The sequence below is a fragment of the Tenrec ecaudatus genome, chromosome 1 (assembly GCF_050624435.1).
Source record: "Tenrec ecaudatus isolate mTenEca1 chromosome 1, mTenEca1.hap1, whole genome shotgun sequence".
NCBI lineage: Eukaryota > Metazoa > Chordata > Mammalia > Afrosoricida > Tenrecidae > Tenrec > Tenrec ecaudatus.
Window position 1 is genome coordinate 175,441,366 of NC_134530.1, and position 288,358 is coordinate 175,729,723.

Sequence of the window (288,358 nt, forward strand, 5' to 3'; positions counted from 1 at the left end):
CCTCCCCGTGACCCTTCTATAAGGGGATGTCCACTTGCCTATAGAAGGGCTTTGGGTCCCCACTCTGCACAAATGCTGTTTTTATTCTTACTTGGATTAAGGAAATTTTATTTCATTTTTTTCTATTTTTCTACTGTTTATTTTATTTATTTCATTTTCTGCTGTCACATGATAGTTTTTAAGCATTTGTTATTCAAATTCATTGGATTTTATGTTTTCCGTTGCTTTGTGGTCTCAGAAAATGCCTTGTAGTATTTTGATGTTGTTATATTTATTGAGGTTTATGTTGTAGCCTGACATATGGTCTTTTCTGAAAAATGGTTCCTGTTTGTTGGCAACGAATGTATATTATGCTATTTGTTCTTGGGATTCTATATATGTCTATGAGGTCTTGTTAGCTGAGAGTGTTGTTTAGTTGTTGGTGTCTTTGTTAAATTTCTTTCTAGTTGTTTTGTCCTTAATTTAAAGTACTGAAAACAGTTTCCCATTATTTAAAATGGAAGCCCTGCTGGTGTAGTGGGTCCCCAGTTGTGCTGTTAAGAAAGATGAAAGATGGAATCTTCTATCTCATAAAGATACATAGCTTGAGAAACCCATCAGTTTTCCATCACATGCTATGTACGGAACTGGTTAGTTCTCATAGTTACATATGTGTCTATACATTTTATAGTGGCTTTATTACACCTCCTCTTTTTCTTATATGTTCTTTTATTACTGTCATGTCAGCTGAAAATCATATCCTTTAGTTCCAATCTATTACTTTTATAATAATAAATAATTGCATTATGTTTTCTCTCTTCTTACCTTTCTCCCAGTTTATGTGTATTATTTCTATCTTATCAGAACACATATTTATTCCTTACTGCTTTAACCCTGTGCCCAACTTTATTTATTTAATTTGAGTTCAATAAATAAATTGAATTCTCTCTATCATATATTGTTTTGTTTGTTTTATTGTTGCTCTTTTGCCAAATTTACTTGGTCATTTTTTATTGGTTTGGCATGCTGAAATTCTGAAAGCAACATTTCCTGAATTCTATGTTTAAAATTTCTTGACCATAGTATTTGTTCCTAAAGTGGAGATTGACTGGAGATACAGTTTTGGAGTTCATATGAAGGGGCTTCAAAAGTTAGTGAAAATTGAATTAAAAGATAGTGCTAATTTTAAGGAAAATTTTGAATATCTCTAGTATGTCCTTCAAAGGAGCCCTGGGGGTGCTGTCAGGTTGGCATTGGAATATTAACAGCAAGTTTGATGGTTCAAGTCTACCAGCTGCGCTGAGGGAGAAAGATGAGGCTATCTCATCCTATAAATATTTATAAAGTTGGAAACCTTATGAGATAGTTAAGGTCTATTGTGCCAACCTGGCTGATAAACACATGTGGGATTTATTGAAGGGCAGAGAGATAAATGGTTCGGTGAGCCTCACCATTCTAGTTCTAGGGTCTCTTGCTTTCTGATAGTTGCACCCGGGTGCAGCTGCCTTAGCCAGTTGCCTGTTTCAGCCGGCAAGGCTCACTTCCTGTAAGACATCCCTGAGGAGAAGCCACATGGACCTACCCTGATGCAGCCCTGGGTGCTGAAGCAGCCATGTGGAGACCTCTGCCAGCGCTGAGATGCTTGCACCTTCACTGATTCACTTTTCCTCCTGCAGTCAACGTCATTGTATGTGTTTTGTGAGATTGAGGAGGACCTTTTAGATTAGTGTCAGACGTATGGGCTAATGTTGGACTTATGGCCTTGTGCAGCACTGGGTTGAGTTGCTTTCTTTTTCTTTTTTTAATCATTTTTTAGGGGCTCATACAGTTCTTATCGCAATCCATACATACATCAACTGTGTAAAGCACATCTGTACATTCATTGCCCTCATCATTCTCAAAAGATTTGCTCTCCACCTAAGCCCTTGGCATCAGCTCCTCATTTTTTCCCCTACCCCCCCTCTCCTCCCTCCCTCATGAACCCTTGATAATTTGTTAATTATTATTTTGTCTTATCTTGCCCTGTCCGACGTCTCCCTTCACCCACTTTTCTGTTGTCCATCCCCCAGGGAGGAGGTCATATGTAGATCCTTCTAATAGGCTCCCACTTTCCAACCCACCCTCCCTCAACCCTCCCAGTATTGCCACTCACACCACTGGTCCTGAGGGGATCGTCTGCCCCGGATTCCCTGTGTTTCCAGTTCCTATCTGTATCAGTGTACATCTTCTGCTATAACCAGATTTGTGAGGTAGACTTGGGATCATGATAGTGGGGGAGGAGGAAGCATTTAGGAACTAGAAGAAAGTTGTATGTTGATCGTTGCTACATCACACCCTGACTGGCTCGTCTCCTCCCTGAGACCCTTCTGTAAGGGATGTCCAGTGGCTTACAAATGGGCTTTGGGTATCCACTCCGCACTCACCCCCTCATTCAGGAGGATAAGAGTTTTTGTTCTGCTGATGCCTGATACCTGATCCCTTCAACACCTCGTGATCGCACAGGCTGGTGTGCTCTTCCATGTGGGCTTTGTTGCTTCTGAGCTAGATGGCTGCTTGTTTAACTTCAAGCCTTTAAAATCCCAGACGCTATATGTTTTGATAGCCAGGCACCGTCAGCTTTCTTTGCCACATTTGCTTATGCACCCATTTGTCATCAGCGATCATATCAGGGAGGTGAGCACACATGATATGATTTTTTTGTTCTTTGATGCCTGATAATTGATCCCTTCAGCACCTCATGATCACACAGGCTGATGTGCTTCTTCCATGTGGACTGTTGCTTCTGAGCTAGATGGCTGCTTATTTACCTTCAAGCCTGTAAGACGCCAGACACTATATCTTTTGATAGCCGGCCACTATCAGCTTTCTTCACCACATGTACTTATTCAGGGATCCTTTCTTAATGTATACTTACTCTTTATATAAAACTCTCCCTTATACATATGAGTTTCTGTGACTTTGTTTCCCTAGTTTACCCAGACTAACATTCCTTATAAAATGTCAATATGAGTTGAAGTTGACATGTTGCCAGTGGATGATGATGCTATTGGGTAAGTGCCAGATTACTAACCATAAGGATGTTGGGTCTAACCTCTCAACAGCTCTTGGGAGAATGATGATGCCATCGTCTCTGTAAAAATTTCCAACCTTTAGAAACCTGATATTGGGTCAATATGAGTTGGAATCTGACAGATGATGTTTTTTCCCCAGGATGCCATAAAATTTATCCCCTTTGATAGTTTTCTATCTGCCTGAGATTTTACTATTCAATGTCATTTACTACAAGTACTTATTTAGGTCTTTAACTAAACATTGTTGTTTTATCTTTTATCCTACTTAATAAGGTTTTTGTTGTTTTGTTTGCGGTGGGTAGGTCATAAGTATTAATACTTGTTTTACTGTATTTTTTCCTGTTCAGAATATTCAAGATAGGTATATTTCTTTAATTAACTTATGTAGTTTAATAAATTCTCAAAAAATTAAAATTAAAAAATAAATTCTCATTATATTTCATCCTCTTTTAATTAATTTGTTTTCTTACTTTATAAAATTCTGATCATAAGAGTGATTGTTTTCTGTGCCATCATTAAAAATTACCATAAATGGTAAAGAAAGCAGCTTGTACCCAGCAACCAGAAAGATTGGCATGTGGAGTCTTAAAAGTTTGTCTTAAAATAAGCGATCATCTAAGTCAATTGTCAGCTATGTCCACACAGAAGGCACACCAGCCTATGTGATTCAAGACTTTAAATAATAAAACCTACTCCAGAGGAGGGAATGGTATTAGAGCTTAAATATTGAATATCTGTTTTGTAGAAGGCTATCAATGACAATGAAAACCCCAAAACCCATTTTCAATATTCCCAGTATGGATTATGCCTCAGGCAGATGCCCTGTGACTACTGTGGACAAGGGATGAGAATGGACTTGTTAGCAGAGAATGCATTATAGGGTGGATTATTGCCGTTGTCATTAGGTTAAAATGTGAATCCTTGTCTTTTGATCTAATATATATTTGCTCTAGTTGCTCAAATATTCTATTTTCTTTTGGTTTGAGGCTTTACTCTGCTTTATTCTGTCATTGTTATTGGGTTGGTTTTGTTTTGTTCTGCTTTTTTATCCTTTTATGTAAATGAAAACTAAAGAGATAAATCTATAGATACAGCAACTGGATTAATAGTTTTCTAGGGGCATGTCAGGGGAGGATGGTGGGAAATGGAGAGCTAACAGCGAATTGAAGAAGAAATGTCTTAAAATTGTGGTTATGTTTACACAATTCATTTAAACATGGTTGAACTATCAAATTGCACGATATATGAATTCTATGTCAATAAAATTATTAAAATTAGCATATATGTGGTAATTTTTGAAAATAATAATTATATCTATGCTTTCATTTCAGTTTTGATTTTTGTTGGTTTTGTGTTGTTTTAGTCAGAAATCTGTTTAAATTGTAGTTAGTTCTCTGCTTGACATATCACTACTCTGAAATAAAGTATCAGTGGGGCTTCATTCTTTTCTGGTTCTGGGAGACTTTTTGAGCTCACATAGCTGGTTATCAAAATTCTGTGCCTGGAAGCTATAGAACTGGACATTTTGGTGCTGGTTTTCCATTATTATTTTTTTAAATTTATAATTAACCCATTTATTTGAGTTTTCACTTCCATTTTTGTCTTTTTTGACATTACCTAAATATTATACATTTTAAAACAACAAAACATCTTTTGTGTTGATATTTAACAGGTCAGCGTTTCAAGGTCACCGGTCGGGGAGAAGGATGAGGCCGTCCATTTCAGTAACTATTTAGATGGGAGCAGATAGGCCAGCTATGCCCCTGTAGGATCATTATACATTAAAACGGGCTCAGTGGACGTTAGTTTGGCTTAAAAAGCTGGTTAAAATATTTTAGAATGCTTCACTGACTCATCAATAAAGTAAAAATTCTTAGGGGAAACAAAAAAAAACTAAGTGACAAGTATAGAAGAAAACAGCGAGTCAAAACTGTCTTTTACAGTTAGGAAATTTATCATAATGGTTGAATTAGAACTGCAGTTCTGAGACCCTTCAGTAGAAGAGGAAAGTACATAAAACTTCACCTAAGCCTTTTAAAATGAACCTGAACTCGAACACATCATGAAACTAAGACTTCTGTGTTTTATGCTGTGAATGCAAGGGTAAATAAGAAATAAACCTACATTCCAGGGGTGGTTTAGAAAAGTGACCATATTGAATAAACGGAAGAAAATATTCTCTGAATAAAGGCTATCCTCGTGCGGATATGAAAATTTATTTTATTTATAAAATAAAGGATTAAACGTACAAGCTAGGAAAAAGACTGTAAAAATGACCAATTTGATTTGAAAAAACAACAAATAAAAAATTTTAAGTGGGATGTGAAAAAATAGACTGGATATAGTTGGGGAAGTTTTTGAACTAAAAGATAGAGTGCATATATGGCTGGCATGCAGCCAAAGATACACAACGCGAGGTCGAGGTCGATTCTATAGTTCTATGAGCATCAGTGCATCAAGGTCAACATATGAGGCAAATTAAGAAGTCCTGGTCCTAGGGCTCCAGTTCATACACGCATAGTCTCATTTCCAAAAGTGTGCTTAAGCTTGTCTCCTTGATCAGTGAGGGTCTGTGGAAGAGGTCTCCGTCTTAGGAGGCTCCCTTCAAAGTAAGTCTCATCCAAGAGCTCCTTCCAAGGAAGGGATCTTCTGGGCCAGTCACATTCAAGGCAGAGAGGTCAGGGCAATAGGTTAGGCAACTGTTTTTTTTTTTTAGTTCAAAGAGGTCATCTTGATATATTTTCTGGAAGAACAGAGACAATCATGGGAGTTTATTTTGAAATAATTTTAAGAAAATTGATAAGAAATTCATAAGAAAAAGACCAGTAAGCCTATACCAAGACTTTTTCCCCTCATTGCAACAATATTCATTCTTGGATGGTAGCAAGGGCTCTCCTAAGAGAATTCATTGGTGAACCTTACTCCGTCCATATTACATCTGATCTTGCCTCTTCAGACTTCTTTTTGTTGTCCAAACTCAGAAGCAACTTAAAAGGAATAGAATTGCAGTCATTATAGGACACCAAAACTTAAACTTGGATGTGGTTCCCATTGATAGCACAGAATTCTTCAGAATTCTGTCTTCAGAAATGTTTAGAATTGGAGGATATGTTGAGAAGCAATATCTTCATATTTTGATATTTTGGTTTAATAAATATTTTATGATTTAGAACAATCTTTTGTATTTACCCTTTTATATCTATTATAAACATCTATTTATTTTTATCATTAATAAGTTAAATAATAATCATTATTATGAAAAGAGAAAAATGGGGCAAAGTAATATTTGAAAAGATAATATCACAAAAATTTTAATACATTTCTAACTTTTGGAAAACTATGGTCATTAGAAATGTCATTTTTTTCTCTCTCACTCATTTTATGATTTCTTTGCCCTTGGTATTCTCCAGTTTTGAATTAAAAATACTTTGTATTACTCCTTCTTGGTGTGGGCTGAATTTTTTGTTATTAGTGGGTTCATGTCTTTCATCGGTGCTTAAAAGTCTCAGACATAACCTTTCCACAAATAATCTCTTCTACATCTGCACTGTCCTCTTCTTTTGGGTCTCAGATGAGATGTTTGTTAACCTTATGTATCTTATATTTCATGTCTCTTACCATCTTTTTTTACAGTTTTGTTGATACATCATCCACATATTATCTGATTCAATAGTTTAATCATATCAAGAAGAATTGTACAATCATTACCCTAATACATTTTAGAACATTTTCTTTCTTTTATAGTGGTTAAATTGCTTTTTAATTAGTTGTGTAATCACAATCAGTTCCTGTGCTTTCTCTTCCCTTCCATATACATGTTTGTGCCCACAAACCCCTCACCCTCCCTACCTCCCACACCCACCCTTACCTCCTCTGTAAACCTTTGTATCAGTTCTTATCTCTATACAACTAGTGTTGCTTTACTTCATACACTGGAAAACCCAACAGAAACAAAATAAAGTGGTAAGTATAAAATAATAATAATAATATGAACATAAAAATACAAATAATAAATAAGAAAGAAAAGATTACCAAAAGCATTAAAAAGGCCAGGGAAGAAATTTCTGTCATAAAACAAGCAAGAAATACTGGCACCTAAAACAATTTCAGGTTGGGTCCATAAGGAGGTCAACTGACCGAGTATCAAGTTCGATCCAGTATAATCATGATTACAATTATCTCCATCTGAAAGTAAACTATTTGAGAACCTTCCTTGGGGATCTGCTAGTGACATAATCTGACTAGATACTTTGCAGAACCGTTTGGGGAGACCTCCAGAGCCTTCTATAAATTGAGTCCTCACAATTTAAGCTGTTTTTCTTTGCTATATTTGAATTTTGTTATTGTCATCTTTAGAGCACACAAGCTGATGGGTTGTTTCCACGTGGGCTTAGCTGATGCCTCGCTTAGATGGCTGCTTGTCTGAATACAGGAATGTGAGACCCCAGACAGTATTCCTATTGATAGCTGCACAGGATCTTCTTTCTTCACCACATTTTGCTTTAGCACTTTGTCTTCAGTGATCATTTCATGCAGGTGAGTAGCAAGCAAGGCCATGTTTTCAGAACTAACTGTCCTTGCTTTGAGGCTAGACTTCAGTGGGGGACCAGAACCCCCCTGCTTGTCCCTGGGATATGCATAACTCAGGTTTATTTTGGCCGTCATATGACAAACTCAAACCCATATGACCAGCTACGCCAACAGCAGCAAAGCAACCAGAAAACAACAATGAAACAAACAAACAAACTGCAGTCATGAAAACAAATACCCATAGAAACAGAGAAGTACAGCGCTGTGAACCATGCCCCTGGGTATAAGGCAGCTGGACGGTTAACATCATCAATTTTTCCAAGGACAGTTTTCCAGACACTGTCAGTCTGGGGTGTCTATGCTCTTTTAGAATCTCATCCCCTCTATTTTATCTGCATTTGTGCTTTTCTCGCTTGATTAAGCTAGGTTGTTCTGTATAACAGTCACTTCCTAAATGTTAACTCTGTAATTATATTTTTATTGTAAAACAATATAAATGTTTGCTTTTATAGAGTCTTGTCACATAGTTTTGCAATTTATATTTTATTTATTTAAAGATTTCATACCTAGTGTTTAATAAATACCCAGTCACCACAGGATCAGAGTTGTGGGATACAAATATACTATTCATTATTTTCCTTTGCTTTTTATGGTGTCGTGTTTCTTCTTATATCACATCTTTTTATTATGTATTCATATGTCATTGGAAATAATCTAAAAAAGTTCTGAGGGCCTAAATTCAAGGTCCTTTTCTACAGAGGGGAATTGCATTGTTTTGGTTTTTTTCTGTGAGAAGAAAGACTGCTGATAAACAATTTTAATTGCTTCATTTTAGGGTGGGCCCAAGAATTTACTGTCTGGATCTCAGTGTCTTCCAGGCAACACTGACTCTTGCTCTTGTTGACTTATCAGGGTTAGTCTTGGTAGTTTCAACACACTGTGTTGCAAAAGAACTGTGGTTGTTTTTCCCCTTAGAATGTTTGTTTCATCTTATTTTTTCAAATTTGCATTGCAATGTAGAAATGCTACAAAATGTTATTTGGTTGTGATATGAAAGCCTTCAGAATGTTTATAGAACAGTGGAGATATCTTTTTATTCCTTAAGTTAAATCATTTTTTAATTCTAGTTTTCCATGAACTTTTGGAAGGCAAATCTAAACCCTTATTTAGAAGCTGGTTACGTGTAGTGGGGATGTCCTTAAATGTACCATACCAACATACCCATTATTTTTTCTGATTTTCCTCTAAAATGATAGCATTCCTTTTTAGGTTCCAATCAGTGATAATCTGGGTAGTAAAACCACGTAGCTGCAGGAAGTCCTGTCATTTACTATGTTTTCCTTCTCGGTCCTGTCTGGCCATCAGTGAGGAATATTTTCATGTTGCAGAGTCCCAGCCTGGCTTTCTCTTGTAACTTCGCGTAGCAGTTTAGTACCGAACCTCTGCTTAATTCCCACATTCACCTCTTTCTATTGCATGTGTTGATGCTGTGTTTCACATTGTTTTAGGACAAATAATAACATGCTCTTTCTCCTGAATGTCCCAAATGCCACCAATACGCGGGGCGGGGGCGGGGGCGGGGGCCGGGGCGGGGTCGCGGGGCGGGATCGCCATAGTTGTATCCCTGTCGAAGGCGCTGCTTTCATCTGTGTAGTCTACAGGGATGCACTGTTGCCATGTGTGCAGACACACCTACAATATGATGAAAATGCTTTAGGTCTGCGTGTGTTAAATTGTTGACATCCTAAAATAATATCATAGCTTTGCCTCTGCATAGCCAAAATCAGTAAGTACTACTTACTTTCAGAGATGAAAGTAATCTCTTCTCTTTGCAGATGATGATCGTTACCACCAGATTTAGACTGTATGTTCATCCTTTCCAGCCATAAAGAGTTCAGAAAGTATAGTGAGACTAGACTTCCTATTCTAGTTAGATCACTCTAGTTAGATCACTTCCTGCTACCATCAGGTCTTCTTGGGGCCCCATGGTGAAGTAGTTATGCACTGGGCTGCTAATCCTAAACCAACTGTTTGTAACCATCAGCAGCTCTGATGTGAAAGACAAGACTTTCTACTCTTAGAAAGACGTGTAGTCGCAGAAAGACAAAGGGGAAGTTCTATTCTGTCCGATTGGGCTGCTATGAGTTGGAACTAATTCAATGGCAGGGATTTTGTTTGTTTGTTTGTTTGAGTATGCTGTCCTCCGGGGAGCAGTATAACAAACAAGCAAGGTAAGCCTGGGCTTACTTACTAATTTGTAATGAACAATTTCACATGGGTTCCTGCACATCTCAATGAGTGTCACCGCAGTTTTGATGTGGTGTGAAATTGTTCACTACAGATGATTAGATAAATACAAATAAACCCATGCTTTCCTTGCTTACAGAGTAGTCCGTCTCTTTTATGAACACAAAACCACTGACCTCAAGCTGATATTAATTCATAGTGACCCTACACAAGTATTCCAAAACGGTACATCTTTACAGGATCCAAGAGCCTCTACTTTCTTCCATTGAGCAGCAGATAAATTTAATCCTCCAACCTTTTAGTAAGCAGCCCAAAGCTTACCCTAAAGTGCCACGAGGGCAAAATTTGAAAAGAAGCCTTGATTCTGCCTCTATAGGATTTGCTGGAAGATGGGAAAGAGACAGATGCCAGTCATACCCAGAAGCAGAGTCATTGCTACGGTGAAAAAAATAGAAATGAACCTGTTCCCTATAGATTAGGAAGCAAGTAAGTACCAGTAAATTCACACTAACCTACCTCACTAGGTAATCCGTATCTCACCCTGACCCTTGTCCCCAAACAAAACACTTTGCAACCCCATCAAAGCCAAAGGTCCTTGTCTTCTTCAGCATTGTGTTCCTCGTAGCAAACCGAGTGTCTGGCGCATAGAGGTGTCCCGGAACTGTCTGTCAGGTCCATGGATCAGGGAGGGAAGAGGAGGATGCATTGTTCGTAACATAGTTGGAGAAGTTACGTAGGACAAGTACTGTTCATTTTCACAAGACAGCGCAACTTCTGAGGGCGGGAAGAATGAAGGAGAGCTGAAGAGAAGGAATACGTGCACGTGGGTGTCTTCCGGGTGGGAACAATCGGGGTGCACCCTGATGAAATGGAGCCTCAGATCCACTGTGTGCACCGAACCGGAGTAAGACAAAAATATATAGCAGACTCGTGACCAGACAGGAAATTCTCTAGTGTGTTGTTGCAGCCTGTACTCGGAGTCCAACCAGGAAGCAGCAGAAAGCGACGTGAATGAATATGGTTAAACGCACACGAAACAGCCATCAAAGATGTCTCTGGCTGACTTGGTGGCTGCGGGCTTTGAGAGGCGCCCAGCAACTCGAGAGGAAATCTGCATAAAATATTCCGAGCAGAGCATGGGTAGCTGGTTCCAGGCTAGATAAACAATTTGACAAACACCAGGAAGAATGTCTCTCACCTTCATAAAACTGAAAGGACAGGCAAGAAATGAGATGGACGACACTGTCATGGAAATTACAGTCTCAGCGATCTAGAGACATTTCATTCTGCAGAGGAGCGGGCACGCTGGGGGAGGGAGAAACAGGAAGTTTGAAATCTGTCTGGAATGGCATGGCATATTTTTCTTGGGGAATGGTATTAAAGGAGACTAAAGTTCTCTCCAAAAATATATTATTGCCTAAAGTTTAACTCGTCTTTGAACTACTTAGAGGATTGGCAGGAGTTATTTAAGCAATTGCTAAGTGTTGGTTCCTAAAAATCTTGAGACTGAATACACTCTTAGGAGAGAAATTGTTCTGAGGAGATGAAATCCTACATTTATAAATGGAAAAATGCAAAACCATCTCTATGTGAACTCCTCTTGTAGCTAGAGCCCTATTTTAGGCCCTTTGAAAGAAATAAAGCCGAGCACGTTATTCTTATCCTTGAAGAATCTGATCAAGGGACATGATACACCTGGACACGTATAACTCAACCAATGCAGACTGGTGTCTTACCAGATGCACATTCAGAGTGACTGGAACACACAGGGCGTCATCAAAAATTCTTCCTGAGGAAATGCATTCAAATCATTTTAATTAAAAGGAATCATTTTAAAATACATAAAGCAATTTCTAATAATATTAGAATAATATATGCACACTCATATATACCAAAAACCCACTATCATAGAGTCAATTCTGACTCATAGTGAACTTACATAGGATTTATCTTTACTAAGCAGATAGTTTCATATTTATTCCAATGCTTACCCAACAGCAGCACAAGGGATTGCTCACACTCAACACATATGCTCTCCCTCTATAGATAGAGAGATAGATAGATAGATAGGTAGATAGATAGATAGATAGATAGATAGATAGATAGACATCTTATATCCAGGACTTGATGGAATACCAATGGAAATGTTTCAGTAAGTTGATAAAGCACTGGAAACAATCACCTGTTTATGCAAAGAAATTTGGCCACTGACAGGAAGAGATCCATATTCATGTAAATGCCAAAGATAAGTGACCCCACAGAACTCTCAAATTATAGCCAAATATCACTGATACAACATACAAGTAAAATTTTGTTGAAGATCTGTGGTAGTTACATAATTTCATGCCAACTTGATATATAAAAGTGTAGGGTGGAGTCTAGCTTGTCAATCAGGTCACAGCCTGATGGTACCTCCTTGTGGGTGTGGCCTTCTCATAAGGAGAGTCCAGGGAGTCTACCCTTGTGTCTTTGTCTGCACATTCCTGCTGGTAAGCCACTTGGGGACCTGCCAGGGAACTGCCAGAGTGCTGGATATGCGTCCACCACCATTGGATCCACAAGACTTTGCACCCACTGGCGTGTGATATTCCTGCATTCTGCATCATTGCATGTGGCTGTGTAAGTCTGAAGAGGGACTTATGGGCTAGTATCAGACTTATGGACTTGAGTTTGCCTGGGCTGGGATGTTTTCTGAATACATAATTAGTTCTTGATATAAAGCTCTTCCTTACACACATATAATTGTCTCTAGATTGTTTCTCTAGCCAACCTGGCCTAACACATCATCCCAAAATGGATGCAGCAGTACCTTAACAGGGAACTACCAAAGGTCGGGCCAGATTCAGAAGAGGACTTAGAACAAGGGATATCATTGCTGATGGCAATTGGATCTTACCTGAAAGCTGGGAATACTAGAATGATGCTTGCTTTTGTTTCACTGACTATGCCAAGCCACTGAACTGTGTGTATCACAACATACTACGGATGACCTTGAGGAGAAGGGGAATTCCAGAACCCTTCATTGTGCTCATTTGGAACTTACATGGATTAAGAGGAAGTTGTGCAAAGAAAACAAGGGAATACTGAATGGTTTAAAATCAGGAAAGGTGTGAAAGGGTTGTATGCTCTCATGATATTTTGCAATCTGTATGCTGAGCAAATAATCAGAGTAGCTGGCTTATATGAAAAGAATGTTGCAGAATTAGGATCAGAGAAAATCTATTAATAACCTGCCATAAGTAGATGACACAACGTTGCTTGCTGAAAGTGAAGAAGACTTAAAGCATTTGCCAATGGAAATCAAAGATTACAACTTTCAGTATGAATTATGACTCACTGTAAAGAAGACCCGAATCCTCAAAAATGGACAAATAGGCGGCATCACGATAAATGGAGAACAGGTTGAAGTTTTCAGGGATCTTGTCTTACTTGTCATCCACAGTCAGTGATCACAGAGACAGCAGTCAAGAGATCAGAAGACATGTATTAGGTGGATCTGCTGCAGGGGTCCTCTTCAGAATACGGAAAAGCAGGGGCGTCACTTTAGGGAGTAAGGTGTGCTGTGGGACCATGGTATTGTCAATGGCCTCATATGCATGTGAACGTTGGACATTGAATAAACAAGAATGAAGAAGAAAGTATGCATTGAATTATTGTCCTGGTGAAGAATATTGAAAGTATCATGGACTGCTAAAATTTCAAACTAATCTATCTTTGAAGAAGTAAAGTCAAAGTGCTATTTAGAGGCAAGAATGGCAAGACTTCATCTTACAATCTTGGACATGTTTTCAAGAAACACTGGACCCTGGGGAAGGTCATCATGTCTGGCAGCAAAACCCAGGAATGCCTTCAAGGTCATGGATCGACACTGCAGCTGCAAACATGAGCTGAAGCAAAAAATTGTGATGATGGCAAATTGTGATGATGGCACATGGCACAGGACCAGGCAGTGTTTCCCTTTGTTCAGCCAAAAGTTACTGTGGGTCAGAATTAACTCAATGGCACTCAACAACAATAACAACATATATGTGTTATGCACTGGGCTGCTAACCACCAAGACTGGGATGCAAACTCCTTTACGTAATTACAGTCTTAGAAACTTACAGGAGGAGTCCGACACTGTGCTATATGATGGTTATGAGTAAGCCTCGATTCGATGGCCATGAGATATATAGGCCTGTGTATGAGTATACATGTGTATATGCATATACATACACATATATGTATACATACACTCATATGCAAGGGAAATTAAAAAAGATCATGGGAAAATAGGATGAAGAGGTAATTGTTCTGTGAAGTTTGAAGCCCATTTGTGTGTGTGTATGTGTTTGTGTGTGTGTAGAGAGAGAGAGTGATATATACATATCAGTATCAAAAATAAAATTTATACCACATGGCTATTTATAGTTCTCTATTCAAAGACATTCATTGTTAAAAATCACACAGCCTGCGTGGAATAAGCATACCAGCCTGTATGATCATGAGGTGTCGATGGGATCAGGTATCAGGCATCAAAGAACAAAAAATCATAATGTGAATGAAGTATGTGAGGGGAGGGGTGCAGAGTGGAAGCCCAAAGCCAGTTGGTAGGCAATCGGACATCCCCTTACAGAAGGGTCGTGGGGAGAAGACCGGCAAGCCAGGGTGCAATACAGCACCGATGAAACATACAATTTTCCTCTGGTTCTTTAATGCTTCCTCCCCACACACTATCATGACCCTAATTCTACCTTATAAATCTGGCTAGACCAGAGCATGGACATGGATACAGATAAGATCTGGAAACACAGGGAATACAGGGCAGATAAACTCCTCACTCCTCAGGACCAATATTTAGAGTCACCATACCAGGAGGGGAAGATGGGAGGAGAAGAGGGGAACTGATCACAGTGACCTACATATAACCCCCTCACAGGGGGATGGACAACAGGCAAGTTGATAAAGGGAGACATTGGATAGTGCAAGACATAAAAAATTATAAATTATCAAGGGCTCATGAGAGAGGGAGGGAGAGGGAAGGGAAAAAATAAGGAGCTGATACCAAGGGCTCAAGTAGAAAGAAATTGCTTTGAAAATGATGATGGCAACATATGTACAAATGTGCTTGACACAGTGGATAGGTGGATGGGTTGTGATAAGAGTTGTATGAGCCCCCAATAAAATGATTTATAAATTTTTAAAAAATTAAAAATACATAATGTAGGACTTAAAATCAAGTTGAGCTGAGGTGTACAGTAGAACTCTCTGTTAAGAGTGGGAAAATATCCCAAAGTAAATCAAAAACTTTAAATCTGTTTGAAAATTAAAAAAAATATTTTATATTCTATTTCCTTCTACCACTGTTTATTTTAGGTTCTGAGAAATACTCCAGTGAATGAATCTATTAATCTCTTTGACTATGTGTTTTCTAATGTTACTTGATAGAGATCTTTTTTAAGAAAAGTAAAAACCTATTGACATTGCAAGGAAGGCAGTAAACAATTTTGGAATTACTGAGCTAGTTACAAGAAGAGAATGAGCTATATGCCCATGATGTTGTTTTGGGGTGTGTCCAATCAATTCCCACTCGTTGTATTCCTTTAGGACCGCGTTAAATTGTCCCGTAGGGTTTCGAATATCTACAGGAGCCAATTGCCAGGTCTTTTCTACATGGTAGGTTCAAACTGCCAACCTTGTGATTAGCAGTTAGAGGCTTAAACATTGTGTACCCAGGAGCGCCAAGGTTGTGGTTGGTTGCTATCTAGCCAGTTCCTACGCCTAGCAGCCTATGCACCACAAAAATGGGCAGCCTGCCTTGTGGTGGGCCATCCATACCCTTCGTGATCTCTTTCAGCCCATTGTAGTCACGATGTCCATCCTTCTTGCCCACGGTCCTCCCCTCTTTCTGGTCTCTTCTGATTGCAAAGCCCCAAGTGTTTCAGACAAGTCTCACCAGGCTCACTTCTAAGGAGCATTCAGGCTGTATTTCTTCTAAGAGAGATTTGTTTGTTTTTACGGCAACCCATGGGATTCACAATATTCTTCACCAGCACCATAATAAAACTATCGATTCGTCCTCCGTTTTCTTGCCCATGGTTACCAGGTCATAATGCCACAGTGAAGACCAGAATGTTTGTCTGGACTTCCAGTTGGACAACGATTTCTGCATTACAATTGCATTCACATTCAAGCACACCTCAACTTTAAATTGCTGATAAAACTAATAGCCTGTCGAAGGGTTTTAATAAAGCACTGTCAGGCTCAATATAACAATGATTTCTCAAAGTGAGGTAGCTTCTGAGGCCATCCTTCAGTGTCCATGCCCAGAAGTCTTCAAAGAAGTTTGCAAGCAGAGGAGAAATGGGATGTTTGAGGGGAATAAGAAAGAAATTCCTTAATCAGCTAGCTGGTAAAAATCTCATGTGTCCTCTTATTTTTTTCTGTAAAACGTTGTTTTTCTGGCCCATGGCTTGATATGGTTAGGTTCATTGTAAGTGGGCTGGGCAAGCTCAAGGAATGCAGGTCTAGGGGCTCCCACCGTGCTTTTGGCCAGATACAAAGCAAAGGATCTGGATGCTGGTGCCTGAAGGAATCACGGGCGGCAAAGCAAGCCAGGGTCTTCAGAGAACCTTCAGTATGAACTCAGGTCCCCAGTGACCCAAACGGAGGGCTTTCTAAATACAGAAGGCTAGTGCATGTGTATTGGCAAATTCGTTACTAGCACGTGTGTACTCTCAGCCTGGGATAAAACGCAGGGCACCCAAATACTAGGCAACATCTTGGAAAGCGGAAGTCACTGCGTAGGTGGTAGAAGCTCTCAGGCTGTGACAAGGGCCACAGCCTGCATTCTCTCCCCCTCAGGTTGTCTCGTGACTCTGTTGTGGCAGGCAGGAAGCGTCTGTGCTAGGTGGTGGCTTATTTCCTAGAATTAATGAGTGTGAGGACAGAGGGTGTAGAAAAGTGGAATGCATTTGTCATTATTAGGTACGCATTAAGGGAAAGGCCTCAAGATACGAATCAAATGAAGGAATAATGTAGGAATATAGAAAAAGCTGTATTATATCATAATAAATAAACTTAACTGAATAATACATAATATATGAGTCTTATATAATTATGCCCATGTATTATTTATTATACAGAGTTAAATGACAGTTTAGCAAAAAACCAAACACTGGAGCTGAATGCATGGATTCGAGTTAGTGCAGCCAAGGAGTTAGTCTATCCCAAGGAGTGGATCTCCAAATTAGGGTAAGATTGACTTTACAGGTGGAAGTAAAATATATTTGCTTTGGAAAACAAAGATGAGACAAAGGATGAGCTTAACATAGGGTTCTCAGCCCAACATGCAGCTCTATAAATAGAAAATATATAGGAAGCCAAGCCCATAATTACTTCAGCATTCCTGTCAACAATATATAAACCAAACACAGCACAGTTGAGTGAATTAGTTTATTATGTTCACATGGATGTGTTACACGATCCTGAGAGGCGATATTTGCTGTTTTTATATGGTGAAGGAAAGGTTTGGGGCAGGAGAGGGAGAGTTGGTTAAAGGAAGTTCCATTTCTCAGATCCATCTTTTCAGCATTACATCATTCTAGGAGACACACTATGGCTTTCTTTAAAGCCATAGGAGTCAAACATTTGGGGCATCTTGATAAACGAGAGAGAATATAATGCAAAGTTTAAGAGCGTGAACCCTAGAGTCAATTCAGCTATTTTCATAGTCTGGCTATGTCATTGACCCAGGAGCCCGGGTAGGACAGTAGCTACTTTTTGGACTGCTAGCCATAAGCTCAGCAATTCAAAACCTCCCACCACTCTGCTGGAGAAAGACAGGGCTGTCTACTCCTGTGAGAGGAGAACCCCACGGGGGCAGTTATACTCTGACCCACAGGTTCACTCTGAGTCAGCACCCACATGATGGCAGTGACTTTGAGTTTGGCATCTTTCTCCCTGTGTGACTCAGGCAAGTGATGAGCCTCCCTAGAGTTCTCAAAAAGCCACCTGACTCATAGCGACCAGAAACTTAGACACAGAAAATGAGGATAGCGGATGAGGTGACTTCAAAGAGCTCATGGGAAAAATCGATAAATTTTTCATTTAATTTTTCATGAACTCTATAAGCATCCTCATATGAGCAAAGATGAATAAGTTTATATGGTATATATGGTTTAATATCACTATTTAGATAAAAGTCATATGAGCTCTCTCGGTACTTTGCAACATCTTTAAACAAATGGAGCCGGGGGTGGGGGATACTTTCCAACTCCTCTTCAGGCTAGCATTTTCGGGATCCCCAAACCTGACAAAGACATTGCAGATAGGAAAGCAACATACAGCAACTACTATAAAGATGGACACAACAATTCTAAGTAAACTCTCAGTATGTTAAATTGAATGATGTATTGAAATAACCAAATGAGATTTAGATGCCAGGAATACAATGGAACATTCTAAAACATCAAGCAGTGTCATTGGACACATTTAAAATTAAAAATCACTCGGGTTCACTCTTGGTGCTATGGAGGCCAGTAGGTCTTTGATCAATGAGTGAGTGCCCTGTATTCACCAAGACAGCATCACACCAATGTCACTGCCCCCGCAGCCCTGTGCTTCGCCTTGCATGCTACGCTTCTCCCAGGGCGCCTAGGAATTACTGGTCATATTTACTGTCGCTATAGTTTTGCCCCTTCACATAGTTGCAAGCATTATAGAGTGTTCAGCTTTCCCACACGGATTTCCATTACATGGCAGTATACATTTAAGTTTCCTTTATGTACTTGGAAATAATAGATATATCATTGACTAATATGCCATTGTATGACTATAATATAGTTTGTTTATCCAGGAACGGATGGATAGCTTGACTGTGTCTCATTTTGGGAGCTAAAACCTTATGTGAAGTATGAATGTTAGTTAATTGTAATGTATTCATACTGGTTCATCAATCATAGTGTATGTGCCTCATGAATTCAAGATGTTACTAATAAGAGAAGCAGAAGTAGAGTAGAGCTGGTGGTTAGGGAGTGACAGGAAGGCCCTTACCCCTGCCTCAAGTTCAAGGGGATTTTCCCTGCCACCGAGTGGATGAAGACTCAGAGTTATCCTACAGAACAGAGCAGAGTTGCCCCTTTGAGCTTTCAGGCTGTAAGCCTTTATGGAAGCACAAAGCCTCCACTTTCCCCCACGGAGTGGCTGGCAGGTTTGAACTGCCCACTTTGCAACTCGAGCTCCCAGTGGACAAAAGGATGAGCTGTCAAATCACACTCATCACTCCGTTAGAGGCAGGAAAATGTAGAGATTGCTGATGGGCATTTTATACCCATGGAAACCGTGTGCCGAGGGGAGGCAGGTAGAGGGGAGCTCCGGGCTTTCCACGCAATTTCCACACAAGCTCTCGTGCAGAAAAGGCATCTGACAGAGTCCAACATGAATTTATTGGGTGGGGGATCCAACTCTCAGCAAAGTAGAAAAAGGAATGAACTTCTTCCACCTGGCTAAAACATTTATCAAAACACTTATAGCTGACATCATAATTCATAATACAAAATGAATGAATGAATAAGTTTGTACTTCAACAAAATACAGATTTTCTGCTCTTCAAAAAAAACAATGTTAAGTGAATAAGACAAGCCACAATCTGGGACAGATTATTTGCACATCCTATACTTAATATAGGACTTTTATATGGTTTAAATAAAGGGCTTTGAGCATTCAGCAGTAAGAAGAGAAATATTTTGAAGTAAAATGGGCAAAAAAATGGAAATACAGGTGGCCAGTAGAGGCACACAGGTAACAAATAAGCACATAAAAATACATGAAATATCAATAGTCATTAAATTAAATGCATATTAAAATCATAATAATCTACCTCTGTAAGTATTACAGTGGGTAAAATAAAGATTTGCTATATTTATGTTAGCAAGGATATGAAAAACATTAGAACTCTTAATCACTACTCGTGGTACTTTGTAAAATGATCACCAACTTTTGGGGAGAGTTGGGCAGGGTTTTCTCTTGTGTTTAAATTTAAAATTCAACAAACATCAACCACTGAATCTAGCCATTCCAACCCTAGGTGCCCAAGAGAAAATAAAGCATATGTGATTCAAGATTTTTACACTACCATTCACAGCAGCTTTTAATTATCTATAAAGCAACTCAAATGTCATTAACAGGGAAATAATAAGTAAATGCTTGTGGTATAGTATCCAGTAGAAGACTTAGCAGTAAAAATAAACAGGGTGAGTTAATTTTAAAATAATCACGCTGAATGAGCAAATGCAAAGAGCACATACTATACAAATTTTTTCTTAAAACAATCTAAAATATGCTAATTGATGTATAGTACTGTAACAGAAAATGAATCAATGGTTACCCGCGGAAGGGAAAGGTGTGGAGAGACGTCTCCTAGAGACCGAGAAGGGGCAAAAGCAAAGATGTCTTGAAGATAGACGTGTTGTTCCTCGTGATGGCGGTGATGGTTTCAGGGGCATAACACGTACAAACGCATACTGAATGGTACACCTTAAATATTTGTGTTCTATTGCAGGTTAATGAAGTTTCAATGAAGCTATTTTATAAATAAACCACTAGTGTTAGAGAACTATGGGGTTAGAATCATTGGATCCACGTTACTGGGTATCATTAGTGAAAGGGAATGAAGAGTTAGGCTGTGTCTGGGTGTGATTTGAACACAGAGTAGTTATTATGCGCTTAACGGAAGGACAAAAAAACAACCATGACTCAAAAACTAGAGGTCCAGACTAATGTCAAAACGTTTCCTTTCTCCTAAAATTCAGCCAGTCAGAATGAAGACACGAATGGCTGGATCAATGAATAAATGAGTGGTCAGATGAGTCAAGTAATATGTCCAAATATGTCGTCCTTGTCAGGTGCCATAAACTCATTTTTGACTCAGCAATCCCACGTGCAACAGAGAAAACCCTCCTCAGCCCTGCATTGTCTCCGCACTCGCTGCTACGTGTGAGCCCTTGGCACAGCCCTGGTATCCGCATGAGCTCGAGGGCCTTCCTTATTCTGATCACTTTCTACCAAATGTATAGCAGAATTAATGTAAATGTGGTTGGTGATAAAATGAAAAGAACTCCTTAATTCCTATAGCCCTTCATGTATAGTGATTCAGTTGTGATCTACTCATGCTCTCATTATATTATAGAAATGGAGCAGTTTCCTATCTTCTCAGAGTGACTAGAAGGAACCTAAATGGTGCTATGGCTTTGGTGTTGAGCTGTTAACCACAAGGGTGAAAGATGAGCCCAGCTGCCCCCGGGAAGGATCCCTGTCTTGGAAACCTGCAGCCACGGGTCAACGCTGGACCACATGGTCCATGAGAGTCAAAATTCACTCAATAGCAGCAGGTTGTGCAGACTGAATATATGTTTGAGGATATTCTGAATTCATGGAAATGTTAATATCTCAAAAGAAACATTTTCAAGAGTTCTTAGATGCTTGATATTTTAAAAAGTGTTATTTGGACCAAAGCTAACAGTTTAGATTTTCTTTGGTTTTATTCTGACTCTACTGCTCCCAGCACAGTGCACAGCAAGATGTCCACGAATGCTGCGCGGATGAATGGATGACCGAGAACCCTCGAGGACATGGCATTGGGAATAAACATCAGCCTCGCATTAGAAACCACAAGCTCATGTCTTTTCTCGAGAAACAATATGGCAATCACTCCTTCAACTAGGAGGGGAAATCAGCAAAATCATAAAAAACATGAATTGCTCCAATCCCACGTGCTCTTCTGGATTAAAAATTTTTTAATTCATATGAATTCAAGCTCCCTTGTGTTCCAGAAACATAGTTTTAAAATCTGCCTTCTGAGAGCTATTTACATGTGAACATTTCCTGTAACATGCAGCCCTCTTCTCTTCCCGCCTTGTCTTGTAGTTTTGAGCTTGATGAAATCTCCAGGCATTATTCCATCTGAGGGAACTGAAATCACTGGAAGAGAACATGTTCCCAGGATCATCTGTCTATTTAGCTAGCCAAGAGTGTATGTGTTACCTGTCATTTAGCTGCCACTTTCACACAGTGCTGGCCTGGACTAAATAAGACTTTTGGAACTAGAGAAGGTCACATGAGTTCTTACAGTGAGTTCATTGCCTGAGAAAAAGAATGCAGTTGTTCACAGATCCTTCAGTGTACAGCCATGCCTTGTGCCCTTAAGAACCAAAGATCAAGGAGCACTGCGGGTAGCAGTGAGAGCAAACATGGCAACTGTTATCACCAATATCTTCTTGTCTTTCAACATTCTCCCAGGACTCTGCCCATGCACATACTCCATTAGTGCACACGTTCGCCCTGCCTTTGCCTCGGAACAATTTTGAGAATTCTAACGTTAGCTGAAAAAACACAGTGGTTCTATTGTCAGGTCCAATCTCACATATGTAGGACTAGAACTGTGATCAGTCAGGTTTTCAGGACTGAGGTTCTAGAAGTACATTGACAGGCATCTCTTCAGTAGCACTTCTGCATGGCCTGGAACCACCAGCCTTTCGATGAACAAGCTAGTGCATTATCCATTTGCATAATACGCACACCCTGCTCTTCGTTGTTGCTATGGTCAGTCATTGAGTTAATGCTGCATCTTAGTGAACGGAAAGACACACCTCCATGTCCTGCACCATGCAGTGTTTTTCTTGTAGCCACTGTGCCAGTCCATATTGTCACAGTTCTTCCTCTTTTCACTCCTCCTCTACCTGAACAAGAATGATGTTCTTTTTCAGGGACTGGTATCTCCTGATAACATGCCCAAAATATGGGAAACAAAATCTGGCCACCCTTGCTTTAGGGAGCATTCTTTCTAAACGTCTTCCAAGACATATTTATTCTTCTGGTAGCACACAATACCTTCCATGTTTTTCTCCAGCCCAATGATTCAAATGCACCTATTTTTCCTCATTCCTCCTTATTCAATGTCCAAATTTCATATGCATATGAGGCTATTGAAAATACCATGGCTTCCGCGAGGCACACTTTAGTTCTCAGAATAACACCCTTACTTTTGAACACTTTTAAAAGGTCTGTTGCAGCAGACTTACCCAGTGCAATGTGTCATTTGATCTCTGGACTCCTAGTTCATTGAGAATTGATATTGGAGCCAATCAAGACGAAATCTTGAAAACTTCAAATTTCTTCCATTTAACATGAGGTCATCTATTGGTCCATTTGTGAGGATTTGGGTTTCTTTTACATTGAGCTGTAGTGCATAAAAAATGGCACTACATTTGCATTCAACAGCAAGTGTTTTAAGTTCTGCATTCAGGAAGCTAGTAATGCAAAAATTGAAGGATTTTACTAGCGTTTTCAGTCAAACATTGATTAAAGATGCAATCAAGATGCACTGATAACTGTTAGTGATAAGAATTCCAGAACTGGAAGCAAGAGGAACAGTATTAGAAAATATGACCTTGATGATAGAAATGAAGCTGGAGATTACATGATAAGAGTAAGGCCAATGACTTCTTTATCACAAATATCTTTTTTTCAACAACACAAAGGCAACTCTGCACATGAGTTTCTCCAGATGGAATATACAGAAATCAAATTGGCTTCATCTGTGGGAAGAAATGATGGAGAAGCTCAGTATCAGCAGCTAAACCCAGACCAGGGGCCGACTGTGGAACAGACCATCAATGGCTCATATGCATGTTTAGGATGAAGCTGAACAGATTAAAACGAGTCCATGAGTCCCAAGATCTGACCTTGAGTGCATCTTAGAAGATTTTTCCTAACATTACAAGTACAAAGAGTATTGAGCACTAATGACAGAAAAGCTGATAACCTGTGGGATGACATCAAGAATATCATAACCAAAGAATGAAAAAACTCATTAAAAATTTTTTTAACCAGAAATAAAAGACCAAAATGGATGTGAGAAGAAACTCTTTATCTTGCTGTCAGTGATACAGCAATTAAGGCAAATGGAAGAAATGGTGAAGTCAAAGAACTGAATAGAAAATTTCAAAGGACAACTCAAGAAGACAAAGTAAAATATTTTAATGGAATGTGAAAGGACCTAGAGTTAGGAAACCAGAAATGGAAGAATGTCTCCAATATCTCAGCGTGTTTTAAACTGAAAGTACTAAAAAATATATCCGATCCTTGAACTGCAATATTAAAAGTTTCCATGGGCAAAATATTGAATGATGCAAAAAGTATCAAACCAAGATGGAAAGAATACTCTGTGTTACTGTGCCAAAAAGAACTACCATATATACTCGTAGAAGCCGAGTTCTTCAGCACAAAAAATGTGCTGAAAAACTGAGGTTCGGCTTATACACAGGTCAGTGTACCCTAGCGAGGTGTAACATCTCGCTGTGGCCCCTTCAAGGTAATGGGATGATAACCCATTATCTCGCGGGTGATTGCCTTTTCTCCACTGTTCATTCAATGCCCCTCTGACACTGCAGGGATTTGAATGTTTCTTTACTCACATCTAACAAATCAGAGCCATCCTATGATGTGGACGGCTCCAATTCACAGAAGCACCCATAGTGATTCACTTACCCCAGCAGCTAAACTGGTAAGAATGTGACTGTGGCTGAGCGCTGTCTCTCCCCTCTAGTCTCTGTGTTAATTCACATCCTGCTTCCCCTGTCCACAGGGACTCCCCCCTCTCCTCCCGGCTAACACATCACAGGGGTAGGGGTGCCGTTACCATGAAAGTTCTTTTTAAAAGTCTTGTTTTTTGATCCTATTACAAACGGATACTCTTTAACCAAAACAAAAATGCTGGTCATATGAGGTTGGTTTCAAAATGAAGATTGTGTCAAGAGTAGAAGAGAGCAATAACAGTATTGCAAGTAGGGAATTCTGTGTTGACGAAAAGCAAGTGAGGGAGTGGCGGAAAATGAAGGCTGACTTGGAACAGATTGCAAAAGCTAAAAAAGCTCGTCGTGGTTTAATGTCTTCTTTTTATGGGGCTCTAGAGAGTGAATTTCATAAATGGGTTATGGGGTGTCATCAAAATGATTACTGCATAACATGCATGGGAATCTGCATACATGCTCTACAAATGGTTAAGGATGACAAATATAAAGCACCAGGCATTGAAAAATTTGCTGTGTCAGCAGGATGGTGTACCTGCTTCATGAATAGGTTTGGCCTACTATGTTTGAGAAAAAGAACAAGGATTTCCCAGAAATTGCCACAAGACCTTGAAGGAAAAAATTACCGTATGTCATTCCAGTCATTTATTGTAAAACAAAGAAGGATTTATAATTATGACCTGGCAGATATTGGGAAGATGGATGAAACTGCCATGACTTTTGATCTTCCAAGCAACAGAACTGTGGCACATTTAGGAGAGAAAAAAAAAAACCCTTTTTCTCAAAACCACAGGAAATGAAAAAAAAAACCACCACTTTATAATTGTTCTATCTTGTTTGGCTAATGGAACTAAGCTGCATCCTATCATTATTTTTAAAAGAAAGACCTTGCCTAAAAAGATCAATTTCCCACCAAGAATTACTGTGCGTGCACATGTTAAAGGCTGGATGGATGAAGACAGAACAAAAAAATGGCTGGAAGAAATTTGGTACCGACGACCAGGAGCAGCCTTAAAAGAAAAAGCCATCATTACTTGTTTGGGAAATGTTCAGAGCCCACCTATCAGATGACATAAAAAAATTGGCAAAATCTAGTAAAGTTACTTTAGCCGTTATTCCAAGTAGGCTTACATCTGTACTGCAGCATCTGGATGTATCTTTGAATAAGCCTTTTAAAGACCGTGTGCGAAGGATGTGGCATGAATGAATGTCATCTGGTCAAGCCTGACTAACAAAAGGAGGAAATCTCATGAAGCCTGACATAGAGTTAATAGCAAAGTGGGTTCGAGATGCATGGGAAGACATTCCAGAAGACATGGTGTGACGTGCCTTCCAGAAATGTAGTATTAGTAATGCTATGAATGGCAGTGAAGACTGTGCTTTGTATGAAAATGACAGCAGTGATGGTGATGATGGCGATCTCAGTGAGGACAGCATCTATGTTGACCTCACACCAGCTGAAGCTCTGCACTGGGATACGGATGATGATGAGGAATCCAGTTTTGAAGGATTTTAACTCTTTACATTTTAGCTTGGTTTCTGATTGAGGTCAGGGAATAGTACTCTTAAGGTCTCATTGTTGATACCTTATTGTTTTTGTTGAACCTATTTTCCACTTACTGTGCTTGTTTACTAATGTTAAATAATGTGTTGTCCTTTTATTTATGTTTTTATTTAAACAAATGCTTAAATGCATTACCCCACTGATGTCTTAATTTTTTAGTAATTTTATTTTTATTTGTTTTGATTATTGAAACTCACCAATAGCTTCTGAATTTTCCACCCAAGGCTTATACTTGAGTCAATCAATTTTTCTGGTTCCCAGGTAATAATTAGGTACCTTGGCTTATACTCAGGTCGGCTTATATTCAAGTATATACAGTAGTTAACATTCAACAATTTCAATAGGTAGCATATGAGCAGGAACCAATGGTACTGAAGGAAGGCGGTTAAGCTGCGCTGAAAACATTAGCCAAAAACAAGGCTTCAGGAATTGATGGAATATCAACTGAAATGTTTCTGCAAGCTAATGAAACACTAGAAGCACTCACTGGTCTATGTCAGGAAACTTGGAAGACAGCTATTTGGTCAACTAATAGGAATAGGTGCTTCTATGTACCCCTCCTGAAGAACAGTAACCCAACAGAATGCTGAAATTGTAGAACAATATTATTAATATCATCTCATAATATCAATGACCCATTGTAACAGCAATGGTTACAAGAATACATTGATAGAAAGCTGCCATTTAGGCTGGATTCAGAGGAGGACTTAGAACAAAGTATATTTATTATTGCCGATGTCAGATGGATGTTGGCTGAAAGCAGAGGATACCAGAAAGATGTTTACTTGTGTTTCATTGACTATGCCAAGGCATTTGGGCAATAACACACTATGGATAGCATTGAGAAAAATAGGGATTCTAGAACGCTTTATTGTGCTCAGGTGGATCATATATAAAGAGACAGTTGTGCCAACTGAATGAAGGAACAATGAATGGATGGTTTAATTTAAGGAAATTGTGCATCATTGTTCTATTTTCTCGCCATAATTACTTGGATATATATAGACATGCACTCAATCTATATGCTATGTACTACAAATATGCATTTTAAAAATAATCCACTGTTATTGTATCAATTCTGAATCACAGTAACTCTGTAGGACAAAGTAGAGATGCTCTATAGGGTTTCTGAGACTCTAAATCTTCTAGAAGGAAAACCTCTTATTTTTCCCATGGGGTTGCTGGTAGGTTTGAACTGGTAACCTTGTGGTGAGGAGCACAACACCTAACCCACAGTGCCACACAGCGCTTTTTACATGCTTGTGTCTATTCTATGCCTGACTACATATCCTTGTTATTTGAATGTATAATTGTGTTTAAATTATCTTCCCAGTGTTCCACAACTGCCTATAAACCTTCTTGTTTGATCCACCCCATAGCCTTGTGATAGCTGATTGGTTCATCTTATTCATTTAAATCAAACTTTCAGTGTTCCAAAGCAAATAATGTGAATCATATTTAAGGTTATAACTGTGAAGAAAATGAAGTTTATAAGTAATGCTTAATTTTTTTGTTAGTATAAACTATTATGATTTACTAACCCTTAACTATTTTTAAAAGGCACAGATAGAATTAATAATACATTTTTAAAATTACCTTGTCAACATTAACAGAGAAATGGTAAAAAGGACAATTAAATTCTTTGATTATCTATTGATTTGCCTATTAAAATAACCAACTCCTTGGTCACTGAGTTGATACCAATGCATTGACCCTGTAGGACAGTAGAGCTGTGTCTTTGGGCTTGGGAAGCTGTAAATCTTAATGGAAGCAGAAAATCTCATCTTTCTCTCCTGCAGCCATTGGTGGAATTGAACTGCTGATCTTGCAGTTACAAAACCAGTGCTTCTTTGATATGTTTGTAGCCACATTTTCATAACTATAATACGTATATTCACATGTACACACAAACGTTGCTTATGAACCACCTACGTGCTCATCGTTTGTGAAATGATTAACTGAGATTAAGATCCTAGCCCTTTGGTGCATCAGTATTTGCCGTTACACCATGTCATCTTTCTTGCCTCGGTTGTCTTGTTTGTGAAATGGGAGCAATGCTTTTTGCTATGATTGTTATGAGGAATAGTTGAGATAATCCAGATAAAAGGAATTAGAAAAACCCCTGTAACGTTCTGGTTTTTTTTGACGTGTTCTTTGAAATTGCTTGAATCCTATTTGCTATTGTATATTACATATGTTTACTATTGCTGTCGTATTGTAGACCATATAAAAGTGATCCCTAAGACATTTTATAGAACTTAAAATTTAAATTTCTTTTCTGCACAGCTCACATATCTGTCTAACTGGGGTTCTCCATGGAGATATCTTTGACTTCTACCAAGTAAGGAGCAGAAAACCAGGGGATTTCATCCTCCGGCTTGGGAAGGACCATTATCACCACGATACATTAAGCAAGATACAGCTGAGGTTTTATTGTTAAAAACCTATGGATTAATTGGCTTAATCCCTGGTTTCCGAATTTCCAGACTCAGAGAGACAATGCTAATATGTGCTTCAGGAAATATAAACTGACCCCATCATGCAAAGGTGCAGTGATTTATTTTTAAGTGTGGTAGTGAATATAGAGATATTAATTTGGTAATCATCAGTGCTTTCATGTTTGCCTAAATATTTCATATTAAAATTTTAAAACATTAAGCAATGATAAGACAGACTTGAGAACAAGTGAACTAATTTATAGCTCTTATTAGAACTGTGCTTAATTTATTTTACGTTAGAATTGAATTGTGTACTATAATTTAAAGGGGCATTCTTTTACATGTGATAAGATTTGCCTCCTATCTATTCAACTTGTGGTATGCTCTGAATATTTCCTCTAAAATACATCTAATTTTAGAAACGTGTATGTAATTCTCTACATTCTATTTATGCATTCTATCTTTCCAAAAGTGCATTTGCTCATATTAAAGTTTATTCTGTATGTCTTATCACTTTTTAGCTTGTCCAAGTCATACACTTTAACACTCATTTTACTAACAAGTATGGTTTCAGTTGCACACATAATGAACATAACTGTTCAAGTTATTGATTGAACTATTAAATATCATTAAATGTAGGAATAATCATGATATAAAATCAATTATTATTTCATTCCTGGTTAACTTAACTTATTAATACAAACTCCAGGCATAGTCACCAGTGAGATCTATCTACCTTACTATTTTCATATGGCCTAGTCTGTCTATTTGTCTATCTATCTATCTATCTCTCTATCTATCTATCTATCTATCTATCTATCTATCTATCTATCTATCTATCTATCTATCTATCTATCCAGTACCTACCTTCCTTCTTACCTACCTACCTGTCTATCTAAGATATAATCAAAAGTCTAACTTAGGACACAAGAGTATATAGAGAGCATTTTCTTTATAGTATCAGCTATTCGATCACATTAAATTCAAGTAATTTGGTAAAACTACCTTTAAATAAAATTAAGCAGTTCTTTGAGAAGAGACTCAATAATCATGCTTAGCATACTGATTTTCAAGGGAGAAGATTGTGATGCTAGAAACTAAGATAATCCAATTATATAGCTTACATTTTTGTGCTTTTAAAATACAAATCAATTTTAAAATATTTTAGATGATTTTCCAGTCAGGATTATCTGCTTCATCTTGAATGGTAACTAATTGATTTTTAGTTTATATTTCCTTATTATTTTCCAAAAGTCAGACTTTAGCAGGTCAGAAATTTTCCATCAATCTTCCAAGAATATTGAAGTATGAAATTAGTCAGCATATAATATTTTACATGATTAATTATCCCAAAGGTCAACAATTTACTCTGATTTTCTTTAGAAAGTTTTAATACGTTATCTATTCTTTATGTCATTTTGTGTAATAGAGCCCAAGTCATGAGCACATTATTGAGGACCTCATGCTATTATATGACTCACAGAAATAGTCAACTAAAAAGTCCACCTTACAGCCTTTGTAGTAGTTATATAATCTGTTGTCAACTTGAGAGGATTAGAGTGAAGGGGTGGAGTTTAGCCTGTCAATCAGGTCATGCCTTGATGACCCTATGTGGAGGCAGTAAGGAGGTAAATAGCTCGCTGGAGGCAGGACACAGGCTCACTCCCTGAGAAACATTGCAGCTGACAAGACACATGGAGCTACACTAGTGCCCTGAGCTGGAGGAGCCATATGGAGACCCCTGCCATTGCTGAGACAATAATTATCGGACATATGGGCTAATATTGAACGTATGGGCTTGATTGGACTGGGCTGGGATGTTTTCTCAATATTCAATTGCTCTTGTATATAAAGCTCTTTCTTATACACAAATGTGTGTCTCTGGATTTGTTTCTCTAGTCTACCCAGACTAACACAGTCACCAACATGATCAATATATAAAGATTTAGCATGTGTGTGATTTCTTAATTCTCCATTAATGATTATATCTAATGAATGATCTTAGATGTGTTTAAAAGACAGAGAATACTCCAAATAAGAAGATGTTATCTCACACATATTATGAAACTTAAATACCCTCAAAGGTCTTGAGAAAAACATTCCCCCCAAAGTCTGAATATTCATTATAATATTACTCAACTCAAGATATTGTCCAGATCCCCAATCTCACATTTAAACTTTGATTAAAACTAGTATTGAAAATATGCTTTAGAAACAAATTAATGCCAGGAAGCAGGTTGATAGATTTGTATCTCCAGAAAGGTGTGTTTAGTCCTTGAAAGTCATTTTTGAATTCTTTACCTGAGAAAATGTTAAAGGAAGCCCCTAAATTAAACTGGGCAACTCTGATGATATGTAATAGAATTAACCCTGTGAAAATTCAACACATTTGAGGAAAAGTAGCATTTGTAGTTGAATGGTTATGGTTTGAGATCATTGAAACATATTTCAAATTAATAAGAAAAGGGACCAGGTTAACTGGAGAGATATGTTTCTGAATTTTAAAAAATTCATGATAAGCTTTGAAAACATTTAAAGTTGTCCATTATTTCCTCTTTCTTGGATCAATGCTCATGGCAGCAGCAGTCAGGAGTATAAAACAATTTATTACATTGAGTAACTCTGCTGACCAAGACCTCTTTAAAGTTTTGAAAAGCAAGGATGTTACTTTGAGACTAAGGTGCACCTGACCCAGTCATGGTATTTTCAACAACTTCCTGTGCATGTGACAGGTGGACATTGAATAAAGAAGAATGAAGAATAAGGGATTATTTGAATTATGGTTCTGGCAAAGAACATTGAAGGCTCCATGGGTTTCAAAAAGAATAAACAACTCTGTCTTAGAAGAATGCTCCTTAGAAGCAAGGACAGTGAGCCTCCATTTCATGTATTTGGACACGTTATCAGGAGTGATTAGTTCCTGGAAAAAGGTGTCATGCTTGGTGAAGCAGAGGGGCAGCCAAAAGGAGAAAGACCCTTCAGAAGATGGACTGACCCAGTGACCTTGGACATATCAACAATTGTGAGAAAGGCATGGGACCGGGCAGTGTTTAGTTTTGTTGTACAGAGGGTAGCTGTGGATCAGAACCCACTCAATGCCATCTAACATCAATAGCTAACAATTATAAAGATATTAATCTAGGCAATTTATTTTAAACGTTTCTTGTACTTCCAAACCAAAGTTTTGCTGGGAGATTTATTTATTTGATTTTTTTCTTATTATAAAATATACGTTTTACATTTGCCAAATCAACATTTTTCGTGTCTTTTGGGTGGAATTTTTGAAAGGACTGAGAGAAAAATATAAATTGAACTAGAATTAATTTAGAATAATTGACAAAGGGGAATATACACTTTAACAAAGATAATAGTTGCCATGAATAGGAGAAATTATTCTACTAAATAACAGGACATAATAATATATACTTTGCAGTGCTTTGTGCTGTCACAAAAAAATGCAGTTTGGTATCCAAAAGAGGCCAAGAGTATATCTTACTTTATATAATAATCAATTCATGATAAGTTACATGTTATAATTCAATAAGATATAATAATAATAAATGGTACTTCAAAACTTATTAGAAGCTTGTCAAAAAATAAAATTAGAATTTTACCCCACTAATACATTCCTCATTAATATCAAGCCATGGTATTTTCAATGGCCTCATTTGCATATAAAAGTTGAACATTGATTAAGAAAGACCTAAGAAGAATCAATGTCTTTGAATTATGGCTCTGAGGAATACTGAAAGTACCACAAACTGGTAGAAGGACAAACCTCCTTTCTTGGGAGAAATATGGCCAGAGTGGTCTTTGGAGGCAAAGATGGCAAGACTTCATGTCAAGTTCTTTGGACATGTCACCAGAGAGGCCAGTCCCTGGAGAAGGACATCAAGCTTGGTAAAGCCCGTGGGGCAGAGATAAAGCAGAAGTCCCTCAATGAGAGGGCTAGGAACAATTTTGAGGGAGGTGCAGGACCAGGTTGTGTTTGGTCCTATTGTGTATAGGGTGACTGTGACTCAGAAAGGACTGGTGACACATAAACGCAGCAACAATCCAAGCCTCAGATCCTCACTGGTACATTGGCTAAAATTGGCTAGTAAGAGAGAGGTCAGATACCCAATGACACCAGTCGCTCCTCAGGAAAGAGACATGGTAATGCGCTTCCCTAATGACCTGCAGCCGTGGAAACCCTATGAGCTGGAGGACTATAGCTAATAGGGCTGATGTAAGTAAAAATCGCCTAGACCACAATGGGTTTGGTTTGGGAATTCAGGCCTAACTCATATGAGTCCACAATTGGGTGCCCCCTTTAAGAAGAACACAATATTAAAAATTAAGCAATTCACCCCCATCATGTGGAATACTATCCATCGTGCCCCTGTAGGACAGACAGAACTCCCCCAGAGGATTTCCGAAGCTGTCCGTCTTTATAGACGCGAGCAGATGACCTCCCCTTTCTCCTGCAGATGGCAAGCAGGCTTGAACCACTAACCTTGCAGTGAGTAGCCCAACACCTAGCCCACTGTTACGTCACGATCACTTCCTTAAGGAAATCAATAGAAAGCTGATCAATTCAACAAAGATGATGACATTTGAAGAAAAATATTATTAGATAGCTTGTAAAATGCTTGACCCTTCACATGTTTTGACTTTGATTGCTGAGACAGGCAGTAATCTGAATAAATCCAAATCTAAAACATTCGATTACAGTCTCCCCTTAACAAAACAAAGACCTGATTCCTTGATCTAAACAAACAAAACCAAACTATGTTGATTCAATGTGAGACCACCCTAGATAAGTCGAAAAGTCAGAATTACTAAGAAGTAAATACAAAACAGCAATCATTAAGAATCAACTCACCATTAAAAAGAACATCTACTTTATCAAATTGGTGCATCTACTTTATCAAATTGGAAGAGCATTTAATAATGATTGTGTTATCATTCATAGCTCTGATAGATTAGGGCTCATTCACTGCTTCTGAGAATATAAATTTGTACACATTTCAGGAAATTAATTTGGCAATGTGTATTAATAGCTGTTAAAATGTTCATCCCACTTCATGAAGTCATTATATTTCCAAGAAAATAAACAGTGGCAAAGCTTTAGCCAAAGACTTATATCACATTATTTATAAAAGGGGAAAACCATAATGGGAATTATTAAATAAATGAGATTATGATCTAGAAAATAAAAAAATATATAATACATGCCGTTAAGTTATATTTATAATATTCCCTAGTAGGAAATACTTAGGCTCTCAAATGAAAAAGGTTTTTTATGTACAATATGTAGTACAATCTCAATCACATTCAAATATATATATGCACACATTTAAATAGAGTTATAAAGCTATTTATACATATTAGGAGCTATAATTTTAGAAATAACTTCATACAATTTTTATTTAAATTACAAATGCAGTTTTACAAATAGTTTATTTCACAACCTACCAACGAGAGCGTTTGCACCTACTTCTCTAATTCTTGCTGGCACATATGAGAATTGATGAGGGTGTGTCTATATCGTGTTGCAAAATCATATTTTGTTGTCAATGCATTCAATTTAGTGCCATTCAGAATAGGCATCCCGTGTCCTCAGCTCTGGGCCCGCCTCCCCCACTGTCATTACCGTCTGCCCAGCCGCAGTTGTCTGACTGGTGGGCTCCCAGAGGTGGCTGTGCTTCATTGTAAGGCTGCCTTAGTGAAGCCCCTGGGCTCTTATGTGAGGAAAGGCGCTATATAAATGCAAAATAGTCCATTTTATACATGCTGTCATATAAATAGAGATCTACCTTATGCTAGCCGTTTTTCAAGGAAACTGGCTATTCGTAGTATCAGGTTTCTCATTCTCAGGGTCTCCGTAACCTATTGTACAAAATTATGTTCCACCCCAGGATAACAGGTGCCTTCCAGGGCACAGAATAGTCATTAGAAATGTAACCTGAAGCCAGGACTAGTCCTCCCAGAGGATGAGATGATCACCTGAATGGACCAGACCATAGCAGTGTCCAGCTCCCTCTGACTCCCTCTGTAGTTATAGATGTCTGGCTTTAGGAACACTGAGAGCCAATTCTATTTTGCTCATCTCCCCAGTGCCCACCTTCTGCACCACCTCCAGCTGGATGACAGAGGTAAACACACAGGCAGGCTCTGCTGTTCATTGGATTGACCTGGGTTTGGATGCTGCGTTCCTAGAGATCTCTGTGTCTCTGCGTCTAGGTTCCTCACTTGTAAAAGTGAATGCACCTCCCCATGAGGGCGTTATGTTCATGTTCCCAGGTGCTTTTGAGTCACTTCTGACTCAGCAGAATGAAACACACCTGGTGCCGCCCCATTCTCAAAATCATTCTTATGGTGAAGTCCCTTGTTACAACCACTGTGTCAACTGATCTCATAAACGTTCTGCTTCTCTTTTGCTGCCTCTCTACTTTACCAAACATGATGTCCTTCACCAGGAACTGGCCTATCCTGATAATATATCCAAATTACATGAGATGAAGTACTATCATCCTTGCTTCTAGCTTCTGGCTGTAGTTCTTCCATGACGTATGTTTTTTTCTTCTTTTGGAAGTCCATGGTATTTTTAATATTCTTCACCAGCAGCATAATTCATATGCATACATTCATCTTCCATCTTATTTAATCATTGTCCAGCTTTTGCCTTCCAATGAAAGCGCCATGACTGGAGTAAGGCATACCTTAGTCCTCTAAGTAATAATCTTGTTTTTCAAAACTTTAAATGAATCTCGTGTTGCAGATTTACCAAATGCAATGCATCATTTCATTTCCTGACTGCTGCTTCCGTTAGCATTGACGGTGACTCCAAGTGAGATAAAAATCCTTGACAACTTCCATCTTTTCTCCATTTATACTGATGTTACCCATTGATCTGATTAAAGCATAATGACACACAATGATAGTAATGTTCAATTAAAAAAAACAAAACAGTTGCTATTGAGGCAATTCCAACTCGTGGTGTCTATGTGTGACAGGGTGTGCCTATGTGTGCTGTATAGGGTTCTCAGTGGGTGACTTTTCAATGTATGTCACCAGGCCTTTCTTAGTAAGTTCCTTCTGGCTGAACTTGAACCTCCAACCTTCCAGGTAACAGCATGTAGCCAAGAGTGTTAAGTGCTCCATGTGGGAATCCTACAAAAGAACACAATTAAAATTTATAAGAAAGACAAGGCTTATTGGTCTGATATTTCTCAGAGGAACCTAAATCAGAAAATGAAGCCATTACTGGGGATCACCTTTCAGCCAAAACAGAGGACAGAGCTATAAAGTGAACACTAACACTGTTATGAAAGGTGATCCTCAGAATAAACAACCATATGAGATCCAGAGGGCATCATTCATCCAAAATCAAAGTTCAAGATGCAAGTGGGAGGAGGGAATACATCCAAATGCAAACAGGAAAGGGAGGGAGGGAGTATGTAGAGTGCTTTTACATTGAGGATATTGCAATTAAAGCCAAGAAATAAAATGTGTGTCCGTCACTGAATGGAAATTTAATTTGCCCTGTAAATTTTCACCCAAACTTCAATAAAATAATTTAAAACAAAAGCTCTATTCTATTACCTGCTAAACCCAGTAGTTTTATTTCTCTCATTTATTGTGATCTTAGGAAGTGAGTTTAAGAAACTATGTAAGAGGAAGAAGTTAGGTGTGTGCCTGAAGGACACAAGGTATATGCCCCTGAAAGAACTGACAAATGTTCAACTTAGGAAAGGTAGAGCTAGAAGTTATCTTAGAGACTGTCTGTTCCACAACCTAAATTGTTCAAGTAAGGTAACATTCCTGAAAGAAGACACTGTGGTACAACAGAGTGATGACATGCTGAGGGTTTCAAAGTATGCTTGACCCATTAATTTGGTTGAGACATAATTGGATGATAGGCCCCTTCTTTTCTTCACCTTCTTTGCCCCGAACAAAATGCTAAAATAAAATGGCACTACGGCAGGACCCACACTCTAGAAAAAATTTTTAGGAAACATATATATATATAATTACTCACTCACTGCCACAGAGTTGATTCAGACTCAAAGCAACCCTATGTTGTGCACTTCTTAATATGATGCATTCTTTTTGTTATTATTACAATACATTTTAGAGAATTTTATTTTCCCCTATACTCATTGTTATTCATACATTCTTTTTAATTTGGGCAAAAATATACACAGCAAAACATCTACCAATTGAATAACTTCTATATGTATAATTCAGTGCCGTTGATTTTACTCTTTGTGTTTGCAATGATTATTGTTACCCCTCCCCTTCTCCACACCATTAAAATAAACTCAGTGCTCCTGCGCAAAAACTCTTCCTCCTACACCCAGGTAATCATAAGTCAAGTTTGACTTCTTTTTCTTTTTAAAGTAATTTTCATGATACAATATTTACAGAGCAAACACTTCCATAGTTTAACCTCTTCTGAAAAGAGTTGTATGCACATTCTCACAATCAGCTCTATTGCTCTTAGCAATAGTTTTTAAAGGTTGACTAAATAAGGTCAATTTTGAAAATTTTGTCCTGTTGTATCTTTGAAAACATCTAAGTATATCATAAAAATATTTCAAATTAATTATATATTATTACAAAATAATTATGCACTATTTGTTCATATGAATAGATCAGATTTTTTGTTTAACATCACAAGATAACTTTATTTAAAATTCCTACAAAGGAAGAAATCCTTCCTAGGCAACATGTCCAGTCTTGGTGCTTTCTACTTCCCCTATGCATGCTCAGCCTTTTGTTTGTTTATTTGTTTGTTTGTTTTAAATCATTTTATTGGGGGCTCATACAACTCTTATCACAATCCATACATACATCCATTGTGTCAAGCACATTTGTACATTTGTTGCCCTCATCATTCTCAAAACATTTGCTCTCTACTTGAGTCCTTGATATCAGCTCCTCATTTTTCCCCTTCCTCCCTGTCCCCTCCCTCCCTTATGAACCCTTGATAATTTGTAAATTATTATTTTGTGATGTCTTACACTGTCTGACGTCTCCCTTCCCCACTTTTCTGTTGTCCATTCCCCAGGGCGGGGGTTATAGTAGATCCTTTCCATCGGTTCCCCCTTTACGTAAGGATACAGACTTATCTCTTTCCTACAGAGCAGCGGGTGGGGCTGAACCTCTGATGTGTGTTAGCAGTCTGATGCCGAACCCTCAGCACCACGGAGAGGTCTTATATCTCTATGTCAATCCATTTTTATACAAATAATCCACAGACACTACTTATGTGAATCGTGGTCTGATACTTTGACCAATATACATGGTCAATTTTGCATTACCTTCTTAAATAATAACTTTCCCTTTCTCCTATCACTGGTAAGCACTAATAAACTTTGGTCTGCATATATTTGCCTCTTCTTTTTAGTTCATGTAAGTGAAGCCATAGACTCTTTGTCCTTTTGGAATGCACTGTCAACTTTAGTTAGCATAATATTTTCATGGTTCATCAATGCTATAATATGCATCAGAACTTTATTACCCTTTTGATGTCTTTGTCAATTTTATATTGTTTCTTTAGCACTAACATTATAGCAAGCTTTATTTTTTCTCTTGAAATGTTTACAACCACATCTTTTATTTTTGCCTCAGCTTACCTTTTTTTATAATTTGAAACATTAGGTGTAAAGGTGGATCATTATTGGCCTGTCCCTGTGTGAAGGAAAAAAAAGTGATGAAAATTGGAAGATGCATAAAAGCAGTTAGTCCAATGGAATAATGGACTATGTAAGCCTCAGTTTCAATTATTCTGAGACCAGAGGAACTAGATGGTGCCCAGTTACTATTGCCAACTGCTCTCCAAGGCATCACATTAGAAGGTCCTAAATAAAGTATAATAAAAATATGGAACAAAACTCAAAGTTATGAAAGATGGCAGGTTACTCGTCAGATACCGACTGGGTGAACCCTAAGGCTATGGCCCTTAGGTATGCTGCAATCTGGAGTGAATTTACCCCCAAGGTTCAGTTTCAGCCAACTATGAGACAGCTTTATAAGGGGATCAATAGCATTCATGTGGTACACACACCTTACAGAAAGCAACTATTTCAAGACTAAAATGGCAGCATTTACCCAAGGACAAAGTTCAGAAGGGTTAGGCAAGATGGAGGAAGGGATCAGGAAAGAGAGAGAGAGAGAGAAATGCTGAGATAAATGACATAAAGAATGTGTATAAATTGTTCAATATAAAACTGAAAATCAGCTCTCTATTCCTTCCATTAATTTACAATATAAATGTGTATGTATGTTTGTATATGTGTGTGTGTGTGTGTGCATGTATGTATAAGAATTGAGATGTGCTTAGAAAAGAGAACTTAAAATAGCCATGCGGCTATAGCAAAGATGAGCCTCCTTTCAGTTACTCTTTGCTGGTGCTCATTCAAACCCTCGCACCAAATTGAATTGAAATTAAGCATCAACATTCCTTCCCACTCTTTCTGGAATTGTCTTCTATGAATTTATAGTTCCAGCACCCACAAAAGGAGCTCTTCTCTCTCTAATGGAACTCATGGAAGCAAACCCAATGGCCCTCCCCCCTATTTTCATTTCTACCCTCCTTCACCCTAGCTCTTATTTAAAGAGAGCTACTAACTTGGTGGGACAGAAATTAGGACATTAGTAAAAATATTTCTACTGATGTCAAGCCCAGGCATCTTAAATAGTCCATGAACCCTTTCACCGATCTTGGAAAGTCCGTGCGTGGACCTTTCTTAGAATAATGATTTTTAAATGGAAAAACAAAGCAAAAAAAAAACCAAAAAACACATAGATTTCAAGCCAAACTCGTTATATTTTAATAGTTATCAAATTCTGGGAAAAATGCAATATAGAAACACGTGTATGTGTCTTTAGTAAAACATTAAGTAACAAGGTCTAGTGGCGAGTCTAATAGCCGCCATTGTACTGAAGCAGTGATGAGCACAAGTAGGATTAGCGACCACCTGCAACACTTCAATACGGTCTAAACATATCTGTGATTTCTATTGATGACAACATACATTCTTCTAACCCTGTTGTAATTTTTTCCCTACGTTCATAATGGGAGGAAATATTGCACCCTAGTTAGAAGTGGGTAAAAATGAAGATGTAGTAGTTTCCTGTCCCCTTTCGGGGACTCTGTGGAGTCCACCTGCGGAGCCCTACATTTCTGGAATCCAGGCTAGGAGCTGCAGCGGAGCTTCCTGCCACAAGCCTGCATCCACCTGATCATTCTGGCTGACAGCTCCTCTTCTTTTTCCTAAGGCAGAACCGATGGCCTGGAAATTGCCTGTTTCTGCTTCTCATTTCTTCTAGACCATCTGGAGAGAAAGGTCTCAAATTTTAGACATAGATAAGAGGGAAACAAATGGAATCTTGCACGTATAAATGTTTTATATGCTAGCTAGAACTTTAGATAACACTTTATCCTCCCAATCAAAATGTTCGCAAGCACACCTGGAAATTACTCATAGAGCTCCACTTGGTATGTTCCAGTGATAAAGGTCACACTACTTTGGAAACAAGCAGTTTAGTTATTAATGGATATAATTATGAGAAACTCTGCCTTTAAAAGACTTGAAATTTATCATCCTATAATTCTACCTGGCAGAGAGTTCAGTGTCTGATACATAGAAAACACTCAGTGGTGTTTTATTCTGAATTAATATTCTTTTTTGCCTTCTGAGGAGGAAAGTAGTTTCTGTTCTTTTTCAGATGATAGCTTGTCTGGTTTGTTCCTAAAGGGACAAGATAATTCAGTGTACTGCCCCCTCCCCCTGGACAGGGGTTCCATAACTCATCACTAGAGTTATATTGACTTATTCAATGATATATAGATAGATATTCCAACTTAAAAAAACGTTGACTTTGTGGCCTTCCTAGATGGGGGAATGGGACACATCTAACCAGTCCAACCCTTCAACTATTGGAATCAGCTTCCAGGAGCATCATTATAAAAATCATTTCTTTCTTTGTGGCTTTTCCAAAATCTCTAAAATCTCATGAGCATTCGCCTGATCACCAGTCATTACTGTAGCAGTCAGACTGGTGCAGTTTAGTCCTTTGAGAGTGTGTTTCCCTAGATCCAGACATTCAAATGCGGCTTGATTTTATCAGACTACACTGAGTCTATGATAACTCTTAATTTGGGCTTGTACTTTCATTAACAAAAATAACTGAATTTTATTTTCAACATACACAGAGTTTGCAATTGAATAAAAGCCAGAGGTCTCATATTAATCCTAACTCTGTCCTGATAACTTTAAAGCCAGATATTTCCTATCAAGTCACTTATAATACTACAAGATACATTCCCTGTTCTCTTAGTGTGATCTACAAAAATTTTAATAATAGAGTATTTATTTTTATTATACACTCGGCCCATCTAGAATTACTTTGCTATGTTAATTCATTGAATTCAAAAACCCTATAGAGGAGGGACTGTTATGACCATGACCATTTTAGAGATGAATAAATAAAATAATGTGTCCAAAATGAGCAACTACAAGTAGGGGATACAGCTCGCAAACCCAGCAAGCCCACTTCCAGAATTGGTTCGCTCGACCACAACACATTGCTGCCTGTCATATTTCCCCCCTGATGGTATTTTCAGATTTGTTTTCCTGAAGTCTTTATTTACTGGGTTTCAGAGAGAGCAAACTCTTTGTAATTTCTCTCGATGTTTCATGACTTTCCATACCTCTCTGCTTGGTTGCAGTTTTTAACAGTGCTAGAATATCTATTTCATACTCAGCATGCTGAAGGTCTTAAAAAAAGGGGGACCTGATAAAAGCTAAATAAGAAGTTGGCTTCAGGTGAAGTCTAACCTTGCTTAATTCTACTGAAATGCCTTGTACCTCCGTATCAGCCAGCCACTGACCACAGGCATGGACTGGGTTCTCGGAAACAGTTGTGGCTCTCTGTCCTCTCTAGGTAAGGTTAACTCCAACTCTCCATGGCACCCAGTCATTTGGAGAGCGTGCGCGTGTTGACTGTCATTTGTGTCCATGAATACTGAAGCATGGGAAATTACGTGGTATATGAAGAGATCTGGATGAAGCATCAAGATCATCTGCTTAATTTAATACAGCAAATGCTGCCATAAACTGCTTAAGGCGAAAAGGTATCCAAGAAGGGGAAATAATCAAATATTGTCTACTTTGTAGAGAAAGAGAGAAAAGTGGTGATTACACTCAGTCAAAACTTTGAAACTTGAGGGACACAGTAAAACAATGCATTCCCATCAAATTCCAATTCTCACAGGGCCCATTCTAAAATACTCTTTCAGACTTACCAGTATGTCTAAATACCATGCTACCAGAAGTTTGTGAGAATCTTGCCCTTCCTAACAAATCTCCCACTGTTCTCAATGGACTTAAGTCTTTCTTAAAACAAACATAAATGCATTCATAATGAGCCACTTTTTTGCTCTATGCCCCATACCAAGCTAAAAATTGTTGATATTCTTTGAATTGGGGGATTCAAATAAATAACAAAAATGTGAAATATAACCCAAACCGAAAACACTCACTGCCATCAAGTTGATGGCAACTCCTAGCAACCCGATGGGACAGGGCAGAACAGGTTCCAGCAACTGTTACTCTCTAGGAATGCAGAGAGCCCGTCACTGTCCCATGGATAGACTGGTGCCCTAGAACGGCTTACCTTGCAGTTCGCAGCCCAAACTCATAATCATTATGTCAAAATTAACATTTGGTTCATAGCCCATTAATACTAGGTACATGTGCAGAAAATATATGCAATATATGTCTATACTTCAACTCTAGGTCTAATAATCCATTCTTCCTTGCTAAAGTAAAAGTGCTGCACCCACCAGGATGACTTTGAAATATAATAGCTTCCCAACACTGTTTGCATGGCTGTATTCTTCTACCATAAACTCTGGGCATCTTCTCCTACCTTCTATCAGGGGTCCTCAAACTATGGCCCGTGGGCCACATGAGGCCCACAGAGGCCATTTATCTGGCCCACTGGGTGTTTTGGGCCCGTTTTGTTTTTTACTTCAAAATAATATATGTGCAGTGTGCATAGGAATTTGTTTCATAGTTGTTTTTTTAAAACTGTAGTCCGGCCGTCCAACGGGTCTGAGGGATAGTGAACTGGTCTCCTGTTTAAAAAGTTTGAGGACCCTTACTTCACTAGTCCTTTCTTGAATCAAGATAATAAACTATTTTTGAAGATGTATAAATCTGTCAGCCATTACTCAAAATACAGCCTTTAGAATTTCAGGTTTTTCTAAAAGTGCTGCTTTCTTATTGTTATCTATTTCTTTATCCTTTCTCTATTTCCGAACAAGTCTATGCAAAGGATGAATCTTCAAGAGAGGACTTAAAATTTTCCTCTTACAAAAATATCTTCTAACTCTTAGATACTAACAGAAGGATTTAGAGAGATTATATATTTTATTTATTTATTCTCATAAGATGATATTTTCTTTTACATTTAAGTATTATTTGAAAATTCTCCTTTCCTTGTGCATAAGTCATTTAATATTGGCACCCCAGATTCAATTGTTGTAACCTATTGAATTGTCAGGAAACTATATTATCTTCTTCTTCAGTCAGCCTCATCATATAATGGTCTTTTAAAGCTAAAAGTACCGTTTCTCTTACTGGTCCCAGTATTTTCTAACTCCTTCTTCTAATTTTATTTTGACAATATTAGTTCATCAAAGTAGATCCTAGCACAATGTATGTGATTTAATAAGTGTTTAATTTATGATGGTACACACATAGATGGGAAGTAAAAGCATGCTTACCTGATACCTTTCTGGTAGTTTTCCTGGTCACAAAAGCTATACTTATTTGATTTAATTTTAAAAACAAAGACTTTGGAAAACATTGATACATACAGAAGGCAAAACAGGCACTGCTCATAAGCCCAAAACCCATGTATGCTGATGGTCAGACTATAACTATGAATTCAGATCAGTTAGACAGCATGTAACCACTACATGTCTTTGATATGACCATGTAATATATAACTATACACACACAAACAAGCACATTGTCACAAAATTGGAAACACTTCATATATGGCTCCCCAGTTTCTTTTTCCACCACTTGTGTGTGGTACACCCCAGTTTGTGGTGTTATGGTAGCTTGTATGATTCTATCGTGCTGGAAACTATGCTACCAATAGGGCCGCTTATGCAGAGGTTTAGGCAGAACTTTCAGTCAGAGAGGCCAGGAGCTCTGGTGGCGTAGTGGTTATGCATTTGGCTGCTAACTTCAAGATCAGTAGTTTGAAATGACCAGCCATTCTGCAAGGAAACCATAAGACTTTCTACTCCTATAAAGAGTTAGTCTTGGAAACCCACAGAGGCAGGTCTACCCTGTCCGATAGAGTCACTAGGAGTCAAAATCCGATGGCAGTGAGGAACGGATTGGTGATCTACTTTTCAAAAGCTCCTCAGGGAAAACCTTATGAATAATATGTTACTGGAAAATGAGCACGTTTGGTTGTTAGGAGCTCAAAATAATACTGGGGAAGAGCTGCCACTCCAAGCCAAGTTGACTTTGATGATTTGCATAGAGTAAAGCTCGGGAGACCTTCACTTGCTGATGTGGCACAAACAATTCAAAAGAGGAAGAAATAGCTGCAAGTATTCACTCACAGTCAGAGTGTAGGATGTGTGACATATGAATCTAGGAAAATAGGAAGTTGTCAGAATGCTAGTCGGCACCTAGTGTCACTGAGCAGAGAACCAAACAATGCCCAAGCCATAGTATTTTCAATTAGTATCTATTTGCAAACTGGACATTGAATAAATGAGACCAAAACAGAACTGGTGCCTCTGAATTATGCTGTTGGCAAAGAATATAAAACATTACATGGGCTTCCAGACAAAGGAACAAATCTGTTTGGGAAGAAAAGCGGTGAGAACACTCCTTAGAAGCAGCGTGGTGAGTTTGAAGACTCTTCCTACTAAAATGACAGCGTATGAGTCCATCCAACTCTCATGTAGTGTCACTGTGTGTCGAAATAGACTCCGTGGCACACAGCGCCATTATGTTTTATGCCTTTTATTTTTTCCCCTGTCTAATTTATTGACAAGTACATTTACATTCCAGAATATTATTTCATGATAGTGGTCATGGTAGGCTTAGTTGTCTTATGTATGGCTGATTTTAAGGGAAATGTGACTGGTAACCAGTGTTTCTTCATTAAGTGTGATACGTGGACTTAATTAAGATGTATGAGTGTGGGGAGAAAGTGGGAGAAAGAGAGAGGGCAAGCAGATGTGTGTTTATGTGGAAAAGAGCATACGGATTTGTGTTAGGTCTGCTATTCTTTTACTGTTTTCATTAATAGTTGATGACATATTTGATCTATTGATTTGGGGCACCATAGAGATCACCATATGTTTTATAATGTTGTGTCTTGATTAATAAGTGCTAATGTTGAATAAATCATATTTTCCTGGGATCCAGCTAAGTTGGTCAAGATTGCTGATTTAGATGTGTCTATTTCATACACCATGAGCCTTGCTGGCACAGAGGGGTGTGAGTTAGACTGCTCCCCACAAGGGATGCTGCTTGAACCCACCAGGCCCCCAAGGGAGAAAAGTAAAGCTGTCTGCTTCTATAGAGATTGACAGTCTCAGAAGCCCTGTCTAGGGTCACTATGAGTTGGAATTGATGGAATGGCAATGGGTTTCAATGTCATTTATGCAGAATACAGTTGTGTTTTCCTTTTTTACTACTCTCTAGAGTTATTTTAATATATTTCTATATTTCTGATATATATATAATTTCCTTACAAATAAAGTATGAGTTTGTGGTGATTTGTATGTTGTTCATAATTTTACATGGGCAACTTGGAGGCATGGCATCTCTTACTATTTATTCTATTGGTAATTTTCATACCTGGAGACAATATCCTTAAGCCTCCATATTATCAGGTATCATCTCTAAATCACATTGACCAGGAATTTGTATACTGACATAACTTTCCATTGTTCACCTCCAGTTTTTCCCTCTGTAGTCCAATCTCATTCTCTGAATGTGACCTTTGTATTTTACAATACTAGACTTGAACCTTCATTGTCTGACTTACCCACTGTTCATAGTACATATCAGAAAGATGGAGGATTATACTTATATACATGTATACAGTCTTTCACTTTCTAGTCCCATGACATCTGTGCCATAATTATTTGTTACTTCTGCATTATTATTCCATCAATTGTTTAGCCTTAGTCCATATAGAATAACCTTGTATTATCTACTTTTTATCCCCAAGGCTTCCCTATTGGTTATCTAGGAATGTAAAATTTGTTTGTTTGGGTTTTTTTAAAACATTTTATTAGGGGCTCATACAACTCCTATCACAATCCATACATACATCAACTGTGTAAGGCACATTTATACATTCATTGCCCTCATCATTCTCAAAACATTTGCTCTCCATGTAAGCCCCTGGCATCAGCTGCTCAATTTCCCCTCCCCTCACACCCCCCTCCCTCATGAACCCTTGATAATTTATAAAATATTATTATGTCATATCTAACACTGTCCAATGTCTCCCTTCAACCACTTTTCTGTTGTATGTCCCCCAAGGATGAGGTTATATGTAAATCTGTTCATCATTCCTCCCTTTCCACGGTACCCTCCCTTTGCCCTCCCAGTATCGCCACTCTCACGACTGACCTGAAGGGATCATCCACCCTGGATTCCTTGTGTTTCCAGTGTCTATCTGTACCAGTGTACGTCCTCTTGTCTAGCCAGATTTGTAAGGTAGAAATGGAATCATGATATTGGAGGTGGGGGAGCATTTAGGAAGTAGATAAAAGTTGTATGTTTCATTGTTGCTATACTTCATCCTGACTGGTTCGTCTCTTCCCAGCGACCCTTCTGTAAAAAGATGTCCAGTTGCCTTGGGTCTTAGGTCCCCAATCTTCACTCCCCCTCATTCACAAAGATTTAATTTTTTGTTCTTTTATGCCTGATAACGGATGCCTTCAACACCTCATGATAACACAGGCTGGTGTGTTTCTTCCGTGTGGGCTTTGTTGCTTCTGAGCCAGATGGCCACTTGTTTACCTTAAAGCCTTTAAAACTCGATATATCTTTTGATAGCCAGGCACCATCAGCTTTCTTCACCACATTTGCTTATACACCCGCTTTGTCTTCAGGGATCATGTCGGGAAGGTGAGCATCATGGAATTCCATTTTGTTAGAACAAAGTGTTCTTGCATTGAGGGAGTACTTGAGTGGAGGCCCAATGTCCGCCTGTTATCTTAATACTAAACTATACATATATGCACATAGATCTATTTCTACATCCTCATATATAAGTATATTTATATATGCACATGCCTTTATTTAGACCTCTATAATTGTTCTTTGCTTCCTAGCTCTTTCCTCGATTTCTTTTTACTTTCCTCTTGTGGCACTATCATGTTCAGTCTTCATTTGGGTTTCAGTAATTCCTCTTGGCTACATTACCCTTGGTCACTCCCTACCAGACCTCCTATACCCTCCTCACCACCGATTTGGATCACTTGTGGTTTCCTTGTACCTGAGTTTGTTAACACCACTATGATATCCTCCTGGAACTGTTGGTCCCGTTGTTTTCTCCTCCAGATTGTTCATCCAGCCTGTCTTACTTAGACAGACCTGCAGAGATAATAACATGCAAAAAACAAGACAGAGCAAAAGCAAGCAGCAAAATAAAACAACAGAAACAGGCCAATGACAAAACCAAAACAAAACACAACAACAAGAAATAAAAACTCATAGTTAGTTCAGAGACTGTTTGTTGGTCTTCAGGAGTGTTTTCCCGTCGAGTCTGAAGGGGCGCCAAACCCTGGCCACAGTCTATTTTTTATATTCCCTGGGGATTTCCTTGCTCTGTTCCCCTTGCTGTTCTGTTCCACACCCTTATTGTTTTGCCTCGGTGTGGTGGGATCAGATCAGGTGGAATTCCCACACTGTGTCTCCAGTGTTTTCCCCTGTAGGGTTATGGGTCAGTGAGGGATGCCGTGTCTCATAGTGGGGCCGGCCATATGGTCTTCTCTGTGGATTGGCTGCTCTGAGTGGGAATATCATCCTCAAGGCTTGGTGGGTCACAATGTGCTCCACTTTCTCTTCCTCCCCCTTCATTTGCTCCCGTGTGCTCTGATTAGACATGTCCCTCTCCCGGAGCTGCAGTTTCAGTGCTGTCTTCTGAAATAAATTCTTCTGGGGCTAAAATTTGTTATTTAAGTACATTTTAGAAACACTTAATTACCTTTTTCATGCTCAAAATGTCTATTCCATGATTTACATTAACATTAAAATTGTTGCCTGGAACTTTATAAAAAATCTTAGTTAAACTTTCTTTCTCTTCAACTCTATAGATATAATTTCACTGACTAGAAGTGTTTTGTATTGCTGAGATTAAGTCTGATGCTAACCTAATTCTTAATTTGTAGCTTGAATTTTTCTCTATGTCAAAAGAGTCTCTGTCATTGAAGCACAATAAGTTTGCTAGTCAATAGCTCATATTTGTCACTCAATATCTTGATACACATAAGTTCAATATTTTGTCTGACTAATGTTTTCTCTAGTGTAACTAAATTATTTAATGCTTCATTTTACTATTACCTTCAAGTGATTTCCCTTTACATATTTACACAAGTTCCATATTTATTATTTTAATCTTCTTTCCATTCTACCGTTTTCTTCTTCTTCTCCTTCTCCTTCTCCTTCTCCTTCTCCTTCTCCTTCTCCTTCTCCTTCTCCTTCTCCTTCTTCTTCTTCTTCTTCTTCTTCTTCTTCTTCTTCTTCTTCTTCTTCTTCTTCTTCTTCTTCGTCTACTTCTCTCACCCACATTTCTTATTGTGGTTACAGGAGTAACTATCATCCTTTTATGCTGTTTTAATGTGACTTTCACTTAGGGGATTTTGCCCTTCTATCTAATTCCTGAAATTTGTCAGCACAAATTTCATCACTTTCTGTTGTCGTATAATTTCTTCTTGAAATGAATGCATCCATTTTTCAGTTTTTGTGTCAAGGCCATTTTCTCTGTAATTTTTTTGACCTCTCAGGGTTTTTAAAGGTTTGTATTCTGCATGTTGGTTATGCGTTTGCTTTTCCCTTTGTTTTTCGTGTTCTGTGTTGCAGACATACTATGCTTCATATTTATTTATTACTTTTAATAGGGTCTGTTCACTCCTATGATTAGTTATTTGTTGATGTATCATGTGAGAGTAAGAGAAAAGAACTGAGTTGAATCACTAAAAAGGTTTGATTTTAGTCTGCAGTCTTTTCCTAAAAATTATTGCACATTGTAAATATGCCTTTCCCCTGGGCTAGCTGGATGTTTGGGTTTTGAAATCAGAGCCGACAGATAGGAATTCTGTGCTAAATCCTTAGCTCTACAACTTTGTGAGGATATTTTAATTCTCTTGGCAGCATTCTCTGCATCTTAAAAATTATGTAACAAATGCGCCTACTTCACAGAGTTTGGTTGAGGGTAAACAGAGATAATCCATGCAATGTTGTTATCACAGTGCCTGGTACAAGGTACATACTTTTCCTTATTATTTCAGCAAGGCCTCAATCCATTTTGACAAAGATTCAGTGATTCAGCAGTTATATGTCTTTACTGGATCTAACCTCTCAGCTAGCAGACTGACTGCCATTCCTTAGCTCTCCCTACCAGAGGCCTAATGGTGCAAAGCTGAAGGAGCTCTGATCAAGCCAACGAGGTTGGTGTTCCCGATGAGAAAAAGACCTGGTCGTCTGTTTCCATTAACCTCACAGCCCATACAAAGGCATTTGATGGTGTGGACCACAACGAACAATGGCTAACTTGAGAAGAGTGGGAATTCCAGAACACTTCCCTGAGCTCACACAGAACTTGTACATGGATCTAGAAGCAGCTGTGCTGACAAAACAAGGGGATATTGCATTGTGTAATGTCAGGAAAGGCGGGCATCAATGTTGTGTCCTCTCACAATACTTATTCAATTTGTATGCTGAACAAATAATTAGAGAATCTGGATTCTATGAAGAAGAATGTGGCATCAGGATTGGCAGAAGGCTTGTTAACCACCTGCAGTATGCAGGTGACAACCTGGCTTGCCGCAGCAGTACATACAGCAGTACATTGACAAGGATCTGGATTCAGAAGAGGATATGGAGCAAGTGATATCATTGCTGATGCTATACAGATTGTGGTTGAAAGTAGAGAACACCAGAAGTATGTTTACTTGTGCTTTATTGGTTATGCAAAGGCCTAGGACTCTGTGGCCCATGATAAACTATGGACAGCCTTGAGAGGGAATCCCAGAATTTTTCATTGAGCTCATTCAGAACTTGTACATGGACCACGAGGCAGTGTGTGAAAGAACAGTACCACATGGTTTAAAACCAGAAAAGCTGTGTGTCAGTCACAGCACACTTAATCAATATGTGTGCAGACTAAATAATCCCCCCAAAACGGAATTATATAAAGAAGAATGTGGCATTGGGATTTCAAGGAAGCTTATTAACAACCTGTGTAACGCTTGATGTTAAGGAGTCCAAAATTTTCACAATTCTTCCTGCTTCTAGCCACCATCAATGCTCATGGAAGCAGTTATCAAGAGATCAAATGGTGAGTTGCACTGTGTAAATCTCCTGCAAAAGACTTGTTTAGAGTATTGAAAAGCAAGGTAATTACTTTGAGGTGCATCTGACCCGAGCTAAGGTATTTTCATTCACCTTAAATGCATGTGAAAGTTGGACATTCACTCAAGTACTCCTCAATGCAAGAACACTTTGTTCAATTAAAATGGCATTCCATGATGCTCACTTTCCTGACATGATCGCTGAAGACAAATGTGTGCATAAGCAAACCGCAAATGTAGTGAAGAGAGCTGATGGTGTTCAGCTATCAAAAGATACAGCATCTGGGGTCTTAACGGTTTGAAGACAAACTAGCAGCCATGTAGCAGAGAAACAACAAAACCCACATGGAAGAAGCACACCAGCCTGTGTGATCATGAGGTGTGGGAGGGATCAGGTATCAGGATCAAAGAAGAAAACATCATATCATTGTGACTGAGTGGGAGTAAGGAGTGGAGAGCCAAAGCCCATCTGCAGGCAACTGGACCTCCCCTTACAGAAGGGTTACAGGGAGAAGACAAACCAGTCATGGTGCAGTGTAGCAATAATGAAATATACAAATTTCCTCTAGTTCTTAAATGCTTCCTTCTCCCTACTATCATGATCCTAGTTCTACCTTACAAATATGGCTAGACCAGAGATGTACACTGGTACAGAAAAGAACTGGAAACACAGGGAATCCAGGACAGATAAACTCTTCAGGACCAATAATGAGAGTGGCAACACCAGGAGGGGAAGGGGAAGGTGGGGTAGAAGGAGGGAACCAATCACAAGGATCTACATATAACCCCCTCCCTGGGGAAATGACAACAGAAGTCAGTGAGGGGAAATTTTGGCCAGTGTAAGACATGACAAAATAATAATAATTTATAAATTATCAAGGGTTCATGGTGGGGGAGGCAGGGAGGGAGAGGAAAAATGAGGAGCTGATACCAAGTGCTTAAGTAGAAAGCAAATGTTTTGCGAATGATGATGGCAACAAATGTACAAATGTGCCTGACACAAAGGATGTAGGTATGGATTGTGATAAGAGTTGTACAAGTCCCCAACAAAATGATTTTTAAAAGAACAAAAAAGAAAGTTGGACCTTGAATAAGGAAGACTGAAGAACAATTGATGCATTTGAATATGGTACTGGTGAAAAATATTGAAAATACCATGGACTCCCAAACTAAAAAACAGATCTGTCTGGTAAGAACTACAGCCAGAATAGTCCATAAAAGAAAGCATGTGGAGACTGCATCCTAAGTACTTTGGACATTATAGCAGGAGAGACTGGTCCCTGAAGAAGTCTATAATTCCTGGAAAAGTGGAGGGCCAGGGAAAAGGTGGAAGTTAGTTAACAAGATGGACTGGAGTGTGGTTCATTCTGTTGACAAAGGGTGCCTATGAGTTGGAACCATGCTGATGGCTGGCATCTAAAAACAACAATCTTCTTTGATGAAATTTTTGTACAAGATCCAACTTCTTTAGGGGGAGTCATGCTCACTTTCTTCCTTCGACGAGATCTTGTTTTCATAGACCCTGGGACCATTCTTCCTGGTCTTGTGGCTGTGATTCCTTTCTACCTTGGCTTGGAGTAGCACCTTCTGTTGTCATTATTCCCTTTGTCTGCAGTTGACTTCATAGAGGAAGGCAATACAGGGAAGCAGTCCACTCTACGACCTTCACCATACATGCAGATCTAATTCCTTACAGAAGTTATCATTTGCCCTTTACGGCTGGTCCACTCTTATGTAAGTTTTTCTTAATAAGATAGTCTTTTGGCAATTTCAAAGTTATTCAGTATCAGGATTAAGAGATGCGATGTAAGAATACAAAATGTAATATCACCTATAATATCTCTACTCATTTCCATGATCTCTACAATACATTGTGATTCCCCCACTTTTAAGATATAATTTTGTTTTTTCAGTTTCTTGTTGCTTTAATTTTCTGGAAAGAAGGAATGACGATTTAATCTTATTGGACATATCACTGTGCTATAAAATAATTTGAACTATTCTTTTTAGACTAGTGAACTAATTGCTAAGAAATTTCACATGTGGAAAGTTGGAAAAATAATTGCTTCCAATTCTTCAGTCCATTTATTGCATCTATTTATTGATCTGGCAAACAGTTAGTGTCTTAGGGGCAAATATCTTGTCCTCACCAACTTATAAGAATCCAAAGCAAAAAAACATTTGGTAAGTAACATATCCCCTAAGCAAGTGTTCCTGAAGCCTCGTGAACTAACTGTGCCTTCCTTACTTATTAATAAGTATCATTTCCAAGCAATGAAGATGTATTAAGTGGGGAGTCCCTGTGTGCTAGAGAGGCCAAAAATAGCTTTGACTTTTCCTTTTGTTAATTTACCTTGTGGGACGATGGGAAATGAGCAGTCCTTTAGTCTGTCAGTATCCCCAGCAACAGCACCACATGAAGAAAGGACAGGCAAGGGAGGAGTGAGCTGAAGGGGGTACTTAGCTGAGAATATGGAATTACTGTTTGACACAGAAAAGGGTCCTCAGAACTCGGCAATGCTGAAATGTCAAAAGCAGCCACAGAGAACTGAGTCATCAGAATGCTGACATTGAAAGGGGGCAATATGTGGGACTTCTCAGACCCATCAAGCGTTCTCTCCATGGACTAGGTCAGATCCTGTGGTTTGTCTTCAGTCTTTTGTAAGTTTAATTGCTCTAGCTATTGCCATTTCACTTTCCTCTATTCTATTTTCTTTATTCCTAAAATTGATTTATTCCTCGAACTCAAAAGATACCGAAATTTACTATGTTCCCTAAAGCTGTGTGTGCCCAGGTGTCCTCATAAAGTGATTTTTAAAAAATTTATTGTGAAGAGATAGTTGAGAGATCCAATGAATTGATCCATCAAAAGTACTTTGAAATTCTGAAAATAGCAAAATGCGTATGCTATTTCTCTAAACCAAATTTATGTTGGTGCAAAATAACATATAGTGTAGATATATAATATTAGAACAGCATTACCTAATTATCATTTTACAACAAAGAAGAGATATCATGTACACAGTATAGCCATAGTTTCATGATTAAAAAAAATCATTTTATTGGGGCTCTTACAGATCTTATAACATTCCATATATCAATCGTTTCTAGCATATTTGTACATATGACACCATCATCGTTTTCAAAAAATTTACTTTCTAATTGAACCCTTGATATCGACTCCTGTTTCCCTCCCTCCCCCCCTCCCACCTTCATAACCCATTGATAAATTATAATTTATGATTCTTTTCATGTCTTATACTGACCCCTGTCTCCCTTCACCCACTTTTCTGTTGTTTGTTTCCCCAGAGGGGCGGAGTTGGGGGTGGGATGGCGAATTATGCGTGGATCATTGCAATAGGTTCCTCCTTCCTCTCCCCACCTTTCACCTTTCCCCTACCCTCCTGCTATCACTACTCCCATTTCTGTTCCTGAGGGGATTAGCTGACCTGGATTCCACATGTCATGAGCTCTTGTCTGTACCTGTGAGCAAGCTCCGGTCTAGCCAGAACTGAAAGGCAGCACTGGGGTCACGATAGTTGGCAGTGAGGAAACCTCAACGAACCAGAGGAATAGTACGTGGGCATATATTAAATGCAAAGTTTTCTTTAGGTTTTATCAAATGTTATTTTTCTTATCTGCATTAATTAGATGCCGCTGTTTTCATTTCCTCAGCTTAGTTCAGCAACGTTTGCAGGCAGGGCTCAACCTTTGGCAAAGCTGCTGCTAAACCAGCTGCGGACATCTACTTGGAAGGAGCATCCTCCTGGTTGCCGTGGAAACGTGCCATTAGATGAACACTGTAGGGAGGCGCCATGGGACTTACTCTGGAGTCACACCTGTTGCTGACAGGAAGAGCCGAGGGAGTCTGCCACTCGGTTTCGGTTCTCTCGTTTTACTTATTTAAAATATATAAGATATAAGACTCAAAAATAATTGACTTAAGAGTCAATACTTCGGCATTTACACATAGCATGGTGATATGGAATTTTTTGGCTTGAGGAAAGAAAAGAAGCAAAAATCAAACTAACAAGCAAACCCAAACTCACTACCAACCAGTCAGTTCTGGCTCACGGCAACCGCATGGGTCAGGGTAGAACTGTCCGCGGCTGTCCAAGACCATAACTCTCCGCGGAGAAGAAAGTCAGGTCTTTTCTCGCAGAGCAGCGAGTGATGTAGAACTGCCGTCTTCAGGGACAGCAGCACAGACAGACTGCTATGGCAGCAAGGCTCCAGAAACAGGAATTGCCTACATGACACTGTCCTAGATGATAGGGACTGGCCCTAGATGCCGACAGACACCTGAAGAAGTAAATCTCTTTCCCCTCTAATTTTAATTTAAAGACCCGAAGCAGCTGAGAAGATGGCAACGTGAGCAAGTCTAAGCTCCAGAGTCTTCCATATGAGGACCAATGAGACAACTGGAAATCTTCCCCTAGAACGCTGTAACGCCTCGACAAAGTAAAAGGCGGGTGTGTGCTCGAACAGGAAAAGAGAAATTATTCTTTCCCTGCTGACTTGCCCATGCGCACCCCTGTGCTGCTCTAGCGCAAGCGGGTCAGGGCCACTTTTTCACACAAGCTTTCTGATCTCTGACCCTGTAATTAAGAAGGCAGACTTGGCTGGCAGGCTGACTGAGCGCCACCTGCAGTACTGAACCTGCAGATTGGTCTCCATCAAATGTTCAAGTTCAGAGGGAATTACAAAAAGTCCTAAAGAGTCAAAGGGATCTTGAAAAAGGAGATAAAAGCAGGAGAACTTGCATTTCTTCATTTCAAAATATACTGTAGTTTGGCATTAATCAGTCCAGTATGGTATTTGATACTGAGACTCCAGAAATAAACAAACCATCCAGGGTTGAGAGATATTTTATGGAGACACAAGTCCATTCGTTGGGAAAATTTGTTTTTTTTTAGATATTGGCACAAATTCAGACCCATACTTCACGCCATACATAAAAATTAACTCAAAATGGATCAACAACACAAGTGTAAGAACTAAACTCATAAAGCTTTTAGAAGAAAAGATAGGAATACTGAGTCACATCTTTAACTTTCAACAATAGGGGCTTAGACATGATACTAAAGCATAGGCAGCAAATCACAACATACACAAATATTCATCAAATTGTTTTAAATGTTTTTCTTCAGAGGATTGTAATACAAAATAATGAGACAATCTATAGAATGGAAAGTACTTGGAAAACTATAGATCTTAGATAGGTTTAATTCTTAGCATACATAAAGAACTACATTTCAACAACAAAAAGATTATTGGACCATACAATCCAATAAAATTTGGCCAGAAAACATGGTAGGTATTTCACCAAAAATGATACACAGAAAGTCAATAAGTACATGAAAATGTATTCGATGCCATTAGTCATTCTCAAACCCTTTAACCCCCTGCTATCAAGTTGATTACAGTTACATAAGATTCCAAGGCAATAAAATTTTAAGGGAGCAGATAATCCTAACTTTCATAGTGCATGGTGCTCTTGTGGCTAGCAAACAATGTTTGCCAGTGGTGCCACCAGGCCTTATGCAAATCAAAACCACAATCAGACCCCACTTCACACCCACAACAATGGCTCTTACTAGCAAAATGGAAGACAGCTAAACAGCTAGCCAGGATATGGGGAATTATAATCCTCATCCATTGTTGATGGGACAGTAAAATGATAAGGCTGCTATGAAAACATTAAGCAGAGAATTACCACAGGACCCAGCAACCTCACTGCTCAATATATTCTCCGAAGAAGTGCAAACAGAAGCCAAAACAGATTCTGGAACCTCAATATCATTGCAGTGTTCTTTACAACAACCCAAAGTAAAACAAATAATAAGTGCATCAATCGATGAAAATCAAAGTAAAATATAATACATCTACACAGTGGGATATTTTTGTCAATCATGAAAAGAAAAGTGACTCTGATACATACTATGACATGGATGAATCATAAAAACGTTGAATTGAGAAGAGCAAGCTAAGTGCCATTTGAAAAATTTCTTTTAAAAAAAAGAAAGAAAAGATAAAACAGGAAATATTATATGACCCCACTGATATGAAATACCTAGGACAGGCAAATGCATAGAGGCAAATGTTAATACTGATTTTCAGAGGTGGGTGGAAGGGAGAAACAGAGAAGTATTATTAAAGGGATATCCAATTCCTATCAAAGGCTCTAAGAAGATTGGGAAATTATAATTAATATGGTAATACAACATAGTGAATATAATTCAAATCCCTGAATTGTACACATAAAACTTGTTAAAAATTACAAATGTTTTATCATAGATATATATTCTTTAACACAACAAGTTTTTAAAAGCAGCCCTAAATCACAGAAAATATCTTTCTATTAAAAACAAGTTTGTTATTAAGAGAGAAGTAATTTAGATAATGAAAAATTCAGCATTCAAATTAAGATACATTATAAATGGAAAATACATACTAGATTTCAAGGCTTTAGTACAGAAATATAAATGGTCTCATTAATAATTCGTATATTTTTTCCATGTTGAAGTAGAATAAATAATGACTTCCCAAAGGTCAACAGGATAACAGCAATTACAGACCGTGCAAGGTAATTAGGTAAATTAGTCCTATACCCTGGAAATTATAAATGTTACCTTATTTGGTAAAAGAATCTTACAGATGTGATGAAGATGAGAATCTACCGATGAGAAGATTATTTTAGACTGATTGGGTGCTAAATGCAGCTATGCATATCCTTAAAAATGGAAAGCAAAGGAAAAGTTTCACACATAAAGAAGGGAAGGGGGCGCTGATCAGAGAGCAATGCGGTCACAAACCAAGAGCTGCTCAGAATAGACAGAAATAGGGAACCGATTCTCCTCCGGAAGCTGAGCAGGAACATAACCCTGTGAAAGTTTGGCTCCAACCCAGTAAAACTCATTTCAAACTTTTTGCCTTCAGAATGGCCAGAAAAAAACTTTTGTTACAACATGTTTGTCACCAGGAAATGAACATATATGTTGGGATTATAATATCCAGTTAATCCCACAAACCCTCACCCAGCATTGTTTTAATTAGATTCAAATATGAATGAAATTTCAACTTGAAGAAAATAAAAACTTTCACAGGTGGGCCAGTTTCATGATAAATGGAGAAAATATTTAAATGGTCAAGGATGTCATTTTATTTGGATCCACGAGCAACGCCCATGGAAAAAGCAGGCAAGAAATCAAAGGGCACGTTACATGGGCACGTCTGCTCCCGAAGACCTCTTTGGATGATGATGGTGCATCTGGCACAAGCCAGGGTATTCTCCGTGACCTGGCACACAGGGGAAAACTTGACGATGAATTAGAAAGACTGAAGAAGAACGGGTGCTGACGAAGATTGCGTTTACCGGGGACCGCGAGAAGGGTGAGCAAATCTGTCTCAGGACAGTCAGCGTGCTCCGTAAGAGGGAAGACAGTGACACTTTGTCTCCTGCATTTCCTGTTTACATTTGTTATCAGGCGGGACCATTCCTTGGAGAGGGACATCATGTTGGATAAAGTAAAGGGTGAGGGAAAGAGAAAAGGACACGGTGGTCCCATGGCAGTGAGGATGGCGAACAGGAGGACCTAGTGGTCTCTTCTGCTGGTCACTGCATTGCAGCTCGTCATAGCTAGAGAGATAAGCTCTACCTATGTGCAAACAGCGTATAAACATTCTGAAGAAGTATCTTTCATTTTTTTTAATCCCAAGACACATTTTTTTTTATCCTAGAACAAGACGCAGAGGAATGCATTGTAGGCTGTGCCTTCTTTGGTTTAATCAAACGAGGATGACTTAGTAACAGAAAGGAAAAAAAAACACAGCGAGAAACATTGTCATGTACACTGTTTTTTGAAGGTGAGAAAGCCAAATATAAACACACAAAAAGGGAACTCACCACATCCCCAAGGGCCTCGTTAATTTATGCTCCTACACACACTGCATGTGCAAAGATCGTTTCACTAAGCACTTAAAATGTATTATTAGAGTTTGCACAGCACCTTTTTCTTCAAAGTGGTTTACAAATATAAATGTTTTTTGTTCCTACCCTTATGAACTACTATTTAATGCTGAGAACAGGGGCCTGAGTGAGGAACGAGGAGGGATAATTCGTGGTGCGGGCTTTCATGTCTCCTGGCCTTACCATTTATGTGAGGCAGCCAACAGGATAACAGTAATTACACACTGTAATGAGGTAATTTAGAACAAATAATCTCCACGGTTTCTCTAGGAGTGTGATCCTACAGAGGATCTAGAGTAGGGAAAATCTGATTTGGGAGGGCTTTGTAAAAATGCACAGTAGGTGGACAGCGTTTCTTGGTCTGGCCACGAGCACCATAAATGAGAACTTGTGGGCATTTGCTGGGACCTTTGCCATCTTCTTGTTCAATGCCTTTATCCTCCAAAAGCAAAGTGCTCTTTCTGCTGTCTAGATGAAATTTTGGGATATGGAAAATTAGTCTTCCGTTACTAGAAGGAATGGAGGGGCTTTCTATAACCCTTACCTTCGCAGGGCTTAGCTCATCTTCTGTGGCTTCTCCCGTGTGTCCAGTCTTCAGTAACAGTGTCCCCTTCAAATGACCCGGTGCTCCCCTATCATTTCTAATCCTCACTGTCACCTCTTCACTGAGCCTGTTCAAGAGCTCTTTGAAAGCCTCCACTTGCTACTTCCAAAGCCGTATGATCCCAATTGTCCTGCAAGTTGATGGTTCTAATAGGCTTTTTACAGAGGATTTAGCCTCAAATCTCTTCCTTTCCCCCTTCCCCTCATTACTTGTTGTGGTAATTACATAATTTCATGTCAACTTGAAGATATCTAGAAGTGTAAGGATAGAATTTAGCCTGTCAATAAGGTCACAATCTGACGGTGACTCCTGGTGGGTGTGGCCTTCTCATAAGGAGGGCTCTGGGGACCTCTCCCTCTCTCTCTGCCTTCACCTTCCTGCTGGCTGACCCTGGTTACTCCCAGCACCCTGTCTGCATCCATCACCATTGGATCGACATAATTCTGCACCCACCTATTCCTGTATTCTGCATCATTGCTTATGACTTTGTGAGTCTAATGAGGGATTTAGGGTCTGGTATTGGACTTATGGGCTTGAGTTGGACTTGGCTGGGATGTTTTCCTGATATATATAGCTTGTTGATATATAGCAAGTTCTTACACATATATGAATGTCTCTGGATTTGTTTCTCTAGTCAACCAGTCCTAACACACTTGTCTTTCACAGGACTGCTATGATCTTCTGAAGTCATCTTGTAATCATGTTCAACTCTTCATCACCAAAGATCAAACAAGATGTTGTAGGATCAATACTGACTCATGATGATCACATACATGTGTTTCACAGTAGATTTTTGTTTCGTAAAATTTTCAATGGTTGTGATTTGGAATCAGATCATCAGGTTTTTCCTCAGAAGCATCTGTGAATTTAAACGGCAAACCTTTTAGAATGTACATAAGTGTTTAACCTTTTATTCTACCCAAGGACAGTTCTACCCCACCCTCCATCTCCACCCCAGGATCTCGCTGTTCCAACAAGAATATAGTTCACACACCTTATTTGGTATTAAAACTTCTAGTTTAATTTCATCTCACATTTCAACATCTTTGATAAAGTATCTGATGCACCCAACATTCTCATTTAACCCATCTCACTTCTTTCCAAGCTTCTCCACATCTCTATTCCTTCCCACATTTGATGATATCATTTATTCTCTTTGTCGTGTCTTTCCCCGCCTTAAAAATAGTTTTTACTCTTGTTACAAGGTTCAACAGAAATTGCTATTTCTCCATGAATCCACCTAGAACTTCTTTTTTATTATTATTATTGGATTTGACTTCTCCCACCTCTGCACTTCAAAAGCTTTCTAAGGAACTCCCCACATCCCCCCTTATATCACCCTGTGGAGACATCTCAGCTCCCTAGGAAAATGGGGCATCCATACAGCTAGGAGACATGGCTTATCCGTGCTCCATCAATCAGGGTTGATGCAGTCGAATGGAATGAGTCCAAACCATGTTGGGTTTATGCATAAGATAAATGCTCATAGTTATGTTGAACTGAAACATCTTGGAAGTGGAAGTGGAATCAAAGGGACAGACCAGCAAAATATAGTTTCCTGAGTTGGAGTCAAGCCAGAGCAAGGGGGTTAACAGCAGTGCTATTAGGGAAAGTGCTTGACCACAGTCATGAAAGCCCTTAGGCTCTTTTCCTGCTGCGAAACCCCTGCAAGAGAGAGAAAAAAATGCCTGCACATCTGATTATTCATTTCCTCTAATCCCCAAGGGTTAGGATTACGGTAATTACTTTTGGATCTACTCAGGGTCATTACATAATAATCCACAGCCACCTATAAATACGCTTTCTTTACATGGCGTAATCCTAGTGAACTCTACTGTTTCCTTGGTGGGTAATTTTAGCTGTGCCACAGGGCAAATATTGGTGATACCAAGAACTCCTCACATTACACTCCCACATCTCAGCTGCAGGATGCTTCCCATCTGTAGAAATAGAAATTACAAAAGGGCTAGCTTTTAATAATGCGGCAGATCCTGGAGTTGGGGGTGAAGATGGAGCTTCTGCTCTCTGCTAGCTAGAAAAGAGGTTTTGAGTCATGGATCTTCATTGCCTTTCAAACTTAGGTCAAAAGTTAAAGTAAGAACATGGGTAGTGTCATAGCTAGCCTTTCTAAGAAATCAAATAGAGCACACCAACAAAGTACTCCCATGAGCAAATACTCAATTACTCATATCGATGTTAAAAAGCAGCAAAGTGGCTTTGCATACTTACCTCTTTCACTCTATTGTATAAATCTTTGAAGAACATGAAAATAAACATCTTGAGTGCCCCAAATTGTGCTTTTCTATAAAAGATAGTCAATAAACCGTAGTACAGAACAAAATAGTAAATGAACAAAATGAAAGGTGAATAGAAGGCAGGCAGTGGGGGGGGGGGAGGGAGGAAGAAAGGTAATAAGGTAAAGGGAGGAAGGAAATAAGAGGTAGAAGGAAAGGTAAAGTGTAAGATGGAAGAAAAAAGGAAATGAAGAAAAGAGAAAGGAGGAAGCCTAGTAAATAGAGAATAAAGAGAGAAGAGGGGGAAATAATAGAGAAAAGAAGGAAGGGAGATGGAAGAGAGGTGAAGAAACGAGCTTCTCAGAATGCAAATCTCACTCTTAATGTGTATCGATGGCTTCACCGTAGTTTAGAAATAGCAGTCTGGCAAAGACTCTATTGGAAAAAAATAGAATTGTAAGTACAAATTAGGGGTAAATTAATATAAGATAGGCATAAAATGTATTGGGCTTAGCCTAGATTTAAAACAATGGGATTGAAAATAAAGGCGTACACAACAGAATACCAAAATCATGATAGGAGAGCACACTCTGATCTCACGTTTTAGTATTAGGGAAACCTAAGTTCAATGCCAGTGAAATCAAAGAGGAAGGTGTTTTTGTTGTGTTTTTTTTAAAGTAGAAATAAAATTAACTCTACATATTAGTCATCTTGGTGGTAATGATGATCATGTAAGATCCAAATAGAAGAAATGTCTAGAAGGTTGTTGATGATAAAAATAATTATTTGAAGGAGAGACATTTGGCTTGGATAAACATATTTGAGGGCCTTCTGCACAATATGATCTTAGAATCAGTAGAAGATAATGAATTTCCCAGGATAAGAGTGAGAGAAACAAAGTGTTCAAAAATTAACTGGACTTAGACAACTAACCATACCCTTGGACTTTGCAAACCCTTGTTTTATTTACTATTGTAGTCTCAGCTCCTAGCACATTGTCTGGCATGTAGCAAGGGCTGTTCTGCAATAATTTTCTCAGAAATCTTATCTCATGCACCTGATCTTGCCCTTCAGATATTTTTTCATCCCAAAGGTAAAAGAACGTTCCAAGGGAACATTGTTTAATTCCCTTAAAGATGTCAAAACCACCAAGTGGACATGATGTAAATTGAAAAGTTCAGGGAAAGGTTAGAAAGATGGAAACATCACTTTTGGATGAAAGATATGTTGAGAAACACTCCCTTCATATTTTGATATTTTGTTTAATGAAGGTTTGATTATTTTGTAGCAATACTTTTGGCTTATCCTCATTAAATGAATAACCGAATGATGCAATGGAGTAACCAAATATGGGTACCTATAACACATCCTGCTTTTGAAAAGTGGAAATGATGACACTGGAGCTGAATTGTAGGGGGTCTACACACCTTTTGGGAGGAGCTCTGACTTGGAGAATGAAAGCCAAGGGAGTTTAATTTCACCAAGTCAATATGTTGAGTTTTAGGGTCTGCCTAGATTATTGCGCTGAGAAAGATTACGTGACAGTGAGTACCATGACTACTCAGTGGTTCCTGGAAGATGTAGATAATGACCCCTGTGGGCCGTGAGACTCTAAATGACTCCCAAACAGTGAATAATTGTTGAGCTCGGAAGATCGCTGAGCTCGAGTTTTTAATTGAGCGTCCAGGGATATTAACTGTTTCCAATGGCCACAGTGGAGGGGTTAATACAGAGATTTGGGCTGGTGTTGTGGCCGTTTTACTCGGCCAGTTCTGGAGATTAGCTAGCCAGGAGGCTACTGCTCTGTTGAGCTGCAGCTCTGCTGATGTACGATGGAGTTCTCCACCTGTGGTGACCTGTTAAATCAGCTCCATGATTTGATCTGCTGTGAGCAGCCAAGTAGTTGAAGATGAGTTTTCTTGGGAGTGTGTCCTGAGTCCAACATATGAACCTATGGATTCCCACTCTCTGGCTCTTTGCTCACTCTGTAGCCTGCAACCACTTTTCATCATCTAACCTCCAGTTCTTGGTTCTTGAACAAGAAGACTATTTTTTATTTTTAATTATTTTATTGGGAGCCCATACAACTCTTATCATAATCCAAACATACATACATCCATTGTGTCAAGCACATTTGTACATTTGTTGCCATCATCATTCTCAAAACATTTGCTTTCTACTTGAGCCCTTGGTATCAGCTCCTCAGTTTTTCCCTTCCTTCCCCACTCTCCCCTCTCTCATGAACCCTTCATAATTTAGAAATTATTATTATTTTGTCATGTCTTACACTTTCTGACATCTCCCTTCACCAACTTTTCTGTTGTCTGCCCCCCAAGGAACTATGTAGATCCTTGTAATTGGTTCCCTGGGCTTTTAAAAGTTTATGGACATATTCCAATTTCCTGTTGATCTTGGAATTTGTTAGGCTGCTGTCTGCCCAGTTGGTCTTGGGTCTGTCACTCCCTGCTGCTACATTTGTCACGGGAAACTTCCAGCCTAATGTCTGACCCATGGATTTGGGACCTGCCAGTCTCTATAATTATATAAGTGAATTACTTGAGATAAATTTCTTCATATACTTTCGTGAGGGGTTTTCAAAGCGTTCTTGGAAAAAATGTTATAAATACAAAAACTATGTTTGGATTTCAAAAAATTTTGGCATCCAAATATGCTGACACTAGCTCGTTATAACATGTCTGAACATGATCTAGTTTGAGGCACTGAGTTTGGAAAGAAAACCCAATCAGAGAAGCAGGAATCTTTTTTTAAAATTTATTTTATTATTTTATTTTTTTATTTCCCATCCCCAGGAATTTTTCTAAGAACTAAAACAAGAACAAATACCATGGAGGCTGTAGCAAACTGTGGTGAAGAATTTAGATGGTGCCTGGCTATCAGACAAATAGTATCTGAGGTCTTAAAGGCTTGTCTCCAAATAAGCAACATCTAAGTGAGGTATCAATTAGGTCCACATGGAGGAGTACACAATCATCAGTCACCAGATTGGAATTCATATACCACAAAGTCGAAGGAGGGATCAGTGTGAAAGCCTAAATTGTGAGAATCTGGTGTGCAGAAGGCTACAGTTGACAGCGTGAACCCCAAGATTCATTTGTGGAACTAACTACATATGAAATAAGCCTCTGGATTAACTTCCCCTATCTACACTAGAACGATGGGAGAAAAGTGGTTCATAAACAGAGTGGGAAAGGTGAATATAGAAGATCAAAGCCATAAATCTAACTTGAACACTTAAAACTTTGTGAATAGAGTCCTGTCATGCATGCTGGAACTGATCAGATTTCCAAAATTTTCTGTATATTTGGTTTGTCTTGTTTTTGTTTATCCATATTAGAGTGCTTCTTAGAGGTGTTATGTCAATGGAAGTCACCGTCGGTCACCCTCTTGAAACTGTGTTATGTTCTCTCATTTTTGGGAATATGAAACCCAGGATTGAAGAAAGTAGACAGCAAGTAGCAAGAAAGGACAGTAAGTAGAATAAGAATTTCAGGGGCCAGGGGTACAGTGGTGGGTGGGCAGGGGAATAAAGGGGAGACGATGTCACTGAGACCATGTGGAAAAAGAATGTTTAGATGTTGATGGTGGTAGCATTGTACAATTCTAATGGATTTGATTAAAATATGGAATTTTATATATATATATAGAATCCCAAATAATAATAAAAATATTATGTTGAAACTTGGGTGAAAGAATGATGGTCACTGATGCTTCATGGGGACAAACCCCCAAATAAACCTGCAATTTGAAAATGGACAGTTAAATTCATTTCAAGAAGTGTCAGAATGATATTGAAGATGAAACCTTTAGCAACAGGCCACCCCCATGAATTTGTGAAGAAACAATCTGGCTCATTCCCTAAATGAAGAGGATTTGTGATTGACAGCAGAAAAAAATATCAAACATCATGGATACCATCATTGGTTTAGCTTACACAATTCTGATAGAAAATTTTAAGTTGAGCAAACTTTCTGCTCAACAGATGGAAAACTCGTGCAAAAATCAGCGGAAGATCATAGGAGAGCTTTCCATGGGTATTTTAGACAAGAGGGATCAAGATTCTGAACCATTTCTTCAAATAATTGTGCCAGGAGATAAAATACGGATTTCCTAGTAAGATCATGAAGATAAAACAAGATCTAACCAATGACGACCAAGATGTGAAAGTGGTTTAGCTAAAGCCAAATCAAGCAGACAAGAGCAAAGACATGGCAATGATTTTCGGGGATGCTGAAGCTATTTTGCTCAATAAGCAAGGCCAACCGATGGCAACAGCAGACTATTATGAGAGCACCTTACGAACGTTAGCCAGAACTTTAGCAGAAAACTGTCTGGCAATCCTTTTTCCCTACAATTCTCTTGCTATTTTCCCTCTTAAAACAAGGCAATTTTGTGAGAGTTTCTTTAGGAATTCATTAGGCATTCAACTTACAATGTAGGTTTGCCTTCTTCTTACTTCTCTTATTTTTCAATCTTAAAACATCCTCCAAATGTAACCATTTTTTTTAAGTTAATGATATTGAAAGCAAACTCTATGGTGGCTGGCACTGTCATGAAATGTTAAACTACTAACCTCAAATTGAGAGGTTCAAACCCACCAATCGCTCAGAATTAGGGAATTGAGGCTACTGGCTTCCATAAAGATTTATACCTTCCCAAACCCAGCCTAGGATCACTATGAGTTGGAATCAGTTCAATAGCAGTGACTTGGGGTATAGTTTAATGACATTAAAAAAGAAGAAGATGAAGATGAAGAAGGAGAAGGAGGAGGAAGAAGAGGAGGAGGAGGAGAAGAGGAAGAGGAATTGAAGGAGAAGAAGACTGCATTGACATTGTTAAATAACTAGGACTTTCCCAGTTCTTTAGTTTTGAACTAAATGGATGGTATTATTATTTACAAAACTGCCTCAAACTTTACTGGATCTCATGTTGATAAATAAAGTTTATATATATATTAATTTGTATTATTTAATTCCATTTTACCATTTTTGAGAGCCATCATATATATATATATATATATATATATATATATATATATATATACATATATATATATATATACACACACACACAAAGATTACTACCTCTGTTCCTCTCTAACCTACATAGAATTAGACCCCAAGACCAGGGAAAATGAATGGTTAAGGTAAACGATGGGGAAGAGGAAGATAAACAGCATTGTCCATGTTTTCTTCAAGGATTATTTCACCACTGGGCTTTACTCATATTTTCTTTTACCCCAAATTATAATTTCATTTCTATGACATAAATTCTAAAATTACTCTGTTAAATAATAGAGTATATTATTATAAATATAAAATGTATGTGCATATATGTACATATATATGTATATAACCATGAGAGTGATTAAAAAATTCATGGAAATGGAATTAAAAGATAATGGAATTTCCCCACAAACTTCTTGAAGCCTTCTCATTCATATGTATCATTGTAATGGGGTAGCTTTTAAGACCTTATCTCAAGTTTAAGATGAGCAAAATAAGGCTTGTGCTGATAAATTGACAAATAGTGGCTGATTCTACATTAGAACTTACAGCTCCTAATATCTGTACTACTGTTTCTCTATTTTTTAACTGAAGGATATTGACAACAATGAACTAAGTTTTTACATTTTGCTGCCTTGTCAAATAGCAGATCTGGTATCACATTTTTCAATGGTTATCACTAAGAAGAATTAAGGTAAATTTCACTTTGCTCCATCATGTCTTCTCCACCTACTTAAAATGGGATGTCATATTTCAGCAGCCCTGAGGGTGTAGTGGAGAGATAAAGCCAGCCCTGATTGGACTGCGATCTGCCATGTCTACAGTTCTAATCCACCAATCACTCGGAGGGAGAAAGACGGGCTTTCTACTCTTGTAAACAGGTGCAATCTCAGCAACCCACAGGGGTGATTCTACACTGTCCTATAGGGCCTCTGTGCGTCTGCATTGACTTGATGGCAGGGAGTTTTATATACTACTTGATAATTCCCCTTTTTGTATAGTTATTCTGCAATGCTAATAATTTGTAACTTTAGAAATGAGTATGTGAAGGGACTGCTATGCTAGTCTCTGTACTTTATGAACAATTTATTAATAAAAATATTTAAAGAATTTTGCTGATTTTAAAATGGAAAAATGTTAGAAATGCAAATTTTTTTCTGCTAGTCTCCCTTGTTATAAGTGAGATAATGAATGAGGGTGTAAAGTTTTTTTTTGCCTTATTAAAGCCTATAAATAACATTATAAATATAGGCATTCTGTATCATAAGTTAAATGAAATTATGCTTTAAGATCTATGTCTCACTCTTTTCTCTGGTATAGATGAACCTGAGATTGATATCCTTTTAGGAAGAAACCTTACTTTGATTAAGTAACTTCTACTTGACCAGCACATGTACAATCTTACTCTCATTTCATCTTCACACTAGCTGTCCAGAGTTTCATGGTTTAAAATTCATAAAACCAATGCTCAAAGCTGTTTGAAACAAGAGAGGAACCAGACTACAAACCAATATCTTTTAGTTCAATTTCTGCATTCCTTTTGAGCTCAATCAGTTGGAAATGGCCATCCCTGCATCAGGGGTTGTAAACGTCATTTGAATGCTATGGAATTAGCAAATATGAAGTAACATGCTGATAGTCTAGCCATTGCCATGTCCCTTTCCATCATTTTTGTCACTGGGCTAGGCACTTTCAATTAGAAAGAAGTTCCCTTCTCGTCATACTTTGGGGCTCCGAGTGACTCTTTAAACCTATAGATTAGACCAAGATGTGGTCTGCGGGATAATCATGCAGTAACAATTGTACTACTTTCCATTTACAGCTCTTTTCATAAAAATCAAGAGGAGTTTTCTTGTTACCCCACTTTCTGAAGAGGAGTTTTTATTGTTACCGCACTGGGTGTATGAGAAAGCGATGGGATAACCAAGTGTCCAAGACTCGTGGGATCGCCATCATGCAAATTTTCCAGTGCTAAAACGAGAGCAGTCCTGGCCAGACTGGGATGAGTTTGCCACCCTGTGAAAAATGACACACAAGCAGGTTAGAAATATCCTCCACCGTGACCCAGCCAGCCCAGGACTCGCCTTGCTCTAGAAACCAGAACAACTTGTAACGCAGCTCGGATGCCACCACCCCAACAGAGATCACTGAAGGGGCCAGCGCAGAACTTGACCCACCTGATGATGTCATGTCTTTAAGGCAATTGGATGGTATTTTGGTGATTAAGAAAAATGCCAGCATGATATTTTTGTTTTGTTCTCTTAGCTACATACTGACTTTTGCATCTTAATCAAAGGATGCATTCTGTCAGCCGTGACTGGTGGCAACCTTATGCCCCTTGAAAGTTTATCGACCTATCTAGACCTTCCCCCTCTCTAGCTGTCGCCCAGGTAAACCACGCAGGTTCATGCAATTTCACACACAAAAGATTCTTCAATGGTAACATTTATCTTGTATATGTTCCATTTATCTTTGGCAAACAGCTTCAGATCCAAACTATCTTAAGTGATCTCAAAAAGACAGTGATAAGTACCTTCCCCGTCATTATTGCTCCATTTTATCGCTGTGGTGATAGCAATAATGGTGTCTGTAACCCCCATCAAGTCCATTTAACATGGCTCATTTTCAGAAGCCACTCAATGCCTTGTGACAGTCTGGCCAGGCGGTATGAAAAGATCACTTAACCCCGATGATCTGAGGAAGACTCTGAGTGGGGAGAAAAGGCCCCACAGTCAGAGGCGAGCTGTGAAAGAAGGGAAAGGATAAAAAAGACCATTGATTTTATGACAAGGGGCAGAGCCACTGTCAAAACTGAGCAGCGCAAATTGAAGGAATGTTTCAATTAGCTGTTTGCAAGAGAAATTCCGCAGAAGTTGGGATACACTCACTTCTAGGTTTTTCTCTTGTGGTTTTTTGTTTGTGTGTTTGTTAGTTTGTTGGTTCTGTTTTAAAATATATATGCATTTGTTTCTCCCACTAAGGGAGGAATCTGAAATTAAAGTACCTATTAACAACTAACATAATTAAAGAAGAAACATCATCCTTTTAGTAAGAAAGTGGTTTATGACCGGAACTGGGGCAATATCACCAGCCATTTGGCTGAAAAGGGTAGGTGGGGACTGCTTAAGCCCAGTTCTCACTCAAAAACCCAAGCACGGCTGTTTTACACTGCCGTGTTTTCTGCAATCCCTGTGTCAGATTAGTTCATCCACAACTTGCCTGTGATTTACTTTCCAGGTGTTGAAATTGTTGCCAAAGCTCACCGGAGGCAATGGATGTGCATGAGGGCCAGAGATGAGTCTATAATGAACAGAAGAAATAAATCAATAATGCTCCCTCTTCTGCAACTCTTGCTTTCTGTAAGCATGACTAGGGACTGGCATTGCCTGACAGCTGTCAGACTGAAAATAGAAATATTACCATGATAACACAGTTTCTGAGACACCTGACTCTGGAGCTGGAGTCTCTGGTTCAAGACACACGTCTGCCATTTGATAATCATGTGATCTTGGTTTAAGATTTTTCCCACTCACTTTCAGTTTCTTTGTCAGAAAGATGAAAATAATATCCCTATTTTATAACATTGCGAAGCAAAATAAACTAATTCATGTGGAATGGTTGGAACTGTGCCACATATGTAGTAGTTCATATGGAGGTGATTATGATTGTGATTAATCTTTACAACATGCATATTTTCAGCTTGATTCCCTGACCATAGTTCTTAGTAAATTAGATTTGCCTCTTACCCATGTCAAAATATGTCTTACCATAAAGGTGAATGAAGGTCACTGAGATTTAAAAAAATAAAAAACCCTTGATCCTGTGTTTAAGTTCAGGGTACATTACCTATGGATCTCACTATCTTGACAAATCATGCTCTCCATATTTAGCATCAAGGATAATACTGCATTGTACTTATGAACTAACTGTTTAGAGACATGTTAACTTGGTTTTGCATTTCCTAATCATATGGTCATTTGAATATCAGCAATGCCAGCATTGTTTTTCTCACTCGCACACATCCTTGAAGCAATACTGGTGGCCCAAGGTCGTTTACAAACCCAAAGGTCAGCAGTTCAAACCCACCAGTGCCTCCATGGGAGAACAGATCTGGCAGTCTGATCCCATAAAAATAACAGACTTGGAAATCTATGCGACAATTCTACTCTGCCATATAAAGTCTCTCTGAGTTGTAATGGACTTGCTAGCACCCAACAAAACCAATTCATTTTTTCATATTTCGTATTAAATTTCTTTTGGAAGTCTCTCCTGACCTCATTATGTAGATGTTCTCATACTCCATGCACATATCCTTTGTGACATTTATCAGAGTCACTATGGGATAGCTAAGCATTGCCCATCTTTTGTGGTAAACCACAAGATCCAAGAAGGCAAGGAAGTTGTTTATTTTTGTTCATACCAGTATCCCACTTGCTGCCACATTGTTGTTTTTTTTAAGTACCCTGGAGTCACTTCAGACCCATAGTGACCAAGAGCACAAAAGACTTAAGCAACACCTTGTCCTGTGCCATCCTCACAATTACTCCTATACCTAAGCACCTTGCTACAGCCATGGTGTCAATTCATCTCCGTGAGAGGCTGCTTCTTCTTTTTTGCCCCTCTACCCTAACATGATGTCCTTCTCCAGGAACTGGTCTCTTCTGACAACACCTCCAAAGTGTCTAAGTCTCACTATCCTAGGGAGCATTCTGTTCTTGCTGCTTCCAGTTCAGATTAGGTGCCCTTTCAGCAGTCCATGGTATTTCAATATTCTTTTCCAGCACCAAAATTCAAATGCAACGATTCTCCGCCCTCCATACCACACATTAACATAGGCATCAATCCAGCACCTTCGTGAGGGACATTCTGTTTTATTTTGTTTATGCTTGTTCATATTAGAGTGTGTCTCAGAAGTGCTATGTCACTGGGATCACACTCTTGCTATTTTTGTTTTTCTGTTTTTCAGTAAACGATACCCATGACAGATGAACCTATAGGGACAGCAAATAAAACAAAGGTTTCGGGGGGGGGGTAGGGTTAGGGGAGATAAAAGGGAGATGATGTCAAGAAGAACAAAAAAAGTATGTTTGGAAACTGATTATGGAAGAAATCCTACAGTGCTGTTTGACGAGATTGAACTAGGGAATAATATGGCATATGTATTAACTCCCAAGTAATAACAAGTTAAATTTAAAACAAAACAAAAAACATAGATCCAGAAATGGATTTGGGGTTTGCACTAAATCCTAGTTACAATTTAAGAACAGTCAATTCTTGCATCATGGCCCTGCTCACTACGCACCCTCAGAAAGAGAACACAGAGGCTATGTCATCAGGAAATGAACAAAGGTGCTCTGGCAAAATGTGGCTAAGAATTTAGATTGTGCCTGGCTGTCGGATAAAACAGCATCTGCTTGTCTCCAAACAAGCAGCCATCTAAGTGAGATGTCAACTAAGTCCACTTGGAAGAAGCCCACCATCAGCAATCACGGAAGGATTGTAAACCATGTAATCCAAAGTTGACAGAGGGAGTAGTGTCAGAGCCTAAATTGTGAGAATTCAGTGTGCAGAAGGCTGTAGTTGACTGCGGGAGCCGAAGATTCATTTGTGGGAACTACATCGGAAATAAGCCTCTGGTGAACTCCCTCTTTCCACAATTGAGGGATGGGAGGACAGTGGTTACTAAACAGAGTGCTTGGGAAGATGATTATCGAAGCTCAAAGGCATACATCTAACTTGAACACTTATAATGTTGTCAGTAGTTTCCCCCCTATGATGCATGCTGGACCTGATATGCTTTCCAAAATTGTATGTATTTTCAGTTTGTATTTTTTGGGGGGATTTTCATTTGTTCATATTATGATGTGTCTCAGAGGAGTAATGTCAAGTGGAGTTCATCCTCTTGAAGTTGTGTTATATGTTTTTCTGTTTATCGGTATATGAAGCCCAGGATTGACAAACATACAGAGACAGCAAGTAGAATAAGGGCTTCAGGGAGGGGGATAGAGGGTGAAGGGCAGGTGATATCAAGGGGTACATGTAGCAAAATATTTGAAAACTGATGTGGATCAAGTGTACAATTCTGCTTGAAGTGATTGAACTATGGAATGATACATGTATGAAATCCGCCAAAAAATAATAAATAAAATCATAATTTAAAATATTGCTTTTGGAAAGAAAACAAAATGAAGTTCTGGGTTCACTAAACCAATATATGAATGCCTGCTTGATAGTTTCCCCTGAGAAAACTGCTATTGTTATTGGAAGTAGTGATACTAAAATCTATTCTTTAGGGGAAAAAAATCTGTGTCGGTATTCTTTATTCACTGCCCAATGTTCACCTGCAAATGAGGTCATGAAAATATCCTGGCTTGGGCCCTCAAAGTAACATTCTTGCTTTTCAATACCCGAAGAGACAACACATCTTTTGATACCTGGACTGCTGCGTTCATAACCACAGAGGCCCCAAAAAAGGCAAACTCCTTAACAGCCCCCACCTTTTCCCCAGTTACCACGATGTTACTTCCCTATCACTTCAGCTGTGAGTGTCCTGGTCTTCTTTACGCAGAGATGTGATCTGTACTGGAGACTGCAGTCCTGGCTCTTCATCAGCAAGTGCTTCAAGTCCTTCTCCCTACAATTCTGATGCCATATTGTTCATCACACGGTGCAGCTTCTCTGATGATTTACTCAGCATACGGATTGAATAAATATGATGAGAAGACTCAACCCTCTTGTACACATTTCCTGATTTCAAGCTATGCAGTAGTTCCTTGTTCTGTTCGCTCAACTGGCTGGTACACAGCAAGAGATGATTTTTTAAGCCAAGGGACTATGGTGGAGTGTAATATGATCTGAATGCCTTTCCGAGAGGATCCCAGTGGCTACTGTTTTTGAAGGGATTTTAAGAGGATAGGTGGAAGCAGACACACAGGACACTGTTTCAATAACTTAGATGAGAGATGTCAAACATTTAATCTGAGATAGTGTGGAAGATAGTGAGAAGTAATTTAACTCTAGTTCAGTTTTCAAAATCTACTTAATTGGATTTGCTGATATATTTGTTATGGGGGAGTATGTTAGGTTTCTCTAGAAAAGCAAAACCAGTGAAATATAATATATATATATATATATAAAATCATTGGTTCCAGGTCTGTGAATTAGTTACATTCGTTCCAGGTCTGTGAATTAGTTCTTAAGCTGGAAGCTTCTCCTGACTCTTACAGCTTTAAGGGCTGATCATATCAAGATTGGCATTAAGACCACATGCCAATGACTACAAAGGTGAATAACTCCAAGGTCAGATGTCAGTACTGTGATGATTCCCGGGACCTGCGGGTAATATGGCAGGCAATTAGTTTGTCCAATGAATAAATCAGGCACAGAATTCTGATGCAGCAAAAAGCACACATTTTTCCCAGTGGTCACATATACTAGGAAGAGACCACACCCCTAAAGAACTGCAGCAAGGCTATCCCCTAAGTAAAGGTGTTGCATCCCACCTTAATCTTCGGGCAACTTAGGATGTTGTTGGCGGTGCCATCGCGTGCGCACTGACCCAATACACAACAGACCAAAAAACACTGCACGGTTATGGTTTAAAGTGGATCCCACTAGTGTGTTGATTACATTATTGTGCTGGGTCACATTATGGGGGATTACGAAATCTTAACTGGCAAACGGCTGAGAATCCTGGCCTATTCAAGTTGGCACAAGATCTAATTGTCTCATGGAACGTAATAGGGAGGAAAAGTCAGGCTCTCTTGACCTGGGCAACTAACTAGAAGAATGAGCTGACATTCATTTAGACAGAGGAAATATAGCTTTACCAAAGAATACCAAGAACTTGTGTCTGAATATCTAAAGTAACAATAGGCATTACACTGCTTGGCATTCATCTAAGGTTCAAAGGGGAGAGGTCTATACTGGAAATAAGAGTTGATTTAAAGCCATGAGACTTAACAAGAACACCAATGTGGTGAGAGGAGAGCAGAGGAAAAAGGAGTAATTCCTAGACAAATCTGATTCAGAAGTCAAGAAACCATGGGGAACAAACGGAGGGTCCTGAGAAGGAATGGCCATCAAGAGAAGATGAGTAAATTCAGGAAGTCTTCAAAGAAGATAGAGTGATAAATCTTAAAAAAAATCATAAAGGGAAGAAGACATAATTTATATTCCAAAATAAAGATCATTGCACACCTGGGCAGGACAGGGCAACGATTCTCTCTGCAGTACATACAGTCACTCTGAGTTGGAACCAACTCACAGCACAGAGCAGCAACATATGTTTAACATCGAAGATACTCCCGAGCAACATTTCATACTCCCAACAAGAACATGAGAGTTACATTTGCTCAATATCCTTACCAATATTTAGTGTCAGCCAGCTGATTTAGTGAATCCAGTGAGTGTGAAATATTATCTCACTGTGGCTTGAATTTAAATTTCTCCAGACGACTTCCCATTCTCTTTTGAATGCATTTATATCAGGTTTTTGCCTACACAATTTACTCTCAAGCAGGTCTTGTCAAGGTTTTCAGTGACTTTCAGGCAGCAGTTTTCTCCGACTTGTTGTTTGAACCCATTGTTATATACTCAGTCTCAATTCATCATCTAAAGCACCCTCTTCTTTTTCTGCTGACCCTCCAGGTTATCAAGTTTGATGTCCTCCTGATAACATGCTGAAAGGCCAGGAGATGAACTCTTACCATCTCTGCTTCTAAAGAGCATTCTGGCTATCCACCTTTCAAGATGATTTGTTTTTAATATTCTTTTGTGAATATACTTTAATATACTTTTAATATTCTTTGCCAAGGATGTAATTCTAAAATATCAATCTTTCTCCAATTGATCTTATCAATTGTCCTGCTTTTGTATACTTTTGAGGAAATTGAAAATAACATGGCTTGGGTCAGGTACATCTTAGTCTTCAAACACCTTCACACATTCCAACCCACATTATATTTTAAAGAAGTCTTGTGCAGCAGATTTTCCCAATGCAACACATGATTTGATTTTTTGACTGCTGTTTCCATGAGAATTGATTGCAGATGAATTAACATGAAATCCTTGACAACTTCAATCTCTCAGTATTTATCATAGAGTGGTCAATTGGTGCATTTGTAAAGATTTTGGTTTAGTTTATATTGAGTTGCAATCCATATTCAGGCTGTAGCCTTTGATTTTCATTAGTATTTCAAGACCTCCTCACTTTCAACAAGCAAGGCTGTGTCATCTGCATATCACATGTTGTTAATAAGCCTCCCTTCAATCCTGATGCACGCTCTGCTTCATACAGTCCAGCACATCAAATTACTCTCTCAGCTCTCAGAATGAAGAAATATGGTGAAAGTATGCAATCACAATGCACACCTCTCCTGATTTTAAACTATGCAACAGAGTCCTTTATTCTCTTCACATGCCTTGATCTTTGTGTGTGTGTTCAGTATTAACATATTTAAGTGTCTGGGAATTCCCAGTTTTTGCCATGTTATCCATACTTGGTTATGATCTATATAGCCAAATGTCTTTGCTTAGTCAATAAAACACAAGTTATTGTGTTGTTCTTTCTGCTAGTCTCTGATTTCAGTCAAGATCTATTTGACTTCAGCAATGATATCACTTGTCCTATGTCCTCTTCTGAATCTGGCTTATATTTCTGGTATCTCCGTGTCTATGCTCTATTACACCTATTTTTAATCATCTTCAGTAAAAATGCACTTGTGTATGATATGAATGGTGTTATTCAATAATGTATCCAATCTGTTGAGTCACTACAAATGTGAATCTCTTCCATTCCATGAGCAGGAAGTTATCTTCAAAGTTTCTTGGCATAGACTTCAATGCTTCCAGTGCTGCACCAGTGTGTTGAACAGGTGGTATTCCATCTATTCCTGGAAACTTGTTTATTGCTAATGCCTTCCTTCAGTGCAGATTGGGCTTTCACCTTCTATCATCAATTCTTGATCACATATTACCTCTTGAAATATTTCAATATGAGCTTATTGGTACAGTGACTGTCAATTCTTTCTATCTTCGTTTGGTGCTCCCTACAGTGTCTAATATTTTGTCCCTCTCTCTCTCGCTGCCTTCAAGTTAATTCTGGCTCATCTTTCAGTGTTGTAATTCAAGGATGGAATTTTTGCTTAGTTTTTTTCAGCTTGAGAAATGCTTAGCATGGTCTTCCTTTTGGGATTGCTAACTTCACGTCTTTCATCATAATACATTGTGTCTTCTCAAGGTTTCCTTTGAAATGATCTGCTCAGATATTTTATTTCATCATTTCTTTTATTTCCTTTAGTTGGTGTATGATCAAGAACAAGTTCCTATCTCTTTTGAAATCCACTTTTGTCTTTTCTTTCTTTTTTTTTAAAAAATAAATCATTTTATTGGGGGCTCATACAGCTCTCATCACAATACATACATATATACATTGTGTCAAGCACATTTGTACATTTGTTGCCATCATTTTCTTTTTTTATTAAATACTTTTATTGGGGGCTCTTACATCTCTTATCACAATCCATACATTCAGCCAGTGTGTCAAGCACATTTGCACATAAGCTGACATCATCATTTTCAAAGCATTTGCTTCTCACTTGAGCCCCTGATATCATCTCCCCATTTCTACTCCCCCATTTCCCCACCTGCCCTCCATCACAAACCTTTGATAAGTTATAGATTATTATTTTCATAGTTTACATCATCCTCCATTATCCCTCACCCACTTTTCTGTTATTGGTCCCCCTGTGAGGGGATTATGGATTGATCCTTGTAATTAATTCCCCCTTTCTGCCCCCACCCTCCCCTAATCCTCCTAGTATCTCTACTCTCATTGTTGGCCCTGGGGGTTTATCTATCCTGGATTCCCTGTTTTGTGGGCTCTTATCTGTAGCAGTGTGTATGTTCTGGTCCAATCCCATTTGTAAGGTAGAATTGAGGTAATGATAGTGGGGGGGAAGGAAGTACAAAAGAACTGGAGGAAAGTTGTGTGTTTCATCCGTGCTATACTGTACCCTGACTGGCTCATTTATTCCCTATAACCCCTCTGTAGGGGAATGTCCAATTATCTAAAGAGGGGCATTGGATCTCCAATCCATGCCCTCCACCCCCACTACCACCATTCACCTTGGGTATGATTTTGTTGTGGGTCTCAGATGCCTGATACCTGATCCCATTGACACCTCATGATCACATAGGCTGTTATTCTTCTTCCATGTGGGCATTGTTGCTTCTGAGCTAAATGGCCACTTGTTTATCGTCAAGCCTTTAAGACCTCAGACACTATATCTTTTGATAGCCGGGCACCATCAGCTTTCTTCACCACATTTACTTATGCACCCATTTTGTCTTCCACAATGGTGTCAGGAAGGTGAGCATCACAGAATGCCAGATTGTTAGAATAAAGTGTTCTTGTGTTGAGGAAGTACTGAAGTCAAGGCTCAATCTCTTTCAAAAAGAACTCTCATATATGCCTAATGGGAATATAAAATGTTCAAATCACTTAAAAATTGTTTGGTAGTATCTTCTTCAAATTTAAAATTATGCTTGATACTTACCATACAACACCTAGAAATCTATCAAAAACTCAATGGAAAAATATATCCACTCAAAAACTTTTACCCAATGCTTAGAACAGCTGCTCATACTAACTAAACCTTGACACAACTAAAATGCCCATACATAGGAGAGTATATATTTAAATTATGATGTGTTCATGCAAAAGATTAATACTCAAAAAAAGAACTACTGACATATACAACCAACCACTGACTTTTTTCTAGACAACAAAATGTATGCATGTATGTATATATGTATGTATGTATGTATGTATATGCTGACTTAACTGACTGACCTACTTATTTATTTTTAGCCAGATAACTATGTTCAGGAGGTCCTGTTAGCTGGGTGTATGACTTTTCTTATTAATTTTTAGTACTCATCATTTTGCCCTCCCACACCATATGCATTCATCTTCTTCCATTTCAATAAATTTACCTATTGTAGATACTTCATAAAAGTGTGGCCATATCATATTTGTTCTGTTGTGTCTGATTATTTCACTAAGTCTAATGTGTTCAGGTTCACTCTTGTGGTACTATGTGTGTCACAACTTCAAGTTTCTTTATGACAGGATAATACTCCATTATGCATATATATATATATATATATGATATTTTCTTTGTTTATTCATTTGTTGGTGGGCACTTAAGTTGTTCCCACCCTTTTGCTATTGTGCACAATGTTTTAATTAACATTGCTGTACATGTTTTTCAGTGTCTGAGTCTCTGTTCTGCTGTGAAATCTATTGGCTGTAGAACTAGGAGTTGTGTGATATACTCGGCCAATTTGATTTTCACAGGGGTTGACCATGTTACATTCCCATCAGCAATGGGCAAGTGTTCCAGGTTTTCATATTATCACCACTGTGTCTACTTTTTCTTTCTTGTTGATGCTTGCTAATAACTATCCTAGCACAGCTGAAGTAGTTCCCATTTTGGTTGTTATTTGTACTTCTCTGAAAGCTAATAATAGTGAACATCATTTCATATGTTTGTTGACCATTAAGATATCTTTGACTGTCTCTTCATATCCTTTTCTCATGTTTTAATGGAGTTACTAGTATTTTTGTAGCTGATTTAAATTCTTTATAGGCTTTGGATATGAACCCCCTTTATGATATATGCTATCCAAATAATTTCTCCAATTCTATTGTTTGTCACTTCATTTTTTTATAATATCCATTGAATCTAAAAGTGTTTGTCATGAAGTCCAATTTGTCTATTATTGCTCATGTTTCTAAGAGTATATTGCATTAAAAATAAAATATTTCCAAAGTTCTTCCTGTATGTTTCTTTTGAGATTATTATACGTTTAGCTTTTGTATTTACTTTATGCTATTGATTCATTTTTAATTAATGCTTTTAGATGTGTGCAACTTGGGTCTATATTCCTACTGTGCAAATATTGTCCTGTTTTGATTACTGTAATGTTACAAGACACTATTATTCTGAGCACTGTAAATTCCTCCTGCTTTGCTTCCCCACCCCCACCCCTAGGTTGTTTGGCTATTTGGAGCCATGTATCACACAGGTTTGAGATGGATACGTCTTTAAAATATTGGCACACAAAAGAAAACAGATACAGAAAATATAATTCCTGTATGATTCCATTAGGACATTAAATCCCATCCAAGAAACTATATGTTATAGGTATAGAATTTCTCGTAGGAGAGCTACTACATGATTATTAAAGGCACAAGGAAACTTTATCGGGTGGTGAAAATGTTAAATTTATTATTTGGGGTTCTAGTTACAATAATTAAACACTCTCAAAATATTGAACTGTGCATTTGAGATTTATTTATCTTATTGAATATTAATTAAACTATGTTTTTTTCAAAAGGAGAAAATCACAAGAAAACTGTCGACATACAATGGAGAGGAGAGCAAGAAAATGAGAAAAAGCCAAAGCGGGTAGTTTTATCTAAGGAAGTTGGTATAGTTTTCTCTGTATATATATTTTTTTAAAGAGAAGAGAAATACCATTATGTTTACATGCTGATAGGATTGATCCTATATAGAGAAAAAGTACATGATTATAACACCTACCTTTCAGGACAAAATTAGATAATGAGTGTGAAGCATATCATCCAATACCTAATGTGTACTAAATAACCAAAGATAAACCGCTAGGGACCCTATTGGACACAGTAGAACTGCTCCGTAGGACTTCCAACCAACAGTACAAGGCTGTCAAGCACCTAAATCATTAGACAAGCAGTCTTCTCTTCCTCCTGTGGGGCAACTGGTGGGTTTGAACAGCTAACTTTGCAGTTAGCAGCTAATGTTTAACCCACTGCAAACAAAGGGTTCCTTCAATACTGGAGGTTGTGATTATGACTACAATAACAATGATGGTAGAAAGGAAGGCTGAATGCAAAAGACTGCCTCCAATTCGCAAGGCAGCACACATAAAGACCTTGTTGTTCTTATCACTTTTTGATGCATTCTCTGATACCACTCTGCCAGTCCATCCACACTGTTCAGCTCTAGGTCACGTGCCATTCTATCCACAGAGCAAGAATTTGCCAATCCAACTTCCCCTTCAAATTTTCTGTTTAAATCTGCCAGGTTCTGCAAAATTCAAATTACCAAACTCTTACAAGGTGGATAGACTATAGAATAAATAGTGTCTGTGAAAATTCATGTCATCTTAATCTATCCTTCCTCCAGTCTGGTTGACCTCTTGTATTCCTCCTTGTTCTTCAAGTGTCCTCTTAAATTCTACTTCCCCCAAAAGCCTTCTTTTACTATTAAAGACTACATTACCTGCCTCTATAAATCAAGAAGAGCTCTAGTAGTGCAAAGGTTAAGCACTTGATGCTAACTCAAATGCTGGCAGTTCAAACCCACCAAACATTTCTCCAAAAAACAGATACATAAACTCACTCATATATTGCTCACTTGTGCACTCTCATTGAATCAACACTGACTCACAGAACCTCGGTAAGACAGAGGAGAGCTGCCCAGTTTGGGTTTCCAAAAATTCTTCTTTCTCCTGCACATTGACTGCTATTCTTATGGTTAGCAGCCAACCCACAGCCCATTACACTACTAGAGTATCTTCGCAGAAGAAAAGCTCGGGTAATCTGCTCTCATAAAACCATAGCCTAGAAAGATTCACTGAACCCTTCTACTTTGTCATATTATGTCACTATGTCCTGGAATCAACTTAACTACACACAACACACACCAGGAATCTTTCAGCTGCCATTTATAAAGACCAACCAACACTACTCCTTAAAAATAGAGAGATAGATAGATAAATATGGATATTGATTCAAATTATTTTAATATTCCAGTGTAGAATCTGGTCAGATATAGCTACATCCAAGAGTTAAGAGAATATTTTAGAAATATACCCTCCCACCCAAGAGAAACTGCTCCTCCATGGGATGGATGGAGAGGGGAGGATGTAATACACATTTTAATGCACTCTGACTGCGGGCAGGGCTTTCTATATCTTTGGCTAATAATCAAAAGGAATTCAATGGATGTTTTAGCTCCTTTGGGACTCAGCACATGGATTTAGGGTTTTCACTGACATGCATAACATCCTGCAAATGGGGTACTCAGAATTTAGCTCTAATACAAGATGAAGCCTTGCTATCCTCATTTCTAAGGAGCATTCTCACTGTGTTCCCTAGAGCAGATACATTTGTTCTTTTGTCAGTCTATGATACTTTCCATACTCTTTGCCAACACTACTTTCAACAACAATTCAAATGTATTAATTTTTCTCTAATCTTCCTTGCTCTTTGTCCAGCTTTCACATATATGTGCATCAATTGAAATATCCTGGATTGGTAATTCAAATTCATCAGCTATTCAGCTAGAGGGAGATGCGGTACTGCCTGCTTTAGTCAAGAGTCCTGGAAACACGATATAGGGTCGCTATAAATTGGAATTTACTTGATGACAGTGGGAAACTGTACACTCAATAAGTTTTTAAAAAAACAACAACAACCTCACTGTCACTGAGTCAATTCTGACTCATAGCAACCCTATATAGCAGACTAAAACTGCCTCTGTGGGCTTCTGAGACTGGGACTTTACGGAAGTAGGAAGTCAAGACTTTCTCCCTCAAAGAGGCTGGTGGGTTGGAACTGTTCACGTTGTAGGTAGCAGCCCAGCTCAGAACCATTACGACACCAGGTTCCTTTAATTTATTGTGGACAGTATAAAACCTTAAGTCCTTTCAATATTTCTCCAAGGGACTTGATATGATCCCTGACAATATTTAAAAGTTATTTCTGTTATTATTATGTGCAAAGTATGTTGCTGAGAATGTTACAAATAGCATTTCAATTCATCCTCAAAAAAATCTCTGGTAGGTATTAATTCAATTTTACAGACAAGGAAACTAAAGTTCAGATATGTTATAATCTGAAGGTCAGGCAACCAACCAGAAAGTGAGAGAAGAGAGACTCTGTCTTAAATGAAGCATGAAATTGAGCCAATATATATTAGCAGGAGCCAGGAAAGTATTCCTGGGCCTGAATTCTAAGGGTGCATGATCAAGGATGTCAGAACAACAAAAACAAAAAACTGGGATACAAAATATATATGCACTTGGAAGCTTTGTTCTGACATTCAGGATTTAATATTCTGGCAAGGACCCAAGGAAATAATATAAAAGCTACCTGTATTGCTTCTAGAAGCATTGAAAGAGCCATAACCCACACTAAACAGAGTTTAAATGCCACAATTGACATTGAAGACTGTGGTAAAAGGCATTAAAATGTCCAGGGAAGTTAGTGTGTTAAAATGTATAAGGTATATGCAGCTAGAACAAATACCAGATGATTATGGTTCCATTGGGAGGTTGAGAGGGTAGAACACCTATCAGAACCATCAGAAATACAAATTGAGAAGGGCACTAGGATCACTGAAAAGTACAATATTGAACTTTCCTTCATAAGCCAGTGCTGACGGTAGAAGAGGTCATTATCAAACTTGCCTCATTTATAGTAACATCAATGAGAGCTCAATAAGGATAGCATACTAAAGCAATAGAAAACAAGTGGCATCACTGAACTCTCTAAAGCCAGGCATCACAGTTATCACAATGACTTACAAGATTGGAGTCAACAGCTTTGTCCCTCAGAGATATAAAAATAATCAACGGAATACAGTGTCCCAAGAAAGGCAGAAGCAAAAATAGATGTCCAGCTGATAAAAGCAATACTTAATTTTTATTAATAAACAAGGACAAATGGTCAGAAGGCAGAGGCAAATTATTTCAATAGAAAGTCAAGATATTTTGCTCAATTTCTCTAGCTGAATTAATTCAAACCAAGAACCCTTTAACTGAAAAAAAAAATGGCTGAATCACTCTACCAACCTTTCTCCTCACAGACCTATGGCCACCTACAAGGAGAAAAGAAAACTACTCAAGCAACATAAGACTTGACCACATAGTCAATTTGCCATTGATGCCCAAAGGCATATAGGGTCATTAAGGCCTCCTGTGTGACTGAAGATATATGGCAGCCAAAAGTCCTGACTAAGCTGACTCATACAGTGAATCTACTCTACCTGTGGACTCACGATATCATTGTTTCCCCAGCCCTTGCCTCTGTAAGTCAAATTGACACACTAGACATTGGTATAAGCCAAATATTAGCTCTTTGGCCAGTCTGTAATAGCTATATAATAATGAAGAAAAAAAACAGACGACAAGAAAAACTACAAAGTACTCCTACAGGAAACCAAAAGGAATTTACACAAATGGAACAAACTAACATGCTCTTGGATAGGTAGACTAAACATAGTGAAAATGTTTAGTCTACCAAAAACACTTAACAAATTTAACAGTATTCCCATCCAAATCCCACCACAATTCCTCAAAGGAAAGAAAAAAGTATTGCCATCTTTAAATGAAAGGAAAGAACCCCACGATAAATAAAACACTATAGAAAAATTTTTAATTTTTATTAAAATTTAGGATGCCTTCCACTCCCAAACTTCTAAACCTATTATATAGCCACGGCAATCAAAAGAGTCTGGTACTGATGCAATAATATATATAAACCAATGGTTTAGAATTGGGAATTCAGAAATAGAACCACCTATAGACACCTAATTTTTTTAATCATTTTATTGGGGGTTCGTACAGATCTTATCACAATCCATGCATCCACCTATTGTGTCTAGTACATTTGTACATATGTTGCTATCCTCACTTTCAAACCATTTTCTTTCTACTTGAGTCCTTGATATCATTTCCTCATTTGCCCCTCCATCCCCCAATCTCCCTCCCTTATGAACCCTTGATAATTTATAAATTTTTTTTCAGGTCTTACACCAACCACTGTCTCCACCCATTTTTCTGTTGTCAGTTCCCCTGGTGGGAAGGGGGCTTTTATATTTTGATCATTGTGATCGGTTTCCCCTTTCTCCCCTACCTTCTCCCTATCCTCCTAGTATCAATACTCTCGTTATTGTTTCTGATAGGTTACCTGTTCTGGATTCTCTTAGACACTTAATTTTTGAAAAAGGATCAAAACTCAATAAATGGGAAAGTGATAGCCTTTTCAATAGATGTTGCTTAAAAAAAATCAACAGATCTTCACCTGCAAAAGAGTTAAACAGGATCCATACTTCACACGATGTACAAAAACCAACCCAAGGTAGATCAAATATAAATGCTAATATAAGCACCACAAATATAAAGACCACTAATGAAAAAGTAGGGACAAACTTAAATGCCTTAATACAATGCTTAAACACACATAATGGAAAATATCCACACTGTAGAAGATAAAATAAATAACTGAGACCTTCTAAAAATAGGACATTAATGCACATCAAAAAACTTGATCAAAATAGTTAAAATAGAACCCGCAGATTGGGAGGAATATATAGTAATGATACATCAGATAACGTACTAATTTGCCAAACCTATTTAAAATTACATCGATCCCCAAAATCTATGGAGAACTGCAACATCTTAAGAAAAATACAAATAACACAATCAAAATATGGGCACAAGACATAAACCAACAATTCATCAAAGACAACATCCACTTGGCCAACAACCATATGGTGGAGAAATGTTTGCATACGTCAGCAATAAGAGAAATAAAAATAAAAATGAGATACCACCTCACACCATTTCTTTATGCAAGAATAATAAATTAATAAAACAATAAATGTCAGAGATGATTTGGAGAGATTGGACTGCTCATACATGACTGGGGTGGGGGGGGGGGCACTAAAAATTGTGCAACCACTATGGAAACCAGTCTGGCACTTCCTGAAACAAATGTGTATGCAAGTACCTTTTGATCCAGCTAGCCCTCTACTGAGTATATACACTAAAGAAATATAGATTACAATATGACCACACCTATGTTTATTGCAGCAGTTTTCATAATAGCAAAAACATGGAAATGACCAAAAGCTCTGATGATAGAGGTATGCATACACAAACCTGATGTATTCATACAACAGAATATTATGCATCAATAGAAAACAATGATGACTTTCTTAAATTCCACAAAACGTGAACAAAAACATTGTTTATAAAGTTAGTCAATCATAAAGATATATTTAAGAACATTAACGACTTTGAAGACTATGAGAAACTAGGGACTGGGGCGAGGTCAGGGAGTAGGGTGGGCTAGGAGATTATAGTGGGAGGGAGGAAGGATGGGAGAGAAAACCATTGAAAGAGAATCACACGGGGGAGTCCTCATGCTGCCTTAGTACTGATTTCATTTCTTGAGGCAGGATGTGCAACTTCATCGAATATGCTCCTTTAAAAACCTAAATTAAAAAGCAAAGGGAAATGAAGACCCACAGCCTTAGAATCTCCCGATTCCTGACCCCTCAGGTGTAAATAATGGTCTGCGTGGTTATAAAAGGGGGAAAGTAAAACTGAAGTGGACTTGTTGTCCTCACTGACATATAAGTTAACTTCAAACATATGAAAACAAATGAAGATTATAATATGGAATTTAATACTTTCTTTGGTCAAGATAATGAGTAAGAAGCATGAGCTCATTCTAAGCGATCGAGGAGATACGCACCCTTGTTAGGGAATGAGAGGATTTAGGGTTGTCGTTCTCTGTAATATTTCCATTGAATTTGCCAGGCTAGTTGTGGCAGTAACTGAATGTAGCCGGGAGGAGAACCATAGACTACTGTAAACGCAACCAGAAGACACTCCAATCAGTCATCATGTCAGAGGTGGTAGCTTGACTAGAGAAGATCATTATAAACTCAAATACACTGCCTATAACACTTACCTTGGTAAAAACTTTTCTTTCCATTCCAAAAAGACAAGTAGATTTTTTAAAAGCTTGCATTTGAATGTCATGAACAGTATTATATATTAAGAGCTTTGCTCCAGAGCTATGTTCAGTCTCCCTCCTGTCCTAATATAGTCCAAAGATGTCTGAAACGTGCAGACTTTCAACAGAGAATCCCACTGATGCCATTATGTTTTTGATTGTTCCAAATGAAAGAAAAGTGGGCCAGCAGAACCAAGGCATTTTGAACACACGTGCTCCCCAGAAATTGGGAAAGGAACTCCGTTTCCTCGGGTGAGAGGAAGACCTGCTTCCAAAAGGCAACTCAGCATCAGGTTTAATCACCTATTCAGCTTTGTGCTTCGTGTCCTTTGAATATTGAGCTCTGTAGAATTCGAAGTTCTAGTCTTTAAACATAGCATACTTCCTGTAGAGCCCACAAGGGTCCCACTGTCATACAAACTGATGAAGCGAATGTAAGTGCCTAAGCGTACCAAGGATTGAGTCTTTAATGGTGAGCAGTACTTGTAGCTGGGATCCACACCTCTTTGTATCCAGCTACTGAGATGAGAGTCCAGGAAAGTATCCCAGCCCTCGCCCCTTCCTCTTTCCCAACCTGGCTCTTCAGAAAAGGATTAGACAGTCACTAACTCTTAATGGCTTTGTAAGACAGGAGTGATTAAAGCATACATGAACTATGAAAATTATGTCTATATGTATTTTTTTAAGTTGTGGAATTTTACATCCCAGAATTCCAGTAAGGCTAATACTTGTGATAAAAAATAAAAACTAGCATAGTATGAGACCAGACTACATATCCCAAAGGGTTCTAGCCATCAGGGAGACATGCGTCAAAGCATCGTGTTTGAAGATTTAGAAAAAGTGGTCAGGAAAGAAGAGTAATGCTGAGTAGGCTGTAGAGTGGAGATAAGAATAAAGAAGGTAAAAAATAAAATGTTTGTAGAAAGAAGACTTGTTTTCTTCATCATTTTATTGTGGACTCTTACAGCTCTTATCACATTCCATATATCAATTCTGGGTTTCATATATGGAAAAATAGTAAAACATATAGCAAAACTTCAAGAGAGCGACCCCCAATGACAAAATACATCAGAGCTAGACCCTGATATGGAAAACAAAACAGCACAGAAAATGTTGAAAATCAGACCAGGCTCAATGTGCATCAGAGAACTGGTCAACTGAGAAGGTTTTAACTGTTCAAGACAGGGTTATCATTTTGATCTCCTAACGTTATCTCTCTGTTTTGTAACCAATTTATTCCTATCCCTCCATTATTTATCGTGGGAAATCACCAGTAGCTTAATTCCTGTATAAACCTCACAATTGTGTCTTGGATTTCCACTGTTATCCAAAGGTTTCTGCAAACCATAATCTCACATTTTGGCCTCTGATATTATTTCATCCTTTACCTTCAGATGATATAATTTGCAACCCTTAGGTCACTGATGTTGGAGTGCTTCCATCAGGTGGACTTAGTGGACATCTCGCTTAGAAGGCTGCTTGTTTGGAAAGAAGCCTTTAAGACCTCCGATGCTGTCGTATCTCATAGCCAGGCACCATCTAATTTCTTCAGCACACTTTACTATAGCACTCACATCTCCTGTGTTCTCTTCCTGAGAGTTAGTATTGAACAGGGCCTAGATGTAAGAATTAATTAATTATTCTCAAATTGCAGCTAGGATTCAGTGTGAGCCCAAAATCCATTTCTTAAAAAAATATTTTTTGTTCCAAAATCCATTTCTAGAACTATATCATTAATTTTTTTATCTGCCTTTGGCTCCCTTTACACACCACTTTGTTAATTTAAGGTAGTGAGTCTTACCAATCATTTCCTTGGAGCATAAAGATCTTCCATTAATGTTGTCACTGATTAGCCCCTACTAATTTTTAAAACACATTAAAGAGAGGGGTATTGGGTCAAAATAAACTACCTGCTTGCAACAATACTTGAATTAATCATTAGTACAGAATAAATCCTTTGGTGGCTGGACGATATTTACACAAACAATGGGAGTTGCTTGTCAAAGAAAACTTACAACAACATTCACTGAGAATGTCAGTCACGGGTTTGTCAGAATATTATATATCTTAATACAGCATATGGTTACAGCCTTTCTTATGTATGATAGCCATGGTCAGGACTTAATAAAGATGTATTTCCTTTTTCTCCCTATATTTTCTCTTCTAAAGGCAAATATTAAGATGTACTTTTAAAAAAGACAACTCATCAACATATCTTAATTGGAGCAACTGGAAATTCTGGAAAAGAAAATGAACAATAACTAAGCCTTGAATCCTGAAAAATTAACTGAAAATTGGTCTTTAGTTCTTAAGGATAACAAAGGGATCACTTCTAGGATTGTGCTAGCCCCAAATAACATTATTAAAAAAAACTATCAGACATTTTCCTAAAAAACAAAACAGCAACAAAAAATGTGTTGAAAAACTCGGCTTATATACAGTATTTTTTATCATTTATTGTTATAACCTTATAAATGACCTGCTGTTTGCTGGTACATTTTTATATGTAAGTTCAGCAAAACCAATTATCACACTTATATTTTCAAAACAGTTTATTTTGAAATATTTTCAATATCTATATTAGACATAGAATTAGCTCCACCAAGTAGTAATGCATGTCTAGTTTTCTTTCAGTGGTTTTCAAATGGCCCCATCCTATCTGGAATTATTTTGAAACTAATTGATTGCATCAGTTTCTTGTTGTTGCTGTTTCAGTAATTATGTCTAAAGAGACAAGGGCATTTTAAATAGTTGCATTATATATTGCCTCTTAATAAAGGAATTAAAAACCTTTCCACAGAAATGCCCTCCTCTGAATTGTTATACTCACCATGTATAGCATTTCACTACATACTAGAGACCAGTCATTTTGGAATGGTAGATGGCAAATCCTGTGGAGAGGCAACTATTGTCATTTTTTTCCTCCTATGTGGGCAGAAATCCTCAGCACAGGCAAACGAAGACAGTCCAGGTAAATGATAGCCAATTGGTGGGTAACAGGACAAGCTATGAGCCAGATCCTTCCAAGTACAGATGAGAAAGATAAAAACCATATTGACTACTCACCAAGAAACATGTGAAAGGTGAGAATGGCCTAAATTTTGACAAAACAATGACTTGTTAAAAAGAACTATGAGAAATATACTTATTAAATTCTAGTTTCTCATTCTCGATGTATAAATTACAAAGGTGAATGGGGTCATGCCAACCAGCCTCATGCGACAGTCTATAACAGGAGGTAAGGCTGGAGGATGATTGTGTGTGTGTGTGTGTGTGTGTGTGTGTGTGTGTGTGTGTGTCATGAGAGAGTGGAATCACGTTTATGTGTGAATGATTAGTCTGTCAATTATTTATAAATTAATTCTAGAAACTATGATGAGCAAGCAAATGGCACAGTGAATAATATGACCTTGATGGTCTGAGTGGGTCATAAAGCCGGTAGCACAGGATTAACCGGTTTCCTCAGCCAAATGTTCTTGTTTTCGCTTTTTTCTCTCCCACAGCCACTGCCTAAGTTATCACTTCAGTCCCTAGTAAAATAAAATATTCTTCATGTACAATGCTGGTGCTCCTCTCTTTGTTCACACGAATTCAAAACCAGATCCGTGTAAGCCAATCTGTGCAACTTTGCCTTCCTGAGAGTCCACTGCTCTTTGCAGGGCCCTCTAAGTTTCATGGTCTTCCAATTTTCTCAAGGTTCTCATCTGGATATTTTATTTTCTCTTGCCCAGATGTGTGCCTGTCCATGAAATGTCTATGGATAATATTCTGGTTTCATAAAGCACATTAAAAGGCCACTGCATGAGTTTGCATCACTTAATGTCCCCTCCCTCAGAAAGCACATTACTTGAGACAAGCTCGTGACTGTTAATAAATGTATCTCAAACAACCACAAACAGCTGGCCTTTTGTTCATCCTGAGCCCATCCACCGTACACCGGCCAGAGCCAGCGTACCTCAGCAGAGCAATCCATCTGCTTTGTGTTCCTTCTTATATTCACTTCTTGCCTCTGCAATATCATAGGCTTTCTACTTAGTACATTTGTGTTTTGGGCACAACAGAAGCGTAAATTCTCAGTTTTGCTTACAATATAGCTTTATTACAATCTACTAGAACAGTCTTAAAACTATATATTTTCTCAACCACCAGGTAGATTCTAGAATATTCCTTTCTGGCCTTACTGCAAACCTGTCATATTTTATAATAACTTTGGCAGTTAATATTGTTATTGTTATTTTCTCTTCTGTATCTGTACTTTGTTTTTATGCTTCACCTCTTCATAGAATGCAAAGAATGTCCCCTTAGTGATTGTTTGAAGTCTAACTATTTCAAATAAAAGGAAAACTCCTTCTACCACCTATTTTCTCTTACAGAGAAAGCAGCTGCCTTAAAAGAGAAGTCATCGACGAGGCCAAAGGACACCAGGGTAGTGAAAAGTTCCACATTTGGAAGATACCCAGTGTGGTCGTGGTTTAACCCAGGGCAATGGAGATCCCTGTGGCCCCTCAGAGCTCTGTGTGCAGAACTTGAGGCACTAGAGAGGGACCTATAATTAAATTACAGGCATATAAGACATACGTGGCTAGATTTTTTATAAATTACTTATGTATTTACTTTTCAAAATTTTACTGGATGAAGCACATCAAAGACGTAATTGATTTGCAATAGAGAAAAATAAGGCCATCAGAGCTGTCTTTTTTAAAAAATCATTTTATTCGGGGCTTGTTCAACTCTTATCACAACCCATACATCCATCCATTGTGTCACTCACATTTATACATTTGTTGCCATCATCATTTTCAAACATTTCTTTCTACTTGAGCCCTTTATATCAGCTTCTCGTTTTTCCCCTCCCTCCCTCCATCCCTCACTCATAATCCCTTGATAATTTATGAATTTTTATTATTTTTTTCATGTCAAACACTGACCAATGTCTCCCACTGACCAATGTCTCCCTTCACCCACTTTTCTGTTGTCCATCCCCCTGGGAGGGAACTGGTATCTCTTGACAATATGTCCAAAGTATGTAAGACAAAATCTTTGTGATGGGTTCTCCTTTTCTCCCCTGACCTTCCCCTCACACTCCTGGTATCCATACTCTCAATATTGGTCCTGAGGGGTTTATCTGTCCTGGATTCCCTGTGTTTCCAGCTCTCATCTGTCTAGCCGGATTTGTAAGGTAGAATTGGGGTCATGATAGTGGGGGCAGGGAGAAAGCTTTAAAGAACTAGAGGAAAGTTGTATGTTGCAATGATACTATACTGCACCTGACTGGTTCATTTCTTCCTTGTGACCCTTGTGTAAGGGGATGTTCAATTGTCTACAGGTGGGCTTTGGGTTGCCACTCATTCACAATGATATGATTTTTTGTTTTGGGTCTTTGATGCCTGATACATGATCCCGCCGACACTTCATTGTCATACAGGCTGGTGTGCTTCATTCATGTGGACTTTGTTGCTTCTCAGCTAGATGGCTGCTTGTTTATCTTCAAGCCTTTAAGACCCCAGACACTATATCATTTGATAGCCAGGCACTGTCAGCTTTCTTCACCACATTTACTTATGCACCCATTTTGTCTTCAGTGATCATGTTAGGAAGGTAAGCATCACAGAATGCCAAGTTATTAGAACAAAGTGTTCTTGTGTTGAGGGAGTACTTGAGTAGAGGCCCAATGTCTGTCTGCTACCATAATACTAAACCTGTAAATATATGTACATAGATCTATTTCCCTATTTTTATATATAATTATATTTACATATGTACATGCATGCATTTAGACCTCTATAAATGCCCTCTGCCTCCTACTTCTTTCCTCTATTTCCTTTTACTTCACTCTTATCCCACTATCATGTTTGGCCTTCATTTGGGTTTCAGTAATTCCTCTGGGTTACATTTCCCTTGATCAAGCCCTACCAGGCACTCCACACCCTCCTCACCATTGATTTTTAGTCACTTACTGTTCCCTTGTCCCTGGGTTTGTTAATACCCACTTTCTTTCCCCCACTGGAACCTTGGTCCAATTTTTTTCTCCTTTGGATTGTTTCTACTGCCTATCTTATCTAGATATACATGTGGGGACAATAATAAGCACAAAAACAAGACAGAGCAAGAAAAAACAAAAACAAAAGATGACAACAAACAAACAAAAAAAGACCCTGAAACCTATAAATAGTTCCAGGTCAGTTGCTGATTCTTTAGGAATATTTTCGGTGAAGTTTGTTGAGGTGCCATGCCCTGGACCCAAAGTCTATTTCTGGTATGCCCCAGGGACTTCATTGCTTTGTTACCCTTGCTGCTGTCTTGCATGCCCTTACTGTTTTGCCCCGAAATGGTGGGGTCAGATCCAGCAAAATTGCCACACTGCGCCTTCATTGGTGTCCCTCGAAGCTTTATGGGTCATGAGGGAAGTCATGTCTTTGGTGGGGGCAGCACTAAGAGCTGTCTTAAAATGGGTGGAATGCCATATATATATATATATATATATATATATGTCATAAAATTGTTAGAACTTCAGCACTGGCTATGTAGAATCCAAGCCAAATAGTAATGTAACAGGGATACTTTTTTTTAAGAGAGCATTTATTAAGCTATAGATGGGACAAGGTAAAGATGACAGAGACCTATCATTCAGATGATGAAAACGATTAGCTTGAAGTCATAATCCAATCCAAGAGTTTTCTGAGATACAGAACATTAAAAAGAACATGGGAGGTCAAAGAAAAATGTCATAAAAATAAGTTTGACAGCAGAGTAGTACACCATGGATACCTGTGGGACTCCCAAAGAGGGATCAAGGCCATGACTGGGACAAGTACATTGTGTTAGATGGAGGAGTTTATAATGTTGGCCCACGGGCTTCCCAGAGTCATTCAGGGAATGACTGATGACTACCATATATACTTGAATGTAAGCCGACTGGAGTATAAGCCGAGGTACCTAATTATTACCTGGGAAACCAGAAAAACTGATTGCCTCGAGTATAAGCCTAGGGTGGAAAATGCAGAAGCTATTGGTGAGTTTCAATAATCAAAACAAATGAAAATAAAATTACTAAAAATGGAAACATCAGTGGGCTAATGTATTTAAATATTTATTTTAAATAAAAAAACATAAATAAAAGGACAAGTCATTTAACATTAGTAAACCAGCATAGTAAGTGGAAAATAGGTTCAACAAAAACAATAAGGTATCAACAATGAGACCTTAAGAGTACTACTATTCCCCAAACTCAATCAGCAACCAAGCTAAAATGTAAAAAACTAAAATCCTCCAAAACTGGATTCCTCTTTATCATCCGTATCCCAATGCGGAGCTTCAGCTGGTGTGAGGTCATCATAGATGCTGTCCTCACTGAGTTCGCCATCATCACCATCACTGCTGTCATTTTCATACAAAGCGCAGTCTTCACTGCCATCCATAGCATTACTAATACTATATTTCTGGAAGGCACATCACACCATGTCTTATGGAATGTCTTCGCATGCATCTTGAACCCACTTTGCTATTAACTCTATGTCAGGCTTCATGAGATTTCCTCCTTTTTTTAGTCAGGCTTGACCAGATGGCATCCATTCATGCCACATCCTTCGCACACGGTCTTTAAAAGGCTTATTCAAAGATACATCCAGAGGTTGCAGTACAGATGTAAGGCCACCTGGAATAACGGCTAAAGTAACTTTACTAGATTTTGCCAATTTTTTAAATGTCATCTGATAGGTGGTCTCTGAACATATCCCAAACAAGTAATGATGGCTTTTTCTTTAAGGCTGCTCCTGGTCATCGGTTCCAAATTTCTTCCAGTCATTTTTTCTCCGTCTTCATCCATCCAGCCTTTAACATGTGCACACACAGTAATTCTTGGTGGGAAATTGATCTTTTTAGGCAACGTCTTTCTTTTAAAAATAATGACAGGACCCATCTTAATTCCATTAGCCAAACATGATAGAACAACTGTAAAGCGGTTTGTTTGTTTTTTTCATTTCCTTTGGTTTTGAGAAAAATATTTTTTTCTCCTAAACTTGCCACAGTTCTGTTGCTTGGAAGATCAAAAGTCATGGCAGTTTCATCCATATTCCCATTATCTGCCAGCTCATAATTATAAATCCTTTGTTTTGTAATAATTGACTGGAATGACATATTTTTTTCTTCAAGGTCTTGTGGTGGCAATTTCTTGGAAATCTTTGTTCTTTGTTTCAAACATAGTAGGCCAAACCTATACATGAAGGGGTACACCATCCTGCTGACACAGCAAATTTTCACTGCCTGGTGCTTTATATTTGTCATCCTTAGCCATTTGTAGAGCACGTATGCGGATTCCCATGCATTTTATGCAGTAACCATTTGATGACACTCCATAACCCATTTTGCAATTCACTCTCTATAGCCCAATAAAAAGACGTTAATGCACAATGAGCTTGTTTAGCTTTTGGTATCTGTTCCAAGTCAGCCTTCTTTTCCGCCACTCCCTCACTTGCTTTTTGTCAACACAGAATTCCCTACTTGCAATACTGTTATTGCTCTCTTCTGCTCTTGACACAATGTTCATTTTGAAACCAGCCTCATATGACTGGTATTTTTGTTTAAGAGTATCCATTTCTAATAGGATCAAAAAATAAGACTAAAAAAGAAGTTTCATGGTAACGGCCCCCCACCCCCACTTGATGTTTTAGCCAGGAGGAGAGGGGGAAGTCCGTGTGGACGGGGGATGCAGGAGGTGAATTAACACAGAGACCAGAGGGGAGAGATGGAGTGCAGCCACTGACACATCCTTACCTTTTCAGCTGATGGCGTAAGTTAATCACTACAAGTGCTTCTGCGAATTGGAGTCGTCCAAGTCATAGGACAGCTCTTATTTGTTAGATGTGGGTAAACAAACATTCAAAGCCCTGCAGTGTCAGCGGGGCTTTGAATGAAGAGCAGAGAAAGGGTAATCACCTGGATATAACGGGCGCTAGTTCCGTTGCCTTGGGAGGCCCCAGCGAGATGTTACACCTTGCTGGGATACCACTGACGCATGTATACCTGAACCCTAGTTTTTCAGCACATTTTGTGTGCTGAAAAACTCGGCTTATACACGAGCATATTTTGTATATAACCACCAGTACAGCGAGGAAGGGAACCTTCTACTGCATTTTTCACTTTAGACATTATAGGTTTCATTTGTATTTCATATCATTTAATATCTTCATATTTGGATTTTATTTTATATATTCAATGTCTCTACTTAAGCTTTTTTTTCCAAAATTTAATTGAGGCCTCTTACAGCTCTTGTAACAATCTATACATCAATTGCATCAATCATATTTGTACATATGTTGCCAGCATTATTTTCTAGATATTTCCTTATTTTTGTTCTTTTATTAATTTATTTTTAAAAATCATTTTATTGGGGACTCATACAACTCTTATCACAATCCATACATACATCCATTGTGTTGAGCGCATTTGCATATTTGTTGAATCATCATTCTCAAACCATTTGTTTTCCATTTGAGCCCTTAGTATCAGCTCTTCATTTTCCCCTCCCTCCTCCTTGCCCCCTCCAACATGAACACTCAATAATTTATAAATTATTATTATTTTGTCTTACCTTACACTGTCCAACATCTCCCTTCACCCACTTTTGTGTTGTCCATCTCCCAGGGAGGAGGTTATATGTGGATCCTTGCAATAAGTTCCCCGTCTCCACCCCACCCTCCCTCCACCCTCCCAGTATCGCCACTCTCAGCACTGGTCTTGAAGGGATCATCTGTCCAGAATTACCTGTGTTTCCAGTTTGTGTCTGTACCAGTGTACATCTCTGGTCTAGCCAGATTTGTAAGATAGAATTGGGATTATAATAGTGGGGGGGGGCACATTTAGGAAGTAGAGGAAAGTTGTATGTTTCATTGTTGCTACCCTGCACCCTCACTGGCTCATCTCCTCCCTGCAGCCCCTCTGTAAGGGGATGTTCAGTGGCCTACAGATGACCTTTGGGCCCCCAGTCCGCACTCCTCCCCTTTATAATGATGTGATTTTTTTTTGTCCTTTGATGCCTGATAATTGATCTCTTCAACACCTCATTATCACACAGGCTGGTGTGCTTCTTCCATGTAGGCACTGTTGCTTCTGAGCTAGATGGCCACTTGTTTACCTTCAAACCTTTAAGACCCAAAAGGCTATATATTTTGATAGCCGGGCACAATCAGCCTTCTTCACCACATTTATTTATGCACCCATTTGTCTTCAGCTATCATATCAGGGAGGTAAGCCCACAGTGATATGATTTTTTGTTCTTTGATGCCTGATAACCGATCCCTTTGGCACCTTGTGATTACACAGACTGGTGTGTTTCTTCCATGTAGGCTCTGTTGCTTCTGCGTTAGATTACCACTTGTTTACCTACACGTCTTTAAGACCCTAGACATTATATCTTTGTATAGCCAGCTCTATCAGCTTTTTCACCACATTTGCTTAAACATTGGTTTTGTCTTTAGCGATCATGTCAGGAGGATGAGCATCATGGAATACCTGTTTAATAGACCAAAGTATTCTTGCATTGAATTTGTACTTGAGTGGAGACCCAATGTCCATCTGCTACCTTAATACTAAACCTATAAATATATACACAAAGATCAATTTCCCCATCCACATATATAAATATATTTACATATGTACATGCCTTTATTTAGACCACTCTAAATGTCCTTTGACTCCTAGTTCTTTTGGTTTCCTTTTACTTTCCTCTTGTTTCACTATCATGCTAAGCCTTCATATGGGTTTCAGTCATTCCTCTCAGTTACATTACCCTTGGTCATGCCCTACCAAGCCTCCTAAGCCCTCCTCACTACTGATTTGTATAACTCGTTGTTCCCTTGTCCCTGGGTTTGTTAACACCACTTCCTTTCCCTAGCACTTCCCTCTCTCCCACATCCTCTGGAACCATTGATCCTGTTGTTATCTTCTCCAGTTTGTTCATCCAGCCTATCTTATTTAGACAGACCTGTGGAGATAATAACATGCACAAAAACAAGACAGACCAAAACAAAGAAACAAAAGAAAAAACAATAACAAAAAATAAAAACAAAGACAAAAAAAAAGCCTGTAGATAGTTCAAGGACTATTTGTTGGCCTTTAAGAGTGTTTTCCAGTAGAGTCTGATGGGGAGCCATGCCCTGTCCCCAAAGTCTATTTTTGGTGTTCCCTGAGGACTTCATTGCTATGTTCCCCTTGCTGTTCTGTTGCAAGCCCTTAGTGTTTTGCCTCGGTTTGGTGGGGTCAGATCGGGCACAATTCCCACACTGTGTCCCCATTGTTTTCCGCCATAGGGCTATAGGTCAGTGAGGGATGTCATGTGGAATTTAATTGTAATAATATTCTTCTCTGATCACTTTAACAGTTGAGATATTACTGTGTTAATTTTTATTTTCTCTAGTTTGCTTTTTAATGCAGAATCGGAGAGTAAATTTTGTAAAGTCTAGGAGGCCGAAATGAATACTGGTGGCCCTATGAATTAGGCATTGGGCTGCTAATTGCAAGGTTAGTGTTTGTGTTAGTCTGGGTAGACTAGAGAAACAAATTCAGGGAGACTCGTATGTGTGTGAGAACTTTATATAAAAACACTATAGTATATTAAGAAACATCCCAGTCCAGATGAAGTCCATAAGTCCAATATTAGCCAATATGTCCAATACTAGTCCATAAATTCCTATATTGGTCTATAAATTACTCTTTAGACTCACACAGCGATGCATTGATCCTGAATGCAGGCAGACCACAGGCCAGTGGGTGGAAAGTCTTGTAGATCCAGTGGCGTTGGAAGCATCTCACAGCTGGTGTAGTTCTCCATGTGGCTCCTCCAGCTCCAGGACTCTGGCTCCATCAATGTGTCTCCATGTGGCTTTTCAACAGGAATGTGTAGCAGAGAGGGTGTGTAGCCCATCTTGAGGCAGAAAGACACAGGATTTCCCTGAATCCTCAGGAGAAGGTCATGCCCACACAGAAGCATTATTGGCTACGACCTGATTCACAGGCTAGACTCCAACCTTTCACTCAAGTTGATAGGAGACGATGTAACTGCCACAGTATTCAAGCTCAGTAGCCATTCCATGGGTGAGAAAGGAGACTGCCTACTCTCATAAAACTTTACAGTCTCAGAAATTCTTTAAAGTGTCAATATGGGTGGAATGGACCTGATAACAGTGGTTTTGGTGGGTTTTAAGGAAGCTAATGGATTGAAGGGAGAAGTGAAACGTCAAGAAAGAGTTTGAGTCAAGGTAGGGGGTGGGAATACACATGTTGTTGAAGGAAAGAAGAGCTTAAACAGTTCCCAGGAGTGACACGTGAGAGAAATAAATAAAAGAGAAAGGTAAATATAAGAACTTTTGTACATAAAGTCGCGATGAGTCAGAATCAACTGGATGACAATAAACTGTTGTGCCTTATTCCATAGTTTAAAAACACTCAGACTCTCTCACTCCAGACCAGCCACACTGAAATTTTAGGAGAGTAATTTCCATAAGTATTTATTTTAACAGTAATCTCTGAGAGGGTGCCATCAAAATTACCCCTAAGTTTCATGGAGGCAGGCATGCCAGCATTCTTGGATATTGGGCATGGCATCAGTACTGTTGTTCATTTTGGTCAAATGACAGTCTGGGAGGTCAGCAGGGCAGTGTGTGCCATTAGTGAAAGAAGAGGGTTTCACTTGAGATAACGTGACAGGGGCGGGGGTGTGGAGAGCCATGGGTGGGACTAGAAAGGGAGGAGCCACATAGGTATGCTCAATCCTCCCAGTGGGCAGAGCTAGCTGGGCTACTGATAACACAGGTGCTGAGATAGCTAGATGACCCCTGCAGGAGAGGGGATACACCATGATTTATCATCACGAGTCTAGTAACAGACAGATATCTGACTTTATTCAAAATTATACCAGTGTCTGTGATTACCTTTCTGGCCTGAATTGTTTTAGGAAAGTTAGTTGTTAAAGGATCTGGTCAAATTCAAAATTTAATGGTAGGACCAAGAGAGTAAAAGAACAATATATTAGGATGTGTATGGAAGAAATAATATGAGGTAACTTCAAAGAGCTTGTGAAAAAATGCCATATCCTTTTCACTTATTACTATATATATGCATATACTATGTAATAATGCACATACACACATCTATATAACACACACACCTTTGCTAGTATTTCCTATCTGCAGTGGTGTGTATAACTCATAAATATATAGCATTTTTAAAAGGATTTACTTGTCTGAATCCTAGCTACCATTGTCATCTGGAAGAATGCTCATATTAGAAATACGTATCATTACCTTTCTTCCTTCCTTTCTTTCTCTAAAAAAAAAAATCTTTCCCCATTTTCTAGAATTCATGTACCATAATTTGGTTGTAATAAAATGTGACTGCTAGGGAAATATTCACCGAGTTGGCATTCATTTGCATGCCGCTACCATTTCAGCCCAGGGCATTCTTTCCTTCCTCCTGGTTCTCTGTCTCACACCCCCACCCCCCACTAGCAGAGGACTGATGAGATGTGACAACAGAAAACACAAGTGCATTTCCTGGAGATTTACCAACATCCAAAATGAAAGCTCCAAGGAAAAGGAACAATAGAAAAGCGGACTTGTGGAGGGAAGAACGTGGCTAAGCCCATCATTTGCAAATGTCAGCTTCGTTCTCAGGGAACTCTGGAGACTGTTAAGCAAACCTGTTTCTAATGAATACAACAAGAGCCATTTGGATCCTCATGACTTGAGCCAGTCACATCTAACAGATCGCCCAGTCTATCTTCCCTTAGCCTCAGAGGGCACCTGGTCTCACAGCATTATTTCCATTCCAGTTTCAAGTGGCCCAAGCGATGGGCCTTCAAGAGGATTCAAAAGGAAAACAGCCTCAGAAGTTGACCATATTTTCCCCATTAAACCATATAATTGTTATGTACCTTATTCATTATGTTCTCTTCACACTTTGGCATTTAGCAGCCACTTAGTGTTTGTTATTGATCAGTAGAATCAGGGAAGCCCAAGTAAAATGTGTAGATCCAGCAGGGAAGAGGTTTTTTCTTTCAAGTCCAAATGCATTAATTTCTTGCTCTTGAGGAAGTCTCTTATCCTCTCCAGGCTGAGTTTGTTTGTTTGTTTTTAACCTATAAAAATAAGATGAAAATTCCTCCTGCCCAAAATGCTCAATGCAATAGTGAAGCATATTTGAAAATATATGTGTACATGTATATATACATATATGTGTATGTTATATATGTGCATGTTGAGTGGTTATAAAAGGAGGAAAAGTAATATTGAAACTGATTTAAGTTATTTTGTGACAAATAAGCTACTTTCAAACAAAAAAAGAAACAGTGAAAATAATAAAGTAATATACAAATGGGTTAATATAATTATTTGGCAAAATTATCTGCAAATATCTGAAGGTGGATTTTGACCATTTTTTCCCCCTGAGTCACATTCTTTAAGACCATGGCTATTCTGCTCTTTAGAGCGTCTTGGTTGAAAATGCTCTTTATTGCCTTAGTTGGCTGCTCCCATTCACAAACAGTTCTGGTAGTTTTGAATTCGCTATCTATCCAACCCCAAGGGTTCCCCCATTGAGCACAGATATTAAGTAGGGAACATTGCTGATAGAATTCTTCCACGCTATCTTCCACGGACCTTGTTTTCACTAACTTCAATTCCTATACACATGTTCCCATATACTGCTAGTCTCAATAGGATCTTCCGAATTCCAGAAGTTACCACAATTTTTATAACAAAAAAGTAATAATGTGAAGATGACATTTAACTAATGTACTAGCCCTGTGTTGGAATGTATATATAATAATTAATGATAATGTATACTGTCATGTCTGGACATAAATTTTATAAGTAGTTCACCAAGGACACCATCACATTAGTGTATTGCAGGAAAATATTTATGTTTGGGGATATTGAAGAACCACCTGATGTTCAGTAGTCCTGAGGCCAGTCATTTTGTGAAATCTGATGTGTTGATGCTCTTGATTTAGTCACCTGTGAAATCAGAAAGAAAAAAGCGTGAATGGTGAAGAAAAAGAGGAGCAGGAAGGAGAGAAAAATATAAAAAAGAAAATAAGGAAAGGAAAGAGAAAAAAGAGGAGAGAGAATTAGAGAAGAAATAAAGTACTTGGAAAAATGAATGCTAAGTAGCACATTGGCATATTTTAGAGGAATATTATCCAAATGAGTTAAAACTGTCTTTGTAATTTTCTTTTGTCAACTTCCACTGATCATACCTGGAGGTAAATGGAGATGTGTCAGGGATGGCAAGTTTAATCAGAAGTGAATGAACGGTACAGAGAGAGACATGAGAGACACAGTTATAAAATGGATATAAAAGCCTCATTAAAAATGAACTGCACTAATGCTTTACATTGAAAATTCTTTTTTGATTTTAAAGAAATTGCCTACCCTTTGTCTAATGAAAAATTATTAGAATTATATTTAATATTTTTCTTATGATGTGATGGACATTCCTTCCTAATTTTGACTCAGTTAAACTGTCCCAAATGTATTTTCCACATAAGGAAGTCATAACCCAATTAGAGAAAATATGTTCTTCATAATGTGGTCAAAATTGCCAGGTTGGCTGTGGTGAAATGGAATGAATCAGAGAAACTCACTGGAGAGTGACAAACATGAGGGTGAAGTGGAGGGGGGTATCATCTATAATGAGAAAAAATATACTAGGTGTACAATAACATTGGTATCGGACCATTTTAGGAGTCCCCCATTGTCGATGAATGATGCCATTGGCAGGGGTTCTGATAAACAATTGTCATCAGGTCTTGGAACCAGAGATAGTACGGTGCCCGATCCAGCCACCAAGCAAAGAACAGCAACAAGCAGGAGCATACTCTGTCAGTAGACACTGTGCTCCTATCCCTTGCCAAGTCTGGGTTTCAGGTATGACCAGAATAAAGGGAACCTGACAAAGAGGAGATTGTCGTGAGCAAATATGAAAACTGAAGAAGATAGTCAAGGCTTGTTAAAAATAAAATAGTATAGATGAGGTCTCACAGAGTATCAAACAAACCCAGAACCAGCAAAGTATCAAGAATGGGAATGATGCTGACTTACTGGACTTCTGAGTGATGTGTTGATTTCCTAGAGATGCCAAAAAAAAAAAAAATCCAACAAAACAATAACACAGAGTGAGTGGCTTTAAAGAATAGGAATTCATAGTCTCTTAGTTCTAGAAATGTGTTAGTTACCTGATCAGGTGTCAATTTGAGGATTAAGAGTGGAGGGGTGGAGTCTAGCTCTCTTGAGAATTCTGGGAACTGCTGATTTTCCTCATTGAACATGAGAGACACACTCTCTGTGGACTCCCTGTGAGACATCCCTGAGGAGAGGCCACATGGACTTACCCTGATGCATCTCTGGAAGCTGGAGAAGCCATGTGGAGCCCCCTGCCAGTGTTGAGATGCTTACAACGTCACTGGATCCAAAAACTTTCTCCTCACTGGACTGTGATCATCCTGCACTTGGCATCATTGCATGTGTTTCCTGAGTCTGAAGAGGACTTTATACATTGGTATCAGACAAAGGGGCTAATATCAGACACATGGACTTGATCTGGACTGCGCTGGGACGTTTTCTCAATTTTCAACTGCTCTTGTATATAAAATTCTTTGTTATACAGATATACGTGCTTATGAATTTGTTTCTCTAGTCTACCCAGACTAACAGAAGAAGTCTGAAATGCAAGATGTCACCAAAGCTACATACTCCCTGTCAATGCCAGGGGATGCACCTTCTTGGCCTCTGTTTTTGTAGCTCTGCACATTTTGGGGCATTCCTCGGCGTATAGAGGTCCATCAGTCTATAGACTCTATTTTTGTGCATGTACTTCTATTTTATAACACACACTTCAGGAGAGATTGGAATTAGGACCTGCACAACCCAGCATACTGCACTGACTGATAATACCTGGGAAGAAACACCCTGTTTACCTGAACAAGTTCACATTTGCTGAATGAAAGCTTAAAACCAGAACTTGTCTTTTAGGGGGCACAATTTCATTTATAACAAACTGGAATTTTACAAAACTCTTGTAGAGAATGGGAGGACACGCCAAGATAGGCAGAAGTAAGTGTACAAATAGTGAACAAATAGGCGGTGGTGGTTTGATGCAGGCCAGTCTGTTCTGGCTCACAGGAACTAAGGGGCCTCAACACTGCAGGGTCTGGTACCATTCTCACAATTATCTGTATGTGTGAGCTCATTGCTGCGGCCACAGTGTCAATCCTTCTTCTTAAGCACTTTCCTCTTTTTCCATACCCCTCTACATTACCAAGCGTGATGTCTTTTTTTCAGCGTCTGGTCTCTCCTGATAAAAATCTCCAAAGTATGTGAGATGAAGTCTCCCCAATTTTGTCTCTAAGGAGCGTTCTGGCTATACTTGTTTCAAGACAGATTTGTTTTCTTTTGGCAGTACATTGTACTTTCAATATTCGTCAACACCATAATTCAAAGGATCGATTATTCTTTGGTCTTCCTTATTTAATATCCAACTCTCGCATGCCTATGAGATAAATGAAAGTGACGTGGCTGAGCAGGGATGGGGACAGCCTTGCTAACATGCAGAAAGCATTGGAGAGTGGATTGTTGCAGATGCAGTTAGGTTAAAATTTGGATTTGATCTCCCTTATGATTCATTTAAATTTGTTCCAGTGTTTAATATTTCTGCCTTTTTGGCTGAGGTTTCTATATGTTTTGTTTTGTTATGCTTGTTGGAGTTTTGTTTGTTTGTTTATGTCTTTCTGTATATGAAATCCAGGATAAGCGAATCTGTGAAGACAGTGATGTGGGGTTCCTTGGGGGAACGTCAGGGGGAGTTAGGGGGGATAAGGCAGCTAAAACAACGAGTACAAAAATGAAGAAAATGTTCTGAAACTGATTGTGGCAATGATTGGGTAATGCTTCCTGATGTGATTGAACTATTGAATTGTATGCTATGTGAATTATATGCCAAGAAAACTGTTGGGAAAAGGGAAATACTGTGGCCTGGGTCAGATCTATCTAACTCCTCAAAGTAGTTCTTGGTTTTCAACACTTTAAAAAGGTCTTGTGTGAATGCAGTTCACACTCTAAACTCTTAACTGTTGATTCCTGAGCAATGATCCAAGTAAAATGAAATCCTTGACAACTTCAACCTTTTTTCCATTTATCATAATGTTACCTATCCATCCACTTGTGAGAATTTTGATTTTCTTCCCATTAAATTGTAATCCATATTGAAGGGTGCAATCCTGGAGCTTCATCAGCAACTTCATCAAGTCCTCGTCATTTTCAGCAAGCAAGGTTGTACCATGGGCATATCTTAGGTCACTAATTAACCTACCTCCAAACCTGATGCGATGTCCTTTTTCATATAGTTCCGCTTCTCTAATGATTTTCTCAGTCTACAGATTGAATAATATGATGAGAGAAAGGGACCCTGACTCACACCTTTCTGATTTCAAGCTGTGCAGTATGCCCTTGTTCTGTTTGATTCTTTGGGAAGAGTTATAGGTTCAGGATAATGTTGCCTTAGTGAGATTAGGCTAAGGTTGGCAAGTCATCTTATATCGTTCCTATTAATCTATAACCTCGAAATGTGATGTAAACTCCCATGCTGGGACTAGCGGATTTCACTCAGAGTCAACTTTTTGTCATGCATTTTGGGTTTGGTACCACACAAATCTCAGGATTGCTAACTTGAAATCTCTGTTCCCCATCGTGGAATTTAGCATTCAATTATATCCCATCCTCAGACATTGTTCTCTTTTAAACACTGTATTTAATAAATACTGCAGGACAAATTAATTATATATAGGAGTGCATGAAAAAAAGATCATAATATAGATACATTGACACACCATAGAGAAGTAGAGAAATTTGCCATAAGATTAAGAAACCATATTAACATGAAAAAGTATCTGTAACAAAAAAAGCACCATACCTCTGATAGTTCATTCTTTTAGGAAAAGATCGAGTCTTCAAAGGCAAACTGTTGAAAGAAACTATTTGACAAATACCTGTGCCACAATATTGGAAAAGCAACCATGGAGGATTCATCAGATAACTAGGAAGAGGAAAAGTAAAAAAAGGATAGAAAAGACAAAGATACAAAAAAAAAGTAGTGATCTTACCACTGGCGCCAAGTTTATGCTGAGTCCTTGCACCACAGAAGACAGAGCTGACTGCCCCAGGGTTTTCAAGACTAGTCCTGTGGAAGCACAGCGCCTCCTCTTCCTCCTGAGGAGCTGCTGGTGAGTTCTAATTGCTGACCTTGAGCTTGGCAGCCCTATGTGTAACCAACGACACCACCAGGGCTCCTACCGTGTTAGGCAGAGATTAAAACGTAAATTTTAAACAATAGCAAAGCAGAAGTTAAAGGGGGAAAATGATCCTGGAAAATACAATACAATACCAAACAAGAAAAGAATCAGTGCTATGATGGAACTGGGCCATATGGGCCAGTAAGAGCTGATTAATCATGTCTCTTGCCAACACTCTGCTCAGTGATCTTCCTTTTAGTAAAATAAATCATCCAGGGTGGGAGTATTTACACCAGGGCAAATGGCAAACGCTGCATATCAGTGCTTCTTCTACTCCCACTCCTGAAACTGCTGCCAGGCAGCTGTTAACCATGTCAGTACATCACTGTATCAAATGCAAATCCATGATTTACATGGATTCTTCCCCCTCATAAATAATAATTGAACTCTAGGTCCCTTGCTATCCATCAGGCATTAAAAACAAAAGAAAACAAGACAAAACCAAAACAACCTGAGCAGCCAACACCTCTGCTCTGGAGACAGTCTCCCTTCCTGCCCACATTAGGGTCACTTGACATCACAGATGGGGAACTTTGTTTCCCTTTCCAGAAGAATCTTACTTATCAATCTCTGTCGGCAGCTGAGACAAGACTGGGCTCCCTACCGGCTTAGTTCTATGGTTTGTTGTAGGTTAACTTCCGGATCTTTCCCTCCCTCCCCTGTCCAGTCAATTTCTGCTAAGGTACCCGGGCACATAAAAGGAGAGACTGACAAGCCTACACTGAAGGAAGTGCCTCCTTTTAGAAACCTCAGTGGGACTCTGAAAGAAGGTCTTTTCATTCAGCAGGGAGCAATGTGGATGGGGATCATTAAACAGAACCCTATACATGAAATGGTAAATTTAGTAACAAGGATTTATTTTAATAAAGAATTCACCATAGGACAACATGAAATAACTAGCTTCCAGAGTGCACTTACATAAAGTCTTTTTTCAGCGTACTGCCATTATTGAAAGTGAGCTAATATTTAAGCTAAATTTACAATAACTCTTTTGGGGAAAGAGTGCTTAACTACTGAGAATACTTGTGGCCCTGCTTTAAAATGTAGGAAGTCATTGGTTTCTATGGCTCTGCTGTAATAATTTCCCCATTCTTTACTGTGGCTTATTCATCAAAAATTATGCAATTGAAACAGAGAAAATCATCTTAAAGGAATATAAGGGACTGGGAAAAATAAAAGCAAATACCAGTTTCATGACTTTTATCAACGTAATTGAATGTCATTTAAATATCCACTGAAATAGTTACTGGATACATGCATTAGAATTGACTCAATGAAAGTGGGATTTTTTGCTTTTTGTTTTTGCTTTTGTGGTCTTTGGTGAGCTTTCTTTCCACAAAATTAGAATTAGACTTTGAAATAGAAATTGTATCAATTTTATTGGTTAAACAGTTCTAAAGATAGCAATGGGCATAGAAATTCTGTCAAATTTTCTATTGGTTACATTTTCAGGTACACCTGGAAATATAGTTGGATATGCTAGCTTTTATATTATTGTCAGAAATTGAGCCAGGTATTGCTAAACAACTGTATTTTTCGCTCCAATGGAGAAAACCAAATGTGGTGTAAGGGAGCTAGAAGTGAGAAGGACACAGAAGCAGCATCTAATGAGAACATACTCGATGACAAACAGGTAAGAGGGCCGCGTTGGCAATTTTTGCCTTTGTTGTTCCGTGCCATCCAGGTGGTTCTGACTGACAGGGATTCTGTGACTGGTAGGGATTCTGTGACTGGTAGGGATTCTGTGACTGGTAGGGATTCTGTGACTGACAGGGATTCTGTGACTGGTAGGGATTCTGTGACTGATAGGCATTCTGTGACTGGTAGGGATTCTGTTTGTGACGGAAGGAAACACCTGGTCCGGCACCATCCTCACACTTGCTGTGATTTTGCACTAAGTTTCTAAGAAAAATGTGGATACCTGAATATATCAGTTTTATAAATCTGCAATCAAATTTAGCGTGGTTAAATAGGTTATGCAAATTCACAGATGATTTTTTCAGTAGAGAGTTATCTCAAATACCTGTTATTTGAGTAGCTAGTCTTGATTGCCCACAGTGACATTCATATTATAATATTAAGAATGTCCCATAATAATAGCCTTTCCCTCATTTCGCTAGTCCTGCCCAATAACAGTGATGGGCTGATGTGCCACCAATCTTGTGATGATTTCCTTTGTTCTTGAGTGTATATATAATAAACCCCCCTGCCTGTGGGGGAAAAAGAATTAACAGATATATTTTATAATTAAATAAAAGTTTTACAACAGAGAGCAAGATATAGGCTAATCATTCAACAAGAGACCCTCGTAATTATATTTGTCTTGAAATCTTTTTCAATATATTTGAGTATTTTTCCCATTTTATAGCAGGATGCTTACTCTTATATACAGAATATATCCTTAGTGCAGAATATGTAGAAAAATATAAAGGCCCTAAAATCATTTAACATTTTAAATAACTCTTGGACCTGGTGTATCATAGGTCATGTCCATGTTTTTGTACTACCAAGTCTATTCTGGCTCAGAGTGTCCTTTTCTCAAACAGAAAGCTTGCTTGGTTCAATAACTTCCTCACAATAGTAGAGATACTTGAAACCAGTAGTCAATCCATTTCATTAAGGACCATCTGTTGACCGTTCATTTTCTAAGCATGATGGCCTTCTCCAGGGATTGGTTCCCCTCCCGGCTTATCTAACGTAAATCAGGTTAACCGTCTTCTGAGGAGCACCCCTGACTGACCTTCTTCCAATAAAGATTTGGTCATTCCTCTGGCTGTTTGTGGAATATTCCATGTCCTTAGCTAATAAGTTCAAATTTGTCCATTCTTCTTAGCTCGTTTTCATTATTCAGCCCTTTCATTATCACATGCAGCTAAGGCATTTGAAAATTTCATGGCTTAAATCGGGCTCACCTTTCTAATAAAAGTGACAACTTTGATTTTTAAGATCTTAAAGAGGCCTTAGGAGCAGATTTTTCCAATGCAATATGTCAGTTGATTTCTTTCTTTAAAATTTTTTAAAATCTGAGTTAATTGAAGATTTACAGAAGAGAACATAATTCCATGGTCAACAATTCATGCACTTTCTGATTCAGTTTATCTATTAAAATCCTCTCAATGTACCATGGCTTATTCCACTTCTTACTTCTCATTTCTATCTTCCTTACTCCCTAACACTCTAAACTTTGTCCCTGAGTAAATGTTGTATTTTTTTATCTTAAATGGTTTTTTTAAAATTCTAACAGTGGGAGGAGTTAAGTCCCAGCCTTGAAGTCTAACTAAAGATGATCGTCTTGGGGTACAACTAGTCCATACCTGACAAGTAAGCCTCGTCACGTTCATGATTTTGAGTTCTGCTACACAATTTTCTTTCATTCTTTCCGAGACCTTCTAATGTGATCCTTTTCAGGGCAGCTGGTTGTGGTAACCAGGCACTATTTAGTTGTTCTGGTCTCTAAGTTTGGGAGACTGATGTTTGCACGATCCACTGGTCCACTGACCTAGTGGTTTCCATGAGGCTTCAGGTTTTGCTATTCTTCTCTCCTCTGGATGGTGTGAGTCTAATAGTTGCTCGAGTATTGTTTGAAGTCCTCTTCAATTTCATGCAGTAAAGTGGTATCATCTGCATACCAAAGACTGGTAATAGGTCTCCCTCTAACCCATGTTCTGTTTTTGTTTTTTGTAATCTAGTCTATCAGGTTATATTCTCAGTATATAGATTGAAAAGATGTAATCATGGCACACAACGTTTGAAATTTAACATCACCCAATATTACCTTGCTCTGTTCAAATGACTGCCTCTGGGTGTATGTCCAAATTTTACATAAGTAAAATTAAGTGTGGAAGTCCCATTCCTGGAATGTTATCTGTAATTTGTTATTCAAAAGCTTTGAGAAGTCCAGAGAAGATAAACATCAAGGACCAGTGGAAGAGAACATCCACGACCCCATCTGACATAGCAATGATAACCTTGTTCTACATGCTTTCTTGGATCTTGTTTAAATTTCTTGCAGGATTCTATTCATGAACAGATAGAGTCATTTAGAAAATATTCTCAGCAAAATTTTACATGTGATATTGATTATATTGTTTGATGATTTTTGTATTCTGTTGGCTCGCCTTTCTTTAAAATGGGCACAAATATGGATCACGTGCAGTTACTTGACCATGCTGCTGTCTTCCAAATTTTTGTCATAGATAATCGAGCAGTTCCAGCCTTGTTTTCTTTTATTGAAACATTTTCATTGCTATCTCATCAATCCCTGGAGTTTTCTTTTCACTAACTTTGCCTTAAGTTCAGTTTGAATATATTTCTTTAGTATCATATGTTACTTTATTATACATTACTTTTTGAAATGACTGAATATCAGCCAATTCTCTTTGGTACAGTAATTACATGTGTTTATTCTTTCTTTTGACACTTTCTGCTTTATACAGTTTCCCATAGAATCGTTCAATATTGCAATATAAGGTTCATCCTTTTTTAAATCTCACCAGTCAATGGGTCAACTTTAGAAGAGATCATCAATTGCTCAAAAGCAACTTCAAGTTAAAGCTGAAGAAAATTGAAACAAATCCACAAGAGACAATGTGTTACCTTAAAAAAATTCCCATTTGAATTTATAAATCATCTCAGGAGTATATTGGATACACTGCACACAAATAAAGGACCATAAGAATTGTGGGATGACATTAAGTCATCATACTTGGTGAAAAAAGTAAAAATCATTTAAAATGACAGAAAAGAAAATACTAAAATGGACCTCAGAATAAGCTCTGAAACTTATTTTGGAACATAGAGTTGCTGACACATATGAAAGAAATGATGAAGCAAAAGAGCTGAATAGAAGATTTCAAAAGGCAGCTCTAAAAAAAAAACAAAATACTCTATTATAATGAAATGTGAAAAGACTTGGAGTTACAAACCATAAAAGATTGGTTTTCTTTAAGCTGAAAGAACTGAAGGTTATTGATTAATGGTGTATTTTGTAATTCTTTATTTATAACATTGGAACTATACTACAATTCTAGATCCACTTAATGCCATTAGTATGTAAAACCAAATGCATAATATTCCATCATATGAATTAAATCCAATTCATGTAGTCTCTTATTTTTGTTATGAACTGAGGTCATTTTCATTTGTTCATTATTTTAAATAATGCCGTGATGGATATCTTGCATCATCAGACTTTTGTTTCATCTCAAGCCATTTTTTAAGGATAGATTTCTATATAAAAATCACTATGTGAAAATTCCTGGCTTTTACCTTAAAAAACAAAAAAAAAGGCTTTTGAGATGACCAAATTGTTATCCAAAGTGACTGTACCAATTTACAAACCCATCTACAGAATCCAAGAATGATTTTGGTTTTATCAAGGTTTTTAATATTGATCAAAATTGTTCACTGTTAATATTATATCTAATTCTTCTTGGCACTTAACAGAATGTGTCAACCTTTTAGTTCATTTGTTTACTGTAGGTGTGTTTTATTAGTTATATAAAAACATAAAAACCATCTCAGTCAACTCAATTCCTATGGCAGCCTTGTGTGTTATGGAGTAGAACTGCGCTTCAGAGTTTCTGCATGTATCTCTGTCTTTCTTCTAGACACCTTATAAGGGCTTTGCAGGGCAGCAAATTATTTACTGTGTCTCTTCGAGCCATTGTATCAGTGACTCTCACCAAATAATGTTTTCCTAGGTCTGTCTAAGAGAAAGTTGAAGAAGATATTGATAGGATTCAGCTGTGAGGGCTGTTGAACAGGAATCATTGTGATGGCCATTCTGCTGGGTATAAAATGAGAAATCTCAGAAACAGAAAGGGCCATCTCATTCCTAGCAAGAGTAGAGCACATCTTATGGACCTCAGATTTGTGCTCAGCAAACTTCGTTGGTCCAAGAAAATAGCTTTGACACCAGAGGAGTCAGAGGGCCGCAGCAGGAGAGCATGGCACCAGCGCATGAGCCAGAGCAGCAGACTTCCCAGCCCACAGAATGAGTACAGCAGCGTGCTTGGGAGTAAGAGGCTGGCTTGCAGAGGGAGGTGACTCTGGACACATAATATGAGGAGCTGGGTCTCTGAGCCGCAGAGCTGGCGCTGAGTGCCTTCTGGTTGAGGCTCACAGTGCAGTAGCATATCTTTTGGGCATTTTTTCTTCCCCCGCCCGAGGGTCTTTGGGGCATTTATAAGCATCTCTCAAAGAACTGTGTAACATGCCTTACTGTGCAACTCTATCCTCAGAATTTTTACCTAGATTGTAACCTGTTACTTTCATAAGAGACATCCTAAACATGAGCATTGTCTATGAGTTTTATGTGGCCATTTCAGTGAATTATCAGACCCAACAGAAAAGCAGAAAGTGTCATATGAGCCAGAACAGGTTTGAATTGCCAATGCATTGCCTAGTAATCGAGCATTTCACTGTTTGTGCCACTCAGGACTACCATTAACTATAATACTAGTGGAAATTAAAAGGTTAATTTTTCACCTGGAGAAATAAGAGCTTAGAGCGGGATTTTACACACAGAAAACACCACTATGCTCAGTAAATTAATGCGGGCATTTGTTCAACGGAAAATGATTTTTTTCTTGGTATTTATACACCAGAAGCATCCACACAACTCTGAAGGATCTTGTAAACTTGTGGTAAGTATGTACACAAGTAAAACCAGACAATTTCCGTTTTCGCATTTCTTACATGTACAATTTAGTGACATCAATGATGTTCATCTAATTGTGCAACCATTGCCACTGTGCTTTCCCGGTGTTTTTATCAGTGTCCCTTAAGCTATGATTCCCTCTTCCTCCTCTCCGTGGGAATCATGAAAACCTTTGGCTCCCATGTATTGGCTTATTCCAGGTATTGCACATAAACTAGACATGTGGTATCTGTTTTCCATATTTTACAGCCTTACCTGTAATGGATGAGAGGGTTTTTTTTCACAAGTCATTCATTTAAAATATATATTTTCATAATAAATAAACGTTTCTCTCTGGTGTTCCACATGTAGTCTGTTCCCAGGCTCTGGAGGAGAAGGGGACACCGCAGCAGACTAGCCCATGGGATTGCAGATGACAAGTCTCTCCCTTGGGTTTTCAGGGTGGTGGGGTTGAGGGAGGGTGCAAGGCCATTTCATTATTTGCACACAATGGATCATGTATCCATTAGGTATTTATAGGTTGAGCCCCCACAGAATCGGCCTTGTTTGTTCATTTAAGCCAATCCCCTCTTTATTGCTAGAAAAGAACACTCTAAAATCATTAAACAATTACATAGCTTTTGCAACCAAACCAAAAACAACAAACCAAAAAAACAAAAAACCACTTGTGGGATGGTTCTTATAGTATTAATACTTTCCCACACTCCCTAGGTGAAAATATTTGTGGGTACATGAATTTTCTGGTCATTTGTAGTATTATCAATAGTCACTTAAAACTGAATTGAGTGACTATTGTCACTTAGTAGTGAGTTAATAGTCACTTAAACAGAACATTAAGTCCATTTGCCACACCCAGTCTTCATTAAAAAATGAAAAAGCTGATACCAAGGGCTCAAGTAGAAAGCAAATATTTTGAGAATGATGAGAGCAACAAATATGCAAATGTGCTTGACACAATGGATGTATGTATGGATTGTGATAAGAGTTGTAGGAGGCCCCAATAAAATGATTTAGAAAGAAAGAAAGAAAGAAAGAAAGAAAGAAAGAAAGAAAGAAAGAAAGAAAGAAAGAAAGAAAAGACCCAGCCCAAGATGAGGGGACTTCAAAAGTTTTGTGGGAGGAAAAAAAATTCCATATTTTTAAATTCCATTTTCCATGAGCGTTTTGCAGGTCCCTTCTAGGTGGCATAGCACATCACTCCATTTGCCTCCCCTCAGCAAGAAACGATCCTAGTGTAAAGAGACGCATGGGGTCTGCTTTCCTCCCTCCCCCAAACCTCCTTCCCAGATGTTTAGATTCAGAAGAAGCTCTTGTGGTGGAATTTTTAAGGAGTCTTCTGCAGTCCCACACTCTCATAGGACCACTCTGAATTAGGCTTGACTGGATAGCATCCAGCAAGTGACTTCTAGAGGGTGGAGCATGAGTGCAGACATGAGTCGTAGTCCCTTGGAATCTTGGAGATGCCCCACAGGTCCTGTTCTTGGCCCATTCTATTGCCCTGGGAGGAGGATTCTATAAAACTTTCTTTAGAGAAGTCCTCACAAATTCTCTTTCTTAGCTGTATTCTCAAAAGATGTTTGGATTTCCTTGGTGTTTTCCAGAGTTGTGGGTGGTGCAGTTAATACAGTCAGCAAATGACCAAAAGGCTGCTGATCAACGTCCAACGAGAGGTACTCAGGAAGGTTGACGATCTGTTGCTAAGTCATCAGTCCCTGGAAACCCAGTACCGCACAACTCTAACCGGATGCACATGGAGTCACTGTAAGAGGGGTCGACTTGATTACAACTACTTTGGTGATGTCTTTCAGAGCTGCACGACTGACTTTCAGTCACTTCCTTTGAAAGTTTCATTGGAAAGTCTTACAGCTCATTTTGGAAGTTGAGGTGTTGGAAATGGTGGTGACTTACCATAGTTTGAATTCTATACTTCATGTTTCTTTGAAAGATTTCCTTGAAAATGTGTTTTATTGATGTTATCAGCTGAACTTCCTTAAAAGTATCCTCTCCTTTTTTCTTTTTGTACCCCAGATCTATAAAATGATAACTATTTCCAACAGTCTGACATATGACTTTCTAGACCATGAGCCGCACTTTAGGAAATTTAATTTGTCTCCCACTGTGATATATTTCCCCCCTCAGAGGCAATGCTCTTAAGATATTGATGAACAAAATTACTTATCTGTATAAATATGTTTTGGTGAGTAATAAACTAAAAAAATGACTGATAATTATGCAAGCAAGCTTTTTCTAGTTTTCTAATCCATATATTGCACTTAGAAAAAATGCTAAGTATACGATTAAGGAATCTTGATAGTGCCACACATTAGTCATTGGTCCACTGTGGTCTACTAACTGAAAGGTGGGGAGTTCAAATCTACCATCCACTCTTCTGAAAAAAAGGTGAGTCTTTCTGCTCCTTTAAATTTAGTTTCAAAAGCTCTAAAGAGCAGTTGTACTCTCTTCTACAGGATTACTATGAGTCAGGCTAGCTAGATAAGTTGAAGCTCAGTACCACTGAGTGAATTCTGACTCATAGTGATCCTAGAGGACAGGAAAGAACTGTTGTTCTGGGCTCCCCAGACTGTAACTCTTTATGGGGAGTCCATACTCATCCTCCTTCTCCTTTGAAGCTCATTGTTTTCAGCTGCTAACCTTGAGGCTAGCAGCCCAACCAGTAGCCACTGTGCCCCTAGCCTCCTAACTTGGTGGCAGAGGCCTTGGAGTTATATATTTACTATAGTTTACTGAATTGTTTTCATTAATCCAGAGTAGTCAGGTTCTAGACGTCTTGGTTAAAAAATGTTAAAATAACAGGAGAGTGGGGTGGGGTGGGACGAGGTAGGGGAGAAGCAGTGGGGGAAGGGAGACAGTGGTTGGTATAAGATTGGAAAATAACAATTTATAATTTATCAAGGAGTCACGAGGGTGGGAGGGGGAAGGGAAGGTAAAAAGAGGAGTTGATACCAAGGGCTCAAATAGAATATAAATGTTTAGGAAATTATGATGGCAATATATGTACAATATGCTTGATATAACTGATATATGGATTGTTATAAGAGTTGTAAGAGCCCACAAATAATAATCTCTTTTTAAAACGTTAAAATATTCCATTTTTTTTCTTTTGTGATTTTTACCCTATATTCCTATGAGAGTATGCACCACTTCACTGTGCTCATGCAGAACCTGTACCCAGACCAAGTGGCAGTCATTCTGACAAATGAATTGGATATGGTGTAGTTTACAATCAGGGAAGGTATACATCAGCATTGTACCTACGCTGACTTCATGTTCTACCATTGCTTAGAGTTCTACTATCAATTGCAATGGTTATGCGGAACTCAGAGACAAAATTCATGATTAAAAGGTTTATTAACAAAGTTCGCGAATGGTAATGAGAGCCGGAAAGACTCTACTTGAGTTGTTTGCCAAGACATGTTACAAAGTTCCCTCAAGTCTGCTATGCCTGGGGGGCATGCTTCTCTGCTGTCAGCCTGAAAGCTGCGGCAGTCCGCTCTGTGGATCAGAAAGCCCAACTCCCTGAATTAAGTGCCCAGAGGCACCCTTCTCCCAGAAACCTCAGTCCAAAGGCACTCAGCTCCACTTTCAAGGGTCAACAAGTTCAGCTTCCCCAATTAAGTGCCCAAAGGCCCCCAACTCCACAAGCCAGCCTCCTTGCACGGAAGCGCTCAGCTGTCCTTGCTCCAGGATTGAGGAGAGTCCATCACTCTGTTCCACATACTCCTCCTGCTGCTGCTGCTGTTCCTTTGATGTGGTTGCTATCCTCTGGGTCCCAAAAGTCCCTGCACAAGGACCTCAAGACTGAAGGGCACGCTTTCACTAATAGTGAGATCCCTCTTTCTGCTTCTCTGAGGGCTCATTTTATACACAGCACGATGGCACTCCGGGGAATCCTGTTAATAATTACTCATAGGGGAATCCTGTTAGTATCTTCCCCAACCTTCTTATCAGACAGCTGTCATTCAAAAATCAAACCAAACTCACTGCCATCAAGCCAATTCTGTCTCTCAAGGACCTACGTGCAAGCAGTATGATAGATTAGTTTTTACATGCAAGTCAGGAATTTGGTCAAAAATACTTATTGGATGTCTATGATATAATCAGATTTCATACAGAAAACAAAGTCACTCTGAATATTTAAGATAAGGCACTCATGTCATTAGGGAAGAGTCTGGAAAGTGGGAGTTAGTGGTTAAAAGTGACTTCCAGAAGCTACAAAACTGACCCACGGTGGGAGCGACATCGTCTGAGGCTGCTAACCCTGGCAGGGGCAGCGTGCAAGAAAATGCAGCCATTCTCCACACGGTTGAGGATTGTGGTTGTGGCTTGGAATGCAAGGCCCAGCACCCAGTTAGTGACCTCTGAAGGAATCCACGTCAGAGGCCACTCGTGTCTGGTGAGAAACGCTGCAGCCAAGTTAGATGCCATTAGAACAGCGGGAAAGCCATTGGGTAGATAATTAGGAAAACATTTTTCCCTTGGAGATCACTCTGTAAATGGGAGGGTAGGGATTACGTAAAAAAATGTCTATGTTCAGCATTTCATCTACAGTTATCGCCAAGGTCACACTTCATAAAAAATTTTGGCATACTGAATAAGCAAAGCTGTTTTCAATAGCTTTGCCCAGTTTCAAACCTCCCCACCTCCCAGGCCCCGTTCTTGCTTTGCGAATACACATCCCTAGCCCGGCTTTCCTTTGTCACATGCATCCATCCACTGGGACATTCATTAGTCTAGCCGTACATCCGGGTCTCTTGTAACTCTTCACCCCGATCCATGACCCTTACAAGCCCTGCCAGAACGGAGGTTGAAAAAACATACACTTTAACAGCCTTCTTTAAATCCTATGTGTCTCTTTAATGTCTATCTTAAGTGATTCAAAATAAAACTATTCTTGTATCATCTGAATTCTCTGTATGGGCTCTTTTTTGTGTTAGTTTTCTTTTCATGTGTATATTTTTGTCTCCTAAATCTATTTAAACCTATGTGGGTTCAACTATGTATTAGACATTGTTCACATAACAGTTCTCTGCTGTAGTTTTAAGCTGTCTCTCCCTCATTTCTTACAGGACAGAGTCAAACCCTCTGAACATGCCATACAACTCCCATTCTGTTATAACTAGTTGTAACATCATTGGAGTTTTATGCATCGAAGTTTTGCACATGCACAGTTGGAAGACTTGGAATTGCCCCAGTAACTGATTTAGACCTCTTCAACACACAAAAATATTATATATTACTTCTGTAACAGACATTGTTTTTGCTGTCAGCTGCTATCCAGTGGTTCTGATTTGTGGAACCCCTGTGTATGCAGAGTAGAGTTGCTCCAGAGGGTTCTCAAGACTGTAGCTCTTGGACTCCGATTGCCAGATTGTCTTCCCAAGTGTCCCCGGGATGAGTTCGAAGCACCAACCTTTTGTCTAGACACCTGGTGCTTAGCTATGTGTACCACCAGGGACCCCATGGCAAACATTAAATGCTGATAATCAAAGGTGCTGGCTTTACATATGCAGTTTGATAATTGTGTCCTTTTTTCTATTGCTAATGAAATACTTCACTAAAAAATCCAGTGGCTAAAGCCAGTACACATTTATCATCTTATAGTTCTAGTGGTCAGTCTGATACAGATTTCACTGAATTAATATCAGAGGGCTCTGTTCCCTCTGCAGGCTCTAAGGGAGCATCTATTTTCCTTTTTCCCAGTTTCAGACTGCCCACATTCCTTGACACGTGGCCCTGTTTCATCTCCATAACCAGCAAAGGTGGGTTGAGTCCTTATATTACATAACACAACTTTATCTCCTTCTCTGACTCTTTCTCCCTGTTCCATTTTTAAGGATTTATGTGATTAAAGGGTGACTATGAGTCAGAATTAACTTGATGACAATGGGCAGGTATGAGTGATTACACTAGGTTCACCTGACTGTCTACACTAAGCATCCTGTTTTATGGTAAGCTTGTTATCAATTTCAATTTCATCTGAAACCCTAACTCCCATTTGTCGTGCAACCTTGTCATATTCACAGATTCTGGGGGTTAAAACTATGCATCTTAAGGGGGCCATTATTCTGCTACCAAACGACATTATTTTAAAAGCAAATAAAGTAATTTATTATATAAGAAAACGTACATAATACAAAAGGAATTGGGAGAGACCAGATAAGACCAAAAGGGCTCTGACCATTTCTTCCTGGTGAAGGACCAGATATTGTTGTAAAGGAGATGTCTTTGGAATTAGACCCCTAAGAATGAAATGCTATCTCTCCAAGTCGGTAGGACAAGCTAATATTGAACAAAGAGGATAGCAAACGCAAAAATGTTTATTCATGAGACAGCACGACAGAGTAACTCAAGCTAAAAGAATTTAAGTGCTGTGAAAAAGCGCATCAGAGAGACATGGAGAAGAAAGCAGAGTCATTTTAGGACAAATCAGTGGTAGATTGAAAAACAGACCTCTAAAGATGCTAATCCCCAGAACCTGTGACTATTATTTTATTGGAGAAAAAGAATCATTGAAGCTATAATTTGATTAAAGGTCTTGAGGTGAGGAGATCCAATAATGGCGATCCAATATTTACAGGTTGGGGAAGAGCATCTAGCTTAACAAGCTCAGACACTGGGATAGAAGAGAAGAAAAGGGATAGATAAGAATGTCCGCGGCGTGAGAGGGGGCTATCAAAGGAAGCTCAAGCGAGAAGGTGATGAGTAGAAGCTTGAGGAGCTTGATGATTAGGAGAGTGCTGCTGACCGTTGCTGGAGTCATTTGAAAGATGGAGCAGAAACTTAACGACAGTGGATTAAAGAATACCCTAGTCATAAACAAAACAAGACTGCTTTCAAAATGGCTGCGGGAAAGGGAAGAATGGGCAACAGTGATAATCAAAGGATGCTTGTTTTGTTTCCAGGTAAAGACACGAGGATTTCAAATACAAAAATTTGAATTCTTTCTCAGAACTCCTATCACTTTACAAGAGCAATACTATTGTGAATTTCTCAATAACATGGACATTATCCTTGGTCTCTTTGTACCCGTGTGGGTTGCAACAGGAAGGGAAATACACATTTCTTTTCAAGTGGATGAAAGAAATGAAGTTTCTTTCTGAAGTTACATAATCTGTTGTCAATTTGAGACTTACTAGTGAAGGGGTGGAGTTTAGCCTGCCAATCAGGTCACAGCTTGATGGCCTCATTTAGAGGCGCTAAGTGGATATATAGCTCATTAGAGGCAGGGCACATGCTCACCCCAGTGAGACATTTCTATGGAGCAGACACATGGAGTTATGCTAGTCCCCGGGGGCTGAAGGAGACACGTGGAGACCCTGTGCCAGTGATGAGATGCTTCCACTGCCACTGGATCCACAGAATTTCTACCCACTGGCCTGTGATCATCCTGCATTTGGCATCATTGCATGTGTTTCGTGAGTCTGAAGAGGACTTTATAGATTGGTATTGGACATATGGGTTAATATCAGACTTACGGCCTTGATCTGCACTGGGCTGGAATGGTTTCTCAATATTTGATTGCTCTTTTATATACAGCTCTCTCTTATACACATGGGAGATCCTATGAATTTGTTTCTCTGTTCTACCAGACTAACATCGAAAGAAAGAAAATGTGGTCAATTGTACAAATTTTGGAAGTGAAAATGTTCGCATAGGTAGGTTAAAAATGGATTTCAACGATGTCACTTGGCCACAGGACATGGAGTAAAATGACACTTGGGCAGTATTCAATATATTTCTTTATAACCAACAAACAATACTAGGCAGAACATCTCCTGCCCTAGGGATTTAATTTTCACTACAACGCTTACTTTATTGCTCACACTACCCTTTCTAATAAGTAACCTGAAGTAAAAGAGTCATGGAAAGTTGATTCTTTGCAGAGTGTTTTGCTCTGCCACACAATTCCTACACCCTGCCCTAGCCCTGCAGGTCTTTTCAGGTGAGTCAGAGACTTCTGTCCCTTAGAAACAGCGTAAGGGAAGGGGCTTCGCCGCCATGTTTTGCGGAGCTTGGCCTGTGTCCCAAAGAGTATGTTACAGTTGTTGGGAGCTATGGAGTCAATTTTGACTCATCGGGACCCACGTGACATGGTACAGTGGGCATCTTCACTGCCAAGGGAGCAGGAGTGGCATTCTGTTCAAAGGGAGGTTATGGGTGTCTGAAATCATACACTAGTACTAGAGTGCTGAAGAAACAATTGACTCAAAAGACATTTTTAAAGTAAAATGAATAGAATATGCTTATCTATCAACTTGAGACTTAACTGAGGACAATATGACTCAATCCAGGCAGACTAGAAAGGCACCCAGCAAGATAGAAAATTTATGTAAAATGCTCAGTTTTAGATATATCAGCAACCCTCATACAGATTTGGAATTACTGTAACAATTCAGTCAGTTTCAGTCAGAATATCATCTCATTGTGAGCTACCCAGTTAAAGCAGGACCAGATACACCAACATGTTGGGATTCCATCTCCCATATTAAGTTGTAGCTAGGGCCCAGGTAGCTTCAAACAAGCAAACAAACAAGCAAAAGCACTAACAGTTTTCTTCTTTTTGCAGGCCAGGAGGGCATTGCAGATTTTAATAATAAACCCTTTGCCTGTTGTTTCATTGCTAAAAATCCTCTCCCAGTCTGTGGGTTGTCTTGTTACTCTCTTGGTGAAGCCTTTTGGTGCACACAGGTGTGTAATCCTTAGTAAATCCCACTTGTCGATTTCAGGTGCAGTTAGGCTCTGTATAACCTGGGCCAAGGTTCTTAGGTTTATCCTGATTCCTTTATTGATGGTCCTGATGGTTTGGGATTTTTCTAGGTCCGTGATCCACCTTGTGTTTGTTCTTGTGCATGGGGTGAGGTAAAAATCTTGTTTCATTTTTCTACATGTGGATATCCATTGTTTCCAGCTCTCCTTGTTATAGAGGGCACCCACCCCCCACTTCATACTTTTTGGAACTTTGTTGAATATCAGTTGTCTATATGCTGATGGTTTTATTTCTGGGGTTTCTGTTCTTTTCCATTGGTCTGAGTACCTGTCATTATGCCAGTACAATGCTGTTTTGACCACAGTGGCTGTGCAGTCGATGTTAAAGTCAGGCAAATTGAGCCCTCTGACTTTGTCCCTCTTCTTGAGGAGTTCTTTGCTAATTTTGGACTTTTTTCCTCTCCATATGAAATTTGTGGTCAGTTTTTCCAATTATTTGAAGAAGGTTGTTGGTACTTGAATTGGGATAGCATTAAACTTACAAAGTTGACATCTTTACTGTAAGATGTAAGATTGACATCTTTACTGTATTGGGTAAGATTGGGTAAGATTGACATCTTTACTGTATTGAGTCTTCCAATCCACAAGCAAGGGATATTCTTCCATTTTTGGAGGTCGCTTGTGGTTTGCTGGAGAGGGTTTTGTAGTTTTCCTTGTATAGGTCTTTTTGCTTCTCAATTTTGACTAGAGTGGAGCATGTACATGTAAGAGATGGGTGTTCATGACACACAGAATCCAGGAACAGGAACGGGAATAACCATACCAGAAGGGTAGAGGGAAGGGAGGGAGAGGAGGGGAGTAAAGGAGAACTGATTGCAATGGTGGACACATAACCACACCTACCCCTCAGGAGGGGGGGCAACAGAAATCATGGGGGAAGGGAGACAAGGGTCAGTGTGAGATATGAAAATATTAATAATTTATAGTTTATCAAGGGGTCACGAGGTGAGGGGGAAGGAAAAAATAAAAGCTGACACCAGTGCTCAATAGAAAGTGAGTGTCTAGAAAAGAATGATGGCAGAGTATTTACAAATATGCCTGATACAATAGATGTATTGATTGTAATAAGAGTTTGAAGAGTCCCCCATAAAATGATATTTTAATAAAAAAAACACTAAACTCACTTGTCAAGTCAATTCTGACTCAGCTTCAAAGACATATAATTACCACCTGCATTGTAACCTGTTAACTTCCACAATAAGTCACATCGCATTGAGTTATAGAACCTAGATGAAAAATAGATTGTTGTGGGAGAAAGAGGAAGAAAAGTCTGTGTGAGACAGAACACAAAAATATAACAAATAATGAGTAATGGTGATATATCACTGAACAGTCACTTTTAATAAATTGTAATAATTTCTCATTTCTTACAGACCATATCTATTAAATAAAATACTGAACTAATACCTTCCTCCCCTCCCCACTTAAATGTGGTCCTTATTAATCCCATGTATGTTTTTATAGTTTTACTATGCATTCACATGTATCCATGTTGATCTATTTAGTTCATAATTACTCCATTTCATTTAATAATGTGCTGTATACTTTTAAAACTTACTCTTATTGAATGGTTATTTAAGATGTTTCCAATTTCCCCAATTTCAAACTGTAAAGTAATGACCATTCTTGTTTATAACACTTGTGTACATGTGCTGACATTTCTCCAGAGTATTTATCAGAGTTTGTGCATGTTCAGCCCTACTTAAATGACCTTGTTGAATGACTCTGGAAAGAGATCCTATGAAGGGATTCAAATGTACATCATTTTATTTTGGGGAGATGGTACCAGGAAACATTGAAAAGAGAATCAAACAGTGAGATGCAGTAGTGCAGGTGAATGAATCATTTAGCAAGCTTCTGGGTAATCCAACTGAGGAACTTTTGAGTCAATGTAAAACACATAGGACCCCTGTTGGTTCAGTGGTTAAACATTTGGCTGCTGTGTTAGGCTTGGTTTTGTAGAGAAACAAAATCAGGGACCCATATGTATTTACAAGAAAGACATTTGTATCAAGAAAGAAGCACACAGAGATACAGAGCAGGCAAGCCCCAGTTAGATGCTAAGTTGGAGGCTCTTTCTGACACATGCAGCTGCCTGCCTCAAAGCAGAAGACAGGAAGATGAAGCATGAAGACCATGGCTTGTGGAGGCAGAGAGGGATTAGACTCTCACCTGTTATAGCAGGCTGCAGATAGTTCCCAGGATCGGCAAGCAATATGGCAGGCTTCCAATAGCTCCTAGCATCAGCAAGCTACATGGTGGGTTGCCAGCTCAAGTCCCAAGAAGCCAGAAACATGTTCCAGTTCAGCAAGAAGAAAAAGAGAGTACTTTACAGTACCTATTTATATATATGAAACAGGCTATGCCTCCACAGAGGAGGCATCATCATATGACATGAATAAGGGATTGAGCTATACTTTAGTCTTTAGGGCACATAATGTTTATAAAGATGAAGGATTTTAGATTTTATTGGGGATTACAACTCAATATAAAGAATACAAAATCCTCACAGGTGGACCAATAGGTAACATCCAATAGATAAATGGAGAAAAGTTTGAAGCTGTCAAGGATTTTGTCTTACTTGGATCCACAACCAATGCTCATGGAAGCAGTAGTCAAGAGCTCCAAAGACATATTGCACTGAGTAAATCTGGCTGCACAAGACCTCTTTATAGTATTGGAGAACAGGGATGTTACTTTGAGGACTAAGAGCCCCTGACCTCAGCCACAGTATTCTCCATTTCATCATATGCATGTGAACAAGGAAGACTATAGAAAAATAGATGCATTGAATTGTGGTGCTGGAGAAGAATATTGAAAATAGGAAAAACAAATGTTTATAAGAAGTTGGCCAGAGTATTACCTAGAGGCAAAGCTGGCAAGACTTCATCTTACATACTTTGGCATATTATCAGGGGAGACCAGTCCCTGAAGAAGGACATTGTGTTTGGTAAAGTGGAGAGGCAGTGGAGACGAAGAAGGCCCTCAATGGGATGGATTGCGTGGCTGCATCATTGGCATCAGACATAAGAACAATTGTGAGGGTGGCACAGAAGTGTGCAGTGTCTCATTCGGTTATGCATAGCATCGCTATGGGTCAGTGCCGACTCAATGGTAACTAACTACAACACCAACAACCAACAATGGAGGAGGCCTCTACTGAATACTACTGAGAATTATAACCCAACCAAGTTGACATCAAACGCCTAACTATCACAACTGCCAACAGAAAAAGTTGAGCATTTATTACCCACCAACTACTCTGCAGGAGAAAGATATGGCAATCTGTCTCTATAAATATTTAGAGCTTTATAAACTCTTTGCACAGCATTACTTTACATCAGTCAATGGTTGGGGATGTCAATTCTTGACACTTCCAGGGATGGAAGTAGTACACTTCAGCAGCCAAAAGACTTTCCTTCAGGAATAGACCATGCAGGTGTTCCAGACAGGTTTGTACTAGAATATAAGATTGAGGTATAGGATGGGTCAGGGACTGCATCTGCCACAGGATTAAATTGCTCTCTAAAGTTATCAACTTTTACTCTCACAATCTGAAAATTGAGGATCACAAGGTCCAGAGAATTCTGAACTAAGTGACCTGAAGGAAAGATAGTTCCAGGAGATTTTTATTATAAAATTAAAATAACCTCACCCCCCAAAAATGCAATAATAGGTTGACATTTAGGTAATGACTATAAAATGGGTTAAAAATCAAAGCAACAAACAAACAAACTCACTGCAATTGTGTTAATACTGACTTACAGTTACCCCCTATGGGTTTCTGAGATTATAGCTGCTTATGGGAGTAGAAAGTCCAGTCTTTCTCCATTGGAGCTGCTGGTGGTTTCAAACTCCTGACCATGTGGATTTGAAGCCATTGAAGCCCAACCACCACTGAACTGGTAGGAGATTGCATATGTTTCTCAAATGTGTATTTTAAATTTATAAAGCAATTGTTAAATTAGGTCTATCTGGTATTGAAATAATCACAGGACACCACACCCACCTCACCACCCCAATCCCACACTCACTCGCATTACCTGAGGGAGGAGTTGCATAAGTCTAACCTTGAGTAAACATCTGTGCTGAAAATTTCTTTAGGACATGGTTTCTTCAGGAGGATGTATTCTTAGGAAAGCAAAATCTTACACAACATGAATCACTTTCTTTCCCAAGATTGTTTACCAATTTCAGTGGAGTTACACAACTGGCAGGTTGCATTACCAATAAAGATATTACTAGCGATTCAAAATGGAGCTTTGGCTGCACCACCACCTCATGTTAGGAGTACTAAGTTAATTTAGGGTGCTCTTACTAAATCCCTCTTTTGATCATAAATCTCATTAGAATCTTATGTCTTCTGCTGTACTGGGCTAGTAGTCTCATCCTTAGGGTGAATAGCTTTTCAGATTTTTTTGCTCAACCACAAATAAGTAAGCCCTCTTTGGAAAGGACAGGTAGACATCTAAGACATCAAATCCACCACTATCAGGTCCATTTCTACTCGTATCAAACTATAGCACAGAATAGAACTGCCTCCATAGGGTTTCTAAGGCTGACAATATTTATGGAAACAGACTGGGATTTTCTTTCTTTCTTTCTTTGAGTGACTAATCACCAGTCTTCCAGTTAGTAACAGAACAAATTAGTTATTGCACCCCAAAGGCCCCTTCAGACCCTAGACACTGCAATTAGACCGCCAAGCACCCTTAAATGTTAAATAGTGGGCAGGGAGAGTAAGTAGCCGGGTCAAAAGAAGAAGCCTCATCTAAGTAAGCTTAGCCTATGATGAGAGTTCAAAGTCATGGGAATAATTGTTTGTTTGTTTTTTTCCCTAAGAACATGGAACATGATCCCCCCCCCCCATTTTTATCAGTTGGTAGCTTGCGCAAATGTATTGACACACATCTCATGAAGCATTCGATGACATAAATGATTGTCGCAGCAACAATGAGTATGACTAAGCCAGATTGTAAAAATAAAATAAAGGCAAGGTTTGAGACCTTTGGTAAGCCAACTAAATATATCTAAGGAGGAATAGTCCAATATGGGAGGGATATAATAAAGCCATGTGGCTTTCCAGCAGATGTTATCTTGCTGTACTTCCCTTTAAAAGTTTATTCAAGTATAGCAGAAAGTGTTGGCATTAGCCCCAATCCGTCCTTGTTGATCTAGGAGTCAACCAACCATGCCATGGAAGAAAGGGCCGGGGGGGGGGGGGCAATCTGGAGCCTTTGAAATCCTCTGGAGACGTTCTACTCTATTCTAAAGCATTTTCATAGATCTAAATCAACTTGATGGAGTGAGTTGCGTTTTGGTTGGAAATGGATTTGCCGGTTAACTGTTGGAAACCAATTTTCCATGAGAGAGTTGGAATAGATGGACTAATGCTCAACCTTAGTGGTTACACACAGGACAACACAAAGAATAAATAATTTATGATGGGGCTTCAAAAAGTTCATCATCTTTTCATTCCATTTTCCCACAAACTTTCGAGGCCAATTTATGATTTTTAGGTTGTATGTTAATCTGCATAAGCCAGGAGTCTTCCATGATTTGATCTAACACAGTGTAATCTACTCCATGATGGGATCTTTTGTGAAACAGCCAAGCAATTATGAGAAGATTTGGGTAGAGTACCACCTTCTTTATCTGGTCTTAATACAATTGAGGGAAGTTTGATTCAGGGTCTGAAATACCTTTAAAAGGGATTCACTTTTGTTGCTGATTCTGGATGCTGCATCTGGTTTGTTGACCTCCTATTATATCACCTGCCAATCTAGGAACCATCAATGGACTGCTGACATTGGATTCACCCAGCTCTGTATTAATCAGCCTGTGGTCTTCCTGCTTCCTTGCCCTGTTTCCTGTTTACCAGCTCCTGAAACTACATGAGTCACTATCCAGCTTAAATCTGATCCAGGGACTTGAATCTGACTGGTTACAACCTTTTTACAACTACGTGAGCCATTTTTACATGAAAGTGTCATTGGTTTTTGCTTCTCTAGAGAACCCAGAGAAACATACTTCTAGTATTTGAATATGCATTGATTGGCTTTCTTCTCCAGTAAATTGATAGCATATTTAATCCTCTTACTGGGACATTATAAAATTGGGGAGGGGAAATGAACCCCAAGAAATTTGTTCAATGATTTCCTGGGCCTTGACAAAATGGAGCTATATGATTTTGAAGGCAAGAACATTTGAACATTTGAATAGAGCATAACAATCTACCAGTTGTTCAGTGATTAGAGTTAGATTAAAAAAGGGAATTTGAGGCTGGAATGTTAACTCAGGAGAATGCAACAGCCTGAGGCATATGGCATGTTTGAAAGTGAGAGTGAAGTTAATTTTAGCCCTTTGCACTGGCTAATGGTTCTCAGCTTGTATACTCAGACCTGGACGAGGGTGACATATCTAATATCCAGGTACATTTCTGGCACATCTATTGACTGAAGTAACCTAACAAATGCAATATCTGTATAGATGTTGGTGGAGATTATTGATAATAGAATGAGGAAACTCTGAAAAGCCTCATAAGGAAAAAAGATAAACCACAACGGAAATGTCACAAAAAATACTACAATCATAAAGTATTTATCCATTCAATTATTTTAATAAAATACTACCAGGTGATAAATCTTATGCTACAAAATAAGACTACTTCTAAAGTAACAGTATTAAGCAAATGACAATAATTTCAAGACTAAATTCACCAGGCAAAACAAAACAAAAACCCCACGTATTCAAATTCACTGTGATTGAATGGATTCTGACAATATGTAGGGTTCCTGAGGCTATAAATCTTTAAGGAAGCAGTCTCATCTTCAGCTCATGGAACAGCTGGTGGCTTTGAACCACAGTCCTTGCAGTTAGCATCCCAGTGTTTACGAGGCATGCCTCCAGTTGAGACAAGGTTTGTTACATTCCTGTGGCTGCACCGTCACATCATGCAAAGTAGTAATGAGCATCAAGTAAGTACTCACATACAAATCAAGTTTGCAAATGATCACTAAGAATTATTGAAGGAATACATCAACAGGGAACTGCCATAAATTCAAAACAGATTCAGAAGAGGATATAGATCAAGAGATAAGAATGCTGTGTGAGATGATTCTTTGACTAAGAGCAGAAAGATGTTTACCTGTCTATGTAAAGACATTTCACTCGTGGGTTTCTACAAATTATGGCTAACATTGCAAGGAATAAGATTTCCAGATGACTTAATTGTTCTCATGTGGAACCTGTACATTAATGAAGATTCTATGGTTTAATATCATGAAAGGTGTGTGCTAGGGTTCTATATTTTCACCATACTTGTCCAGTCTGTGTACTAAGTATATAATGTGAGATGCTGGACTACATGAAGAAAGAAACTTCGGATTGGACGTTGACTCATTATCAAGGCAGGATATGCAAATGACACAACCTTGCTTATTGAATGGAAAGAAGACTGGAGGCATTTACTGATGCAGATCAAAGACTACCACCTGCAATATAGATAACACCTCAACAAACAGGGAAGAAAAGTTCCCACAACCAAATTAATAAGCAACAAAATAATGAACAGAGTTAAGTTGTCAAAAAATGTCAATTTACTTTGATCCACAATCCATACCATTGGAAGTGGGGCCAAGAAATCAAATGATGTAATACATCTGGCAAATCTGCTTCTTCTTCTTCTTTTTAAAATCATTTTATTAGGGGTTCATACAACTCTTATCACAATTCTTTTTAAAGACCTCCTTAAGGTGTTAAGGGCAAAGATGTTACTTTTAAGGACTAAGATAAAATTGAACCAAAGCATGGTATTTTCCATCAACTCTCATGCAGAAAACGTTGGACAATGCATAAAATAAGTAGATTAAAGAAATTATGCATTTGAATTATGTTATATGTGAAGAATATTAAATACAACATTGACTTCCAGAAGAATAAACAAATATGTCCAGATAGAAGTACACCCAGAATGTTTCACGGAAGCAAGATTGACAAGTCTTTTTTTCACTGCTTTGGGCATGCTCTCAGGAAAGCCCAATATCTAGAGAAGGACATTGTGCTTGGAAAACTAAAAGTTTAGTGTAAAAAGGAGGACCCACAACAAGACGATTGACATCAGAACTAATGTAGCAGCACCTAAAAACCACCACTAAGTAAGGCCTTTACCAGAGACACGTTAGCAAGGACTTTTTGTTAGTGCCTGTTCTACTGTGAGTAGCCACCTGGTGAAAGTCGGAGAATTCTGAAGTGGTAAATGTAGATTATTAAAAGTGTCTCGAACCCGAGTGTTCTATTTCTGTGAACATTCCATTGATGTCTTGAAATACTTTAGTCAGCAGGAGGTGTGGATGTAAGCAATGTGAGAAAGAAGTATAGACTTGATAGCGATTTCATACGGAGTTAGACTATGTATGCAGAGTCAGTAATATAGAAGCAATTGGTCAGCCTTTAACCATATCAGGTCATAGAATATAATCAAGAGCTGATTGTATTGGAGGAAGTCATACAAATGTCACTGAAGGTGTTGGCCAAAGACACGGCTCTAGGAATAGATGGAATACAGATTGCAATGTTCCAATGAGTGGTTGTAGCTCGCAGGTGCTTATCTGCCTATGCCAAGAAATTTGGAACACAGCTACCTAGCCTACGAGTTTGAAGAGATATGTATTTATGCCCATTCCAAATAAAGGTGATCTGACATAATGTAGAAATTATTGAACAGTATCATTAATATCACATAAAAGTAAAATTGTGCTGAAGATAACTACCAAATGGTTGAAAGAGTTCAATGACAAAGAATTGGTAGAAAGTCAAGCTGGAATCAAGAGGAAATAGGAAAAGCAATATCCTTGCTGATAGCAGATGAATATTGGCTGAAAGCAGAGAATATCAGAAATATGTTTATGTTTGCTTTATTGACTGTACAAAAGCATTTAACTCCATGGATCATAACAAATTACGGATAACATCGTGAGTAATGGGAGTTACAGAACACTGAATTATGCTCCAGTAAACACTTCACAATGTTTCACAGCTATGCATGAGGTTGAAAATGGTGCTGATGACCAAGAACTGCTAAAAGGACAAACAGGTCTTTCTTGGAAGAAGTATGGACAGAGTGTTCCATACAGGCAAGGATGGGGACCCTCTTACATACTTTAGACATGTCAGGAGAGACCAGTCCCCATAGAAGGATAGCATCCTTAGTAAAGTTGCAGGGCTGTGAAAACGAGAAGGGCCCCAATGAGATGGGTGGACACAGTGGCTGCCACAATAGGTTCCAGCATAGGCACAATTGTGACATGTGCAAGACAGTGCAGTGTTTCCAACTGCTATGGGTTGAAATCGACTCCATGGCACCTAACAACTTCAACAAACACCGCACATAGATCAAGAGGCAGTTGTTTGAACAGAACAAGAGGGCATCATGTGGTTGAAAATTAGGAAAAGTGTGCATAACAAATTATGACTAGCTTTGCAAAGCAAAAAAAATTCAAAATTGGAATTGGTTTGTGTACATGCAAAACCTGTACATAGTCCAAGAAACAGTCCTTCAAAAGAACAAGGGCTTGTGATAGGTAGGATTATGTGCCAACCTGGCCAATAAACACATGTGGGGTTAATAAGGTTGCAATTTAATTGAAGGGTAAAGCGGTAAATGGCTCGGTGAGCCTCACCTTTCTGTCTCTTGCCTTTGATGATCTGACCAGTATGCGGCTACCTTAGCTAGTTCTCTGCCTCAACTTGTAAGCTGAACTACCAATGGGACACCCAACCTGTGGACTATATCACTATAATTTGAGGTTCCTTAGAGACCTGCTTCGCCATACTGCTGGTGTATACATCACTTGAGCCGGGGACTGTTGATAACGTGCCCTGCTCTTTGTGGCCAGACTGCCTGTATTGCTCTACAGAAGACGCAGCTGTCTGCTTCCTTGACTTGCACTCAGCAGCCTTCATGAGTTGAAGGACTGTCAGTCTATTAATTGCCTCACAGAAGTGAGTTGAACTGAGCCCTTGTACTGCTCTGCGGAACAATTAGCTGTTTATTTCTTAAGTTGTATTTATCTATCTATCTATCTATCTATCTATCTATCTATCTATCTATCTATATCTATCATCTATCTATCTATCTATAATCATAAGAGTCCTGGTTTTGTTTCTCTAGAGACCCCTGTCTAACACAGGGCTCATGTTTTAAAATCAAGAAAGGTGTGTACCAAAGTTATGTTTTTTCATTGTACTTATTCAATCTGTATGCTGAGCAAATAATCTGAGAAGCTGAACTATAAAAAAGGAATATGGCGTTAGTGTTGGAGAAAGTGTCAGCCTCAATTACTAAAAGTGAAGCAACTGAACTACTTCTTGATGAAAATCAAAGACTTCACCTTTCATTATGGTTTATACCTCAACATAAAAAAATACAAAAAAACCCCACAATTAGACCAATAAGCAATATCAGGATATATGGGGAAAAACATTTCAGTAGTCAAGAATTTTTTATAAATTAGGTCCAAAATCAATACCTATGGAACAATCAGGAAATGAAATGATGTGGGCCATAGGGAAAATCTAACTATAAAGCAAGTCTTTCAAGTGTCAAAAAGCTGTCATTTTGAAGAACAATGTACACTTGACCCAAGGTATGGTATTTTCAATTGCTTTTATTTTCAAATGTAATTTTCAATGTGCATGAAAAGGTGGACAATGAATAAGAAAAACTGAATAATTTATGTCTTTGAATGATGTTGTTAGTGAAGAATATTTCATTTACCGTAGTCTGTCAGAAATTTGACCAGAGCTGTCTAGGAAAGAAACAGCTGAAGCACTCATAAAAAGAGAAGATGGTAAGACTTCACCTCACATGCTTTGGACATGCCATCAGGAAGGGACCATTTTCAGGACAAGGGCATCATACTTGGTAACATCAAGTATCATCAAAACAGGGGAAGACCCTCAATGAGATGGACTAATACGGTGCCAGGAGCAATGAACTGAAACATAGGCCCCATTGTGAGGGTGCTGCAGTACCAGGACATTTTCTGTACATGGGTTCACAGTTCGTCAGAACCACTTCAGTGATACCTAACAGCAGGAACAAGTCTGTGTGAACCATGTGGAAGAGATTAAGCTGAAAAGGATCAAAGGAAGGACGTTAATCCAAGGCAAATTTAAATGCTTACGTTACTTGGTTAATTGGATTTTTATGATCCCACTGGCTTTCTATGGCAAGTCAGATGAGTGAGAATGATTGTTATAATGTAGCTGCTGAAAGATAGGAAATGTGCCACAGAGTTTCTTAATAATCTGGTCAGTTAAATGAGTTTCTCGGTCACTAAAAAAGGTGTGTAGGGAGCCTCAAACTGTTACAAAGTCTTAAAGTAATTCCTTGGCAACAAAATTGGTGGTGGCTGGGCAAAAGGGGGAAGGTTTTTCACTGAGAAGTGAGACAACCGTAACAAAAGCATATTCCTAACTATGTGAAGGTAGTAATTGTCACCTATTTGCCATATTAGCACAGGGTCGAAGGCGAAGTGAACTTCAACAGACTTGTATGGATTGTGATAAAAAAAAAACAATTAATGCAACGACCAATTATGTTTTCTACTGTCTCAAGGAATTTCCTCGACCTATATTCCTTTACCACTAATTGTCTGTCAGATTGTCATCCTTGTGGTTTGTGTGTGGCTGTCATGCTGGCAGCAATGTCACTGGTATTTCAGATGCCATCAGGGTCGCCCAAAGTGAGCAGGTATCAGTGAAGCTTCCAGACTAAGAACGACAGAGGAAGTACCTCTGCAAACCTTACGTACAGCATGGAGACATTGTCAGATACTGAAGGGCTAATAAATGAAAGCAGAACCTTGGCCGACATAGTGGGAGAAAATGGGCCCCTCCGGTCAGAAGGGACTATGACTGAGTAAAGCTGCTTTATCAAAGTAGAGTCAGCTGTGGTGATAGCAACAGAGAGGAGCCTGAGAGAGGAAAGCCTTTGGGGGTTGTCATTTGCTGAGAGAACATAACTCAAAAAGAAAGAGTGGCAAAAATCTACCACATATTAGTTGAATACTGATAAAACTATCTTTTTGCTATTAATTCTGTCTGGGAACTGTATGCTACTGTTTCTTAAGTGATTCCAGCATTAACTCAATAACTGGTTTTTCTGTTAACTTACTTTTGTGAGCATCTTAAATATGGCCTATTTGTTTACAAAATTTTTCATATATTCTAAAATACCGAGGGGGAAACCCACGATAGCTTTGCATGGGTTTAAACAGTCAGTTTTCTTCTACAGAAAACTATTTATAATAAATATCGATGAAAAAATATTTGGAACAAAAAACCCCTCAAATTCATTGCCATCTATTCAATGCTGACTCATAGCAATCCCCTTTGTGTTTCCGGAGACTATAATTGTTTACAGGAGTAGAAAGCCCATTCTTTCTCCTGCAATGATTTAGATGTTGCCGTTCTTGTTAGGTGTCATCTAGTCAGTTCAAACCCATAGTGACCCTATGCCCGACCGAACAAAACAAAACAATGCAGGAACCTGTGCCATTGGCACAGTTGTCCTTAAGCCTGAGCCCAGTGAGGCAGTCACTGTGTCAATCCATCTCTCCCTTCCTCTTTTTCCCCGCCTCTCCACTTTACCAAACCTGATGTTCTTCTCCAGAGACTGATCTCACCTGGAAACATGTCCAAAATATGTAAGAAAAAGCCTTGCCTCCTTCATTCTAAGGAACACTCTGGCCTTAATTCTTCCAATATAGATCGATTTGTTTATTTAGTAGTCCATGGTACTTTCTAGATTCTTCTCCAGCCTCCAGCACCACATTTCAAATGCATCTATTCTTCCACAGTATTTCCTTATATAATGTCCAAATTTCACATTCATATGATGCAATGGAAAATACCATGGGTTGGGGCACGTGCACCCTAGTACTCAAAGTAGCATCCTTGCTCTTCAATACTCTAAAGGAGTCTCATGCTGCAGATTTATCTAATACAACATGTCTTTTGTTTTCTTCACTACTGCATCCATATGCCTTGATTCTGCATCCAAGTGAGACAAAATCCTTGACAGCTTCACTCTCGTCTCCATTTCTCATGATGTACACATTTGTCCAGTTATGAGGATTTTAATCCCCTTACATGGAGTTGTAATTCATACTGAAGGTTGCAATCCTTGTTCTTCATCAGCAAGTGCTTCAGTTCCTCCTCACTTCCAGCAAGCAAGCTTGTGTCGTGTGCAGCCTGTAGGCTGCCAATGATCCTTCCTCCAATCCTTCCTCCAATCCTGATGCAGCACGCTTCTTCATATCATTCAGCTTCTCGAATGATTTGCTCAACATATAGATTGAAAAATTATGGGGCACACATACAACCCTGATGCACACCTTTCCTGGTTTTAAAACATGCAACATTCCCTATTTCTGTTTGCACAACTGCCTCTTGATCCGTGTACAATGTGTACAGTGAAGTGTTCCAGAATTCCTATTTTTCAAGGTTATCCACAGTTCGTTAGGTCCACAGAGATGAATGCCTTTGCACAGTCAGTGAACACAAGTAAAACTCTTTCTAGTATTCTCTGCTTTGAGCCAAGATCCACCTTCCATCAACCATGATTATCTTGTGTTCCAAATCCTCTTCTGAATCTGTCCGGAACTTCGGGAAATTCCATGTCAATGCGCTGTTGCAATTTTTCTTGCGTGTGACATCAAAGAATCTTTCTCCATTCTGTTGGATCACCTTTCTTTGCAATGGGTACAAACATGGGTCATTTCCAGTAAGCTGGCCAGGTGGCTTCCTGGCACAGAAGGAGTGCTTCCAGTGCTTCAGATTTCTGAAGCATTTCGATGGTGTTTTGTCAATTCCTGGAGTCTGCAAGCTCTCATTCTGCAACTCCAAACACAAACTTAAGCTTATCTGCGACCTGCCGAAAATGATCGTCTCGTCCCTGAAGCTTTATGCGCTACCATATCTACAGACATTAAAAACGTTTTGTCTCTGTGCCAACTAAATTTCAAAGTGCTATTGTAAAAAAAGTCAAAACTTCTCCAATGCACTTGAAATGAGAAGTCAAGAAAGGAGTAGCACTAATAACTCCAGACTTCTTTCCAAGATTCCACATATCCCTTGCACTTTTCTTTCCAGTCGGCCTCTCCTCCCAGTTAGGAAGCCAATGAACAGAGATACCAGGTTTGTTCACGATGTATGAGCAGTTATTCAAACAGCTCTCCCTTGATTCTCACTGGACCCTAATCATCAGTAATTATTTTCTAATATTCAACTTTAAGTCACTTACTTTGAAATTATTCATCTTTGAGTGAACTTTTTGTATCCCTGAATACTCTTAACAGTCAATATTTATTTACTTTTACATGGTAAAACCAATATTTTACTTGAAATCTCAAAGCCTTTCTCTATGCCCCACTTATTTTCCCTAGATTTTGTACCCATCTCTGCAATCTTTATGACTTAAAAATAATTTCACTCTTATGTCAGTACATGGATGACTTATTAGTGTGTACTTCTTACCAGGAGATGAAGCTTATTTAAATATGTGGTAGTGATATAATTGCCAATTTGAGAGGATTACTCATGAAGGGGTGGAGTCTATCTAGTCTGTCAATCGGATCATAGCCAATGAGGCTTCTGTGTGGGCATGGCCTTCTCCTGAGAATTCTGGGAAATCTGGTATTTCCTCTCTGGAGGTGGGAGACTCTCTGCTCACACCCTGGGAAAAATAACAGCTGACAAGACACATGAACCCACCTGATGCAGAGACCCCTGCTAGTGCTGAGATGTTTCCAGTTACACTGGATCCAAAGTCTTTCTACCTCTGGATTGCGATCATCGTGCATTTGGCTTCATTGCGTGTGTTTCATGAATCTGAAGAGGACTTTATAGATTGGTATCAGACATGTGGGCTAATATAAGACTTATGGATTTGTGCTGGACTGGGCTGGGCTGTTTTCTCAATGTTCAATTGCTCTTTTATATAAATCTCTTTCTTATATGCATGTGTGTCCATGGATTTGTTTCTCTAGTCTTCCAAGACTAACACAAAATATTAGTTTATTTTCACTTAAATATTTAGCCTCTAGAGGCCATAAAGTATCCAAAGATAACATGAAAATTAGTATCTGAGGAGCCCTCATGGTGTAGTGGTTACAAGTTTGGCTGTAATCTACATGGTCAGCAGTTCAAAACCACCAGCAGCTCCACAGGAGAGAGACTGGGTTTTCTAATCCCATAAACAGTTACAGTCTCAGAAACCCACAAGGGGTTGCTATGAATCAGCAATGACCCAATAGCAGTAAGTTTGGTTTTTTGATACCATCCTGGGAAAATCCTATTACTCTTAAGAGAAATAATTTTATTCTAGCTTATCAATATCCCCAAAAAGAAACAACTCTTAGAATTCTTAGTATGAATTGGCTATTTCCCAACTTCAGCCCCAAATTTCTCTTTGTTAACCCCAAACATTATACAAACATTTAAAATCATCAGAACAAGAGTATTTTTAATTTTCCAGTGAAGACTACTAAAGTGTCACAGGAAACTTTAGCTTCAGCTTCAGCTTTAGGATTTCTAAATTACAAATCATTTTCTTTATTTGTCTGTGAGCTAAATGGGAATTCATAGGCTTATTTTCTCAAAACACAGTGGACAGCATTAAACTGTAGCTTTTTAAATCTAGAAAGGAACCTAGTGGCCGGAGGTTACCCTTCTTGCCTTCAAGTAGTATCCACAGCTGTATAACTTGTAGAATCCATGGCTGGCATGTCTGTGGAAATGTTCTAGGTATTTATGTACTACATGTGGTGTCAGACTACTTACTTTTACCTTAATACAACATTTGTCTGTAAGTATACTTCATTCTTTAATTATTCTTTTTTTAAAATAATTTTATTGGGGACTCATACACCTCTTATCACAATCCATACATGCAGCCATTGTGTCGAGAGCATTTGTACTTTGTTGCCATCATCATTCTCAAAACATTTTCTTTCTACTTGAGCCCTGTAACCCATTTCAATTTAGTCACACTTTATTGTATTATTAAAGATGACAACTAAACTGTTCATGACCCAGTAAAGACTTAAAAAATCTTTAATACCTTGATTTTTGTCTTACTTATAGATGCATCTTATTTTGTATCTTATTCTGATGGCCATTATCAAGCAAGATATGAGCTAACATTATCAATGAAGTACTAGAAATTAAATTCTCTTCAAAAGCCTACTTAGCCAAACTTACTGAAGTAAAGGCTTCAATTAAAGCCTGCAAGCACACATAAGGAAAATCTGTGAAAATATGCACAGAATTAAGATATATACTTAGAGGGATCTTTGTTTTCTATCATGAGGAAATATAGGTTTTATTTTGCCTCAGCTGAAACCATTACTAGGAATACTGTTGGGTTACTCAATTATATGCCAACTGATATGTCAGCAGTTCAAACCCATCAGCTACTCCTCAGGGAAAAAAGGAGATTTTCTGCTGTGTAAAGATTCCAAGCCTCAGAAACCCACTAAAGGAGGTCTCATTTGCCCTTTAGGGTCACAAGGATTTGCAATATAATTAATGAGTTATTTTGTAGTGTTTGTTCATTTGTTTGTTTGGAACCACTATTAAGAATAGAAGTTAATGGCAGATGTTTTAAATACTTTATTGCTCCCAGCTGAAATTGCAGTTATTATAGTTCAAGCCCATCAAACAGAAGGAGATTCGCAGACTGAATAAGTTAGAGGTGACTACGTTGCTGAGGCAGTGGCCGAACAGATGTTGCTCAAGTTTTATCAAAGCTTGTCTTATTGGAAACATACAACTTTAACCACTTTAATGCACACTCCTACATTTTATGAGAACTTGCAGCTGCCTTTCTTTCACCAACAAATGCTCTCCCAAAATGAAGCTACATTGTGGAGCTCATAACTGCCTAGTTTCAAGCTTATGGATTGAGCCCCATAATAAAACACTTCTATCCAAATAATTTGAAAATGCTTCCTAGCTATGCATTGATCGAGAGCTGCCAGAAGTTGAGGCCGAATTCAGAAGAGTATATGGGACAAGAGTAATCATTGGTGATGTTAGACGGATCTGGGTTCAAACCAGAGAATACCAGAAAGATGTTTACTTGTGTTTCATTAACTATGCAAAAGCTTTCGACTGTGTGGACCCTGATGAACTGTGGACAACTTAGAGAAGTATGAGAGTTCCAGAACATTCCATCGTGCTCCTGTGGAACCTGTGTTTGGATCAAGAGGCAGGTGCGTGAACAGAACAAAGGAATGCTTCGTGGCTTAAAATTGGGAAAGATGTGCATCAGGGTTGTATCCTCACACCATAACTTTTCAATCTATATGTTGAGCAATTCATCAGAGAAGTTGATTGTTATGAAGAAGGGAACTGCATCCGGATTAGGGAAGCTCAGTAATAGCCTGTGGTATTAAGATGACATAACCTTGCTTGCTAAAAGTGAGAAGAAATTGAAGCCCTTGCTGATGAAGAACAAGGATTATAGCCTTCAGCATAGATTACAACTGAATGTGAGGAAGATGAAAATCCTCACACCCGGACTATGATAAATGGAGAATAGTTTGAAGTTGTCAAGAATTTTGTCTAACTTGAATCCACAAACAATGCTCTTGGAAGCAGCAGCCAAGAGATCAAAAGACATACTGCTTTATATCATATACTACATAATACCTCTTTAGAGTATTGAAGAGCAAGGATATTACTTTGAGGACTAAAGTGCACCTGATCCAAGGCATGGTATTCTCCATTGCATCATATAAATGTGACAGTTGGACATTGACTAAGAAAGCCCATAGAAGAATAGATGCAATTGAATTATGATATTGGAGAAAATATTGAAAGTACCATGGATTGCTAAAAGCCCAAAAATCTCTGTTTTGGAAGAAATAAGGCCAGGGTGCTCCTTAGAATGAAGATGGCAAGACTATCTTACATATTTGGACATGTTCTCAGGAAAGACCAGTCCCTGGTGAAGGACATCACTTTTGGTAAAGTGGACGGGTTGGGGAAAATGGAAAGGCCTTCAATGAGATGGATTGGCACAGAGGCTGCATCAGTGGTCTCAGGCACAGTAACAAGTGTAAGGATGGTTGAAGACCATGCAGGATTCTGTTCTGTTGTTTATAAGTTCCCTATATGGGTCAGAGCTAATGTGAAGACACATAACAACAACCACGATTGAAGAAATAAAAGGCAAATATACAGGAAATGTTAATAAATGGCCCTATTCTTGTTTGCTTGGGGGGGGGGTGTAGCCATACTGTGGGTTATCTCTGATTCTGAAAATAACTAAATAAAAGGTGGTGTTGCTTAGAGAAATATATGCATTCATTACATGGGTGACAGGCATTCTAGCATTCTGGCATGTCTTGTGACAATTTTATTCTATCACCTGTTCATGATCAGTGTCAGCAACCATCAGATAAGTTGAATGACATTAAGAAAGGTGTTTCTTGCATCACGATTGGAGGAAGGCTTATTAACAGTTTATGGATAACACAACCTTGCTTTCTAAAAGTGAAAATGGTAGACGTTTATTTGAATATTGCAACTTATTTGGACATGAGCTGTTTATAGTAGATTAACCTCTAAAACTTCCCAAGTTTCTAAGAGTAGAATGAACTGTATTTAGTTTTTAAAAAATCATACCCTAAGACTAAAAAAAATAAAGATGGAAAAGTCCTAGGAAAAATGGGGAAAAAAGAATCTCAATAAAGCTTAGAGAACTCTACATAAAGAGAGCAGTTTGGATATGAGATGGAGCTTATCTGAGGCAAATCTGAAGGAATTCTGAAGAATTTATTTTAATAGTTTTGTTTTCGTCCCAGGAACCAAGTTCCTGTTTTTGTCTGAATTCTCTCCATCGGGTCACCTTCAAATCCCACTTATGACACCAAGAAAGGTGGTTGGGGAAAAAAATGGCCCAATCTGATTGTAATTAAAATTCAAAACTTTCATTGACAGGCAAGGCAAATAGCAAATCTGGAATCACAATGTCCATAGGATGTTAAACTACGTGATCTGAAAGGAAGATAGTCCCGGGTTTTCTTTATAAGAACATACAGGAACTCCATTCACAATTAAATGACATTTCAGTAGTGTTTACAAAAGTGGGTGAGGGTATATCTGAATGGTAGGAGATCATATATGTATGCAAATTTTTAAAATTTCATTAAGTTGGGTATATCTGACTAAAGCACTAAGGTTTAACTTGACTAAGCGTCTGTTCTTAGAATTGTTTTCAGCTCAGTTTTGTGAGCAAGCTGTGCTCTTAACAAGCAAGATTGCATTCTTCTCTAGAATTCTTTACCAAGTAATTTTCTCAGAGTAGAGTGATAAGTAATAGGAATAACAGGCTGCCTTTTATAGGCAAAATTAACTTTTGATTTAAAATGGAATATTTACTATCTCCTGTTAAGTATCCTAAATTTCTTTGAAGTGCTGTAACTCAAAACCATAATGTTAAGTTTGCTTGTTTGGTTTTTTTTCCCCTTTATTTGGGCAGTTTTCAAATCAGAACCCCTTTATTTATTTTATATCTTCTTTTAAGAGGTGATGCCTGAGTTTCCCATGTTCTATGACAATTTACTACCAACTAGCAGTTTAAAACAAAAGAAATATATTATTTTCAGTTCTGAGAGCCAAAAGTTTGAAACGAGTCTTACTGAGCTAGCAGCAAGGAGCTGGCATATCTGAATTCCAGAAGTTTGGAGAGAAGTGACTTTGGGCTTGTCACACATCTAGAGACCACCTGTGCCTTGGTTCATCCTTTTCCATCTTTGAAGCTAAGTTCAGTGGCCAACCGCTTCTCATTAGATCGTCTCTTTCATATGACTGTCTCTGTCAGGGCTTTGAAACAGTTGGTTCTTTCTGACCTCTGCTGAAAATTTGCATTTCCCTTTTAGATATGCTGAGTCACTATCTGTAGTTTAGCAAGATCACCAGGTGAATTTTCTGTACAGACAAATCTTATTGTATTGTGCTTTGCTTAATTGACATTCAGAGATACTAAGGGTAGATTTTATTTATATTTTTAAAATTAGAGATTTCTAGAAAGCCTATCAATAGCATTTTCCCAACAGCATGGATTCAATTTTGTGTCACTATGTTATATTTGGCAATTCTCACAACATTTCACGTTTTCTTGCAATACTACTGTACACTAACTGGCTATTATATAGTGTAACGCAGGGGCAAGTAAGGGTGGTATTAAGGTCACAGTTCATGCATGTATGTGTTTATTTAAAATCAAATGGTTTTAGACATGCCTCTGCTAGCGATACATGGCAACAGACAAATTCTCTCAGGAATACACTTAGTCTAATGAGGGTGCTTTCCGTAAAACAAAACTGTGTCTTCCAGGGGAGTTTGCTCGGGCAGTTAAATTCAAGGCAGAAATGTTGTTTTTAGGAGGATATGGAAACTGTCTTTCGTGATTCCAACAAAACATGCTTGATAGATTTTCTTGAAGGGCAATCACAGAGACTTAGTATGAAGACGTTTTAAGAAAATTGAAAACTATGTTGATGAGAACAAGGCTAGGAAAGTTGGGCTGGGGATGTTTTTGAGTATGTGAGAATCATCTACAAATCTGTAAGAATTCTCTGGGGATTCCTTAAAATATAGATTCTTACGTGGGATGGTAAAACAAATTCTTTGCAGGGGATTAAACCAAAATGAATCAGCTGAAAATCCTGGACTCCTACGACTGCCTTTTCTCATTTAAATTCCTTTATAATTACATTGGGATAATTAAGGAGAATCTTATTTTTACATCAATTGATAAACAGTTTTATTTTCTCTTTTATTTTACCATGCAAAATAATATGTTAATAACTTCTCAGAATTATGACATGGGCAACATGCTACAACACGTAGTATTCCCTTTACTTCCTTGTTACCTCTCTTACAAGTGTGTGGACAATGGACATGACAGCTACAAAAGTCAAAAGAGATGCATTTAGCATTTGATTGGTTTCTTAAAAATATGCATTATCTCTCCAAGACACGTTTTCAAAACCCAAGCCATATGAAGAAAGATGAGCCAACAGTCGGATGTTCAGTCTTAGTCTCTGAATCATCCCAGGTCATGATCAATTTGGTGAGAGGCAATTCAGATAAATGCAATTGTCAGCATAGAATGCTCTCTAGATTTTCAGTGTCTGTGCTCATTCTCTAGACGGCACCAAGGGAGGAAACCCATAGACTCTGTGATGAGTTCCTGGCTCATAGAATGTATGAGAAAAATAAAATATCTTTTTCATAGCTTCAAAATTTAGGGCAATTATAGGTACAATAATAACCAGAGCAATTTTAATTTATGTAAAAAAAAGTAGAGGGGTGTTGCTGCTTAATGAACAAATCATAATTTCAATCTGAGAATGCAGGCCTTTGTTAAGTTTTAGAAAATTCCAGTTATTCCATTTTTTAGTATTAGTTCTCCACAATCCTCTAATCCATGTTTTTCCCTGGGGCTCCTATTATAACTAATGGAAGTATATTTAGCTATTCATACTGACTCTGAACTGCCCATTTGTGCATATTTCATCTTTGTTCTCTGTAATACACTCCCAGTAGAGTTTTTAATATATGATTTTTCTATTTGCATCCTGACTAGTTTCTTGTCTGTCTGTCTGTCTTCCCATTTGTTTATTTATTTAGTATTACTTTTACTTCAATGTTTTAACACTTGACTGATTAACAAAAGGCTAGCAGTTCAAACCCATCTGATCTGATAAAAATTATAACCTTGGAAATTATATGGGGCAGTTCTTCCCCGTCATGAAAAGTCACTGTGCATTAAATCAACACACTGGCACATAAAAACAGCAACAGTTTCATTTGTATCATTTTGCTGCTGTTAGGTGCCATCAAGTCATTTACAACTCACAATGACTGTACACACCACAGAGGCAAACACTGCCGGGTACTGAGAAATGTGCACAATCCTTGCTATGTTTGAACCCACTGTTGTATGCATTGTGCCCATCTATCTCATTGATGGACTTCCTCTTTAACACAGATGCAAACCTGATATCTAGGAAATGCTCCCTGTTGGCAACCTCTCTGAAGTACATAAGACATCTCACCCTTTACTCTTTTAAGTATCATTAAGCATTTTTCAAAGCATATTTTTCACCTTTCTGACAGTCCACAGCATATTTATTAACAGTTTTGCTTATAACATAATTCAAATAGATCAAATTTTCATTAGTCTTTGGATTAGTCCTGGTAGACTAAAGGAACAAATACATATGTGTATTAGACTGAGCTTTATACACAAGAGCAAGTAAATATTGAGAAAACATCCCAGCCCAATCCAGAACAAGTCCATAAATCTGATATTAGCCCATATGTCTGATACCAATCTATAATGTCCTCTTCAAACTCATGAAACACATGCAATGATGCCAAATGCAGGGAGATCACAGGCCAGTGGGTTGGAAATCTTGTGGATCCAGTGGTGTTGTAAGCATGTCAGCACTGGCAGGGATCTACATGTGGTTCCTTCAGCCCCAAAATTATGCCTCAGCATAGCTTCATGTGGCTTCTCATCAGAAATTTGTCGAAGGTAGTGAGCAGAGAGAGAGAATGTCTCTTGCCTCCAAGGAGGAAATCCAGGAGTTCCCAGAATCTTCAGGAGAAGGCCATGCCCAGAGGCCTCATTGACTATGACCCAATAAACAGACTAGACTCCACCCCTTCACTCTTAAGCCTCTCAATTCCCTAATTGACACCAGATTATGTAACTACCACAGCCTCCTTTATTTATTGTCACACTTTTGCCTACATATAAGGTGACTGAAAATACCACATCTTAGATCAAGTATATCTTAGTCCTTAAACTGACATCTTTGCTTTTTAACACTTTTAATGCAACCAGCATAACGATCTTAAACAATTTGTGATGGTGTACTAGCAAGAGACCCTTTCACTTCTCTACTCTTTAATTATCAACCTGGCTCTATTCTCATTTCATACTTATCATTAATGTGGATGCTTTGTTCTGAAAATTCCTGACCATCACACCTACTTTCAGACTCATAGTAAATGAGGTTTTAGCCCCATTTTCCTGTTTGCATTTCTCTTTCGTTGCTCATCTTATTTGCTGTTTTGCTTTGTGATTTTTTCAAAACCATTTTCAATCACATCAAGCAATATTGAATAATTGCTACCATAATCAGTTTCAAAGTATTTTTAATTGATCTTTTTATTGGAGACTCTTACAGATATTATAACAATCCATAAATCAATGACATCAGGCAATCTTGTACTGATGCTACCATCATCATTTTCAAAACATTTTCTTTCTACTTGAGCCCCTTGATATCAGCTCCTCTTTCTTCCCACCATCCCCCAGCCTACTACTCTCATGAACCTTAAATAAACTAAAGATTATTGACTTATTTATTTTTCATATTTTACACCATCCAAAGGAACAGTACTAAAGCAGCAATTGGAGAAAAATCATGAAGTCCCTGAGGAATCCCAAAAAATATACTTCCGACTAAGGGGGCAGTACTTGGCACTTCACGTGACCTGATTGGGGAACATTCAAAAAGGTCAGCAGATAGACCAAGAACTATGTATAGGATTATTTTTTCAAAGACTTTGTTCCCTTTTTGAACTCCTTGATATCAGTTCCCTTTACCACCAACCCCACCATCACCACCACGACCACCACTGCATCCCTCAGTAAACCTTATTCTACTTACTGTCCCTATAGGTTCATCAATCTTAGCTTTGTTCATCTTATATTTGAGGATGTTTATGTCTAATTTTGATATCATATTTAATACTCATATCAATGTTCAATTTAATATTGATATGACTTATAAAGGATTTAATAACACTGTGACTATCTTCATTAATTTAGCAGAAAGTTTTCCTAATTAAAAACGTTGCCTTAAGACAAGGATCCCAAGTTAACTCTCTAAGTCTTAACAATGTTTGTTTGCCTAACATGCTATATTTCTTCAAAAATCACAATGTAATGGTCAAGTCTCAACTCAGATTCTCCAACTATGAAAGCCTATCTGTTGTGACTTCCAGGAAGATGGTGCTGAGGTAAAACGTAGCATTGGGAACTTCATGGAGACTGTTGAGCTTAGAAACAGGGAGGGTGGGGGGAGGGTCTGGGACCTATAATTAAACTTCGCAGCACCCTAGAGCTCTACTCCAACAACTGCCTAAGTCCTATACTGAATTGTCCCCCTGTGAGCACTGCAGTATTCCAGTGACTTGTTGCCTGATGCCTGGGCTATCCCAGCTTGTATCACCCATACCTACCTGCCAGGGGCCTCCCTGTTGCTACAGATACCTCACCTGTTTCTGGGGCTCCCTGCCACCACAGAAACCCCTATCCACCCACTGGAGCAACTCCTCCTGCGCTCCAGGGCACCCCCCAACACTGCTGGCAACATGACCTGCCCCCCACAGTGCTCCACACTACTGTCAGCATTGCCCCACAGCTTCCCAAGCAATAGACCTGCACAGAGCCACCCTCGCTTCCAGCAACGGCCACGCTTACTGAGAAAGCCACCTGGTCTGCCCTCCAAATAGGTAATTCCAGGTATCTAGAGAGAAATCCCTCATGTGATAGAGAAGTAGCTCATTCCCACAGCCCAACTGGCTATAGTTACCCCTCAGAATCATTCTTACTAGACTCTCAGAGAGATAACTCAGGGCTCCTGACTCCTGGGAAAATGGCAACAAGCTCCATCAAAATTAAATGCAGACAACTTGCAGCAGCAACCTCTCCAAGAAAGCAAGAGAAACAAAATGTATTGTTGGAGGATGACTTTAACCTAATCTCACTCATAGAAGAAGCGATGTTGAACCTCCACAGAAATAAATCTTTAGGATGCTCCTCAGACTCATTCAGGATATGAGGGAATCAATTCAGAAAAAAAAAGATGAAATAAAAGAAAAGATAGAGTCCACGTATTGAAGAGAGATACAAATGTGAAGGCATGATGCAACAAAATCAAAGAACAAGGTAAGAGACCTCACCAACAGGTTAGAAGAGGCATAGAACTGTATCAGAGATCTTGAAGATAGCCAAATAGATTTCAACAAATGGTAAAGGCAATCAAATAAGATAATCAAAGAAGCTAAAGAAAATCTGAGAACAATAAGTGATATTATGAAGAGGAATAACATTGGAATAATCAGGATACCAGAAAAAACACAATGAAGAAACCCACAACTAAAATAATGAGGGAATTCCTGGCAGAAAACTTCCCTAACTTAATGAATGATAATTAGACAATCATCCAGGAAGCAGAGAGGACACCAATAATACTGAACCCCAGGATGATTTAACCTAGTCATTTGGTAGTCAACTTATCAAAATTTTAGGAAAAGGAAAAAATATTAAGAGCAGCAAGACAAAAAAAGGCAGTCACCTATATGGGTACTCAGATAAGAATATGGTCCAACATCAACAGACACCATGAAGAAGAGGAGAGTGGAGCAACATCTTCTGAAAGTTGTAGGAGAATAAAACCGACCCAGAAATCCTCTAGCCTACCAAACTATGCATCAAATAAATGTAGAGGTAAGAATTTTCTTGAAAAAGGACAACCTCAGAGAATATGTTAAAAGAAACCCAGCACTACAAAAAAAAAGGAACATCCTTCCCAACTCACTTTGGACAGAAAACCAACATTTGACAAGCACAAATAGGAGACCAGTACATAGCACAACAGCATCCAAAACAGCAACTCACCAAAAACAACCCCCAAATAACATTGGTTCAATGGTGAATCCCACACACAAGCACACAACACATTGACAAGGAGGGAGCTAGAAAAATACTGAAAATAAAATGCATGAGATGACAAAAAACAATCCACATACAGATGTAATATTTCAGAATATCAATGGTCTAAACTCACTCAAGTCAAGCCTGAGTAAATTAAAAGCATACAGAGGTCACTCTGACTTCCCTCTCTGACCACTATGCCATAAAACTGAAATCAGTACAATGAAGGTTAAAAAAAAAGAGGCAAACACTTGGAGGATTAATAATTTTCTTCTTCATAATGAGTGGTTACAGGCCCAAATTAAAGATAAAATTAGAAAGTTCTTAGAACCAACAAGAATGAGAACTCAATGTACCTACACCAATGGGATATAGCAAAAGTAGTTAGAAGACATTTGATATGTCTGATATTAAAGTAAGGGCGTTCATTAGAAAGAATTGGGATCTTAAAACAGGCAATGGAAAGACATGGGCTGATGATCCAGAAAAGGAGGATATTGAGCCCCTAGAGTTGATTGAGCCCCCCCAGTCAATAGATCCACCCCTCCCACCTGAGGAGATTAATCCAGTATCAGTAAAACGGTCCATACTTGAGCAGATTAACCCAATTTTTCAAGCTGAAATTCCAGGTGGGGCTGCATCTGGAAAATTTCCTGGGGGAGATGCCTTACAGAAGATTACTGAGAGCCCCCAGAAAATGCCCTCAACACCCATTATTTCCTCTAGACCTGTAACTAGAATTAAGTCTCATAAAGTTACTAAAGGTGAGGTTCAGATGATGACTCAGGAAGACGTATGCTGTACTCATTTTTCTTGGAAGAAGTACAGCCAGGATGCTCTTTAGAAGCAAGGATGATGAGACTTACTTTGGACATATAGAAATAGTAAGTTCAAATTCCATCATCATAGGCAAAGATTTATAAAAAGTAGCTTTCCTTAGAGTAGGTCATTTTATCACTCTGAACGTCATTCTGCCTGAAGCAATAATAATAAACCATGAAATTTCAAGTAAGCTGAATCAATTTCAATTTTGATTATTCTCTGTAGTAAATGGTTGATTGAAGAGTGTTCTTATCTTTCTTGTCTTCAAAATTTGTTCTATTCTGGAATTTGAAGAGGCATTTAAATATTATCCCAAACAGAGATGAAGGTGGGAGGAAGACAACTCATGCCTGACCATCATTATCTCTCTTCCATGACTCCAGTGAGTTGTATTTCATGTCACCAGTCTATCCTTGGGTGCCCAGATCCACATGCATTCTCATCATGGTTCAAGGCTCTTTTAAGGTCCACTAGACCTTTTCTCAAAGCTCCTGTATGACATAAATTCATACATGCTGGATTACTAACTGAGGGAGTTGATGTTTGCGTCCTTCCAGGGGTACCTTGGAAAAAGGACCTGGCAATATTCTAAAATATCACAGCTTTGAAAACCATACGAAGCAGTTCTAGTCTTCACACATAAGTTTGCCCTGAATTGGAATAAACTCAATGGCAACAACTTTTGTGGGATTTGGTTTGGGTTGGGTCCTCTCTTTTTTTTTTCATAGTAGCCCTAGGAAAATTTGGTTTATGTATCAAGGGTTATTTTATGCTTATGCATTTGCCGGAATCACTCTCAATTGTATTAAGCTTTATCATCATTGAATTTTTGACATTCTTTTTTTTCCTTTAATTTAAATTAAATTTTATTTTTAATCATTTTATTGGGGGCTTATATAACTCATCACAATCCATACATACATCAATTGTATAAAGCACATTTGTATATTCCTTACCCTCATCATTCTCAAAACATTTGGTCTCCATGTAAGCCCCTGACATCAGCTCCTCATTTTTCCCTCTCCCTCCCTGATCCCCACTCCCTCATGAACCCTTGATAATTTATAAATTATTTTTTGCCACATCATACACTGTCCAACATCTCCCTTCACCCACTTTTCTGTTGTCTGTCCCCCAAGGAGGAGGTTATATGTAGCTCCCTATAATCTGTTCCCCCTTTCTACTCTACGCTCCTTATATCACCACTCTCAGCACTGATCCTGAATGGATCATCTGTCCTGGATTCCCTGTGTTTCCAGTTCCTGTCTGTACTAGTGTACATCCTCTGGTCTAGCAAGATGTGTAAGATAGAATTGAATCATGATAGTGGTGGGGGTGGAGGGGTGTGTGTGTAAGCATTTAGGAAGTAGAGGCTAGTTGTATGTTTCTTCATTGCTACACTGCACCCTGACTGGTTCGTCTCCTCCCCATGACCCTTAAATAAGGTGATATCCAGTTGCCTACAGATGGGCGTTGTGAGTCCGCACTCCCCCTCATTCACAACGATCTGATTTTTTTGTTCTTTGGTGCCTGATACCTCATCCCTTTAACACCTCGTGATCACAAAGGTTGGTGTGTTTCTTCCATGTGGGCTTTGTTGCTTGTGAGCTATATGGCCTCTTGTTTACCTTCAAGCCTTTAAGACCTCATACAATATATCTTTTGATAGCTGAGCACCATCAGCTTTCTTCACTGCCTTTGCTTTTTATTCTATTTTATTGGGGGCTCTTACAGCTCTTATTACAATCCATACATATATCCATTTTGTTGTCATCATCTTTTCCTTAACATTTTATTTCTACTCGAGCCCCTGACATCATCAGCTCCGCATTTTTCCCCTCCATCTCCCACCCTTCCTTCTTTGATAATTTATAAGTTTCTTCTTCTTCTTCTTCTTCTTCTTCTTCTTCTTCTTCTTCTTCTTCTTCTTCTTCTTCTTCTTCTTCTTCTTCTTTCATGTCTTACACCAACTGCTGACTCATTTCACCCACTTTTCTGCTGTCTGTCCCCCTGGGGTGGAGGCCATAAGTTGATCTTTGTGATTGTCCCTCTCTTTCTAAGTTCTATTGGAGGAGAACTCTGTCTACATTGTTTTACTTACACCATAAAAGTGGGCATCCTATGAGGCCTCCTTCTCTCACCCCCTAGGTACCTCTCAATCTTTGGCCTGCTTCTCGTCTGGCAATATGATGTGCTCAGCTTTCCAAACCAGATATACATATACTCAATCTACACATTGAAAGTGAAGTACAATTTTATTATATTCTGTTATTTTATCACACTTACCTTAGATAATTTTCTGTCTACCCAAGCCTAGGGGTTTACTGCTAGTAGGGGCACTGTGTGATGCCCACATGATCAACAGCTTCCCTATTGCTGTACTCCCCCTTCTATAGGGTAAAAAAAGAGCCCTTTGGTTCCTCCTAGGAAGATTTTATGGCCCCTCTTAAAGGAGCGAGGGTAGAGTTTAAGTTAATCATATTCATTACACTAATGTGCTTGCCACAAAATCTTGTCTACTTAGACTATCCTAGATGTCAACATTTGGACTCTTGGTTCTCTCCATGTTGTTCCTAGATTGAGAAAGATAACCGAATGATAAGAGAATGGTAGTAGAAGATACTACCTCTGCCTGAGAAAGATATTAGGACAGTAAAACGATCCTGCCATTGCCTTGATGGAAGGTAAAGGAAATGTAGAACAGCCTTGGGTTAAAATCTCGCATGTTGCTCCTCAGCACAAGCACATACATCCCTTTTTGTGGAATGGCAACAGCAAATGTGGCAAATATGGTTCAAGCTGTGACCTTACTCTTGGTGGTTTCACAGAAATGCCACCTCTTAAAATCACCTGACCCACATTAGGTTAAGTAAAAATTCTTTGCCTTTTTAGAGGTTTTTTTGTTTTGTTTTGTTTTTTTGTGAGTCTTTGGATGGCATAAAGAGCCCTGGTGGCAAAAAGGGTTACTCATTGACTTGATAACCGAAAAGGCAGCAGTTCAATCCCACCAGTGGCCTCTGAAAGAAAGATGATGCTTTTTGTCCTATAAATCTTTACAGCTTTGCAAACTCACACAGGCAGTTCTATGCTGTCCTATAGGGTCATCATGAGTACAGGAATGGACTTGATGGCACATGTGTGTGCGGTTATATCGTTGTTGTTTGTTTTTGTAAGTCTGGGTGGCACACCAGTTAAACACACGACTACTAAACAAAAGTGTGGTGATTCAAAACCACCCAGAATGCCTTTTAAGAAAGTCCTGGCTATCTTTTTTTGAAAGGGTGCCAAGTTGGAAATCCTGTGACACATGGCATCGCCATGAGGCAGAATCAATTCAATGGCAACTGGCTTTTAAAGATATCTAAAGATTAGTGATTAAGTATCTAGGTACTACTGTCTCTGGGCCAGAACTGGCAAGGAAATCCTCCCTGAAAATCATTGTCTTTGAGTCAATTCCAATTTATGATAATCCTGTCTCTTTTAGAGTAGAATAATCCCACCAGGTGTTCTGGGTTGTTGTGCTTTCTAAATAGATCCATCAGAACTGTTTACAAGGTGCTTCTGGGTAGTTTCGAACTACCGACTTTCCAGTTAGCAGCTGAGCACGCAACCATTTGCACCACCCAGGGGCTCCTAAATCACTGGTTCACTGGGCCTTCGGGAGATCTGAGTGAGCTTCTATCCCATTTATCACCAACTCTTCCATCAAATCCATGAGAACCATTTTAAAATATTTTAAACATGCTTTTAAAAAACTGTTTTAAGGTGAAAAAAACATTTTTACCATTTCTATTTAAAAGTAACAATCAGCTTCCCAGGGTGGAGTTGTTGTCAAGTCTCTGCATAAAGGATCCTGAAGAAAGAGAGAGATTGAGGCCCTCTCCTGCTGTTTACCTCCAGACTTCTCCTTTCCTCCCCCCCCCTTCCCTTTCAAGTGGCAAGAAAATTCTATGTGCCTTTATCTCCAAAGGCACCTCAACAGCTGTGAACTCATGACCTAATTGTTCTAATGGCATTCCCAAGCTCCCCTGCTCAAGGCCAGAGAAATCGCAGCCCTTTGGACCTCCAGCCAGTAATTCATGGTACTTAGTCAAACTCCTTCCCCCCCCTTCAGGCGCCCTCCTGCTCCCCTCCCACCCCCTCCTCCTGTCCTCTTGCTCTCCCTCTCTGCTCTCTCCTCACACCAGTCTGAAGCAGCTTGATCACCTGCCAACTGGTATTGATTTTTGCTTCCCAATCTCCAGGCTGGATGGAAGGAAAAGATTAAAAACAGTTTGTCAGTTTGAAGTTGAATAAGAATTCGGCACAAGGGACGTCTTAGAAATGTGAGGAAGTGGCGGGGGAGGTGAGAGTGTGGGCAGTCAAGGCCAAAGCAAGTCTTCAGGGAGGTTAACCCTTTATCCAAACCAAACCCAGCCTGTTTCCGAGGTGACTGTGCTATCGTCTCCTGTGTACCCCTTTCCCTGGGTCTCCTGGACCCAGACCCGCTCCTCCTTAGTTTTCAGCCTACAATATGTGTGTGGGTTTTGTGCATATAGGCCCGGGCTTTAGGGTACTACTCTTGGGGTATGGACACCCATGTTAAATCTGTAGCCCTACACGGATTTTACTCCTGTTAGTATAAGTAGTTCTCACCACGAGGTAGTGTCTGGGTGTCTGAGGCTGTTCGCGTGCAGGGGTCTTGAGCCCTGCCCAATGGAGCCTCCTGCCTGCCTCTGTCAGTATTCATGGAGCGGGGGTATGCTACTGTCCTTGTCATGACAGAGTGGGCAGGCCAGGGAAATTTGCCCTTCAAAAAAAAATGAGTATCATTTGACTCATGAAAGATCCTTTTGGTTTCTTTGTCAGCTATAGAGATGACAAATGATTTACAAGCATCTGTAGGAAACATGAAGGGCTGAAGCACAGAAAATGAGCATGTGGAAGAAGTCAAATCCAGGGCACTAAAATTTTACTCACTCAAGGGCCAGGTGAGCCATCTGCGGAGAGCTCCAGGGCTGAGCTACAGGGAAGCGACACCTTCCCTTTCCTTGTAAACAGGACAATAGCAGCAGGTCCGACCAACCTGTAAGGACAGAAGCAAGCAAAGGAAGATGCATGCATCCTTATGAAGAGGGTTCCGATTATGCAAAACAGCTCACTCGAGAGACCTAATTCTCTCTTTTCTCACTCACTTCACCAAGATTGGGTGTGGCTGGTTTGTGTAATGTACAGCTCAAACAGACATAAATCAGTCTCCTTAGAGTGGACATCTGAATGTTTGGCTGGCTGCTCACAGGATCTGTCCACTCTGATCTCTCAAATCCTGTCTATAATTATAAAGCATGTACATTCTAGTTAGCCGTCACATTCTACATACATACAGCATCAAACAAAAAGAAACTCACTTCCATTGAGTCAATTCTGACTCATAGAAGCCCTATAAGACAGCAGAGTACCCAGAGATAAGTATTAAGTCAGCATCTCGTGTAGATAACAAAAAACAAATATGACATGAAACTAGAATTCTATATCATTTAATAAGAGCATTGAAGCCAAACGATAAATAAGTAGGCACCTCTAGCTCTTCTTCGCACACGAGGGAGCCTGTTCTAGATTAGATATCTGTTTGTAGGACTCATACATGACTCTTCTCATGCTCAGATTTTTCCATGGCTGCTTCTGTTCTCATGGTCTCTAGTATTAGGTCTCAGATTTATCTTCTGAACAAGCTTAAACAATAACCTTTGAGTCATGTTTCCTTAAGAAACTTTGTCTCTCCAATATATGGCTTGAGACTGTGTGATGATATAACTCCAGACATCTCAGAGCCTAGAATTCTGTGTGTTTATGTCTTGATAATGACTTCACTTCTTGTGCTATAACAAACAGTGCATTCTATGGCAAAGGGGATAGAATAGAATCTCATTTGGGAGGAAAAATAACATTTAACTATATAGAAAAGTTCTGCTATAACAAACTGTATTATTCTATGACAAACAGTAAAATACAATCTCATTGGGAGGGGGAATAGTATTTACCTACGAGAAGGTACCCCCCAAGTGGATTTTTTCAAAGCAATATATTTAAATTCTTCTACAAAACAACCTTATCACCTTCAAAGTACTCTCCATTACACTTGATACATTTCTCAAATCTGCTATTTCGTTTTTGGAAACATTGTTCAAGCTAACTTGTTTGGAGGCTGACAACACCTCCCTCATTTTTTCCCTTCACCTCAATTATAGCATCAAATCGCTGTCCTTTCATGTCTGTCTTCATTCACAGAAACAAAAAGAAGTTGCATTGAGTGGGGTCAGGTCAGTTAGGTGCCTGGGGCAAGAAAGGGATGCTGTTTTCTGGCAAAACTTGGTGCACTGAGATGGCTGTGTGAGCAGGTGCATTGTCATGGTGGCAAAACCAGTTCCCCGTTTGCCTCAAATCAGGCCATTTTTGTCACACACTCCTATGCAATCTTTTCAGAACCTCTGAATAGAAAATTTGATAAACACTCTGACCTGCTGGAAGCAACTCCAAATGCACTATCCACCTCACATCAAAAAAACCAAATGAGCATCATCTTGATCTTTGATTTCATTTTATAATCTTTTTAAGGGTGAGGAGACAATTACACCTTCCACTGGCTTGACTGATGTTTGCTTTCACGGTCTTTAGAATAGTAACAAGGCTCGGCATCATAATGATCTTGGGGTGGGGCACAAAAGTCTGGGTAGCTTTGGAGCTGTTCTTTCAAAATAACACATGTTTCCACTTGACACTCTCCCTGGTCAGTCAGAATCCACAAATCTCCCACCGACCCTTCACATTCCCAAATCTTGCATTTACATTTGCTGAAGTGAGCTCCAAGATAGTCCAGACAACTTCCCCATCTCTTCAACGGTCTATCGTCAGTCCTCGAGCAAAGGGCGCATAATTGTTGACATTTTCATCTGTTCTGGAAGTTGCCCAGAATGAGGCTTCTCATCAAGTGACATTTCACCTTTTTGAAACGAGAAAACCACTCTTGCATTTGAATTTTCCCATAATGATATCCTTGTAAGCTGTGTTCAACATCACAAGAGTTTCTGAGGCATTATCCCCAAGCAGGAATCACAATTTCACAGGCACATGCTTTTCTCTTAAATCAGCCATCACAAAAAATCAAGCAAAACTGCTTTTACAAGAAAAATCATTTCGATCAGAGACAGCCTTCCAGGATGACGCCACTGGGTGCACTAACTTAGAGAAACTTACTAGACGCTCGATGAGCAGGAAAAATGCAACCTATGGAAACTCCACCTAGTGGAACCTTTTCTGTTTTGGGTGGTGTACCCCTTCATACTTAGGTAAGTGAAATGTCATAATGAGAAAGTGATAGTTGGAATTACTGAAGATAATTTCAAAGAGTGGTAAGCTGTCAAATTTACCTGGAGTGGAATGTAATTAGATATTAGACTGGAAATTCCATATGAAACAAAATGTCTGTTTACTTTGTATAGAAAACATCTTTTACAAAAGTGATCCGAAAGTAATAATTCAATATGGTAGATCAATAGATGCCAGCATACATTTTACACCAGTAAATACTCATTCAGTCTTCTCAAAAACATGTTTGATTAGGCTACTTCATTAATTTCCTTTTGATGCTTTAAGAAATTACCACATAATTAAAGGCGTTAAACTGTATAAGCTTACTCTTTTACAGTTCTAGAGGAAAAAATTCCAGAATTCATTTAACTGGGCTAAAAGTTAGATATTGACAGAACTGATTTCTACTAGAGACTCTAGAACTTGGTCAGCAAATTTTGAGAGAGAAGAGCCAATCCTGCCCAGTGCAACAATTTAAACATTATTTGAGTCCATAAATATCTTTTTACAAGTATATGAAATCACCATGATCTGGAAAATATCCTTTATGATTTTCCCATTTTACGTCAGTGCCACATGGACATACCAAAAGAGTCATATATGACTCAAAAGCCACAGTTTGCCAACTATGACCTAGAAGAGACTCTTGCTTTTTAAAAATTTTCTGCATACTCCTATTTTCCTGACCCATGACTCATGTCTCACATCAACTTAATCATTGCATATTCTACTTCTGTCTTCCGTATTTACATCTCCTTCTGCTTTCCTCACATAAGGACACTCGTGGTTACATTTAGAGGTAGTCAGGATGCTCTAAATGATAACATACTTGACTGCTAACTAAAAGGATGGAGATTTGAGTTCAGCCAGAGATTCTTGTAAGAAAGGCCTGGCAATCTAATTTCCCAAACAGTCACTGATACTCTTGAGCATGCTTCTACTCTCAACACATACTAGCACACTCTCAAGAGTTAGAACCAATTTGATGGCAACTGGCTGATTCGTTCACTGGATGTCGCCAAGATAACCTCCCTATCTCAAGGTCCTTAATGTATTCACCTTTACATGGTTCATTTATCATTCAGGCAACATTTGTAGACCCCAAGGATTGGGATCTGAATATGTTTGTAGGCAAAAATTCAGTCTGCCACAGGTACTAATTTTACATTATTCCATTTCCTATTATTCCTATCAAGTATGTCGCCAATACTTGTAAGTAGGCTGTCTATCCCTGTCTATAAGGAGAGAGGAATTTAAAGTCTAAAAGTAAGCCTGAACTCTCAGAAACTCTCTCTGAGTAAGGTAGAGAAGACAAGGTTGGAAGAAACTTTCTAAAAATTTTCCTGATTATCTACAGGCTCATAATTGAATTATTGTTAGGTACTAAGGAGTCCGTTCCAACTCTTACGGACATCTATACATAGCAGTAAGGAGAACCACCTGTCTTGCACCATGCTCGCAATCGCTGTTTCGGTTGAGTCCATTATTATAAGCACTATGTCAACCCATATCATCAAAGGCGTTTCTCTTTGTGTTGACCAACAATTCCAGATTGCAGGCAGAAGGTTCTAAGTGGAAATTAAAAAAAAAAAAACCCTGACATCGAGTTGATGCCAACTTGTAGCGAACCCCCTATGGGTTTTGGAGACTGTAACTGTTTACAAGATCAGAAAGCCCATTCTCTCTCCTGCAGAGCGGTTGATGGTTTCAAACTGTCCAACGTGTGATCGCAGCCCAACACATAACCACTACGCCAAGTGGAAATACAGCACTCACAAAACTGACGGCCATCGTGCCAATGCCAACTCACACTGAATAATTAATTGTCAGATTCCCCATATCCCTAATCTGGTTCTAAATATGTTCACTTGCTGTTTGTAAGTCCCTCGCTTGTAGCGTTGCCTGTCAAGAAAGCTTTTAGAAGTGGATTTCTGTATTTTTATCAGTCCCTACCAACGATTTGAACCCTGATGTTAAGTTCCAATACTTGAATGTGCTACAGATATCAAACTTTGCAGGTGCTACCAATTAGTTTGGACTCTTCAAGTAGTTGACTGATCTGAAAGTCCATCGCCATACTCCATCTTAATTAAATGGAAATTCTATTTTGTTCTGGACCTCCTATGACTGCCTCTACAGACAATATTGTCTTGTCCTCTTGTTTGAGTGCTCTTCCTGCTGAACAAGAATTCTTCGCAGCATCTTCTGTCACTGTTTTTCCCAACACCCACCACAGTTTAGCAGTTGGGCATAGCTTGAAGTTCCAGGACTTCCTAGTCTGCTCAAGTTTTCTGAAAGGAATTGGATGTATCTAACACCCTAATTTAGGGCAGGATCATAACCTGAAAGCATCTAGGGAAGAGAGTGCAGCTTTGAGGAAGAAGAATAATTATTATCTTTATAAGATAGGATTGATTTACATGTTTAATCCAGGAAATCATATAAGAACTAAAAACTGTAGAATAGTTGTACAAACAGCTGGATGTAAAAGACGTATGCAAAAATTCATGAATAACGTTCTGTGAGTGAACTAAATGTTTAAAAAATAGTCAAAGTAGCTATAAAAATTGAAAACCGCTTAGGAATACTTTTCTGGAGAATATATTAGGAAAATATAGATATATGGAACCTCATTCATATTCCTAGATGGTAAATCAAATATAGCTAAAACATTATTTCTTCCAAATTTAATCTATCAATATGATATGGTCAAGCTCAAAATAAAAAACTCATTTATTAAGAACTTGAGGAAATAATTTAAATTCATCTTAAAGTATGAAAAGGAAAAAATAACTAGGTGCTTAGGGAGAATGGAAATTATGACACTATAATACCTCCAACACTGCGCTGTGATGCTCGATGGCATCCGACTTGGTAAGCAGGCCAGCTATACAGAGGGAGACCCTCAGCGAGACGGGCTGCCGCAGTAACTGCAACCATTGGCAAAATGACAATTGTGAAGATGCCACAGGACCAGGCAGTGTTTTGTTCTTTTGTATGTAGTGTGGCTACGAGTCAGTATTAACTCATATGGTGGCTAACAAGAGCAGCAGTGTGGCATTATAAGCTATAACATCTAGTGGACTAAAAAGAAAAATTCTAGAATAATTGAAAATTATTTATTATGGAAACAATTATTTCTGGCAAAAAACTATATGGAAATAATAAAATAAAACTTTCTTTAACATCAAAGCAAAATTCCACTAAACGACCTAGTGAATTATATGAAATAAAACATAATAGAATTATAAGACATGGATTTAAATAATTATAATGTAAAAGCAATGAGGAAAAATTAAAAGATATGTTATTTTCTATAATCTAAAACTTTAAAAAAGTAATTTTCTGTACATGCAGAAAACAATACCTTTAACAAAATAACATATAAAAATGAGGAAATATTTTAACCTTTATGGAAGCCAAAGAGGCTTATATTCCTATTACATAAAGAATTACATCCTTAATACAAAACCATTTCTAAATGACAAAGATGGAAGAGGACAACATATGAATAAAAGTCTTAAAGAACAAACATACCTATATCTGCCTACAACACACTGCAATGAGTTAAAAATTATGAAAACATGCAACTTCACACGTGGTAAAAATGTACACATTTTTAAGGAACAAAGAATAATATTTTACTTCCCAGGATAGTATATCTGATTTTGATGGATAATACCAATGTTTTCAGTAGTCTCGGGGGAGGCAACCACTGTTAAGTATTTGTTAAGGTTTGAAAAGTAATTTAAGATTATATAATAAAATTTTCAAAATTCTAAATAGTCTTTGAATCAGCATTTTCACATTGTCACTTCATAGAATATATAAATATATGCAAAATATTTAAACACAGAGACACCCATTTCTATGTTGGAAAAATTTTATAAGCAACTCTAGAGTCCAACAGAGGAATTTGGATAATTATACTGTGCTACATCCCATATGTCACCACCAAATATTCTATTTAAAAAGAATGTTTGATAAAATGAAAACACATTCAAAATACCTTGTTGGATTATCAAATTGTGTGATAAAATAATTCTGTAATAGTATCCAAATTTTTGAAAAAGTATATTATTATACGTGAGACTATAAACAAAATGCTAGCTAGGGCTGTTGCTAGGTGATAGTATTAAAAAGGGGTTTAGGCTTTGTTCTATTATCTGTATTTTGTGGATACAAAAGTATAGCTCTTATAGTAAGGGGAAAATAGTATTTTAAAATTCCATCTAGCTCAAGAGATTTGCGAATAACTTTATAACTCACAAACTTTAAGGGAAAAGCTAAGTTTCAAAGAAATATGCTTTATTGTTTTTGGATGATGCTGAAATATATTTTATTTACTTGAAGATGCAGATCCTGTACCACTGCTATCTTCTACATACTAACTTCAAATTCTGGAGTTGAGCTTTAGGATGGAGTAGAACCATGCACACAGGGTGGGTAACACTTTCAGAGGTGATTGATGGCTATAAGAACGAGGCATCTCAGAAGCAAAGGCCGAGGTGAGGAGACCGTGAGACAGCACGGAAGAACCTTGCCAATACAAGACTGTCAGGCAGGGCAGTGGGTGGACTTCTGGTCCACCGAGGCGCAGGCTGATGGACCGTGGCATTGAGAACCCAAGGACCAGCGATAGAATTGGTTGCTGGCTAAGGAGAACAGTTGATATAGACCAAAAACTGTTTCATGATCCCGACTTTCGGTAATGTGTTAACTTCCCTAAAACAATATTGTATTTGAGTCCTGTGTGACCGTTAAAATGAAGTATCAAGACAAAGAGGCAGAGTGTTGTGGGAGGAATGGGTGATGTTAGAATAAGATAAAGGAAAATAGAGGATGGTGGCATTCCTGACCTCTGCCTCATGGCAATCAACCTGGGACTGGTGTGGAGATGGATTCTCTTTATTCCTTGTGTAGCCACGAGGTCAGGTATAACCTCAGTGCCATTTTTACAATAGCTATATCAAAATTGTGTATACAAAAAATTTAAAAAATGCTGCGACTACTGGTGAGAAAAGTCAAAGACCCAAGCGATTGCGCTATAATGCATGTTTCTGAGATGAAAGGCTCAGCCCAGTTTTGTTAAGTTGTCAGTATTCTCCAAGTGGGTTTGCAGATTCTAAACAAACACAATCAAAATCACTGAAAGGTCCTGTGTGGACAGGCCTACCTGACCTCCTAAACAATGTGGGTTTGGTTCTAGACCATTGCAATAAAGAAGTAAAACAATTCACACACTTCTGGGGGTTGCCCAGTGAATACAAAGGGTATGCTTTATCATACTGTAGTCTATTAAGTCAGCAATATCATTATGAAACACTTTGAAATATTTTGAGAATGAACAAAGTGACAGAGAGACGTGAAACGAGCACATGCTGGAGGTAGACAGCACTGATAGACTTGTTTGATCGATGTGCTTCATGCAGGGTTGCTAAAAACTTCAATTTGAAAATGACGCAATATTAGCCAAGTGTGGCAAAGCAATGAACAATAAAACACAGCCTCTATGTGTATATTAAAACTTGCTGATAAACCTCAAGCAGATATGGAAATGTAAGTGATTAAAAGTTATCAAAGCCTCTGGAAAAAGAGGGCCCAGGTGAGAAAATATGTTTTGTTGAACATAAAGACTTATTGTGAATCAGTTATAATTAAGGCTGTTAACAAGTGGGCATTTAATTTATGGTCAACGTAAGACTGCAGAGTTCTGAAAAAAAGTCCTATTTTAAGTAGATAGTGTTAGTCAACTAAATAGCCATATAAAAAAAGAATGTTTACTACATTATCAAATAATACCAAATAATAACTATTAGTTTCCAGTAGACTTTAACACTAAAGTTAAGCAGTATAATTTTTAGAATATATAATAGATGATATTTGTGACCTTTGGAAGGAAAAAGACCCAAACGAGATGTAAAAAAAAAGACGTATAAAAAGTAATAATTGAGCTATACTACAATTTTAAAGTTTTCTTCATCTGGAATCACCCTAAGAGACTGAAAAGGTAAGATACGGAGTAGAGAATACATCTTATTTTAAGTTCATACACTTAACATATAGCATTCACTCCCTGTCATTGAATCAATTCATCAATTCTACTCACAGCAACCTTACAGGACAGAGTAAAACTTCTCTGGTGGGTTTCAGAGGAAGCAAATCTTAAAGGGAGCAGAAATCCTCACCTCACTCCTGTTAATAAGTAAAGGCTTCTGCAAATCAATTAGAAAATATCAAACAAAAACCAAAGAGGTGGATGTAAGACTAGGGTCACCAGATAAAAAGTACAGGAAGATCTCTTCAATGATTACCAGAGAGATTCCACTAAGACGGATATCACGCACTGACTGGCAATGAAAAAAAAAATCTACTGAAAGCTAAGTAGACCCAAGTTGTTAAAGTTGGGGAGCAGGAACACATGCGGAGAGTATCCCCTTTACCAATGACCAATGATACAAGGTGGTTCTATGCTCCCTGCTCCTCCCCAACACAGTTTATTTTTCCAGAACCCTGATGAAATCCAGCCAGCTCACCATATTAACTTGATAGCCTCTGGTGGCCCTTCATGGATAGCAGAACACAGAGGAAGCTTTGTGCCGGCATTCTCAGACCTACGCTACATTTCCCACCATATTCCCCCCTAATTTATTTTCCAATTTTATCTCTAGCACCTTCTCCATGTGGCATATGCATACACAAGATAACACGACCATAGAAACGGGAATCCCCACCCACAATGTGGTATTGTTTTTATTATTTTTTACTTTATTTTCTCCATTTTTTCCTTTTCTTCTATTATAATTCTTCTTTTGTTTTTCTAGTTCTATCTCATTGACTCTTATGTTGCAATTACATCCACCTGAGAATACATATTCCCCCCAGGTAAAAACAGGCAGGTTTGCAGATTTGTTCACACCCAAACAAGGGCTTGTTTCAGCCCCTTACAAGTGAACAGGCCTGCTCACATTTACATTGCCGTAATTAAAGCTTCAGCACCCACACACAAGCCACACTAGCCTTTTGTTTCTTTTGAGCTTCCTTCTGTTCTCAGCAATCCATAATTTGGGTTCTTCTTTGTCTTCTTGGGTTTTTTCTATTGTTTGTATCATCTTCCCATTATCTCTTTTTCCCTCTTCCTATCTTTTCCCTTTTATATTTAAAATATATATTTTCCTTATAAATAAATAAATATATATATACATATACAATTCATTTTATTCTGACCTGAATATTTGCTTATAAATATTCTCCTGTCTGACTCATTATTCCTGCTCTCTTTTTTTTCTCATTAAATATATTATTTCTTACTACTTTTCTTAAAATACATTTTCCAGTTATTTGTACATTTTTTAACATCTCCACATGGCTGCTTATTACTACTATTATTTTTAAATTTTTATTCTCTCTTCTCCCTGCTCCCACTCTTCTCACCTAGCTCTCTCTCTCTCTCTCTCTCTCTCTCTCTCTCTCTCTCTCTCTCTCTTTCTCATTTTCTCCATTTCACCATTGTATGTTTTTTGGCTATTAGACTTCTCCCATGACAGTATACAGAGCCAACCACCCCTACACAAGCCAGCAGTTCATATAGCATTAGCAGCTGCATCCACATGCCAAGAAAAGAGCAGTCAATTATAGTAATCAAAGAATAAAGAAAAACAAACACAAACAACCCCAAATCACTGAAACCTAATGGAATACTCTGAAAAAGGAGACCCTGGAACTACCAGAAATAGAACTCAGAAGAATGATCTTAAAGTTCCTGAAAGAACTGGGAGGAACACTCCCGAGAACAACTGAAGAAATTGAAAATCTAAAATTCTTAAGGGAAAAGAAATATCAACATATAAATAATGGAATAATAAAAGTAGGCAACATAGTAAAAGGCCTGATAAATAGAATGCCAGAGAAGAAACAACGAATAAGTGAGCCTGGAGACAGTCACTCTTACTACAACCAATGAGAAGAATAATCAACAATAAGAGCTAAGGAATCCTAAGAAAGTGTGAACGTCATGTGACATAATCAAGAAAACCACTTATGTTGCATGGAATCCCAGAACAAGAAGAAACAAACAAAAATGTACAGAGAAAATACTATAAAAAATTATGGGTAAATTTTTCTTGAACATTACAAATGGTAAAATAACTATTCAAGAAGCTGAGAGAACCCCATATAGGACAGACCCCCAAAGAAAAATACATCACAACATATCCTAGTCAAATTCTACAATTTCAAGCAAAATGGAAAAATCCTGAGAAAGTTGAAGTAAAAAGGTCACCCAAAAGAAAAATTGATAAGGCTCAGTCCAGACATCTCAGCATAAAGAATGCAGGCAAGAAGACTGTGGAGTAATACATATGAAAATTGGAGAGAAAAAAAATTGTCAACCAAGAATCTTATATCTGGTAAAATTATCCCTCATGATAGAAAGGTAAAGGTATTTCCCAATGAGGAAAAACTAAAGGAATTTATAAAAATAAGATTAGAATTACTTAAAAGAGTACCTGGATTATTAAGGACAGAGAATCAACAAGAGACAAACGTGAGAGCATAATCCTGGTCAACACCATCCAAAAACCAATGCAGTAAAAGCACCATTCAAAACAATGCAGAACTAGAGAAGAAACAAAAATACCAATAACGCCACAAAAGGGGTTGGGCCAGAAACCAAACACAATTTAAAAAATTACAACCAAAACCTCCCTGCATATATAAATAGTAACACAGGATTAATCCAAAGACAGAAAGTAGCAAAGTGGATTAGATAACATGACTCATCTATACCTACAAGAGATACACCTTACACTCAAAACAAAACTAGACTATAAATCAAAGATTGGTGAGAAATCTGCCAACTCCATGGCAACCATAAAAAGTCAGGAGTTGCAATATAAAATATACTGAGAAAATAGAATTCAAGGTGGATAGCAAGACAAGAAATTAACATGCCATTACATAGGATCACTGGAATAATATATCAGGAACATACAACATTATATCATTTTATTGAGGGCTCTTACAGCTCTTAAACAATCCATACAACAATTGTATCAAACACATTTGTACATATGTTTCCATCATCAATTTCAAAACATTTTTTTCTGCTTGAGCCCTTTGTATTAGCTCCACTTTTTCCCCATCCTCCCATCCTCATAGACCCGATAAATTGTAAATTATTATTATTTTCATATCTTACACTGTTCGCTGTGTACCCAATGAAAGACCCTGAAAATACATCATTAAAATTTCAAAGGGCTGAAGAAAAGTTTCAATAATTATAATAATAGGCGACTTCAAAACACCACTCTCAAGTAAAGATAGATTATCAAGAAATTCAATAAAGAAACAGAAGAGTAAAACAATATAATCAATGATTTTGACCTGGTAGGCATATACAGAGCACTCCACCCAACAACTAGATAGTATACATTACTTTCCAGCACACATGGAACATATTCTAGAACAGACCAGATGTTCAGCCACAAAGCAATCCTCAAAAAATTAGAATACATTGATATGCTACTATCCATTTTATCAGTGACAACATTTTAAAACTGGAAGTCAATAATAGAAAGAACAGGAACATAAAGACAAACATATGGGCACTGAATAACACACTACTTAAAATGACTGGGATTTAGATAAAATAAGATGAAATTATAAAATTCTCTGAAATAATAAAGGATGGTTACGCAACACATCAAAATAATTGTGATGCAGCAAAGGTGTTATCAGAGGGTAATTTGTGACAATCGATACACATTTGAAGAAAGAGGAGAAATCTAAAATCAATACCCTAACATATGGTCAGCAACAAAAACTTGGGGAATACAATGACCCTCCAACAACAGCAAAGAAGATCCCATAAAGAGTACAGTGGAAACAAATGAATGGGAAACAATGAAACAAAATCCCCCAAAACAGATAGCTTTTTAAAAGGATTAACAAAATTGCCAAAATGCTGGAAAACTTAATAAAGGAGAAAAAAAGATAAGATGTAAATATAAAGAATTAGTGATGAAAAGGATATCACAACAGAGCTAAATGAAATAAAATTAATAATGTATTACTATGAAAATACCTTATTTTAACACATTTAATAATCTAGACAAAATGGTCAAATGCCTAGATACAAGATCCACCCACATTAACAGAGGCAGATGTAGAAAGCCTGAACAGACCCATAACAAAAAAGGAATCAGAGAAGATCATCAAGAAATTTTCAACCAAGAAAATCTCAGGACCAGATGGCTTTAAAAGATAATTCTACCAAGTACCAAGTATTGAGCAAAGAGCTGTCACCAATTCTGAAAAAGACTACTCCACCGACAGTGAACTCCCAAACCAATTCTATGTAATAAACATAACCCTGATATCCAAAACTCCGCAGAAACATACAATAAAAAACCTACAAACCTCATAAATATATGCACAAATATTCTGAACAAAATCTTGGAAAATAGAATCCAACAACATATTAGAAGCTAGTACATCATGACCAAGGTGACAGAATGGAAAACCCAGAAATAAAAGCATCCATCCACAGGCACCTGATTTTTAATAAAAGACCAAATAACTTTAAGTGGGAAAGGGACACGCTTTTTAACAAATGGTGCTGTAGAAATTGGACCTCCATCTGCAGAAGGAAAAGGAGCCCATACTTTTCCCCATCCACAAAAACAAAGTCAAAATTGATTAGACACCTAAATGTAAATCCCAGCACTTTAAGTCTTGTCAATGGGCCTTATTGCAGGACATACACAGACTACAAAAGATAAAAAGGTAGCACACACCATCGACGATAAAATAGATGATTGGAACCTATTAAAAATAAAACACTTATATGCACATCAAAAGACCTTATCAAAAGAGTAAAATGAGAGCCCATGATCTGAGAAGAAAATCTTTGACACAATGGATAAGGGAATAATTACTAACATCTATAGAATTCTGCAACACCTTAAGAAAAGAAAAACAAATACAGCAATTAAAAGGTAGGCAAAGGACATATGCAGTCAATTATCAAGGAACCACACTCAAATGGCTAATAAGCACATGAGAAAATACTCACAGTCTCTAGCCATCAGGAGATGCAAATCAAAACAATAATGAGGTGCCACCTTATACCCACAACAATAATCCAATTAACAAAAACAGAAAAACATGCTAGAGAAGTCCAGAAAGATTGGAACATAATATACCCCTGGTGGCCTTGTTAAAATGTATAATAATTGTGGGAAGCAATATGGTGCTAACGTAAACAAGTAGGGATGGAAATACCACATGACCCAGCAATACCCTTGCTGGGCATCTACCCCAAAGAAGTAAGAGACAGAACATGAACAAACATATGCTGTCTCATGTTCATTGCTGTACAGTTGACAAAAGCAAGAACATTGACAGGTACGGTGCCATAAGGCGAGCCCTTCAGTTAGAAGCCACTCAAATATGATTGAGGAAGAGCTGCCTTGTCGAAATAGAGTTGATCATAACAACATGGATAGGCAAGTATCCATCAATAGAAGAATGGGCAAAGAAATTCTGGTACACATACAATGGAATCCCTCAAAACACCAATGAAATCATGAAACACCTCCTGATGGAGCTGGAACCAATATACTGACTGAAGTTAATTAATCATAAAGGGCAATTATGGTATGGGTCTATTACTATAAGAATAAACATCAAGACAAAGATAAAGCCCTGTTCACATGTCATTTTATCTTCTAATCCTGGCTTCCAAGCATTGAATTATAGAGCCTGCCTAGTAGAGGAGGTATGAAAACCCGGAGACTATTACACCTCTTCTGTTAGTGGGTAAACCGGAAAGCAACCTCCCACTGGGGGAAAACCCGTAACAATAATTGCATAGAAACCATGAGCAGAATATGTTCAGTATTATGTTTCTAATTGGATGCTTTAGGGAAGTTTCTATCCATCCCTTGGTGGCCTATGTTATGTGCTACAGACGATTCAAACTTTTAACTTTGTCCTTTATGGGCACACAACATCTGCATAGACCAAACCAGAAGGATTTGATGTGGAAACCCCACTAAGCAATTTGGACTTTACCTCAAACTCATCTGGCAAATTTAAGGAACTAGCATATTCCCTTGAACTTAAGGCTGCAAAACCCTAGTTTGATAAGAAGCAGATGACTACTATTCCAAGGTTATGGAATAAGTGGTCATTGGACTTTTGCTTAGATCTCTTGCTTTGAGGATGCCCAATGTATGGTGGTCCAGAACTATAATATATTTATTATTTTAATAACTTCTTGGCTTTCTTATGACATGTGTTACCCTAGTAGGATTGGTTCTCCCTCTATGAATGAGTGTTATTGAATGTTTTGCCCTATCACCAACCACCATTGTTCATGTAAGTAGTGTCTAGTTGCTTAATATTTTAATCTGTACATGTTAACATCTCATGCACCACTGTTGGAAGAGCTGGATTATATTTTAGACATGTTGTCAGGAGAGACTAGTCCCTGGAGAAGGCCATCATGCTTGGTAAAGTATAGGGGCAGCTTAAAGAAGTCTCTCTACAAGATTGATTGACACTGGAAACCCAAAAACCAATTGAAGGGCACACTCACAGATTCAGCTTCCAGAGAACTCCCTCTGACCATAGTCAAGGAATGTCAATAGCCCTACTATCACACAATCTCCAATAAGATTCGGTCCTTATTATCCTTTTAAAATGGGTTGTTGTTACATGCTTTCAGTCACTCTGACCCATAGTGACCTTATGCACAATAGAATGCAGCACTGTACCATTTTATGCCATCCTCACAACTGTTCCTATGTCTAAGTCCATTGATGCAACCACTGTGTCAATCCATCTTCCTCTTTTTTGCTTCCCTTCCACTTTATCAAACATGATGTCTTTCTCAAGGGACTGGTCTCTCTTGATAATATGTCCAAAGTATATAAGATAAAGCCTTGCCATCCTTGCCTTTAAGGAGCACTCTGGCCGTACTTCTTCCAATACAGATCTGTTTGTCCTTTTAATAGTCCAGAGTATTTCCAATAATCTTCTTCAACACTTCAGTTCAAATGCACAGATTCTTCTAGGGCCTCCTTATTCAATGCCCTACTTTCCCATGCAGGTGAAGCAATGGAGAATACCGTAACGTGGGTGATGGGTGCCTCTGTCCTCAAAGTAAACTCTTTATTCTTCAATCCTCTAAAGAGCTCTTGTGCTGCAGATTTACTGAATGTGATCCACATTTTGATCTCTTGACTGCTGCTTCCACGAGCATTGATTCTGAACACAAGCAAGACAAAATCCTCAACAGCTTCAAACTTTTCTCCATTTATCATGATGCTACCAGTTGGTCCAGTTGTGAGGATCTGGGTCTTCTTTACATTGAATTGTCATCCATGCTGACGGCTGCAATCCTTGATCTTCATCAGGAAGTGCTTCAAGTTCTCTTCACTTTCAATAAGCAAGGTTGCTTCAGCTGCATGTTGCAGGTTGTTGATAAGCCTTCTCCGATCTTGACACCACATTCTTCAGGTAATCAAGTTTCTTTGACAATTTTCTCAGCAAATCATCATTTTAAAAGTGATATTTGCTATTGTTGTTGGTTTATTTGTATATCTTTCTGTATATGAAATCCAGAATACATAAATATATATGAGAGTAACTGGATCGAGTCATGGCAGGAAAGGGTGGGTAAAATGGGTTCCTAACAGTGAGTAAGAGGAGAAACTCTTGTGAAATGTATTGTGATGATTGCAAGCTATTCTTCATATGAGTAAAGCATTAAATTGTATGATATATGAATTATATGTCAATAAAACCATTCAAAAAGGAAGGAGCTAGGAAGCTATAAAAAAGAAACTAGGGCCAGGTACTATAAAAAAGAGGATATAAAAATGGGTAATTTAAAAGTTAAATTTAATTAATAATGAGGGAAAATAAAATTAAAACCACAATGAGATACTTCCCCACACGCAGGACACGGGAAAAAATTGAACAGAGACTGACAGGTTTGATCATTGGCAGGGATGTGGATTCATGTGTACTCTTGTACACCTCTACATATAGTATAAATTGACACAGTTGTTTTAAAGTCAATTTGGAATTAAGTACTAAGTTTTACATTCCCATATCTATGACCCAGAAATTCCATTTCCAGAGAAATTATTCAAGAAATCTATGTGCATGTTCCTGAAGCTTCATATACCAAAAAATCTTCTTATCAACATTGTTTATAATGTTTCAAACTGGAAACAATTGGAATTTGAATCAGTGGTCGAATAAGATAAGTAAGCTTTAAATATTCCCATAATAGAATAATACATTGAAATAAAAATGAAGGTATGAGAGCTACATGAAATAACTTGAATGAATTGCATAATATAACACTGAACAAAAGAATTCAAGAAAGAAAAATATGTACAGTGTGATTCATTTTATGTGAACTTCACCTACCAGGTAAATTAGACTATATTTTTGGAGTGTACACTGAGGTGGAAAACCAAGGAAATGCTCACTATAAACTCTAAATGTTGATACCTTTATGGAGAAAGAAGGTGTTAGTTATTGAGAGGAGGTTATAGTATGTCTTTGACACTGGGGTTTTGACCATGTTCTATTTCTTGACCTCAGCAAAGGTCATGATAAATTAGTAAATTGTACACTTTTCGGTGCATTTTTTTGCTGTCTTGTTATAAACAACTTAGAGTTTGAATTATATCAGAAAAGGAAAGGTAACATGAGGAAATTAAGTAAGATTAGAAATATATTTTATATTTATAAATTATATTTTAATCTCCTATCATCCTCTATGATAAGGTAAAATCGAGCAGATACTAGAAGGTGTAATCATGGAGATGCATAGATAGCCAGGGGCAAGGTTACTCAGGCAGAGGGGAATGACATGCAAAATCCCCGAGGGCATGTTCACCTTATTGATAGAACAGGGAGGAAAAACTATAATGAGTGAGTTAAAGCAAGGAGAGAAGATCAAAGGATTTTTAGTGTGTAAGATAAATGTCCAACCTTGTAGGACATTTTCAAAGGTTTTCATTTTATTGTGAATGAGATGGAAGCCCACTAGAAGACAGTAAGTACAGAAAAGGCATGAATCCCTTACATTTTAAGAGGCTCATTCTGGCCACTGCTCGACAAATAGGCAAAAGAGAAGAAAGGCTAGCTAGGAGGGTATGGAAATATCTCAGGTGAGAAATGGTGGTGGCTTGGCCTAGGCAGCAATAGTATCTGTGGTGAGGGCGCAGTGGCTGAACTCTTGATGTAATTTAAAAGTTGAACTAATGGGTTGGAGGAAAGGAGAGGCAAGAAAGACAAAATGCCAACGTTATTGATTTGAGAAACCTGGATAGGGAGTCTTATGGAGTGCTAATGTTTGTAAGAAGTGGAAATACAGGAAATATGATCATTCCCTGCCAGATTTTAAAAAGTCATAAAGTTATCTAAATAGAAGTTTTCATTGTGAAAAAATTAGAGCCTCTTGAAAGTGAGTTCATTGAAAATGATGAGCTGAATGGCCCCATTTACCCAAATTTCTAAATATATAATATCTCTGCACTGTAAATATCAGTCAGAAGGGTTGGAAAGTTTTATGAATATGCTCTCCAATGTTTTATTATCTCTTACATACAATCTTTTATTTCAGGGGCTTGAATAATATGCTCTTGAGGAAGTTAGTAGCCACTATGTGCTTCAGCTTTCCCTTCTGAAAATTGGGTTAATATAGGCCTTTCTTGTAGAGTTTCTATACAGACTATGATCTGCATAAAGAATTTGACAGTCTTGACCATATGATTGAAATGGGATCAATAAATTATACCAGAAAACAGAGAAGTAAGGGTTCTGCTGACTCAAATACAAGTGAGCTGGCAGTGTAAGAAGCAAATCCAAGTTTGGACTTCCTTCTAGTAGAATTTAATTCAAAATACTCCTACAGTACTGTAAATATATGATGTGCAGACAATCAAGCAAGGTACCTTTATTGGCAGATCAGCACATTTGAAGAGACTTCAGTTTGCATGGTTACAAGGCAGAATGCTAATCTGGAATAAAGATGATACTTTGTGGCTTTGAAAATTCACAATAGTTTCTTCAGCTTCAGCTAACAGGCACCTCCTTCCCTGATTTAGATTATTTTCATTTAACCCACATTTGGTTATTCAACCTTACAACAGGGAGTCCCAGCAGTTGATTGAAGCCCAGAAGAAAAAGATGTGTCTTACACCTTTGCCTGAAAATTATGATGTCAACACTGTGCCTGAATTCCAGTTGAATTAAGATATATGACGTCCTGAAGCACATGTGTTGACAGTTCCTTTCTTCACTGGTCTCCCCTCTTGGTTCCAAGAGCCCATAAAATCGTACAACCACATAAACCCAAATTATACTGGAAGCGTTTAGTTATATTTGGCACCAACTAGATTTTGTGTGAGTCAAAATTTCTCTCTGCCAGGGCCTTGCTATCCTGTGCCCTTGAAAGCCCTTTCAACCTTTCCTTTGATTTAGCTATTGCTTTCCAAGGTGCCTTCCCTGTTACTCCTGTTACATCCTTTTCTGATCCAGGAGAGGCTGTTGGTCTCTCTCACTTGTTAAGGTGAATCGACAGGATGGTGTTCTCACTTAACAATTCCTGCGACATATCACTGAAGTAAATGTAAGCTCTGGATTATAAACCTCTGGCACTTCAGTGATTTTCAAGGCCACTCAAGGAGCTTTGCTAGTACAAGGAGGTATTTAACAGACAGCTCTCACTCATCCCAACATCTCCAGCTACCCGGGTTTCGCTGTCTCTTGGGAAAAAGACTGTGCTGTCCAGGCTACAGAGCTTTTTCTCATGTAACCCAGTGACAACTATCAATTCCAATCCTGCTAAGCATTGGCCCCAAGCATTGTATGATGGATGTTAAGAGGTGAGGTAGCAATGACGAATACTGAAGCATACCTCATTAATGGCGCAAAGTCATTTGCATGACCTCCTAGGTCACCCAGACGTTACTGAAACAAGGATTCATCATTTAACTTCTTGTGTTAACACCTTTCCAAGAACAGGCAAATATATACAGACATAAGGTTATTAGTATTACCAGGGGTAGGGGGAGAGGGGGCTCTAAAGGGGTCTCTACTGCTCAGGAGACATGGATCTTCTGTTAAGGGTGATGGAAAAAGTCGCAGTTAATGATGATGGCTGTGCAACACGATGAATACAATTAATGTCACTACATTCCATATGTGAAAAATGTTGACACAACAAATGCTTTGTTGCAAGCATTTGTCACCATAAAAAACTGCAGTTAATCCTCCAAATTGTTTTCAAAAATCTTTTCAGTGTCTTAGTCACCATTTAATGGAGAATAAAACTGTTTCTAACATAGAAATTGTCCACTTCTATAGCCTATGAGTTTACACACATCCCCCTTGTAGGCACACACACACACACACACATACACACACCACTCTAAGGTCTGCACCTTCTCACTCAACTGGTTTCTATCAGGAATGATTTCCCTTCCTTGGCTGGTGAACTGTTTATGTGTGTGGTAGGTTCCTAATCTGGTGTCAATTTGAGGATTAAAAGTGAAGGGGTGGAGTCTAGCCTGTCAATCTGAAGATAGCCAATGAGGCCACTGTGTGGGCTTTGCCTTCTCTGAGAATTCTGGAAATTCCTGGATTTTCCTCTTGGAGGCAGGAGACAGAATCTCTCTTGGTTCTGTCCCTGGGAGACACTGCAGCTGACAAGACACATGAAAGTATGCTAGTGCCCTGAGCTGGAGAAACCACATGGACCTACCCTGATGCAGCCCTGGAAGCTGGTGAAGCCATGCGGAGACCCCTGCCAGTGCTGAGATGCTTACACCGCCACAGGATCAAAGACTTTCCACCCACTGTCCTGTGATTGTCCTGCCCTCGGCATCATTGCATGTGTTTCATGAGTCTGAAAAGGACTTTATAGACTGAAATTGGACATATGGGCCAGTATCAGATCTGTACTGGGCTGGGATGTTTTCTCAATATTCAACTACTCTTGTATATAAAATTCTTTCTTATACACATATGCATGTTTATGAATTTGTTTCACTAGTCTACCCAGACTAACACAACTTGCCCTTTATTAACCAACTCAATGATCACATCTTTTGGAAAACCTTCCTTGATACATATCACCCCTCAAGAGTGATAAGTCAGACTTGTCCAGAGTTGAAATTCTAAGTAATGTGCTTCTAAGTAATCTCTAATTTTTATGCCCTCTTGTATGTCTTAAATGTGCTCCTGAAAACTTACATGTAAAAGAATTTCTTTAAATTAACTTGTATTTTGAATACATGTGAGCATTGTCAATGTGAAGAAAATAAATCATGAACTTAATTTTTAAGGAAAACCTTTCAAAATTACGTATAAGAGATATATTTCTAATTAAAATGTGGATTAAAGCACACCCAAACTATATGACATGTTCTCATAGTGCTCCTCAGTTGACTGATGTGGTTTGCATATTCATGAGCAAATCTGTGTCCACTACTCTTTGATAGGATGGCATCGTACCACCAAGTATTTTCAACTGTGGTTGAAAACTTTTCATTTTCAATGCAATCATTAGTAATGCTCTTAACATTTGTCACATTAATCTTTTGATAATATTCCTCTAATCATTATGAGTGTCTTATAAAAGTATCACTGGGAACTGTATTTACATAATAGAGTTGATCATGGAACCAAGAAAGAAAATACTTTTGAAACTAAAACTGAGAAATGAAGAAGTGTCTTCAATTAAAATCTGCCAGAATCTGTTGGGAGATCTGAGGAAATTTACTTTTCAGAGTTTGTCTCCATAAAACAGACTCTATACCTAATGGAAAATATGTGTGTGGGGAGGGAGGGGGTGTGTTTCAGTCATCAGAAAGGTGTGATTTTTTAAGTCAAAGTTAAATAGCTAATTTAGGGGGAAATAAACTTCAACTTCGATGAGCAGAGAGTGGTTTGTGGGCAGATAACCTCTAATTAGAAATTCTGAAACTCCCAAAGTCTACCATCACCCACTGAAGTTTGTGGCCACATCGGCACCCACAGTGATGCATCACCCTGTTGGGTCGGCGGCAAGAGGAGAGCTTTCATCAGAGTGTTCTTCAGACAGTGAAGTTAGACCTTTCACTACCTCTCATAGACATGTGAATCCAACCCAATTTGAGCTATCCGTGATTGCTGAAGGGGTGGGGAAATCCTCAGAGCATCACTGCTCCTGTTTACAATGGAAGTATAATTTTAGTTCAGCTTAATAAATGGGTATAACTCTCAGGTACGTTTCCTAATGTAAATACTTATTTTAAAATTTTTAATTTTTGCATATAACAAATCCAGCTGCTCTTTTCCATTTTCTTAAAATCGGTGTGCATACGTGTCTAAAATGTTTAACTTGGTAAAGATAAACCCTTTCATCTTTTGTGGCTGGATGCAAATAATGAAGAGTTTACAAAAATAGTAGTCAATCTTTTGGCTTTATCCTTCAAGGTCTTCGATTTTATGAAGGAAGCTACGTGCTGGACGTCTGTTTCTCTGCATTGAAACAGGAGGGCATCTTCTTCTTGTGTCTGCCACATGCAAGGTGCAGCTGGAGAACGCTGCACTGGAAGGGGCCTCAACTGGATGGTGTGTAAGTCTGTAGAGTCACTATTAGTTGAATTGACTCAATGGCAGTGAGTTTTTTGGGTTTTTTTTCTCTGTTTAGCTATTTTGGAAAAGTTATGACTCTGGAGGATAATATGCCTTGTGAACCTAGCATACTTTATGACAGTGCCTCATGTGTAAAAAATGCTTTACATTTCAAGGTTCACACACTATTCTCCATGGCTTAGCTCACTCGCGTGAAATAACAACCTTGTAGAGGCAACAAGAAATACATTACCTTGATCCCACAATTGAGACAATGAAGGCTTATAAATATGAATTGCTGAACTTAGAAATTAGCAAGTGGCAGATCCGGAATTAGAATCTGTGGTCAGCCTCCTATATTTTTCCAGATGTTGATGAGTTCCAGCCTTGAGAGAATGTAATGGGAGAAAAAAAGTCAAAAACCCTGAGCAGAAAAGACATGTCCCACTCATATAATCAACTCATAGAATGTCCCCTGCCTCAGTATTGCACCACAATGAAGTTAGGGTCTCCACTGCTATTTGAAAGATTTGGTGGGAAGCATCCTCTCGGCCACCTGTTGCATCTGGCAGAGGGAACACTGACCAGGTACATGCTTGCTCAGAGGCATGCTCACCCTTCTGCCTCCACCCATAAATCACCGAGCCTTGGAGAAGGCAGCCACCTCTGGGCTGAACACAGCAAGTGTGAGCTGTGAGTCATAATTTATACCACAGAGTAATTTCAGCCTGAAAGTGAAAAAAGATTTCTCAGCCCTCCCAAAGCTGAAAGGGGACGTAAGTCATATAATTTTATGCCACCAACACATGTATCATATGAAGGGGCAAACATTCCTTCGATGACCTGAATGTTATGTGTTGTCTTTAAAATATGTTTAGCCAAGCCTGTTGGTCAATTTGAAGCCCATTTGAGAGTATGTGTCATACTTGGTCGCAGACAGGACCTGAAGCCAATTTAGAGAGTGTGTGTTACGAGAAGTCTTCTTGTTAGAGGTGTGAAATTTACAGTCAATAGAAAGTAATTTTCTGATTGGAACTTGGCCCACACATTGCAGTGGGCAAAGAGAGAATTCCAGGAGACTTGTAATAACTATCAGTGACAGATTCTGTGGTTTAAATTCTCTCTCCAACCCAACCAGGGAGGACAACGTGGAGAACTGTATGAAAACTATAAGGAAGTGGTATAAATTTGGATCTTCCCTACAATGTCTCCTATGTAATATTTCCAAAGACTTGTTGCTACATCTTTATTAATTACCACCGGGAAAAGTAGACTGTTCAAATTAGGAATATTCCATATAGACTTTTCTTCTCTGTACAGAAAAAATATAGTTCTGTACTTCTTATGCATTCTCATGCCTTAGTTAGAAACAATACCAAGCAATCATTTAAATGAGGGGTCAACTAAGTCCACATAGCAAAAGCACACCAGCCTGTGTGATCCAAAGACGATAAATGAAATTCAAAATGGATGAAGGGAACACTATCAGAGCTTACATTGGGAACTCCCAAATTGGAGACTGCTGCAACTAGAAGCCCAAAGTATCTATTCAGATTAAGTCTCTGGCAGAAAGTGATGCAAACAGCATTGCTATCAGACACTGATTATCATAAACTTGGTTATGGTGGATGCAACTATGCTATAATATGATACCACTCAGTTGCACTCCCTTTTGTCTCATCCTGAATTTGCTCTGTTCCACAACAGAATATTTCTGGCTTATTTTAATATTGTTGGTGGTCTTTTCTTTTACTTTTTTTGTGTGGATGCCTTGTTTTTTTGTTGTTTCTGTTATGTTAATGTTCTCAGATTGTGAAACACAGAAGGAGCTGATGCATAGAGACAATAACGAATGTATATTCACTGGGGGTGGGGAGTTGGAGGCAAAGCGGGGAGCAAATAATGATTATGGGAGGAGGAGGGTGCTTTAGAATGGATTGTGACTATATATATAAGTTAGATATATGAGTTATATATATGTATATGTATATGTATATATAACTCTTTTTAAAAGTGACTTAACAATAGAAGTGTGTAATATGTGAATTTAGTATCAACAAAACTATTGGGAAAAAATAAAATGAATATTGAAAACCAAGGTGATTTGAAAACTAAGGTGAACTTGATCAAAGCCATGGTATTTTCAATCATGTCATATGCTTTCAAAAGTTGGACAGTGAATAAGGAAGACCAAAGAATGCATTTGAATTATGGTCCTGGCAAAGATTATCGTAAAGTACCACAGATTACCAAAAATACAAAGAAATCTGTCTTGAGAGAAGGACAGGCAGAATGCTCCATAGAAGGACGGATGATGAGACTCAGTCTCCCACACTTTGGACATGTTATCAGGAGAGACCGAACCCTGGAAGGGGCAACATACTTGTTGAAGTAGAGAGTCAAAGAAAGAGAGGTAGGTCCTCAACAAGATTGATTGCCACAGTGGCTGCAGCAATGGATCCAAACATAACAGCAAACATGGCCATGGGGCAGAACTTGGCAGCGATTAACTCTGTTGTACATAGAGTTGTGCGTAGGTCGCCTTGATGGCGCCCAACAACAACAACAACAACATTTAAATAGAAAAAATGGCGAAGTCTCATAAAACCCATCCAAATGTTGTTGTTGTGAGGTGCAGCCAAGTTGATTCCAATTCATAGTTACCCAACGAGAATGTGCAACAGAACAAAACTCCAGGGATTCTGGAATAACATTCTTCCTCAGGGACTGACACCTCCTAATAACACATACAAAGTACATGAGACAAAGTCTCTTCGGCATTGCTTTCAAGGAGCTTCCTGACTGTATATCTTCCAAGACAGACAGATTCGTTCTCTGGCAGCTCATGGTATATGTAACATTCTTATTCAGCACCACAATCCAGCCAGCCACCATCTAATATCAGCAATTATATCCGTTGTTCCACACCCTCTTCTGAATTTGTCTTGAATTTCTGGTAACTCCCTGTCAATGTACTGTGGCAATCGTTTTTAGGTTATCTTCAACACAATTTTACTTGTATGTGATATTTTCAAAACAGTTCAATAATTTCCCCCAATCTGTTGGATCATCTTTCTTTAAAATGAGCACGAATACGGATTCCTTCCCTTTGATTGGTCAAGTTGCTGATGTTTATATTTCTTTGCATAGACAAGAGAGCATCTCCAGCTCATTGAAGCCTTTGAAATAGCAATCTGCTGCTTCTTGAAGCCTCGTTTTCCACCAGGGCCTTCAGGGCAGCTTGGCCTTCTTTCGATGCCATTATTTCATGATCATACCCCACCTTCTGAGATGACTGAAAGACTACTTGGTCTTTTCGGCACAGTGACTCGGCATATTCTTTCCACCTTCTTTGGATGCTTTTTATGTTATTCGATTCTTTCCCCATGGAAACGTTTAATTTTGCCCCTGAATGCCAGAACTATTTTTAGTGTTTTCATCTTGAGAAATCCTGAGTGTCTTTCCTTGTTTCAATTTTCTGACTCACTCTCTTTGCACGTTTCATTATAACACTTTAATTTTTCTCTAGATACTCTTTGAAATTTTTTATTAAATGCCTTTGTTTCATTAATTCTTCCTTTTCCTTTAGCCATTCTATTCTCAAGAGAAAGTTGCAGGGTCTTTTCCTGACATCGATTATTTTGGCTTTTCCTTCTTTCTTTCTCTCTCTCTTTCTTTCTTTCATTCTTTCATGATCTGTTGCTTTCGTCATGTCTGATGTCCTTGGTTCCATCCTACAAGTTGTCTAGGCTTCAGCCATTAGGGTTCAGTGCTATTCAGACTCTGGAAGTTCCACCAGGGGTGACATTGAAGATATTTAAAATGCCAGTGGCATGCTTTCCAGTGTCACAACAACATTGTAAACCACTTTAATAGCACAAACTGACAAACTACTCATGGGAAGTCTAAGCAGTGATACCCAAGTCACAAGAAATTAAATAGGTCAACTTTCTCTCTTATCATGTACTCAGATTCAGTTCTGATATGACCACGTCTCTGGAAAAGGCCTCTGTGTCCAAAATTGGTTGTCTTTAATCCTACCAGTTAGCTAAAATTCCTTTGAGTGGTAAAATGTGTACATTATTTGTAAAGAGTAATGTGTCATTTCATTGGCATTCACTAATAGCTTAATTTAAGTTTGTCAATATCCCAAGTAGAGAATAAAATCCGAAGGAAAGGACCCCATAACTAATTCCTCGGGGTTCAAACCGGAAGTGGCCCACCTCCAGCCCCTGGAACTCAGAAAAGAAATAAATGGGAACGCTCCTCCGAAATGTAATTCAAAATGTCAAGGAAGGGGAGGGTCACAGAGAAAATGCTGGCATGCTGAAGCACAGAAGGTAGGGCCCAAAGAGATTGAGGTAGAGAAATTGGGCGAAGAAATAAATGCTCAGATAAAGGAATCTTTAGTTAGTGTCCCAGTACTCAACTATGAAATGCCCAACTTTTCTGCATTGCAGGAGGGATTCCTCTCACTGGAGAGTTGTTAATGTGCGGATTGTCAGCAATCCAGGAGGCCCTTCTGGGGTTTTTAGCTTGGAGATATAGAATCCATATTTATTGTCCAAGTAGATCCCTCTATTTTTATCCCCCTCCTCTTTCTCTTTTTATGTTATTATGATTTTTGCACAAGTTGTTTCCATCTGATAGCTTCCCTTTTTCACTCTTTCTAACCTCCTTTCTCGCTCCCTCTGTTAGTCTCTTGTTGTTCTAAGAGCAAGGTGATCCCCGGGGGGAAGAGAGAGGGGAAACACACACACACACACACACACACACACACACACACACAAGTGACAGAACAAGTGAAGCACAAACAGCTCCCTTTGAAAGGTCATGAGGACTCTTAACTAGAAATGTCATTGTTATTCTGTCACAAAAATAAGAGACCCAGGCTATTCACACAAGAGGTGGATCCTAAGCTTCTGGAGCTGGAAATGGCGAAATGTTCCTTTTGAAATTTGACTTTTAATCCAGAGTGCTGTTTGGAAAATGTCTTAATCCAGCTATTATTCTTCCCTTGCACTGCTCCAAAATATGTCCTTTGGCTTCGTGTCCTCACCATCAGGCACCCCTAGGACAGGACAAATGCAGGATGTAGCAGGAGTGTTCAGCAGTTTCCCTTCTCCGGGCTATTGGAATCTCTGATTAGCTCCCCCTCCCAGTTCTGATTGGAGGAGGAGCCCAAAGGCCAGAGGAGCAATAAGCCCATATGCTGGCTTACTCCTCTCTGTCAGACTTGACATTCTTCCAACTTTATAACCATTAGTATCTTTCTTTCTTTTGTTTTCTCTCAATTCTAACCCAGAAAACAGACAGAGATGGTCAACGACCTAGCAAAATGAAACCGTGCAAGATAAATTTCAGGTACCTTTCTGTTTGTCATTAGCTGCAGTACTGTTAGTCCCCAAATCATGGGGCCCCATCCACATTCAATAAGAAACCGTGCCGTTCTGTGATCTATTGCAGATCCAAGCAGTGTGCATAGGGTTTCACCAGCTCATTTTCAGACATCAAGTCCCAGGTCTTCCTGGCGAGTTTATCTTCGTCTGGAAGCACCACTTAAACCCGCTCAGCATCAGAACCACACAGAAGCTTTCACCAGCAGACAGTGGTGGTTGGTTATGCAGGTGGTGCACTGGATGAGAATCCTGCAGGGTCTCCTGTATGGATACATACATTCACTATGGTCTCAGACGATTTTCCCTCTCACTTTGGTGGAGAATGAATAATAAGTAAAGAATTAGACTCTTGGGTTTTCTATCCTATGAGTACTGTGCTAGGTTGGGTTGTTTAAGGAAGCAAAACCAGTGATTCTTGGATGTGTAATATACAGAAAGTGATGTAGGTTTTAAGATGGCTTATACCATTGTAAAAATAAGGTAAGTTCAACCTGGTTCCAGTCAGGCCTCTCCTGACTCCTAGACGCAGATCAACAGCAAGCAGGACGGTGAAGCAGAGCCAGTGAGCGGGAGGCCTGGCTGGCAGATGCAGGGGGATATGAAGCCCAAGTTGTCTGAATGCATCCAATGTCAGTAGTCGGATGATGGCCCCTGGAATGAGCAGATGATGCAACAGGTGATGGAGGAACTAGATGCAAGATTCAGCTTCAGGAGAAGAAAAAGAGCCAAAGATTAGATTCTGCTCAGCCTCTCTCTCTTTTACAAAGGCCACACCCTTAAGGAGGTGTCATCGGTGAGCAACTCTATTGATAGGTTGAGCTCCCTCCCTACCCTTACCCAGGAGTGGCTAGTTGATACAATCCTGAACCATCACAAGTACCCAAATGTGATTCTCCCTGTCTTTTGTTTGAAACAGAATGATCAACACTATGGTCTCAGACTGCTTTCCCTAAAAACAAATCTCTGGTGGTGATTTATCGATCACAAAACTTAGGCATCTCACAGCTAAATGTACTGGTCAAGCAGTGGTCCATTTGATAATAAATGTTTCTTTTCAGGACAACAGTTCAGTCATTTACAAACTCATTGAGCTTAGTTTAACTAACACGGGGTCACTGCGAGTCAGAACTGACTCCATGGCTGTGAATGATCTTGTTTCAGCTTCTTCAACCCTAAATTGGTATATGGGTTTCTACGTACATTCTTTGGCACATGCTAAGCTCTTATTAAATCGGTTGTGTTATTATTATTGAAACTATTTTTGTTATTTATAAACTATATTCTAATTAAGACATCCAAGGTTATAGTGGGTGTGGTAAAAGCTAATGTGTCTCCTACTGAAAAATGCAGAGCACACCTCTGTGTCTAGATGTCACTCGGGGATCTAGGTTCCTTTTACCTTGAATGTGTGTTAGCAGAGGAAAGTTTGAGAAGTATTGCAACAGGATATTGCTCTCTTTGATTATTTAAAACTGGCCTATTAGTCTGGCCCCATCACACAGGGGTGAGGCACTGAGGGCATGTAGCAGAGCAACAGGGGGAGCAGAGTTGTGAAACGCCTCGGGAATACCAAAAATAGACTTTGGAGCTAGAGTATGGCACCCCCTCAGACTCAAGTGGAAAACCCTTGTAAAGACCAACAAACAGATCTTGAACTATTTATAGGCTTTTCCATTTTTGTCAGTGGCTTATTTTTGTTATTATTATTTTGTTTTTTTGGGTTGTTGTTATTGGTTTTTTTGTTTTGACTTCCTTTGTTTTTTTATTTGGCTTTGCCAGGATTTTTAACTTATTAAAGTATCTGCATGTCTATCTAAATAAGATTGATGGGAGAAATAATTCGGAGATGAAAAGAATGGGACCAATGGTTCCAGGGGAGTTATGGAAGAAGGGGAGGTGGTAGAAAGAAAGAGGGGGTAACCAACCCAGGGACAAGGGAACAAGTGAACTGTAATCAATGGAGATAAGTGTTAAGGATGCCTAGTGGGACTTAATTAAGGCCAATGTAGCAGCAAGGAATTACTAAACCCGAATGAAAGCTGAACATGATGGTGGGACAAGAGGAAAGTAAAGGGAAATAGAGGAAAGAGCCAGGAGAAAAAGAGCATTTATAGAGGCCTAAATACAGGCATGTACACAAGTAAATACATATATAATGAGAGGGGAATAGAACTCTGTACTCATATCTATATGTTAAGAGTTAAGTTTGCAGAAGAATATTGGTTCTCAACTCAAGTGCTCTCACAAAGCAAGAACAGTGTTCTAACAATCCGGCATTCTGTGATGTTTACCTTCCCAACACGATCACTGAAGACAAATGGGTGCATAAGCAAATGTGATGAAGAAAGCTGATGATGCCTGGCTATCAAAAGATATAGCATCTGGGATCCTAAAGGCTTGAAGATAAACAAGCAGCAATGTAGCTGAGAAGCAACAAAGTCCACATGGAAGAAGCACACCAGCCTGTACGATCATGAGGTTTTGATGGGATCAGGTATCAGGCATCTAATACACAGAACAAAACCATACTCAAGGTGAATGGTGGGAGGGGAATGGAGTGGCAACCCAATGCCCATCTGTAGACAATTGGACACCCCCTCACAGAGGGATCACAAGGAAGAGATGAGCCAGTCAGGGTGCAGTGTAGCACCAATGAAACAACTTTCCTCTTGTTCTTTTGTGCTTCCTTCCCCTCACTATCATGACCTCAATTCTACCTTACAAATCAGATTAGATCAGAACATGTACACTGCTTCAGATAAGAGCCCACCTCACAGGGATCCAGGATAGATAAATCCCTCAGGGCCAACAATGAGAGTAGAGATACCAGTAGGATTAGGGGATGGTGGAGGGGAGAAGTGGGGAATCGATCACAATTTGGAAATGTGGGTGAGAATCAATGGAGCTCGATGTAAGTTATGGAAATATAATCTATAACTGATCAAGATTTTGTGAACGAAGGTGGGCGGGGGAGGGAAGATGAATAAATGGGGAACTGATATCAGGGGCTCAAGTGGGAAGAGAATGCTTTGAAAATGATGATGGCAACATATGTACAAATGTGCTTGACACACACTGGATGAATGTATAGATTGTGATAAGAGATGTAAGAGCCCTCAATAAAAGTACTTTTTAAAAATTGGCCTATCAGAACCACAAAATGATGAGTAAGAATTTCCATTTAAGGAGATTATATGGAGGACCTATAAGTGACTTCCACTCCTACTGGCCATCCCTAGCTTCAAGGTCGCAAGGCAATATCGTCTCTTGCTAGATGATCATGTGCCCAACCGAAACTCTATGTGAGGGAGTGAAAGAAGGGAAAGGAAGAGGGAGAAGTGAAGAGCAAGGAGATCCATTCATAGTCTCTCCTTATTCATAGTCATTATTTTAAATATTTTTATAGGTATTGTTACAATGAAGGATGGAGTAATATGGTGATGGGAAAACAATATTGACTTTTATACTATTAAATTAGTTAAACACAAACTTGCCTAAAAATAGAAAAGCAAGATATAAAGATTGCCAAACTATAAACAAACTCACTTTTATTTTTTAAGCATTTCAGTTGAAAAATCTAGGTTTAGTAAGAGCCCAAATGCTTTGTCTTGTAGAGGGATGTATTTTTCATAGGGAGCTATTTGATACAACTTAAGGAAATTATGATTTGCTTTTGATAGTGAAATATTCTTACTGAAAATTCTGTGTCAGATCACTAGGGAAATTCTGAAAGGGCTTTTAAAAGTTCATGAAAAATTCCATTAACATTTAGTTTCACTTCTCTATGAAGTCTTCTCATATATACCAGTAAGCCCTTTACTGAGATGTAAAAAATGTAAGAAAAATAGGCAGGGGCAAAACAATGGTTATTATAAAAGATGAGCAATCGGTACCATCTGCATTAGACAAGCCCTGAATCTGGATGGGTCAACATAGCAAAGTTTATTTCTTACTCCAGTGAAATTCAACATGTGCCATCTACTGCAGCCAGCATCTCAGGTTGTTACAGCAAGGAAGGGGAAAGATGGAGGCACATCACCACTTCCCTGATGGCCTTCATTGTGTGTCAAGCACTATCGCTGCCACAATGAATATAAATTTGGGGACACAGAGAAGAATACATAGGATTAAATATGACAAGTAAACCTTAGTTTATATTTAAAATATGTTACTTCAAACTATTCTTTTGCACCCAGATTCCACCAAACTTAAAATGTCCATTGAGTTTGGAGACACCAAACTCCCAGCCAACGAGCCAATGCCAACTGACAATAATCCTATAGGGCAGGGTGGAGCTGTCCCTGGGAGTGCTGAGATGTTGAAGGAGCATTTCCCCATACCCAGCTCCAGAAGGTTAGAGTCCACTGCTTGTGTGAATAGCCTAGGTCTATTATTTTGGGGACAGAATAGCGGTGACTTTTCTGGTTAAAAGTCCTTATGACCTTCCAACGGGAGCTGTTTTGGTTCCCTTGTTTGGCGCTTTTTTGGTTGTTGTTTTGTTTTTCCTTTTCCCATGGGGACCACCTTGCTTTTAGAGCAATCAGAGTAGAGGGAATGAGAAGGGAGGTTAGAAAGAGTGAAAAGGGGAAGATATAAGAAATGCCTTGTGCAAAAACCATAACAACATAAAAAGAGAAAGTGGAAAGCCCGTCCTTCTCCCAAGGAGCGAATGGTGATTTCAAACTGCCAGCTTAGAGGATTGCTGCCCACACATAACCACTATGACACAAGAACCCTGAGTTTGTGGACATCTCTAAGTAACTTCAATATTCATGTATTCCTCTTGCTAATTAAAGGTAAACGTTCACTTCCAAATCAAAGAATACTTGGCTTAAATTTTGAAAAAAGAATAATACTGAAATGTAACGTGAAGATAGATTTGTTCATAAATATGATTTGGAAAATAATTTCATTTCCAACCATTTCATTGAAGTTGCTTTGTAGAAAAGGAGCACATTTTAGTGGAAATAGCAGAGGCTACACCATTCCACTGTCAGTCTGTCCCACTGTGGTGGGTTTAGTGTTGCTGTGATGCTGGAAGTTATGCCACCAATATTTCAAACACAAGCGTGGTCTCCACTAGTGGCCACGTTTTAGTGGAGCTTTTAGACTCACTCGTCTCTGCCAAGAAATTTGGATGACAGCTATGTGGCCAACCATTTGGAAAAGATCCATACTGGTGGCCATTCTAAAGATATAGATGACCCAACAAAATATATAAACTAGCAGATAATGTTATTAACTTAAAATACAAGTACACTTTTTCAGAGGATGATTCCAAAACGGTCGCAGCAATGCATCGACAGAAAGCTGCCAAAACTACAAGCCCAATACAAGAAAAGATGTCCAACTAGAACTATCTGCTTGTGTCAAATGGATGTTAGCTCAAAGCAGAGAACATCAGAAAGATGTTTATTTGTGGTTTATTATTTAGGCAAAGCTTTTTAACTATGTGAATCACAACCCTCTGAATAGCGTTGTGAAGAATGGAAATTCCAGAAAATTCATCTGTGCTCCAGCCCAACCTGCACATAGATTAAAGCACCAACTTCTGTACAGAACAATGTAAGGCTTCAAATAAGGAAGGTCATCCACCTGAGTTGTGTCTTTTCTGTATACTTGGTCAATTTGTTTACTAAGCTAATAATCTGAGACTTGGGCTGTATAAAGAAAATAAAGCATCCATTTGGAGGAAGGCTCATTAACCTTCCAGGTAATAATAATACAGGTAAATAACCCAGTCTTGCTGAAAGCAAAGAGGACTGCAGGCACTTATTGATGAAGGTCGAATATTACATTATTCAGTATAAATACATAAAGCAAAAATCCTCACAAATGAATCAATAAACAACAACATGATAAATGAAGAAAAGAGTCAAGTCATCAAGGATTCCATTTTACTGGCTCTCTAATCACCACCCCAAGAGGCAGCAGTCACGCAATCAACATATTGCATTGGCAGCTCGGCTGCTGAAGAACTCTTTAATGTGTCCGAGAACAAAGGTGTCACTGTAAATGCTGCATTGTGCTTGATTCAAGCCATGGCATGTGAAAGTTCGGAAAAGAAAGACTATTAAAGAATTGATGCATTCACCGGAATACTGGTGTGAACTAAGAACACTGCAGGTACCAAGGACTGTGAGCAACAAGCAAATCTACCTTGGAAGATGTACAGCCAGAAGAATTCTTGGAATTGAACATGGTCAGGCATCTCTTCGTATCACCCTATATTAGACATGCTATTATTAAGGACCAGTCTCTGAGAAGGAAATCCTTCTTGGCCAAGTAGAGGGTCAGTGAAATAAAGGAAAACTCTCAACAAGATAGACTGACATAGGGGCTACAATGATGGGCTTGAACAACATCCATTACTCATCACTTAATGCTAGTGAGGATGGGACAGAATCAAGTGCTGTTTCATTCTGCTGTACTTGCTATGAGTTAGCGCCAATGCAACACCACCTAAGAACAGTCCAATGTGGTATCGTTGAACAGGCAACAGCCGGCTTACCACAGATAGGTGTACTTCAAATGGTAGAATTGATGTGCACCTGAAAAACAGATTTTAAAGAGAATTTAAGTAAATCAAATCTATTATTTCTCATTGATTTCCATTTAGGTGTGAGAACCAGTATTTTCCAATTGAATATTGGATATATTAGCTTCCTTCTTAATGCTTGTTCTGATGTTTCATTCAATAAATATGTGTTTCTAGCACTGTTTCGGGTGGCACTGTATTTTAGTCTCATTTCTGAATTTACTAAGAGTAAGATTTAGTAGGTCTTGATCCTAGACACGTTCTATCTCTTATTACCACCCTCTTTGTAGGCTAGAGATGATGCTATCTACTCTTCAGAAGCCCACGGGGGCAGTTCTATTCTGTCCCATAAATTCACAGTGAATTGCACTAACTCTATGGCAGTGAGGGTTTTTGGTTGTTGTTGTTGTTCAGGGTTTTTGTGTTTTAATTGCTACTTATTTTATTGTGTGTGTTAGCACTATTTTTTATCATTGTGTTTATAACTTTATATCTCTGTAACAATTCTTCACATAGCATATCTAGCTATCTAATTAGCTATGAGCCCTGGTAAAGTGATGGTTATATGTTGGGCTGATAACTACAAGGTCAGAAGTTCAAAACCACCAGTGGCTCTTCAGGATGAGGATGAAGCTTTCTACACCCGTAAAGAATTGCAGTCTCAGATATTCATAAGGGCAATTCTACCCTGTCCTGTAGGGTCACTGTGAGTCAGAGCTGACTGGATGGCAGTGATTTCAAGTTTTATTTGTTTTATTGTTGTTTTATTCATCTTTGGACATATATTTCAGTAATCTATCTCGTCCTTACCCAACAATATCTCCAAAACTTTGTGCTTATCTTCACCAGTCATTCACACTCTTCTGATTTTTTTTCCCCTGAGGCCTAATCAGCCAAAATTCCCGATTTGAACCTCAGGACTGAGCCACACATAAACAGTTTAGACACTAATGCACCAAAACACATGCCTAAGAAGTCCAGGAAGAGCCATTACTTGAAATGACACTGTTTCTATGCCAATTGTTTTTTCACGAGTGATTTTCCTATGTTGCTTTTTTCACTTTCGTACTAAATCTGGGAGGCTGGGCAGATCTGTTTAAATCCAATGGAAGGATTCAGAACCAGAGCTTTAGGGAAGTGAGGACTCTTGGCGTCCTACAGTTGGATGACTTAAGAAAAGGAGCCCGATAATTCAGGGCAGTGGTTGGCGGGGCAGTGAGCACTGGCTGACCCTTGAAGGAAGCTCTGGCGTTGTTGCTAGCTGTGGGATAGTTAGCCCCTGTCTTGATCAACACAGGAACCAACGCACACACATGAGTAGTTTGACCATCAACTATTCTAGCGTCTGTATTAGCGTCTCACTTTCTTCCCCCAATAGGTATTTTCTGTTACTGAGTGGGGAGGAGGGGCGATGTGTGTGGGCTGTCAGCAGATGTGTTTTTGCACATCGAAGTTTTGTGTGATTTTTATGAACTTGCTGTGGCCTTCAAAAGATACATTGTGCCCGTATTCAGCTCCAGAATGAAGGAAATTACTAAATGTCCATGCGATCTCAGCCATTATAGTGGCATTTACAAGGAGTGCTGGAGCTTGCCTTGCCGATTTCCATCAGAGACAAGCCACTTCACCCAGAGGATGGCTCTCATAACGTTATTTTTTACTCCATCTCATAAAGTCTGCTCTGTATAAATATGTTTTAATTAATTAACTAACGAGATGTAATGAATTTTGGCAGGGTGACATTTGAGCACAAACTGAGGGGCTTAAACAGATTCTGACACGTGTTAGCCAGGAACCCCCACCCCTCCCGCCACCATGCGTGCACTCACACCTTCATGCTCACAGAAGGTCTTTTCATTCATTGGAGATATTATGTAATAGGGATTTCAGAATAGTTTTATACCTTTGAGGTGCACTCGGCAAGAGTTACATAGAAACAGGAGAGGTTAGCGTTTCACACCGGTTGATGAGTAGTTGATATCAATGCATCTATATTTTTTGGAATTAAAAACTCTAGGTAACATGAACTGATTCCTTCTAATAAACTTGAAACACTCAGGAATCTGTTCATTGGGAAGTCAGTTTTGTTGTTTGGTGTTAGAATATTTTTCTCATTGTTGGGTGCCATCGATGAGAACTGCCTCACTGGTTTGGCTATTGTTTGGAAGTGGTCAGATCACCGGGTTTTATGCCTATGAAAGCTACTAGGAGGGTTGGAACCTCTGCGGGAGTCCAGTGCTTACCTATTGGGCCACCCTGACGCCTTTCTCTAATGCTGCTGGGCAGCGCTCCCATATGGATACACAGCGAAATCATATGTGAAGATTTATTGGCACACAGAACATACTCAATACGAGGGGGGTGGCTCTTATATCAAATGGTTGTGTGTTGGGTTTGAGCCCATTGGTGCAGCTGCTGCGTCAGTCCATCTTGCTGAGGGTCTTCCTCCTTTTTTCTGTCCCTCGACTTTACCCTGCACGAGGCCCTTCTTCATGGACTGGTCTCTGCTGATAACATGTCCAAAGGAAAGAAGACCAAGTCATGTGATCCTGATTTCAAATGAGCATTTCTACAATGCCTAAACCAAACCCATTGCCATCAAGTAAATTCTGACTCATAGCGAGCCTGTAGACAGTTTCTGAGGCTATACAACTTTATGGGAATAGAGAGCCTCAATGTTCTCGCCCTTCTAGAATATAATTATCTTAATGTCGAAGCTCTCAAATGCCCCCACTGCATTAATCCTTGTCCTTAGGATGTATGTCTGGAAGACTCTAGACTAAAGGTAGGGAGGTACACATCTGGCTCACAGCTGTGTAGGGTTTGCACACTCATCAATACCAGCTAGCACCACGTGCCTCACCAAAAAGAAAGAGCTCCAGCTATAACATTAGGGATGAGTTAAGTGTTTGACAAAATATAGCAGGCTAATGTCTAAGTTGATAATTTTGTATGGCCCACAAGTGATGTTAAAAATTTCTAAATAATTCCTTGCAGAAGAAAATTTCCTGACCTCGCCTGAAAACCTGGAAATTCAGCTCACTATTGATAAATAGTATGAATACAATCTCAAGAAAATAAGTAACTTTTATGATTGGATAACTTGCCATATTATTGCTTTGTTACACCTGTACGGTGTAAATAGCAAAACAGGTGTGATTTGCTACTAGTTGAGAAACAGGATATTCAAGTGCATCCTAAGATGCATTGTAATAAAGGCCTCTAGTGATATATTTCCAAAAACATGCATTGAAGATGCAACGGGGCATAGTTTCTACTCTGATACTCTCAAGGTCACCATGAGTCATATTCTGATGAACAGCAATTGCCCAAGTGGCCTTATGTGGTCTACAGTTGAAATGCTTGTAATTTCTCATATCTCTCATAATCAGCAAGACTATCATTATAAGCGTGATTCGTATGTAGAAGATTTGAACACAAAGAGAAATTGACTATCGATAGCAAACACTGGTAAGATGTTAGAGGGATACCATACAATCTAAAGGGGGAAATATAGCCTCAGTTTGACTTGATTGAAAAAAGAAGTAAATGAAAACAGGCAGAGAGAAAATGGAAGAGGCTCTCTGTGTGTACCTAGTGACTCTAAAAAATGTCTTTAAAGATTCATATAAATGGTAACCAGAACTCAACATCTTGGAATTTTTACATGACCATAATGTACGATAGTGGTTGATACATGCAATAAACCAACTATCTTTTTAACCAGTTTAAAGAGAAAAAAACAAGAAGCTGATTGTCTCTGCCCTTGGTCCCACATTAGGAACTCAAAATACCCATCAATGAAATGGTTTGCATGCTTCAGACATAGAGAAACAGAAACAAGAAAACATTGTTCAGCTGGCATTTTGTTACTAGTGTTCTGTCACTCGGATACTGTAACAGAAACACTGGGGAAAAAATAACAACTCATACCAATACTCTGAGATTTGATTTAATGTAAACTCACTGGTGTCTACACAAAAGAAAATAAACCAATGAGTTAATTTAAAATAGATCACTTAAACCTGAAATAGCAAGCATGCCTTCACTTACTTGGATAATTTTAATGTCAGCTTTATTTTAGCCAAATTTATTCTGATAATTGTCATAGCTATAACCTCATTTGGCTGTATAAATGCATATATATATATATATTTCAGAGATTGGGAGGAGAGAAGTACCACTAACATTTTATATGTAACAGAAATTCTATTCACTGACAATTCCAATTAGGAGACACTACAAAGTCAATTTAAATGAAACTTAGGTCAACTGGTTGCCTCGCAGTAAGAACTAACCTCAACATCTATCTGAATATAAATCTTAGGTGATATTTATTTCAAGCTTCAATAGCTGTGGCTTATTACTTTATTTCAGGGGTCTGCAATGGCCAATGTGTCTTTTTTGGTAGGATATTCAGAAATTGTTCTTCAAGTCATTAATTATATGTATACTTTCTCAAATATTAAAAGCAATCCTTCTAGAAATTCATAGGATATATATTTTTAACCAGTATGATTTCAAAGTCAGAGAGACTGATTCATTCCAGTTACACTAAGCTACTCAAAGGAAACAGTAAGCACTTCTGAGCCAGCTCAAAACAGTTAGACTCACCAAGGAAGGGCTTGCATGTCAGTTAATCACAAGCAATTCAAGACTGAAACTCAATGGATGGATGTATGGATTGTGATAAGAGGTGTATGAGCCCCAATAAAATGATTTTTAAAAAGGACTGAAACTCACACAGAGTTATTGAAAATTTGATATTTAGAGTAGTTTTACCACGCATTTTTCCCGGATAATTTTCAAAACAGTAAATGAAGACTATCACCAGAAAATTTATACTTCTTGGAGATTTTTCACAAAACATAATTTTTATTTTTTACATCGATGCAGAGTCCCTTCTCAATGAAAACGACCCCATCTGACCGAGTGGGGCTACTCCACAGGGTTGCACGGACGGATCTGGTCTTCACGGTGGCAGACTGTCACTTCTCCCCGAAGAACAGCTGGTGGCTTCACATCTCTGGCCTTTTCTTTAGCAGCCAAGCACTCAACCACTGCACCACCAGGGAGTGCAGAACATAAATGACCTGTCAACGAATCATTGATTCCCAGCCTGTCCATGTTGTCCAAAACAAGTATCATGAAAAGAGATGAGCCCATGCTACAGGCTTTTGAACTTATTAAAGGCCATGCGGCCACCTTTATCAAGGGCAGAAACACTTGGAAGTTATTTCTTCTGGTAAGTTTCCCTTTACAGATTAAAAAAAAATTATTCATTATGAATTTATAAATTTGTGAGACCCTTAAAGGAAGAGATGCAGTCTCTCATACTCTTACTCCACTCTGTGGCCTTTGAGTGTTTCCTGACTCATAGTATGTGCTCAATGTTTATGCGTTGAACTTTTTAGACCAGGCTGGTGTTTGGTTATCCATTATATATTCAAACTGAATTAAAACTCTACAGAGCTCAGAAAATTTCTTCTTACTTTATGCTTCATATTAGAATTAAAAAGTCCAGGTCTAAAATGTTATCTTTTGTGCTGCTTCTTTTGAGTAAGTCTAAACACTATTAATAAATGTAAAATAAAATAAGTATAATATAGTAGAAAATGTTCCTGGAAGAGTGTAACATAAAATATTTTTTCATGTTAAATTATTCAATGGGAAAATTTACATTATGGAGATGTTTATGGAATTAGTTCAAGAGAATCAGAAACCATAATTGGGCTGAAAGCAATATTTCTGGGTAGCAGGACTATACAAAACATACTCTGCTTCTAGTTCCAGCTAATGGGGAATTTGTGGAGTTATTGCTCACATTCCCTAGGCTGTTGTCAACTGTTTTTATTCTCTGCAGAATCACACACACACACACACACAGGTGTGTATATGCTAGGTACAGAAAACTGGTAGGCAGACTATTTCACATTGGAATAAACCTGTGTTCATTGTTTTATCTGCTGAAAGCAGACACAAATCAAGATAAGGGCCCCTCCCTACTTCTTCATGGTTGCGTAACCGTCCAGAAAGATCATGACCATGTAGGGTATCATCAGGCCCAGTTTTCATCCCCATTAAACTGCTGGCTACAATTCTCTGCAGCTCCACAGGGGTCAGGCTGCTGTTGTTTAAGGGACATTAAGCCTGGACCAGTGGGGATACCAGCTCTGCCAGTCAAGCAGTAGGAAGGGTCAGAGTGTGGCCACCTGCCTGTTCCCTCGCCCTCTTATCCACATCACAGATAGTGACGCTAATCTCTGAAGCTAGTCTCAGCAGACTACAGAAGCATTTTCTATCTTTTTGTGGCCAATGTAATCTGCACTGGGTAAAATTCAAGCTCCAACTACTACTGGGGCAGCATAATTGTTATTAGATGGGGTTTTCTGACTCTTGGCTTTCAAATTGACCTTTAGAAGGATAGAGAATGATGAGGAGGGTTTTAGCCCTTGTACAAGAGGAGAAGAAGGCACGTAAAAGGAAACTGTTGAATCCAGCTAGTTTCAGCCCTTTTCCCCCTTTGATAGGGTTGATATTTCCTGTCTACCTTTTGAGTGATTAATAACACAGTGTCTGGTTCTTCTTCACCCAGAGGGTTATTGTCATCCTTGGTAGAGCCTGACATTTTACACTTTAAGTAAGCACACCCTTAGGCAAGGAGACACCAAGAGACAGATTTCTTTATTGAAAGAAGATGTCACCAAAAGAGCAACTCAACAAATATGCCACTATCGAGAAAAAACCTACCAACTAAAGGAAAGGAGGAAATCGGCCAAATGAAAGTGGGGAGGAAGTAAGAAGAGAAGAAGACAAAGAAAAGGAGCAAGAAGAAATATGAAAAGTCCAAAAGGAGCTTGCCCGTCACGTGGAGTGCAGTGTGACTGGAGGACAATGGCCAGCTCTTTGGGGGGGAAGGATCCAATCCTGGATGCTTGGCTATCTTGCCACTAGCAAGCATGTTTTTAGCATTGATGCATGAAAGCTGGGGTGGAGGTTCCAATCAAGTTTACTATCATTTCCAGTTTAAAAGAAAAATATTGATTTTTGGTATGAGGCAGTATAGATTTCATTTGCAATTTTAATTAGTTATTAGAAAACCAATGACTGAGGCATGATAAGTCCATATGAATACCATGGATAACAATCCAGAGAACTGAAATGGACAGGTAGAGCAACTGACGCAAGTAGTCTCTGGAGGTAGGGGGATATAGGAAGTGAAAATAAAAATGACAGTGATCTTTTCTGTTAATTCTTTAACTGGAAAAAGTCCAGCTGTGCAAGATCCAGCCACATATGACCTGATATGTGTAATTACATAAATTCTGCCACCATATTTTTTATTTATTTACATAATATTTCTTGAACACTTGCTAGACCTGTTCTGAGTTTCAGAGAAAAAGTACTAAAAATTTAAAAAATATTTTCCCTGGTTGAGCTAATAGTCCAGTTGGGAAGACAGGGATAAAACAAAATAAATAAGAATAGAAATTAAACAACCAAACAAACCCTTAAGTTAGCTGGTGGTTATCTTTTAAGAGAAATACAAGTGAGGAGATGGCTCAGGAAGTCTGAGCAAAAGAGGCGTGCAGGAAAACCATGTGTATTTCTGTTTTAAGGAGAAAGCAATCAGCACAGCTCTCAAAAGGAGGCAACAATTGCTCTGGTGTATCTGAAAAGGGATGACGGGGTTTGGGTTTATTTTATTCCTCCCCCCCCCGGGACTGGATAAATAATATGATCTTCAGCAGGCATGTATTGATGGTCCAGTGAGCAAGCACAATGTGTTGGCCTTAGACAATAACATTGACAATCCTAGGAAGCAAGGCCATTTAGTCACAGGTAGTGTTAGGAGTAGATATGGCTAAAAGAACTTGGGGGTAGTTTTATTTGTTTGTTCTTTGCAATAAAGTAGAAAACAAAGGCACAATCCAAGACTGAATAGAATGAGACGATAGTAAAGTTTTCAGGAATGGGGAGAGGGCATAAATTAATGATCGAAGAAAGTTAAGAATCTATGAACTTGGAAAATACAATATGAGTGCTCGACAGCATTGGGAACCATTTGAGGTTAGTCGTAATGATTCTAAAGTAAGACAAGTCATCATAGTTTGGTGCTTTCCTCCAGCCGTGTGAGCAGGACCATTATAGATTATGGCTTGCATTACTCACAATTGTGGTTAAGCAAAACGAGTACAATGCAGGAAGATACATACAGGGATCTGAGAGTGCATTCAACAGAGTGCTTGTAAAGGTTAATCAGCGAATTTAAGGCAGGTAAGGAAGGAGGCAAAGACACAAGAGTGGGAAGGAAAATTGAAGGATTATATAACCCAATTGGGTTGAATGCCTGGGACACTAGGGGAAGAAAAGAAGAAAGCTAAACATACAGAAGGCTGTAGCCAGAGTGGAATATATTCCACTAAGATTTGAATTGTTATATTTATTGGTAATAGTGAGACCTAACGCATGATCATGTGAATGAAGACATAAATCAGAGGATAGGATAGAGAAAGACAAAAGAACACTTAACTGAAAAGGGAAGGGATTGGAAGAGGCATGTATGTTGGTATGTAAGCCATCAGGATTCGTACGTTAGTGAAAGTGAGTCAGGAGCACTTTCACCTTCACTGTTGACTCCAGATTCCCAATCAGCATTGATAATTGAGCAGTCACACAAGATGAAGAAGAACATGGATCCGGTTGTGTTTTCCCTTTTGAATAATCTATTTTCATTCATGTTACGATCATTTCATTCACTTTAGGGAATATATAAATGTACTGATTTTTATGTCTCTAAAGGAAAATAAGTGCCCTTGGTAATACAAAGGATTAATGGGCTCAGCTGCTAGCCAAAAGGTGGGAGGCGCGTATCTACCAAGTGGCACGTTGGACAATAGGTCTAGTATTCTAATTCCAAAAAGTCATTCATTGAAAGCTTTGTGGTACAAAAGATCTCTGACGTTTTAAATACATAACTAGAAAAGGCATTTTTCTCTCCCTTATATGATCTCTGTACCTATCAACATCTGAGCACCAGTACTTGTCAAATTTCTCCATCAGGAATATTCCATGAGTAAAATATAGTGAACATGTACTCAGGAGATCTTAAGGTGGAGCCCAAAGTAGCCAACCCCTGGCACACATTGAAATGTTCCTCTTTTTTCTTATAGATCAATAGGTAGAGTTCTTATCACATATACTGGATGCAGAGCCCGATGAACCCAAGCTCAGGAAGTCATAGGATAAGAAACAAATAATGCTGTTATTGCTCTGTGTGCCCAAGAGTCCTTTTCAGCTACAGGGTTAAAATGTTTTAGTTCATTTTCTGCTCATGTCACTCTCATGCAGATTGGATTCTGGGTGGTTCCGTCATCTTGAAGTGACATTAAAATCCTCCATGAGATTATCTGCATCAGCCAGTGTTTGGGCAAGAAAAATCAAACATTGAGATACCATGAAAGATTTAGGGTTTATGTCTAGAAGTGATAAAAACACTTTCATGAACATTTCACTATCCACGTCTCAGAAATATACACTCACTTCATTGAATGCAAAACTGGGAATGTAGTAGAACTGTGTCACAAAGCAAATCCTGGTCAAATTTAAATCACCCACCTTCAAGCAAACTGGAGGTTTCATAAAATAAGATGTGCCATGCTCATCGTTTGATCCCCATACCTCTTTTATAAGTCCCCAGAAGATTATAATCTGAGAAGCAGAGAATTAGCTGAACAATGAATGACCTATGAGAAATTTTATTCCTCTATACATTTTCTGGAAAATTGCAGAGAATTTTTATTGCTTCAGTTTCCATAAATTAGGAATAATAACTAAGAAATGCCTCATGTATCTGTAAGGTAAAATCTATGTATTTATTTGTTAATATACAATAAATATGTAGACAGAAGTACATACTGAACAACTGACTTTAATTTCAATTTATAGTCCACCCAAGTTGATTTCTCTCATTTTCTCTTCTCCATAAATGATTCTTCAGTGGTTGTTCCTGAAATCAGTAAACTCTCTTTACATATTAATCCATTCTTTTTCAAATCAGTGTACATTGCCGGTAATATTTAATTTCTGTAGATCTATAAAATATCATTCAACTCACAAATACTGCATCCTACAAATTTCATCTGTTGGTCTTGTAAATTCCATAAAGTTGCAGCATTCACAATATTTTCCCCTTGATTACTGATATTGATGTTAGTGTCCATTGAATGGTTGACTTTATAATACTTAAGTTTAGATCATGATAGTAAATTGACTTTTAAATCATCAAATAAAATAAATTAAGGAAATGAATAAGGCTACATATATATACATATATGAAAATGTTTATTAAAAAAGTAACTCACACAGCTTTAAAATGGGTAAATCCAGTCGAGTTCAACTTTATGGGTCAGATGTTAAGCTGAAGGCTCTTCTTGACTCATGTACCTACCAGGGCTGACAAACAAGGAAGCAAGAAAAAAAAAGCAGGAATCAGGAAGACAGATAAAGACCATGGCTAGTGGATGCAGAGACAGATGAATCCAAGGTCACTAAGTCACATGGTAGGTCAGATGAAAGGCTCTGGCGTCTCAAGGCGCAACAGGTAATATGACAAGCTATTGGCTCAGGTCTAAAGAATCAGAGGTCAGTGAGTCAGATGCAGGACCCAGACCAGCAAGAAGTGTATCAGTGTCTCCATGGTGTCCAAAGTAGGCCACACCCTCAAGGAAATGTCATGGCTGTGAGCTAAGGAGCTACACTCCACTCTAATCTTCCACAATTACCGTGTTTCCCTGAAAAAGCATTTTCACAAGACAGCTGCTATCTCAGAATTGACCGGAGAGGTGCGGGCAGCCCCATCAACAAGGTCAGCTCCCCTGTGAGGTACCGGTCTTTCTGTGCTTGCTGCAAGCTGAGGCTTCGAGGGAAACATGGACAGTGAAAGTCAGTCTCCTCAGGGAAGTGAGGAGCAGGATGCTCTGCTTTAGGTACTATGTGTCCTCAGGGGGAAGAAGGAAAGCTGTGGCTGCTGTTTGACTCAGCACTGTGGGTCATCCATGTTCCAGAAGAAGATGACTTAACTATATTTGAATAACTGTAGACTGTTGTACCATACTTAACAGAAATAAGACATCCCCTGAAAATAAGCCAGACTGTGTCTTCTTGAAGAAAAATAAATATAAGACGGTGTCTTATTTTGGGGGAAACACGGTAGTTGACTATTCACAATGGATCTCATCACGGGTTTGTATATTATGTTATACCACATCATAGGGGAGGACTCCAGTCCCAAACTACCGAGAATCCTGGTCCAGCCAAGTTGACATAAAATCTAACTAACACAAAAAATAAAAATGGAATTCTTTAAGGAATTTATTCATCAGAAATTTAATTTAAATGAACTTAAAAAAATAATCTGCATGTTACCCACATTTTCTTTTTCTTAAATCATTGTTGGGGACTCATACAACTTATCAAAATCCATACATCCATCCATTGTGTCAAGCACATTTGTACATTTGTTGCCATCCTCATTTTCAAGACATTTTCTTTCTACTTGAGCCCTTGATATTAGTTCCTCATTTCCCCTCCCTCCCCCACCCTCTCATGAACCCTCGATAATTCATAAATTATTTTTTTCATGTCTTACACTGACTGATGTATCCCTTCACCCAATTTTCTGTTGTCTGTCTCCCTGGGAAGGGGTTATATGTAGATCATTGTGACCGGTTCCCCCTTTCTGTCCCCACCTTTCCCTTCTCCTCCTGGTATTGCTACTTTCAATATTGATCCTGATGGGTTTATCTGTACTGGATTCCCTGTGTTTCCAACTCTTATCAGTACCCATGTACATGCTCTGGCCTAGCTGGGTTTGTAAGGTAGAATTGGAGTCATGTAACTTGAACTCAAATAGAGTAAAAAAAATGGGGGGAAAAGCCCTCCCTACCATCAAATCTATTTTGACTCATTGTGCCCCTATAGGATGGAGTATACTGCCCCTTGTGTTTCCAATATTTTAATCTTTACAGGAACAGTCTCATCTCTCTTGTGGAGTGGCTTATGGATTCAAACAACTGACTTGGTTGCCAGCAGCTCCCTGTGTAATGCACTATGCCACCAGAACTCGTAGTAGGATTAACAGCAGTCATAAATTTATTGCCTCTTGGATTTAAAAATTACCCCTTTGTTACCTGTTCTGAGAAAAGGATATGGGCATTCAACATTTGGGGAGTTGTTTTGATTTTTACCTATGGATATTGTGTAAAGATATAACTATTTTTAGAGTACTTTCCAAAGAGAAACTTAAGCAATGGAAATGGCAAGATTAGAATTATCACTGAAGTGCTGAACCATGGGGGATCAATGTGAGCTTCTGGTTTTAAACATCTATCTATTTAACTACCTATCATGCCCTGCTCCCCCCAACCCACGCCCACACCTTGCCCACACATACAAGCAGGGGCTTCAGAAAATTGTGGGAAACTCCATTATCTTTTTATTTCACTTCTCTACAAACCTTCTGGGGCCCCTGATATTTCTACAGGGAGCGGTGGTTGTGTAGTACGTTGCAGGCTAGGCTGCAACATCAGCACTTTAGACTTGCAAGCCACTCTCCTTATGAATTTGGTTTAATTTCTGTCGTCCCTACTTGACTCTCCAGTCAATGAAAACAATGAGACTGTGTCTTCCTGTAAAGATTTACAGCCTCAGAAACCCTCAGGAGTGGTTTGACTCTGTTCCATAGGGTCGTTTGGAATCAGGATTGGCTTGATGGCAATTGTGTGTGTGTGGTTGTTATATTGCTAGAGGTATTTACTGATAAAACCAAAAGGCATTGACACTCAGTAGCAATAAACACACTTAGGCCTTAGGTCTTGATACCAGAACCAGATTTATATAGGAAATAGCTAATTTAAGGACTAGGGCAAGAGGAAAATGATCCCCAAATAACTTGTTATTCCAAACTGAAAGAAATTCTCAAAAAATCATGCAGATATATTAAAAGAAATGCTCAAAAAACATTAAGATGTATTAAAAGAGCACAAAAATATTCTGAAATGGTTGTTCATACCAATTCTGGGGTAATTTGTTCAGCAAATAAAAAAATTACAATGTCAGAGCATAACCCACTGAAGAATAGAAGCTGAGTTTCCACACGGATATAAATAAACAAATGGAGAAGAAAAGTATCTTCCTCACATTATAATACAAAATAATGCAGGAAAAAAGATAACAATAAAGAAGATGAAAATGGAAAATTAGTACAATGAAAGACCTCCACAGTTGCTAACTCTGATGAGTAGATGATTAATGAGAAAAAAATTCACATAAACCCCATGTATTTTTCCACAATGTACATATAAAAAATAAATATTTGTGAGTAGATACTGAAGCTACATGGTAGCCTCACATTGAGCGGGTGATCAAATTTCAGAGTAGCATGGTAAGGTCAGGCTAACATCATGCACATTCTAATATGATAAGCTGAGAAGAGCCCAGAATCATGCCAACAATCCTGGCCTGAGATGCAAGAGGAAAGGTCAAATGAACAAAGGCTGAGGGATGTTTTACAAAATAAAAGGCCTTATTTGTTTAAGTGTGTCAAAGTAGCAAAATATGACGACTGGTGGGGGATGCTATTCCAGGTTGGAAGACAATGAAGAACGATGACGGTGACACTTGAATGCAAAATATTATTCTGGGTTAAATCTTGGACCGAAATAGCATGTGTGTGGGTTGGGAGGGAGGCGGCGGGGGTGGGGGTAGACTTTGATGAGACCGTTTGTAGCAATGTTGATATCTTCATTTGGAAGGTTGTATTGTGGTTATGTAGGAAAGAGTCTTTCCTTAGGGAAATTCATAGTAGAATGTTCACATTGCGATGGATCTTGTTCAGCAACTTTATCTGAAATCGTTCAGAAAAAGAATAATGATCTTGGCTTCATTTTATTCTCTTTAGATTCCAAATTTACCCTTTATTCCTGTAAGAAAATAGATTTAGGATTTTGTTTCGGTTTGTTTTTTTTCTTCTTCTCCAGCTGACAGTAAGTTCATCAGTGCAGGCCCTGCAGACACTTTGCAATAGGAAGTTCTTTTGCTTTTTGGTCTCAGTCGCTCACATTGTTGTCCATTACTGTGCAAGTGATTTCCCTACACCTTGGTTCTCCAGCACTCATAGCTTCTCTAGTGAAATCTCCAGCATCTCATAACTGCAGCTCATGAAATTTCTCAAATGTTCAGTTTTTGAAGCACCCATAGTACTTGTTTATTAGTTGTGTTAGTCTGGGTATACTAGAGAAACTAATCCACAGAAACTCATATGTGTATAAGAGAGTTTTATATAAAGGGTACGTGTAGATTAAGAAAGCATCCCAACCCAATCCAGTCCAAGCCCATAAGTCCAACATTAGCCCACATGTCTGATATCAATCTATAAAATCCTCTTCTGACTCACGAGAAACACATGTAAGGATGCCAAATGCAGAACAACCAGAGGCCAGTGGGTAGAAAGTCTTTGGACTCACTGGCATTGTAAGTATCTCAGTGCTGAAGTTGTCAGGGATTTGATTTTACTTGGATCCATAATCAACATTCATGGAAATAGCAGTAAAAAATCAAATGACATATTGCATTGACACAAGATTTATTTAAATGCTAGAGAGGAAATATTTCAATTGAAAGACTGAGATCCACCTGACCCAAGTCATGGTATTGTTATCAGAGCTTCATGTCCTTGTTTCCACAAAATAAAGATTTACTTTTAGAGGCATGCTCTAAAAAAATAAAAAATAAATAAAAAGAAGAAGAATCTCAGTGCTGGCAGGGGACTTTCCATGGCATCTCTGGCTTCAGAGGTCTAGTTGCATCAGAGTAGTCCATGTGGCTTCTCAAGCTCAGGGCACTAGCGAAGTTCCATGTGTCTTGTCATCTGCAATGTCTCCCAGGGAGTGAGCAGAGGGAGAAGTGTCTCCCTCTTCTAAGAAGGAAATACCAGATTTCCCAGATTCTCAGGAGAAGGCCATGCCCACACAGAGGCCTCATTGGCTATGACCCGATTGACAGACTGGACTCCACCCCTTCACTTTCAAGTCCCAAATTGACACCAGATTATGTAACTACCACATTAGTGTGCAATAGCTAAAAACATCCAAGAAGCATCCTATAACCATTAACTTCCACTTACACCGCCACAGCAGTGGTTTTGAAGTGCATTGTCTCCAATGAGACACTTCCCTTTGAATAACTTTCCCTGACACCTTGGAAAACAGATTTCCAGCAAGTTCTACCCGTTGATCACCACAATGACTTTTATGCTAGCCAATGCACCATGGCCATGCCCTCTTCAATGAGATCTCGGTGTTGTCCCTGGAGGGATCCTTCCTTAGATACTCCACATCCTCTGCCGAGGTGATGGATACTCTTTGGTTATGCTAAACCTGCGTTATTAGTTGTTGCTCTTAGGTGCGCTGGACTCTGTTCTAATGTATGGCAACTCTATGTGCTATAAGCTTTTTGACAACAGGTTACTACGCCTTTCTCCTGTGGAGCCGCTTGGTAGGTTTGCACTGCCAACCCTTTGGTTAGCAATGGAACATTTATCTACTGGACCATGAGGGTTCTTGCTGGAGTCTTCATCATTCTTATTAGTAAATCCATTTTCTTACATTTTCTTACATGCCCCTGTTTTAGTTAGTTGCTGTGGTTATTAGGTTTCATTGAATCATGTCTGTCCCACACAGACCCTGTGCTCACAATTGTTCCAAGGCTTGGGCCCATTGGTATAGTCACTGTGTCCATCCATCTCTCTGAGAGCCTTCCTCTATTTCATTGTCCTTCCATTTTACCAAACATGAGGTCCATTTCCCGGGACCGGTCTCTCCTGACAACATGCCCAAAGTATAGAAGATGAAGTCTTGCCATCCTTGCCTCTAAAGAGCACTCTGACTGTACTTCTTCCAATCAGATCTGTTTGTGCTGTCAGCAGTGCCTGGTACTTTCAATATTCTTCTCCAACACCAGAATTGATATACATTGATTCTTCTCAATCCTCCTTATTCAATATGCAATTTTCACATGTATATCATACAATGGAGAATACTCTGGCTTGGCTCAGGTGCCCCTAAGTCCTCAAAGAAACATCCGTGTTCTTCAATACTCTAAAGAGGTCTTGTGCTGCAGATTTACCTAATGCAGCATGTCTTTGGATCCCTTGACTACAGCTTCCATGAATATTGATTCTGGATCCAAGCAAGACAAATCCTTGACAACTTCAAACCATTCAGCATTTATCATGATGTTACCTATTGGTCAAGTGTGAGGAATTGATCTTCCTTACATTGAGTTGTAATCCATACAGAAGGCTAGAGTGCTCAATATTCCTCAACAAATGCTTCAGTTCCTCCTCACTTCAGCAAGCAAGCTTATGCTAACTGCATATCACAGATTGTTAATAAGACATCCTCCAATCCTGATGCAGCATTCTTCTTTATATAATCCAGCTTTGCTGATGATTTGCTCAGCCTTTAGATTAAACAAGTATGGTGATCGGATACAGTCCTTACACACAGCTTTCCTGATTTTAAACCATGCAGAGTTCCCTTATTCTGTTCTCACTGCCTCTTGATCCATGTTCAAGTTCCAAAGAAGTGCAATGGAGTGTTCTAGAGTTCACATTCTTCTCAAGGTTATCCAGAGTTTATTATGGCCGGTACAGTTGACAGTCTGCGTAGTCAATGAAACACAAGTCAACATCCTTCTGGCATGCTCTGCTTTGAGCCAAGATCCATCTGATATCACCAATGATAACCCTTGTTCCACCTCCTCTTCTGAATCCAGCCTGAACTTCCGGCAGCTCCTTTTCAATGTACTGCTGCAAACTCGGGTAGATGATCTTCAGCCAGAAATTACTTGAGTGTGATATCAGTGATATCTTTCTTTGGTTGAGCTTTCCGTTGGGTCGCTTTTCTTTGGAATAGGCACAAATATGGATCTTTTCAATTCCGTGGGCCTGGTAGCTGTCTTCTAAATTTCCTGGCATAGACAAATGAGTACTTCCAATACTTCTTCAGCTTGCTGAAACATTTCAGTGGGTATCCTGTCAATTCCTAGATCCCTGTTTCTGGCTAATGAATTCAGTGCAGTTTGAATTTCTTCCTGCAGCACCATTGGTTCTTCTTCGTGTGTGACCTCACCAGATGGTGGAATGCTGATTGGTTCTTTTGGGCACAGTGAATCTGTGTTCTTCCATCTTCTCTTGATGCTTCCTGCCCATATTTTGCCTGTAGAATGTTTCAAGACTATAACTGTAGGCCTGTATTTTTTCTGGAGTTATTTCAGTTTCAGATATGCTGAGCATATTCTCCCTTTTTGGTTTTCTAATTCTAGGTCTTTGCACATTGCATTATAATATTTGGTTCTTCTTGGGCTGCCCTTTGACATTTTCTATTCAGCTCTGCGACTTCACCTTTCTTCCATTTGCTTTAGCTGCTCTGTGATTAAGAACAGGTTTCAGAGTCTTTTCGGCCACTTTGATCTTTTCCTCCTTCCCTGCCTTTTCATAACCCTTTGCTTTCTTCATGAATGATGGTCTTGATGTCCTCCCACAGCTCATCAGATCTGCTGTCATTAGTGTTCAATGCATCAAATCTGTCCTTGAGATGTTCTTGAAATTCAATTGCGATGGACTCAAGGTTGTATTTTGGCTCTTGTGGACTTAGTCTGATTTTCTTCATCCTTATCCTGAGATGAGCAAGTGATGGATGGTCTGTTCCACAGTCAGCCCTGCTCTGGTTTTAGTTGTTGATATTGAGCTTCTCTACCATGTCTTCCCACACCTGTAGTCATTTTGAATTCCGTGTATCTCCTCTGGGGAACTCCATGTGTAAAATCAGTATAATCAGTTAGTTGTCTTTCGTGTTGTTGAGAAAAACGCCTTTGGTATGAGCAAGTCATTTGCTTTGCAAAATTCTATCATGTAATCTCCAGCTTCATTTCTATCACAAAGTCCATCTTTTTCAACTACCGTTCCTTCTTTGATTCCAACTTTTGCATTCTAATCACTCGATACCGATCAATGCCTCTTAATTGCCTGTTTGATCAATTTCTGACTGAAGTCATTGGTAGAATTCTTCAACTTCTTCATCACTGGTTTTTGTGGTTTGTCCATAAAGTGGAATAATAATTTTGTGTTCATTGTATTTCCTTGAATGCAGATAGACATAAGCCTACACAGACAGTATTGTACTTCATTATGGATTTAGATAGATAGATAGATAGATAGATAGATAGATAGATAGATAGAGTTATCATTAGTTAAGAGGCTACTATTCAGTTAGTAGGAGAAAGATGAAGCCCTCCACTCTTGTAGAATTACACTCCTAGAAATCAACAGAAGAAGTTCTACCTTTTCCTGTAGGGATGCTATGAGTCAGAAAGACTTGATTACAGTGAATTTGGTTTAGTTTTGCTGGATTACATTTAATAATTCTTCATATTAATTTTTCTTTCTTCTTAAAAATTCAAATTCAGTTTCTGAGACAGATTAATATGTATGTGTACCGAGATTTGTAGAGATAGAATGGGCGTGTATGACTATGGAACAAATGTGGCAAAACTGTAACTATTGAGGAATTGGCCTAAGTGTGTAACTATGCTTGCAACTTTCTCAAAAAGTATAATTTCTTATCTTTATCTTTGCTGTTCTAAAATTTCGTGATGTTGTGCTCTGTTGCCATTTGAGCTGCCTTTGCTGTAAAGTGAAACAAAATTTGCTGTTTATTTAATAGAAAAACAAATCAGGAAAATGTGTGTTTTCCACATGTTTCAATCAAATACTGACTCTGATACATAAAAAGAAAATGTTATTGTCAAATCATTTCACCGAGCCTTCCTTGCTTCCATGCATTAAAACAAATGTTTACTCTCTTTTTGAATAGCAATAGTCCCCACAGTGCTAGATCAGCACCAGGATCTTTCACAGAACTAGTGACTTCCCTGTGGGAAGCAGAGCAGACAGTTTACTCTGCAAGGTTGGTTCACGGAGGGTACAGAGGGCTCATATGCACAACAGTTGGCTGAAATCTTGAATATAGCCTTCAAAGCCACTCTTCTAGGAAGCCCATTTTGGAGTCAAAGCCACACCTGATCTCCTTAATTACAGACACTCCATTCCTGATGCACAAAACAACTTCCCTCATGGCCCTCATTTAATGGTTTACACGTGTGTCTGTTTTGGGTAGTGTGTAATTCCACAAAGCAGCTATGTCTTCTATCTCTCTATCCTTAGAGCCTACTCTACTGTCTGGAAAATAATAGTCCCTGCATAATACATGTGTCCGTTTGTCATGGTGTGGTGGCTTGTGTGCTGCCGTGACGCTGATCGCTATGCTTCTAGTAATTCAAATACCAGCAGTTTCACGCATGGGGAACCGGGTTCAAAGGAATATTCTGATCCAGATAGACATGAAGGAGAGACTGAGTACTTCTGGAAGGTTAACTAATAATGAATACTTTAAGAGTCATAGTGAAATCTGGACAACTAATTGAAAGAGATCCATATTTGTACCCATTCCAAAGAAAGGTGACCCAACAGAATGTTCAAATTATAAAACAATGTAGTTTGTTAATGAAATCACATGCAAACATGGAAATCACATGCAAGTAAAATTTTGTTGAAGATCATTCAACAATAGTTGCAGGAGTAAATCGACAAAGAGGTTCAGATTTGATGCAAAAAAAGGACATGGAGTGTTAGATAGCATTACTGATGCCAGAGTAATGGCATCTGGGCAGAGCATACCAGAAAACATGTCGACTTGTATTTACTATGTGAGGTTTTATTACCTTTGCATTGATTATGCAAAGGCACTCAACTGTTCAACTGTGTGGATCATAATAAACTGTGAATGATAATCTTGATAAGAAGGGAATTCCCACTTCAGAGAACAGCACTGAAGCTCCAGCTCTGAGGGGAACATCTGATCAGAGCACATGGGAGCAAACACCAGGAGACACGACATCCCTCACTGACCCATAGTGCTACCAGGGACAACACTGGAGGCAGAGTGTGGGAATTGTGCCCGATATGAACTCTCCACAATGGAGCATGCAACAGAGCACTAAGAGGAGCGAAGCAATGTGGTTCCCGGGGAAAACAAAACATAGACTATGGGGCCAGGACATGGCACCCCAGCACATTAAACCAGAAAACACTCCTAAAAGTCAACAAACAGACCTGGATACATTTATAGGCTTTTCCTTTTATTTTGGGTCATTGTTGTTGTTGTTGTTTGGTTTTTTGTTTTCCTTTGTTGTTTTGTTTTTCTCTGTTTTGTTTATGTGTTTATTAGTGTCTCTGTATGTCTATCTAGATAAAATAGGCAGGATAAACAATTCAGAGGAGAAAACAACGGGACTGATGGTATTGGGGGGACATGAAAGAGGGGGAGACAGGGGAAAAGAAGTGGGTGTTAATAAACCCAGAGACAAGGGAATAACAAGTGTCCTAAAATCAATGGCGAGGAGGGTGTATGATGCCTCGTAAGGCTTGATCAAGGGCAATGTAGCTGAGAGGGATTACTAAAATTTCAATGAAGGCCAAACATGACAGTGGGACAGGAGGAAAGTAAAAGAAAATAGAGGAAAGAAGTAGGAGGCAAAAGACATTTATAGAGGTCTAAATACAGACATGTATATATGTAAATATATTTACATAAAACAATATGGAAATGGATCTATGTACATATATTTATATGTTAAGTATTAAGGTAGCAGATGAACATTGGGCCTCTACTCAAATACTCCCTCAGTGCAAGAACACTTTGTTCTAATAACCTGGCATTCTGTGATGTTCACCTTCCTGACACAATCGCTGAAGACAAAATGGGTGTGTAAGCAAATGTGGTGAAGAAAGCTAATGGTGCCCAGCTATCAAAAGATATACCATCTGGGGTATTAAAGGTTTGAAGATAAACAAGCAGCCATCTAGCTGAGAAACAACAAAGTCCACATGTAAGAAGCACACCAGCCTGTGTGATCACAGGATGTTGAAGGGATCAGGTATCAGGCATCTAAGACCCAGAACAAAAAATCATATCAATGTGTATGAAGGGAAGTATGGAGTGGAGACCCAAAGCCCATCTGTAGACAATCAGACATCCTCTTACAGAAGGGTCACAAGAAAGAGACGAGCCAGTCAGGGTACATTATAGCACCAATGAAACATACAACTTCCTCTATTTATTTAATGCTTCCTCCCACCACTATCATGATCCCCAATTCTACCTTACAAATCAGCTAGACAAGAGCATGTACATGGGTACAGATAAGAGCTAGAAACACAGATAATCCAGGACAGATAACCTCTCTCATGACTAAGAATGAGAGTAGTGATACCAGGAGGGGAAGGGGAAGGTGTGGGCAGAAAGGGGAAACCGATCACAAAGATTTCATCTTACATAGTTTGGAAATATTGTCAAGAGAGAGCAATCACGTCCTAGAGAGACCAATCCTCTCCTAGAGGGAAGTACAATAGGAAAGTCGGTGAAGGTAGACATCGGTCTGTGTAATACATGAAACAAATAATAATAATTTATAAATTATTATGGGTTCATAAGGGAGGGAGGGTGGGGTGGGAGGGAGAAAATGAGGAGCTGATACCAAGGGCTCAAGTAGAAGGAAAATGTTTTGAAAATGATGAAGGCTACAAATGTACAAATGTGCTAGACACAATGGATGCATGTATGAATTGTGATAAGAGCTAAACCAACCCCCAGTAACATGATCAAAATACTAATAATAACTAAATAGACAATTTACACAGGAAGAAAATGGGAAATCCAGAACACTACACTATGGTGTTTTCAATAGCCTCATATGCATGTGGAATTTAGACATTGGATAAAGAGGTCCAACAAATTGATGCATTTGAATTGTGTTGGAGAAGAATATTGAAAGTCCCGCGGACTGCCAAGATGACAGCCCAACCTGACTGGAGAGTGCAGCAGAGTGCTCCTTGGAGACAAGGATGGTGAGATTTCGTCTTACGTAGCGTGGGCGTATTGTCAAGAGGACATCATGCGTGGTAAAGGAGGGGCAGTGAAGAGAGGAAGGGCCTCAATGAGATGAACGGACACAGTGGCTGCAACAATGGGCTCGAGAGTAGGAACAGTTGGGAGGATGGCGCAGGACCAGGCGGTGTTCTGTTCTGTTGTGCATATGCTCACTATGGCTCACACCCGACTCAAGGGCACCCAACAGCAGCCACAACAAGGGCATTTGATTGTGTGGATTGTAACCAACTCTGGATAATTTTCAAAGTATAGGAATTCCAGAACACTTAATTGGGCTCATGAGAAATGTGTGCGTAGACAAAGAACCAGCCATTTCGATAGAAATAAAAGCAAGAATGCTGCATTGTTAAAAAATCAGGGAAGGTGTTCGTGAAGGTTGCATCCTTTCACCATACTTAGTACATCTGTATGCTGAGCAAGTCATCCAGGACGCTAGACTGAATGAAGACAATGTGACATCGGGACTAGGGAAAGGCTCATTAACTGTCCACAAGACACGGGTGGCACAACCTTGTTTGCCACAAGCACAGGAGCCTCGAACGACTCAGTATTGAAAATCAGTGACAGCCTTCAATATGGATTAAAAGTCTATATAAAGAACACAAAAACCCTTACAACCAGACCAATAAATAACACCGCACAAAGGATGAAAGTTGTCAAACAAGTGATTCTAAAAACTTTGGTTGAATTCGTAATCGACAATCATGGAAAAAATAGACACGAAATCAAACACCCTATTGCATTTGGCAAACCTGCTGCAAAGGACCTCTTTCAAAATGTCTTAAAGATGTCATTTAGAGGACTAACGTGTGACTGACCCAAGCCTTGACATTTCAGGGACCTCTGGTACACCCAGAGTTTGGTCATTGAAAAAGCAGAGAAAAATGAATGCGTTTGAGCGAGGATGTAGGCAAGGACCATTTCCTGTACTGTGAGCTGCTAGAACAAGTCAGTCAGTTCTGGAAGGAGTCCAGTTTTGGAAGAAGTTTTGGATTATTGTTTGTTAGTGACAAGGACAAGACTTCATTCCACATACGTTGTATGTGTTATGAAGATGAGCCAGTCGCCGGAGAACTTCATGCTTAGTAAATAGGGGGGCAAGAGCAAAGAGGAACCCCACGGAGGTGGATTGACATGGGTGACTCTGAGAACGCGCTCCAGCACAAACGCCACTGTGAGTGTGATATTGCGCTGTACATAGGATCACGGTGAGGTGAAAGGGAGCTGATGGTCCTTACCAGACATGTTTCATTAATTAACTTTATTTATTAATTAACTTTTTGCATAATGTTGGGGGAATTACTTTTACACGGATGCTTATTGTTTTATCTAGTCCTGCTGTAACAGTTTTGCCATAAAACAATGGTTTAATAAACACATTTATTTTATCACAGTTAGGAGGCTACAAGTTCAAATTTGGCCACAGAGGGAGTCTCTCTCTCTCTCTCTCTCTCTCTCTCTCTCTCTCACTCTCTCTCTCTCTCTCTCTCTCTCTCTCTCAAGGAAGGTCCTCCTCTCTCCATAGCTTTGGCTCTAGGCAATCCTCATGTGGTCTTTTGTCTCTCTGCTTGCTTATTTGCTTACTTGATCTCTTTTATGTCTCAGAGACCTTCTGGAGCCCGGGGCTGGATGAACCCAGAAGTGAAGGCCTTGAGATAATCTTTAAAATTTAAAACAAAAATATTTCCTGAAGTCTTCTTGTAACAACGGGTTGGTTTAATTAGTAATAAAACATCTGCCTTGAGAACATGTTTTTAAAGAAGTATTTATATTGTTGAGAAAATTGGAGGAAAACACACGCACACACACACATATACACACACAATACAACACGGGAGCCAAGTTTCACCTCTCTGGCTCACACGATGCTTGTCACAAAGCAGAGGTCAGGCATGCCTCCAAACTCCAACCAGCTTAACCCTATTCTGACTCAACCTGTCCCTCCCACAGCACTCTGTTTTTCAGCTGGGATCAAGGATTCATGCAATTATTTTTGCTGCTTTGCTTCATCCCTCAACAAGGTTGAACTCTAGGCTATTGAATCTGTTCTGACTCACAGCAGCAACATATGACCATGTAGAACTGCTCCCCGGGATTGCCCGATTGCAAATCCTGACAAAAGCAAATAGCTTCAGTTTTCTCCCTTGGAGTAAGCTGGTTGATTCAAACTGCTAACCTTGCTGTTAGCCCAACATGCAACCCAGGATGCCCCCAGGGCCTCCACTTCTACAAGATTAGATGTTGCTCTCAATCCCACAGCACTCTCTAATTGTGTACCAGGTTCTACGGTTCCTTACAATGGCCACACGGAACTCACAGATGTTCATGATTATGGAACAATTATGAGGGAATAGGTTACAACCCAGCGGAGAAATGATCAGGCTACAGTTATTCAATCAGGCCAGCTCCTTCCCTGCCATGCCGATAGGCTGGTGTCTATGGACCTCAGCTTCTTGGCCTGGGGCCTTCCCTGCTCAGGCAGAATTTCAAAACTCTTTTAGGGCTGCCATGCTCTGCCACTCTGCTGTAAACCTCAACTTGAACACACTCAGCTCCAGCTCCATGGATAAGCAAAGTCCTAGCTCCCCCAGATGCACCCCCCACGCCATGAACCAGTCTCCTGCCCCAAAGCACTCAGCTTTATTTCTCTGTAGGTTGGAAACTCTATTGTTATGTCTTATGTTCAGGCTCCTGGTTCTGTTATTGATGCACCTCTGATACTTGCCTGATGTCACATCTGTCTCTTGGATGAAAGAGTCACAGCGCACAGAGATATCGGGGTCCAGGGATGCACTCCACTCTTAGTATGGTTCTCGTTGGCGGTGAAATCCCCATCTCTCTGCTTCTAGGCTGGCTCATTTTATATCCTGCAGGAGGAAAACCACAATTAAACTTGGGAAGAGCCATTCACAGCTGAATCATAGAATCCAATCGGCATCGTCCCCCTACCTTCCTACCAGACCCATCAGGAAAACACATGTTTGATGGGATGTGACAAACGGTGGCTAAGGAAGCCACTTCAAATACCGCGCTGCATCACAGTGGACTCTAAAGAGCCCAGGTGATATCAAGAGTTATGCTCTGAATTGCTAGCCACAAGTCAGGAGTTGGAGGCCCCCAGCTGCTGTGCAGGAGCAAGATGGCGCTGTCTGCTCCTGTAAAGATGCACAACCTCAGAAACCATAGGGAGGAGTGCCACTCTGTCCTTAGGATCGTCTGATGACTCAGTGGTAGTGGGTTTCATTTGGCTTTTATATGGGATCCAAGCGACCACAGAAACACAAAAGACTCAATAGGAATCTTAGAGGGCAGTGAGTTTACCTTATTTGAAAGAAACAACTCAGAATAGGAGGATAGGAATGGCTACACAACTTGAAAATCTAATCAAAGACATTGAATTATACACGTGGAATTAGTTGGGATTATTTGTTTGCGTGTGTTTATTCTCAATAACAGTGATAATATAAAATGTCTAAACAGAAGATAGTGATTTAAGACACCCTAGTACTACCTAATTAACTTAACAAGGAAACCCATTCCAAGTTGGGATTATAGCCATAATACAGGGGTTGGGATTTACAGTACACATATTTTGGGGGGAGGGGCACATAACACTTAAGAAAGTTTAAGTGAAGTTGTTTATTAAGAACCACACCATCTATCCCTTAGTGGCATAATAATATTAATCATTGGATAATTTCTCTTCTGAAGCCATATCCAGATATACTAACTCACAGCTGTTTCTGCTTTATGGTTGCCTGTGTGGCCTGGAAGTTGTGAGCACTCTCTGCACGGACTGTAAAGTGCCCGGAGGTTCCATCTCACACTACTGCTAATGCAGGAGAGGCACAGAGCGGACACTCTTTTCCAGAGAGTTTCACCAGAAGAATATGGCCAGATAGGATCAGAGGCGGCAAGACAGATTGCTGCAGCCAGCAGCTGTGCTTTGTGTGGGATGGATGCCTCTGGCGTGTCTGCTTTCTGCATGTTGCTGACAACGGTATTTTGCTCCACGTTACGGAGTGTACGTATCACACACTTAATAGCAGCTAGTGATGTCAGTACTCTTTAGTATAGTAAATCCCTAGTGTGCGATCATCTTAGTTAATGATCAGCATAAAGCAAAGAGAGAGGTCATTTAGAAAAAACAACAAAAACCGTTGCCATCAAGCCTGTGTTTGCTGTGATAGCGTTGGAAGGAGGCAAATCCACTCACCTTTGTATTGTATTGATAAAATTATACGCCCTAATGAATATCAAGGGTGGTGATGCTCTTGAAAATCTTTACCTTTTTAAATACTCTTCAGTAATTTCATGACTGGGCCAGTGGCACAGCAGTTGACCTCCAATAATCTAGATTTGAGACCCAGCTGGCCATTTATCTAGGAATATGTCCTGGGAAAGTCTTAACTTAATATGCTCTCAGTTTTGCCCAGATCTTTCCATCTATCTAAATACAATGTATGTGGGTTCAAGGGTATCTTGAGGTCCTTGGTGGCATAATTGTCTCCGTTTGGCTATGAACCAATATGTTAGTGGTTCAAATTCACCCTGCAGCACCTTGTGACAAAAGCCTGGAGATCTACTGCCCAAAGTTAACAGCCATCCCAACCTATTGTGGAAGTTACATAATCTGGTGTCAATTTGGGACTGGAGAGGATTAAGAGTGAAGGGGTGGAGCCTAGTCTGTCAATCCGGTTATAGCCAATGAGGCCTCTGTGTGGGCATGGCCTTCCCCTGAGGATTCTGGGATCTCCTGTATTGACCTCCTAGAAGGCAGGGGACACTACTCTCTCTCTGAAAACTCCCTGGGAGGCGCTTTACTGACAAGAAACATGGCGCTATACTCTGGGAGCTGGAGGAACCACAGGGACCTACCCTGATGCAAGCAGACCTCTGGATGCAGAGAAACCACATAGAGACCTCTGCCAACAGAGTGGAGATGCCTACACCACCACTGGATCCACAGAACTTCCAACCCACTGACCTGTGATCTTCCTGCGTTCGGCATCATTGCATGTATTTCATGAGTCTGAAGAGGATTTTATAGATTTATATCAGATATATGGTCTAATGGTAGACTTTCGGACTTAATCAGGATTGGGCTTGGATGTTTTCTCAATATTCCATTACTCTTGGATAGAAAATTCTTTCTTATACACATGTGAGTCTTTCTTATACATATATGAGTGTCTCTATGAATTTGTTTCTCTAGTCTGCCCGGACTGACTACCACACCCAGGGAGCATAGTTCTCTGAGACACAAGGTTGCTGTGAGTAAGGATCAACTCAATCGACGCAGATGCAGGAGTGTTGTATGCAAGTTTCCCATTTATGTGGTAAGCCTAGTTTTTATGCCATGGCCGTACTCAATACTTGCCCTCATGAAAAGATCAGTGAAAAAAATGAATGCTATAGAACGTGTACTGAAAACATCAGATGGTACCCAGCTATCAGAAGGAATAGTGTCTGCGGTCTGAAAAACTTGTCTTAAAGCAAGCATCCATTTAAGTGGGGTGTCAACCCAATCCACATGGAAGATGGATATCAGCTTGTGTGATCCAAGGACTGTAAATAAAAAATCCCAAAGCTGGAGGAAGGAGCAGTATCAAAGCTTAAACTCTGAACACCCAATTTGCATAAGCCTGTGGATGATCGTGAAAGTGCCCAATCTATTTGCAGTATCCCCACAGGGATTAATGCTCTGGTGAGTCCACTCTGACCCAGCCCATGGATGACGATATCCTGGATGCCACGCAGAGAGCACCATCCAGTCAATTACGGTAGAGGGTACTTCTATTAAATGCAACACTTAATTATTTAACCTCCCTTTAGAAGCAATTGAGAGTTGCTTCCGTTTTTGCCTTGTTCTTTCTTTTCAATTGAAGTTTTTTCTCTATTTTTGTACGTTGTTGTTCCTGGCTCGTTTTTTTTTTTTGTTTTTTTTTTTGCTTTGTTTTCATATGATTTTCTATATGTGAAATTTAGGACAAGTAAATCTGTAGAGGCATGATTGGATTAATAATTACCTAGGGGCATAGCAGGAGAGGTTGGGGGATGGGAAGCTAGCAACAATTAGTTGAGGACGTTCTTAAATTGATTGTGGCGATGATTGCACAACGCTCCCTAATATTATTGAATGACTGAAGTGCATCTTGTGTCACTTATGTGCCAATAAAAGGACTTTCTAAAGGATGGTTTCTAAAGTGTATTATTATTTAATAATCTTCCGTTTCTTCACTTTCCTCGTGGAACTGGAAAATCAGATGAATAAAAAAATGTAAAATAATACTCACAAACATGAGTTAATAACATCATCTTCGCTGTATATACAGCAGACTGAGAGTGATGGAATTTTCCTAGAAATCTTCTAGTCACTGTCATGTAGCTATTGAGGTCGTATAGATGTTACGGGGCAAACATGAGAGGTAACATGGGAGAGGTAAAAATGCTCTCATTTGCAATCTGTAGACTAATTCAAGATGACATGGAATAATGGCAAAGAAGTTTTCCGAGGGCACATGAAAAGATGTAAAGGAAGTGGCAGCTTGGATCCCCCTGCAAGGTACACTGTATAAAAGGCACTGCCATTTGCCTGTCATCTAGGAAACAAGAGGTGGCTGCCTTGTTGACATATGAAGAGGTACTGTAGGTCAAGTACACGATCTCTGAATCAAAATACATGGGAGAGACTCTATGTCCCAGAGCCCATCCCAAATCTAAGTCAAGAGATTTTTCACATGGTACAAAGGATGTGAACTCCAAGTTATAGTTCAAAAATTTGAAAGGTTACAAATGCCTACAGAAAAAAAATTGGAAAGAAATGAGGAGGCCAATTAGCAGAAACCCAGCTACTTAAGTGTCATGACTATAAATTGTCTCGAAGGTGGCAGTGCATTTGAAATGCTTTCATGGTATAGGTTAATTCTTCCTCATAGTAATTAAAGAGAATGGCGATTATAGTGCTGCATCTTAGGTCACATTCTCCAAGATCAGAATTAATTAATCCTGTGAATTAATTAATGTGGGGGTCATTTTAACTATTCTCAACCCATCTTTCACTAACCCATCAATTCAACTAAAGCTTTTCTGACTGTTACAGGTCTCTGTGATGGCCTAATTTTTATGATCCGAATCACAGTTAAACATACATTTGAAGCTGCCTCTTAATATTTCTTCTCTCCCCAATTAAAGCATCAATTCTTTGAGGGCATGGATTCTGTTTTACGTTTACTTTATTACTCTATCCTAGCCCAAAGCACAATTCTGAGAATGGGGCTTAATAAATACTTGTTGATTAATGAATACTTCTTGAATTGCCTCTAAGGCACCATTCGCACTTTCCTTCACCTTAGGGTGAGGGCAATTTTTCTGCCTCAGGGAAATATGCCAGGGTCTTGTAGCTCCCTTTCTTTGTTTAATTATTATTTTAATTTTTAAAAGCAAATCTTGCAAAGAAGGGATCTCTGATAATGTAGCAACATTCAAGAATGCCTCTTTCTTTCATCCAAGGAGATTTTTCTCCCCGGATTATTAGGCATGCAGGTAATTTTATAGAATTACCATCAAGACACATCAAATCCCTCAATTACCTACTCAAACCCAATTTCCACATCCAGAGAAAAGATTCATATTTTGGCTTTGAGGCTAAACCCATCAAAATACCTACTTAAACAGGGTGAAATAGGCTACTCAGTCTGCTTCACGTGAGTAGTCAGCTACCAGTGAGTTAACTCTGAATCACAGCCCCAACATGGGTTTCAGAGCAGAACTGGATTCTTTATGGGCTTCAATGGCCAACTTTTCCAGAAGTCGATCACTAAGCCTTTCACTAAGGTAACTCTAAGAGGACTTGGACTCCATCCTTTCAGTTAGCAACAGCTTGGCCTCATTATTCGCTCCATCCAAAGATGTCGTTGCTGAATGCCATCAAGTCTATTTTCAATTCTCCATATCCCCTGTGACGGAGTAGAGCTGCTCCGTAAGGTTTGCTAGTCTGTACTCTCTCCCGGCACAGGTCACCAGGTGTTTCTTTCTCAGAGGTGCTGGACAGGCTTGAATTGGCAATCCTCCCATTAAATGGGTGCACTTATCTACTGCATTGCTAGGGCCCCTTCACAACTGAGCATTGTTCATTAGACCACCTTAACCCGTGTCCCTCATTTTGTAACACAAAACTGGAGAAAAGAACTAGGTAGCTATTGAGGTCGTCTCTCCATGCTTTTAGGAGTAATTGGCAGATTAAACCTGGCTCTGCTTACTGATCACATTCTAGGTTCAAACCATATGTAGGGTCAAGAGCAAAGATATTCTACAGCTAAAGTCAGTGATAGAAAGAAATATCAAAAATATCACATGCAAGTAAAAATTTGCTGCAGTTCATCTAGCGGTGGTTGCAACAGTACATTGACCAGGAGCTTCCAGAGGTTCAGACTGGATTCAGAAGAGGATGTTGAACAAGGAATACCATTGTTTATGTCAAATGGATCTTGGCTGAAAGCAGAGAATACCAGAAAAATGTTTCTAGTGTTTTATTGACTCTGCCAAGGGATTAAACTGTGTGGATCACAATAATCTATGAGTTGGCTCGAGGAGAATGGGAATCCCAGTACACTACATTGTGCACAAGTGGAAACTGTACTTGGATCAAGATGTAATTGTACAAGCAGAACAAAGGAATTTTGCATGATTTAAAATAAGGAAAGATGCGCATCTGGGTTGCATCTTCTCACCCCACTTATTCACTCTGTATGCTGAGCAAATAATCAGAAAAGTTGGAATATGTGAAGAAAATTATCAAGGGTTCATGAGGCAAGGGTGAGCATTGAGGGAGGGGGGAAATGAGGAGCTGATACCAAGGGCTTAAGTGGAGAGCAAATATTTCGAGAATGATGAGGCCAATGAATGTACAAATGTGCTTGACACAATTGATGTATGTATGGATTGTGATCGAGTTGTAAGAGCCCCCAATAAAATGATTATTTAAAATGTGGTGTTAAAATTGGAGGAAGCCTTATTAACAACCTGCAATACGCAGATGACACTCTTTCTTGCTGGCAGTGAGGAAAACTTGGAAGCACTTGCTAATGAAGTAAAAGGAGCGCATCCTTCAGTACGGATTACAACTCAAGGCAAAGAAAAATCAAATCCTCACAACTGGACCAGCCGCTAACACCATGATAAGTGGAGAAATGATGGAAGGTGTCAGAGGTTTCCTCTTGCTTGGATCCACAATCAATGCTCCTGGAAGTGGTAGCCAAGAGATCAAAAGATACAATGCAATGGGTATATCTGATGCACGACACTTCTTTAGAAGTAGAAGACTAGAGTCAGACTTGGCAGGTTTCATGTGACTTCCTTAGAAACTAAAACAAACAAACAAACAAATAAAACTTAATGCCATCAAATCCATCCTGACTCAGCACCAGTAATAAGCTCAGGGTTCCCATCTCCTGGGGAGTTCTTAGATGCTGCAAAAAAAATTAAACATTCAGCAGTTGACAGTTCAAGTCTCCTCAAGAGCACTTTGGAACAAAGGCCTGGCAATCTACTTCCCCCTATACTAGCCATTGAGAAACTATGAAGCATATATGTCTATGACACACATTTGATCACCAAGGGTGAGGACCTATCTCCACAGAAACTGGTTTAGCTAGTTTTTTGTTTTTTCCTTTTGGAGCAAGACTCACTATTCACACCCAGATGTACAGATTCTTATCCTTGTAACTCTCAAACCACCTCTGTGCCTCTGATAAAGAGGGACCGTATTTTATTAGAATGTCCTGTACTTCAGGATTCGACTGTGATCCCAGCTCTAGGAAGACTACAGGTACTGTACACCCTGTAGTGGCCATGCCTATCAGCCTCAGTAGCCAATGTGATCATGAGTTCACAAAGAGTGCTCAGTGGTGCTCATTTGACTTTTGTCCGCAACACCTAAAAGAGGCACAGTCACTAAAAGCACTCTTGATCTTGAACAATCAGGGCACTGTCCGCAGCTGATAAGTGCCTGATGGAGATGTCGCTGCACAGGAAACCCTCTCTCCCCATCCCAGGTTTACATATGTCCTGGGTGCGCCTCTTCAGCATGAAGAGCACAGTGGTTACAGTTAAGATGAAGGTAAACACAGTGCTGATGAAGTTGGGTGAATTCCGTGTGGCATTGATTGATGACATCGCAGCACACAGCCAGGCATAGGAAGACTATGTGGAGCGTGTAAAACAAGGACTTGGGTAGCTTTTACAAACAAGCCTGACAGTGGGGCCAAGGCATGTCAGCCTGGCATGCGGAGGTGGTATGTTTAGGACACAAAGAGGAGAAGCAGCCTGACTGATGGTGGCCTCATCTATTCTCTAAATCGGCCATTTCATGAGGTAATGGAAGACAAAAATTGGGGGGCATTAGCAGCTAATTGCTAGAGGTTTATAATTATTCAATTCAGGTGCTATTTAAGTAACCCAAACAGATCAACAGAGAAGGGGGCATGGCAAGAAAATTTGGTTTTTTGTCTTAATTTTAAAGGAACTTTTCTAAGTGGTACAGAATTTGAAAAAAAAAAAAAAAAAGCACTTTGCAATGATATGTTACCCTGTGTCCAAGAGTGCCCCAACCAGGATTCTCCCAGTTGGCAGTTACCTAGTGTACACAGGTTCCTAACAGGGGTCTTCCCAGGAAGAGGAGGTTACACGCAAGACAAATGTCCTGTGGAGAATGATAGCACAGATGTACTTTTTCCTGTCTTACTTTTGGGCAGTTTTTCATAAGAAGTCTAACTTTAGCGTCAGAATGGGGTCAGCAATGCAGCAGCCCAGAAATCATCTTCAGTTCAAATAAAATTAGCCAGTTCCATAAAGATTTTTTTTGGCATGGTTTGTTCTACAAGTCTCTTTGTTCTCCTAGGGGGAAGGATGACCTCACATCTTCTCATTATTCTCTTCTACCCTTAAGGTATTTCTTGTCATCTATTATCATATATGCCCCGTGTTGTTAGTTACCCTTCATGTGCACATCTTATTGCCTCAACTACATTGTAAAGTCCTTCAGGGCAAAGCCTAATTCCTCCACTTCTCTGGACCTGCTAACGCATGCAGCTGGGTGTCATGGATAAAGTGCACAACAATAAGCGCTTGTTGATTTATTGAGCCATGGCCCACTATGTTCAGTTCTTCTGTTAGGAATTTGTCTTTATATATATTCTATCTTAGTCTGTCAAGTAGTATTACAAGTTACTGTATCTGCCAGAGTCTCTCAGTCAAAGGCGAAACAAGATAAGATACTAGTTAAGAGAACCCATGGGCATTAAAGGAAAGCATCTTACAATTTAAATTCCAGTTCTGCCACGTCCTAGAAGTCTCGCAGTAAACCTTTCTGAGCTGCAAACTATGTACCCATAAACTGAAGATAGGTTGCCTCAGGAGATATATGGAGAGTAAAGGAAATAATTATGGTGCAGTGCTTGGCACACAACAGATGCTAACAAACTATGGGATACATATCCCGATTAAACAGATATTCCCAAATTATAGGATATATTACACCAATTAAATGAAGCAATTATGGTATAGGGTTTGGCACACAAAGACACACATGAAGTGGAATTATGTATGTCATTATGGGATTATGTGATTGAAATTGGAATGTGATTGAAATGTGAACATTTTAACAACAAAAAGACTCATGTTGGAGAATATAGCCTTGAGGACACATGTTAAACTGGATCCTCCATGCAAGACCAAGAGATTATTCACCCTTACTGAAAAATACAGTGACTTTAAACATACGTCTCACCAGATGCAATTGCGGGAATAAAATTAGCTTCATTCATGGGGTCTATAGAAAAGTTCGATATCTTCAATCAAAGTAAGGCCAGGGGTCAAGTGTGGAATAGGCCATCAATTGCTGATACACAGATTCAAGCTGAAACTAAAGAAAATGCTAAAAAAAAAGTCCATGAAAGCTTAAATATGAATATATTCCAGCTGAATTTGCAGGACATTCCAAGAACAGATTTGGTGCATTGGACACTAGTGACTGAAGACTAGTTGACTTGTAGGGTTATACCAAGGGCACCCTGCTTGAAGAAGCCAAACAGTAAGTAGAAGACCATAAAAGGACTTCAGGCAAGATGGATGAAGGGGCTGACACACACTCAGACCCTCTACATAAAGACCCCTGAAGCTAAACCAAACGGATGTGGATGGTAATCCTGACCTCTGAGCTGCAGAAGAAAGAAGACGGGAGTGACTTGAATACCGATGAGGAGAAGATGCTAAAGTGAGGAGACAGATGAAACGAGGACAGAGATGGAGGAGGTGACTTGTCAATGACCTGAGAGCACAGCCATTACCAACTTTTGCAGACAGTGTTCAGTCGGAACAAGGAGCTCCGCCCATCTACAACAACGCAAGTACCCACCTCAGGTGCTGAAAACCACAAAGTTGTCATTTCCTCCTACCTACGTATATTGGAAAAAAATGTATATTTTGTTATTGTTGAGTGGCGTGTACTATATATGTTTATGAGGGAACGTTGGCTGGCTGTGTTTGGTTCTTCTGTGTATTTGTTGGTTTTCTTCCTAGCTGTTCTGTTCTTCATCAAATGTAGTGTATTAAACTCTCCTACCAAAGTAAAAATATGTTAAACTATTAAACTCCCCTATCAGTATTGTAGAGTTGTCTAGTTCTGTTTTTATTTCTGCTAAGGTTAATTTCATGTGCCTTGGTTACTTAGAGGGCCAGGACACTGATAGAGGAGTGGTGTCTCAGTTCCTAAGACTGTCAGAAATACATGTTTTCCAATGGTCTTAGGTGACCTCTGTGAAAGGGTCATTTGACACCCTAAATACAAGGGGTACCCCCCAAACGGATTTCTTTTCTCCAATGATATTTACAAGACAACCTTTTCTCCTTCAAAGTCCTCTCCATTACATTCAATACATGTGTCAAATCTGTGATTCCATTCTTAAAAACATTTTTCAAACTCATCTGCTTGGATAGCTGACAGCACCTCCTTTTTTTCCCTTCACCTCTATAATGTGGTCAAATCACTGTCCTTTCATGTCCCTCTGCATTAGAAGAAACAAAAAGAAGTCTCACAGAGCAAAGTCAGGTGAGTCAGATGTGTGGGGCAAGAGAGGCATGCTCTTTTATTTTTTTGCCAAGACCAGGTACACTGAGATGGCTGCGTGAGCAGGTGCACTGTAGTGGTGGCAAAAAGAAGTCCCCCATCTGCCGCAAACCAGGCATGTTTTGTGGCACCCTGTTAGCAATCTTTTGAGAACCTTTAAATAGAAAGCTTGATTAACAGTCTGACCTGGTGGAATGAACTCCAAATACACTATCCCCCTCACTTCAAAATAATAAATGAGCATTGTCTTGATCTTTGATTTCATGTAATGGGTTTTTTCTGGGCAAGATGATGGCTAAATTTATGCTTACTTTTCGGGTTCTCAGAATAGCATCATGTCTTATCATCAGTAATGACCTCGGGGGAACATCAGGGTCACTTCAGAACTGTTCTTTCAAAGCACAATATTTTTCCACTGGTCATTCAGGGCCTGAGGCACAAACTTTCCAGTGACCCTTCTCATTCCCAGATCTTCTATTAAAATTTGCTGAACCGAGATAGTCCAAGATAGTCCAGATAACTTCTCCATCTCTTCAATGGTCCGTCTTCAGTTTTTAAGCACAAGTGCATGGATTTTGTTGACATTTTTAATCTGTTCGGGCGGTTGACAGACTTCCAAAACAAGGTTTGTCATCAATAAATATTTCACGATTTTTGAAATGAGAAAATCACTCCTATTCTTGAATTTTTCCCATGGTATTGTGCTTACAAGCTGTGTTCAACATCACAACAGTTTCTGAGGCATTTTTCCTGATCAGGAAACAAAATTTCACAGCCACATGCTGTTCTCTTAACTCAGTCACCACAAAAAAAGAGGTTCAAGCAAAAGTGCTCTTATGAAAAATTCACTGTGAACAGAGAGAACCTTCCCAGGTAACACCACTTGGTCCACTAACTCAGAACGAGTTGCTCCATGCTTGCCTAGTGGGAAAAATTCATACTACAAATTTTTCCGGTTCCATTTGGGTACTCCCTTGCAAAACAAAAGAAAAAAAACTACATAATCATATCAATCAATACAGAAAAGACTTTTAAACAAAATTCAGCACCCATTCCCGATTAAAAAATAAACGATCAATAAAATAGAATAGAGAATAACTTCTTCAGCATAATTTGGATCGTTTATAGGAAAACTACAGCTAACATTAGTCTCAATGGACAGAAACTGAAAGCATTCTATTTGCAAATAGGAGCCAGACCAGGATCTCTTTTGTGTTACTTAGCTTCAGTATAGTGCTGGAAGTCTTAGCAACACCTATAAGGCAAGACATGGAGATTAAAGCATGCAAATTGAGTAAAGAAGTTAAACCATCTCTGTTTGCAGGCGATTGTTGTTGTTTTGTTAGGTGTCATGAGTCGGTTCTCAATCATGTTGTTGTTATTAAGTGCCATTGATTTGATTCTGACTCATAGCAGCACTGTGCACAATGAAAGAGACATTTCCAATCCCTGTGCCACCCTCACAATTGTTTCTATGCTGAGACCATTGTTGCAGCCACTGAATCAACCCATCTCCTTGAGGACCTTCCTCTTTTTCACTGTCCTCTATCAAGCATACTATCCTTCTCCGGGGACCTGTCTCAGTTGCCTCACAGTGACTCTGAGTTCAACAAAGTGAGACATTACCTGGACTGTGCCATCCTCACAATCGTTGCTATGTCTTATCCCTTTGTCACAGATGATATGACTCTGTAAGTGGCAATGTCAAAGACTCGGCACAAAAAGTACTGGAACTAATTGAGAGATTCAGCAAAGAGGCTACAACATCAATATACAAAAATCAAGCAGATTCATTTACACAAACATTCCAGAATCTGTAAAGGAAAAAAAGCAGCATGTAGAACAGCCACCTCAATGATTATATACTTAGAAATAAATCTAAACAGAAAAAGCAAAAGTACTATACCAAAACAAACAAATAAAAACTGCAAAATGCTCAAAAGAGAAACCCCAAAGACCTGCTTCAATGGAAGAAGATACCGTGCTCATGGACAGGAAGACTCAACATTGTGAAAATGTCACTACTGCAAATACAATGTAATTTTGATTCAGATGTCAACTAATTGTAATCACTATTTGTAATCACTAATCATACATAGCAATGGGAGAGACTCAAAATTAAGCAAAGCATTGCTAAAAAAGAGCAGCATAGGAAATATCACTCTTCCCAATCTGGTACAGTAGTGAAAAAGGATCTGATATTGGTACAATGACATAGACCAATGTAACAGAATTGAGGTTGCAGAAATAAACTCATCTACTTATGGACAGCTGTTCAGTGACTAAAAACTGAAAGGGCATTAAACAGGAAGAGTAGTCTATTTAGCAAACGGTGCTGGCAACTGGATGTTGATTTGTAAAAAAAAAATGAAACAGGATCTATATGCTCACCATATACAAAGGCAAACCCAAGATAGATCAAAGATCTAAATGTAAAATCTAAAACTACAAAGAGCATCAGTTGAAAAATAGCGAAACTTGAGAGGTACTAATACATGACATAAATACACTTTCAAATACAATGGAAAATATGCCAACAGCAGAATACACACTAGATGAGTGGGACTTCATAAAAATTAGACACTTGTGGGCATAAAAAAATTCATCCAAAGGGAATCTGTGAAACACCACACAACTCAATGAGCATGGAGCAGATTATGCTGAGTAAAACTAGGCAATCACAGATGGTGAGATAATTTAGGGGGCCACTATTATAAGGATTCTAGAGAGTTTAAAACTACAAGAAACCTTCTTTGCCGGTTACCACGGTGAGAGGGGAAGAGGGAGTCAATTACAAACTAGAAGGCGGACACATTTGAACTTGGGCGAAGGGGAAAGCACTATACCACAAGAAGGAAGACACTGGGAAGAGTTCCAGTGTAAAGGCAATAGAGGTAACTACTGTTTCACACTCAACCCTTAAAGCAATAGAGTTCTCCAAGTGAATTCATGACTATACATGCAAGCTTTATGTGTGTAGGTGGGTTATGGACATATAGAGGTATTTGAGAGTGGTTATTTCTATATGTGCATTTAACTATGCTGCAAATATAACTATTCATTTGGTGGAGCATACAGGGAGCAAAGTTATAAAAACATCTTAGACATAACCAAAAACCTTGAGGAAATGAGTCATCAGGTCTAGTGACCCAGGGTCATATAGTCTCAGAGGAGACCAGGTAAACTGGCATAACAGAGTCCACAACGACAACGCTGTGTATCCTACTTTGTGACCGAGAAACGACTGGGATCTTAAATGATTGCAGGAATCCACATGGAACTCTTGGCTCTCCCCATCCAGAGCAAGGAAGAGTGAAGAAAGTCAAAGACACATGGGCATAATTCATTGAATTAACTAATGAATGAACCAAATGAGCATCAATCACTACCCTCTGAGACCAGACGAATGCAATGGAAGGCCCCCAGTGGGAAAAAAAATGAGGAGAGAAGGTCAAAATAATAAAAAGACCATGCTTACTCATTGGATAGACATGCTGGGCCCACAGAGATGATGGCTCCCAGCCACCTGTTAAGGCTGAAAATGAACTCATCCCTGTGGCTTACTTTCCAGCCAAACAATAGGCAGGTCTATAAGGGCAAAAATAACACTAGTGAAGTGTGCACTCCTTAGAATAATTAACCTTTTTCGATAAAATAAAAGAGCAATGTTTGCATAAGGACAAACAAAAGAAAGGTTAGGAAAACACAAGAAATGGTAGGGAGGAAGTAGCATGTTTTGTTACATTATAGGGATTGCAATCAATTACATGAAACAGAGTGTGTATGAATTATGGAATGCAAAATTGATTTGCTAGACAAAATTTCATCCTATTCACAACAAAATGTTTTAAAAGAAAGACAAAAAAAGAAAGGACCAAGCTGGATGAATGGGGAAAAAAAGGAGATGCAAATGAGTGTCAGAAGATTCTAAACCTTGCTCTTCAACATAAAATAACTAAAATAAATGGAAGAAGTGATTGAGTAAAAGTTGAACAGAATATTTCAAAGGTCAGTTTAAGCAGACAGGTAGTAAAATATTCTGATGAAATGCGTCAAGACTTTAAGTTAGAAATCTAAATAGGAAGAACAAGGTCATCATTTATGAGCTTTTCCTTTAAGCTGAAAAAAAGTGAAGAAAAATTTCAAGGTTCAAGTAGCATTATCGAAGGATTGTCATGGGAGAATTATTAGATAATGTAGGAAGCATGCAAGGAAGAATGACGGAGTACACAGAGTTTCTGTGCCAAGAACAATTGGTCCATGATCAGATGTTTCCAGGGGTAGTATTATAACCCAAAGGTACAGGGTCAGAGAAAAGAGAAAGGCTTACAGAAAGACTGATAGATCGACTCCGTGGTTGCAATTACGGACTCAAACAAAAGAATGACTGTGAAGATGGGGCAGGACCAGGCAGTGTTTCATTACCTTTCTTTGAGGCACTGTATATTGGAACCAACCTAATGGAAACTATCAGGAAGAGCAATATATGGTCTTTTTTACTTGCCTTAACTGTAAACTCTTTGGTTCGCTGTTACTCATATTATTAGATCTATTTTTCCCATCAGTTGGCTCAGCATACCATTATGACATCTACGGTTATGAAAGACTGTTTGATTGGGCCAGGTTCTTCTTTTGTGTAAAAGGCAAATGAGATCTGTTACCTAGACTTGTGTGAGGCAGAGGTGGCGTAAACAGACTATCAGTGGTGATTTGTGAATGGTTAGGACACCTTGCCTCAGGCAAATCCTCAGGGCGGAATTTGCAAGCTTTTTGCTCACTACAGGTGACAGGTCAATTAGAGCTCAGCCATCTCCAGGAAAACAACCTCATGGCAAATGCATTGCAACAAAAATTAAAATTTTGAATGGCGAAGCTTAAATTTGACTTTGTCTGATGTACTTGGTTTTCAATCTATGAATTTACTTTTAGAATCTCTGTCCATACACAGGCTGTGATTTTTACCTGAAATATCAGCTTTGTGATTGTGAAACATTCATAGCTATGAAAACCGTGTTTTTATTTAGCAAGAAGGCTAGACCAGAGCCAATGCCTGAAGGTATCAAGATTCAGCTATCTCTAAGGTTTTAAAAAGTTTGAAGACTCACATCAGGGCACGGTGTGATTTTGTTTTTCTCTTCTCAGATTACTGGGGATCAAACAAACATCTTGCTAGTCTTTCACAAAGTCCATGGATCATGCAGTCCATCCCCCAGCCTGTTGGGTAATGTTCAGGCTAAGGACCCTAGAAACATTCACAATAAAGCAGTTTGGTTGCTAGATAAGGAGGACAAACACACTAGACTAGGAGAAAGGAACTGGATTTCAGTTCCCTACACTGATCCTAATTACCAGTGGTCCTCTGAAATATCATCCCCAGGTGATGGAAAAATGAATATGCTTCGCTGCAAACCTAAATGTTTGAAGTTTAAGTCCATTCAGAAAGAATACAGAAGAAAGGCTTGGCTATCTAGTTCCAAAGAATCAACCATTGAATACATTCCATAAGGGGGCTATTCTGTACAATCACCTTAAGTATGCATTAACTCCGGACAACTGATTTTTAAGGTCACATGAGCATTAAGGTCCTATGGCAAAACTTCATTTTACATGCTTTGGAAATGTAGTCAGGAAAGAGCAGTCTGCAGAGAAAGACATCATACTTGGTAAAGTAGAAGGGCAGCAAAACAGGAGAGCACTGGAGATACAGAGTGGGAATTGTGCCCCGTCTGACACATGCACCCCCACCAGAGCAAAACATGAAGGAACACAGCAGAATAGCAGGGGGAACAAAACAAGGAAGCCCCCGAGGAATCCCAAAAATAGGCCTTGGAAGCGGTGGGCAAGGCATGGCGCCGCATCAGGTCAGATTGGAAACCATTCAGTTGGGTCAGTAGAGTCTTGGAATTACTTGTAGGGTTGCTTGCGTTTTTGTTTTTCTTTCTCCTTTTTAGAATGTCTATCCATATAAAATAGGCAGGATAACCAATCTAGAGGAGAAAACAATTGGCCTAATATCTCTGGGGGGACATGGGAGTGGAGGAGGTGGGAGAAAGAGAGGGGCGATCCAAAAAAGCCAGGAACAAGGGAAAAATAGGAAATCTAAACTCAATGGTGAGGAGGACATAGAATGCCTGATGGGGTGTGATCAAATGCAATACACCTGAGAGAAAGTGCTGAGAGTTAAATGAAGGTCGAACATGGTAGTGGAACAGGATGAAAGTAAAAAGAAATAGAGGAAAGAAGTAGAAGTCAAAAGACATTTATAGAGGTCTAAGTACAGGCATTCACTATGTAAATATATAACTATAGGGATATAGGTCTAAGTACATATATTTAAATGTTAAGTATTAAGGTAGCAGACAGGTATTGAGTCTCTACTCAAGTACTCTCTCAATGCAAGAACAAAGGACACCTAGTTCTAATAACCTGGAGTTTTTTGATGCTAGCCTTCCTGACATAATCACTGAAGACAAACGTGTGCATAAGCAAATGTGGCGAAGAAAACTGATGGTGTATGGCTATTAAAAGATACAGTGTCCGGAGTCTTAAAGGCTTGAAGTAAAACAAGTGGCTATCTAGCAGGGAAGCAACAAAGCCCACATGGAAGAAGCACACCAACCTGGGTGATCACAAGGTGTTAACTGGATAAGGTATCAGGTATCAGAAGACCCAAAACAAACAAATATATCATTGTAAATGATGGGAGTTGGAGTAGAGACCCAAAGCCCATCTGTAGACAATTGGACACGCCCTCACAGAAGGCTCACAAGGAAAGAACAAGATGGCCAGGGTGCAGCACAGCACCGATAGAACACACAGCATTCCTCTAGTTCTTGAATGCTTCCTCCCTCCCCTCTCCCACCATCCTGACCCCAGTTCTACCTTACAAATCTGGCTAGACCGGTGCATGTACACTGGCACAGATAGGAGCTCTTGACACACAGAATCCAGGACAGATAAACCTTTCAGGAACAGTGATGGGAGTGGCACTACCATGAGGATAGGGGGAAGGTGGGGAAGAAGGGAGAGAAAAAGGGAACCGACTACAATGATTGACATATAACTCCCCTTACCTCCCCAGGGGGAATGAACAACAATAACATGGGTAAAGGGAGACAGGGAAATGGGTGGTGTAAGGTATGAAAATAATAATAATTTATAATTTATCAGGGGTTCATGAAGGTGGGAGGGTGGGGGAAGGAGGGTAAAAAGAGGAGCTGATACTCAGGGCTCAAACAGAAGAAAATATTTTGAAATTGATGATGATGGCAACCTATGTACAAATGTGCTTGACACAATGGATGGATTGTTATAAGAACTATAGGAGGCACCGATAAAATGATTTATTAATATTTTTAAAGCCGCAAAAGAGAAGAATGCCCCCAACAAGATGGGATGACGTAGTGGTGGCAACAATGGGCTCTACCACAGGAACAATTGTGAGGATGGGTGGGACCAGGCAGTGCTCCATTCCATTGTGCACAGGGTTGCTATGGGTCAGAACCAGCTCGATAGCCCCTAACAGCAATAAGATTAAAATTCTTTGATCTAACAACATTCTCCATGTCACACTCAACAACCTTCAATAAAAATATCTGTCTGTACCACGTGACAGCCTCTTCTTCACTACGCTCATGACCACGCCTACCAGTCTCCTTGCAGAGGCAGTGGAGCGTGGGCAGCTGTGCCATGGGCAGGAAGCTTTGTCATTATGCCCTTTCTTCTGTACCCAAGGGCAAGACACACTTAGAATTGCACAGCTGTGTTTGCCAGTCACCGCAATCAATGTCATGTAGAGCGGTGTGTATGTTTTAGCCTTGTGAAAAACTCTTGGCAAAACCAAAACTGTACACAGATACCATTTTATAATGGGTTTGGTAATCGCTGAGTTTCAAGAAAAAGCGTTCTAGTCACACTATCTCCAGAAGCTTGCTTATTTTTTATGGGAAGCTAATAGGGACCCTGCAGGAATCCAAGATCACCCCATGCAACATAGTGACCAGAAGAAGAAGCAGGAAAACTTTGAGGGCCCATGGCAGGACATTTTATGGTCTCATCAGGCCTCCCTAGAGATCTTTATAGATCTACCTTGTTGTTTTCTTTCATGTGTCATGAACGGAATTGTGTCCTCTCAACAGAGATATGTTGAAGTCCTAACCCCTGGCAGCTGAGAGCATGCTCTTATTTGGAAATAGATTCTTTGAACACGTTATCCTGGATGATATGGGAACAGGCTTTGTCCCAATTCAATCTTAGTGTTTTCCTTAGAAAACAGCAAAGAGACAAAGACAAAAAGAGGAGCCCCAGAAAGACATAAAGGAAGCTGACCACGGGAAGACCTAGCTATCATCCAATGAAGGCCAGAAGATGTCCGAGGCTCCTGGAAGCTGGAAGAAACAAAGACAAATCCTCCCCTGGCTGGCGTGGACAAGGAGAGCCTGAACCCACCAATGCCCTGGATTCTGACTTTCAACTTGCAGTAGTGGGAGAGAAAATGTGTCTGTGGTCGAGAGTCAGCCGCTTCATGGTGCTTTGCAGTGCCAACTCAAGAAATATACTAGCTCTCTGACAAATGGCTTCTGATGATTTACTCACAGGGTGGTGTGCTCTACTCACAGGGTGTGGGTGCTCTACTCACAGGGTGGTGTGCTCGTACATCTGATTTTAGCATATTTCAATTTGCTTTAGTCCTTTGTTTGTCTCACATCTTCTCTCGATGCCCCTTTCACCTTCTGGCCCCACCTACAGCTACCTTTTGCTTTTTCTTTCTAATTGTGCATTTCAGAGAGAATTTTTATTGGGCTCTCAGCTCTTTTTAAAGGCCAGGCCACGTAGGACATCTGAAGCTTGCAAATCCATGACTACACAGCCCAGAATACTCTGCCCTGGTCTAGATCAATTTCCCTGGACTAAATTGTGAAAATAGTTACTGCTGATCAGAATGCCCATAACGAGGTAATCTTCCTCAGATGGCGGCATGGGTGGGCATGTGTACACAGCTCACCACCCTGTCCCTACTCTGTCCCCATATGCTGCAGACAGCACAGAATAGACTTGTCCAAAAGGTAATTTCATGAGTCCAGGAACAAGGATTTGTGTACTTACTTTTTATTTCCTTTCCTATAAGAAATATTGTGTGACCATGTAATCTAAAAGCCATTTCTTGGGTATCCTCTGTGTGTGGTCCAAGAGACCCATCTGTTATTAGCACATGGTTACGATTTACCTCGAGCATCATTTAGCTCCCAATCCCTCCTTGACTATGTGAAAATGTGCCTTAATTGCTTACCCCTGACAATTATTGTGAAGGGCACCTAACAAAATATTGTAAAGCTGTCTAATAAAGGCTGCCATGTGTTAGAAGAGTTGTATTTTCTCATTAATACTATGAATAATTCTTTTAAACCTCTCAGACTTCTTCTACCTTTTTTTATGCCCATGGAGGTTTCGTTGAGAAACTGACACCTACTTTCTGAGAAATGTGATCTTTTTACACCACACTAGGGTTTTCATAAATCCTCAGCTACAACTCTATAATTTGTTTTACACCATCAACTCCCACATCATTCCTATATTATTACAAAACCGAAACTGCTCCTCTATAAATTTTAAGGCTTGAACTTTGAAACCCTCAACTTTGCAAACATCGGGGCGGCAAGTGCTGGAAGAAACCAGTCAGAGTTGGGAGGAGGGGGAGTGGAAAGCAGCAGAGAGCTCAGACTTTCATTTCCCTCTTCAGCCGAAGAACAAGATCCATCTGCAGGTTTGCCAGAATGCTATATAAAAGCATGGAAGCAAATTCCGAAGGGAAACTTTGGAGTTTCATCCAGCAAATTTTCCCAAATTGTCTATCAGCTCTTATCCCAAATGCTAAGATTTATAGTACCTACATTTTGGAGGTACAGTGTTCTCTGAAAAAAAATTATTTTCTCAAATATACTCAGGAAAATCTAAAGAATTGTTTTGGAGGTTTTCCCCCACCCCCCAAAATCAAGTCTTCTAACTCTGAGGCAGTAAAATCCTTCTGGCCGATGTGTATTGACGATAAAAAGAGGCATTTGGTTTGATGATGTCCTCTAATTCGAAGAATTCCTGGAAGACTCCAATAGATGTCTGCAGAGGACCCACCAGCAGTTTGTCCTTGAAGTACCCTTCAAGTAGTTCAATCATAATGAGGCCGCTTCAAAAAATCCAGATCCAAATAACAGCTTCCTGGCTTTCCTCCAGCATGTCTGGTTTGGCCTGTTAGGTAAGGTGATGGATTGGCTTGTTGGTGGATTTGGTTTTGTTGTCATGTGAAAACTTGACAGTGAATTCTGATCATAAAATAGAAAATGTCTTATTATTTTTTGAGACAAAGCGGGAAAAAATGTTTCATTCAAATAATAGCAAGATGTTGGTTTGTTTCGGGTTTCTCCTTTTAGATGAGCCAAAACTTCCATGTTGTTTTTAAAGCCTCTACATGGTCTACTCCATATTTTGAAATTCCTTTACCTATTAAAAAAAACAAAACCATGGTAACTGAGGGTTGAAACCCCCAGAAAGACCATATGGTTTTCAATAGCTGATATTTTGGAAGAAGATCATAAAGCATTTCTTCTGAAGCATCTCTGCATGGACTGGAAGTGATCAGTTAGCAGGTGAGCATTTTAACCATTTGTACCACCCAAGGACCCCATAACATACGTTTAATCCATATTCATACTTGACATCTGAGTATCTGAACAGCCAGCTGCCCATAACATAGGTTACTGTCTAGCCGAGATTGTTACAGTTCAATTCTCTTTTCATTCAATTCTCACCCTCCCCACCTTTCTAAACGAGGTGGTCATATGATATCTATAGTGGGTAAGCACTCAGCTGCTACCTGAAAGGTAAACCCTGCAGATGTCACCAGGAATTGCAAGAGAAAGATGTGGCAGTTGGTCCCTGTAAAGATGTACAACCTTGGAAACCCCGTGGCCCTCTTCTACTGGATCCTGTAAAGCTGCTCTCAGTTGTAATGTTACGAGTATGACTACACAAACCGTGTTCAACAAGAAACTAGTTTAATTTGATTCCTTTATCATTTTCAGTCTTCAAAGTTTGCCCTACTCTGTTTACTTCAGACACATTGAAAGGGTCCATCTTACCGTTCATCCAGAATTTTTATGTTATGTCAAAATTCCTCCCGACACCGTTCTAGAGTTTCATTCCAGATTGAGGTTAAGTTCTTTCAATAAATTGTGCTCAGCGTCTAGCTGGCTTTTGTTGCTTTAATTATCGATGTGCTGTTTTATGTATGCCAGTCAGTGGCTCTTCCTCATTCAGTTAACAGAGCTTCCCGGAAAGTAGGAATGCCATCCCACTTGTTTTGCTTTTCCATTTCTGCCTTTTCTTTCTCTCCGGTCACCACAAGAAGCAGAAAGAACAAAACCATGATTAAGTCTCTTTGTGCTTGGGACTCCATGTGCTTAACTACTTAAAAATCACAATATTTCTCTCCTGTTTCACATCAGGTCTTGACTTCTAAATTTCAACAAGAATTGCAAGTCATTAAATGTTGCTTGAATCTGGTAGCATTTAACTGCATAAATACCACACAAAGACACATTGCCTTTGGTTACAGCATTTGTAAGTACAAAAATCTTAGTAATCTAAACATAATACTGCAAGGATTTAAAATGATCTTTATTTTTTGTATCATAAATGTTTGTGAATTACTGTTGTGTGTCTCGTCTATTTTTCTATTTTTGTTTTCTATTATTTTGCATTAATTGTTTTCTATGTAGTTATTAACACTTTATCTTTCACAAAAGTTATCCATATTTTGACACCTATATTTTCTTTGTTTATTTTCATTTTAAATTTCTTTGAGGATGTTTTACATAGAAGTGTTTTAAATAGCAAAATTAAATCTATTGGTTTTTTTCCATTTAGTTTTATTTTGTAATTGTTATTAGACAGACTTTCTCTGTATTTTAATCATTTGAATATTTAATTAATTAATTTATTTTTGTAGCTCTTGTATTTTTATTTATAATTAACTATGGATACATTTCGTTCAATTTGGTACATTATTTGATGTACAAAATTGAGCCTTCTATTATTTACAATTACTCAATACCATTAATCAAATCATCGTAATCTCCCTATATACTTCAAATACTAGCTGTATCTTGTACTAACCTTCCCTCTTTAGACACTGGGAAAAAAGAAGCAGGATGAAATAAATAAAGATTTCAACAAAGTTTGGTATAATATCAAAATAATAAAGACAACTATTAAAACCAAAAGCTGATTCTTTGAAAATCAATTGAATTAAAAAATAATTAACTCAATTTACCACAGAGAAAATATGTTCATCTGGGTAGACTAGAGAAGCAAATTCATAAACATGCATATATATATAAGGGAGAGGTTTATATGCAAGAGGAATTGAACATTGAGAAAACATCCCAACCCAGTCCAGTCCAAGGCCATAAGTCTGATATTAGCCGATATGTCCGATACCAATCTATAAAGTCCTCTTCAGACTCCTGAAGCACATGCAATGAAGCCAAATGCAGGATGATCACAAGCCAGTGGGTAGAAAGATTTTGGGTCCAGTGGCGTTGTAAGCATCTCAGCGCTGGCAGGGGTCTCTCTGTGGCTCCTCCAGCTATCAAGGGCTGGTTGCTTCCATGTGGCTTGTCTTCTGCAATGTCTCCCAGGAGTAGCAGAGAGAGAGAGGTGTCTTCTGCCTTCAAGGAGGAAGGACCAGATTTCCCAGAATTCTCAGAAGGCCATGTCCGCACAGAAGTCTCATTGGCTATCTCCAGATTGACAGCCTAGACTCCACCCCTACACTCTTAATCCTTAAATTGACACCAAATTAAGAGAGTACCACAGAAAAAATATTATATTCAAATTATGATAGAATATTCAAACTAATAGACCAAAACATGAAAAGAGTGGGGTAATTTCTGTGGTGATAGTTATATATACCTGTGATAATAGTAAAAATCTAATGGAGTACTATAAGTGGGTGATTTGCACGATGTGTGAATGACATCTCAATAAAAATCTTTTAAACATGAAAGGAAATAAGGACAATAAAAAGATATAAGAACAAAGAGAACCATTAAGAAAGACATAGATCTTTCTACATACAATGGATATTATAAAGATTAAAAAATCATATAGAAAAAACAGAAATTAAAACATAAGACTTGTAATAATTGTTAAATAAAATGTGTTTTTGGTTAGATGTCATTGAGTCACCCTGGGCTTCTGGTGGCACCAGGCACAACAGAATGGAATAAAGCTTTCTTTGACTGATATATGTACGTATATTATCATGCCTGTCTTCCTAGCCTGATCTAGTGTGGGCTCTCCGCTAAGCCCTCTGCAGTCTCTTAGAAACACCAGCCTTCGCTGACAGAGGAAGGTAGTGGCTCTGCCTAAAATGTACTGGCCAGAAATCAAACCTGAATATCCGACACGAAAGGTACGGATTCTACCGCTAAACCACCAATGGACCCAAAGATGTAAAATAATATTCATGAAGTATAAATAATATAATGACATTGAAATTTTATCAAAAATGAGGAAAAGATTAACTCACCCATTAAAGGAAAAGACGTTTGAGCTTAGCTGGAAAAGACAGACTCTGGTGTTTGGTTTTTGTTTCTTTTTATTTTTTTTATGTCTCTGTAAGACTTAGCTAAAACAGAATGATTCTCAGAGGGTTATAACAAGGTAATGTAAATAATGAGAAAGTAAAAAAAGAAGGTGGAGGGGAATAAAATTCAAAACAACATAATTGAAAACTAGCAAAGAATAAATAACCCAGCCCTTATGCTAATAGTGTAGTTATGAGAATTATGAATATTTAAGGAGGAGTAGAATGGGTCCAGGTGTCACAATTGGCTAAATAATGGATGGCTGGCCATCTGTGAATTCAAACCCCTATGTGTTCTCTGGGAGACAGAAGAGGCGGTTTGCTCCTCTGGAGTTTTACAGAAGAAACCCCATAGAACACGCTACTCTCCTCCATAGCAGGCTCATTAGGATGTGGAATTGGGTGGGTTGGTTTTCAGCCAGCAACAGAGGAGCCTAGTGGTACAGTGGTTCGGTGATTGACTGCTCCTCCAAAGGGAGAGATTGAGGTGGGTGGGGGTCTGCTTCAGTAGGGATTTACACCCTCAGAAATCCTTTGGGGGAAGTTCTACTTTGTCCTACAAGATTGTCATGAGTCAGAATAAACTCAGTGATTTGTGTGGTAAACTAAACCCAACCAAACTCTCTACCGTTGGATCAATTCTGTCTTGCAGAGACCATGTAGGGAAGGGTAGAACTGCCCCTGTGGTTTTGAGACTAAACATCTTTACAGGAGTAGAAAACGTCATCTTTCTCTCACAGAGTGGCTAGTGTATTTGAACTGCTGACCTCACAGTTAGCCCAATCCAGAGGCAAAAAGGTCAGCAGTAATAACATAGTAACCAACTGTAAAAAGCAAAAGTGAAATTAGGCTCAAGGACATACAGAAACACGATACTAGACAGCAATTCACTACTCTAAGTACAAGATAGATTAAGGAAAAAAAAGACAATAGGTTTATGTGTATGTACATGTGTTAGTGTGTATATCAACCTGAAAATGAATATGCTTTCTTTTCACATGGAACATCCACCAAACCGATCATATACCCAAAAAAATTGGTACATTTCACAAATTACAAATATTCAAGTCAACTCTAACCACAGTGAAGTAAAACTAGAAATTCCTTTTTTTTTTTTTTTGAGACACAAAACTTAATTTAATAGAAATTTGCTTGTAGTTCTTACATTCTCTGGAAATCACTACCCCATCCAGAAGTGGCCCAAGTCCTGGGAGCAGGGGAGGAGGGGTCAGAGAGCAGGTCCTAAGAGCTCCCCTTTTCCTCAGTGCTGGAGGGCTGGGGACACCACCCTCTTTCTCCTGACTCCCCCCCCCACTCCCCCCCAGGCTCCAGCTAGGAGAGCAATTGGAATCTCGGACCTGGGCTTCTCCATACCCCTGCCCATGGGCTGGAGAGGAGGCTAAGGGTATGAAGGGAGGAGAGGACAGAGGGAGAGAAAGATGTCGATCAAGAAAGATGAGAGCCAGGGATGAGGACTGAGTGATAATTGAAGACAAAACACCAGTAAAAAAGAAAACAAAAACAAAAAAAGAGGGAAGGGACAAAACCAAAATCCGCCCCAAATCTGAACCCGCCTGGGAAAAAAACGAAAAGCTCTCTAGTCTCATAGAGACATTATTTGGCGCGGCCGGCTCTGCGGCGGGAGCGCTCAGGCTTCAGTCCAGCCCTGGAGGCAGGAGGCCCAGCCTCTACAGCTCGTCTTTAGCCTGGCCCACATCTTCCTCCTCCTCCTCTTCCTTGTCCTCCTCCTCCTCCTTGTCCTCCGCCTCCTCCTCCTCTTTGCGCTTCTTGTCTTCTTCCTCCTCCTTTAGCCTCTGCTCTTCATCCTGCTTATCCTTCATGGCCTTTTCTGCAGCCTTTGTGACACCCCATGTCTCATTGCCAAACTCCTCGGCATAGGCCTCGTCGTTGGTGATGAGGAAGTTGTCGAAGATGGTGCCAGACTTGACCTGCCAGAGATCCAGGCCCAGCACAGCAAAGCTGTCGTAGGAGTAGATGCTGTCGTCGGGGGAGTACTCGGGGTTGTCGATCTCTGGGTGGATCCACTTGCCTTTGTAATCTGGGTTGTCGATCTGCCGGGGCTTCCACTCGCCCTTGTAGTCAGGGTTCTGAATCACGGGGAAGTCTTTTTAACTCTTAGTTGAAAACTTTCTATTAAATAACTCTCTGGAGAAAGTGAAAATACAAACTTAAATTACACAATTTCCACAAAATAAAAATAGATGCATGGCATAAAGAAATTGGGGGGATAGATCATAAGCAGTGATCCATGAAAATTTTAATCTCAAATATACTTAATAACAGAAATATCATAATAAAAATACATATATATCCAGCCCCAAAACTTAGAAAAAGGACAATGAAATGAAACATGCACACACTCACAGGAAATAACAAAGATGCAGAGAAATCAATGAGGAAGCTAGACCTGTGTGAGCGGCCATCAAGCGCGTTTTGGCTCCCAGTGGCCCCAGGAGTGCAGAGCAGACCGGAACTTCTGCTGGGCTTTTCAAGACTGGGACTTGTAGCAATTCATGAGGCCTCATTTTCCTCAGACCTCTGGGTGGAGTTGAACCATAAATTTTTCTGTTAACTTTCCAGTGCTTACCTAGTTCCTTTACCCAGGGAATCCCAACAGAAAAAAAGTTCTATGTATTTTTAAAACTGTCTTCTAATTTTAAAAATTGACTAAAATGATTTAATCATAAAAGAGTGAAAACATAATAACATGAGAAATATCCATGGAAATAGCAAATATGATAACATGAAGAATTTGATAAATCTATAATCATAGCTGGAATTTTAAATGTACTCCTTTTATTAACCAATATGTGAAAAGAAAATCAAGCACGAGAAGACAAAGGACAAAATTTAAAGGCATAATTAGCAAATTCTACCTAATGAACATTAATAGGATCCTCACTAACACCTTCATGAAGCACATCATTTTCAAGTATAAATATACCAGAGTTGGTCATCTGTAGTCTACAAATCACAAAATAGCATAATCTTGAAATCAAACATAGTATGTTCTCTTACTACAGTGGATTTTAATTTTTAAAAAATTAAAAAAACATGGACATTCTGAAATGTTTGAAAGTTAAGCAATACATAACCTGTTGGTCAAAACGGAAATTAGAAAATATTTTTCAATGAATAAAAACAAAAATACAACAAATCAAGTGTTATGGAATAAAGCTAGAGACGATTTGAAGGAAATTTAAGTCCTGAAATACATGTGAGTATGTTAGGAAAAGTCCCTTCAGTTAAGCCTCAAGGAGCTAGAAGTATTAAGAGCAAATTAAAATGAACAAACAAGTAAAAAGTTTGAAAGAAGAAAGAGCAGATGTCAATAGTACTATGAAAGGTTGCATGTTGACTTGTCTCTGAGCATTTTGGCAGCTATCACCTAATTTGGTCATTATGTAATGGTGCAATCATCCCCCCCCCACCCAGTGTAGAGATATAATAGAATATAATTACTTTCACTGTAAAATAGGCTGTGAGCTGCCAACGTGTTGCAAAAGTTCCCTCCAGGGTGTGGCCTGCATCTAATATGCACGTACATTCTGCCAAAACTCCCTGGCCTTTTGCAAGATCTGAAACCTGCATCTGGCTCACCATAATCTACTCGCTGCTTCTTAGGACTTGTGTCAGTGTTGCCACATAGCATGTCTTCCTCGGAATATATTACCTTCTACAGTCCATTAGCCAGCAGCCCCCTGCTAACCTGCTCCTCTGACCTGCTGACCTTGGGCCTGTCAGACTCTGCAGCTATGTGTATCTGGAAAAGCCTCTAGCCTGATGTCTGACCAATGGATTTAGGATTTGTCAGTTTTTAGAAATGCATGAGCCATTTACTTGATAACTGTCAAGTAAAGAGAGGGATGTGTGGGTATATGGATATATATATATATATACAGTTCACTGATTTTACTTCTCTAGATAACCCTGTTTAATACAGAACAAACATCTGCATCGAGTACAATAGGGAAGAAAACAAAACACCAAGAAGGCCAATGTTGATCTTTTTTAGTTAAACAGAAGGGGCCCTGGTGGCATAGTGGTTATGCTTTGGGTTACTATCTGAAAGGTTGGCGGTTCAAAATCACCAGCCACTCAGGAGAAAGACTAAACTTTCTTCTCCCGCAAAAGTTGCAGTTTGGGAAACGCATAGGGGAAGTTCTACCCCGTCCTTTAGGGTCTCTAAGAGTTGGCGGTGCCAACTCTATGGCAGTGAGATTAGTCTTGATTTGAGTAAAACAGATCACCACTTCTCTGTTATTTCATCTTGCTCTGGTGCCTTTTGTGTTGCTGTAATGGAAGCTAAGTCAATGGTATTTCAAATACCCACTGGGGCGCCTAAAATTACAAGGTGTCAGCAGTTTCTAGAATAAGAACAAACTCCAAACAAGGAATAGGCTGTCCACTTCATGAGAATTAGCCACCGAAAACCTTTCAGATAGCAGCAGAGCATTGCTAGAGTTTTAAAATATCACTACAATATCAGAAAATTGTCAGATGTAGTACAAGAAGATGAGTCCCTCAAACGATGACTACAGAAGAGACAGCCATAAAATGACATCGACGGAGTGAAAGCTTAGGAAGTATACCTTTCTGAATCTTCCACTGCTGATGGGGCATGACTCAAAAGTAAAAGAGATAGCTGAAAACATCTATTAATAACTGGAACTTGGAATGTACAAAGTATAAATCTGGGAAAACTGGAAGTTGTCAAAATTGAAATGGAACAGATAATATCTTAGGCATTATTGAGCTGAAATAGACTGACCTTGGCCATTTTGAATCAGAATTTCTTATGTTTCCTGTGCAGGGAATGACAGATTCAAGGTGAATGGCATCATATTCATCATTAAAAAGGACATTTTTTTTCCTCTGGATTCCTGATTCAGTTGTGTGAGTTAGGAAGGGCCTTCAGCTAAGCCACCGACCTATGAACTTGAACTGCACTGGACTTGATGCTCTATTCCTGTATGGGCCATTGCGTATCATAAATTTATTCCTTCACATCAACTTTTCTATTATACATATATAAATGTCGCTGGTTGTCTCTACAAAACCCAGCTAATGTGCTCCTGATTGTTTTTTCAAATGTTGGTGAGGATATTTAGTCTAACTCTTGTAGAAATACCTCAGACTATTAATTTGTATGTTAGTGGCTTTTTTGGCTATCAGCGTGTCGGTGTTGCTGCTGTTGAAGCCATCTTCTTATGTGCCACTTGGGAACTGTCAAAGTCATCTGCATTTGTATGCACATATTACTATATCAGCAGGTCCACCTAGACAAGATAGGCTGGACAAACAATGAGAGAAGAAAATAACGGGACCAACGGTCCTGGAGGGACATGAGAGGGTGGGAGGTAGGGGAAGGGAGGAGGTGTTGGCCAACACAGGGACAAGGGAACAACGAGTGGTTCAAAACCAGTGGAGGGAGGGGATGGGAGGACTGGTAGGGAGTGACCAAGGTCAAGGTAACTGAGAGGAATTACTGAAACCAGAATGAAGGTTGAACATGGCAGTGGGATGGGAGGAAAGCGTAAGGAAATAGAGGAAAGGAGTAGGAGGCAAAGGGCATACAGAGAAGCCTAAATACAGACATGCACATATGTAAATATCGTTATGATTATGGGGGAAATAGACCTATGTGCATATATTTATAGGTTCCGTAGTAGGGTAGCAGATGGACATTGGGCCTCCTCACGTACACTTCCTCAATACAATAGCACCTTGCCCAGTTAAACAGTCATTCCATGATACCCACCTTCCCAACATGATCACTGAAGACAGACATGTGCATAAGCAAACGTGGCGAAGAAAGCTGATGGTGCCCGGCTATCAAAAAGATATAGTGTCTGGGGTCTTTAAGGCTTGAAGGCAAACAAGCGGCCATCTAGCTCGGAAGCAACAAAGTCCACACAGAAGAAGCACACAGCCTAAGCAAATACAAGGTGTTGAATGGATCAAGTAGCAGACACCAAGGAACAAAACCCATCATGGTGTGATCACCTTCCTCACATAAACGCAGAAGACAAATGTGTGCATAAGCAAGTGTGGTGAAGAAGGTTGATGATGCCCGGTTATTGATATATATAGAGTCTGGGGACTTAAAGACTTGAGAGTAAACAAGTGGCCATCTAGCCCAGAAGCAACAAAGCCCACACGGAAGCAGCACACCAACATGTGTGATCAAAAAAGGCAGAGGGGACCAGGTCTCAAACAACAAAGGCAGGGGGGTGGGGGCGGGAATTACATCATGGTGAATGAGGGGGAGTGCGTTATGGGGACCCAATGCCCATCTGTAGACAGCTGGACATCCTTTGCAGAAGGGTAGTGGGGAGGACATAAGTCACTCAGGGTTCAGTGTAGCAACAATGAAACCCAAAACCTTCCTCAAGTTCTTGAACGCTTCCTCCCCTCCCAATTATCATGATCCCAATTCTAACTTGCAGACCTTGTTAGACCAGAAGATGTACAATGGTGCAGTAGGGATCTGGAAACATAGGGAATCTAGGACGGATGAACCCCTCAGGACCAGCGGTGGGAGTGACGACACTGGGAGGGAAGGGGGTGTACAAAGGGAGAACCGATCTTGGGGATCTATGTGTAACCTCTCTCTAGGAGATGGACAATGGGGAGATAGGTGAGGGGAGACGCCAAGCAGTGTAAGATAAGATAAAATAATTATATATAAACAATTAAGGGAATGACAAGGGCAACGAATGTATAAGGGTGCTTTACTCAATTGATGTATGTATAGATTGTGATAAGAGTTGTAGGAGCCCAATAAAAAGATTTATTAAAGAATTGTGGCAACATTATGTAGAATTCTATTGTGGACTGCAAGATTATACGTGAAAATCATGGAGTACAATGGTCTTATCCTCAACTGCTCACTGGTTTGGCATGTGACTGGGTCTATCACGATTTGGGAATAAATAAACAACAGTTAGCAACTTAGCTAAATTTCAATGGGCTTGTCATAAAGTTGATTTTTATTCATAAGGAGCCCATGGTGGTCAGAGTAGAAAGGGGCTCCTTTAGGTTTCAGTAGATGAATTTCTAGAAGCAGATCACCAGACATTTCTTCCAGGGCACTTCTGAATGGCTGGAACCCTCCAAACTCTCAGGTTGCTGTGAAGCGCTTTGATCATTTCTACCTACTAAAGACTCCATGAACGTGCGTATATTTGTTCATGGACATATTTGCACCAGTCGAAAAGTAGGTCAGTGGGAAAATAGTAGGTAGAGAGATATGTATAAACTATAAAGAAATCTACAGAAATGACAGATACAAAGAGCAACTATTTTCAAGGGATTATATGAAAATTGTGAACATTCCAATATTTAGAATGGATGGATGTTATTGAGCTCATAGTTTTTTGTTTCACCTATATGTTATATTTCTGGTAATTTCCTTTTAAGTACTATATATATGCATATGTACAAAAATGTTATACATATATCATGTTAGGTTCCAACTAACGGTGACACTGTTTACAACAGAACGAAACACACTCACTCCAGCACCATCCCCACAACTGTTCTTACACTGGAGCCCATCGCTGCAGCCACGGAGTCAAACCGTCTCCTTGAGAATCGACCTCTTGTCGTTGCCCTTCCCCTTTATCAACCATTATGGCCCCTGTCCAGGGACAGGTCTCTCCTGACACCATGTCCCAAGTCCATGAGATAACTTTCCCTCCTTGCTTCTAAGGAGCATTCTGGCAATATTTCTTCCAAGACAGATTTGTTGAGGTTTTTTGGCAGTGAATAGTAATTTCAATATTCTTTGTCAGGAGCATAGTTCACACACAATTCTTCAGTCTTCTTCCTTGAAAGCACAACTCCCACATGCATAGGAAACAATTGAAAATACCATGGCTGGGTCAAGCATACCTGTGGTAGCTAGAAATTTTTGTCAATTCAAAGGTATATAAAAGTGTAGGGATGGAAGCCAACCTCTCAATTAAGTTACACCACTGGAGACACAGTGTGGGATTTGTGCCGGATCTGACCCCACCACATCAGGGAAAAACACCAAGGGGATGCAACGGAGCAGCAAGGGGAGCAAAGCAATGAAGACCCTGAGGAATTCCAAAAATAAATTTGGGGGCCTGGGAATGGCACCCCATCAGACTCGACTGGAAATATTCATATGGGTCAAAAACAGACCAGAACTATGTATAGGCTTTTCCAAAAGGACATTTCAGTATCTATTTTGAAGCACAGTACTACTTGCAATAGGGTAATATCTATCCACATACAAAGAAATTCAGTCAACACGCTATTATTCAAATTTATGCATTAAGCACGAGCGCCAATGATACTGAAATAAAAGAAATTTGCCAACACCTTCAGTCAGAAATTGATCAAATATGCAATGAAGATGTAATGATAATGCATGGTGATTGGAATACTAAACTTGGAAACAAAGGGAAAAGAACATATGGTGTTGGTGATGGAAATGACGCTGAAGATCACATGATAGAATTTTGCAAAACCAAAGACTTCGTCACAAATCCTTTTATTCAACAACACAAAAGGTGCCTTGTCACGTGGACGACTCCAGATGGGACATATATAATCCAAACTGACTACATCTATGGGAAGGAACACAAAGATGTTCAACATCAGCCGCTAAAACTAGGTTGGGAAAACTGCGGAGCAGACTGTCAATTGCTCACATGTAAGTTCAGGTTAAACCTGAAGACAATGAAAACAACTCCACACAAGTCAAAATGCAATTCGATCCCACCTGAGTTTCTAGACCACCTCAGTAACATATTTGACACATTGAACATTAAAGAGAGAAGACCTGATGGGCTGTGGGAGAATTTTAAGACCATCATACAAGGAAAGCAAAACATCATGAAAATGACAGGAAATAATGGAAAGATAAGCAAGGATATAAGGAGAGACTCTGAAACTAGTTAAGTCAAATGGGAGAAATCATGATGTAAAGAAGTTGAAGAGAAAATTTCAAAAATCAGCTCAAGAAGAAAAAGTATTATAATGAACTGCACAATGGCTTAGAATTAGAAACCGAAAACGAAGAACATGCTCAGCGTATCTTAAACTGGGAGAACTGAAGGAAACTTTGAGGTTTGGGGTTGTAATATTGAAGGATTCTATGGGCAAAATATTGAATGATGAAGAAAGAATCAAGGTAAGATGGAAAAGTGCACAGAGTCACTGTACCAAAAAGAACTTGTCACCATTAAATTATTTCAAGAGATAGCATATGATCAAGAACCAATGGTGCCGAAAGCAGAGGTCCAAGTTGCACTGAAGGTGTTAGTCAAAAACAAGGCCTCAGGAATTGAAGGAACACGAATTGAAATGTTTCAACATGCTAATGAATTGCTGAAAGTACTCATCTATGCCATGAAATTTGGAAGACAGCTCTTTGGTTAATTGGAAGATATCCATATTTGTACCCATGCCAAAGAAAGGTGACCCAACAGAGTGTGCAAATTATGAAGCAGTACGATTGATATCAAATGCAAGTAAAATTTTGCTGAAGATCATTCAATAATGGTTGCAGCAGTAGATGGACATGGCTTTGTCGGAAATTTATTCAGAATTCAGAAGAGGGTGTGAAACAAGGGATGTCATTTCTGATGTTAGTTGGGTCTTGCCTAAAAGCAGAGAATACCTGATATACCGTACTTGTATTTTATTGACTATGGAAAAGCATTTGAATGTGCGGATTATAATAAACCATGGAAAGCATTGAGTAAAATAGGAATTCCAGAACACTTTTTGTGAGGAGTCTGCATGTGGATGAAAAGGCAGTTGTGCAAAGAGAGCAAGGGAATACTGCACGGTTTAAAATCAGGAAAGCAGTGCATCAGAATTGTATCCATCCTCTCACCATATTTATCAAAACTTTATGCTGAGAAGATAGCCACAGAAGCTAGCTTATATGAAGAAGAATGTGCCCTCAGGATTGGAAAAGAGCTTATTAACCACCTGCGTGTATTAGTCTGTGTAGAGTAAACAAATTCATAGACACTCATGTGCATAGGAAAGAGCTTTATACACAAAAGCAATTGAATATTGAGAAAACATTCCAGCCCAATCCAGATCAAGTCCATAAGTTCAATATTATCCCATTTGTCCAATACTAGCCCATAAATTCCTCTTTTGACTCACACAAGCTATGCAATGATGCCTAATGCAGGAAGATCACAGGCCACCACAGGTGGGTGGATAGTCTTGTGGATCCAGTGACGGTGGAAGCCTATCAGCGCTGACATGTGTCTCCACTTGGCTCCTCCAGGTCCAGGGCTCTCGCTGCCATCAGCATAGATCCAGATGTGAGTGTGTGTCCCACCTCCAACGAGCAATTTATCCCCTTAGGGCCTCCAGATGAGGTCATCAAGCTGTGATCTGATCGACAGGCTAAACTCCAACCCTTCACTCTTAAGTCTCAAATTGACAACAGATTATGTAACTCCCACACCACAATTGTACATATGACATAATTTAGCTTGAAAATGAGGAGGACTTGAGACACTTGCTGATGAAGATCAAGAATTGCAACCTTCAGTAGGAATTAAAACACAAAGTAAAGACGACAAAAATCTTCACAATAGGACCAACAAATCGCATCATGGTGAATGGAAAAAAGGTATCAAGGATCTTGTCTTGCTTGGATCCACAATCAATGTTTATGGAGGAAAGACTTGCTGCTGCACAACTCCTCTTTAGAGCACTGAGAAGCAACAAAGGTACTGTGCTACATTGTTAAATGTGCACCTCTAAAAAAGCGAACCTTGACTAAGCCAGTGAATTTTCAATTGCCTCTTACGCATGCCAAAGTTGACCAGGAACAAGGAAGGACCAAGAACAAATCAATTTGTCTTGTAAGACGTATTACCAGAATGTTCCTTAGAACGCGGGTTGGTGAGATTTTTGTCTCGTGTACTATGAACATGATATCAGGAGAGACAAGAAACTGGAAAATGATGTCATGCTTGATAAAGCATACGGTCAGCAAGAAAGAGGCAGGTCCTCAGTGAGATGGCTTGACACAGTGGCTGCAACAATGGGCTCAAACATACGAACAACTGTGGGAGCGGCACAGAACCAGGCAGTGATCCTTTCTGTTGTGCATCGGTCGCTATGAATTGGAACCCACGCAACAGCACTCAACAAGAAAAACACTAGAACAGAGAAACCTTAGCAAGAGAGATGAAGAAAAGCAAAAGGGAAGAAAGTAATAAAGTTTCAGTACCAGCATTACAAGTGTAGCTGTCACTACAGATACTACGGGTTGCATATATATTTTTAAATGGTAAAAATTAGATGTAATTGTATTGTGATACATATGAAAATGTGGACAAAATCAACAAGACCTTTGAAAAAAGAAACTTGATTCAAGGAAAACTCCAACCCCGTATGACGTTGTTAGTGAGTCCTATTCAAAGGAAAACTAATGTCAATTGTATATGTTAGAAACGAGTGACTCCTGAGAGGAAATAGAAATATTTCTCAATTTATTCCAGGGTCCCTTGGCATCAAGGCTAGACAAAAATCTTACAGAAAACAAAAAATTTCCATTGCAGGCTCAACTAATTTCTCTCACTTAAAAAAAGAAAAGGAAGCATGTAAAAATCCCATAGAAAATATAACTATCAAATCTACTATTCTATAACCAGGAACCATGTATTGACCCAATATCATTTGTTCCTGAGATATAAAGTATGTTAGCATTTGAAAAATAATCTATTTGATTCACTCTATAAGCAAAATAAAGGCAAAAAATGAGATTTTCTCAGAAAAAGGAGGAAATTAATAAAATACAATACCAGGCATAATTTTAAAACACAGTAAAAAATCTAGAGGTATAGATAATTATCTTAATTTCATTATATACAATTCCTAATGAAATAATGAAAGTGTTCCCCCAGAAGTTGAAAAGACCTACATGCCCATCACTTCTCTTATTATCATATTGGAGGTTTCTGCATTTCCAATTAAAGAAAAGGTAAAGATAAAAATAAAACAATAAAAATACCATTATCGGAAAACAACATTTTATGTATATAACAATCCATAACACTATGAGGGACAACACTGAAGACACAGTGTGAGAATTGTACCCAATCTGACCCCACCATACTGGGGCAAAACGCGAAGCGTGTGCAACGGAGCAACAAAGGGACTAAAGCAATGAAGTCCCTGGGGGATAACAAAAATAGACTTTGGGGCCAGGCCATGGTAACTCATCAGATTTGACCACAAAACACACCTAAAGGTCAACAAGCAGACTTGGAACTATTTATAGGCTTTTCTCTTTTTTGTCATTGGTTTTTGTTGTTGTTTGGGTTGGTTGTTTTGTTTTGTTTGTTGTTGTGCTCTGCCTTGTTTTTGTGCTTATTGGGTGTATCTGCATATCTACCTAGATAAGAGAGATGGGATAAACAATCCGGAGGACAAAACAACTGGGATTGATGGTTCTGGAGGGACATGGGAGAGGGGAATCAGGGAAAGGAAGTGGGGGTTAACAAAGCCAGGGACAAGGAAACAACAAGTATTCTAAAAATTGATGGTGAGGAGGGTGTGGAATGCCTGGTAGGGCTTGATCAAGGGCAATGTAACTGAGAAGAATTACTGAAACCCGAATGAAGGCCGAACATGATAGTGAGACAAGAGGAAAGTAAAAGGAAGTAGAGGGGAAAAATTGAAGGCAAAGGGCATTTATAGAGGTTTAAATACAGGCATATACATATATAAGTACATTTATATGTTAAGTATCAAGGTAGCAGACAGACATTGGGCCTTTACTCAAGTACTCCCTCAACCCAAGAACACTTTGTTCTAATAGCCTAGCATTCCGGGATGCTCACCTTCCTGAAAGGTTCACTGAAGACAAAGCTGGTGTATAAGCAAATGTGGTGAAGAAAGCTGATGGTACCCAGTTATGAAAAGATATAGCATCTAGGGTCATAAAGGCTTGAAGATAAATAAGCAAACACCTACCTAGCAGAAAAGCAACAAATTCCACATGGAAGAAGCACATCAGCCTGTCTGTTCATGAGGTATCAAAGGGATCAGTATCAGGCATAAAAGACCCAGAAAAAAAATCTAATCAATGTGAAGGAGGGGGAGTGCAGAGGGGAGACCCAAAGCCCATCTGTAAACAATTAGACATCCCATTTAGGAAGGGTCACAAGGAAGATATAAGCCAGGGAGGGTGTAGTATAGCACCATTGAAACATACAACTTTCCTTTAGTTCTTTAATGCTTCCTCCTCCCCACTATCATGACTCCAATTCTACCTTACAAATCCAACTAGACCAGAGCATGCACATGGGTACAGATAAGAGTTGGAAACATAGGAAATACAGGATAGATAACCCCCCCAGGACCAATATTGATAGTAGCAATACCAGGAGGGTAAGGGCTACATGGTGTGAGAAAGCGGGAACCAATCACAATGATTTACATATAACCCCCTTCATGTTGGACAGACATTGTAAGACATGAACTAATATAATTTACAAGTTATCAAGGATTGTGAGAGAGGGAGGGCATGAGAGGAGGGGTAAAATTAGGAGCTGATACCAAGGGCTCAAGTAGAAAGAAAATGTTTTGAAAATGATGATGGCAACAAATGTACAATTGTGCTTGAAACAATGTACGCATGTATGGATTGTGATAAGACCTGTATGAGCCCCAATAAAATGATTATTTTTAAATCTCAAACAAGAAAGTAAAACACATTGGCATTGAGTCGATGCTGACTCATAGTGGCTTTATGGAACAGGGTAGAACTGACCCTGTGGGTTTCTGAGACTGTAATTCTTTACAAGACTTGAAAGTTTCATCTTTCTCCCAACAACTCCAAGGGCATCTACAAATGAATAAATCAGTGTATTGAGTTTCTTGACTCAAAAGTTAATATATGAATGTCAGTTTTATTTCTATAATCTTGCAACAAAAAATTTTAACATGAGATTTAAACACTTCCATTTGCAATAACATCAAAAACTACCCCAAATGTGGGAATAAAATTAGTAAAAGATGTATTAAGGCTTTTACACACAGTATGAATTCATTACCATAACTTTAAACACAGGGAAAGTTATTCTGTAGAGTTATGATTTTGAAAAATAACCATAGTGTAAAGAAACATTAAATGATTTGGAGATGCAAATAATATTATATTTCTTGATCTGCTGATGGCTATTCAGGCATGTTAACTGTTAAAAATCCAATGGTCTCTACACTAATTATTTGTGTTTTCTATATTCCACAGGCATAGTTCTTAATATTAAAAATGATATATATAATTTTTAAGAAACAGTTGTCATCTAGTTGATTATAACTTATTGCATGCCCATGTGGACCAGAGTAGAACTGGGCTTCACAGGGTTTTCAATGACTGTTCTTTCAGAAGAAGATTGGCAGACCTTTATTCTGAGGCACTTCTGGATATGTTTAAACCACCAACATTTCCATTGCCAATAAGCCCATTAAACATCTATAGCACCCATGTAGACCTAATGCATATAGGTATATATACATTTATATTTAGGTATAGATGTATATAATGGAGTATCTGACCATGAATATTTCCCATATTAATTTCAAGGACAGATTGACTTATTGAACACTGATAACATAAGACCCAATGAGCTATGCGATGCCATCAAGAATATCATACATGCATAAAGACAGGAAAGTAAGAAAAATGAAAATGAATGTCAGAAGATACTCTGAAACTTGTTCTCGACTGTAGAATAGCTAAAACAAATGGATGAAATGATGAAGTAAAAGAGCTGAACATCCAAAGGGAAGCTCAAGAACACAAGAGTAAAGTTCTACAATAACATCTGCACACACTTGGATTTAGTAAACCCAAAGTTATGAATGCACTCAGCATATCTTAAACTGAAAGAACTCAAGAAAAAATTCAAGCTTCAAGTTGCAATATTAAAAGAGTCTATGGGTAAAATATTAAATGATGCAGGAAACATCAGAAGAAGATAGGGAAATATACAGAGCTGGTAGACTTCCAATCATTTTAAGAGATGGCATATGATTAAGAACCAATGATACTGAAGGAAAAAGTCCAAGCTGAACTGAAGGCATTAGCAAAAACCAAGCCCCCAGGAACTGATGAAATAACAACTGAAAAGTTCCAATGACCTGATCAAATACATTAAGCACCTATACCAAGAAATTTTGATGACAGCTACCTGGTCAACCTACTGGAAGAAATCCTTATTTTTATCTATTCCAAAGTTGATGACCCAACAGAATGTGGAAATCATTGAACAATATTTTTAATATCACAAGCAAGTAAAACTTTGCTGAGGATCGTCTAAAACAACTGCAGCAGTACATCGACAAGGAGTTGCCAGAAATTCAAGCCAGATTTAGACTCGAAGGCAGGGCAAAAGATATCATTACTATAGATAGATCTTGGATGAAATCAGAAAATTCCAGAAAGATGTTTACTTGTATTTTATTTTTATTTTGAATTGAGTTTAATGCATAGATAAAATTTTCCTTTTCTATCATTCCTAAGTGTTTACAATTTGATTACATTAATTACATTCACGTCTTTCTTTAGCAGTTTCATTGGCATATAATTAACACATTATACAAATCAATAGTTCAATCATAACAAGAAGATTTGTACAATCCTCTACAATCGACCTTAGAACATTCTCTTTGTTCTTTTACTCATTGCTATCAGCTTGACTGTTAGAAGAACAAATAAATCTTGACGGAAATATAGCAAGAATGCTCCTTAGAAGTGAGCATGTCAATAATTCAACTCCTTTACTTTGGACATGTTTGTCAGGAGAGACCAGGCATGCTTGGTAAAGTAGTCAAGTCCATGGACTGATGCAGTGACCACAGCAATAGCCTCAAACATAACAATGTGAGGATGGCACAGACCTGAGCAATGTTCTGCACTGCTGTACAGAGGGCAGCTATGTGTCAGAACCAAATTGATGGCACCTAATATTGACAACAATGTATACACACATTGTTTTTGTGTTCTGCCAAGTCAATTCCAACTGATTGCAACCCTCTTGGAAAGAGTATACCTGCCCCAGAGGCCCTGTTTCATAGGCTATAGTCTTTACAGCAGCAGGTAACCAGAACTTTTCTCTCATGGAACAAGTGGTAAATTGGAACTACTAATCTTTCAGTTTGCAGTCATGTACTTAACCACAGTACCATCAGTCATTCATATCTGCAGCTACATCTATCTATGGATTTATGTAAGAGGGCTTCAAGAAGTTCACGAACAAATGGCATTAAAAGCCAATGGAATGATAGAATTTTTCAAAACCAATGACTTGTTCAAAGGAAATGCCTTTTTCCACAATGCAAAAGCACTTCTGGAGGAATACACAGAAATCAAATTGACTACATCTGTGAAAATAGATGATGGAGAAATTCAATACCAACAGCTGAAACTAGGCCAGGGACTGACTATGAACCAGATCATCAATTGCTCTTGTGTAAGTTCAGGATAAACCTGAAGAAAATTAAAACAAATCCATAAGAGTCAAAATACAACTTTGAGTCTATTGTGCCTGAACGTACAGAATATCTCAAGAGCAGCATTGATGCATTGAACACTAATGACAGATGATCCAATGAGCTGGGGAAGGATATCAAGACCATCATTCATGAAGAAAGCAAAAGGTCATTAAATATACAGGAAAGAAAAGATCCAGGTAGATATCAGAAGAGGGACTCTGAAACTTGCTCTCAATCATAAAGTAGTTAAAGCAAATGGATAAAAAGGATGAAGTAAAAGAAATGAATAGAAAATTTCAAAGGGAAGCTCGAGAAGCTAAACCAAATATTACAATGAAATGTGCAAGGACCTAGAATTATAAAACTCTCAGGGAAAAATAACAATCAGCATATGTGGAACTGAATGGACTTGAGGAAATTTCAAGCTTTGAATTGCAGTATGGAAAGATTTTATGGGCAACATATTGAATGATGCAGGAAGTATCAAGAGAAAATGGAAAGAATATACAGTCACTGTACCAGAAAGAATGAGGTGACAGACCACCATTTTAGGAGGTAGCATATGAGCAAGAATCAATGGTGCTGAAGGAAGAAGTTCAAACTTAATTGAAAGCATTGGCCAACAAATGACTCCAGGCATTGATAGAATACCAATTGAAGTGTTTCAAAAAGCTGCTCAACCACTGTAAACACCCGCTTGTTTATGCAAGGAAATTTGGAAGGCAGCTACTTGGAAAACTGACTGTAAGATATCCATATCTGTACTCATTCTAAAGAAAGATGACCCAACAGAATATTCAAACTGTAGAAAAATATCACTGATATTATATACTAGTAAATTTTTTTTGAAGATCATCCAACCATGGTTGCACCAGTACATTGAAAGGGATCTGCCAGAGATTCTACTCAGTTTCAGAAGAGATGAATCATGGATGAAAGCAGAGAATATCCAAAAGATGTTTGCTTGTGTTTCATTAACTATGGAAAGACATTCAACTGTGTGGACCATAATAAGCTTGAAAAAAACAGGAATTCCAGAACACTTCATTATACTCATGTGGAACCTGTACAAGGACCAAGAGGCAGTTGTGCGAACAGTGCAAGGGAATACTGCATGGCTTAAAATTAGGAAGGCTGTGTTTCAGGATTCTACCTTCTCACCATGCTTGTTTAATCTGTACACTGAAAAAAATCATCAGAGAAGCTGGATTATAAGAAAAGGAATGTGGTATCAGAATTGGAGAAAGGCTTAATAACAACCTGCAACATGCAGATGACACAACCTTACTTGTTGAAAGTGAGGGGGAATTGAAGCACTCACTGATGAAGATCAAGGACTATAGCTTCCAGTATAGATTAGCACTCAATGTAAGGAATACCAAAATCCTCACAACTGGACCATTAGGTAACATTAGGATAAATGGATAAAAGATTGAAGCTCTAGAGTATTTTTTTGCTTGGATCCACAATCAATGTTCATAGAAGCAGCAGTCAAGAGATCGAATGTTGAATTGCACTGTGTAAATTTGCTGCACAAGACCTTTTAGAGTCTTGAGAAACAAAGCGGTTACTTTGAAGACTAAGGTGCGCCTGACCCAAGCCATGTTATTTTCTATTGCCTCATACGCATGTGAAATTTGGACACAGAATAAAGAAGACTGAAGAATCAATGCACTTGAATGATGTTCTTGGCTAATATTGAAAGGACTATGGACTGTAAAAAGACAAACTAGTCTGTCTTGGAAGAAGGAAGGCCAGAGTGCTACTGAGAGGGAAACCTGGCAAGACTTAGTCTTACATACTTTGGACATGTCAGGAGAAACCAGTCCATGGAGAAGGACTTCATTGTTTCGTAAAGTAAAGGGATAGCAACGGAGAAGAAGGGCTTCCATGAGATGGATGGACACACTTACTGAAACAATGGGCTCAAGCCTAGGAATAGTTATGAGGATGGTGCAAGAGGAGCAGTGATTTGTTCTTTTGTGCATATGGTTACCATGGAGCTGAACAGACTCAATCACACCTATTAACAATAAGAATGAAGTAATTCTCAATTTAAAAAAATAAAAATGACTTCTTTGAACAAAGTATACATTCTCTTATAAATTAAAAAAAAACATATAACCTATTTTACAACTGAGTTTAACCCTGTTCCGTTTCTGTTTTCCTTACATTGCTTGAGATTGAAAAGTAATTCTCTCCTTGTTTTGAGAAACAAGAAACATAAATATGCCCAAAGCCATACATTTTAGTGTTTATGAAATGAAAAATTGGATATTTTGACTTCTCTGCCACAAGAAAGTGAAAATCTAATTTTGGATAAAGTGTTTGTGGTAAGGCTACTTTCCCTGTAGAGAGTCAAGGATCATGATCTGCAACCTAACCAACAGGTAGAATGCTGGCTAATATTTTTAAATATTTGCTAAACTATTCTTAAATGGGACAAGTTTTTAAAAATACATCAGTAATTTGACAGCACTATTCTTCTGGCAAAACCCAGTGAATTGGCATATCATAGACATTCTTTTCGACACTCTGTAGTAACAGAGAATCATTTCTTCTGATTCTCTAAAGATGATGTACCTCCCTGCTCAAAGCCTATTGAGTTAATTTCTTATAGAAAATATAGAGTTTAAGCTGGGCCTCAAAAGAAACTCATTCTTGAAGTTGAGCCTATTACACAATGCATCCCACCTGAAATCTCCAAACTAACTATTGAAAGCTTTTCACATACAATTGGGTTTAATTGTTCTAATAGCCATTTAAGTGCTTGCTTAAGAAGGTCAGAGGGACCTTGAACATTTGTACCCAGTAAGATAACAAAAGACTTATAAAGTGCTTAGTGAAAAATCGAATGAAATAGAGAAATCTTTAGTGTCTCATAGGCAGAGGTTCCAGCTCAGTGTTCTGTATGAATTAATTCCTTTATCAGGAATGGTTTTACAAGCATTTTCCTCCCATGCATACCAATTCGACAGAAACAGCTCTACCAAAATGGAAGGCATTAGAGTTCAGCCAACTCAGAACCACTGACTTATTGGAAAGTTTATCTCTGTGTTAAATTCTCATTGAAGAAGGTTTCATTAGGCTGACAATAGCAGTATACATATGGAGCTCCGCTATTATTTGAAAAAAAAATGGGAGTAAATTTTTGCTCTGTTTTTTGTTCCCTTTGATCATACACCAGGGCTACCAAAGGAACCAAGAGAGAAGCTTGTATTCAAATTGGAATATTTTTTCCCAGCATTTGAGCAAGCCACAATTTATATCACTCAGGTCTCCTTAAATTAGTCCAAGAGGATTTCATTTTACAGGTCTGCTTGACTGGGATGCTTTTGGCACGATAGGTTCAGCTTTGTATACAACTGAGATTCATATTTTATGTGTGTGTAAAAACCTGAGCCATGAATCTAGCAGCTCAAAGCTTCACCTTCATTCTTTACAGCTCAGTTCAGAGCTCGGCACATTTCCATAGGCTGAATCTCAGGGCAGCTCCTGGCTGAGCTGAAAGGACAAAAACTAAAAATAGATTAAGAAACTGAAGGGCATAAAAAGAGAAAACGTGAACTCATTCAGTTCTTCTTTATGTCCTACAACTCAAATTAATATGATGTGGGAAGAATGCCTCCCGTTAACACATTTAAATTGAAATAGCTTTTCTGGCCAAATGTTGTCTTCTGCTTTCAAGCAAAAGAAGTGTTTTGCAGACCACCCAACCCTCACCCCTTCCCCATCCCTTAAATGTGCACCCCTGCACCTCGGCAAACACTTTCTTTCAGACCTTGCTTGTGCAGCAGTAAACAGCCCCTAAGGAGGCCTGAGTGTGGCTGGAGCACTACACATTGGCTAGGGAGAGGGAAACCCCAGTGGGACAAGGGTGAAACAAAACCCCTGAAGGCAGTTGGCTATAGGCAGCCTGCAGAAGCACAAATACCAACCACCCAAAGAGAGAGCCCAAAGCTCTATGACTCCCAGAAAAATATCACCTAGTTCCAATAAATCGACAAGAAAGCAGCAAGCTGCTTCCACAACTTTGACAAGAACACAGAAACAAAGTCCAAAGTCAGAGAATGACTTGAACCTAACGACAATCACAAAAAAGTCACATTGACCTCCCACAGAAAGCAATCTTCAGAATGCTGCTTAGCATCAAACAGGATGTAAGTGAAGCAATACAGAAAATGATGAATTGATAGAGGAGATAAAGGCCATGCACCAAAGGGAACTACAAGAGGTAAGAGATGAGATATCAAACACTACTATCGAATTCACAGACTCTCCAAACGACTGGAGAAGGCAGAGAACCACAGAAATGACCTAGAGGACAAACAAGGAGATATTAATAAATGTGGGGGGAAAGCCAAATAAGTTCATCAGTGAAGCTGAAGAAAACGTCAGAGATGTCTGATGCTATGAAGAAGAACAACATCAGAATAACTGGATTACTGGAGGAAAACAAAAAAGTCAGCGGCAATAATAGCAATGGAATTCTTGGAGGAAAACTTCCCCAGCTTAAGGAATGAAAACAGGCAATAATTCAGGAGGCTGAAAGAGCACCAGCTAGATTGAATCCCAAGAAGAAGTTGCCAGGCATGTAATAGTTATACTATACAAATAAAAAGAAAATGAGAAAATCATGAGAGAAACTAGGGAAAAACAAGTAGTCACATATAAAGGTAAGCAAATAAAAATATGCTCAGACCTATCAGTGGACACTATGGGGAAGAGGAGAGAGTGGAGCAACATATTCCAAAAATTGGAGAAAAAGAACGTAAACCCAAGAATACTCTATCCAGTCAAAGTATCTATCAATGTAATGGAGAAGTGAGAGTCTTCCTGTACAAGTAAAAACTCAAAGAATACATTAAAAGAAAGCCGGCACTACAAAAGATCTTTGACAACACAGTATGGCCAGAAAAACAGCACTCACCAAACATAAATAGGGACTGTCACATAGAACAACTCCACCAAGATATCAATAAAGGGAAAATAGTCTTCAAGATAACATTGGCTCAAAGGTGCAAAGAAAGAGGGCAAGAATGAAACACACACACACACAACCCAAGGATAAGAAATGGAGGTAGGAAAACACCCAATACAAGAGGTATAAAATGACATCACAGAGTCCATAAACAGATGTAATAACCCTGAATATCAGTAGAATGAACTCAAGCTTTAAAAATCACAGACTAGCAGACTTGCTTAGAAAACACAATCCCTCGATCTACTGACCATAGGAGACAGACACATCTCATCAAAGACTAGAGAAAAACATACCAAGCAAATAAGAATTCATAAAAAGGAGGCGTTGCAATCGTAATCTCAGATAAAATTGATCTGAAACCATAACAAGAGAAAAGGAGAGATATTACATAATGCTCAAGGGAACAATAGACCAAGAACCAGTAAGCACATTAAACATATAGTCTCCGAACAAGAGACCCACAGAATTCATGAATCAACTGCTCCAAATCATTCAAAGGCTCAACATTCACAGTAGGTGACTTCAGTACACCACTCTCTGTGTAGGTTGATCATGGGAAAAGAAATTCAACAAGGAAGCTACAGATCTAAACCCTACAATTAGACCTGATAGGTAAAAAGCTCACCACACAAATACAAAAATATCTCATTCTTTTCAAACCCACTTGGCACATACTTGAAGATAGCTCACATGCTGCGACAGAAGTAAAATCTGCATAAATTAAAGCACTTTGATATCATAGAAAGCTATCTCTCTGACCACTGGAAGGCAGGAAATCAACAAAAGGATGAATAAGAAAACAAGGGCAAACAATTGGAGGATGAATAACTCTCTATTGCAAAAGGAGTATGTACTGGTCCAGATCAGAGATGAAGTTAGGAAATTTCTAGAAACCAATGAGAATGAGAACACAATGTACCAAAACTTATGAGAAACAGCAAAAGCAGTTATCAGAGGAAGTTTCATAGCAATACATGCACACCTGAAAAAGGAAGAGAGACTTATGATTGATATGCTAGCACAAAATTTAAAGCAAATAGAGATGAATCAACAAGACAATCCTACCAATAGCACAAGAAATGAAATAGTAAAAATCAGGGCTGAGATTCAGGAGAGGGAAAATAAGAAAATTATGGGGAAAAAATTAATGCTACTAAAAGTTGGTTCTTTGAAAGGATAACCATAATTGATAGACCACTGACAAACCTAACCAAAGAAAGGAAGGAACAAATTTTAATCTCAAGGATAAGGAATGAAATAGGGGATTTTACAACAGATCCCAATGAAATCAAAAGGATAATTACACAGTACTGCAAATGACTGTACTCCAATGAATCCAACAACTTGGAAAACATGGTCAAATTCTTGGAAAAGCAATCCCTCCGTAGACTATCCCCAATGGACATCAAAAATCGCAACAGACCCATAGCAATAGAAATAGACAAAGTTATCGAGGATTACCAACAAAAAAATCCCAGACCAGATGGCTTCACAGGAGAATTATACCAAGCATTCAAGGAAGAACTGAGACCAATCCTACACAAACACTTCCAGAACATAGAAAAAAATGGCAAACTTCTGAACCCTTTCCATGAAGGTAGTATAACTCTGATACCGAAACCAGCAAGGAACCAACAAGAATTGAGAACTACAGGCCAATTTCCCTAATGAACATCAATGCAAAAATCCTTAACAAAATACTGGCCAACAGAATACAAAAACATATAAAATAAATAATTCACCATGACCAATGGGATTCATACCAGGGATGCAGGGATGGTTCAACATAAGAAAGACCATTGGTATTATTCACCATATTGAAATGAAAAATTATAAGAACCACATGATAATATTGATAGATGCAGAAAATGTATTCAACAGCATCCAACTACAATTCCTGTTTAAAACATTCCAGGAGATAGGAATGGAAGGAAAATTCCTCTATATAATACAAGCTATATATGAAAAACCAAAAGCCAGTGTGGTAGTCAGTGGAGAAAAGTCAAAACAATCCCTCTGACAAAAGGGACTAGGCAAAGATGCTCCTTGTCCTATCTCTTATTTAACGTTGTACTGGAGGTTCTAGCTAAGAGTATAAGGCAAAGAAAAGACATCAAAGGTATTTGTCTTGGGAAGGAAGAGGTGAAACTCTGTAGGAAAATCCCAAAAGTTCCACAAGGGGAGTGCTAGAAGCAATAGAGAAATATGGCAGAATGGCAGGATATAAGATCAACAGACAAGTCTATTGGATATATATATATATATATATATATCAGAAGAGGGGATTAAAAATGTAGTTCAAATATCTAGGGATATATTGACCAAAAAACCAAAATATCTGTATGAGGAAAACCACAGAACACTATTAAAAGAAACCAAGAGTGACCTCAACAAATGGAAGGATATGCCATGCTTGTGGATCAGTGGACTCAATAGAGTGAAGATGTCAGTTCTGCACAAGGCACTATATAAATTCAATGCTATCCTAATACAAATACCATCATATTTCTTCAAAGAATTGAAAAAACTGATTACCAACTTCATATGGAGAGGGAAGAAGTCCAGAATTAGCAGAGAACTCCTCAAGGGGAAGGGCAAAGTGGGAGGGCTTTCTCCACATGACTTTAGTAGCATCTATTATACAGCCATAGTGGTCAAAGCAGTGTGGTATTGGTAAAATGATAGATACTCAGACCAATGGACTACTACACATCCCTAAAAAGTAGTGATGAACACATGAAACACACCACCACATGGTAAGAATTGGAGGAAATTATGCTAAGTGAAGTAAAATATGAGTCTGCTGAGATAAGCTTTAAAATGCAAAAGGGATATATGAGAAATGCTACTGTATATATACATTCCAGGGGGAAGGCCAGGCACTATGGCAGGTGCCAAACCTAACCCAGGGATATGGACGGCAGCCAACCAATAAGTAGTGGGGAAGAGAGATAGACAGGGGTAGCAGGGGAACAGGGAACTAACACACCCAATGGGAGGGTGTTGTTTATATTTCCACAGAAGAGGGAGAGAGGGATCAGCTTCAACTCCCCACACCAAGATGCAAATGCAACATACAGGTATGAAGCAGGGAACAAATAGAGAGGTCTGCAGGGCCAGCCTCCAATCCCAACTATGTGTGCGTCCCTCACCCTCCATCCCACAGGAATGCACTTCAGAAGACAGCACTGAAACTGCAAATTAGGAAGTGGGGCACGTCTGTTCAAGATCAAATGAAGAGTAAAGGAGAGAGAGTGGAACAAACCCCGGCCCACCAAGTCCTGAGGACAATATTTCAGCCCAGAGCAGCCAGAACAGACAGGGTCATAGGACTGGCCCCATCACGAGACACAATGATGCCCCTCACAGACACCTGCACTAAGGGGGACAGCACTGGTGACACAGTGAGGGAGATGTGCCCAACCTGACCCAACCCACTGCACTGTGGTGAAACGCTAAGGGCAGATAGTGGAGCAAAGCAATGAAGTCCCATAGGAATTTCAGAGGGGTACTTTGGAGCGCAGGCATGGCATCCCAGTGGACTAGACTAGAAAACACTCATAAAGGTCAATAGACAGATCCAGAACTGTTTGAAGGTTTTTAATTTTTGCTGTTGATTTTTTATGTGTTTGGTTTGCTGTATTAACTGTTGTTGATTTATTTTTTGTCTTCTTTTTCTTTGTTATGTTTTGCTTTGTTTTGCGTGTATTATTGACTATGCACATCTATCTGGACAAGATAGGTGGGATGAACAATCCGGAGGAGGGAACAATAGGACCAATGATTCTAGCGGGACATGAGAGAGGGAGGTGGGGGGAAAGAAGGGGGATTTGAACAAACCCAGGGACAAGGGAAAAACATGTGATCTACAGTTGATGTCAAAGAGGGCATAGGATGTTCGGACAGGCTCGATCAAAGGCTATGTAGCCAATAGAAATTACCAAAATCCTTAGGAAGGCTGAACATGACAGTGGAACAGGAGGAAAGTAAAAGGAAATAGAGGAAAGAACTGGCTGGCAAAGAACATTTATAGAGGTCTAAATACAGGCGTATATACATATATGTAAATGCATTTATATATAATGATCGGAAAATAAATATATGTACCTATATTTATTTATAAAGTATTACAGCAGCAGATGTACATTGGGCCTCCACTCAAGTACTCCCTCAATGCAAGAACAATTTGATCTGCTAACACGACATTCTGTGGTGTTCACCTTCCCTGACATGATCACTGAAGGCAAAATGGGTGCATAAGCAAATGTGGTGAAGAAAGCTGTTGGCGCCCGGCTATGAAAAGATATAGCGTTTGGGATCTTAAAAGCTTCAAGATAAACAAGCGGCCATCTAGCTCAGAAGCAATAAAGCCCTCGTGGAAGAAGCACACCATCCTGTATGATCATAAGGTGTCAAAGGATCAGTTATCAGACATCAAATACTGAAAACAAAACAAACAAACAAATCATGTCAATGGGAATGAGGAGGAGGGCAGAGTGGAGCTCCAAATCCCATAAGTAGTCAATTGGACACCCCCCTGATCAGTAGGGCCACAAGGAAGAGACAAGCCAGTTAGGATGCTGTATAGCACTGATGAAACACACAACCTTCCTCTAGTTCTTCCTTCCCACCACTATCATGACCCCAACTATATCTTACAAATCTGGCTAGACCAGACATGTATATTGGTACAGATAAGAGTTCACAACACAGGAAATCCAGAACAGATAAACCCCACAGAATTAATAAGGGGAGCAGCGATAGTAGGTGAAAGGAGATAGCGGTCCGTGTAACACTTGGGAAAAAATAATAAATTATCAAGGGGACATGAGGGAAGGAGGATGGGTGCATAAGGAAAAATAAAAAAAATGAGGAGCTGATACCAAGGGCTCAAGTAGAAAAAAATTGGTTTGCAAAAGATGATGACAACATATGTACAGGTCCGTTTGATACATTGGATGTATGTATATATTGTGATAAGAGTTGTAAAAGCCCCCAATAAAATAAAATTAATATTAAAAAATAAGGGTTTTGAAGTGTGCACTCCTCTTGTGATCTTTCAGTCCACTGTCTTCACTCATTCGTCCCAATACCATCCAGTTCCTAGTCTACCTCCTTTCTTCCTCTTTTTTTTCTGATCCACTGCATAATTATTTTTTAAATCATTTTATTAGGGGCTCATACAATTCATCACAATCCATACATACATCAATTGTGTAAAGCATTTGTACATTCATTGCCCTCATCTTTCTCTCCACCTAAGCCCCTGGCATCAGCGTCTCATTTTCCCCTCCCTCCCCGCTCCCACCTCTCATAAACCCTTGATAATTTATAATTTGTTATTTTGTCATATCTTGCCCTGTTCAAAGTCTCCCTTCACCCACTTTTCTGTTGTCCATCTCCCAGGGAGGAGGTCGCATGTAGATCCTTGTAATCGGTTCCCCCTTTCCAACCCACCCTCCCTCTACCTTCCCAGTATTGCCACTCACACCACTGGTCCTAAAGTGATCATTGGCCCTGGATTCCCTGCATTTCCAGTTCTTATCTGTACCAGTGTACATACTCTGGTCTGGCCAGATTTGTAAGGTAGAATAGGGATTATGATAGTGCGGGAGGAGGAAGCTTTTAGGAACTAGAATAAAGTTATATGTTTCATCACTGCTACATCTCACCCTGACTGTCTCATCTCCTCCCCAAGACCCTTCTGTAAGGTGATGTCCAGTGGCCTGCAAATGGGCTTTGGGTCTCCACTATGAAATCCCCCCCCTCATTCACTATGATAAGCTTTTTTGTTCTGATGATGCCTAATACCTGATCCCTTCGACACCTCATGATCGCACAGGCTGGTGTGCTTCTTCCATGTGGACTTTGATGCTTCTGAGCTAGATGGCTGCTGTTTAGCTTCAAGCCTTTAAGACCCCAGACGCTATATCTTTTGATAGCTGGGCATCATTAGCTTTCTTCGCCACATTTGCTTATGCACCCATTTGTCTTCAGCGATCATGTCATGGAGGTAAGCACACAACAATATGATTGTTTATTCTTTGATGCCTGATAACTGATCCCGTTGGCACCTTGTGATCACACAGGCTAGTGCGCTTCTTCCATGTGGGCTTTGTTGCTTCCGAACTAGATGGATATTTCTTTTCATGAACTTAATTTCCTCCCAACCAGCTGGTCTACAAATCTAAATGGCTTTCACAGCAGGAGTTGCAAGATTTTGCTAGGATGTGTTGCTTTGTCAATATTAAGGTTATTTTGTAGAGGGATTTCAGGATACCATTTTCCAACTATAACCACGTGGAATATTATATTTCTCAGTACTAAATAGAAACATGTATGTTACAAATAAGAGAACAATATACAGAGGAATGGATAGATCCATTAATTTTTAGTTTCTATAGTAATCTCTAATTTCCCTATTTTATCAAAATTTGGCTGCCTTTGTTGCATTAGTTGTGTTTCCAATGACTTCTAAAACCTACAGGTCAATAAAATTGCTCACATATTAATGAAATTAAAGTGGTGATCCCAATATCACAACTTTCTTAAAATAATTGAAATATTGAATCTAGGGTCATGATATACAACTTTTCTGACAAATTCTGTCTCCATTATAGAACATTACTGGCTGCTTAACTTTTGTCAGCATGGTGTTTTAAAAAATATATCAGTGGTTCTCAATCTTCCTAATGCTTCGACCCTTTCTTACAGTTCCTCATGTTCTGGTGACCCCCCCCCCAACCATAAAATTACATTTTTGCTACTTTATAACTGTAATTTTGCTACTTTTATTAATTGGGTGACCCTCCCAACCCACAGGTTGAGAACTGCTGAATTATATAATCATGACCAATAAGAATGTTGTCCTTCAATAGTAATTATGGAAAACCCATTTGGTGTCAAGCACCCATATTATGTCATAAAACGCTTCCAAATAAGAACTGGGCACTTTCCATTCCTCCAGGAGCTTTCCTTTTCTTCATTTGACCTATTCATCTGGATGCTATTTAGTGCCACCAGGTGTATTCTAACCCATGGCAATCCGATAGGAGTGCAGAACGGTCGTGGAGAGTGTTCTTGGCTGTACTTTTTACAAGAACAGATCACCAGTTCTTTCCTCCTGAGATCCACTGGTTGGTTCATACCGCCAACTTTCTGAATAGGCAATGGCTTACCAATTTACGTAAGAACTCTTATTAGCCATGAACTGAAAATAAACAAAGCTCAATGCCATAGAGTCCATTCTGGCTCAGATGTTCCTAGCAGGCAGGGTAGAATTGCCCCGGTGGTGTTTTGAGACTGATTATTTACGGGAATAGAAAGCCCCATCTTTCTCCCCTTGGACCTGTTGAGTGGTTTCAAAAAGGTAACCTCATGATTAGCAGCCCAACATGTAACCACTACACCATCAGTATATGCATATGTATATATTCAGTATATATATGAAATTATAAAACAAAGATACTTAAAGGCCTTCTGAACTGGATACTTTAGAAGGCTTAATTATGTAGATAAGATTTTAGTTTGGCGATAAACTGAAGGTAACATTTGAATATTCAAAAGAGAGAAAAATATTCTCATTAGATCTACAAGGAAGAAGTGATATCCCTCATAAAGAATAAGGGCTCAGAACTCAGAAGAGCTTATTTTCGAAAGAGTGATCACAATCCTGGTCTTCCATTGTCTCTGCTGGTGTTTATGTGCCATAGGGATGGTGCAGCCACTTGTATCACAACCAAAATGTGGACAAATCTGGGATACATAATTGCAGTTAGACCTGGTATAAATACAGTGCCTTTATTTTCTTGGCAAAGTGATACATCTTAATACCAATATCCCCCTTCTCTTCCTTGCCTCCTTTCCTTCTATCCTTATCCTTCTCTCCTTTCCTTTTCCCCATTCCCTCTCCTTTCTAAGTATTTCCATTTGGGTAAAACTCAAGGCTTTTGTTAAAACTATATAGGGATGAATAGAGACCCAATACATTGCCATGTGGCAACTGACACCAGCAACGATATACCTTGTTCCGCATCTTATTCCTAATCTGGCCTGAACTTCTGGCAGTTCCCTGTCAAGAGATCAAAACATGCATTTCATTAGATAAATCTGCCGCACACGACTTCTTTAGAGTTCTGAAGAGCAAGAATATTACTTTGAGCACTTGTACACCTGGCCCATGCCATGGTATTCTCGTTGTATTCCATAGGGCATCACACGCATGTGAAAATTGGACAGTGAATAAGGAAGATGAAAGAAAAATTATTGGATTTGAATTATGGCGTAGGAGAAGAATATTGAAAGCACGAGGGACTGCCTAAAGGACAGACCGATCTGTTTTGGAGAATATACTCCATAGAGGCAAGGATGGCAAGACTTTGTCTTACATATTTTGGACATATTGTCAGGAGAAACCAGTCTCTGGAGAAGGACATCATGTTTGGTAAAGTGGAAGAGCAGCGAAAATGAGGAAGGCCCTCAAGAAGATGGATTGACACAGTGGCTGCATCAATGGGCTCAGGCTTAGGAGCAATTAACAGGATGGCACAGAACCAGGTGGCATTTTGTTCTGTTGTGCATAGGGTCACTATGGGACAGGGCTGACTTGATGGCACCTAACAACAATGATACATTAACGCAGGGTGAATAGCATCAACTACCATAAAAAAGGACCCGAAATGAAATAGTTTAACACAACAAAGATCCACTTCTTTCTATTTTTGCAGCATAAATCAGACTGGTAGGTATAAAGGAGCTCAAGACCCAGAGTTCTGGCTCTTCATTTCACGAGTCTTGCCTTGGTGTTCTATATCTTACTGGAAGTGGAGAGAAAAGAACACACAAAGACGCAAATGGAGACCTTTATAGGCTGAGTGTGGAAGTGGAATATGTCACTTCTATCTTCAGTGCAGTGACCAGTATGCAACCTAACTGTAAGGAAGGTTGACAAGGGACAACAAGATGGTGGCAGTAATGCTCAACTTGACACTTTCTTTTACTACTGCAAAATTTTATATACTTAGAAATAAAATTGATTTGGGGAGAATGCCCATGGCATGAATGAGTATTATTACTTTATACTTGTTCAAGTATCTTGAGAATGAGGCACCATGGTGTGTTAACCAACAAACGATGAATCTTTGCGTTGGATTCCATAGTAGTGTCTATGATGGGTAGCCGTTTCATTTGTTATTCTATGCAGAAAGTCTGTGAAGAATCGATACTAACACCTAAAGAGGTGAGGAAGGACATCTCTCACACTAAGGACCACCCTTTTAAGGTAGGGGTGTTAGAATGGTGGCAACACTGTCAGAGTTCACCAGAAGTGCCCTCATGGGTGCTGCACTCCATTACTCACAAACACCAACCAAACATCTGTCAAAAATATTGTGGTATCCATGAGATTTATTCCATGGAAACTGTTAAACTGGAAAAAATATATGAGTACAAAAACAAATAGTACTCAGTGAGGATAAAAGACCCTAATTTTTCTTAAAAAGAATTGACTATAATTTCTAAATTGAGGTTGAGAAAAGTTACATAAAACCAGTTGCTATGGGACAGACATTGGGCCTTGACTCAAGTACTCCTTCAATGCAAGAACACTTTGTTCTAATAACCTAACATTCCATGATACTCACCTTCCCTACATGATCACTGAAGACAAAACGGGTGCATAAGCAAATGTGGTGAAGAAAATTGATGGTGCCTAGCTATAAAAAGGCATAGCATCTGGGGACTTAAAGGCTTGAAGTTAAAACAAACGGTCATCTAGCTGAAAAGCAGCAAAGTCCACAAGGAAAAAGCACACCAACCTGTGTGATCAGGAGGTGTCGATGAGATCAGGTATCAGGCATCAAGCAACAAAGACCGAGAACAAAAAAATCTTATCAATGTGAATGAGGGGAGACTCAAAGCCCATCTGTAGACAACTGGACATCTCCTTATGGAAGGGTCACAAGGAAGAGATGTGCCAGTCAGGGTGCACTATAGCACCTATGAAACGTAAAATTCCTCTAGTTCTTTAATGCTTCTCTCCCACCCCCACTATCATGACCCCAATTCTACCTTACAAATCCAGCTAGACCAGAGTATGAACAAGGGTACAGATAAAAACTGGAAACACAGGGAACACAGAACAGATAAACAACCCTTCAGGACCAATAGTGATAGTAGTGATACCAGGAGGGTTAAGAGAAGGTGGTGGGAGAAGGGGGGAACTGATCACAATGATCTATATATAACCTCCTCCCAGAGGGACGGACAACAGAAAAGCAGGTGAAGGGAGATATTGGTCAGGTAAGACATGATTATATATATATAATCAAGAGTTTGTGAGGGAGGGACGGAAGGAATGGAGGGGGAAAATGAGGAGCTGATACCAAGGGTTCAAGTAGAAAGAACATGTTTTGAAAATGATGATGGCAACAAATGTAGAAATGTGCTTGACACATGGATGGGTGTTTGGGTTGTGATAAGAACTGTAAAAGCCCCCAATAAAATGATTTTTTAAAACCAGTTGCTATCACCTCACCTCCATATTAGAGCAGAAGATTGTTCCATACTGTTCAGAGTTGGTTTTCACTCCAAACTGTATTTGTCTTGTTGTTGGAATTATACACAGCTAGGAATATGCCAAGTAACTACCTTCTACCTGTACAATTTAGTGACAGTGGTTGCATCTTTAAAGTATGTCACCTCCTCACCCTCCTTTTCTGAGTTGTTTTCACCTCAAAACATAAAAGTATGGCCCTCTAAGGTTGGTATATAATCTTTCGAGTTACAATTGTCCATTGGATTCTATATAGATGACTCTTTTTTTAAAGGCATAATGTTTGAGTCAGACTCTTTTACTAGTTAAGAAACTATCATTTGGTTTTAAGGTATATTGGTTTAAGATTTTAAAGTTATCTTAGTGCAATAGTTTCAGAAACCCATTCACCCTCCATACATACCTGCAGAAAACCCACAGTCCATGAGAATTTGGAATTATGTTCTGCATTTTGCCTCTTTGGTTCAAGATTCTTCAGTGAAATTTTTGATTAAAATATTCAGCAGTGATACCCAGACACCTTCATTCACTGCTGTTGGTGATTCTGACTCACAGTGACTCTATAGGACAGGGTAAGATTGCACCTATTAAGTTTCCAAGACTAAATCTTTCTGAGAGTAGAAAGTCTCATCTTTCTCCAGTGGAGTGGTTGCTGGTTTCTAACTGGTGACCTTGTGGTTGGCAGCCCAAAGTGTAATTCACTAGGCCCCAAGGACTCTTTAGACACCATCTAGTTCTTCAAATCTCATGACAAAGAAGACATTTGTTCTTTCAATGGACAATTGGCCTCATATTCCATATCCTCTTCCTTTTTCTGGCTCTCCTTCCTCTGCTGCTTCAGGTGAATAGAAGCCAATGGTGCTTTGGACGACCCCTTCCAAGCTTTCACGGTGCAACAAAGTCAGAGGTAGAATAAACAACTCCAAATCACTGTGACCAAGTTGATCTTGACTCATAGCAACTCTACAGGACAGGGTAGAACTGCCCTGTGGGTTTTTCTGAATCTTTGCAGGAGTTCAAGGTCTAGTCTTTTGCCAGCAAAGCAGCTGGTGGTTTTGAACTGCTGACCTTGTGGTTAGCAACACATTGTGTAACCACTGTACAACCAGGGTTCTTAGAGTTAGAATAGAGGCACATTATTAGACCACTTAACTAGGATGTCCCGTGAAACCATGATCCTAAAGCTCCAAACCAAGAGATTATATTTCATGAACTGTTTGGTTACATATAATCAACCTCAACAGCTACACTTTTGTAAGAATATCTAGCATGCTTTTGAAAATTCAAAAATTTTTATGTGTGCAACCTATTAACAGAAATTACAATCATTAGCTATGCAGCTCTACCCATGCTGTGTATGTGCTTAGTGCCCTTAGATCTATCCCAACTCATTAAGACCCTACAACACAACAAAGCATGGCAAGGTCCTGTGCCATCTGGACAATTGTTCTCATGTTTGAGTCCACTATTTCAGTCAATGGTTCAATACATCATACAGTATTTATCTTGTTGTGATTGGATGGTTTCACTCCCCCTGCCTTCAGGATCCATCCATATTGCACCATGTATCAGGACTTCATTTCTCCTATTGGCAGGGTAGTATTGCATTGCATGAGTATAGACCACATTTTGTTTATTTATTCATCTGTTGACGGGCATTTAGTTTGCTTCAATCTCGACTATTATGACTAGTCTTGCAATAAGCATTAATATAAAAGTTTCATTTTTTAAGATCGTTTTATTGGGGGCTCTTATAACAATCTATACATCAATTGTATCAAGCATATTTTCCATATGTTCTCATCATTATTTTCTAAACATATAATTTCTATTTGAGCCCTTCATATCAGCTTCACTTCCCCCCTCTTCCCCACCTCCCACCCTCGTGACCCCTAGATAAATCATCAATTATTATTATTTTCATATCTTACACCGATTGCTGTCTCCCTTTCCCCTCAGTTTCTGTTGTTGGTCCCTCTGGAGGTGAGGGTGGTTATGCATTAATCATTGCGATTAGTTTCCCCTTCCTCCTCCACCCCCCCCCCACCTTCCTCCTACCTTCTGGTATCGCTCTACTCCAATTTCTGTCCCTGAAGGGTTTATTTGACCTGGATTCCATGTATTGTGAGCTCTAATTTGTACCCGTGTAGATGCTCTGGTCTAGCCCACAAGGAAAGGCAGGATTGGGGTCATGATAGTTGGGGGTATCGAAACCTCAAGGAACCAGAGGAATATTGTGTGTTTCATCACTGCTATACTGCACCCTGGATGACTCATCTTTTCCTTGTGTCCCTTCTGTGAGGGATGTAACATTGTTAGTTGGATTTGGTCTTCTGCTCTGACCCCCCTCATTCTGAACAATGTGTTTTTGTTTTGTTGTTTGTTTGTGGTCTTCTGATGCCTACTACTGGATTGTCAACACCTCATGATCTCACAAGCTGGTGTGCTTCTTCCATGTGGGCTGTTGCTTCTCTGCTAGATGGCGGCTTGCTTAACTTCAAGTCTTTAAGACCCCAGGCACTATATTATTTGATAGCTGGGCACCATCTGCTTCCTTTATGACATTTGCTTGTGCACGCATTTTATCTTCAGCGATCGTGCAGAGAGGGTGAGCATCACAGAATGCCAAGTTGTTAGAACAAAGTGCTCTTGCATTGAGGCAGGGCTTGAACAAAGGCCCAAGTCTGTCCACTACTTCAGTGTATTGCCATGTAAATATATGTACATACACTATTTTTATGAATTATTGTATTTACATATGTATACTCCTATATTTATTCCTCTATCCATAGCTTTGCTTCCTAACATTTTTCCTATTTCCTTTTACCTTCTTCCTGTCCTACAATCACACTTGCCCTTCTTCTGTCTCTTAATAATTCCTCTAAGGCAGATTGCTGTTGTTCCGACACCCCTAGAATCTCTATGTCCTCCTCATTGTTGATTTTAATTCCCTAGTTGTTTCTCTTTCTATGGCGTCATTTGCTCACCACTCCATTCCTGTGCCTCCTCCTTCCCCAAGTCCCTCCAGAACTGCCAGGATAATTGTTTTCTCCTTGAGATGATGGCACTGAGGGATCAGGGCACTCACCCACCCAGGGGGAGAATATTGGTTATGTCACTACTAAATTTGGAGTGTGCATGCAGACACCAAACATTGAGGCCAACGTAACCCCATGGAGCTACTGATGAATAGAGTGGACTACATGGCCGGCCCCAATCAAAGCCAACCTGACCTCTTCCCTGGAAGTATGTGCTACAGAGGACAACATTAAACCTCCAGGTTGGGGAGAGGAACAGCCATGCCATGCCAACATGGAAACAAACCAAGAAAGAAATAGAGAGTGAGGGTCTGGACGCCACATCGGCACACCAAACCCTGAGGATGCTGCCTTGCATGGTGCTGCTAAGGCACAGATAGGACTGTAGGGCTGACAACAGCTAGGGACACTATCTCTCCTCACTGTAGCACACCATGACAGAGGACAATACTGGGGACACACGGCAGGAGTTAGTCCAGTGTGAACACCCCACAGTGGGGCAAACCAAGAAAGGAACATGACAGATCAGCAATGGAAGCAAAGCAAAGCCACAAAATCCCTGAGGAGCCCCCAAAATAGACTACAGGCTAGCAGAGACAGTTTCCAGAATCCACTAAAAGTTGTTTTTTTGGACCTTCACTTTCTTTGGTGAATACCTGTGATAGTTCCATAATGTCCTGTCAACTCCAAGATCTATCATCGTGTAGGGGTGTTTAGCCTGTCAATCAGATCACATCCTGATGGTGACTCCCTGTGGGTGTGAGCTCATAAGCAGGGACTTGGGAACCTCTCCTTTCTCTGCCTTCATCTTCCAGAAGGCTGATCCTAGTTGCCGTGAGCCCTGTGATGCTATCACCGACCTGATAGCTTCCTAGATTTTGTGTCATTGCATGGGGCTGTGGGAGTCTGAGACGGGATTTATGGAATTGTTACAGACTTGTGGACCTGAGTTGGACTGGGCAGGGATATTTTCTTGCTACATAACAACTTCTTGATATAGAGTTCTCCTACACAGAAAATATGAGTGTCGCTGGGTTTCTCTAGTCAACCTGGCCAACCACAATACCTAAGAAGTGAAATTGTTAGGTCATATGGTATTTCAATTTTTAATGTTTTTAGAGGAAGTACCATAGTTTTCTTTTTTCTTTTTCAGCATGGCTGTAACGTTTTGCATTTTCCTCAGCAATAGACTAGGGTTCCAATTTCCTTACATCCTCACCAGCAGTGGATATTTTCTGTTTAATTATTTTAACTATCCTAATGAGAACAACATTGTATCTCATTGTGTTTTGATTTGCATTTCTCTTATGGATAATGATATCTTTTTTTGTGCTGATGGCAATTTTAATGTGCTCTTAAATGAAATGTCTATTAAAGGCTTTGCCTGTTTTATGACTAGGTTATTTGTCTTATGTGTTCTTATGTTGCTGAAGTAATATATAGTTTTGGTTAAGACTTTATTGGAAATATAGTTTCTGAAGACATTCTAGTCAGTGCCTTGTCTTTTCCTTTTTGGAGAAAATTTCATGATGAACAAAATTTTCTAAATTTTATGATGTCCCATTTAATTATTTTTTAAATAAAGAGTTTTATTGGGATATAAACCAAATATCACACAATTCAATATTTCATTCATATCAAGAAGAGTTGTATAATGATTACCACAATCAATTTTAGAACATTTTCTTCTTTCTTGTACTACTTGTTATTAGTTCCCTACTTCTCCCCTAACCCCCTGTTGTACCCCCCCAATGATCCATTAATCCAGCTACCATCTTCACCACCCAACCTAGATTTCCTATACCAAATATATATATATTGCAAATATATATAAATAAATATATAAATATATATATATATATATATATATATAGCAAAGAGTAAAAATATATATTAATATATATATATATATATTAATATATATTTTTAATCTTTGCTATATGTATACATATATATAGCAAAGAGTAAAAAAACTAACAACAATAATTAATAAAGCAAATAAAAACCCCATGTGAAAAGAGAACAGAAAATATTAAAATCTAGAATAACTTTAAGATGGGTTAAAGGAGAGATCAAATGATAAGCTATTAGATTTTAGCCTGTTAATGCCTGCTATAATCTATTTTCCAATGCATTGTGTATGATGACAAGGCTGTCTGTCCCCTGCTCTGTGCTTGGCTATTTGTGATTTTGTTATGACAGGAGATAATCAGCTGTAAAAAGCTGGACCTAACATTTCCTACTTAGAATTTTCATTTTCCTTTGTCATTTTGAGCTTGAGTTCATTTTGAATTTGTTTTTGCTTATGTGTATGGTGTGAGACATAAGTCCTGTTTACTTTTTTCCATATAGAGACTCAATTTCCCCAACACGGAATATTGAAGAGATTCTTCTTTCATCATTGAATAGACTTGGTTCCCTTATAAAAAGTCAGTTGACCTTAAAGGTGAATGTTTATTTCTGAACACTTGATTCTATTCCACTTCTCTGTGTGTCTGTTGTTATATAAGCACTGGTGTACTTTGATACCGTAGCTTTATAAATCTGCGGTTAGCAAGTCCATTCTGAGTAAGAGCAACTCTGTAGTACAAAGCAGCTTTATAAAGTGTTTGAGAATACAAATATTGATGGGAATAAACCACCTCATCTTTCTCCCATAGAATAGCTGGTGACTTTGAGTGGCCAACTTGTGGCTAGCAGTCCAGTGCTTAAGTTGATGAGCCACCGGGGTTCTTTCCAGGAGCTGAATAACCAAACCCCAAACCAAACTCACTGCCGTTGATTCAATGCTGACTCATGGAGACTTTCAGTGGGTTTCTGAGACTGTAACTGTACATGGGAGTAGAAAACCCAGTAGCTGTATAGTATGTTTTAATACCATGTACTGTAAGCCCTCCAACTTTGTTAATCTCTTTTCATGTGACTTGAGCTATTTGGGCCCCTTGCCATTCCATACAAGGCTGACTTTTTTTTTCTATTCCTGTAAAGAAGAATATTCACAATTTTTTCAAATATAAAATCATCTTATGAACTCTTAATAAATTATATATTGTTATTATTTTCATATATTACACCAACCGCTGTGTCCCTTCACCCACAGTTCTGTTATTCATCCCCCTCGAGAGGGGTTATTCATTCACCATTGCTATCAGTTCCCCCTTACTCCCCTTTCTTCCTATCCCACCTTTTCCATACCCTCATGGTAATGCTCCTCCCATTACTGTTTCTGAGGGTTTTATCAGTCCTGGATTGCACATGTCAAAAGCACTAATCTGAACCAATGTACATATTCTGATCTAGCAGGATTTATGAAGTAGAACTGGGGTCAAGGTAGTGGGAGGAGGAAGCATTAAGGAACTAGAGGAATATTATGTGTTTTGTTGTGCTATGCTGCACCCTAAATGAATCATCCATTCCACGTGTCCCTTCTGTGAGAGAATGTCCAATTATCAACAAATGGACTTTGGATCTCCACTCTGACACCTCTCTTTCACGTGGCTATGCTAGTTTGTTTAGCCCAATGACATCTCATGATCAACCAGGCTGGTGTGCTCCTTCCATGTGGGCTTTGTTGTTTCCCTGCTAGATGGGAAGCCTTCAAGACCTCATATGCCATATTTTTAAATAGCCGAACACCATCAGTTTTCTTCACCACCTTTGCTTGTACACCCATGTTGTCTAAGCAACAGTGTTTGGAAGGTGAGTATAACACAGTGCCAGGCTATTAGAAAAAGGTGTTCTTGTATGGAAGACTTAAATAGAGGCCAAAATCTGTCTGCTACCTTAATACTTTAACATATAAATATACGTACATGGACCAAAAGAATTGTGTTGAATCTATATTTCACTTTGCATAGCATAAACATCTTAACAGTATTATGTCTTGAAATATTTTTCTTCAATGCCTTATTTTTTACAAGTAGAGCACCAGTCCTTTCTTCTGAAGTGCTTCTGAATAGATATGAACCTCCAACCTTTTAGTTAACAGTTGAAAGATTTACCATTTGTATTTTTTGGGGGACTCCAAACACACACACACACACACACACACACACACACACACACATCTATCAAGTTTTCTGAAGACTTAAAGTTCAGATGAAATCCAGATCCTTGAAATAAAGCCAGAGCAGAAAGAGTCAGGAGGTTAATTCCATTCTGGGAATAGAAGAGAAACAGCTCTGAGTTGTTTGGAAGTATGCAGGAGAATATTGCGAAATTAATTTGGAAGGAGAAGAAGATATTTTTACAGATGAACCCATTTTGCTTTTTTTCTCAAGTGACTCATTGTTTAACCTCAAATTCATATTCCATGTTTTATTACCTTCAGTTACTCTATCACTTTTCTCTAATTCCACACTATATAAAAATGGATTAGCTGTCATTGTTTGTCTACCCCCTACCCCCACCCCACCCATGGCCCTAAGCACTCCGAATACCATCTTTCTTTATTTTATGCATCAAGAACTTCTGTAAAATAAGTCAGAGTTAAACTATTTGATCAGTCAAGCCATCTTTGCAAAACATCCCCATTTCTAACAAGAAAAAGAACCAAGCAAAGTGATACCACTTTATATATATATATATATATATATATATATATATATATATATATATATATATATATATATAGCCTTTCTTTAAGATAAAGTAATCCCTCCTTGACTAGCCTTTTTCATTGTGTGTTTTTGAGGTATTTTTCAAAGCTTTCTTTAATGTTTCACTCTCTTTGAGCCAATCACTCAAAGCCTTCACAGCTCCTTTGCTCCAGTTCTCAACACTCCGCTCCCCTTGGCCTTTCTGCCATTTGCTTTTATCTCTTTCTTCTAAACAGCTGCTCCCTGATTACTGTTTTAACATTTGGTGAGATTTTATTTATTTTATTCTCTTTCATCCAATGAAGTAGGCAGATTTTGGTTTTATGAGCCCTGCATTCATTGTTTCCAATCCTCCTACTTTTGCTTTCTTATTGTAATGTTCCAAGAAGCTAGAAAGAAATGGAGAAATACTATTGTCCTGAGAGTACACGGAATTCGTAGTGGAAAAAGAACAATTTTTATAGCAGAAATATGTGTTCATATCCCACAGAGTAGTTTTTGCTGACCACAGAAGCATTATATTTATATTTTCAATTAAAGGAAAATAAAGGGAATGTATGGGGATTTTTATTAAATTGTAGAATAATTATCATTTCGATTTTTGTTATCTGTCAAAATGATGATCTCAAAGCACTTTCAAAAATTAATGCATGGCAATCAACAATACTTTCAGCTTAGAGATAATTTTTATGTATCTACAGACGCATTCAATCAAACTACACTCAAATAAAATTACAACTGTGTACACTCTTTAAAAATGGTACCATTGGATGAGAAATGTGAATTACTGGCTTACACATCAGCTGAAAAATAAACCATTTTGAAGGGACCAAACTAAGTGTAACAATAGTGGGAGAAGTTATTTAAAGACAGCCTGCTGCTATTTTGTCTAGGTACAGGCAGAAAGTCACCTCCAAGCAAATCTCATTGTTCTGTGACATGTATGAATTGCCACTCTTGATTATGTAAATGTAAGTTAATTTGGCTATGACTGCCTTGCTGAACAGTGTACAAGAATCATTTGTGTCTTGAAAAACACAGCCTCTGGATATATAGAGGCCATCTCTGGGGACAAGGTGGTTACAGTTTGACAACACGGAAGGAGCTAAGTGGCAATAAAGAGTGAGGGATCTTAACTGTTTCCATTGTGAAGTCCAATGTTATGAGATTCTCTGATAAATTGAAATAATTTTAACCCAGATGCGTTAACATTTAAGGTCATGAGTGCTCAAATAGAATCTATTATGAAGGGAGATGATCCAGCAGGGGACCGAGGTTCAACCATGGCCTAAAGGGTTGGAGGGAGGATTGGTCTGGCACAATAGATCCAGCCACCTGGAGAAAGCTCAGGTTCAATTATGATAAATATTATTCAACAGAAGTATTGATGATGATCAATTGAAACCTTTAGACTAGTATCCCCCCTTCTTTCTGACTCCCCAGTTGCTTTGTTCTCTGTCACCCTCCCTTGCACATCTTCATAGCCAAGATAGAATGGCCCCTGTAGTTTTCTATCACTGCAACTCCTTAGGAGAGCAGAATGCGTCCCTATAAGTCGACATCAACTCAACGCCAGTGAGTTTGCTCTTGGATTTTGGGCACCTTAGTCAACATTCCTCACCAAAGCCAGTCTGCAAAGAATGGCTCCAGGCTCCTTCCCATGTACCTGGTCCCAGAGCATGTGCAGTTCCTACCCCAGTGTCCTCCAACTAACTCTGGACCCAAGAATCATGACCTGACCGGCTGTTCTCTCCAAGCTTATTTTTCAAGTGAATGGTCGCTCTTGAAACCATCTGGGAAACATGACTCACTAGCCAGTGCTTCATTTACGGCAGAAGCAGGTTATAGGATTCAGAGGGTGGGAAGAAGGCAGAATCCCACAGGTCTGAGGGATTAAGAGAGCCAGGTGACCCAAATTTGGAGAGCCCTCAGTATTTGGGTCACAAGCCGGCAAGCTGCTCTTTGTCTGTGCAGACTGTAAAATCCCTTTCTGCTTCTCCTGCACAGTGTGCACTTTATTTCAATTGGCTAATAAAGTAGGACAAGGACTCATAGACCTGGCAACAATGCAAGGGGTAAACATCCAGCTACTAACCAAATGTCAGGGTTTGAAACCAGCCATCACTTCAAGGGAGAAAGAAGGGGCTTCCATAAAATAAAAAAAAAAAGTACAGCCTTAGAAATCCCATGGGTCAGTACTATGCTGCAATGGAGTTGCTAAGAGTTGGAATCAAATTAACAGCAATAGATTTGGGTTTTTTTTTTTCAGTATTCAACAAACTATGAGTTAGAATTGACTTGATGGCAGTGTGTGTGTGTGTGTGTGTGTGTGTGTGTGTGTGTGTGTGTGTGTTTTCAGCAAGCAGTCCCTGGGTAATGCAAATGGTTAGCTTGCTTGAAAGCTACCCAAGGATTTGAAGCATGAGTCTTGCAGGGATGTCTCAGAAGAAAAGCCTGGCTATCTCATTCCAAAGAGCAGTCATTGAACTCCCTGTGGAATGGAGTTACACTCTGACCCACTGGAAGTTTTCGGGAGTCAGAAAGCACTCATGGAAGCTGGTACTGAATTTATGATTCAGCCTAGAAAGTCAACCATATTTTCTGTCCTCTTACAGAAAAAGGTTTTGCTAATCAAAACCTTTTTGATCATCACTTCCCTCTAAATGCTAAGATTTATTAAACCAATTTTGATCAAATGCCCTATAGCCCAAATGAATTTATTTTTCTTTTAGTAGTTATTTTACCAATCTTCCTAAAAGGGATCACCATTCCATTGGTCAATGAAAGATTACAATATATCCATCCCTGTCCTAACACATTCATGTCCAAGCCAATGAATCCTGATGGTAAATGCATCCCGTTTTTTTCTGTATGGCTTAGGAAACATCTCCTAGGCAAAATTAAATCTCATGTTTCATTTTCCTATTTCCCACAGAATTTAAGCCAAGCCAAGAGAACCATACATCTGGAATAATTTGCTTTCCTTGGACTCCAGGAACTTGAGAGGATTAAGAGTAATGGGGTGGAGTCTAGCCTGTCAATCAGGTGATGGCTGATGGAGCCTCTGTGTGGGCATGGCTTTCTCCTGAGGATTCTGGGAACACCAGTATTCCTCCTTGGAGGCAGGAGACACTTTCTCTCTCAGAACATTCCCTGTGAAACATCCCTGAGCAGAAGCCATATGAACCTTCCCTAATGCATCCAGAGCTGGAGGAACCCTATGGAGACATCTGTCAGTGCTGAGATGCTTACAATACCACTGGATCCCCAAGACTTCCTGCCCACTGACCTGTGATCTTCCTGCATTCAGTGTCATTGCATATGTTTTGTGAGTCTGAAGAGGACTTTATAGATTGATAGCAGACATATGCACTAATATTGGACTTATGAACTTAATCTGGACTGGGGCTGGGATGTTTTCCCAATATTAAATTGCTCTTATATATAAGCCTCTTTCTTATACGCATATGAGCATCTATAAATTTGCTTCTTTAGTCTACCCATACTAGCACAACATATTAACTAGTTTTCTTTAAGCAATGAGAAAAATCTAACTGAAACCAAGGAGGAATGTTAGGCTTTTAAGATGTTTCTAGATGACATAGGATTAGTAAAATACAGGAGTAGAACTGGGGTTTGCAGCTAAAACAATTGATTTCAAAGTCTGGGCTCTAGATCTTGTTTATTCCTTGACTAAAATAAGATATAGCTATTTACTTGAACTATCTCTTAACTTTTTTCCAGAAAGCCTTTCATCTGTTTCAGATGCTGAAGCAATATTATTCCACTTTCTCAAGGCATTCCCAATGATGCACATCCCTGCTATGTCCAAAGTAAGACTCATGAAATGATCTCCTCTCATACCAAAACTCCACAGAAGACCTGTGAGAAGAAGCCTAGGCTTCAACCTAAGCTATGAGAATCAGCCCCGAATTAGCATAAGAATTAATACATTCCGTGTGCTTCAGTAGAGCTCATACCAAACTTTTCACATTAGAATTAATTCCAGATGTTTACATTTGGGGTGGCCTTTTTCTGTCTGGCTAGCCAGTCCACCTTTTAGCAACACTGCTTTGGTGACGTAAAGAAGTCACTAGAGCTTTCGGTGAAAGCTTTAAGCAGTCCACAAGGGATATTTTGTCATTCATCTATTGGATCGATATCCTATGCCATGGAGGTCTACAAACCCTAAGCAACTGGATTGTGATCACTTTTCATGTGGAGCACGCTTGGGTAATGGCCGACATGAATTCTATAGATGACATCATGCTTTCAACTTGGTTACTATGGACATTTCACTACCAAAATGTTTGCTTTCTCTCCACAGATCACCTCTCCCCACCAGTAGTGACAACTCTACAAGTCACATCAGGCTGACCTCAACCAAAGGGTAATGAGACCATATCATATCAGAACAGAACCCACAAGTGCTTCTCCAAGTTGGGAACGTATATTTCTTTTCTAATATAAAATTGTGGCTAACCATTCAATTTCCCCAGTCCAAATGGCAAGTTAAAATGATAATTAAACTCTACATCACCACCAGACAGGTTATTCTTAGCTCCATCAATTCCTCCGTGGGCTCAGATACAACAATGCTGTCAACATCTCCAAAGTGTTACATTCCTAATCATTCTCTTAATTCTACCTCTGTAACTCTTCACTCCACGACGATAATTGCACATTGTACCCAAGAAGTCTGAAGCAAGTCACCATTACAAAGTGCCAGTCTTAACCCATTAGCCACAGTTTCCCTCTGACTGACTCATGAACTACCATATGAAGAACTATGATATCCTGTGTACATTACTACACTAGTTATAACTACAATCACTTTAATATCTCACCTTCAAATGTAGATTATATCATTGGTCTGAAATAAAAATAAACAATCTAAAAATATTAGCAAACAGGTACTGTTAGCAAATTTAATCAAAGCCATAACAGTGAACCAGCGACATTTATCACAATAATAAAATTACTGATGAGATGACAATGACATGAGTTTGAATTTAAATATAAGGTAAAGAATACTTTCTTAAAAAATTTTGGTTATTATTGCTATAAAGTTGGCTGCAACTCATGCACAGCAGAGAGAAACATTGCTCTGTCCGGCACCATGTTCAAGATCATTATTACGTTCAAGTCCATTGTCTGTAGCTATTGCATATTTTGAGTTTCTTCCCATATAGGGGGCTTATCTTCCATCTTTCATATGCTGTATTGTGATTCATAGGCTTTTCAATGGTTAATTTTTGGAAGTAGACAGCCAGTTCTGTTTTCCTAGTTTATCTTAGACTGGCTATTCTGTTAACCATAGGGGACCCTGCTGGTATTTGAAATACTGGTAACATAGTTTCCTGCATCATAGTATCATATAAGCCACCACAGTACAACAAACAGACAGATCGACAGCAGTTTCTAGCAATTATGACTATTTAAAAGTGTAATGTAAATTTTTTCTAAACCCTCATGAGATAAAACTTCCACTCTCAAGCAGGGTTCCACCTTGGTGAGTAGGAATGAGGCACTGGAACAGTAGCCAGAGAAGGTATCAAATCCAAAGCTATCAGTATTTGCCACTGAACTTGCTCATGGAGACAAGTTCTTAAGAAAAAGTCCAAAGTATAACTCAAAGGTTACCAGAAAGCCAAAGCCAAGATAGAGAGGACAGAGGGAAATAATTTTTAATGCTTTTTCCTGCATCTATCGATATTATCAGGTGGTTCTTATCTTTTTTCTGTCAATTTAGTGAATGATTTGGTGTTGGTATTGAACCATTCCTGAATCCCTGGAATGAATCCAACTTGGTCATGATGAATTATTCATTTTATACACTTTGTATTCTATTGACCAATATTTTGTTAAGAGTTTTTGCATTGATGTGCATTAGAGATAGCGGTCTAGAGTTCTCAGTTCTTGTGGGATCCTTCCCACTTTGGGTATCAGTGGTATACTAGCTTCATAGAAAGAGTTTGGGAATTTGCCATCCCTTTTTATGCTCTGGAAGAGTTTGTGTAGGATGTGTCAGTTCTTCCCTTAATGCTTGGCAAAATTATCCTGTGAAGCCTTCTGTCCCAGGGTATATGTTTAGTTGGTAGTCCCTTAATAACCTTATCTATTTCTTCTATTCTTATAGCTTTGTTGAGGTTCTTGACGTCCATCTGGGATAATCCATGGAAGGGTTATTTTTACAGGTATTTGTCTATGTCTTCAAAGTTGTTAAATACATTGTAATACAGTGTAATTAACCTGTTATTTTCATTAAGATCTGATGGAATTTCCCCACTTCATTCCTGATCCTGGCTATTGATGTTTGTTTCTTCCTCTCTTTGGTTAAGTTTGCCAATGGTCTCTGAAGAACACACTTAAGGGTTAGTAGACAGACCTAAAACTATCAATTGTCTTTTTCCCCTTGTTTTGTTTTTGATTTTTTGTTTTTCTCTTTCCCTATGTCTATCTATATAAGATAGGTGGGATGAATAATCCTGAGGAGAAAACAATGAGACCGGCATCTCCAGGGGGATATGTGAGAGCAGTAGGTGGGAAGGGGAAGTGGAGAGCCAACAAACTCATGGATAAGGGAACAACAAGAGATCTAAAATTGATGGCGAGGAGGGCATATAATGCCTGGTGGGATTTAATCTAGTGCAATGTATCCAAGGGGAAGTACTGAGAGCTGAAGGGAGGGCGAGCATGATAGTAAGGTAGGAGGACTATGAAAGGAAATAAAGGAAAGAACTAATAGGTAAAAACTATTTATAGAGGTGTATAGCTATAGGCATATAAATATGTAACTAGACTAATATATAATGAAAGGAATAGAGACCAATTTACATAGATTTATATGTTAAGTATTAAGATAGCAGACGAACTTTGAACCTCTACTCAAGGCCTCCCTTAATTCAAGAACACTCTGTTCTAATAACCTGGCACTCTTTGATACTCACCTCCCTGACACAATCACTGAAGACAAAATACGTGCATTAGCAAATGTGATAAAGACAGCAAATGGTGCACGGCTGTCAAAAGATATCGCATATGGGGTCTTAAAGGCTTGAAGTTAAACAAGCAGCCATCCAGCAGGGAAACAAATAAGCCCACATGGAAGAAGCACACCAACCTGTGTAATCATGAAGTGTGATGGGATCAGGTATCAAGTATCCAAAAGATCCAAAACAAACAACTATATGGATGCTAACAAGGGGGTTTGGAGTGGACACCCCAAACCCATCTGTAGACTATTGGATATCCCACCACAGAAGGGTTATAAGGAAGGGATGATTCAACCAAAGTGCAGTATAGCACTGATGAAACACACATAATTCGTCTAGTACCTGAATGAGCCCCCCCTTACCCTACCCACACCCTCTGCTACTACCATTATCCAGTTATACCTTACAAATCTGGCTAGACCAGAGAACACACATTGGTACAGATAAGAGCTCTTGACACACAGAATCCAGGACAGATAAACCCCTCAGGACCATTAATGAGAGTACAGCAATGGTCCTCAACCTTCCTTCTCAACATGCCGTGACCCTTTAATACAGGTCCTCATGTTGTGGTGACCCCCCAGCTATAAGATTATTTTCATTGCTACTTCATCACTGTCATTTTGCTACAGGTTGAGAACCACTGGAGCAGAGATAACACGAGAGTAGGGGGACAGTTGGAAGGGGGAAGGGGAAAAATGGGGGACCCCATCACCAGGTTGGATATATAGCCCTCCTCCCGAAAAGGATGAATAACAGAAATATGAGTGAATGGAGACAATGGACAGTGTAAGATACAAAATAATAACAATTTCTATGTAATTGATCAAGAATCCATGAGGGTGGGAGACTGGGGGAGGGAGAGGAAAAAAGAGGAGCTGATACCAAGAGCTCAAGTAAAAAATTGTTTGGAAATGATGATGGCGACATATATACAAATATGCCTGATACAATTGATGTATGGATTGTAATAAGAGTTGTAAGATCTCCCAATAAAATGAAATTTTAATAAAAAATAGATAGGTCAATTTTAGCTGTCCCTGTGTATGCATATCAAACAGAACTACATACCTTGTGCTTAATTAAAACAAACATGAAATTGATTGAATGTATATTAAGAAATGTGTGAGCATATTCTTGTAGAATGATCATACAATGATTTTATATTTGAGATCATAGGATTAAAATAACTATAAGAATGTGAGAAATAATTTGGCACTGTTACTGGTTAATGTTGAGTGTGTTTTTATACCTATTATTCTCTAATGATGCTATAATTAGTTTGTCAAACAACTTAACTGCTAGTATTTGAAGTATTATGTTCAAATATAATTTTTAATGTGATTTTTTATTATTTTGTACCAATGGCATATAATTAATATCACTATTCAAGTGAAATGAAATGAAAGTTATTACATTGCCAAACTTAAGAGGGTTAGAAAAGAATCATAGGAGATTTTAGAGGAACAAATGTCAAATTAATTCACTGCAAAAAAAATTCTAAAAAGTTTAAAAAAAGAAATTTCAACAAATGTATGCAACACTATATGCACTGACTCATCTATGCCAATAGTTTGGAAGACAGCTACATAGTCAACTGACTGGAAAGTAACCATATCTGTGCCATTCTCAAGAAAAGTGATCTAGTAAAATATGGACATCATTGAACACATAAGTCAAGATATTATTTTACTTGGATCCACAATCAACATTCATGGAAGCAGGAGTCAAGAAATCAAATGCTTTATTGTGTTGGGTAAATATGCTATAACATTCTTCTTTAAAGTGCTAAAAAATAGATGTCACTTGATGATTAATGTGCACCTGACTCAAGCCATGATATTTTCCAATGCTGCACATGGATAGGAATGCCAGACAGTGAATCCCAAAGATCAACTGATGCATTTAAATTGTGGTGTTGGCAGAGAATACTGTTATCAGGGGGGACTGCTGGTAGAATGAACAGATATGGCTTAGAAATGCATCCAGAAGTCTCCTTATAGATGGCGGTGCTGAGATCTCATCTCAATTAATTTAGACATGTTATTCTCAGGGACTAGACCCTGAAGAAGTACTTCCTGATTAGTAAAAGAAATGCTCAATAAACAAAGGAAGACATTCAACAAAATGGACTGACAAAGTGGTTACAACTGTGGACTCAAACACAGCAGCACTTTTGAGAATGGTGCACGATGGCATTGTTTTCTTCCATTGTATGGAGGGTCCTTCTGAGTGGGATCCAATGCCCAGTGTTCACTAATAATGAAAATAAGTAAGGTAGAACTTGAGGGAAGAAGTGGTTCCCTGTCCACTTCTACTCTTGAAAAGCAGTAAGCCTCTGGTTCTGTGTTTCTCTTACCTGAGAGAATCCTCCTATTGTGTTGGCTCCTGAGAGCCTGAAGGCCTAGGACACACTCGTGAAAAATGAATAAGACTTGAAGGGAGCAATAGGGAGCTAGTTCATCTGTAACACCAGGGATCTTCTCGGGGGAATTGTTTCCATCACTTGTTAGCTAAAGGCTCAATAAAGGCCAGGTTGTCATTCTCACCTAAACTTGTCCTATCCCTGGTCCAGTTATCCCTCCCAGATAGGAAAAGTTTCCTGTTCTAAGACTCTAAGCAGGAACCCTTGTTGTGTGAGGGTTATGCTTTAGTCTGGTAATGCAGAGGTCAGCAGTTCAAAACCACCAGCCACTCCACGTGAGAAAGATGAAGTTTTCGATTCCCATAAAATATTACAGTGTCAGAAACCTGTGGGGGCAGTTCTACCCTGCTTTATAGAGTCACCATGGGTGTCAATTGACCCAATGGCAGTGATTTGAGAAGATTCTAATTATTTAAAAATGCATTCACCATGTTCAAAGTGACAGATTAAAGGAAGAAGAAGAAATCTTGGTGCCTGTTCTGATGTATGAGATATGCTTGATCAATAACACCATAACATTAATAGAAGGGTAGCACTATGGGAAGTGTTGGCTAAGTACAGAACCTCCCCGTCTCTAGTTCGTCATTGGAATCTGGATTGTATTATTGGACTTTAAATCCTAAGGAAATATCATTTCTTTCTGAGGGTGGGATTCTAATCAGCTGTTTGTGAGCATTTTATATCCCAAGAGAGGCTTTTAGGCTATAGCAGAGCAAAGCACTGAGGGAACAGGGGCAGGGTGCGTTTTGGGAAGAGATTCAGTGGGATTTAAGGGCAAGAAAAGGCCAAAGAAGAGTCAAGAATCATAAATAGAATGTAAATCGATCAAGAGCATGCAAACCTCAGTCTAGTTGCAAGAAAGCATTCGTGTTTGGTCTGTTAGTTCCTAGGGCTGCTGGAACAAATTGCCACACTGGTGGTGGTGGAAAACACCTGAGCATTACTGCACCACAGTTAGCGAGGCCGGGCATTCAGAATCCAGGAGTTGGCAGGGCCACATTCTCTCGAAAGGGTTTCCAGAGAAAATCCTTCCTTGCCTCTTCCAGTTTAAGATGGTTGCTGCTTCCTTGGTGTTTGCCTGCAGGAGTCCCATTTCAGCCTCTTTTTTACAGAAGGAGTCCCAAAGTACTGTGAAGTAGGCATTGGACTGCTGCCTGTAAGGTCGTAATTTCAAACCCACCAGACACTTTGCAGGGAGAAAATGAGACTGTTGATTTCTTTAAAAATGTATAGTCTCCGGAGCCTGTCAGTGAAATGTAGCAACGATGAAATATACACCTTTCCTCTAGGTACTAAATGCTTCCTCCACCCTCCTCACTCCACCCCTACTCCCCACTATCATGATTCCAATTCTACCTCACAAATCTGGCTAGACCAGAGGATGTACACTGGTATAGAGATAAGAACTGGAAACACAGGGAATCTAGGACAGATGATCCCATCAGGACCAGTGGTGAGAGTGGCAATACTGGGAGGGTGGAGGGAAGGTGGGTTGGAAAGGGGGAACCGATTACAGGGATCTACATATAACCTCCTCCCTGGGGGACAGAAAACAGAAGAGTGGGTGAAGGGAGATGTCGGACAGTATAAGATATGACAAAATAATGATTTATAATTTATCAAGGGTTCATGAGGGAGGAGGAGTGGGGAGGGGTAAAATGAGAAGCTGATGCCAGGGGCTTACATGGAGAGCAACTGTTTTGAGAATGATGAGGGCAATGAATGTACAAATGTGCTTTATACAATTGAAGGATGTATGGATTGTGATAAGAGTTTTATGAGCCCCCAATAAAATTACTTTTTGAAAAATTATAGTCTCCAAAGCATTGCATATGGTCACTAGGAGTCAGAATTGACCCCACAGCAAGAGGATTTCTGTCTTTGTATTTATGGTTCTAAGGCTTCTCCTCCATGTCCCTCCTCTATGGCACTAGTAAGATCTCCTATTGTGGAATTTAAGACCTAGCTATATAATCTAGAAAGATATTTTCAGATCATTAATTTTATTGCCTCTAGAACAATTGTTTTTCTCTTTTTCCTAAATAAGAATACCTTATATGTTCCAGAGAAGAGGCATATCATTTTGTGGTCAACACTTAACCTACTACATCTAGAGTGGCACTTTGCTGGAAGGAAGGAAGGAAGGAAGGAAGGAAGGAAGGAAGGAAGGAAGGAAGGAAGGAAGGAAGGAATGTTTATTTCTCTTTATCCCTTAGCCCTGTGATTTCACATAAAGACTAGCCAGTCAGGGCAGTAAAAGAATAATTCAAGGGAGTTTGCAGCAATTACTAAGGTGCTCCTAGTTTGTACTCTGTCAGCTCCCCTCTACACCAGAATCTGTCCAACGGTGAGGTTTGGGCACTGTAGATCAACTCAGTGACCTCATGAGGATTCTCGTCACCCGGTGAGGTTAACGCAAGGTATCGGTTCCTATGGCCCACCTCCAGCCCCAGCCCACACAGAATCCTTAGTAAGATTTATGATCCATTTTAATCATAGAATAGGTCACAAAAAATTGTGTTGTTAGATGCTGTTGGGCCAGTCCTGAGTCATGGCTACACTGTGTGCAATGAAGCGAAACGCTGCCTAGTTGTGTGCGGTCCTCACAGTGGTTATGTTTGAACCCATCCTGTCGACCCTCTTTGTCTTCCCCTTTTCGGATGTCCCTCTCCTTTACCAAGAGTGCCGCTCCTTGGGGGAAAGATGAGGCTTTCTACTGCCATAGTTATAATATCAGAAACCCACAGGGGCAGTTCTCCCCTGTCTTATAGGGTTGCCGCAAATCAGAATTGACTCAGTAACACTGAGTGGTTGAAAAGTGATAAAACACTAAACTAACCCAGTTGCCACAGAGTAGATTCGCACGCCTGGTGACCCCGCGCAGGCCAGAGTAGAGCTGTGCTCCATACGATTTCAGAGACCGGCTTTGGGAAGTACATCTCAAGACCTTGCTTTTGAGGCTCTTCTGTGTCAACCTGAAAGTGAGCAGGCAGGCATTCACCTGTTTGCACCAGCTAGGGGTGCGTGATAACGGTAATAGCACATGCTACTGAACACTTGCTGTGTGGTGGGTAATCTTCAGAAAATGTTCAGATAAAGAAAATATGAATTCATGGGTTTGTGATTTGCCTCGCGTGCCAGGACCCTTTTGAGAATGAAAAGGAGAGCTTACTTAGACTTTTGGTGACACGATAGACTGAACTTGGGATTGTCAGCCAATGAAGACATTTGGTCACCTGAATATACAATAAGTAATGGAGCTGGGATCCAAACCCAAGAAAACTCTATCAATCCCTCTGATTTTTGAGGCAAGAGGGCTAGCTAATCTAATGCCCTACTAGCCTGTTGCTTCTAGGACAGTGTGCCCAGGAGCCTGTACGAGGCAAAATGTCACTCTGTCATGACACTTGAATCAAACAGAGATTGACATGTTTGCAAATAGTGACGGTTAATAGACTGATTTCTTTACGTTGAGATATCCCAATAACATATGCCAAGATGCCTAATAAGCAAATATTACTTATAATTACAGGATCCGAAACAAAAACAGAGATTGCCTCATACTAGACAGATTCACATGACTCAACGATTACGGTGGTTCCATATGCAATTTGAAGTTGAAGAATTGTCTTACCCCAGCGTCAAATTAGATTTCTGCACATCTTTATACCTTAAAGTAGATAATTAAAATATACCTAGATAATCTCTTTATTGTTATATTGTGTTCAGACCCAATTAATCCAAGCAATAAAAATAAAGATAATGCCTTCAATTTATATGACATCTTTTTTTTCTTTAAGAGCTCAAATTGCTCACCTGGTAATTATCTCATATATGTATATAATCACGGGATCATCTGTAGAAGGGAAGTGGAGGAGATAACGCTCCTCAATTCCTTGCCTGCCCCTCCATTTTATAGATGGGAGAACTTGATTATAGTGAGCAAAAACAGCTTTCCTGTGATTCAGGAGGGAAGAGAATGAAAAATCTCATTATGTGCATCTGCTGATGTTACAACCTCATGTCTTTAGTCAGTAATGGGGTGATTCGGTCTCACAAATTCAGTGAGAGCCAGGACAGGGGAGGAAGCAGCATAGTTTAGTGTGGAAACCTTAGCTAGAGAAACAAGAAACTGTGGTCTTGCACCAATTTTCAAAGTTTTTCAAAACCTCCATTATCCATGTCTGCTTTTGTAAAGGGGTGAAAATATTATCTGCATTACATTCCAAGAGTGTGGTGCCTTTAAGTGATAAAATGAGAGAATGTGCTTTGTACACCCTACATTAAAAACACACTGCCTTTGAGTCAATTCTGACTCACAGTGGCCCTAAAGAA